We start from the raw sequence: 285,387 nt of genomic DNA, 5'->3' as shown, positions 1-285,387 counted from the left end.
ATTATTTATGGGAAAACATCGGAAGAAAATAACCTTTCTGTGTTAACAGAAGGAATTTCGAAAGATATTATTCAATTAATAGTCTCCCTGTGTCCCTGGCCAGGTCTCTCCCTCTCAGAATCCTGTAAGGGATGTGCTGCTCCTCGAGCAGGGCCCGCATTAACCCCCTAGGAGCTCCCAGCTCTAAGAGATCTGGCTCCTGTCCTTTGCTCAGCTGCTGCCCTCAGCCCTCTGTGCTTCAGTCCTGTTAACGTCTAGTTTCCCAAACAAAATCTGCCCTGTGCTCTCTCCTGGCCCTTTGCACACACTGTTCCTCCTGCTAGGCTTGCTCCCTTTCCTGCCCCCCTACTCATTTGCACAGTTTAGATGTCACTTCTTCCAGGAAGCCTTCCAGATACTCCTGAATGAGTGCTGCACGCCACTTCTCTTTGCTCTGATGGCTTCCCACCTGTTCTCTAGCATCCTGCTTACCCTGCGATATATGATCTGGGTGATTCTTCAGTTTCTTGTCTGTCTCCTTTACCAGACTATACGCTCTGTGAGGGCAGGCACCCTGTTTATTTGCTCACTGCTGGCTCCCTAGGCTCTACCATGATGTTTGACACATAATAGGGGCTCGATTAGTGCCAGGTAAACAAACGAATCCGTGGCTAGAATTTGATTAATATTCACCAAATGCTGGTGTCACATCATTTACAGTTTATCATGAATAGTTTTTATATAATTTCCTCTTAGTCATTAATTTGGTCAATCACTCCATCCATCCATCCATCCATTCATCCTACCCAGCCATCCTGCCATTTATCCATCTATCCATTCATATATTTCTGTGACTAGGCAAAAATATGAGTTTGAAGTCATAGGAAGTCTTAGGGGAAGAAGAAAATCAGGATTTTCTTATGTTAATATCAAACTCAGCAAATAGTGGGCATGCCTAGTCAGGGAGTTACATAAATATCACAGAAATGGATTATCCAGTAAAAGCTACAGCAATTCAAGCCTTACACCCCAAAATCTTAACTTTTCCCTCCTTCCCTTCCCCTCTCCCTCTTTTCTTCCTTCCTTCCTTTTTCAAGATTTCTCTTTGATCCAGGCCCTGTCTGACTATTGAATCAAACCCAGATTTCAACCTGAAGATGCTCTGAATTTGTAGGGGCCACTAGGTAAGATGCAAAGAACCATATAGGAGGTGCGAATTGGCCTATGCTGTGACAGCGGCCTAGATAATGTTTCCTGAGCACCTGGAGGGAGGAGAAGGAGGAGAAGCTGCTTGGAGGAGGGGACATTTGACCTGGATATTGATGGATGGGTAGGACTTAAATATGTGAGAATGAGGGAGAGCATTCTAGAAGGAAGCAACCAAATGAGCTAAGACACAGAGGCGAGATAAATCCAGGCAGGTCCAGAGAATGGGGCAGCCAGTAGGGGAGGCAGTGGGAAGAGGAGGAGAGGAGTGACTGGGGAGGTTCGGGAAGGGCCTTGAGCCAGGACACAGGCCCAGATTGAGTAACCATTCAGCTAACAAGTATTTTTTTTAGCACTTACATTGCCTGCTGCCTCTCCCCTGATGGTCTGTCCTAGCACCTGGCCGGCTGCCCCTGCCCCTGCCCCCAGCCTTGTCTGTCCTCCCCTTCCCTGTAGGAAGCAGAATCTCCGTACAGGAGCCGGTCATGGTGCCCCTCCCCACCTATAGCCCTCTATGACTCCCTGTTGTCCTGAGCACAAATTTTAAGCTCCCTGTCCTGGCCTACAATCACCACCCTCCTCCCACACATACAATTTTACTCCCCTACGCCTAGGCCTCATGGGTTTGCCTTCATTTCCGTGAATGTCCCTATGTTTTCCTCTGCCTAAGACAGCCCAGCCCCCACTGCCTCATTCTGCACAGGCCCCTCTGCAGGCTGTGCAGGTTGGAGCAGATATGGATTCCTGGGGGACCCTCTCAGGCTGAGTTAAGGGCCCCTCCTACATGACCACACCGGGAGTCGTTGCCTGTTCACTTATCTGGCTTCCCCACTGGACTGGGAGCTGTGAGGAAGAGAGGCTGTTTGGGGTGCTCACCATTCCATCTCCTTCCACCTCCAGCTCAGGTGTCCCCCAACAGGCCCTGGACTTCTGGGTATGGGAGGGCAGAAGAAAAAGACCTTAGACTGAGTGGAGTGGGGTGCCTCCACCTCCCTGCTTCCAGCTCCCTGCACTCCATAGGCCGGAGGGGGCCATGTCATGAGGGACAGCAGCTGCCACCACAGCCTGAAGGTGAGAGTTGGGACAGTTGCACTTGGGAAGGGGCCCTGGGAGGTCTGGCGGCTCTGAGGCCGCCTCCAGGTGAGGAGAAAGGTCCAGCAGGGGCAGAGGATGAGACAGGGCACCTGCTAAGGGACAGGTGGCGACAACCCAGCCCCCAGGTTTGGGCGGGAAGGCGCCACCCCTTCTTGGTCTGGCCAGGATGCACTGTGACCTTGGACTCTGCACTTGTTTTGCCTTTTCTCCCTTTTTCTCTCTTTATTTTTCCGGCTAACCCCACCTGGGGCTACTAGTAATTTTGCTTTCTCCTGGTTCAACTGCGGAGGGGCCTTGTAGCTTTAACTGGCCCATTCTGTGCTGGAAAGATCTTCCCTCCTGCCCTGCTGCCCATCCCCACCCCCATGGGGCCTGCGAGTAAAAGCTAGAAGTTAGGCTGATTATGGAGAGCAAGGCCGCTGAGACAGCCCGCGCAGGAGAAGGAGAAAGGGAAAAGCCGAGACAGAGAAACAGCGAGAGACAGGGCCAGCCACACAAGAAGGGTGGGAGCCTGGAGAATTCAAGACAGAAACAAATAATTGACGTTAAGATAGAGAAACACTGAAAGAGAGACGCAGAGAAGCAAGCAGATGGATTTATATGCATATTGAGCGACAGGAGAAAGAGAGACAGGCAGCCACAGAGAGGGGGAGGCAGCCAGGAGCCAGACAGCAGAGGGGAGTAGTGTTGTCTCCAGGGAGGTGTGTGTGTGTGTGGGGGGGGGGGTGGGCGGCTCGGTACATCGAGGTCTCCAGTGAGTGTCCTGCTTCTCGGGGCCTAATTGCAGCATAGGGATGATAAAGCACAGATTCCTATTATCTGCAGGAGACTGCTGGCAAGGATGTCAGAGTGCCTTGTAAATGTAAGGTCTTTACAAATGGGGGGAAGGAGGAAATCATTATTCTGAGGAGGGAGGCTGCATATGTGTCCCTCTGTCTGCCTCTCGCATTTTAAATGAGTTAGGGTGGGAGAGGACAATGCCTACCACACTCATTTGTCATCCAGTCCTGTGACATATTTCTTGACCAGCTCCTAACGGGTCAGTCTCCTTTCTGGGCTCTTAAGATAGAAGGTGACGCACGAGGCAATTGCCACCCTCCTGCTCAAGGCCTTCCCTGTGTTAGGTGATCAGTAAATGTTTAATGTTTACTGAATACATTGTGAGAGGAGCAGCTGGCCCAACCATCTCCGCTGTACCCTGGCATTTGCTGTAGCTGAGGGGTGTCCAGAGGAAGGGGTCCCTACCTCCATCTGGGGGCAGTCGGGGACAGCTCCCCGGAGGAGGCGATGTGGGAGAAGGCCTTGAAGGCTTTTCAGAGGGGAGAAGCCGGGGAGGATGTTCCAGGCAGAGGGATCAGCCTATGCAAAGTGAAGGGGTATGAGTATGGGGAGGGGGGCACTCAGGAAATGGAGAGATGGGTGGGGGAATCAGGGAATAAGGCTGGGAAAGGAGGCAGGGGCTGGACTGTGGGGGCCTTGAATGCCAGACAAGTAGTTGGGACAATTGGTGGTGATGACCAGCAAAAGAGTAGCAGGATCAAATCTCAGTTTTTTCAGAGAAATCCCACTGACAGTCCAGATAGTAGCGGTGGCTGGGATGGGGGTGGGCACAGGGGCTGGGGAACATGAGGAGAGGAGTTGGGGGGCAGGGGCTGGGGAACAGGAGGAGAGGAGTTGGGGGGCAGGGGCTGGGAGAACATGTGAGAGGAGTTGGGGGGCAGGGGCTGGGGAACAGGAGGAGAGGAGTTGGGGGGCAGGGGCTGGGGAACATGAGGAGAGGAGTTGGGGGGCAGGGGCTGGGGAATAGCAGGAGAGGAGTTGGGGGGCAGGGGCTTGGGAACATGAGGAGAGAGGAGTTGGGGGGCAGGGGCTGGGGAACATGTGAGAGGGGTTGGGGGGCAGGGGCTGGGGAACATGAGGAGCTGGGGAAAGCCCAGGTGGGAGAAGGGGGGTCTGCACTGGGGAAGGCAGGCCTGTGGGTGAGCAGTCTGCGCTTGACCCACTGGCTGAGGCATTTGGCCTCTAGTGCCAGCCCCGCTGTCTCTCCCTGGCCTGTCCCATAACCCAAGGTCCCCAAACCTAGACATGGAAACCCTGAGACCAGCTGGCCAACGGTCTCAAACTTGGTGCCTTTGGGGGCCATGGGAAGTGGCTGGGGTGAGAGAGTAGGAAGTGGTAGGGCCCAGGCCAAACTGGAATGTGCCTTCAAATCACAATTTTTTAAAACAACATGGTGGTCAAAAGACACGCAATGGAGGGGAAAACAAAAAAGGAGACATATGTACTACTCTTTGTAATACTTTAAGCAATAAAATAAAATTTTAAAAAATAAACAAATAATTAAAAAAAGAAAGAAGTGGCTGACTAAATTTGTCCCTCAGGGTCACTAGTTTTCGCCCTCTGACTTCACCCCTCCCCCACGTTTCACAAGGGGGAAACCGAGGCACAGAGTGAGCAAGAGAGGAGTCCAAGTGTGAGCCATTTGTGCTCCTAACCCAGCTGGATTTTCCCCTCCCGCGCTGTGTACCGGTGAGGAAGCTGAGGCTCAGAGAGGGGACGTGGCCTGCCTGAGACCACACTGCTGTGGGGGAGGGCGGAGGGAGGAGGGCGGAACATGGTGGAGGTCCGACCACTTTCACAGGCAACAGTCTTTTCAGGAAAATGACTCAGCCCCTGGCATCACCAGGACTGAGGGGAGGAGAACCCCGGAGGAGTAGGAACTGCTAATTGTGTGGTAAGAAGTAATTGGTGGTGGGAGGGGCAGTGGGCTTAATGAGCGGGTGGCTGGGATGGAAGATGCAGAATAAGAACCAAGGGGAGAGTGAGGCATCCGGAAGGGGAGGTGCTCGCACTCCTGGTGGCAGCTTCCCCAGGCCCATAGCTGCCAACCAGCGGCTAGGCAGGGGGCCCGACCAGGGCTGGGGGCAGCTCAGCCTCAAAAGCCCAAATCACCCAGCCTGGGGCCTGCTGAGCTGCTGGCTATCTGCTGAGCTGGACCTTGGAGAATAGCACCACCATAATGACGCCTCCCACCTGCTCGGAGCTTTTAACTTGTTCAGCCACCAGCAAGCAGCCTGGTCTCACTTGGAGAGAATGGGCAGTGGCCCGAAGAGCAGAAAAGAGCCCAAGAGAGGTTAAGGACAGAGATTACCTCCCTGAGCCCCAGTTTCCTCTATTGTAAAATGGAGGCTTTCTCTGCCTCTGATTATCTTTTCAGCCTCGTCTTCTACCTCAGACCTCCCCCCATCCGCTCTCCCCGGCCCCAGCCACACCCTCGTCGTTATAATTCTGACCCACAGGACTGTGGCTCAGCCCCTCTGAGGTCTCTGCCTTTGTTCTGCATCAAATGCCAACCTGCTCCAGGCTCCAGTCCTCACAGTGAACTCCTCTTCAACCTACAAAGCCCATTGCCACCTCCCCAATTCTCTCCCAACAGAATGAAAACACCCGCTTCTTTGGGAGGCCACTGTCCTATGTAAGTGACCGAAAGGTATTATACTTGTATCATTGCCTGTCTCTTTCCCTTGCGGTCTGGAGCTCTTTTCCTTGAGGCCTAGGCAACTGGACCTTACCTATCTCTGTATTCCCAAAGCCCAGCACGCGTCAAACACACAGTAAGTACTCAAGCAACAGTTCTCAGATCGAAGGATCGATCACATGAGCTTATGTTTGTTATTTCAGTGCCTGTTTCCTCCACTGGACAGAAACAGGGACGGAGGGAAGCCACTAGGGTGGGGGGAGAGCGAAGGGGGGGACGAGAGGGGGGCAGATCTGAACTCTATTTACCTTTCTCTGCATTTCCTGGCACAGATCTCCACAAGGTTGGCAGGTGGGGCAAACAGAGGAAAGCGCTTTGTTCATCATAAAGCAAGATTTATGGGGAAGGAAAGAAAAAGAAGGAAATCCCTGGATGGAAGAGAAGTCAGATGAGCACAGCATCAGAGTGTGTCCTTAAGGTGGTAGGTCTGTCTGTCTGCATGGCTGTGAATATGTCTGCATATGTGTATGTGGGTCTCATTTGTGGATGGGTGTATGTGCCCGTATGTAAGGATGGAGGTGTTTGCTTTGTGTGTGCAGGAGTTACTGTGTGGCGTGTGGGTGCTACTGTCTTACCCTGTGTTATTAGAGTCTGTGGTAAGTCTGCCTGTATATAACTGTGTATGTGTCTGTGGCTTGTGTGGAGGTGTGTGCCTGTGTGTGAGTGTGTGTAGGTGTAGTGTTGTGTCGGGGGATGGAAGACGAAGGAGAAGGAAGAAGAAAAGACAGAACGGGTGGTTGTCAAATGCTAAGTACAAAGAGCAAGTACAGATACTCCCGGCAGAGACCCGCATGCCCTGCCAATCCCATCCCCAGCGTCAGCTCCCACGGCTCATTCCTTCACTCACGGAGGCCCCGAAGCTGACTCTGCCGGGCTCTCCGCTGCTTGCTCCAGGAGTGTTCAGCTTCCTGAGGGGAGGCAGGCAGTAAGCAGCCATGGAAGTGTGCCACCAGCGCTATGACGGAGGGACACAGGGGATGTGGGGGTGCAAAAGAGGGGCCCCTCATCCAGGTGCGGGGGTCAGAGCCGGCGTCCCAGACGAGGGGCCATCCCGCAGAGCCCTGGGACAAGCATGTTGCCTGGGTGGCATTCCTGGCAGTGGAGGCCGCTGTGGACCTCTGCCCTGGAGGGGCTCCGTGCCTTGGAGGCCCCCCTCCCCTCCAGGTACCAGCTCTGCCTAGTTTGCTGAGGCCCCCCCCTTTGCTGTCTTCTGGCCCACGCTGTGGAGAAGATGATTAGTGTAACTAAGAAGCAGTGGAAGAAAACAGCACTGAGTGAAAACACTCCCTTTTCTGGGCTGCGGCTGTTCTACGTAAATGAACGGCAATGCAGGGGCCCTGGCCAGGTGGGCGCACAGATATGGTCTTATCTGCGTGTGCCCAGCCTGCCTGTTAGCCTGGCGGTTCCTGGAGAGCAGAGGAACGTTTTTCAGTCTCTTCCTCCCCCCCACCCCGCCCCCCCCCCCTCCCCCGCCTGCAGGACCTGTGTGGCTGGACAGGCCTGCAAATTCTGCAGCCAAGTGGGACAAAGTCACACCCAATTTGGCTGAAAAGAAAGCTGATTAGGAGACAGACTCTGGGACAGAAAAGATTGGGCTCTCGTGACTAATGTGATTTTAAATCCTTATTCATAGGCAGGTCTAGAGTTGTTTTTGTTTTTCATTTAAGAAAAACCCTTGGTAGAATAAATGAGGTGGCAAATGAGTCAGAATCCCGAAGGCTTTCATTTCACTCAGTGCCTCTGTCATTACTGAGCACCTATGACGCACCAGGATCGGTGCTGCGTGTGCTGAGCTGGAAAGTCGTGTCCTTGGTGAGGTACTGGGCGGGGATGTGGTTCAGGCCCCGGGCTGGGGCTGCAGAGAAAGGGCGGGTTCTGTTTGAAGGGAGGAGAATCCTGAAGGGCTTCATGGAGGAGGTGGTATTTGACATTCACTCTGAACAAGGAAAGATATTTTTGAGAAGAGATCAGCATGTGCAAAGGCCCGGAGGTAGGAATGAGCAAGTATTTTTTCAAAGAGTCATAAGCAGCACCCTTTGGCTTTAGACCCAAATACTGGCATGAAGTGGCACAGTGAACTCCGGTGAGGACCTCGTGCCAGCCCTGGGCTCCCGTCTTCTGTGACGTGTCGCGTGGCCTGGCTCCATTCATGTCTGCTCTCTGCGGGGGGGCTTGTGTGTGGGTGATAGCACCAGACTGGAAATAACGGCAGCAGAGATGAATGAGACGTGTGTGCTCTCACGTCTGTGCCATCCATGCCTGGGTCAGACGCGGGTCATCAGCTCAGCATGAGCGTTTGTGTTGTTTCGGGAGGTGGGGCTCCAGGCAGCCACTGTCCTTCGGGTGCTCTACCGATTGAACCCAATCTTCTCACTGTGGACGGGAAGTCCCTGCCCAGGGGCTCAGGGACACAGAGCTCACTGTTTCCTGAGTCTGAGACCAGAGATTGCTGCACGGCAGCCGTTACAGGTGCGCTCGCAGAAGGACCCAGGAACTCAGCGCTGGGAATGGGAGTGGCCAGTACCCTTCCTGACCAGCACGCTCTCCCTCTCCTGGGGGCCCGGGCCCAGATCTCCACCACGGAGCTCCTCCCATGTGCTCCTGGATCCTCTCTCTCTTCTGTCCCTTCTCAGGGGCTCCAGCCTGGGGTCTGAGGCTTCTCAGAGAAAACGCCCTTGAGGAGGGGGGGCCAGGCCCTGGTGGCCCACTCCAGCGGCCTGCTCCAGCCTCCGTGACACTGGAGCCAGGTGGCCTGGGTCTGAGGGACACGGGCGTGCGTTGGGGCCTCTGGCAGGCAGAGCCGCATCCAGGGAAGCACAGGTGCCTCCTATGGTTCCAAGTCCACCTGGGCCCGCATCCCCTGGTGGTGGGGCTGGAGGAAGCTCATTAAAAATGCAAATTTTCAGGCCTTCCCCAGACCTGCTAGATTACCTACCCTCTGGGGCTGGCGGCCCAAAGGCCTGTAGCAAGCTCCCCAGGTGACTCCTGCACACAAACTGGAGAACATCACGCTCAAGGGACAACAGAGGTAGGGAAGCCCTCGTACCAGGAACCCTCGGTACCGTCTGTGCCTGTCACCATGTGTCCCTCAGACGGGGAGTCAGCTTTTCCCGTGACAAGCCCAAGCCTGAGCCTTCGCTCCTTTCTCCCCAGCTGCCTACACTGCTCACACGTTCCCCGCAGTTTCTAAATTCAAAATGAGGCCCTTTTGGCCGTGTACCAACTCCCTTCCCGTTTTTCTGCTGCAGGCCAGGGGTGGGGGCAGGGGGCCCTGGCCCGGAGCATGCCTCTGACTTTCTGGACACAGCTGGGTCTCTCAGCCGCCTCCTTCCAGAAGTCCCAGTCCTTTCCATTCATTCCCAGTGGAAGCTCGGTGCCATCATGCTCACCTGCAGAGGGACCCCCATGCTGGGCCCTGGAGCTGGCGCTGGGTGGGGGTGGGGAAGTCTGACACCCACTCTGGCCCCTACAGATGGTCCAATGCCTCCTTCAGTCAGCAAGCTCCGTTGAGCACCTGCTGAGTGTGGTTGCTGTGCTGGGTGCTGGAGGGGGTGGGTGGGGGATGGGAGACTGTTTGGGGGCGTAGAAAGAAATAGAAGACTGGGGGAGTGGAGGAACCCACACATGGGCTTAGAACAATCACTAAGCAGCATATGCCAGGAAAAGCGAAACGCACTCATCTCAAGCCAGTCAGCACGCCACACGCCTGTTCAGCAGGCCCCAGGCTGGGTGTCTCAGAACGTGGGGTGTAGGGGGGAGGGGTCAGGCAAGAGACAGGGATAAACAAGACTGGAGTTCTAGTCCTGAGGCCACCAGGGACTTGCTGTGTGGCCTTGGGTAAGTTGCTTACCCTCTCTGAGTCTCCATTTCTCCTCCCTCTCCTGTTCTTCCCCCAGCCCCAGAAAATGGCAGACTTGAATCAAATTTGCCTGACATTAAGCGAGGGCTGTGGCTCCTTGGTCATTTGAGTAGACTTCCTGCTGGAGATCTGACATCACCCCCAACAGGCAGTAGAGGGTAATGGTTAGAAACCCTGGGATTTGGGTCACAGACCTCCATGGAAAGCCAATTCCGTCCCTTACACATCAGTGTCTCCATCTATAGAATGGGCAGATGTCTAGACCCATTGGGAGGAGGATTCCATCAGATAATCCTGACGGGGGGAGGGCTGCCTGGATGGGAGCTCAAGGACGGGGTGGGGGATGTTTAGGTCATAGACAAGGAGCTGGTTTTCCCCTTTGCTTTTACTCATTGTGACTTGTGATATTTACTTTGGGGGGTTCACCTCTATGAAAGACCGCATGAGGCATGAGGTTGGAGGAATTCCAGCATAACGGGGCCCAGCACAGTGCCCGGCAGATGCTAAGCTCTCGGGGCTGTTAGAAGACACGGCTCTTGCTTCTGATTCTTCCATTTAACATCTCCTGCCGTCTCTTTTCTCACTCTTCTCCTTCTCTGCCATGTTTACTCCCCGGAGACAAGCGGGGCCCTCCATTGTGCCCAGTGTGTAGCTGGGCCTCTCCCCCCAAAACTTGATTTCTGGGCTAAGCCTGGCCCCTTCTCTAATAGGGCAGCATAGAGTTTAGGGGTTACATGCGCGGAGCTTACAGAGACCTGTGTTTCAAGTCTGGTTTGCTATTCACAGGCTGTGTGATCTGGGCCAAGTTCCTTAGCCTCTCTGTGCTTCAGCTTCCGCTGCCATATAAAGGATTAACAAACTGACATCATAGAGCTCTTGTAGAGACGGCGTGAGCAAATGCGTATAAAACACTTCGCACATGCTAAGCACTTAATCAACATGTTGCTGTTCTCAGATGAAAGCCACGTGAGCTATGAAATGCCTTTTACTTTCTTAACTTTCACAGAGCTGTGCCCGCCATGGGCCAGTCATGTACAAATGGTGGGAGCGAATGATGAGACGATCCCTGTGCGTGCGTGTGGGGTCAAAACAGAAGTTGCTGTGGAAAGGCAAGCGATGAGGTGTCCAGGGAGGGCCTGTCTGAATGTCGTCGGGTGCGGCGGCCTCAGGTTGTCACAGAATGAGCCGCTCGCTGATGCTTGCCGAGCAGTCTTCCGGGTATAAGGTCCCAGGGCTGCAAGGGCGCATCCAACGAGCTGTCATCAGCGAGCGGCTCATTCCGTCACAACCCGCAGGCCCACCACAACTGACGGCATTCAGCTGTATGAGGGTTGAGCAAACAGATCTGAGCCCTGGAGGGTTAAAATTCTTCCTCCCTCCTCCCCTTTCTTCCTCCCTCCTTCCCTCCCCCCCCTCCCCCTGCTTCTGATGACCAAGCAGAAGAGAAAATTCAGTCTGATCCCTTTTTATGTAATTGTCTTTAAGAGTTATTACATCCTAAGAGTGCAAAAGAGGGATTCCATCCCCTTTAAAAGTCTTGACTTAACAGGGTAAATACATGTACATATGGTCAGAACTGAAACATGCAAATGTAAGCATGCAATCAATATCCTGTAGACATAGACATGAATTAAGGAGCGTGTATATTACCAGAATCCAGAGAGAGGGCTAGGGAGCTGGGGAGACAAGCCCTTGTTTGTTTCGGCCCATGACCGTGGACCTGGAAACAGGATGCAGGGAGGCCCTCAGAGGCACCAAAAAGAACCCAAGCAACATCCCAGGAGAAATTTTCCACCCTGGGCAACGTCAACTAACTGGGCTCATAACTGCCACCTGGGGTGAGGGGGGGGGGGGCAGGGAACTCCAGTTAATGGGGATAATGGTCCCCCTTAGTGTGTGCACATCCCTGAACTCCAGGACGGTTGGGTGTTACATTTAGACAGGCCTATGGGTGTTCAAAGAAAAAAGGCAAAGTGAGAGGCACTAAGTGCTTATTTGGGATTAAGAACTGCAATTTGGGAGCACAGATCCAGGAAGAAACCCCAATAGTGTCTTAATTTCAGGGTGAGGGCAAGAGGTTTTAATGAGAAAAGGCAGGGGACAATTACGTCAATAGAAGAAGGAGATTCCTATTGGTGCTGAGTTACTCCTTAGCTGTGCATCCTGGTTACCGGTTTTATCTTCAGAAAGAGAATTTATAATATCGGTCCTTGTGGTCAGGATGTCTGCTTTCCTGTTAACGTTATACACAGCTGTTTGTAAAACAAAACTGGCTTGGCCCAGTCCTCAGGTTGTGGTGTCCGGTTCAAACAGCCCACAGTTTCAAGGAGCCGAGACGGGCAAGGCAGTGCCTCTGGTATGGCGGCTCCAACTCCATTTTGAAATGGCCCCACTAACGTCAACTGTTCCATGGGAATCAGAACCACAGGGTCCTATTTCTCTGTTCTATGCTTCCTTGTCATGCTAAGAAATTTTGGCCTATTAATGTGAGAGAATAATCATTCTAATTTAAGATGTAATTGAGTAATTAACTTCGATGTGTGGGTGTAAGTTGAAATCTTACGAAGTAGACGATGTAAGGGAATTTTAGGCTCATCACATAGACACACTTAGTTTACTAGATGTAGAAGAATTAGTCAAGTACCCCGGGAGATTTTGTTAACAACAGACACATGGATTAAAAAGAAAACCTGACAGCTGATGTGAAGAACGTTTTTAGATACACCATATACTGAGAAGAGCCCCCAGATCACAGAGTAAGCCAGAACCGGATGGAGAACTCGAACATTGCTGGAACCCCAGGAGCACCCATCCCCACCCCGTGCCTCCCCCACTCACTCCCCCTTAAGGGAACCCACTCACTCAAAACATTAAATTTATACATAGAACAGGAATTGGTGAAGGCATGTTTAACTAATGACTTACATTTGTAAACAGGACCAAACATGATTTACAAACAGGACCAAATAGCACTCAGAGACTTTTTAGAAGTGATTGCTAAAATCTGCTCGATGTAAACAGAAAAAGATTTGCAAGCAGGCTTAAACGCTCAAGAGAGAACTAAGGTTAAGGATTTGGCAGTTTAATAAATTGATCTCAAGTTATTTAAACTCAAAGTAAACTTCTGCGTAGTCTTTTCTGGGCACAGAAACCCCTGGTCAAATCCCCATGAAACTTAAATGGACCTGTGTAAAGTCTGGCTCGAGTTCCTGGCTTTCATTGGTGAACGCCATGGTGTAAGTCATGTGGGGATTGGCTGGAGATACAACCCAGGCACTGTCACTCCTGCAGGAACAAGGCCTTAGGATCCAGGAGGTCCTGTTACCTGCAGACAGAGCTGTAGGTTCAGGACGCCACCTGCTCTTGTGCATGGCCCATCAGCGGAGAGTTTCATGCCCGCCTCCCTCTAAAATCTCGGTTAAATGTAGCACTGGAACACTGCTGCATCTGCCGTGGGTCAATTTTTCTTGCAAGGAACATCCAACAGGACAAAGACATGGGCCTCTATGGAGTTCTTGGGCAGGCATTGTTGGAGTCTGCTTGCTAATGCATAATGTGTGCTTGCTAATAGAAGTAAGTGTGTGTGTGTGTGTGTGTGTGTGTGTGTGTGTGTGTGTGTGTGTCCAGATTCGGTGTGAGACTTACTTTCATTGTAATTTAACATGAGGTGGCCATACTGCAGTGGGGGAAGAGAACATAAGCCCTCCCCTTCCTCTACCTATAGGAAGCCATTGATGTTTACTGAAGCCAGTCCAATGTTTGTGGATGATGTTGGTTTAGCAGAAAAGCCTGGCAGTGGTGGGGTGGCGGGGTGGCGGGGGCAGGGGGGTGGGGGGTAGGTGGGTAGCAGTGTTCCCAGCCCCCCTCCCCCACTGTCATCTGCTCCAGCTCTGGGCCGGGGTATTTGGGGCTCAGTTCCCTCAGACCCTGTAAAAACCCACCCAGGGACTCTTGGCCTCAGCCCTGGCCAATCCCAGGCCAGGACCTGGAAGTTTGGGCTCAGTGGGCCTGGGGCTCCTGCGAGATCTCTGTCCTCTCCTCTACTTGGTGTCAGAGTGGAAGTTCCATGAGCACCCTATAGCCGGTCTACCTACAGGTGCTCATCTCCATGACAGCGTCTGGGTTGGCTTGGAAGCCAGTGACTTCTCTTCCAAGTGCTCCTTGGAGGTCTGTTTGACACAGCTCTCTCAAAATATAATTTACAGAGGGGACTGAGCACAGTGCCTCCCCACCCCACCCCACTTCCTTCCTTCCCTCCTTCCTCTCTTCCTTTCTTTCATGCTGGGTGTGGCGCTCTCCAGGCCCAAATGGAGTACAAGCCAAGCATATATACATTTGGTAACTTAATTCTGAGAGACCCACGCTCAGCCTTAATGGACACTGACTCTTTCTTTCATTTCCTGCCTCTTCCCTGGCCTCTCCCGTAGCAGAACAGCTCCAACTGAGGCTCTTTTGGTCTAACCCAGTGGTTCTCAACCTTCCTAATGCCGTGACCCTTGAATACAGTTCCTCATGTTGTGGTGACCCCCAACCATAAAATTATTTTCGTTGCTACTTCATAACTGTAATTTTGCTACTGTTATGAATCGTAATGTAAATATCTGATATGCTATATGTGTTTTCTGATGGTTGCGACCCACAGGTTGAGAACCGCTGGTCTAAAGCCTCCAGGTCACTCCAGGAAGCCCCCTGGCCGTGCCATCAGCAATGCCCCCCTCCCTATACCAAAATTTTGGCTCACACGCCACCCCCTGGAGCTTCCAGAACATTCTAGACTTGCAGCAAGGGCAGCTTTCCTTGAGCAGCCCTCCCCACCTGACCTCAAAGGACTCCTCCTACTTTGACACGAACAGATGTTCTGATGGCTTCCTTCCCCCAGCTGAGCGCTGGTCCCCTGCTGGCAGGGAGCCCCGTATTGTCTTCACATCCATCTGCTGGTCTCCTTGACCGGCCAGACAATCAGCCATGACGCCAGCATTTGGTTACTTGGGAGGAAAACAGCTTATACAATATGGGGAAGGCAGCTGGATGGGGAGGGAGAAAAGTAGCCCAAAGTGGGTGGTATTTTGGGAACAGTTTTTTAAGGTAATATGTAAGTGTGCAGCTCATTAGATCCTGGTGAGAAGACATTGAAGGAAGTGCTGTCACATGGCCTTGGCTTTGTCAGCTGAACTATCTGTGAGCTGCAGGGGAGAGAGTTAAAGGCCTTTTAGTGCTCAGTGCCCCTCCAGCAGAAGGAGCAGGTTCCTACTCACCCCATCTTTGCCTCTACCCCTCACTTTTGCCCCACCCGTGCTCTCTCCTTCATCTCAGAACCTGCCTCTGCCTCTGGGAGGTGACCGTGGACAGCCCCCCTATCCCACCTCTCTCACACACAGTTTGCCTAGTGACCGTCCATCCTGGCAGCTACCTCCTAACAGCAGGGCTCATTTGCCCACAGCCCCTCCCCTATGCCATGCCTGAGTAGGACTGGGCCATGGGAACCTGTCCAGACGGGTCTCAGACTCTGCACTTTGACATCTTTTCTCCCTCCAGCTACTCTGAGTATCCCTTAATCCTCAAGGATGTTACAGGATCCAGGATCCTGAAAAGGGTTTTGAGTCAGAAAGACCGGGGTTTGAATCTGACCCCCTGAACTCACTATCTGTGTGACTTTGGGTAAGTCACTAACCTCTCTGAGCCTCCAATTTCTCATCTGAAACGTGGACACTTGCAGAGCTTCCTGGGGGTCAGCATGCTCAGGGATCTAATCAATTTCCTGGCCCATCCTGAGTGCTCAAGAAGGGGCCGTCCTGCCTCCCCATCCTCTGCCTGCATGTGGAGGAGAGAGGACCCAGGGCCGCATGGTGACGCTGAGCCTGGCCGGCCGGCTCTGGTGCACAGGCTGGGGCTGCCTGGCGAGCACGGCTCAGCGTGGTCTCTGCCAGCCATGCCGCGGCCTGTGTTTCTACCGCTGGAGAAGCCTCAGCCCCAGAGAACAGGGAGGTCTCTGAGTCTCCAGCCCTCGGTGGGGAGCAGCCCAACCCAGGGGGCCCCAGGGTGGAGGTGGGGGTAGGAGTGAGAATTGCAATCAGAGCTGTCACCCTTCTGAGGCAAGAACTGTCATTAGTTGTTCTGGCCCGTAATTGGGGTCCAACCACCCTCTGGCTCCAGATGAATTTTGGGACCGTGATTATCTGTGATTAGCCTCTTCGTGCTTCGGAATGCTGATTTCACAGTCCCCTCCGCTCCCGCCCAGCCCTTCCTGAGGGCGCTGCCAGAAACACTCAGACAAGAGCTTCTTGCTCAGTGAGACACGCACAGCAAACTCTTGCCTCCACTTTGCTATGTTCGTGCAAGTCAAAGCCAGACAACAGGAAGCGAATGCTACTGAACTGCTCTGGCTCTGAGGGCCAGGTGCCTGCCAGCCCCTTCCTCTCCGGCTAGGAAGGACATGGGCTTATGAAAACCCAGCGCAGGTCGGGTGGCCTGGTGGTGCAGGTGCAGACGGGAGTCAGGCCCGACTGGGCCCCCACACCTGCTCTGCCACTTACTGGCTGTTGGGCCTTGGGCAAGTTCAGAAGCCCTTTTGGGCTTTTCTCGCCTGCACAGTAGGGCTACCTGCCTTAGGAGGTGCAGGGGGGATTGTAGAGGTCAAGTCATTCAGCTGGTCAGGGAGTCACTGCCTCTTCACTGAACCCCTCCTATGAGCCCAGTACACACCTGCAGATGCAGGTGAACAGGACAGAGACCTCGGGCTCAAAACACTTCCATTCTGGGGAGACAGGATAGACCGGGACGTTCACAAAGCACGTTCAGGGGCTGGTCACTGCGATGTGGTGAGTGTCACTCGGGGCGGCGGCCCTCGCGGGGGTGGCAGGGCGAGCTCTTGGGAGGCAGCATCTGATGGGACCTAAAGGCCGGGCAGGGTCCAGCCGGGTGATGGGGGGACAGCGAGGACAGAGCCCTAAGAGGTGGGTAAGCGTAGCTTGTTTGGGGTCAGAAGGACCCCTGGGATGGCAGCATCCTCACCGAGGGGCAGGGGGACATCATGCAGGGCCTTGTTGGCCACGGTGAGGCAAGTGGATGTCACTCCAATCACAACTCAGGGAGGCCTGGGAGGGCTTTCAGCAGGAGTGACCAGATCCGTTTTCGGCTTTAGAAATAGCTCCTAGGACCTCTGTGCTTCCCACCGGCAGCTTCAGAAAACCAGTCATTCGCCTTTGATCTAGGCTGTCCAGGCATTGCTCAGAGTACCAGCTGATTTGCTGACTTGTTAGGTTGGAGGTTGGAGGGTTCAGATGATACTCGGCCAACTAGGCCAACTGCTCACCTGGTGCTCCAATCCCCCCTTTAGTATCTGTTCATGTACCCACAAGGATGAGGAGCTCACCACCTTTAATGCTGGTGTGTTACCTGGAAAACACCATCTCTCAGGAAATATTTCTTTTTTTTTAATATATTTTATTGATTTTTCACAGAGAGGAAGGGAGAGAGATAGAGAGTTAGAAACATCGATGAGAGAGAAACATCGATCAGCTGCCTCCTGCACATCTCCTACTGGGGATATGCCCGCAACCCAGGTACATGCCCTTGACCGGGATCGAACCTGGGACCTTTCCGTCCGCAGGCCGACGCTCTATCCACTGAGCCAAACCGGTTTCGGCAGGAAATATTTCTTACAGTGAGTTGAACTTAACCTCCTTTCACTCACACTGAGCAACATCTATGCCTCCCGCCCCCCCCCCGGCCCCCCCCTCCCCAACTGCTGAGGCTCACCTCCTGCCCTGCCTCCTCCCGGGGGCCTGCGAGCAGGGGAGCAAGTTCTTCACCTCTGCTTCTGGCAGCCCCTGACTCCGGAGGAAACATCTGGCTGATGCTCTCCCTTCTGAGGTCTCAGGGTGTCCATGGGCCCCTCCACTTTGGGCCTCTCTCCCCAGCTCTTCTGAGAGGACGGAGGCCACAGGACAGCCCTGGACACATTTGAACCCACTGCCTCTGCAGCCCATCAGGGCAATGCATGCCCACCCTCAGCATCGTCCACTGCCGGCTCCCTCCTCTCTGCACCCGAGACTCCAGGGCAGTGCTATCTCAGGACGCTGCAGGAGTGGGCGCTACAGGAAGTCAGCCTCTGGGCCGCCTGGGGGAACAGAAGAGACAGAGGGGACTGTCTACTGCCCTCTCATCTGCCTGCAGTGAGTGCTTTCCAGGAACTGAGAGCTCCCTCCCTCTTGTTGAGCAGGGACTCTTTGCCAGGCACTGTGCTCCACAGGGCTGTCAGCAAAGCTGCCGATGACCGTGCATTGCCCAGTGTCCCGGAGGGCTGTGGTGCCGGCCCCTGGAGCGGTGCTCAGCTCGAGCACCCGATGTGCTGGTCCTGGGAGCGCTTCGCCTGCTTTGCCGCACTTGTTCCCCACACTAGAGGGCAATGCTAGGGGGATGTCTGTTTTATAAATGAGCGCATGGAAGCAGCTCAGAGAGGCTGTGTAACAAGTCCAATGTCAAAAGAATTGAGGTTTGGCCAAGTTGGAAATCAAACTGTCAACTCCAGAGCCAAGGTCTTTGCCGCTGAGCTCTAATTGCCAGGAGTTGCATAGTGGAGTGTTCAGCGACACAGATTTTGAAATTGGCCTTGCTCAGACTCCGCCTTCATCATTACTACCCACTCTACCTGACTAGGGGCAAGTTACTCTGAACTGCTGTCTTCTTTTCTGTAGAAGGGAGATGTGAGTCCTACCTCACAGAGCTGTCAGCAAGACTCAGAGAGACGTACATGCCAGAGTAGCTGGTACAACCCGGCACTCGTCAGGGAGAATTGAATGGTGGCTTAAAAGACCCTACTGTCCAGAGGCCCATGGCAGGGCTGGGGGCCACCCAGGGGCAGCACTGACCCCTAACACCCAGCAGGTGGCAAGACCAAAGCCGCCAGCCCCAGTCCACTTGGCTCCCCAGCTCTGCCCTCACCTGGCCACCGGGGGACTTATTTAGGAAATGGCGGGTTTCAGGCCCGCAGTGGGGTGCTGCAATCTGGCCTGCAGCAAATTGCCTCCTGCACAGCGAGATCAAGCCTCTTCCGAGGAAGGGTGTAATCATCACTGCGTTTTAGTGTTTTAGCGCCTGCATTGTGAGAAGGGCTGAGCTGGAGCCACTCCTAGGGGGCCGAGAGCTGAGTAAAGCGAGGATACAGTGATGGGTAGCAGCTTATTGATTGGGGCTTTTCTGTTGCCTTGGGATTGCCGCTCAAAGGACAAAGCTGAAAGCACCGTGTGCTGAGTGGTCCCACATTCAGAACAACGAGCCAAACAGACTTACTCAGAGGAGTCGAAGCAGCCCCCCAGCCCCCCACAACCCCACAACCTTATACGGACTCTGAGCCTATAGAAACCAAGGCCTTGGGAGCCAGGAGAAATTCTGAGAACTAGGTCACCATCCAGGGCAGGGTGATGTGGCTGTTCCCGCCCCCTTCCCTGGGCATCTCTTCCACCAAGTCTAGTGAGACAGGTCCAAGAGGACATGGTAGAGGACAGGGGTGCCCAGAAGAGGCCCTTAGCGTCTGGGCCCTCCTGGGCATCTGCGGTGCCACCTCAGCTCCAGGCAGAGGCTACAAACAGAGAGCTGGAGAGATGGCAGAGTGAGAGGTGAGTCTATAGGGAGGGGGTGTTGCAGGCGTGCCCACCACTGGTGTGACGAGGATTAGGGGTTTGGGGTGGGCACTTGGCCTGAGCCATCCTGCTGAACGGTGGGTAGATGAAAGGGCTGGTCCCCAATGAGGGGGTCCCTGAACAAGAGGTGAGGGAGCACTCCCAGGGAAGAGGTGAGTGAGGTTCCCTGCTTCTCCCCTAGGAAAGAGGGGACGGGAAGAAGTATCTTTTCCATTGGCAGGTCCTAGACCAAGTCGAGGCTGGGCTGTACTTAAAGTAGATACTGAAATTGAAACCTGCATCACTCTGGACTGGCCTTATGTCTTTTTAAAATATTTTTATTGATTTCAGAGAGGAAGGGAGAGAGAGAGAGAGAGAGATAGGAACATCAATGATGAGAGAGAACATCATTGATCGGCTGCCTCCTGCATGCCCCACACTGGGGATCGAGCCCACAACCTGGGCATGTGCCCTGACCTGGAATTGAAACGTGACTTCTTGGTTCATAGGTCAGTGCTCAACCACTGAGCAATGCAGGTCAGGCTGTCCTTATTCCTTCGCAGAGTGCCTACAGGCCTGCTTGGGTGTCATCCAGGCATTGGATGGAGAGTAGACAGAGCAGGGCTGGGGCAGTGATGGGAGGAAAATGAAGGTTCCTGATGGTGTCTACTTAGTTCAGACTATTCAATAGGAAAACAATGTTTGACTGTTATTTTGGTCTGTCTTTTTAAAAGGAGGGTGTATTATGAGTATATAAATGTGTGTGTGAGAGAGAAACAGAGACAGAAAGAAAGCTTGACTCCTAAAACTCTTCCAGGGAAAGTATGGTTTTAGGTCATGAAAAAGGCCTTGGAAGAAGTTGGTGGACCAAACATAGGATCCACTGTTGGGCTAGAAGCAGAATCTGAGAAACTGCGAGTGAAGAGAGAAAGAGGCAGGCTGGCTGAGTGTTTCCAGGCATGGATTTGGGGGTCACGCTCAGCCATTTGCAAGCTGTGTGGCCTTGGCAAGTCACATAACCTCCTGGGTTACCTGAAGGCCTTCTGTACAAAATGTGGAAAATAAAACTTACTTTCTAGAAAAGCCACTGTGAGGGTTAAATAATTGATGAAAGTATTTTAGTTCAGTTCTCTGACAAGAAAATGCAAAAGAAACAAAAATAAGGAAGTGATGCTTTCCCTATACAAATATTTATATTTAAGAAAAGTCACTGTCCAGTTCACAGTCCTTTAGTACATATGCTGCGTGTACATTTGAAGTCAGGTCGGTCTCACTTTGACTTACAAGATCCTTCTCAGACACAATGAGCATGCATTAAGCTCTCGCAGAGGGACACATTCTGTTTGTGTTCAACTTGTATTAACTCAACAGCCATTGCTTAGCATGAAGTCTACCCGGGTGACCTGGGTGGGTAGGTTTTCTCTTCAATCTGGACCTCCACCACAGCCTCACCTGGATGGAAGACCATGAGTGTGCCATGTCCCAAGCTACTGGGAGCATGAGTGGAGATGAGTGTGTACATGTACATGGGCACCAACACCAAGGTCACCATGAGAGATGGGCACAGTTATCTGAGGTTCTGGGCACTCTTGTCAGAGCACTGAACTACCAACTGTTGAGTGAAACTGGGTCTTCTGCTTATTGTGATGGACAGACCCAACAGTGACCCTCAATAATATCCTGTTTCCTGGTGCCCATGCCTCTGTGTAATCCCCTCCCCTTGAGTGTGTGCAGGAACTATTACTTGCTTCTAATCAATAGAATATAGCAAAGGTGATGGGATGCCATCTGTGATTATATTTCATTATATAAAACTGTCTCTGTAGACTAGAGAGATAAAAAGAGACTCTCTTGCTGGCTTTGAGGAAGTAAGCTACCACTTGTGCAAGCTTATAGAAAGGGCTATATGGCAAACTACCGTGGGTCACATGTAGGAGCCAAAAGTGGCCCCTGGATGACAGCCGGCAAGGGAGTAGTGATCTCAGTCCTTGAGCTACAAAGAGATGAACTCTGCCAACAACCCAAATGAGCTTGAAGCAGATCTTTCCCCAGTCAAGCCTCTGATGAGACTGCAGCCCTGGCCAACACTTGATTGCAACCGGGTGAGACCCTGAAGCAGAGGACACAGACTTCTGACCTACAGAAACTGTGAGCTAATAAATGTGTGAACGGTGTTAAACTTTGTATTTGTGGTATTTGTTAGGCAGCAATAGAAAATGTGAGTTCTGCTTTTGGTAAGGCAGGGAGAATAAATAACTTGGATTCTTTCTTTCCCCATCACTCCTGCCCACCAGTCTCACAGGGATGCAGATAAATAGCTATAAATTGTTCTAATCTCCTGGAGAAGAGCACTAATACATCGTGTGGTGATTATATCATCAAAGAGGCTTTTAAATTCATCCAAAAAGCAAATCTAGTGAATTGGATGAATAGAGGATTTTGAGAAGTTTGCAAATACACTGTGCTTGGTAAATGCTGGGAATTGAGAAGACTTGCATTACGGATGCTCAGTTCCCGTGACGGGTAATTATCGAGGCAGAACAGGATCTGCAAAGCAGCCCCTTCCTGGGGCCTAACAACAGATATAAAAGGATAGGTTCATAATCACTAATGAGGAAGAAAACTGAAGGTGGTGTCTCAAAGAGTAATTGTCATCCTCAAGAACAGCAGAGCCTCCTCATTAATGTTTTATCCTGGGACCCAAAGTTCAGATATGGTATGCCTTTTGAAGGTGGCATAGCATGGGGCAGCCATTCTTATAGCTTGTGGAGAATTAATAAATCCCACATCATTGGGCTGAAATTTTTCCACCTTACCTCAAAGCTTTGGATGTCAGCAGGTTTTAATGTAATTGGTAGACTGTGATGATTAAAGACATTGACTTTGGAGTCAGATCAGACAGACCTGAGTTCAAATCTTATCTGTATCATTGTATCAGTTAGTTCTTGCTGCATTAACAAGCACCCCCAAATTTGATAAAGTAAGAAGCATTTGTTTAGCTCACAAGTATGCAGATTGGCTGGGAAGTTCTGCTTCTCTGGACTTAATTTGGCTGATTCTTTGCTGGGCTTGCTCATGAATCTGCCATCAGAGGCTTGGCTGGGGTACAGCTGTTCTTGGATGGCTTCAGGGGGGATAACTGAGCTGTCTTGGTTCTACCTCTCATCCTCTGGCAAGCCAGTTTGAACTTATTCATGTGGCATCTGGCAGAACTCAAGAGAAAGATCAGAAGCTTGCAAAGCCTCATGAGGACTAGGCTTAGAACAGGCACAGCCTCACTTCTACTGCATTTCCTTGATCAAAGTCTTAAAGGCAGCTCAGATTCAAGGGCTGGGGAAACTACCTCACCTCCTGATGGGAGAGGCTTCATCCAGAGGCAAAGGGAGTGCTTACAGGGAGACTATTCATTAGGGTCATCAATACTTTTTCCCAGGCAATGCTATTCCAAACGCAGCAAGAATGGGCACACTTCAATGTGCAAGCACTTTTCAAGAGGATAGCAGTCAATAGGTTGATGACCACAGGGTCTAGCATTGCCACAGAAATCTCTGTACCCCATGTCTTTCCCCGCACCATTCAAATCTTCTCCAGCTCCTGCACAGCCAAGGCCCCTGCCCCGAGCCACGCCTTTGAGCAGCACCGTGCAATAGAAATCAAGTGTGAGCCACCCATACACTTTCTAATTTTCAAGTAGCCATGTTTTAAAGAAAGCAAAAAAGAGACAGGTGAAATTAATTTTAATAATATATTTTATTTAACTTAATGTATCTAAAAGATTGTCATTTCAACAAGTAAACAGTAGAAAACGTGATGTGAGGTGTATTTTTTACATCTGTCTTCAAAAGCCAATGCATTTAATATCTGACACAGCCTATCTCAGTTCGGACCAGCCATGTCTGCAGTGCTCAGTGACAACGTGGTGAGGGGCCACCCCCCTGTGGTAAGGACCTCACCCCTCAATTGTTTCTCCAGCATGACCACCCCGTGAATTTCCTTCCTAGTTCTCATGCTTAGTGATGCAACGGTTATTTTGTATGTTACTTGCCAGGCGTTGCCATTGGACTGTGGCCCCTTCGAAGGCAAGTTGGTGTCAGCTTTATTCACTCTGGGTCTGAAGGTCTGGAACAGTGGCGCACAGTACAAGCTTGCTGAATAGATGTGTGAGCGGCCCATGGCTGAGTGGCCCATGGATGTAACTCCTCCAGCCCCTTGGAGAGAGGAGTCTGTGCAAATAGCTCAGGTCAAGGGCCAGAGATCAACCTCGCGGCTAGCTGTGCATCCTGCCGACCCTGCTCCCACTGAGTCTGCTCAGAGCAGGCTTTCCCATCCCTCGTGTGGCAGATACCTCGGGCCTCCTCTAGACCCTCGGGAGCCATGTTTCTGATCAGAAATACTTGACAGCCGAGTGTTGATATCCAAGGCCTTGGTAGCTATGGGGCCTCATGGCCTTGCCCAGGAAGCTGAGCTCTCCCCGCGGGAAAGCCCACATTCTTATATTTAGAAACCAGGGCTTTGTGATCTCAAATAGCACATCCTTGTCTGCAATTTTGAAATCGGAGCATCTCAAGGGCTCCACCCAAGGAACTGATCTCCCTCTTGTCTTCCAAAACCCTTTGAGGCAAGCTCCACATGTGTATCATTAGGAAGCTGCAGGATTGCATGGTCCACCCACAGAGTTGGCTGCCCTTCGGAGACCCATTTTTGAGTAAATCCCACATCCTCGTGTTTATGAGGCCACGGACCCTCAAGGGCCTCACCCGTGAGGATGGGCCCCTGGTGTCCTTGAGCCGCGCTTTGGATAAACACCACAGTGCTGGGAAGATGGAGCTCATGGGCCAACATGAAAAGAGAGGCTTTGGGTTTTATATGTTGTACCTATAGTCATAGGAAGACTTGGCCGGCACCCGGCCAGATCCGCAGAAATAAAAACAGTCCCAGTGGCAGGATGGGTGATATTTCACTCTCTACTTCCCATACTTTCTGGAATATCTGCCTTTATAAGAAAAACTGTGACCAAAAAAAAAAAAAATAAACCCCACACAAAACGCTTTGTTCCTCCCGCAGGGTGATGAGGATGATTTATCAGAGTTTAACAGCTGAGTTTCCTCTCTGCCCAAGGCCTGCTGACCTTCTGGAAAATCACTGAAATTTATCATTAGTATCAAAATTGATGCCTCCAGTGCCTCTGTGGTTCATGTTTGCTCTGCACGGTGATGGAAGAGGGTGAGAGCAGTGCCCGAGTGAGGGCAGTGCATCCATCTTCTCAGGGCAGGCGACAACCAGGCAATTATGGTCCATTTCCTAGCGGGGGCCTGGTGATGATGCGAGCCCAGGGTGAGAGCCCTGTCTGCTCTCAGGGGAGAGCCCATCGCCCCAGCAGTGACGGGGAGCGGGGAGGAGGGCTGCCCCCGGGAGGATGTGAGGATGCTGATCTGGGGGAGAGGATCCAGAAGGTCTGTGCCTGGGCCCAGGGAGGGAAGCCCTAAAGCAGGGGTGTGTCAATTGGGGGTGTTTTTCCCCTGCCAGGGGGCACTGGCAATGCCTGGAGATATTTTTTATTGTCACTACTGGGATAGGGATGCTACTGGCATCTGGTGGGCTGAGGTCAGGATCCAGGACAGCCCATCACAACAAAGCATTATCCAGCCCACAATGTCCTAGTGCTGAGGGTGAGAAACCCTGCCCTAGGGCAGGAGATGGGGTTCTTCTCAGGGGCCTGGGGCAGCAGTCAAGGCCCTGACAAGCAAGTGGACTCAGTACTAACAGCGGTGCTGGTAGTGACAGCTGACACTGGACTGGAAGGGAGCTGCTATAGGGGTCTCTGCCAAAGCTTATCAGGGCCTCCTAATGTTGAATGAGTCCCGCCCCACGCTGCCACACTAAGGGGACCTCATAGTATCCTCCAAGCATGCCCTACACCAAGCATGTCAAACTCAAAGGCTAACACGGGCCAAATAAACAAGGTATGCAGCCCGCGGGCCGAGATTTTGACATGCTTGCCTGCGCTCTGCCCTCTGTACCTTTTCCATGCTGTTCCTCTGCTTTTCCCTTCCCCCAATTCTACCTGGCTTAATCAGACCCATCCTTCAAGGCTTAAATGCCACAAAGCCTGCCCTGACTTTCTCTCCCTTCCTTCACTGAGTTGAGGTTGGACATTACCTTCAGAACAGAGGAGGGATACAGAAAGTTTCCATGGTTAAATGCACGAATTCTGGTTTCCCATGCATTTGGGCTGACATCCTGTTTTTGCTGTTTGTTACTTAGTTGGTGTTAGACAAATAAGTTTAAACTTGCTGAACTCAGTTCCCACATATCTGGAATGGGGCTCAATTAAGGGTGGTTGGGAAGATTTGATGGAGTAAAATGCATTTGCAAAAGCTTGGCTCACAGTAGGATGGATAAACAACAGAACTGACCTTTACTGGGCCTTGCTCTCAGAGCTTTGTCTTGTCTATGGATGCCATCATCGCCCCGACTTTCCAGATGAAGAACGGAGGCCCCTCAGAGAGTGAGCAGCTCATCAAAGTCGCCCAACTGGGCAGCAGGCACTGCAGCCCGCAGTGGAGGCAGTGCAGGTGCTGCCCACCTCTGCAGGATTCAGGTGCGCATACTTCCTTTCCGGGGCTGCCCCTAGTGACGGCAGGTACAGGCTCTCGGCTGATCCAACCTGTGACTCTGTAGCCCAGCACATACCTGGCTGTCTCTTACGCAGAGTGCCAGGTCTACATTCCATTCAAAGGTCAGCAGGCCTTAGAGATCAGTACAACTGTTGTAGCTGTTTTACAGATGAGGAATGAGGCTCCCAGAGGCTATATGACATGCTCAAGGTCACACAGCATACAAAAGGCAGGGCCAGGTTCAACCTAGATCTCCTGACTCCAAAACTAACAATAGTATGTGTTTGAGTGATAATAACCTAATAACCATCACAGATGGGTAATAGCTAACATTAGCATGTTCCGCGTTCCAGGTACCGCGCTAGGCCCTCTGCAGGTATAACTTACAGGGTCCACTTTTGTCACCAATGTACGGGTCAGGACATGGAGACTTCCAGGGAGAACGACTTTCCTAAGGCTCCCAGCCACTCCGACGCTTACACCCTGTGGCCTGCTAACTTCCCAGAACCTCTCTCTCCCATGTCAAGAACTCTGCGCCCCAGCCAGGCGCCTGCCCCAGAAGTCGTTAGCAAATTGCTCTGGCCACAGCAGCATGTCCCTGGCAGGCCTGGCCTGGCCTTTGGAGGTTGAACTCAGCTGGTGTCTAATGAGCCTCTCTGGGGACAAAGACAGCTGGACTCCTTGTTTAGGGCCTGTTGTCAGGACAAAGCATGAACTGGTGCGTGCTGGTCTTTGGTACTAAATAATTGGCTTCAATTAAGTGGGCTGGATGGCGTGGGGCATGTGGAGGAGCAAGAACATGGAACTTAGGAAAATGCAGGTCGGAGGGTGGAGAGTCAGGCCCACCAGGGATCCATGCTGCCCTCTGCCTCCTCTGGAAAGGGTCGTAACTTTCCTTGACTCAGTTTCCTCCTCTGTAGAATGGAAAGAGGAAAAAGGAACCTCTGGCAGGAGTTTTCAAATTGTACTTGGCAAAGCCAGGGTGGTCCCTGGGGTTGCCGGATCTCTAGGTGTCCAGCGTGACACCTGGTCAGCCAAGTGCCGCCAGTAGGCGATTTGTAGCGTACCTCCCACCCCTACTTACCCTCCTCTCCATGGGGCCCAGCCCCAGGCCTGGCTCAGCCCGTGCAACTGCCCAGGAGGGTCTGCAATCCAGAGAGGCAGCACCATCCCCAAGGAGCCCTGTGAAGCCAGGCTTTGGACCCAAAGCATCGGTTGACGGTGTTCCTTCCTCCCCATTTTCGCAGGCAGCTCCCCTGAACTGGCACGAAGCGTTTAGTTTCCGTTCTCCCGCGGTGTTGATGCCTTGCAGCTCCTTGGGAGAGGTGGCCGCATCGCCTTTTCACTGGGGGCTCAGCCAAGAGTTTCTGGATTGGCACTTTTCTCGCCCACCGTCTTCTCTGCTGTCCCACTGATGGGCCCGTCCTTGGCAGCTGGGGTGCGAGCTGGCGAGTGGGAGTGAGGGCTCCGGCACAGCTCCTGGCTCAGAGCAGATGTTCCCCCAGACGGGAGGAATCCGAGTCGAGAAGGCTCCCTTACTGCGGCAGGGACACCCCATCTCCCACGGCGGGCTCGAGAGGCGGGGAGACGCTGCCGGTCCCTCTCTTTTTCTCCCCAGTGCACAATGGCTTGAGAGGGGGATGGTGCAGATGGCGGCCCCGCGCAGATCTGTCCTCGGCAGCAGGGGCGTGTCCTGCCCACCTGAGATGCCGCCTCACTCCCCGGCCACGATGCCTGTACTAATGCCTGATATTTACTGTGCAGGTAGGTTCTACCCTCGGTTTAGAATGAAGGTATAATACACGCGATGGCTATGACTCAGCCTTAGAAAAGAAGGAAATTCTACACGTGCTGCAACATGGGTCAACTCTGAGGATGTTATGTTGAGCGAAGTAAGCCAATCACAAAAGGACGAACACTGTATGACTCCCCTTATATGAAGTACCTAGAGGAGTCACGTTCACAGAGATGGAAAGTAGAATGGTGGCTGCCAGGGGCTGGGGGAAGGAGGGAACAGGGAGTTTGTGTTTAAAGGCCACTGAGTTCACATTTTACAAGATGAAAAGGCTGCTGGAGGTGGATGGTGGCCATGGTTGCACAACAATGTGAATGTGCTTAATGCCACCGAACGCTGTACTTTACGATAGGTGTTTTTTTTTACCAAAATAAATAAAACCCAGAGGAGTTGTTGCCCAAGGTTTCATAGCTACTAGGAAGTGGAGCCTGAATTGGAACCCACGCAGGGTGACTCTAGAATTCATACTCATTACCCTGAAACCTTTCCCACGGACCACTGTGGTGAACAGTGGGAGAAAGACCCTGCTCGAACAAGCCAGGGCCCGCACAGCACAGGCCAGGGATGGAGGTCGATGGGGGTGTCTCCCAGCCTCTCTGAACCAGTGCCTCCCTATGGAAGGGAGAGTGTAAGGATACCACCTCAAGGGCTGACTGTGAGGATAAAATGCGATCAGGCTCGCAACGTGGTGCTGAGCTCAGTGCCGAGGGTTAAATACGTATGAAAAGAGGGTAGCCCGTGCCACAGCGTGGGCCCCGTCACTGAAGTTTGTGCCGTCTGCTGTGGGAGTGATGCAGGAAGGAATGTGGCTGTTAACATCAAGGATGCTCCTTGAAGGAGGTATTATTTGAATGAAGGGTGGAGTAGGGTTTCAACAGGAGGCTGTGAGGTGGGATGGCATTCTTGGTAGAGGTTACAGCTTGAGTAAAAATCAGGAGGTAGGTGTGTGTGTGTGGGGGGGGGGGGTGTCTGATCTGTTCTGAGAACTTGCAACTAGGCTCTTGTGGCTGGAGTGTAGGATTGAAAATAATTAATCAGTTCTTTGGGATGCAAGTTACAGAAACTCAGCTCACAGGGAATTTTTCGCTCATGTTATCAAGAAGACTGTGGGCCATTAGCTTCAGGTGCAACTGGATCAAGGTGCTCCAGTCTTTCTTCCATCTCCTGGTTCTGCCTTCCTTGCACTGGTTTCACTCGGAGGTAAATGAATGTCTCCGGGCTTTTCTCCCACCTGCTTCAACCCCAGGTGGGAAAGAACAGGTCTTTCCCAGTCATTTCAAAGTCCCAGGCTGACACCGATGGACCCAGTTTCCATGTCAAGCCATCCCTGAAGCATGCCATGCTCAGAACTATTACTCGGACTGGGGCTTGGGCCCACTCCTGGATCTGGGATTGGCAGGGGAGTGTCATTCTGCCTGGATGCCATGGGCTGGGAGTGGAGGCTGAGCAGTTCCTCAAAGGAAAACCAGAATGATGTTTCCAGAAGGAGGGAAATGAATGGTAAGCAGACAAAAACACCGAATGTCCTCTAAAGGTAGCAAGAATTAAGACTGCAAAGAGAAGCCCTCCTAATTCACACTGCCTCCCTCCCCCAATTCTCTACCTCCCAGCGCCCCGCCCCCCCCCCTCGCCTCCAAGATGTACTCATTTGCACCTCCTTGGTTCCTCTCTGCACGTGTTCCCAACCTCCCTGGATGCTGGGTGTCATCTGGTCCCATCAGAGGTGCCAGCAATACCTTCTGGCAACACAGCACCTGCCAGCTGCCACCCCCAACCCATGTAAATTTCTGGGAATTGATGGTGGAATGTGTGTGTCTCTGGCTGACCTGTTCCTGCGACCCCCACCCCCTGTCTGTGAGATCCCTGACTGTCTGGGAGAGCATGAGACATTTTGGCCCAAACGAACCTTAATCAGGTTTTTTAGTACAATCCCAGAAGGCCTCCCAGGCTCTGCTGACATGCCAGCGCCAGATATAGAACAGGCCCAGCCACCCACCCCGTAATTCTGTAATTTGTTCAAAATCAGATGATAACACTAGCCTGGGGAGACATTATTTGTGATAACCCAGCCAGTCCCCCTGGGTTTGGTCCAAGACAACATCACTGTGGAGAAGCATGCCTGTGGCTTCAGCCCTCCTCTTTGCATCGTCTTCCCTTTTTAGCTCCTATTCCTGGTCCCAGTGGCCATCTGCTGCTGCCGTCTCTCTCCCCTCCTCCCCAAGTCCCTGAAAATCTCACGCGGTGTGAAGGAAAGGGGCCATGTACTCATTCATTCACCCTACACTTAATTGTTGTGCTTATTCTACGTGTGCAGACACTGAGAGGTGCTGGGGACAGGGGCAGGACTGTCACCGACTGGCCCTGGCCCTCAGAAGACGGCCTAGTGGGGGAGGGGAAGCCGAGTCCCCCTCGGGAGGATTTGGGGGTCTTTGGTGACAAGCCTCCCAGTGAAGCAGAGCCAGGAGGGTGTCAATCACTATCTAGGGTAACCGGGCCTGGAAGTGTTGCCCAAAGTGAGTAACTGGGCATGCCCAGCAGATTCCCACTCTCAGCTCCCTCGAGAGCTGACCCCTTGACCATGGCCATGGGCTACTGTCCTGCCCAGGTTTGGAGATGGTCTTTTCTCGAAAGAGATGAGAGCACCTCAGGCTTCAGCCCTTCCTTTTCTGTGTCCTCTCCACTTCAGGGGACAATTCCCATTCATTTCACAACAGAAAAGGGTAGGAGCACCTGCTAAGGCTGGGGGGCCAGCTGCTGGGGTCAATGGTGAGCCAAATCCATGGCAGAAACAAAAGGGATTCACAAGTGAATGTTGAAGGATATCTGTCTGTAGTGAAAGAAAGGTTCGGGGCTGTGAAAAGCAGTAACAGGGCAAATTAACTGGGGGGGAGGGGGGGGGCGGGTGTCAGGGGAGTGAGCATTGAAGGGAGTCCTGGCAGACAGCTGGAACTAAGTCAAGGAGATGTGGGAGGGGCCGGGGGAGAGACAAAGGTCTGGAGGCTGGAGTGTGGGGGTTGGAGGAACAAGGGGCTGGGTGAAGCTGGAAGGTGGGTGGTCTGGCCCTTGGCCCTTAAACTTCATTTGGTTGCGAAGATGGCCACTTTGGGGGACTCTGGTTGGTCTCCTGTCCGGCCTGTGGGTGCCCCTCCTGGGCAGCTCTGCCACCCTGCTCAAGGCCTGCACTCATGACAGCCAGTTGCATTTGACTCTCAGATAAGCAAGGAATATTTTTTTGCATAAGTATGACCTGGCTTCTCCATATTTAGACTAAAATATTATCTTCTGTTTAATGGAATTTAAATTGCACTGTATCCTGTTTTATTTTGGTTTTGGTTTTGGTTTGTTTCTGTGCTGAATCTAGCAGCCCTGGGTGGGGGGATGGAGACACTCCTGCCCACTGTCACCGCAGGCGGATTGACTAGACCACGGCCGCTCCCCGCCCTTGTCCTCTGCCCCACCCCTCCGTTCCCTGCCCCCTTCATCCTGCATCCAGCTCTGGGATTCCCACTGAGGGAGCCACGGGAGGAGGCAGCCGGCCAGAATGCCTCTCCTGGTCACAGTCAGGAGCAGGGAGAGAACGAGGACTTGTCAGTTGTAGGGCCCAAATAGGGCCCCACAGTTCCACTCCGAGCCATCTCTCAGGCTGTTCCCTCTGCCTGGCACTCCTTCCTCGCCTCACCTGCTTGTCAGAAGCCCAGTTTGTCACCAGCTCAGAAGAGTTTTTTCTGACCTTTCCATCTTTCCCAGTTCCGGGAGACTTTGGTGACAATAATAGCATCTGCCACCATTTGCTGTGCCAGACGCTTCCCATGTGATTCTCACGTCACCTGTGGGCTCCTATCTCGTTGCACAGATGAGAAAACAGGCTCACAGAGGCTAGACAGCAAGGATGCAAACTCAGGCCTCACTTGGGACTACACGCTCTCTCACTCCCAGGCAACCAGGGCACAGCTAGGCTCAGACCATTCTTGCCAACAGCATTTTCAGGCCACAGAAACCCCCTCCTTCACTCCCCCTTCACACCTTTCTCTTTCCAATTATAAACCCATTTCCTGTTCAAACCGGCAGGAAGCAAGGTTTCCTGTTTCCTTTTAAAATTCCCAACTAGATTTTTCTTTGACCTCTGAACCCTGAGGCTGGTCTAGCAGAAATCCATAAAGAGTTCTTGATTAAAAAAATAATAAGTCGGCCGTCTCCTGGGCCTTGGTCCTCCTCTCGTCTGTTGTCATCTTGAGCCCGGAGCAGCAGCACGGGGCCTCTGCCGTGCTGGCTGGCAGTCTCCACCTGTGCCAACCTCAGCCCAGAGCTCTGCATCCCAGACTCTCGGGCTGATCAGGGCGATTGGTCTTAATCAGTTCCCTGCTGCCAACAAGCCACCGAGCAGCAGATTGGGGATGGGCAGGGGAGGGAGCCTGAGCCAGTGGGCAGGGGCTTGCTGTGTGTGACTTGCTGAACGATGACCTGCTCTGAGCTTCAGTTCCCTCTTTCATATAAACCGGAGCGAGCAAATCTAATTCTATAATAATGAAGGCATTTGTTCGTGAGGTGTTTTTGAGCGCCTGCTACCCGTGCTAGAAAATGTTTGGGCCCTGGGATATATTTTTGAACAAAAGGGACAAGCCTCCTCCCTCTTAGCAATTATGTTGTCTTGGGAGAGATTGAGGCTGTAGACATGCCCCGCCCACTATGGAAATCCCTGGCCCACGTGGAGGTGTTGCATGTACTGTCGTCTATTGGAGTCTTGACACCAGGGCTGGAGAAGTAAATGTGGGTGTTATCAGTTGATGGATGGTATTTAATGACCAGGACGGTGCCACATAGCACTTTAGGCTTAGTGACAATTGCTGTCCTTGAGTCCTACTTCACATCAGGCATACTATTATCTACTTTATTTTATTCAATCCCTAAAACAACTCTGAGATTACCTCCAATTTACAGCTGAGGAAACACAGGCCCTTGTCCAAGGTCACACAGGATGTGATCCAAGCCCATCTGGTTCCAAAGCCCTCACTCCCTCAGTGGCCCTAGCAGAGCTGTGGGTGTGCTCTGACTGGAACAGGCTGGCCGGTTAGTTTTGACCTGGCTGGGGAGGGCCTCGGGTGCCAGCCACGGAGCACAACTCCATGCAGAGGCAATAAAGTCTAAGTCTCAGCAAGGGGCTGAGGCCACCTCGCTCACTTCCCTGGGCTCAGCTTCCTCTTGAGACCTTATCCTCACGAACTTGCAGCCCTGTTGACATCCCATCACCTGGGGGTCTGCCAGACAGAGCTGTGGCCTGATAAGGAGCAGGGAGGAGAGGCCTGGGAGCTGCTGTCAGCTCCTCTGAAATAAGCCCGGGCGCACAGAATGCCCAGGTCTCCCCTCCTGCCCAGAGACACGCCTTCCCAGGGAAGGGCAGACTTCTCTCTTCCCCTCAGTGTCAGGGCTGCTGACAGCTGTCCACACTCACCCCTCCTCACGGGACCTCCGAGCAGAAAAGGCTCTGAGATCATGTGAGCAATGCTCTCACCCACTCACAGATAGAAGCCTGAGGACAGAGGTGAGTCTGGACTGGAATATGGGTCATGAGATCACATGGTCTAGAAGCCTTTCTCTTCTTCCCCCTGTCTCAGAACGGACAGTGATGGTTCCGAGTGTGCTCCCCCTGGCCAGCAGCATTGGGGCAGAAAAGCAGTCCCTAGGCCTGAGGCCCAGCGACCTGTGCATCCCCAAGCTCTCCACATGATTCCGGGGCCTCCAAAGTTTGAGAACCACGGACTCAGGGCTGGCCTCCTTAATTCAGTTCCTTCAGGTCATGCAGTCCTCAATCTTTATTGCATTTAACTGAGTCATTCTAAATACAGACACGATCACGACACTTGGCTGCCCAAAACCCTCAGTAGCTCCCGGAATCAGACAGCTTTGGGCACCATTCCAATTTCTGTGGCCGTGCCTCTCATTTCAGCCGCAGCTGTGACGCGCAGCTCCATGCAAGTTTGCTTGTTGGCTTTCCATGCAGATTTTGGCCAGCTTCCCCCAGGCCTGTGCTGTCTCCAGCACGAACACGTGCATAGCCCAGAAGTGCAGAAGCTGCGGCCCCACGAGGCCACCTTGGCCAGTGGGAGATGGAGCCTGTGCACGAATGCTCCCCCCTCTTCTGGCGCTGTCCTCCTGGCAGGCCCAGGGGAGCAGCAACTTGGGTCCCACCCCAACAGACGCTTCCAGTCCTGGATCACACTCTCCAACTCAGTGCTCACACTCAAGTCTCTGCTGTAGGCTCTGCTTTCTGCAGGCCCCTGGACTCAGGCATGCCCATGACCTATTCCCGTCCAGCTGAAGAATGTTTGATTCATGCACGGCTAGAATCTAGAACAGAAGTTATACACTGAGCAAGACACACTGCCCTCCTCCAGGCCCCAATAACCAGTGCGTCATCGCAGTGGGGAAGGTGAGGCCCCTCCAGGAGGCCTCCCTCCTTCCTTAGAGGTGTCACTGTGATGTGACATCCGACTCCAGAGGGAAGGAGCGCCATGCTTCCTGGCAGTGGAGACATCCCCTGCATGTCCTTCTTTTCTTAGACTCGATCTCTCTTCCTGCATTAGATGGGCTCCTCTCTAACCCCCTGCAATCTCTGAGTCCCTAGAACTTCTGCAGAATGACACAGATTGCTGTGACCATGAGCTGAGTGTTTACTGTGGCCGGGCTCTGTGTGTAATGGGTGACGGTGTGGATTTGGGAACCAGACTCCCTGGGTTGGAGTCCTGGCTTTGCCACCTGTCACCCGCACAAATTTGGGCAAGTCACAGCCAGTCTGTGCCCCTGTGTCCGTGTTTGTAAAATGAGGACAGCGATACTTGTCTCGTGGGATTGTGATGTTAATATACATACAGTGTGTAGAGACATGAGTGTTCACAGTTAGTGCGGTTTAGGTGCAGCTGTTCTAATTGAGTTGTTACTCTCACCATAACCCTGTGATCTAAGCGCTACCATCCGGGTGTTCAGTTGGAAACTGAGGTTCGGGGAGGTTCAGTGGCTTGCCCAAGGTCACGGAGCTGGGCAGAGGTGGAGCTGGTACGTAAACCAGTCCAGTCCAGAGCCCTGAGCACTGAAGGTCGGTTTCCTGGTCTAGGGCACTGCATGGCATTGCTAAACCTTTCTTCCACCTCGAAGGGAGGCCTGGGTGCTGCTTGAGCCCCCACCTGTGGGTGGGCTTTGTTTCTGTGATGGACGGAGACCATCCAGGGACTTTTATGGGCCCTTGGGGTCCAGACCAGCCTCCATCCCCCCAAAACTTGCTCCCCTTTCTCCTGAATCCAGTCACCATTTCCCCCCAGCATTAGCCGTGGCCAAGTGGTGACATCCAGGCTGCTGAAATCAGGGAAGGAGTTTTTCTATGACCGTGTTTTCAAAGCTGCATCTCAAGGAAAATTTGTGCCCTTGGAGTCCTAGTGGGGTTAAACAAAGAACAGCTCTGTGATTACACGTGCCTGGAAAATGTCGGGTTAAACGGAGTGAAAAGGTTGTGTTTTTTTTTGTCCTGGGACTCCTGAGAAACTTTAACATGTCGTTATGATTGGGACTCTTCAAGGGGGAGCGAAGCATGCATGTTTCCCAAACAGATTTCCCCAGGGAACCCTTCCTGAGGACAGTCTGTTGGGTGTGCAGACCTCACTTTGAGTAGCTGCTGTAGTGTTTGGAACACTCGCACCCGCTTCCAGACGGACAGATTGCCTCAGACAGATGGGGGCTTCCCTCCTGCCTGGGAAGTCTGTTTCCTGCTCTTGGAAGAAGCCATGAGTCACCCATCTTGGGCTCTGGGTGCCAGCTCTGGGGTGCGGGGAAGGAGAGGCTCAGTGGGAAGGCACAAGCAGCCTCCTTGGCCATGGTCCTGGGCCTAGAAAGTGAACGCCACCTCCCAGAGCAGACCCGATAGTGGCTCAGGTTCTGCTAAGACGCATTGTCTATTACAGCCGTCTCGGTAATTAAAACTGAAAGCCTTCCACACCAGTTGGTTAATTAAAAGTTGCTTCTCTGAGCACCCGAGTTCCCTCACCCCTATGCTGACCCAGCCACCCTAGCCCCTCGCCTGGGATCCTCCTGGCCCTTCCCAGCAGCCAAGGGGTTATGCCTGGCACAGCCTCCAGCAGGCCTGGGCCTATTCCAACTGGTCATAGCCCTGCCACACCGGATGACAAACAATTTCACTATCATCCTTGGTATCAACTAGGAGCACCCATCAGATGCTCTAGCATCCGCATATGGGCAGACAAAGAGTGCTGGGCCCATGGGGAGAAAGAGACCTGGGACTCGGCCACTTTCTCTGCCATTTCCCAGCTGGGTGCCCTTCAGAGGTGACCCTCTCCGCCTGCTTCTCAGCATCTCACCTGCAGGCTGGGTGTTATGAGGGTGAAGGAGCCCGAGGTCAGCCGAGGGCCTGGGCCACAAAGGATGTTAATTGTTTCTTCCTTCATCGTGGCACCCAGGACATGATGCTGGGAGGGGAAGGCACCTGCAGTGATGTTCCTCTTAAGTGTCCCTTGCCCAGAACGGCCTCCTTATTAAGGGAGCTTTTCCACATCCACAGCTAATTACCCTCTAACTGCTGCTCCCCGCTGGGCCCCGCCAGCTTTCTGCCACCTGCCTTCTGCCTCCTGCCCGAGCAGGAGATGGCGTCTAATTGGAAGTCACTGCGCCAACCTGGCAGGACTCCACTCCTGCTGGGGGAAGCAGTCTGGATGGGAGGCTGGCCCGCCTGGCTCTTGCAGGCCACTTTAGCCGAGAGAGAGGGACAGCGAAGGCGATTGTGGCTTGGGCTGAGTTACTAACCCAGGGAGAGCAGGATGGGAAGGGTGTCGGCTGAGCTCGTGGTGTGGGAGGCTCTGCATTGGCTTGGTCGTCTGTGAAAGCAATCTGGAGTAGTGGTTAGGGGTACACAGCTGGAGCCCAACAGACCTGGTTTGAATCTTTACTCTCTGATGACCAGCCTGTGACTTTAAAAGCCTCATCCGATCCTCACTTTTTCCATCTGAAGAAAGGGCATGCTATGGTGGGGAGGAAATGGGAAAAAGGCATAAAGGGTTTAGCACAGAGCCCAGCCCACCGCCAGCCCTCAGTCACTGGGGCTATTGTAACAGTTGCACACTCCTGATTCCATCCCACCTTTAAGGGTCAAAGGCCCCACTCGGACCCTTTCACATCTGCTATCTCATTTAATGCTCACAACAACTGAATGAGGTTGATTTGATTTTTATCCACAGAAAAAGAAACAGATTCGAGAGGTAAAGTGACTTGTTCAAGATCCAACCAGTGAACAGAAGAGGTCTAGTCCCATTGCTCTTTCTGCATCTACTCCTGACGTTCATTCATCAACGTACATTTATTGGGTGCCTATCATGTCCACCACTAGGTTCTAGCAAGGACTGGCCTCCAGACTTTTAGTCACCTTCACGTCTGGGGTAAACACTAGCTTTATCTCCTACTCACTTTTCCCAGCGTGCCTCTGGGGTGGAGGTGAGAGATTCTACTCTAGACACCTTGGAGCTGCAGCAGCCATCCTGTGACCATGAGACCTCAAACAGAAAGAACTCCAAGACCAGTTGGAATTCTGGGTTCCTGATGGCATTGTTGAGGCCTGAACTACCACTCTAGTCATCCCCTCCCCATTGGTTTAAGGGCTAAATTCAGGCCAGTGGTTCTCAAAGCGTGGTACCTGCGTGAATAGCAGCATCGGGATCATATAGGAACCTGTTAGAAAAGCAAATTCTTACCCTTCCCCCACCAGCCAGACCGGCAAAACCAAAAACTCTGAGTGATTCTGATGTGCTTTGATGTTTAGGAACCACTGGTTTAAGTGCCTGGGCAATTTGGTGCTTGTTTAGTTGCATCTGAATGCAAGTCTCATTGAAACCACCCCTCTGAGCTTTTACTCAAAACATTTTCTCTGCCCAGAAGGCCCAATTTCCCCCTTCCCTGCCAGTCTTCCTTGTTAAATGATTCATTTTCATCCTAGAAACCCAGAATGGCAGAAAATTCAGCGGCTGCGATTTGGCAAGGTGGGTGATTATATTTTAGACTTGGTCTCAGCCGTCTTGGTGGGCTAGATATAGACGGGCACAAAGCTGCACGATTGTCCCATTTTTAAATATTTCTGGTTCCAGTGGGGAAACTCAGAATCAGTGTTTGTCTCTCTCCCTTTTACCTGAGACTAGAAGGAGGGTCTGCACGCTCCAGTATCCTTACTGTCGGCAGCCACAATTCCCAGAGCTTCTCTTCTCAGTAGGGCCACAGTCTTGTCCTTGGTGGGCTGCTAGTATGTCGAGACAGCCATTTTAGTTAGACTTTGCTGCGTAACAAACCACGCCAAACTTGGTAGCTTAGAATCACAATTTCTTCTTTCCCTGACTCTGCCGTTGACTGGGCAGTTGTTCTGCCTGTCTTGTCTGTATTCAGTTGGGAGGTCAGCTGGACCCAGAATGGATGGCTGTGATGCCAGGTCCTTCTCTCTCCACGTGGTCCTTCCCCCCAGACAGAAGGTGGTCTCAACACAGAGTTTCTAGGGGGCAAAGGCAGACGCTGAAAAGCCTCTAGAGACCGAGGCTCCAAAACTCACACAACCTCACTTCCGCCAGATTCTACCGGTGGAGGGAGTCACAGGCAGCTCAGATTCAAGGTGTCGCTGTAAGAACATCCAAACCTGTAGAGAATTTTTGATTTATTTGGGTCAAACTGACAATTGCTGGGAAGCAATATCTCAATGGATTGAGAAAATGCTCCAGAGAATGGGCAGTTTTGCAGCTTATTTATGCACTAGAATCAAAGGAAGAGGCATAAGGAGGGTTACATGAAATTCATTGGTGGTTGATGAAGCGGGTGGGATACTGGTTCTCAACCTTCCTAATGCCGTGACCCTTTAATACAGTTCCTCATGTTGTGGTGACCCCCAATTTCATTGTTACAAATTGAACATAATTAAAGCAAAATGATTAATCACAAAAACAATATGTAATTATATATGTGTTTTCTGATGGTCTTGGGCGACCCCTGTGAAAGGGTCGTTCGACACCCAAAGGGGTCGCGACCCACAGGTTGAGAACCGCTGGGGAGGGAGCAAACAATGCCGGGTAATCTCAGGAATTGGATAAAAAGTCAATGGAGAGACACATCTTTTACATGGGTGGACGGGATAGTTAATAATTAACATTTACGCCACACAGAGGTGGTCGTTGGGGATCCAAGGTAACAATGTCCCATGATCTGTGAGGGGGGTGTGCACTGAGGGGTCTGGAAAAGAAGATTGCGCTGACATTCCAAAGGTATGTTAATTTAGATGCAAAAAGACAACAGACAGGCTCACTTCAGGTAAAGACTGACCTTTGTCAAGGAAGCTACACGCTTGGGATGTGACTACCCCCCATCACCTGCTTCTAGTTAGGAATTTTATGTCCAGCCCATCCTATGTGGTTGCTTTCTGTCTCTGAGTTTGTAGGGCCTGCTATGCTGGCCTCCCCTGGGCTGCTCAGGTTTAGTATGTGGCCCCATTTACGTCCACAGTAGGGATGGAGCAACAGGCTCCGCCTCCACCTTCAGCAGAGACCCAACGTCCTAGGATGGGAGGAATGGATGGCCATTAAACAGCTCATCACAGCATCTTCCTGGCCTACATTTGCTTTGATCCACAAATGGCTTCATGTTTCCTCTAATAACTTACTATTCCAAGTCCATTCTTGGCTCCTGTTTTTCTGTTAGTCAGGGATTGCTGAGCTGCAAGGAACAGAAAGGACTCAGACCAGCTCAAATAAGGCCAGGGAGGGTACAGGCATCATGCACATGGAATGGTGTCAGGCCTCATGGAATCTAGAGCTTTGAGGGACCAAGACAGCAACTTACTCCCATTTATGACATCTCTCTCTTTCTATGTGGTCTGTCTTCTGTGCCTCTCTCTCTCTCCATTTTTTTTTTCCTACTTACTCGGCATCCTTGTGGCTTCTCTCCTCCCCTGTAATTTTGGCCCAAGATACTCAAGTGAGAGTCTGTTGGTCTAGGGGCAGAGAGGGCACAAAAGAGAACCTTGCCAATTTGACTTGCTGTGGTGTCCAAACTGGCCCCCGTTCCTCAGTCCCTACAGACCCAGAGGCCACCAGTCATTACCCAGAGACATCATGTCTCTTAGTTCATGTTTTTATTAAAGAAAAATGGTTCCTGACCTCACAGTGGGCTGGCTCCCTAGATTAGCTGTTCATCCCTCAGCTCCCCATGTCCAGGAAGACGTGACATAGCAATGGCTTCCCAGCTGCACTCCCGCAGCTGGGCAATGGGCCTGGATTCTCGGGGCAGCAGGCTCCCGAATTCAGTCAGGACTTACCCTGGGATGTCGGGATCCAGAGAGACCACTCCAGTGTGTCTCCTGGAGACCAAGGTAAGGGGACACCAGGAGATGGTCTTGCTGGTCAACCCACCAACCCTCCCCACCCAGGCCTTCCCTTCCAGGTCTCCTCAGGAATTGCTGTTTTTCTCCTAGAGGGTGAGCCGTTCCCCATTCCCAGTGGCGAGGTGCTCTGGGTCTGGCACGGAAAAGGGGCTCTAGAGTGGTCCTGACTTTTATGAAGGCGGGACCATCACTCTATCTGGTTCTCCCCTGGCAGGAGGGGGAGGGGGAGGGGCAAAGGTAGGGAATGTCAATGCCTAATATAGCTTATGGTACTGGAAATCCTAAAAAAATGATGGCTGACTAACAATAATGATAACAATTGGTAGCATAGATCGTTAATAACTAAGCTCCCTTGGCCTGTGTGTTTTGAGGGACTGAATCCCCTCATGCTTGCAGATGACTAGGACCCCTCAGCCTTGGGGTACAAAAGTGGTATCAGGGTGTGGTGTGACTCAGTCAAGTGACACCTTGGATCTCCTTGATGACTGGTGGTGGTGGTGGTGGGGCGGGGGGGGGGGGGGGGGCGTGTGCAGCAGGCCTCTGAGGACCTGCTCCCAACAGTCCAGCTCTAAATCAGCCACGGCCTGAGGTGGGGTTCCTGCGGCAGGTTAGAGCCATGTCTCTGGGGCAGGGATCCCCACAGCCTTTCCAACTATTTCTGTGGTCGGCTAGGTCCCTGTGAGGCCCCAGGCCCAGCACCCAGGTAGATCCTAGGAGGCCCTGGGTGAACTCTGGGGACAGATACCCATCCATGGATTCTGCAAATACTTCTTTTTTCTTGGCTTTCTGCTTGGTGACCTCCACCTGCTTGGGGCACTCCTATTAGAACATGGGTCAGGAAAAAATGCAAATTTGTGACTCAGTTCCCAGACAGCAGCCAAGACTGAAGATCCAGGCATCTGTGTGCACATGGGGGTGGAGGCTGGCCCTTGCTGGCTGGCTTTGGAAATCGGGTGACTCAGATGACAGCTGTCGGCCATCCTGCCTCTGAGATCTAAAGGAGATGGTCTTTAAGGCCTTTGTTCCAACACCCAGTGAAGTTCAAAGCCTTCTCCTGTACCGTTGCTAATTCCCAGCAGGAGCTGGGGGCGGCGGAAGCGTTGGTGCTCACCTCTGCTGGAGGTCCTGCCTCTGAGCTGCACCTCAATGACCCTGACATGGAATCTGCCTGGTTTCCAGAACAGCAACAACAAACATTTACATCAAGTACCTTCGAGTCAGTATCTTCTACTAGAAATTGGTTCGGAAAACCTGGGGATGGGCCTCCTCTCAGGATTTTCAGCCTCATACCCTTCCCTGCTGCTCCTTCGCCTTTGCCCCGCAGCAGAGCTAAGCAGCACAGATCTGGAGCCAGACCCCCTGGGTTCATACACCAGCTCTGCTGATACTTACTAGCTCTGCAGCTTGGGCCCCTTCCCCTACCTCTGGTTGCCTCTATCACATGGGGATACCAAAGTTACCTGTCCTGATGGCTGTTCTGAGGCGAGGACAAATTAAAAGAGTTAATGGTTGTAAAGTACAGCCAGTCCTCTCTTAACATCCTTTCATTATAAGGTTGATGAGGTGCCATAGGAACTTGGTTCTGTTTATATCAATTGGCCTGCGGTAAATTGGTTTCATTATGTGTTGTTTCGAGAATGTTAAGTGAGGACTGATTGTACTCACGGGGATGCCTGGTTCGGACAAAGTGCTGTAGCAGCGACTGGTAAATTTCACCCCTTTCACTTGAAAACGGGGACGGATGACAGAACTTACCTCAATGGGTGGTTGTGAGCATGGCATGACATCACCTGTGTGGTGGACATTTGTTTTCTGGCTTTTGGTTGTGCCTGCTGCCATTAGCGTGACCATAGCTATGGGTCCTGCCCCATGGCCACCAGGGTTCCTGACCAGTTTCTGAGCCTGACACCCCAGCTTCCCAGCAATGCTGTGAGCTCCCCAGTTTCCAACTGTGGCAGAGACCTCTGCTCCCCCGGGAGCATCTCTCCTCATGCAGTAATAGAATATTTTGCTGGCCCAGGGGCTGCTCAGAATACAACTACATTGTCCAGCCTCCCTCCACCAGGAGTGGTCGTTGAGCAGGCTCTGTACTAGGCGTGTGAGCAGACAGATGTGTGCACCTTCCGGGGGGGCCCCATGAAGGGCAGGGGCAGCCTCTCCCCTGCCTCATTCTCCTTCCTGCCGGCTGAAATGTACAGAGGCCATTGAGCCTTCCTGGACCACATGCTGAGGGCCTGAAAAATTCATAGAGCAGAACCACCGTAACATTTCAGCTACTTACTAAGAAAGAAAGTCATTGCCACCTTATTTAAGCATTGCTATTTCTGGTCTTCCTTTTCTAGTAGCCGCAGGCCTTATATATACCTCATACATCTCATGATTCTCTCAGCTGCTACAGCTGGCCAGCGGGGGTTCCTTTGTCTTGTCCTTTTCTGTTCTGTTCTTTTTCTTTCCTTTCCTTTTCTTTCTTCCTTTCTCTCTTTCTCTTTCTTTCTTCCTTTCTTTCTTTCTTTCTTTCTTTCTTTCTTTCTTTCTTTCTTTCTTTCTTTCTTTCTTTCTTTCTTTCTTCTTCCTTCTTTTCTTTCTTTCTTTCTTTCTTTCTTTCTTTCTTCCTTTCTTTCTTTCTTTCTTTCTTTCTTCCTTCCTTCCTTCCTTCCTTCCTTCCTTCCTTCCTTCCTTTCTTCTTTCTTTCTTTCTTTCTTTCTTTCTTTCTTTCTTTCTTTCTTCCTTTCTTTCTTTCGTAATCAGGCAGCTGACTGCTGCAATATGCTAAGCATACAGTGTGCACATTCCTGAGTGGGGACTGAGATATTGGTAAACATTGTTCTGTTATTCTGCATCATTCTGCACTCCCACTGTTGTGGATGCCCTGGGAGCTGCACCCTCCCTCACAGGGCAGCGCCTCCCTCCCTCTGAGGCTTTGGCACGTGGCCCACAGTTCTTACCTTCCTCCCAGCACTTGTCAAAATATTTTTCCCCAAACAATGTTATATGTCCTCCTGTAACGAGCTCTGGTGCGAGCTGTTAATAAAAGTTCTTCCACTCTCACAGGTTTGTTTTGTTTTGTTTTGCCTGTAAGTGTGGTGTCCAGCATTTCTGTGCCTTTGATCTCTAACTGGAAAATAGAACCCAAGGGGCCTGGGCTATGGCCTGTGGAGAGAGGCCTACTGGGCCAAGTTCAGCAGCCCCTGGGCTGAGCCAGGTTTTGGGTGGCAACTGGAGAATGTCAGATCCAGACATCCCCGAGATGCCAGGTGGAAAAAAGGGAGGCCATGGCTGGATGTTGCAGAGTGAGCCAGGGGCCACACCAGGACTTCTGCTTCCTGGCCAGTGATTCTGCTGCTGGACCAGAGGATCACCTAGGACAGTGATGGCGAACCTATGACACGTGTGTCAGAGGTGACACGCGAACTCATTTTTTTGGTTGATTTTTCTTTGTTGAATGGCATTTAAATATATGAAATAAATATCAAAAATATAAATCTTTGTTTTACTATGGTTGCAAATATCAAAAAATTTCTATATGTGACACGGCACCAGAGTTAAGTTAGGGTTTTTCAAAATGCTGGCACGCCGAGCTCAAAAGGTTCGCCATCACTGACCTAGGTTGTTCCTATGCATGTGTGTGTAAGGGACACAGAAGCACCAGATATGGGTCCTGTCCTCCTGGGACTCACAGGCTCACAGAGGAGCTGAGACATGGTCCTCAAAGGCAATGCCATGGGGTAGAGAGCGATCATGACTAAGAGGGCTGTGGGCACCAAGGAGGGAGGGCTACGTGTCTCAGAGCGGGAGCACAGGGAGACTTCCTGGAGGAGGGGGCATGTTAGGTGGTTCTGGAAGGATAGGGAAGTTAGGCAGGGAAGGCTTTCAGAAATAGGTACCTTTTATTCCACAAATGTTTATTGTGCTGGGTTGATGAGCATGACAGAGATAGCCCTGCCTCCAGAAGCTTACAGTCTAGAAGAGAGACAATGCGTGAGCATAATAACACAGGCCAATATCTAATTGCAATTGCAAAGGATGCTGTGAGGAAGACCGGGAGACATCCAGCAGGCCCTGATCCCGATGGGATCAGGGAGGGGTCTTCGAGGAGCTGTCATTTCATCTGAGAGCTGGAGGATCAGTAGGTGCTATCATATCAGAGATGTGGTGAGTTCTCAGCAAAAGACACCTGCCAGCAAAGGCACCGTGTGTGGGACGGCCCAGGGCAAGGAAGAGTGCAGGGTGCCCAGAGCACAAGAGGGGAGAGAAGGTGCTGGCGATGCAGGAAGAGGCAGCCATGCGTTCCTAACAAGGATACGAGGACTGGCATGCCAGCTCCAAGGAATTTAAGTGAAGTGAGTGTGGCCAAGACTGCTAGTTGCCCCTAATCTCGGTTCTTCCTTTCTTACCTGATCTCTGAACTCCAGTTTTTCTGCTGAGTATGTAGCCAGTCAGATTCAAGATTACATTTCCCAACCTCCCTCCCAGCTCTGTGGAGCCGTGTGACTAAGCTGTAAACACGAGTATAAACAAAACTAGAGCGTGCAATTTTCAGGAAGTGTCTTTATATGGAATGGAAGAACCTTTCTTTCTGAGAGCTGGAATGCATGCATGATGGTGGGAGCTCAAGCAGCCATCTTGATCCATGAGTTAGGACCTTTTTAAGTGTAATGAAGCGACAAGCTAGAAAGAGCTAGGACTTGGACGGTCCTGGATCTTCTATGCCTGCCCTGAATTTGCCTCTAGGTTTTTTCACTTGTGAAAAACCAAAAGTTCTTATCCAGCATAATCCAAGGGCTTGGATGATGAATCAAGAGATAATGCAAGGTGCAAGTATTTTAAAGTATGGAATTAAATACCCCCAAAATGCAACCCCAAAAGCTGAAAGTGCAGTAGTTGCTTCTGAAAACTGATGTAAGAGCTAGATAGAAGGAAGCAAGTATTGCTTTAAAAAAAAAAAGTACTATTTAATCTGTGAAGGTATACTTTGAAAATATAAAATTTAGAAAAACTGTGACGTGGACGTGGACTCTCCCTCTTTTAAACCCCTAAATCATTGGACAGTATTCTCTGAGGGTAACACGTAGGCTTTGTAGTCAAAGTGGCTGTGGTTGGTTTGCAATTGTATCCACTACTTAGTAGCTGTTGCCCAGGGAAGGGAGTGACTCTCTGAGCCTCAGTTTCCTCATCCATGTAATGGGTACATGAGTCTTCCGTACATGTTGCTGTGGAGAATTGATGCGGGTCAAGTGCTTGGCACACATCTGGCTCACAGTCCTCTAGGTAGTGTTTACTGTGGTTATGTGTATTGTTTGTTCTGGGTTAAGCATTTGTAAACTCATCTCACCTCCCAGTGGTTCTCAAACTTGAGCGTGCGCCCATCACCTAGAGGGCTTGCTGAGAGATGGCTGAGTTTCTGGTTTGGTGGGGCTGGGCTGGGGCTGGGTCCCAGGGGCGGCCAGAGCTGTGCTGCTGCTTCAGGAACCACACTGCTCTGCTGCAGGGCTGCTTCGTGATGGAGCCAAAGTTGATCTTGGGAAATAGACTTACAAGAGGAGCTTCTTGGGGAGATAGCTCTGAGCGGGGCAGCAGCGCCTTTGTGGAAGGTTTCACAAAGGAAGTAACACTTGAGCTGAGTATTGACAGCCCGGGAGCAATTTGCAAGGCTAGCTAGACCAAAAGCACCCCCAGCGAAGGGAACAGCTAGTGCAGAGGCAAGAACTCGGGAGATAATATGGCATGTCGAGACACAGCGCCCATTTTTCCTAACTCCGCTGATATTTGTAGAGGGCACCGTGGAACGAACGGGGCACTCGGCAGCCTGTTGTTTGTGCATTTGAAGATCGCTTTGAAGGGCTGGGTGATGAGTAACTCACCCAGGAAGGTGTGAGAGGGTCCGAGCTGGAGAGACAGCGAGAGCCTTGAAACTAAAAGGCTGCCATAACACCCTCCAGACAGGACGGCTTTGATGGTTCTCATGCATCAGTGATATCACGCGCGCAGAAGAGTACAGAGCCTCATTATAAACGCCTTTAATCCCTAACTGCCCCTTCCGTGGGCGTCTTTTCACATCCTCGGAGCAGATGGGGCTAAGAGGTGAGCATTCCCAGGGCGTGCTTGCAGGGAGCAGCAGGGCAGACTCTAAAGTGATGTCCGGACCCGAAAACCCAGGTGGCAAGTTCACTCAAGGGCACAGCTTTCCTCCGAGGAGGCCTCCTCTGGCCCTGGTTCCTCAGCCCCTTCTCCTTTCCCGCCTCCATCTCGCCTGTTGCCTGGCTGTTTTCTGCTCTGCTTTAAATCTCACCCCAGAGAACACAGTTAGTCACTGGCCTGCAATTCCAATTACGCATTAATGGAGGGTCAACAGTGACTCACCCAGCAGGTCTCCAGCATTTGAAGGTGCCCATGCTGAGCTTGGGTCCCAGTTGGCTGCGAGGGGCGGGGGGCCATCCCTCTCTGGGGAAACTGCAGGCTGGACGCCTCCAATTGCCACCACCTGCATCCATGTCCCATGTTGATTCAGTCCCTACTGTGTTTAAGGCTAGTTGCTGCAGGGCGAGGTTGTGGCTCTGTCTCCTCTGGCCAATGATCTCTCCTATCAAATGCCTACTAATGCCCGCCCAGCATGGCTCCATGGTTGAGCATCGACCTATGAACCAGGAGGCCACGGTTCGATTCCCGGTCAGGGCATATGCCCGGGTTTCGGGCTCCATCATCAGTAGGGGGCATACAGGAGGCAGCCAATCAATGATTCTCTCTCATCATTGAGATTTCTATCTCTCCCTCCCTCTCCGTTCCTCTCTAAAATCAATAAAAACATATTTTTAAAATGCCTACCGTACGAGGTCCCTGTGCTAGAGCCTTTCCGCACATTGTCCTGAAACGAGGTAGGCACTAATGGGCCTATGGTATAGAGGGAAAAAGTGAGTTTCAAGCAGCTTAGGTAAGCAAGGCCGCTGAGGGGACTATGGTGTATGGGTTGAGCGTGCAGACTCTGGCATCAGCCTGTCTGAGCTCAGGTCTCAGATCTGTTCGAACCGGCTGTGTGAGCCAGGGCAAGTTACTTCACTCTCTGTGCACCTGTCCCCTCCTCTGTAAAATGAGGGTTTCTTTGAGGATCATGTGAGCTGATGTCAAGCATGTAGAACACCGGCTGCCATGTTTGTGGCAGTTCTATTGCTATTACTAAATTAATTCATGGGCTGCAAGTGGCTGACCCTTGCTGGCTCCAGGCTCCTAGAACATTCAATCGATAGCCCGCACTCCAGAAGAGGGCTCTCATGGTCACCCAACCACGCTGGCACCCTGATTTGGACGGCCGGCCTCCAGACTCTGAGATATGAATTTATGTTGCCCCAAAGGCTGGTTTCTGGGTGGTGGGGGAGTAAGGACACGAGGGATCACAAAGGTACCTGTACTCTGTACTTCAGAGTCAGACTGTCGTGGGTCTGCATCCTGGCGGTGTGACCTTGGTCAAGTCTCCTGACTCTCTGAGCCATAGTTTCATCTTTAAAATGTGTCACGAGTGCTTTGAGGACTAGGAACATGATGACAGCTTAGTTCACCCAGGCTCCGGGACCACACTGCTTGGGTGAAATTCACAGTTATGCCATTTTCCAGCTGCATGCTTTGGATAAGTCACTTTCTCTGTGCCTCAGTTTCCTCATGTGTAAAACGGGAGTGGTGATGGCTCCCACGTCATGAGGGGGATGAAATGAACTGTCCCACTCAGAGCCCTTTGAATAGTACTTGGTGCAGAGTAGAAGCTACACAAGTGTGTGCTGAGGTTGTCATGCCCACAACCACCAGAGGCCTGGCACGAAGTAGGTGCTCAATAAACATCAGCGACGAGGAGGCTATACAATTCAGCCTCTCCTGTTACTAACTTAAAGCCTCCGGGCCAAGAATTCTCAGGCCAGACTGCTCATGAGAACAAGGTGGGGGATCTCCGGGGGGCCCACACCCAGAGAGTCTTACTTAATTGGTCTACACAGCGCCTGGCACTGAATGATTTATTTGAAAGCTCCCCAGACAGTTCTAACAAGCATCTAGGACTGAGAACCGCTGAGTTAGAAAGTAACTGGGGGGGGGGCTACTTGGAGGGGACATTCTAAGTAGAGGAGGGCAGGCCTCTCTGAGGAGGTGACATGTGGGCTGAGATCTGAATGGTGACAAGGAGGGAGCCAGACAAAGACCTGGGTGGGGGATGTTTCAGAGAACAGAGCAGGTGCAAAGGTCCTGAGCAGGCAGGCATGCGCTGGGTGTGTTGGAAGGAGAGCAGGAAGGCCAGCGTGGCAGAGAGGTCCGTGTGAGTTGAGGACCCACGCCCAGATGTCAAGTAGCAGAAACTGAGTCCCCTCCAGATGGAGGGGTAAGTTTAGCCCTTGGACTAGGCAGAGAGCAGCAGGAGGCATCGTCGCTCATGTCCACAGCTGGGAATCTCTGTTGATTCAGGCCTCAGACTCCCAGGACAGTTTCATCCCCTCCATCGGCCCAAGAAGGAGCCCCTTTGACAGCAAGGTGGGGAGTCATTCCAGGGTCCAGAGAGGGAGGAGGGGGAAGAGGCTGGCTGAGTGTGCCCCTGGGGCCCATCACAAAGGCCACTTGGGCTGGTGGCCCTCTGGCAGCGAGGGGCAGCAGGACTGCCAGGAACATGCCAGTCTCCTGTGAAGGCTTCATTAATCTGCTCCTGCCGCTCGCTGCCGGGTAATGGCTTGGTGGGGAGCAGGTGTGTCTATTTTCTGGTACGATTATGTGGACAGTGAGTCAGGGGCCACAGCGGATGTGTCTGCTGCTGTGTGTGCGCTAGTGTAAGGAGTATCTGTGTGGGTGTGCATGGGTGTCTGTCTTGTGCAGAATGGCATGTTTGTGTGTCCTCCTCGTAGGAGAGTATCCTGCTGGGTGGTATGTCTGTGTGTCCTTCTCAAGTCTGTCTGTGAGTCCATGTGTTGCAGTGTCTTTGTGTTTCTGTCTCACTCATATCAGAGCACCTTGTGTCTGAATCTAATATCACATGTGGGTCTGTGTGTGTGCACATGTGTATACACATATCTGCCTAAATGAAGGTGCGGCCTGGCTCTCAAACCTGCAGCTTTCAGAGCAGGCCGGTCCCACCTCTGTGCCCCTGCCCTCAGCTGCTGAGTCGGGCCACCGGTCTTGGCCCTGGGGCCACACAAGCACACATGGCTGTGTTGAGTCTCCTGAGAATACGTCTCAGTCCAGCTGCTTTGTCCAGGGCCGTGGCCTGGCCACTCCCCATGCCACATCCACATGCGTGCCTTTTACCGTAGGGCCAGACGGGGCCCAGCTGCATCCTGGCTTGGGCTCTACGTGTGCTGGGCCATGAGGCCTGGCCTGGGGCTGCCTGAGCCCCTGTGTATTGTCTGTGCGTATGCATGTGCGTGTGGGCCCCACAGGAAGAGCCTGGCGGCTTCCCTAACAGCTGGGGTGCAGGGAGAGGAGCAGAGGAAGAGGAAGTGACTCCCCTTCACAGGGCTCAGGAAACGTCAGCCCAGGGCCAGCCAGGACCCAAGGATATGAGCCCTTGGGGAGCCTCTCTAGTCATCAACAGGGAGGTGATGGGTTTCCATGGAAACATTTCACAGCTTATGCCTGAACCCTCACTCATTAGCTACTTGTCCAGCATGAGCTGAGCCTTTTCTCTGGGTCAGGCTTTGAACCTTGGCTGATATCAATTATGGAGACTAATAATGAAGCAGCCCCATCTGTTCACACCACCAGCACAGACTTCTTCACAGGCTCCTCCCACCACCTTGCAGACCCCTAGGCCTCCTTGCAGAGCCCCTGGGTTCCTGAGCCTCACCCCTCCACCCCGGTCCCTCCTCAGGGCCTTTGTATGTGCTGTTTCCTGTGGCTAGAGCCTCCTTTCTCCTGATCTCCCAGCGCCTGGCTCCTTCTCGTCATCTCGGTCTCAACTTAGAGGTCACCTCCCCAGAGAGGCCTTCCCTGGAGCCCTGTGAATGGGATTAGTGCTCTTGTAAAAGAGACCCCCCCCCCCACACACACACACACACACACCCCAGAGCTGCCTGGCCCGTTCACCATATGAGGATGCAGCGAGGAGTCGGCAGCCCGCACTCCAGAAGAGGGCTCGCGTGGTCACCCAACCACGCTGGCACCCTGATTTGGACGGCCGGCCTCCAGACACTGAGACAGGAATTTCTGTTGTTTGTAAGCTGTCCAGTCTGTGGTATTTTGTTACAGTTGCCCGAACTGACTAAGAGAGCTATAGAGTGCGAGAAGCTAACTCCTTTCTAAACCCACAAGGGGATTGCAGGGCCTTGGAGACAGTTTCTGGGGTGCCCATGGATACCTGCCCCACGAGGTCCCTCCTTCCACTCACTGATTTCTGGCCCAGGGAGGGGCACTGGGCTAGGAGTGGAGCCCCCCATTCTCTCTTGCTGTGTGACATAGGGTGGGTGTCTGTCCCTCTCTGAGCCTCGATTTTCTCACCTGAATAATTTGGGAATTTGCACTTAACGAAGATCGCCTCTTAAGAGGACGTGCAGCTTCTACTCTTGCAGTCTGGGAACCTACAACTACATGAAGCAGCCCGAGCGAACCCACTGGAGAGGCCAGGTAGAGGCAAACGGAGGCTGCCAGCCCTGCGGGGAGGCCCTCTGGGGCCAGCCAGCCCTCAGCCAACCTGCCACCTGACCTTCCCTTTTGCCTAAATCTAATCCAGCCAACACCACCTGGAGCAGAGAAGGGCCATCCCAGCCGAACCTTCCCCATTACTGAAGCCTAAATCGTGAATAATCAGTGTTAGTTGTTTGAAGCTACTGCGTATAGGGGTGGTTTGTTTCACAGCAGTAGATAACTGATACACCTGTCTGTCTGTCTGTCTGTCTGAATCCTTGGCCAGACTTGTCTTACTCTTCCTGTTTCCTGATCACAACAGAGCAGAGCGTTATGAGCATAAAGCAGTTATGGGCCCTCAGGACTTAGGCACCTCACATGCACCCCGCCTTCCAATACCCTCCCCTTAGGTTTTCAACATCACAAATTTTAGGGGGGTAGGAACACTCAATCTATAGCACCAGCCTCAAGCTTACTCAGCCAAAGACCCACTTTGAGCTAATCCCAAGGCTGACCTAGTCCCCTCAGTCATTCCAGGAGTCAGGATATTGGAATCCAAGCCCCACTGTGGCCCCGCTCCCATCCTCCCTACCTCACCACCTGGCGATCTCTTTCGTCAGCCCGTCTTGCATCCCTCCCCATAGAAAAACTTGCTAAATGGTCCCTTCATGTGGAAGCACATGCTCAATGTGCCTTGTCAGCTGACCTTCCTCACATCTGACATCTCTCGTGGTTATGTTTATTGTCACCTTCCCCACCAGAATGCCAGCCTCTTGCGGGCACAGGCTGATTTCATTCACAGCTATAGCTTCAGTTTCTAGAACTCTGCCTGGCGTGTAGTAGGTGCTCAGCAAAGGTCTGTGAACAACCCATGGAACCATGGTGTAGTGTCAAAGACTAGGAAGGATTTGGGTTTTGGTGGAGCCACACTTTAAACTCACATCAGCAGGGTTCCCATTCTGGCTTGGCCCTTACCTGCTGTGTGATCTTGGGCAAGCTGCTTGCCATCTCTGAGCTACAGTTTTTCATATGTAAAACAACAGCGTACTGGAGCACTGTGCCCAGGGCCTGTCAGACACTGCTTCCCAAGCCTCACACTGAGCATTCATATTCAGGTGACGAAAATGAGGACCAGGAAGTGCCAGACTCTTGCCCAAGGCCGCCCACAGATCTGGGGTCGGGCTACTCTCATATTTAAATTCAGATTCGTCTGCTTCCAAACCCACCAATTCTTTCTGCCTCCTGACCCCTAGTTCCGCATCTGTCTCATGAGGGTTGGACGAGAGGGTTCAGCAGGCCTGAGTGCCCCCCACTCGCCCACTGCCCGCAGCTGCAGAACCACAGCCTTTGGGGAGAATGCCAACTGAACGGGGTGGCGCTCTTTCCAGACGTGGTCTGGCTGCCTGATTAAGGCTCATTTCCAGGCTGCGACTGGCAGGCATTTATTTCCTTTTAAAAGGACAATGTCAGCGGCATATTTATGATTTAATTTGTGTTTTCTCCTCCACAACTCCCCACAAAACTCCTGGAGGAGACACTGCAGTCTGCAGGCCGCCTCCTCTCCAAGGGGCAACGCTGGCCTCTCACGGGGCTCAGGACAGCTGCCCCTTCCCTCAGCCCGTCTTGCACCCCCCACACCCACCGCTTTTCCTCTCAGAGTTGGGCTGCCAGCGTGTGCATGGATGTACCTGGGAAGCCTCAGCCCCTGGTCCTACCTCCCAGACCTGGGGGGAGGTGACCGGGAGGGTCCTCCCCCTAGAAGGGGTGGCTTTGGGGACAGCATATTCTCCTGTTGTTCATTGCTTTCGTTTACATAACTTTTTGACTTGGAATCATTTTTTTAGACTCACAAAAAGTTGCAAAACTAGTTAGGAGTTCTCACCCTGCACCCAGGTCCCCCTAGTGATGATGTGTAAAGTGACCGAAGGACATTGTCCAAGTCAGGAAACCGGTGCAGGCACGCATTACTAGCTCAGATGCAGACTCGACCAGTTTTTGCATGCGCTCCAATTGTATGATTTCTGATCTCCAAATCCCAGCTGTTGCCCAAGCTCCTGTTTAGAGTCAGCGGGTTAGGAGGTTCGTTAAGACAAGCTGCAGCTTCCAGCTCTGCTCCCCTCTCCCTCCACGCCCTCCCCACTTCCAGTTCCTTCGGAGGAACATCTGTACTCAGCCCTATGGCTACAGAACATGCTTGTGTTCTTCTGTATGTTGTTCGGTGGTAGGCCTCGTCGCTGCTTCCCTGCTACAGTCCCTGTCCTTCCCTGCCCTGACCCACACTTCCTTCCCTCGCAATCTCCTCAAATAGCCGTGCCATCATTTGGGGAGATTGGTTACTCAGTGTTACAACTGAGCTTTTCATTTGCTTAATTTTCTGTACGTTGATCCCTAATTTTTTTTTTTTTAACTCAAACTCTTTGCCAGCGGTTCAAAACTTTCTCGGGGCTTTCTTTCACATCCAATGTTCTATCAATTTCATTGTTTGAAAGAGGTCTCTTCTGGAACCTTCTGGCCACTGAAGCTGGCACTCTGGGATTTCCCTCCCCCATCAGCCGAAGGATCCCTTCACCTCTCTTCTGAGTTGGAGTTCGTTCTTCCTGGATCCCAGGCTTCCTGTTTCTTGGTTCACGCCTTCATTTTGTTGGAGCACATCCTTCAGTAGTTTCCTGAGAAGGAGTAGGTGAGAGGTGAATTTCTCAAGACCTCGCATGTGTTTGGGTGTCTTCACATTTTCGGCTTGACGTAGAATAAAATTGGCACAAAATTCTTTCAGACTTGTAAAGGCGTTGCTCCTTTATCTTCTCACTTCCAGAGTTTCTGTAGAGAAGTTGAAAGCCCTTCGGATTCCGTATTTACTCCTCTGGAAGTTTGTCGACTCTCCTCTGCGCTGCCAATGTCCTGAGATTTCCCACTGACCTTCCCAGATGGAAATCTGGCTTCATGTGCTGTGCTAATCACTTTGGACCTTGAGATGCATGTCCTTCACTTTGGGGTAGTTTTCTTCAACTATTTTATTGGTATTTCCTCCCCACTGTTTTCTTCCTCTTTCTAGAACGCCTGTGATCTGAGTATTGGAGCTCCTGTACCCGTCCTCTAATTTTCTTATGATGTATCTCCTCTTTCCAGTGGTTTCGTTTGCTGTATATTCTTGAGAAATGTCCTTAACTTCATCGCCCAAATCTCTGGCTGAGTTTTATATTTTTGCTCTCAAATTTTTTCCAAGAGCCCTTCTTGTTCTCTGTGTTCCTTTTTTATGGCATCATGTGCTTTTTCGTGGATGCATTATCTTCTGTTCTCTCTCTCTCTGGATTTAGAGGGTTTTGTCTTTATTATGATTATATATTTTTATGACTTTTCTCTGTGCATACTGTCTTTTTCCATTCCAGCTCCCTTGGTCTGCAAAAGCTAACCACATGAGCTGTCACTATCCCGCCCCACTGTGCCAGACTGCTAATCAATCATGACACTCCTTCCCACTGAACTAGAGGAGGATTTCTCCCCTTGACACTATTGCCATTTGGACAGAATCATTCTTGATTGAAGATGGGGGTGGAGGTGGGGTAGGACTGTCCAATGTACTTAAGGACTTTGGCAGCCTCTACCCACTAGATGCCATTATTTCACCCCTCCCCACTCATGACAACCAAAAATGTCTCTGGACATTTCTGTCACATGTCTCCTGGGGGACAAAATTGCCCTTGCTTGAGAACTATTGGCCCAAACTCAACCTAAACATCTTTGTCAACATAATGCTCTCATAGCTAGTCAACCTGAGTTGTCCCATGGAATAAAACCTGTTTTGCCAACAGAGCTTAACACTTCATATAGTTTCAGAGCCTGGTAGGTCAACAACGTAGTTTGGCAATTCTATGACCCAACTTCAGAGCCTTCTCTATGAGGGTGACAGCAAACCCAACCTGCCATTTCCTGGCATAGAGATCACAGCTGGACCTGAGGGCTTCAGACCTGCTGTGTTAAGTGTCACCCTGGCAGCTGTGGACTTGGTCCCATGGGCCTCCCAGAACCACCCAAATGTGTCGGGAATTGGGGCAGAGTTGTTGTTCCTTGTCTGCAGAATATGGAGAGAAGATGTGACCAGATGTTATCAGGGTTTTGACCACTCTTGACCTCAAGCTTGAACAGTGTCTGGCTGCAAGCAGGAAGTCAGAATAGCCTCAGAGTGATCTTCAAAGTGTCAACATGCAGTGCCCCAAGCTCCAACCGAGATCTTCTGAGTCAGCATTTTGAGGATGGGGTCTGGAACCTGCCTTGTTAACCAGCTTTCTGGGTGAAAACTAGTACCATGGGTATCACATGCACACACTGACTCTGATTCAAATCCTGGTTGTGCTTCTTGGTAATATATAGCCCAAATAGCTAATATTACTAAGAATGGCTAATATTTATTATTTATTATGTGCCAAGCACTGTGCTAAACTTGACCGTGCATTAGCTTAATCACTCACTCGATGGCCAGTTTCATTTTTGACATGTTTTAGATGGGAAGCCAAGGCTTGGGGAGGTTGTGTTACTCAAGATCGCACAAGTGGGAGGCAGGGAGAGCTGGGACGTGTACCTGGGGGTCTGAGACAACATTCTTTCAATTACATTAGAGCCTTAAAAGCTGAGCGCAGGCTCTAACAGCAGCGGGAGACCCATCCATACATGGTCATGTTCTATATCATTAAAGGGTCACTTTTGTTATTAACAATCCTGTGAGACAAGGATCCTTAGTCCCACTGCATGAAAGGAAATGAGGCTCAGGGATCCTTGACGACTGCTGCTAGAAAGTGGTAAAGTCAGGATTTGAACCCAAATCTGTGTGACTGCCAAGCCTAACTTCTCAAGTTTCCTGTGTTCAGTCACTCCACTGCCCTCTCTTGGGTCAGGTTTGACCCATACCCAGCATCTCACAAATAGCCAGGTGAGTTTGACCATTCATCCTGCCCCTTTGGGGATGTTCTAATGCTCTGCCCAGGACTTGATCCCATCCCATCTCCACCTTGACCCAGATAGCCATAGATACTCCATGGCATGGGAGTGGGTGATGTCAACCAATAGGGTGAATTTAGGGTACAAAGGTTTAGGATTTCTCAGTTTCTCACTAATTCACTCATTCAACAAATCTTTGCAGGTGCCAGTCATGTGACAGGACTGAGGTTGCAACAATGAACTAAATAACAAAGCTTATGTCCTATTGGGATGAGACAAACTATGAAGGAAATTATAAATATGTAATTTAAAATAAGTTAGGCTAAGGGGAGAACAAGCAGCAGAAAGGGGCCAGGGATGGCCTCTCTTGGGAGGTGACAATTGATGGGATGACCCATAGGAAGCCAGGCAGTGAGCTGCAGGGACAAGTGGTTGGGGGGACTTCAGAAGCTGCAGGTGAGAAAGTGTGTGAGAGTAGGTGGGGGTGTCCACACAATGCGCCTGGTTGAGGGATTATGTGTCATTCCTGCGGAAATAGTCCTAGCCACGGGGACTCAAGGTCTCCAAGACAATGAGGGGAAAAGGAAGACACCAGTTCTGGCCAGACCAACATTATGTCACAACCGAGCTTTCTGCAAGGAGAGCAAAGAGACTTCCTTCCCTGGTAGCCCTGAGCACTTCTGGATGGGAGTAGACCCAGGGCTGCCCTGCTCACCCCAAGGACAGAGTACTGGGAGAACTTTCAGACATCACATAGGAATTGAGGCCGTACTCTGCTCTAGGCATTCTATTGGGGACTGTACACACTGCCTTGTAATCTGGGGGTAGGAATTACTGATTGCATTTTACAGTTGAGGTAACTAAAATTAATCTTATCACTGGAAAGTGACAGAAAAGTAGCTTGAGCCTAAATCTATGCAGAATCCACATTCTTACTATTACAAGGTACTAAGAAGACCAAGAGCCTTAGAAGTGATTACCCAAACTGCAAGGTGAGAAGACCAGAACACCCTGAGCCTTCCCTACTTATTGACTACATGGATGATGGACGGATGGAGAGATGGATGGATGGATGGATGGGATGGATGGATGGGAGGGAGGGATGGATGGATGGAGGGAGGGAGGGAGGGATGGAGGGAGGGATAGATGGAGGGAGGGATGGAGGGAGGGAGGGATGATGGATGGATGGAGGGATGGATGGATGGGGTGGATGGATGGAGGGATAGATGGATGGATAGAGGGATGGGATGGATGGATGGGATGGATGGATGGGTGGGTGGAGGGAGAGATGGATGGACAATGACAGACAGACACAAAAAGGCAAACAGACCCTTTTCTATAACTTTTATGCAAATGTTTTTAAATGGATTTCCATTTTGTTTTAACATTGAAACTCTGTCTTCAAATGCTACCTATGGTGAAAATTGGGCATAATAAAAGAATTGCTCTGGATGGGGTTGGGGAAAGAGGTAGGCAAGTTACAAGAAGCTCTGCTCCTGTACCTCACCCTCACTTTCTGTAGGAGCACTAGAGACACCTTAACAAAACCAAAGAAGGCCTTGGACAAAGGTGATCCAGAACATTCTGGTTTCAGAAACAAGAACAGATATATTGGGGAGGAATAGCAGAGTAATGGGACATCCTAGCCAAATCCCTAGCCTTCCTGTCCACATCAAATATTACTACCAAGTGGGTTAGCAAGGACCTGCCTAGTGAAGAGTAGCCCAAGGGAGCCCAGTGATGTCTGCTTCTAGCTCTCCTGAGGATGCACGAATGGGAGAGTTGGGTGTTACTTGCAACGCTGCCATGTCGCTCACTCAGCCCAGGGGCCCCGAAAGGAACAAATAACTCTGAGCAACCTCTGCCACCTACTGTGTCCCATTTGTGAATCAGACCACAGAGTGGGAGCTGGTCCACGTGACCAACCTCACTCACTGGATGCTCCTATGAGCTCCCCCAGAAGGTGGGACTAGCCAGACCAGGTAGGACATTAATTTGATTTGTCTGGGGATGCAGAGCCCAGACAGGTTGAGAAATGCTTGGAGCCACTGTAGCTGGGTGGGGGCAGGTGTTCTGTGTGCTGACAGCGGGAGACAGCACTCTCAGATGGAGTCCAGTCCCAGAAAATTGAAGGAGTCCACATAGACAGGACTCCCATAGAGTTCTTGGCAGATGACTATCCTAGTTTCTCTGTTGTACAACATTCTACTGAAAGAATGAGCTGAATGTTTAGGTACATGGAGTCAGCAAGACCTGGGCTGGAGTCCAACTCTGCCCTTGACTGATCAGATGACCTTCAGCAAGTTACCCATCTTTTCTGAGCCTGAGGTCAGAGAGGAGAATGCTTGGAGCTGTCCGGCCCGGTTATAGCCTATTTACTTAGGATAGGGTCCCAACTGCTTCGCATGACAGGCCTGGCCTCAGTCTATCTCCCGGTCTCACCGGGCATCACTGTCCTCTCTCTCCCTAGGAGTTTTAAACTCAAGGTTTCCTTGGGAGCACTCTTCTTCCTTCCCTCCTTTTCTCTCCACAGGGTGCTTTCTCTTATTTCCTTTTAAAGAACACTAGGTGCTGTACCAAATGAACTCCAAACATCCATGGCTTAAGGTAGAAGTTTATTTATTGTCCTCATGGCAGTACAAAGTGGGTGTTCCCGCCCTGCGGGTGGCTCTCCACCACATGGACTTGGGGATCCAGCCCCTTTCTCTCTGTGACTCTTCCCCCAGCATCCACGTCCAGATGGGTGAAGGAGATACCGGAGAAGACACACCTGCTTCTTAAAAGCCTTAGCCAGAGAATGGCACATACAACGTCCATTCATGTTCTACTGGTGAGATCTCATCACAAGGCCACACCAGCAAGAAGAGGGCAGGCTGGAAGATGTAGCCCCTTCAATAACAAGTCTACACTATGCAGGGACAGCCAGCCATCTCGACCACATCTGGCGAGTTTCAGCTCCTCCTTCAGGTGTCCAGTTAAATGTTGCTCCTCTAGGAAGCCTGCCTTGAGTCTCCAGGTATGGGGATTAGGTGTTCCTCCCGTGTTCATCCAGCATCCCCAGCCTCCCCTGTGTCACATTGCACTGTGTTCTTGTTTGTGTCTAGACACAGAACATAAGCACCTTGAGGTCAAATTCTGTTTTTACCTCTGTTTACCTCTGAGGGGCCAGCCTATGTTATGCCTGGGACATAGTGGGCACAATATATTATTGGATGGATGGATGGAGGACAGACAAATCTTCCTCACGCAAGCCTTCAAGCTTTCTCATGCCTCAGTGGTTCTTGGTTCTCTGGAAGCTGGCAGTGGACTGGAGAATTCCTGGGTATACATTCTCATGGCAGCACTATGAAAACTACTGCTGAAGAGCCACCTGCCCAGGTAGAAGGCTGCTCTTGCTTCTGCTCCATTTCCTTCTGCTTCTGACAGTCCCAGGTGGGGCAACTGCCCCTGGGTTTCAGCCTGGAACTTGCTGCAGCCACAGGCAGCCTCCATTCCACGCCAGCCCCAGGTCACCTGCTCCCTTCGCTCTTTCTGTGCGGAGGGTCCCTTGAACCCCACCAAACACCTTTCTTCCTTTATCTTTGGATTCACAAGGACTTACTAGTACAAAATTGGTATACTAACTATATCGGAGCTACATAGTAAAAGAACTGCATTTGAATGAGAATTCAAAGCTTAAGCCAAAAGCTCTGATAATGAAAGTTTGCAAAACCTGGATTCTAGGCTTCTCTGTATGACCTTGGGCAAGTCAATTTATGATTTAAAAAAAATTTTTTATTGATTTTGGAGAGGAAGGGGGGGGGGGGAGAGAGAGAGAGAGAAATATCAGTGATGAGAGAGAATCATTGCGCGGCTGCCTCCTGCACACCCCCAACTGGGGATCTAGCCCAAAACCCTGGCATGTGCCCTGACTGGGAATCAAACCATGACCTCCTTGTTCATAGGTCGATGCTCAATCACTGAGCCATGTGGGTCAGGTGGTCCCTTTACACTTTTGAGTCTTATTTTTTTAATTTGTAAAGTAGGAACAATAAGAATAATCTCTATGTTGTATAGAAATGAGGGGTCCAGGAAGTTATATATAGGAATATCCTTTGACCTAGAAAGTGCCCCTGAGGTGTTCATGTTGATATTTTTGAGGGGGATTGATAAATATTTCCCTTCTTCCCACTCTGAGTTCTGAAACAATGGAGAAATAAGATAAAACAAATATCATTATTACCGATAAAGCAGTTGATGGAAAATGTAGCTTATCTCCCTGGGCAAACGAGTGTCATGGAATTAGGCAGGAGTTCTGTGCCCCTCCCGCCCCAGGGCGGCTTGGGCTCCTGTCTCAGAGCTGAGATGGAGAGAGAGTGTGACTCAGAGCCTAACTGGTGATGGAGCTGACAAGGTTTGCTCATGGATTGATGTGGGTGGTGAGGGAAAGGAGAGAAACCAGGATGGCTTCTACGTTTGTAGTCTGGGGAACGGGGGATGTGGTGCATTTACAGAGATGGGAAAAATGGGGGTTGGAGCAGGTTACCTGGAAGGGAGCAAACCAATTCAAGCAGTGAAAGCCCACAAACTGCCTCGCTAGATCACAGAGGGCACTGACCCCAGTTGGAATGACCCTAACCCTGGCCACTCTCTAAATCCTGTCTCTGCCGATGTCCGTGATTGTGCCTTTAGTGCCCAAGGTCCCACAGATGAGAGTCAGCTAGAGGGGGTGGGAGCTGGAAGGCCCATTCAGTGGCCCTCTGTCCCTCTGGAAGGTCAGCTGTCACATGGGCTTGACTCTTCTTAGGCCCATGTGGATCCCTGCATTCCCAATGCAAGGGGCTCCTCTAAGACTTCTGGGGAACCACGCCCTCTGCAGGCCCTGGGACCACAGACAAATAGGACCCTGGTCTTACCTTTCAGGAGGGACAGCTGGGAAAGGCCCACCCATGCAGTAACCTCCCCTTAGAAGAGGCTGAATGGCTCAAACACGGGCCTGTGACTCCCTATCCAGTGCTCTTCCTACTCCTTCCATATCCCCTTCAGGACAGTCCTCTTGCCGCCCAGGACAGCCCATTCCCCAGGTGCCCCCTCTCCCCACCAGAGGAGACAGCTGTGATGACAGCCCCCAGGGTCCTGTGTGATACTGACAGTGCACATAGGATCCCGAGGGTTTCACCACGCTCTCGCTCTCTCGGCTTCATTCCTTGCAAATGGTCACAAGGTCACCCCCTGTAGCTTCAACCCAGATCACATACAGATTATATTTGGGAAAATATTGTTCTCTCCCAGCTGGGAGCCAGCAGGTGCTGAAGGCTGGGTGGATGGGGAGGGGTGAGGAAGGGGTTTCCACTCTGTACTGAACTCAGCCCTACCATGTGGGGTGTAGCAGGGATAGGGGGCGGGGGGAGGGTACATCCTGAAAACAGAAAGGCCAAGGGCAGGGGCCCTGCCCCCACAGGATGAAGTTTGGGCAGTTCCTGGCTGCCTGAGCCCATCTGACCTGAGAAGGTGGTGGGGGTTGGCCTTGTGAGCCACCCTCAGGAAAAACAAGCACAGCAACACCAGAGAACACTGGGAAGGTGAGCCGAGGGCAGATGGTTCCACCTCCCATCTGCTCGGAGCTTGCCCAGCACGGGCGCAAACTGGGAAAGTGCACCAAGATCCCAGCAACCACTAATGCAAAACCGCACCTGGCTTTTTTTCCCCTTGGCTCGTAAGCCAATTAACAATATACTTACTCAATATTGTTTTTAGTGACTAAAATAATATCATCCATTGAGAGTTTACTCCAGGCACCGTGCTAAGTACCACTTATGCCTCAGCTCATTTAATCCCCTCATGAACCCTGGGAGCATGATTATCCCCATCTTACTGAAATGAACTTAGAGGAGATAAGCAGGTGAGCCGAGGTCCTCCAGCTAGGAGAGGGGAGAGGGAAGAATGGAACAGGGGTTGCCCCTGCAAAACCCACACTGTTGCAATTTTTGTCACTTTATAGTTCTTAAGTAAAGTAACATCTCCTCATCATTATTTTATTACTATTCCTGTCCAAAATTTTCTTGGCTAATCTCAAGCTATTACTGTTCCAAATGAACTTCACATTCCCACTGCTCTTTTCCCTGGAATTTCATTATGTTTATTAATTATATAAAAGGCAATTGATGTCGTTGCATTTGGGATTTCCTCCCTAAAAATCCGATGTGTCTCCATTTAGTCAGATATTCTTTTGTCCCCATGCAGTAAAGTGTTAATAGATTTCCTCCTAGAGCCCTTGCAGTGCTTCTTGAGCAAATTGCTAAGAGGGTTTTCAGCTTTTTGTTGCCATGATGAGCAAGATCCTTTCTCGAATAACACTCCGGAATTCAGTATAGTGACTAGATGGGGAAACAAGTAATTTTTACCTAATTCTTCTATCTAGTTCTTTTACCGAACTTTCGTCCCCAAGCACATTTGTTGGGATTTTTCAAGGTAGAAAATCAAATCATCAGCAAATTATTATCACGTTTGCCTTCATTTTCAGTGTGATGGTTCCTATTGTGTTTCCTTGTCCATTCGGCCACCTGGCGCAATTCTGTCACGTGCCGAGACTAGGGCCGTGGCAGGCGAGGTCAAAGCCAATACTGCTGTACGTGGTGCTTGCATTTTGTATTTTGCAAGCACTTTACATGCGCTGTCTCATCTGATTTCCCAATGGCAGTCAGTCAGCAACCATGCGCCGAACACCTCCCATGTGCCAGGTGGCAGGAGACATATTTCTTGTCTTCACACAGCGCAGCCCAGTGTGAACCCAGGAAGTAAACAATGCACAAATTAATTAAACATTTACAAGTAAATAAAAGATCAGAAAATGCGTGAAGGACCATCACCTCCAGTGTACAGAGGAGAAATTAAGACCCAGGATGGGGAAGTGACTTGCACAAGGTCAAGGTAGCCTTTTTTTTTGCACCTGGAGCCTGGGGGCAACCTCCTGACTTTCTCTCGCCTGTACACGTGGTTCTTCTGGGCCCAGAGGGCCAGCTGTCCTCCAGGCCGGGCGGCTTCCTTGGCAGGGCCCGTTCCAGCTGGCGGGGGGCAGAGGAGAGCGCTCTCTGGCTTTCCTCGATGGCCAGCCAGGGAGCAAAACGCTGCCCTTGGCAGGGCTTCTGCGGAGCCCGAGGCAGCCAGGCTGAGGACCTTGAGCCCCACAGCTGTTGCCACCCAGCGGGCACTGCCAGGCCCCCGGTTTGCCCTGAGGCTGAGCCCTGCTTCCCTTCCTGAAGGCTCTGCCCTGAAAAGTGAGGTCTGGCTACCGGATGTAACCCGGCTCCAGGGCATGTGGCTTCAGGCCCGGCTGGTACCGAGGCCAGAGCCAGGCCTTCTAAAGTGGGAATGAGTGCGGCTGTTGACAAGAGGTCACATTTGTTTACAGACGCCCAGAATATGCTCAGAATATGGTGGTTGGGGTGGAACCTTCTATGGCTCAACGTATAAAACCAATCCTGAAGCTCCCAGCCTCTGCCCTCCCCCATCCAGTCCAGCCACATTTTGCCCTGAGCAGTCTTCATGGTCAAGGCCAAATGGTGTTATTCCCTGTTTTGCATTTGCATCCAAAACTCACTCCCTCTGTGCCTTTGCTCACTCCATTCCTCCCACCACGAACTCTATCTCCCTCCCACTCGGACCCCCATCCTTTCCTACATGACCACATTCTCCCCACCCCACCTACCCCAGTTCAGATGTCTTCTCCATCAAGCCTATCCGCCCACCCCGCTAGGAGTGACCGTGCTTCCCCGGAACTCCATGTCAGACAGAGGGATTCTGATTGGCTGTGTTGGTGGGCCTCTCTGAGCCTCAGTGTTGCCTTCTGAAAAGTGGGATGCCAGCCCCACTACCTCAGAGAATCATAGGCTCAGAGGATAAAATCATGACAGCCTCTGCCACCCGTTTGACGTGCTTTACAGACGTGCCCTATTGTTCCCAGTCCATGAAGACAGAACCAAGGCACAGGGAAGCGAAGGAGCAGCTCCCTGCTCTCGGCCACCGCATGGTAGCGTGTGTATGTGTGTGTGCCTGTGAGTGCCTGTGTGTGTACGACAAAGCCCACAGCATAGGACCAGGCACCGAGTTCAGGGAGCACTTCCTTTCCACAGCCCTTTATCTCGGCCACTGTTTGACTTGGCCTTTTCTACTTCATTGCACCATTCTGCTGCTCATGGCCATCTCCTGCCTGTCTTTGAGCTCCTGGAGGCCAGGCCTAGCTCTCCCCGTGTCTGAGCTCCACTGACCCAGGACCCCCACACCCTCCCACCCTCAGTGAGCCTTTGTGCCTTCCTTAAGCATGCACATCTTGCCAGCTTGCCAGGGAGGACCTTGCTGGGGTGCACGAGCCGGGCCTGCAAACCAGAGGCCCCTGCTGCAGGTGCCCCTCCCCTGATTGGGAAAGGGCTGGCCCCTGCTCCTCCTTCAGGTCTCAACTCCAATGCCACCTGCTCAGAGAGGTCCTCCCTGGCCACCCTTCCCAAAATGGCTCACTTCTCGTTCCCCTGTTTTATTTCCTTCAGGGAACACGTTGCTGTCTGAGATGGTCTCATTGTATTTATTTTTATTTGATTGTTTGTTTCTGTCTCCCTCCCACTGGTGTCTAAGCTCCGGAGTGAAGTCCTTGTGCCCGGGTGGCTCAGAGCAGAGCTCTGTACACTGCCGTGTGCTCATGAGTCACCAGGAAACCTTGCTGAGAGTCTGCACTTCTAACCAGTGGGGGCCATGCTGACGTGGCTGATCCCCATGCATTGAGCAGCTGGGTCCCACCCAGTGCTGTGTTTCTCAGCCCCGTGGACCCGAAAGCTCTGGGTGGGGGTCCAGCAGCAGGTGTTTAAACAGGTGATTCTGATGCACACTCAGGTGTGCAGTCCCCTGGCTTAGAGCAGCGTCAGGGGGACCAGCCCCGAGCCAGGGCTGCTCGGCTCAGATCCTGAATGACTTCCCTTTCCTGCGCCTGTTTTGCCAGCCGTGTAATGGGTGTGATGAGTGTCCCTTCCTTATAGACTGTCTGTCTGCCACCATCCGGTGATTTGTACAATGAGTGGTTAGGCGTCAACCAGAAGCTGTCCCCAGCAGATGAGGGAGTCAGAATGGAAGGTTGTGCCGGGTCAGGTATGACCTTCTGGGCCCGCTGTCTCCTGGCTGATGAGGGTCCATGTTTGCAATGACTCCCAAGCTCCAGCGAGATGACAGGGTTGACCTAAGCGCCCAGCAGCACCTGCTTTAAACAGCAGCTGGCTTCTCAGTGTTTGCTGAGGTGTTGGCAGCACAGGAATCGAGGGGCCCTGGTGGCCAGCATAACAGCAAAGCACCTAGTCTTGCTGCTTCACAGATGCTGGCTCGTGGGTGGCCAGAGTACCAGGGAGGATGTGAGGTGGCTCTGTCACCAGCCCAGATGGATGGCAGTTCACTGTTCATCACACACTCTTTCCAAGCAGCCTCATTGGAGCGAGTGTCAGCCTGCAAGCTGGACCTTATTATCCATGTTTAACAGCCAAGGAAACCAGAGCTCAGGAAAGCTGCTGAGAGGACCCACAATAAAGCTACTTGCCCCTGGATGATGGCGAGGCAGGAGGGATGATACTGACTCAGAGGAAGGTCCAGGACCCCTGCGTGGGGTTACCATCCTTCACCCATTTATCGCTATAGGCTGAGGTGGATCCCCCAAAACAAATTCAGGGTTCCAAAGCTGCCTTTTAACTTAGCACAGGGACACTGCCTGGTCCCTGTGACCAGCTGAGGGCCAGTCAGAGTAAGTGACATGTCCACTGGGAAGAGAAGCAGGTTCCAACAGGAGGTCATAACCCTGTCTATGCCATGGACCCCGCTGGCTGCTTGGTGAAGCCTACAGACCCTTTCTCACAGAATTGTTTAATCATAAAATAAAATGCATGGAAGCCAATTATGTTAAAACATGATTATCAAAGTAAAACAAACATTCAATATAGTAACATATGGGCTTGTTACTGATTCACTGAAGAGAAAGATCCAGAGGTAGGCTTAATAACGAACGTGATTTCAAAGTCCCCAAGAGCACAAATGGCATTTCAAGATGCCGCAACTAGAATGTGATGTGAAAATAGCTGGGAGAGCAGTTGGTGACAAAGTCACAGGTGTGCTAATCACTGTAGTTTGTTGCCTACACACACTTGAAGGAAATGCTATCTTTCAAGGAATAAAGATGCATTTCCCCCCCATTCAAATCCATGGACATCAGCGGAGCGCTCTTTACAGGAGTCTGAGACTCGGGAGCAGGGCTTGGTGGCTGACGGCTGGGTGACACTGCGGCTTTGGATGGAGACAAAACTTTCCCGAGGCCCTTTGCCTTTGACCGTCCCCTCTCAGCATGGTGCCTGGCCCCTGGTAAAGGCTCTGACTTAGCCTTTCAGCTCCTGGTAAGTGTGGACACCAAATAAACTGGTGCTCACACCCATGTGCCATGCTGCTTCCTCTACTGTCTTCTCATCATAGTCTCAGCAGCCTTTCAGCACGTTTCAGGAGAATGGACTCCAGGGGCAAGTCCACTCCTGAGCCCACTCCCAGAGTTCATCTCCCTGGGTTTGCAGAGATGCCTTGCCCCCACTACCAACACCAATGTCACCCAGCGGGAGGGGTGGGCAGGGCAGGGAGAGCTGGCCACTGCTGACTGAGTCCATCCTTGTTAACCAGTTCTTTGCTGTTTACAGGACTTGCCTGCTAATTGTCTCATTTAATCTTCATTACCATCTTGTGAATTAGTATTGGCACCTCCATTGTATAGATGGGGCCCAGAGAGGTGGAGCATTTGCCCGAGGTCACACAGCCAGGAAGTAGAAGTTGCCACTGTGGCTGGCCACTGTCCCTCGGATAAGTAGAAAGCAGGTCTCTTGTCTCTACAGATGTGGCTGCCTAACTGGGAATTCATTTGCATTTTGAATCTGGCTTCTTCCATCCATCCGTCCATCCATCCATCCATCTGATAAATATGTGCTGGACACTGTGCTAAGTAAGCCCAAGAAATGCAGTAAAAGCAGACACATCCCCCCCCTCCCCCCATGGAGCTTATGGCTGGGGGTGAGGGGCTGCATAAACAGACAGGAACTCACTGAATAATGACACAAACATGACACAAATGAATGGAAATGGCAGCGGTGGCAGGTGCTCTGAGGCAGAGCTGTGATATCCATGGGGCTTCAGCAGAGCAGAGGAGGGGAGAGAAGGTGGAAAGCAGGCTCCGGGGGCAGGCTGGGATTCCCATCCCGAGGGTATCGCTGACCAGCTGTGCAAACATGATAAGCCCTTCGCACTTTGAGCCGTGATTCCCTGGAAATCAGGATTATAAAGCGAGTACCTGCTTCTCGGGAGTGCCATGAAGATTTAATGAGACGAAGTGAGTAGCGCTCTCAGCATGGTGCCTGGCCCCTGGTAAAGGCTCTGACTTAGCCTTTCAGCTCCTGGTAAGTGTGGACACCAGATAAACAACTCCATCCGTGCACTTTGCGGGAGGGTCGGCCTCGGCATTAACGGAAGGGGTGTGTGGAAAGCTCACCCAGCGGCAGCTCAACCTCAGCTGCACCTGAGACTCATCCAGGGGCCCGGTGTGTCCCCCAAACCGATGGAATAACCAGGGTATCTGAGGGTGCACCCCGGCGCCAGCAGCTTTTGAAGTGCCCGCGTGATCCCAATGTCCATCCAGGGCTGAGAGGAGGGTTTCCTCAGTGTCAGGAGCAGCCGGGGAAGGGTTGCTGGGGAAGGGTTCCTGGGGCAGGTGGCGATTGAGAGGCCCTCTGAGAATTGAGAAGATTTGGAGCCACAGACAAGGCCAGGGAGGGCATTCCAGGCTTTGGGGAAAGGCTGAACATAATCTTGGAGATTGGAGGGCAGCACGGCATTTGGGAAAGGGGTGCAATGGCTGGGTAGGGGCTCCCACAGGGGGGTGGTTGGACACAGAACAGGGCTCAATTGCTGAGTTGGCTTGAGGGTTAAGAGGGGCCTTTAATTTGGTTGGAATGGAAACGTTGCATGTGGGTAGATGGGCTTAGAACAACTCTCATCTGCAGGGCTGCCTCATTGGAAGCAACAGGGATGACAAAGGGTACCATCTTACATGCCAGTTCCCATGGGCTGGCGTAGCGGCTCAGAGAGCTGCACTGAGAAGGATTCTGAGTCTGTATCTGAGTGTGGCTTTTGAGTAACAATGGTGGCCGAGGGCTTGGGGACCAGATGGCCACACATGTGCCCGACACTTCCCATCCTGGCTAGGGCTGCAGGGGGCAGCTAGGGTCGAGAGTAGGAAGTGGTCTTTACTTCCCTTCTGTGGCGCTTTCCCTGAAGTTGCTTCAAGGAAGAGGCCTGTCCTCGCATCTTGGCGATAAGAAGCCAGCCAGGAGCAGAGAGTTGGGTCTATATGCCTTTGACGACTCTGAGCTACTGGGATGACAGTGGGACTAGCAGAACCATTCCACCCGGAGGGTTCCGATGAGGAAACTGAGCCTCAGAGAGGTTAAGTGAGTGGGCGAGGCCACCCTGTCAGGAGCCTATTCTGGATATGAGGACAGATGAGACACCAGCCCTTCCTGTATTGGAGGAGGGGGTGGGGACACAGACATGAAACAGTGGCCCCCCAGCCCAGTAATTAATTCTTCCCAGGGAAGAGGAGGGCACCGGGGGGAGGGGAGAGAGGGACTACTGTGGACTTGATGGAGGCATGTGAGGTGGAAGGCACAGCGCCAACAGGCAAAGGCTCAGACTCACTAAATGGGCAGTGGGTAAAGCAAAGGCAAGACGTTGAGGGTGGAAGGAAGTGGCAGAAAAGGCAGCGAAGTGGGGAGGCGAGGAGTTAGCATAAAGAGATGGGACTGGAGGAAGCAAACAGGAAGGGCAGGCCTGCAGGAAGTCCACCCTAGACAAGGCTGAGCCAGGACGAAACACGAGTGAAAATTTTCTCACCTCCTACTGTCCGCCGTCTCCATCTTCCATCCAGCTGATGGGTGAGTAGGCATTTCCCATTGCACGTGCACACCCACCCACATGTGCGCAGATGCACACTCAGCCATCACACTTACCTGGCCTGGGGTTCAAGAGGCAGTCACAGTTTGGCACCAGTTGTATTGAAGTAAATTCGATAAATAAGCAGCACAGGACTCCAGTATGCCCGGCTCAGCTGTCACTGAGTTTGAGGCCTGGTCTTCTGAAGAGAGCCCAGGGGCTGATGCTGCCTGCCTCTGTCGGGCCTCCCTGCCCAGGGTCCAGGAAAAGCAGAGCCCCCCCCCCCCCCCCACACACACACACCGTCCCTGCAAACTCCTCAAGCCACGCTATCAGGAATTGGGGCAAAAGAGCTGCTGGGGAAGTTCAAAGCGAAACAGCCAGCAGGCTCTTCAAAGCCCTTCTCTAACAAAGAACTGAGAGGACGTAGGACAAATAGGCGCTGGCCAGCAGGGGGCGGCTCCTTGGCTGATATGACAGACCCCAGAGAAAGGTGAGCCATATGAAAAGGCAATTAGAGCCCCTGGGCTCTCTGATCTTCCACAGAACCCCCTCAAAGGCCCTTAAGTCCCCCCAGCAGTGAGGGTGGTGGCCCAGAACTGGGAATTGAGAGGCCGGGGTGCAGTCCAGCTCTCCCGTTGGCTCACTATGTGACCGTGAGCACATTACAGTCATCCTCTCTGTGCCCCAGTTTCCTCATCTGTAAAATGGGCGTAATGGGGACCATTGACTTGGGTCAGATTTTCTGGAAGCAGAGTCTGAGACAAGGATTCTCGTGCAGGTGACTCATTGGGAGGAACCTGCAAGTGGGGGGGAGGAAACAGGCGAGGCTCTGGGGGAACCAGGCAAAGCACTGGGTTCCGCTGAGGTCTGGTCTGGCAGGGAGCTTTGGAGTGTGGACCGCACCATGGAGTTGTTACCCTGAGACAAAGGCACGACGTTTGTATCTGTCCTGGGGGAGGTACCTGTCCCCATCCTTCCCCTGCTGTGGGCATGTGAATACTGGTCCCCAAAGATGCCCACATCCTCATCCCCTGAACCTGCTGGATGTTACCTTCCGGGTAAAAAGGACTTTGTGTTAAGGGTTTTGAGACAGAGAGGTTGGTCTGGGTTGGCTGAGAAGGCCGGTGGGGTCACAGGGTCCTTGTAAGGTCGCAGGAGGGTGGGAGTCAGTAGCAGGAGAGGTGGCGATGGGGCAAGAGGCTGGAGTGATGCAAGGAAGGGTCCATGAGCCAAGGCTCTCTGATGCTGCCAAGGCCAGGAAAGTGATCTTTCCCAAAGCCTCCAGAAGGAGCTCAGCACTGCTGACACCTTGGTTTTTGACGCCTAGCCTCTAGAACTGAACGAGAATACATTTGTGGGTTTCAAGCCGCTAGGTGAGGGGTTATTTGTTAGAGCAGCAGTAAGAAACTCATACAGCTGCTAAGGCTCAGTGGCCACATGACGTGCCCAGGCTCAAGGGCCCAGGTCCCAATCTGTGGTGTGAGCAATCGCTGCTCCTGCTTACTGAGCACCTTCCCTGTGTCACACAGGTCCCCCTGGGACCCCGGACGCCTCTTACCAATCCTGAGTGTCCCACCTCACCCTCAGCTTCTGTGCTTCTAATAGCTGTCAGGCCCGGAGCCTCTTTGGCCTCAGCGGGAGGGAGTTAGAAGCCAGGGTGACCCTCTGCCAGTGACTGGGAGCCTCACCTCAAGTCTGACCAACTCCTGGGTGAAACCTACCAGGAGAGCAGCTGGGTGTGACACCCTGGCTCGATCCTCCCCTCCCCTGCCCTGCCCTGCCCTCCCAGGCCCCCCAGTTCCCTTGGGAACATGTCCTTAATGACCCAGGGCATGCACAGGAGTCCTTGTCTCAGGCTCTGCTTCCGGAGCCGACCCGAGGAGCACTGTGCTAGGAGCAGCTCTATCCTGTCCTCACAATCACGCCCCGGGGCAGGAAGGAAGGCTGGTTCTCATTTCACAGACTCGGCCCAGGGCAGGGCCACCAGGGGTTAAACCGATGTCTACATCCAGACACCGGAGGACCGTGCTTTTATTATTTATTTATTTCTTACATATATTTTTATTGATTTCAGAGAGGAAGGGGGAGGGTGATAGAAATATCAGTGATGAGAATCATTGGTTGGTTGCCTCCTGCACACCCTCTACCAGGGATCAAGCTCATAACCCCTGACTGGGAATCAAACCATGACCCCCTGGTTCATAGGTCGACGCTCAACCACTGAGCCATGCTGGCCGGGCAGGAGATGGTGCTTTTAATCCGTGGGCTCCACCACCTCTCAAAGTCCTCTTCCTGGGGCTCCCCTTCCTGCGGGCAGGGAGTGCTTACGTGCAATGAGCTGGTGCAGGATAGCGGCTGCCCATCTCCCCTTCTGGCCCCGCCTGGGTCCCCAGAATGGACTGGGGTGGAGGGTGGCCCTGAATGTGGTTGCTGAAGTCGTGGCTCCCTGGGGCCAGGAAAACTATTGAAAACTGCACAGGCTTTGTATTGACTCAGGTCCAATCCTGGCTAATGATTTACCTCTCTCCCACCTCGCCCTCTCCTCTGTGAGGGGAGGATAACATCATCCAGCTCACCTGGCCGGGGTGGCGGGGGGGGGAGGGGGGGCGGGCGGGGGGCTGGGGGGGAGGACAGAGGAGTTACAGGTGGGAACGTGGCCAGGATGGAGCCTGGCCTGATGGAGTCTTGTTCTGTGCTCAATCTCTGAGCCCCAGTTTCCTCTGTAAAAGGGAGGAAATCAAACAATAGTCCCCACTTACCCGTGGTTTTGCTTTCTGTGGTATCAGTTACCTGCAGTCAATCACCGTCTGAAATTATTAAATGGAAAATTCCAGAAATAATTCCTAAGTTTTCAATTGCGTGCCCCGTCCTGAGAGCGTGATTAAATCTCTCACCATCCCACGCGGTCCTGCCGGGTGTGAATCATCCCTTTGTCCAGTGTCTCCACGCTGCTTTCGCTCCCTGCTCATTAGTCACTGAATGGCCATCTCGTTCCTCAGAGCGACCGTCCAGATGTAGCCGTGCTTGGGGTCAGGTAACTGTTATTTTACTTAATTATAGCCCAAAAGTGCAAGAGTACCGATGCTGACAAAACGCCAAAGAGAAGCTGTAAAGTGCTTCCTTAAAGTGAAAAGGTAAACATTCTCAACTTAATAAGGAAAGGGGGAAAAATTGTGCTGAGGCTGCTAAGATCTGCAGCAAGAACAAATCTACCTGTGAAATTGCCCCATTTATAATTTAAACTTTATCATAGGTGTGTGTGCATAGGAAAAAACAGTACAGTAGGGCCTTGACTTATGATCCGAGATCAGGCTCATTAAGGAGCTTGTTAACTCAAATTACTCTGTCAACTCAATGCAAAAAAATCGGCCACGAGACAGCTGGTATCTCAAAAAACTCGTCAGTCGGGACACTCGTAAGTCAAGGCCGCACTGTATATATAGGGTTCCATACTACCCTTGTTTCAGGCAGCCAAGGGGCCTAGGAAGAATGTATTCCCCCAGGTAAGGGGGCTGCTGTGTCTGCCACACAGGGATCATGAAGAATGACTCAGCATCCCGAGGGGCTGCACTGGGGGGCAGGGGTATAGCTTCTGGAGTCCCAATCCTGGGTGACTTTGCAGTAGTCACTTAACCTCTCTGTGCCTCCCCTGGTTGTGAGGACTGCATGAGTGCACGTGAGTGAGTTGCTCAGAAGAGTGCCCAGCACATAGTCAGTGCTGTTGTTATCACGTATGCTAAGGGCTTGGCCAGCAGCTGGTACATTGTTAGTGCTCAGCAAACAACAGCTGCTTTATTATTGGAGTTTCCTGGCCCTTACAGTGAGGAAGGTCACCTCCACACATCTCCACAGCCCTATGGCTTCCACCCCAACCTCCCAGAGCCCCACTGGGTTGGTTACCGGACTCAGGCCAGTTGGATAGAAAGTTGAATTTATGAGGAGCAGGGACCCTGCATACCCTCTCCACCTTCTAGGGCAGCGGTCGCCAACCGTTAGTCCTCAGACCACTGGTGGTCCATGAGGTCGGCAAGGTTGGCGACTGCCATTCTAGGGGACTTTTCATGCCTCCAGCTCTCACCCCAAACAAGCCTTTCCATTTATTTCTCTCCCTGCCCAAGGGCCCAGCCTTCCCGCCACCCCCCTCCTATTCCCTGCCGTTAGCTAATCCGGTGACTCACCATAGAGCTGGGCCAATGCTGCCGTGGGTTCTGCCATACTCCCCGGAGGCATTTACCTTCCCACAGCTCCTGAGGGCACATTGTCTGCTATTTCTGAAAGTTCGCCAACCTCTGGGACCCTCGGGGTTGCTACTTGCCTCTTCTCTCCGAAGAACAGTGTAATGTGGTAGCCCGTTCAGATGGGAGGAGGCTCCCCGTGTTGTCCTGCAAACACCTCTCCTGCGGCCATGACTCTGCGTGTTTGCTTTGGTGCATCCCTGCCCCAGTGGGAAAAAGCAGCTTCCAGAAGCTCAGTCTGGGGCCTCCGGTACCGGAAATGCTGTAGGCGGCAGGAGAGGCTCCAGGTAGACCCATGTGGTCAGACCGTACCTGGGCTCAGCAACCTCAGTGCGTGAGTTCTGGCTAGGAAAGAATTCAGAGCCAAGACTCAAACTGTCAGAGAACACTTATTTATAAAATCACGGAGGTAGCAGAAGTAATCTGTGGGAGAAATGGGCTGTGGAACCAAGTTATAGTGGTAAAGGAAGAGTGAGGGAGCGAATGTAATGAGCCTGGGGGAGTGAGGGGAGGTGTGCTCCCAGGAGGGAGAGCGCGTTGGGTCCTCTGTCCTAAGGGTTTTAAGGGTGGAGATTTTAGGGGAGGTCCCGGGGAAGACCTTAATAGAATATTCAGCAGGTTTTCAGGTGTGTCCTTTCAGGGTCTAGGTCTCCACTGATTGATTGATGGGTGCCAGAGCAGCTGATCCTGAGGGCAGCCTGGATGTCGCTTGTCTGGTTTTGCTGCTTTTCTGGGTCTGAAGCTGAAAAACAACTGAGGCCTGGATGTTCCCTCTAGAGATGTTACCTCCATTTCCCTCCCTTTCTGAGCCCAAATGCCTGGGACACACAGGGCATCAGAGTTGGTCAGACTGCCAAGAGAAGGGGGCCCCCCCATGGCCCTCGGCCTGCTCAACAGTAAGCCTGGCCTCCATCCTGGCAGGCAATTCAGCAGCCAGGCCAGAAGCCCCCATCACCTCCGGTGCTCCCAGGACCTCAGCTGGCACCAGCCAACCCAAGTTGGAAATGGCTGGGTCATTTTCACCCAAGAGGTGAGGCTTGGTTTTGAACCTGAACCACCTCCTTTGTTAAATAAAACCAACCTAGAAAACAAAGAGTAACAACCTCCAAATCCACCCACACAGAGCTCAGCCAAGCACAGGTTGTTGTTGGAGTGCCAGCCATGTTGACGATGCTGACGGGTTCTGGCTCTGGGCTGTGGCTGGGCTCAGGGATGAAGGCCCACATTCCCTCCCATCACAGCCCATGGAGGCTCCAGGCGCTGTGCCCAGGGGACCCAATGCCCAGATGCGCAGAGACAGTGAAGTTCTCTGTAGATTTCCAAAGCTCCTGCAGGGAGGAGCACATCACAGTGTACATGTCTCTTTTCCCTCCACCAACCCCTCTGACCTGCGGCTTTTGCCGGCTCCTTCTCTCACGTGCAGGCCCTTCTCTCTCCCCCTCCCCTCCTCCTCCTGGAAGCCGGCCCCAGCCTCACTTGCTTCAATCTGCTCTCTCCTAGACCTCCCTGGTTCCCCACTCCTCACACACACCATATGCCTCCTGGATCACCTCCTGTTGCCTGAATGTCCCCTCTGTCACCACCACCACCATCCCCCTCCTCCCCCCAACCAAGAGACCCCTCTAAGCGCGGTCCCTGAAGGGAACTCCAATGACTGAAAATATCTCAGTCTTGTTTCAAATTAAAAGAAGCTCAGCTTTATCAAGGGCTAAAATGTTGGTGAATGTTGAAGTTCAAACTCAAGGCTGCAAAGGCATTTCCTGCCCATGAGATTAAATGAGACCAAGTGGGTGAAGCCTGGCCCATGTTTCGCACTCGGGCAAACTGTGCTGATGGAGGCTGCTTTAGACCACCCTGGGGAGATCTTTGCTCTCCTTGGTTGTCAAGCACCTTGGAGAGGAAGGCCAAGAAGCCTTGCAGTGTGTGTGAGGGGGCCCCGGGAACAGTCACGCGACAATCTTCAGGCATGCGTGTGAAGGGGTATGTGTGCACGTGCATGCCTATGACTGACGGGTGAGCATAGGGAAGTGTGTTATAGGAATGCTCCCACAACCTCCTGCTGAGTCTCTTCTCTCCCTTGGAGTCACACTTAGCTGCTCTGTCTTGCCGCCACCACCATGCTGGCCTCAGGAGGTCACAGTCCCTTCTGGCTTGGCCTGAGCCCCTTTCCTTTAGTTCTCCCCAACTGTGTGGAGACTGGCTGTCATTTTCCAGGATGATTTGGCAGGAAGAACAAGGTGAAAACCTGATCATATTTGTGCTGGCTGTATGCCCCATAATTATCGCTGAAGGCCTGGTTTCTGGTTTCAAGAAACTCTGAGGAAGCAGCAAAGACATTTCAGCCTCTGATTCTCCATCCTGAGATAATCAATCACAAAGATACCTGCCGATCCTGGGCACACGGGCGCTCTTCTGCACACTCTCTACTGACTAAGGGTCAACTGTGGTCCTGGCCATTGAGCAGGGAGAAGCGGGTCTTCCATCTACTAACAATGCCCTCCCTGGCACCCCCTCCCCCCTGTGGCACAGGCCCTCATCTACGTCAAGTTCCTCATCTAAGGTCACAGAGTTGGAAATAATAGCTCCATTGATGGGACGTTCTCTGTGAGGTGGAAGTTACTCCACATTATATATGTGACAGCACTAGAGCCTCCTGAAACAGCAGTAAAGCGTTAGGTGCTACTGTTGCCCCATTTCACAGATGAGGAAACTGAAGCTCAGAGAGAGGACGTGATTTGTCCAAGGTCAGCAGCTGATTGGAGGCAGCTCGGGGCCTGTGGTCAGGGTGTGCTGAGAGCAGCTGCATCCCTCACTTCTCCCAGGCTGTCCTGAGGAGGAAATGAGCAGCTCTTAACTTTCTCAGAGCTTTGTCCCGATAACGACAGTTAATGCAGGATTTGCAAGGGCTCAAGTTTAATCTGGGCAGGAAGTGCTGGCTTTGGTAGGTGGCCCAGGGCCCAGCTCTGCTGGCAGCCATCGACTCGTAATAGTTCTTTCTCTTGGACTCAGTGGGAGCAGGCATTTGGGGTGCTGGGGTCCTGGTAAGCCTCTGCCGGGCTCTCTTACTCTCCATCAACCCCTGAGTCCTCCCGCCCCAGCCAGATTCTGGGTCACTTCTGAGTCCCCATGGACCTTACTTTTTCGAGCCTCCAGTTCATGCTTTAACTTTCTACTCTATCCTGAGATAATGTGTGGAAGGCATTTTGGTCTAAAAGTTGGTAGGACCTCTGCTGTCCTCTCCAGCAGCGGGACTGGCAGGGTTGAACCAGGGTGCTCCCCCTGCCTTGGGTGCCAGGAACCTGGGTTTAAATCCCAGCCCTGCCATGCACAACCCCTGCCATGCACAACCCCGGCCACACACAACCCCTGCCATGCACAACCCCGGCCACACACAACCCCTGCCATGCACAACCCCTGCCATGCACAACCCCGGCCACACACAACCCCTGCCATGCACAACCCCTGCTGTGCACAAGCTCAGGTGCATTCACTCACCTCTCTGAGCTTGTTTGCCTCCTAAGGTGCAACCAACAGTAGTACTCGACCCAAAAATGATGTGAGGCTTTCTTCACCCCCAATCCCAGCCCACCCCCCTTTTAAAATTTTCAGTGAACATTATTTACGTAATACTTGCTGTTCCCAGCACTGTTTTAAACTCTTTTATTCCTAATTTAAGCCTCATAACAACCCAATGAGGGAGGCACTACAACTATTTTATTTCCCAGATGCGGACTCTGAGGCACAGAGAGGTTAAGTAACTTGCCCAAAGTCAGACAGCATTTTGAAAATTGAAATAAAATTAACATAGAACATTGTATTACACACAGCTTTTAAGAGGCAGAGGCAGGAAGCAAACCTCGGAAGGCTGGCCCCAGCTTTCATGCTTTAACATCTACTCTATCCTGAGATAATGTGTGGAAAGCATTTTGGTATAAAATTCAAAAAAGGGAAAGGCTTAATAAATGGTAGTTGTGGTTATTGTGTGACATTGGCTACATCATTTTACTTCTGTAAGTCTCCCCCCCTCCCACCCCCCCTAAATGGGACTAGTGATGCTTCTCTGATAGGAGTGAGGTACAAATTCCATAAATAATGGGTGTGAAGTGGCCACCACAGATCCTAACGCAGAGTAAGCCACAGGCTTTTGGTGGGTTTCCTCGCAGGAAGGGACGGGTGGAAGGGGTCGGAACTGACAGACACATTCACTGAGCCAGCAAGAGTAAGGTGTAGAGAATCTGCCAGCATTGGGAGACCAGGTGAAGCAACAGGTGACACAACAGGTGTGCCAAGCATAGGTACAGGGCCTCTGAGGCAGGAGGTGGCATCTGGGGGTCCAGGCAGGGGGAAGAAAGATGTGAACAGTTATGGGGCCATTTAATCCACCCCGAGAAAACAAGAGTCTCAGAGAGGGGATGTGACAAGATCACGCTTCTAGAAAGCGGGGTGATGGGCTTTGCATCCATGACAACTTGTGATTTCTCTACCCCCTTCCCAGATGGCCCATCAGCCCAAGGAAGGGCCCCAGCTATGGAGTCAAGGTCAAGAGTATTTCCTGAGAGGGTCTAGCAGAGAAAGGTCAGAGTCCCTCCAGAAGAGTCATCCCAATAGGCAGGTTTCCAGCCAGCCCCTGAGCTGTGGGAAGAGGGGCCTGGCCTAGCACGGGCCAGGCAGGCAGATGGGTGAACCAGCAGCTGGGGCAGCCAGATGCAGCCTTGAGTCGGGCTCTGTCCTGGGAGGGGGCTGGGCCCAGCCAGGACTCAAGGGAGGATCCCTTCGGGGCTCCAAGAAGGACAGGGGTGCTCCCCCTGCCTCTGCCCATCTCTCCAGAAGACATGCCCCAGTCCCAGGGTCAGAGCAACCTGCCCAGGACTTACGCCCAGCGGGTGACAGAGCCCTTTCCAGACAGGCCGCCTGCTGTCTTCAGAGGCCAGAAAGCCACTTCCTGTGGCTCCAACTGTGAAAAACCAAGTGAAAAACCAAGCCCCGGACCGCAGCCTTCTCCTTCCTTTAAGCCAGAGGAAGCCTGGGCTGGATGCCCCCAGAGCCCTTGCCCTAAGAGGGCAGATCTGTTTTCTCTGGAGAGATTCCTCACAGCTTTTCCATCCCTTTTGAGGGCGATGACAGCCCAGTCTGAGTCCAGTGGCTCCAGAGTGAGGTCACCTGGGTGAGGCCTGACCTCAGTGTTGCCATGGAGACGCTCAGCCTGCCACCGCCACCTGTCAGCAGCACCTTTGCCCCAGAGGGAGTGGAAGGGGAGCGTGGCTGATGTTGACTACGGTCACCCTGCTCCTGGCTGGCCGGGTTGTTTGCCCCCAACGTATGTTGTCAGATCTCAGCCCAGCAGGGTGGGTCAGGGGATGGGTGTGGGGTGTGTGTGTGTGTGTGTGTGTGTGTGTGTGTGTGTGTTTGGGGCCTGGGGAGAGGTGTTTATGAGACCTCCCGGGGTGCCTCATTTCCCCCCTCCCTGAGCCCAGCTGCGATGCTAATCACTGTGCTCCTCATGGGCCCAGACTGACATTCACAGCAACTTGGTCTCCATAGCAACCAGCTGTGACATCATGAGGAAGCTCCAGACCCTTCAGCAGGAGCAAGAAAGCACTTTCAGGGGAAGAAAGGCATCTGCTTCCCCTCTGGAGGCCCCGTGTGGTGGGGAAAGTGGGCGTAGAAACTTGGAGGGGGCGAGGGACTCTGCTTGGAAATGCCAGGTCTTCATGTGAGTTGCAAACCGACGCTTCTCTGGAGGTTTGAGCTGATTCTAAATGAAGTCTCTCCCTGTGTCTTCCTCCCCTCGCCCTCCATCCCTTAGAAACTACATCTCGATGTCCTCAACTGTAACATGGGGGTAATAGAAGTCTCTCTTATGAAAGGCTGCATGAGCCAGGCATGTGGATTGCTCATTTACCTCGTAGCAACCCAACCAAGTATTTCCTCGTACTACTCTCCCTTTTATTAGCGGAGGAAAATGAGGCATCACAAAGGATCTGAACCCACACTGCCTGGCTCGAGAGGAGAGTCTGTGTTCACAGCCTCGCAGGCGCTAAGCGGCACCTCTATTTCCAGCCACGCTGTGACAAGCCGTTCCCCACCGGCTTCCTCTCATGATGCACTGACAGCATCTCGCCTCATGTGAGCACGGAACGTTTTCCCTCCCTGCCTCGGGCTTATGTGGTGCCCAGCACGGGCTGCTGGCAGGAGTATGCTCTGTGTGAGGACATGTGGAAGGAAGTTGGGCCAATCTCAGCCAGTGGGACATGGGAACCAATTGGGGAATGTTCCTGCCAGTCTGCCATCTGGCTGCCAAGTCCAAGGGTCTTTCTTTTTTAAAAAATATATTTTATTGAATTTTTTACAGAGAGGAAGAGAGAGGGATAGAGAGTTAGAAACATCAATGAAAGAGAAACATCGATCAGCTGCCTCCTGCAGGCCCCTGACTGGGGATATGCCCACAATCAAGGTACATGCCCTTGACCGGAATCGACCCCAGGACCCTTCAGTCTGCAGGCTGATGCTCTATCCACTGAGCCAAACCGGCCAGGGCCCGAGGGTCCTTCTATACACAGCTCAGGAGTGACCCGACACACACAGCAGTGACCTGACGATGCACTGTTGGCTTTTTTGCTCTCCCCCCCACAACCCACCACGCTGGTATTAGTCCCTAATTTTTGCTCCCTAGGATCACCCCAGAAATAATCTCCCTGCACACATGTTCTTGCAACGGTTCTGCTTTGAGGGGACCCTGGCTAAGATGGTTGGCACTAGACCAGCCCTGAGAGCAACATTACAGGGTGGCAGACGGAGCTGGGCCACTTGGCGAGATGCAGCAAGGACCTCCTCTGGCCGCCTCTGGCCGCCTCTGGCCTGCTGAGCCTCCCAGTTATTGCCTGTCACCTGTGGTGTGCTGGGAGGACACGTGGGTCGAAGGGGAAGCTTGGGGTTACGTGGAACCTCTAGCATCTGAAGGATTTGGGGCCATGATCATTGTAAGGATCATGGGGTTGCCTGGCTTCCATTTGCTGATTCAGAAGCTTTACACAAAGAAAGAACTCTCTCCTCCCGCAGCCAAACAGTACCGCGTGCTGGGATCCAGGTGCAGGATGGAACTGGAGGGAGGCAGGGCTGCGGAGGAGCCTGATTGCACAGCTCTCCTGGGCAAAGTCAGATCCCTGCTGGGGACAGAATGGGTCCCTGAGATGGCGACACTTTGATAGATGATTCTGAGAATCTGGGAGACCCAGACTCCACTGAAACTTTGAGCATTGAGCTCCTATAACTCAGCAAAGCACTCACTGGCCAGGTCAGGCAGGGGCTAAGGCTGGGCTGCCTCCAGGAAAGGCCACCACGTCATTGCTCACCACTCCACCTGTCCCCTGCTCAGGCTCAGGGGGCCTGGCTGAGAAACCGCAGCCACTGAGGGGTTCGTGTGTGTCCTCGAGCAGAACCCCAGGCCCTACAGCTCGTCTCGTGTCAAATGAGCATGGGATAAATCAAGTCCCGAGCGGAAACACAACTTGGTGAAGTGGGGACTCAGCTCAGGCTTAGGCTCAGCTAGACCTGGTTCTAATCCAGGGGTGGGCAAACTTTTTGACTCGAGGGCCACAATGGGTTCTTAAACTGGACCAGAGGGCCAGAACAAAAGCATATAAATATAAATATAAATTCAAAGTAAACATCATTACATAAAAGGGTACGGTCTTTTTTTTTTAGTTTTATTCATTTCAAACGGGCCAGATCCGGCCCGCGGGCCGTAGTTTGCCCACGGCTGTATCTAATCCAAACGACCAGTGATAAAGCCACCCTTTGATGTCTCGCTAAGTGCCAGGCTTGTTCTGAGCTCTGCAGACCCGCAGGATCACAAGATCACAAGTGGAAACAGGTGGTAGGGCTGGGACGGCACCCGCATCCCCGCCCCCTGCGCCTGGTTGTTTTGAGACTGTGACAGGCTCAGCAGAAGGATGTCCAAGGTTCAGAGGACACCAGTTTGGCCTGGTGGGAAGACCCAGGTAAGCTCCCCGGGGTGCTGACCAGGCAACCCAAAGAGCAGAACCAACGTGGATGGTGGTGAGGTCATCAGAGCAGCTGTAATGAGGGCTCGTCCTTGGAAGCAGGTTTTCAGAAATGGCACAAGACAGCACAGCTCAGAGCAAGCATGCGCTCTGGCCTCCGCCCCACACTCAGAGCGGTCCTCACATCTGCAGCCCCTGGGTTACAGAGCATGGGGACCAACCACTCCGGTCTCAGCCCCTCCTCTTTAAAAAAAAAAAATTTATTGATATTTTACCGAGAGGAAGGGAGAGGAATAGAGAGTCAGAAACATCAATGAGAGAAACATTGATCAGCTGCCTCCTGCACACCCCCTACTGGGCATGTGCCCGAAACCAAGGTACATGCCCTTGACCAGAATCAAACCTGGGACCCTTCAGTCTGCAGGCCAATGCTCTATCCACTGAGCCAAACCGGTTAGGGCTCAGCCCCTCCTCTTTGATGTATGAGCCCTGTAGGGTAGGGGTCCCCCATATGGGGGCGGGGAGGGGGTGCTGGGAGGGTCTGGCCTGGATGGAAGTAAGGCTGTAGTGCTTGGGCCCCGGGTTTTGAGTCCTAGACACCCACTCCAGCCGGGTTCAGCAGAGAGGGAGGACTTCTTCATGAGGCCGATGTTGTCTTCCAGATGTTCACCCTGAACGGGCAGGAAGGGCCAGGCCTGGAGAGACTGGGCTGAGCTGGGAGCTGTCAGGGCCGTCTCTCGCTCCTCATCTAGGCTCCCCTCGGCCAGCTGGCTTCCTTCCTCTCTCTCCTTGCCAAGCAGAGCCTTCCATTCCTCGGAGGCCATGGCTACCCTGAGTAACTGTGGCCACTCTTCTGGCTTCAGCCCAGCCACGCGGACAGTCCAACTGGGCTGTCCTTTCCTCTCCTTTCCTTCCCAAATCCAGCTGTTTGGGAGAGAGAACTGATTGGCCCAGATTGGGTCACGTGTCCAGCCTGAGTCTAATCACCCACAGCTAGGGTGCAGTATGTGGTACAATCCCGCGGGGGGAGGTTGCTGCAGATAGAAGTGTCTTTGACACACAGGCTGTGCAGACCTCCCTGAAAGTGGCTGTAGGCAGGGACCTACCTCTGCATCCACCTCCTACCTTCTCCTCTCCTCACCCCACTCTGGCCAATTGCCCACAGAGAACATTTTTAAAATGTGCAACTGGTTCTAGGCTTCAAGCAATCTGTAAGTCACCAGCTAAAGCTTTGTCTCGTCAATGGAGTTAATGATATTTGCATCCTTATCGTTATCATTATCGAGCCCTTACTGAGGGCTTCCTATATTCTACGCACTGGGATAGCTCTTTACACATTTTTTTTTTTTTCATTTAATGTTCACAACACTATGAAGCAGATGCCATTATCATCCTTCCTTTACAGCAGTGGTTCTCAACCTTCCTAATGCCGCGACCCTTTAATACAGTTCCTCATGTTGTGGTGACCCCCAACCATAAAATTATTTTCGTTGCTACTTCATAACTGTAATTTTGCTACTGTTATGAATCATCATGTAAATATCTGATATGCAGGATGTATTTAGGCGACCCCTGTGAAAGGGTCGTTCCACCCCCAAAGGGGTCGCGACCCACAGGTTGAGAACCGCTGCCTTTCAGAATGAGACACGGAGGCACTGAAAGGGGAAGCTGCCTGCAGATGTCACCCTGGAGTGGCAGAGCTGGTATTATTACATTCGTGTGTGTGTGTGTGTGTGTGTGTGTGTGTGTGTGTGTGTGTGTGTGACTCTGGGCTGGAGGCTGCGGGACATGGAGCTCTGGGGCTTCCGGTTGAGAGCAAAGCCTCCCCACAAACAAGAAACTCAGGGCCAGGACTCGGGCATGGCTGGAAGGGGTCACAGGAGAAGGAGGAATCCTGAACAGGCCGTTTGGAAAGACTAAACAAGACAGCACGCCCAAGTCCCATCCTAGTGCCTGGTTAAGACACACATTCCTCCCCCCATCCCACCCCTTTGCAATTCTCCCTCGTGTCAAATTTGCGCTTCTGACACAAATGACGCACTGGTCTAAGAAAAGCACCACTTGTGAACTTGAATGCACAGGCGTGAGCTGAGAAAGCATAACGCGTTTTCCCACTCCCGCCAGAGCGAGCACCAAGGCTTCAGAGTAAACCGGTCCAGGGCTGGGTGGGGGTCCTTGCAGGCGATCAGGCTGGATTCAGCTTCTGAGTTCTCCTCCCTGGGGTGCAGGGCACGGGGCAGAGGCAGGCGGCTCTGGCTGTAGAGCTGGGCCGTGGAGCACTTTGTCAAGGAGACCCTTTGGTCTGGTTGACCAAGAATAGGCCAGAATGTTCTGGGTGGCAGGGCAGGGACAGCATTCCTCTTCCAAAGACTGAGCAACAGACCTGAGCCCCACACACACTTTTTTTTTTTTTCTTTTTAAACAAACCACCAAGGAATGAGTAGTTCTGTTCCAGGCATTGTGCCAAGCAGGTTACACGGATCCCAGCCACAACCACTTGCACAGCCTTGGGAAAATTAGTTAACCCTCCGAGCTTGTCTCCTCATCTGTGAAATGGGTTTAATCATGTGCCTGGCTCATAGGGTTAAATGAGGATTAAATGAGTTAACACAGTAGCAATCTTAGTGAATGCTGGCCAGATTTCAGCATTATTTATATGTATTCATCAATTTGACCTTCACAATGACCCTGAAAGGTAGGAACAATTGTCCTCTTCTAGGATGGGCCCGCTGATGCGTTTGTAGAGGGTGCAACAGCCTGGGCGAAGTGGGGAGCTGATGCAGGTGATTTGCAAAAGCCTCTCAGCCAGTAAGGGGAAGGGGCAGAGGCAGGGTCTGAATGTTGAGATAGGAACCTAAACCAGCATTAATAACACAAAGAGCACTTCCCCGGGGGGTGGTCACTGACCCTCTCTATTATTCTCTCGGCCTAGGGGGTTCAGGCCTGGCCCTCTGTCCATGCAGAGTGCTGGGGGCCCTGCTGGCTTCCTTTCCTCAAAGCCACCCTGAGCCAAGACAGCCAGGGGCATGGGACCCATCAGCCCTTGTGGATTCTGGGTGGTCTCACCAATGTCAGGGACACATTCCCCATTGGCTCCCACAGACTTCCTCTCCAGGGCCCTCTGGTGCCACTGGGCACACAGAGAGCCTCTGGCAAAAGTCAGGAGCTGCCGAAGCATTTGGTTACTTTGCTCATTTTATTAATAAATGCGCAGTGGTGCCAACTCATGGAAACTGCTGCCTGGGAACAGGAGCGCGAACATGCTCTGGGGAGTTCTCTGGCTGGATCGTAGCAACGGGCTCTATGGCGGGAGGGAGGCAGACAGCCGGATGGTCCAATTTAGGGCATCCTGGGGCATCCAAGGACCTCTGGGTCTGTGGAGACCTTTTTGGGAAGAGGGGAGTTGGGAGGAACCGGATGGGAAAAGCCTGGTGCCCTGGCCCTTCAGCCAGAGGACTTTGAGCTGCTTGGGCTGGAGGCCTCGCTCGGCCCAGCAGCAGGCGGTCCCATGGACACATCTTCCCCCAGGGGCGGCTGGACCCTGCGTGCACGCATGGAGCAGGCGAGGCCGCTGGCAGCGGTACAGCACCTGCTGAGGATCTTAACCCCAAAGCAAGGAGGAAGGCAGGGCGGCATCTGGGCCAGGTGCTGGGCTGTGCGGGAGGGAAGTGCAGGGCCCGAGCCTGCACACAGCGGACCTCCACGGGCACAGCTAGCATTGCAGCCCCTGTCCAGGATGCTGTAGAGAGAAATGCCCAGGAACGATGTGCCCAATAAGGACAGGCCAGAAAAGCGGGCCTCCGTGGAAGTGGCTGGCAGGAAACCTGGCGGGGGCAGGCTCAGGCCGCCAGGCCTCCCAGGCTCCGTGCGCAGGCACAGAAATGCGCCTCTCCAGTGAGGATGTGTGTTCTCTTCTATTACTGGCCGGTGAATAAATAATCAGAAAGGCTTGCCAGGATCTGCCGTTTACCCTTTAAGGGCATGAACTTGGGGAGTTAAAAAAAAAAATAAGCCTCCCAGACAAGAGCCTGGGCTGGGAGAAGTGTTTCTCCTAGTCGTCGTCATGGAATGAGCTGGACGGATGGCTGGCGTGGTGCTGGCAGGAACCTGAGGATTCCCAGGAGAGGGGCCCCTCCTCCCCCGTAGGCGGGCACCGGGGCCTTGGCACCACCTGGACAGCCACCTCCGGCAGGAAGCCAGCACAGCCCAGGCGGCACAATCCTGGGCTCCTCACAGCACAGCCTGGGGTGCTCCACCAAGTGTGCTCATGCCCTTACCCCAGCAGAAAGGTGGATCGCACATATTCAGCACTTGCATTCCTTTATAAACAGAAATGGTGTGCCGCTGCACTCACACATTATGAACGTTATGGAACATGCACAGAAATTAATGGAAAATTAAATTAGATTACAATAAAACCGCCTTTTCAAAGGTTTTAATAATGGTGAATGGCTTTTTGGCATCGTTAGCTAACATCTCGAAGCAAAAATCTATACTGACTTTTGGGCTCATTAGTATTAATAGTGGATATAAACTCATTGCAAATTGTCTTCTCACGTAGGTTTGAAATTTGGGGACCACTTTCTTGTTACAGCCAATTATGTTGTTATTACCTTTTCCTCCCGGGGGCTGAGCAGGAGGCAAGGCCCACACAGTGCCCAGCTCTGGATTCGAGGCTTGTGTTACGTTCGTTGTCTTTTCCTTGTTTTCCTCCTGTCTTTTTATGTCCTTTGTCCATCGGGTGAAAAATCAGTTGAAGGGTGTTCTTATCTATAAATCTGCTGGACCAATCTCACACGCAAAGAAAAATTCTTCAAAATGCCAACAGCAAGGAAGAGAGCCTGCTGCCAGCTTCTCTGTGTGGCCACATCCACCCTTCCCCGAGTGACGACCCACGTAAAGACCAAATGGGGACCTCGGTGTCCATCTGTAGATACTAGTATCATTTACTTCTTCTTCTTTTTAGAGGGGACACAGGGGCAGAGAAATATCCCCACTGAGGAGACCCGTATCAAGCACGTCACCTTCCCCATCGCCTCCTGACCTATCTCTACTGCAAACAGTAGCAGCAGGAGCTTGTGGGAAAAAAAATGTAGATTTGATCAAGTCACTGCCCCTCCCTTGCATCCATGGATCTTGGGAAAAAGTAAAACTTCTTCTCAGGTCTTGCTGCTTCTCAAACTTCCTCTGCGCCCGAACCCTCCCTCCTCCTGCCCCACAGTGTACCCGCCACGAGGGCCTCTTGGAGATCCTTGGCCCAGTCTCATACCTTCACCCAGTAGGACCTGTGGCCGGCTCCCTCTCATCCTTCAGGTTCCAGTTCTAATGTCACACCTTAGAGAGGCCAGGGTCAGCCTCTTATCTATAGAATATTACTACCCCCCCCCCCCCTTCTCTTTCTCTCAGGGCTCCTTTATGCCCTTTAAGGCAAGAATCACATGTGGCCTCTGTATAAATCTATGGACTCTGCTGGCTCCTCCATCAGGTGATAAGCTTGGGGACCACCGGGGAGCAGGCACGCCTCTTCTTTCACTGCGGTATGCCAGAATCCAGATGTTTTTGGGATATACAGGTTCCCAATAAATAAATGAATAATGAAATGAATGAGTCAGGTTTTAGAGCATCTACAAATGTTTTCCTGGATTGGGCTTGTCTCTTGGCCACAGCTGGAAGCTACTGGATATGGGAAACTGCTCCCCCCCACCCCCTTTCCGGTCAGGCCCAGCAACAGTTGTGAGGCAATTTGCAGACCTTGATCACCCGTGATAAGCTGATGCCCAGAGGAGGGACAGCCACCAGCCTCACGCTGGTGTCAACAGGTGTGGCTGCTCCCCGGCACCAACCACTAACGAGGCTTTTGCTCACTGCCTGCCTCTGGAAGGAAATGCAAGCTGATCCTCTGGGAAACCCCGGAGAGAAAGCAGGAGAAAACATCTCCTTTCAAGAGAGGGACCCAAAGGGACCCTTGTTCTACCAGATTCCTTGACAGTCTCAGTGAAATGAACCTTTTTATTTCTTTTTCTTTGAAACGAAGCTCTTTTAATAGCTTTTTAGAAGAAAACAGAAGCACGGGGGAATGACTGGGGTAGGAAGTGCTGGGGACCATTTCTAAACGTCCTTCCCTCTTTGGGTCTCGGCTATAATGAAAGGATTGGCCTTGACAACCCAAAGGGAACGAACGGTGGACGAGGGGATGGATGGTAGGCTCCCAGGATGGGCTGGAAGGTTCCCAGAAGGTGGGGGCAGCCCGGGGCCTGACTGCAGGGGAGGGAGGCGCGAGGAGGAAGGAGGCTGTTGGAGGGAAGCGGGTGTGGTAGACAGAGCCTCAAACCATGCAGCAGGACACCTGGGTTCCAGTCCCAGCTGTGCCGCTGACTTGTTGCGGGATGTGGCCCCTTCCCAGGCCACCGTTTCCCCATCAGTGAAACTGGTAGGAGTGGGTTAGACCAATAACCTCTGAGCTCCCCGGGGCCTGATGTGTGGGAGAGCCCCCGCTCTGCACCACTGGGCCACCTCCTTGCTCTCGCGGAGGACAGAGGTGCCACTCGGATTCTCAGGCCGCTGGCAGCTTGCTGCTGGGCCTGCTAATCCCCCTTCACCCCGCTGCTGCCTGACTACTGTTGCCATGAGTGGCTCGTGGGGCCTCCTCTCCCAGGAAGAGAGGACTTTGTAACTTGGCAGGGGAAGGAGGCAGGCCTGGCCTCTGCCTGCCCCCGTCACCCGCCAGCGGCCCCCAGGCCATCTGTTCTTCAAGCTGGATCCCAACAGAGAGGCCATTCAGCACTGTGCCTGTGTGTGCCCCCCTTCCAGGCCCAGGCCTGAGCAGATGGCCCACCCGCCACCTCCCGCCCCCTCTCCAGATCTCAGGAGCCCTGAGACCCAGCTGCACTTGGGGGCGGTGGGGTCTGCCCTTCTCTGGCAGAAGTGCTCAGCCCCCGATTCCAGGCCCTGGGCCCCTGCCTCACTGGGCCTCTGTTGCCAGGCCTGGGGCCCTCCCTACCTCCCTGAAGCCCAGCCAGCCCCACCCCTGCTGGTCTCAACCTCAGATACCACCAGGCCTGCCCCCTGGGTCCACACAGGAGGCACCAGCCGTCTGCCTAAGGCCACACAGCTCCTCAGGATCAGCCAGCCTGGGACATAGTCTCTGAGAGTTCACTGCCTCTCAGACCGTGGGAGCATCAGGGTCGCTGGGGGTGGGAGGGTAGGAATACCACTCCCTGGGCCCCGGCCCCGCAGTGTCTGACCCAGGAGGCCTGAGGTCTGCAAGGGGCCCTATTAATCTGCGTTCTTGCTAAACTCGCAGGTGATTTCCATAAGGTCTCATAGGCACTGCCACCCTGCCTGTGGTCTGTTTCTTTCCAGCCCGAATGGCAGTGGAACACCTGTGACAGGGGCAGGACCGGAGCCATCATCCCCATTTCAAGAGTGAAGATACTGAAGTCCCAAAAGGCACAGTTTCACAACGCAGATTTCACACAGCCAAGTCCTGCCCAAGCCGGGCCTGGGTGCTTCTGGCTTCCTAGTTAATGGCTTTGGGGCAACAGTCCTCTGCCAGGTCCTGGGGGAGATCAGGGGTGGCCCATACACACTCCCACCGCCCTTCCCCTTCCCCCCTCCCTCTTCCCCCTTCCCCCTCCTGGTTAAAACACTCCGAGGCCCCAAGGCCTGCAAAGAAGATGGGGTCTCCACTCACCCCAGCGCACTCCTAAACAAACAGCACTAAACTCTAAAATAAGTGTAAGGAAACCCCAGGATGGCAATAGCACTTTGATGAGGTTTTTTACATTAAATTCCTTATGACCACCTTTTTTTTTGGGGGGGGGGGGTGGCCTGCTATGTGGTGCCTGAGCAATACCCCCACTTCCCCAAGCTCACTGTCTCAGGTGCCCCAGCCAGTGTGGGGTGGGGGGAGGGACTGGCTGCCCAAGGAGAGCTACCCTCTCATCCCTGACCTGGTCCCTCCCCAACTCCCTCATTTCCACCCAGTTTTCTTCCCTAGCAGCTGGGATGCCCCCGCCAGGGGTGCCTGGCGTCTCAGAGGGCCCTGGCAGGCAGACTCTGGTTGATGGGCACTTGAAACGCATGCCTCTGTCTGCCTGACCATCTGCTCCCCTTCCTGCGGGGGCCGTGGGCAAGGCCAGGCTCCCTCCTCCTCCCCCCCCCCTACATGCCTTGGAGGAAGTGCCCCCCCACTAACCTTTTTAGAGAGGAAAGAGACCCCAGAGAAGGGCAGCCCACCCAGGACGCAGCCCAGAGCTGCTCTCTCCACGTGGCCCACTGGTCCGAGATGGTGCTGGAAAATGGAGAAGCTGGGAGGGACTTCAGGGCTAAGAAAGCTGTGCTGTGTGCCCTTGAGTAGGTCATTTAACCTCTCTGAACCTCACCGAGGTAAAACAGGGCCAATATTCTAATCTGACCTAACAGCATCATCCACAGTTGAAAGGAAACAGCACGCGAGCGCGCGCGCGCGCACACACACACACACACACACACACACACACAGAGCGCGTTTAGCATAGAGACACTGTCCTTACTGTCACTATGAACTAGTCTGACATCAGAAGAAAGAGCCCGGGAACGGAAGTCAGGGCACCTGCGTTCTCACTGGGCTCTGCCACTGATGGGTGGGTGGTTTTGAGCAATTCCCCCGACCCTCTTTGGCCTCGGTTTCCCCATCTGTAAAACAGGAGTGTGGGACCAGGTGACTTCTCTAGCTCCTTCCAAGGCTGCCTTTCCCTCCCTCCCTCCCTCCCTCGCTTTCCATAGCTCCCATTCACCCTCCCCCTGCGCAGTTAAATGTCACCATTTCTAGGAAGCCTTTCCCAAGATCCCTAAGCTGCGAGACGCTCTGGGCAACCCCCACTCCATTCCCCCCACGGGCCCCCGCAGGAAAAACATGTCCCAGGCTGTGTGCTGTGCGTGCTTCCTTAGCCTCTGATGGCAGCCCTGGGGAGAGCCAGGGGGTTAAGGTGACACTTTGTCAGCTCCCTTGGGCTGGTATTATTCCCTCCATTTTATAGACAAAGACACTGAGGGCCTGGGCATGAAACACCCCCTGCGACACAACTCGGGGAGCCTGGGAGTGCCAGGGCCCAGCCTGATTTCTGCAGTGACTCAGCGCGTCGACAATCAGGACGGCCGTGATTACTCCTTAAATTGGTTATTTTTCACTGTTGACTCTGCTGTGTGGGCCTCTTTTTTCTCCCTTCGCTTTTCAGTTTGCATTCACCGGGCTGGGGGAAGGGACTGAGTGTAAAACAAAGCCGAAGGAGAAGGAAGGAGAGGAGAAGGGTGGGAGGGCTGGGCAAAGGAGAGGGGCCAGGATGGCTGGGGTTTCTCACCGTCTCTGGGGCTGCTCTGGACCTTAGTGGGGGCTGGAGGCTGGGGGAGGGGGAGTAGGAGTGGGGCAGAGGTGACAGAAGGTGAGTGGGGGTAATCCCGAGGGTAGATGCACCCGTGGGAGGCTCTGAGTAGGCTTCGTATGCTTGGGCCGGGAGCTGTGTGTGTAGGAGGGGGCAGCTCTCATAGTCTCCCCGCATCCCCACACTTTCCAGACACCTACCAGGTGCCCGCACTGTGCTAGGCACAAGGTACAGCAGGGAGCAGACTCAGAATCGAGCTGTCAAATCCACGACTGAGCTGCTGGGGTCGCTTGGGGGTCTGTGGCACCCACTCTTGGGCTAGAGCAGTGGTCGGTAAACTCATTAGTCAACGGAGCCAAATATCAACAGCACAACGATTGAAATTTCTTTTGAGAGCCACATTTTTTAAACTTAAACTATATCGGTAGCTACATTGTTATTAACTTAATTAGGGTCCTCCTAAGGCTTAGGAAGAGCCACACTCAAGGGGCCAAAGAGCCGCATGTGGCTCGCGAGCCGCAGTTTGCTGACCACGGGGCTAGGGTATGAGGGGTGCAGGTGGGGGTCGGGAAAGGCGTCCAGCGCGAGTGAGCTGAGATCAGGGGCGCATGAGCCCGTGCTGGCAGCTGAAGGCCGTGGCAGGGCCCCAGCGGAGGGGACAGCATCCAGGATGGCCCAGGCGCAGGGCGGAGGGGTGCTCCGGAGGGCACCTGGGAGTAGCACCTGCTAGATGTGTGTCTCCCTCAGCTCCTCTGATGCAACAGTGGGCTCCAGCCGTCGCTCGTTTCCTATGCGTACATACACGTGCGCAGGCAGGCTTTCATTCCTTCATTCGTCTGAGCTGGAACGACATAACAATCTTGACGAATGAAGTGCAAGAGCTGTGACGGCCTTTACCCTGGGGCTGTGGCTGCTGCCGCACAGCCACATCCTGTGCCCATCCTCCCCCAGTAAGTCCGGGGCGCTGCTCTACCCTGGCATCCACTAGTAGTAGTTACCGCCCTCTCCCCCTGTGATACGTGTAGAGTAAGTTGCTGGGGATACGACGGTGAGTGAGATAAATGAGGTTTGTACCTTCAAGAAGGGTATATTCCAGAAGAGGCAGATACAATAAACAGGAACATTTACACAAGTCCTAGCAAAGGAAATCTTAGATGGTGACACAAGCTATGTAAGGGCAGTGAGGCAGGGTGAGGCAGAGGAGTGACAGGGGTCTCCTGTGACGTGTGGTCTGGGAAGGCGCTCCGGGGTGACCTTTCAGTTGACATCAGCAGCTGGAGAGAGGCAGGGAAGGCCTGAGGGAGAGCATTCCAGGCAGAGGAAACAGCATGTGCCAAGGGCCCAAGGTGAAAACAAGTTCGGTGGCTGGAACTAGGAAGGCGGACGTGGTGTGGCTGGAAAGAAGGACTAAGAGGCAGGGGCCAGAGAATGCGGGGCTATGCTGGCTACAGTAACGCTAAAATACACATGTTTATATCGATTTCAGAAGGGAAGGGAGAGGGAGAGAGAAACATCGATGATGAGAGAGAATCATCGACTGGCTGCCTCCTGCACGCACCTCCCCTCCCCCACTGGGTATCAAGCTCACCACTCTGGCGTGTGCCCTGACTGGGAATCAAACCGTGACCTCCTGCTTCATAGGTTGAGGCTCAACCACTGAACCACGCCGGCCGGGCAAGGGTGACTTTTTATTCTAGATTTTATTCTAAGTCGCAGGGAAAGGCATATTTCATAATCTCTGATCAGCCTTTTCAAAGCTCTCTTGGACTCCAGGAGAGAAGCAAAGTTATGAGCGAGGGGACCATTTAGGAGGGAAGACAGCAGGTCCACGAGAGAGGACAGTGGCTTGGCTGAGCATCAGGGAGCGTGTGAGGGGAGACAGTGGCAGCTGAGGTGAAGAGGCACAGAAGGGCAAGATGGAACTGGGTCCTCTTCCTGCTCCAGATTAATAACAGTAATAATGTTCATGAGGACAAAGCGCCTTTCCAGCCACTTTCCTCCCTTTGTGAAATGGACAGGACACTGGTTATGGGCCCATTTTCAGCTGTGTACACTGAGGCTGAGAGAGGTGAGGAGTCCTCTGAGGTCCACAGAGCCCGGAGGAGACTCACAGGAGCTCTCTCCCTGTCGCAGCATCCCCGCCGACACCTGCTCTTTCTGTAGTTCTGGCTCCAGGACCCCGTGGGAGCAGCCAGGCAGAGTGCACTTCGTTTATTGGCAATTTTCGCAATCAGAAAAATGCAGGGGAGCTGCAGCTCCATGTGCTTGGATTGGCAAGTGCACGCTGTGCCTTCCTTCAATATAAGGATATGAAATAATAATTAATGTACACTCAGCAACCAGAACACTTCCTGCAACCCCTTCCTTCAGCCCCACCTCCACAGAAGGGCTCCCAGAATGCCCCGGGGTCTGTGGGGTCTGGGGAGGCTTGAAGGCAAAAGGAGAGCTGTCCTGGGAGCCTTCCACGTATCCTTAACTGCTTCTCACCTGATTGTCAAAATAATCGTGGCCCAGCCGGCGTGGCTCAGTGGTTGAGTGTTGACCTATGAACCAGGAGATCACGGTTTGATTCCTGGTCAGGGCACGTGCCCGGGTTGCAGGCTCGATCCCCAGTGTGGGGCCTGTAGGAGGCAGCCAATCAATGAGTCACTCTCATCATTGATGCTTCTATCTCTTCCTTTCCCTTCCTCTCTGAAATAAAAAAATATATATACATATATATTTTTAAAAAATTAACAAGGCCACAGAGCTAGGAGTTGGCAGAGCCATTGGCAGCTCTGTGGAGTTCAGAAGCCAGGGTCTGAAGCTTGTCACCAAGCATTAAATCTATCTGAGGGTTCCACCCAGTGCTAGAAGAGGCCTACTGTGTGCCAGGCCCTGTGCTAAGTGGTGGGGCAGCTCCGTGAAGATGAGTCAGACCCAGAGCCACCAAATGGAGGCAGACATAACACTAGCTCCCCTAATGCAATGTGTCAGGTGCTGTCACCAGGCCTCCCAGGGCTGGAGGAAACAGATTTGAAGGCTTTCTGGTGTGTGTGGGGGGCGGGGGTGGGTGGCGGTGATGCTGGAAAGACATCCCAGAGATGAGACAGCCTGTGGATGGGAGAAGGGCATTCCCGACACAGGGCATTCCTGGGCCAAGGCCCAGAGGGCTGGTGTACTGGAGTGTTTGGGGTACGCAGGGGCTGGTTCTCAGAGCCTGGGCATAGTGGGGAGTGTGGGGCAGGGCCTGGTGTGCTGAACCCCCCACACTCCCCACCCCCAACACAAACAGCCATGGCTGTTCTTTGACACCATCTGCTCAGTGGACACCAGTGTCCCAGCTGCAGAGCCCCCTGTGCCAGACCCTCCCCCAGGCCCCTAGATGCGCACAGTACTTCCATCCTGTCCCTCTGAGCCCCAATGGGGAAACAGGCAGCAACTGATCCATGGTGGCTATGAAACCCTCTGGGGGGCACGAGGTAAAAAAGCATGGGCTTTGAACCCAACAATTTCAGGGACTGGAATGCTTAGCGTGTGGACCCAGACCCTGCTGGGCCTCACGTCCCTGCCTGTAAAGCGGGCCACCTCACTGAGGCTGCCAGGAGTTGGATGCACAAGCCGCCTGTCCTGCAGCCAGAAGTTGCCCAACGTGTTGGTCTTTTTCTTTCACTCTCCCCCAAATCAGAGTGAGGGTCCGGCAAGGAGGGGAGGTGGTGAGTGGAGTGGGGGGGAGCTCTGGCTCTGCCTTGAGCCCCCAAGGCCAGCTGAGGGCCTCTGTGCTTCTGGGCGTGGGAAGAGCGCCGGGTGAAGGGAATGAGGAGTCTTGGGCAGGTGCAGCCCCATGCCCGGAGCCTCAGGCCCAGGAAGAGTTCCCAGCCCGCCCTCAGCTCCAGGCCAAGTGCCCTCAGGGCCTCTGGCGCTCGCCAGGGCCCTCCGCTGCTCCTCTGAGCAATTACATAATGAAGCCTGGGTGCGTGGCTGTGGAGCTGCCTTTGTTATTGCAATCTGCCTCGGCAGCGGCAGCCCTCGAGTATTAATAAACCGATCACTCACGGTGCCAGGCTAGGCTTTATTTATGTAGATTTGGATTGGGGTACCTCTGAGGGAATCATAAACAGACACACGGGCCTCCTCTCCCGGGAGGGAGGAATGGAGCCGGCCCCTCAGCACGGAGCCCCCCTCATCCCGACCCAGTCCACAGTCTGATCTTGAGATCCCAAACAAAAATACTCCTGCCCTGGCAGCTCAGTTGGTCGGAGCGTCATCCCTACACCAGCCAGGGCACATTCCCCAGGGACACTCACTACCCTCCCCGGGCGAATGGGCAAAACAAAGTGTCCAGGGTCCTTTCACAACCAGGAATCTGCTTCACGAACTCCACATGGTTCTCAAACCTCAGCTCCTTTGGGAATCTCCGGGGGCTGGGGAAACGCAGGCTGCTGCCCAGCCCCTCCCTGTCCCTGCGGGTTCCCATTCCGTGGTGTGAAGCGGGACTGAGACGTTGCCTTTCTAACACACGCCCTGTGAGCACACGGTGAGAACCGCTGCTCCAAGGCGATTTTATGAATTAGAATCTGTTGGCACAGGGGACGCCCAGCACTTTGAATCTGGACCCAGCCCGAGGCTCCTGTTGGTTTGGCAGAAGTGTCAACGTGCCCACAAGGAATAATCCATACTCCATCCTGCCTGAGTCCTGGAAGCTTCCCCCTTCATAGCACAGAGCCACAGGTGTCCTGGGCCTAGGGTTCAAGGTCCTCAGACATGTCCCCCACCCGCAGCTGGTGGAGGATGGTGTTCCTGCAGGAAGCCACAGGCACTCCCCTCCACTTCCACTCCACGTTCATCCACTGAGTCAATGAACAATTACTGAGCCTTTCTGGTGAGCCAGGCCCTAAGCTCAGGACTTAATGTAGAGTCTCACTTAATCCTCCAAGTACCCTGTGAGTCATCACAGTTTCCCTCTTTCCATTTGACCGATGAAGAAAAAGAGGCTCAGAGAGGCTGAGAAACTTTCCCGAGGCCAGAGAGGAAGTTAGGGAGGACTAGGCCCTTGGCCCTAAACCCCAGAAGGTCTGACTCCCAAGTCCTGCTCTCACCTGTCCCCTTAAGTGTCACTCTGCTGGATGCAGAGAAGGGCTCACGGTGGCCCTCTGGCTCCAGAGCTGTCACATCCTTCCTTTGGGAAAGGCTGGTCTCCATCCTGCTGTCTGTCCCCGCAGGTGAGGAGCTGCTTGGCATTCCACAGCAGCGGCAGCAGGAGAAGGATTCCCAGGAGGGGGAGTGGCCTGGCGGAAGAGGGTGGAGGGGAGGCCTGTCTCAGAGTTCCTGAGCTCCCAGCTGCTTCTCCCAGGCGCCAAGGCTTTGCTCAGCCTGGGACCACCGGGGTGGAGAGGAAAGCCCCAGAGGTCTTACCAGGGAAGGAAGCTCTAGAGGAAGTGAGGGGAGCCAGGGAGAGAAACCGGTGGGAAGGATGAGTGCCCAGCCCCTCTGCCTCATTCCTTGGGACAGTGGCCTTTTCATCCTGGGCCAAAATGGTGCTCCTTGTGGCAGCTTCACCCACCCTGGCCTGACAACCCCAGAGCCACCTTTCACAGTTTACAAAGCACCAGCACCCCTGCGGCCCTCTCCCTCCCTCCTCCTCTGGCTGCCCGTTAATAAGACCAGCAACAATAATTTACTACGTGCCCGCTCCTTGCTTTACGGGCATCCATGCTGTTAAACTCGCAATAAGCCCAGGAGGTAGGCACTGATAGCTCCATTTCAAAGAGCAGGAAACTGAGGCTCAGAGAAATGAAAGCACTGGCCCATGGTCCCATAACTAGGATTTGAACCCAGGTCCATCAGCTCCAAAACCTCTGGACTCAATCACAAGGACCTCTGCCAACATCCTCTTCCAGTATGTGCTCCTCCTCCCCCACCTCCCACCCCCACATCCCCATGGAGGGGATCGCTGCTGAGACCTCTCTCCAGGCTCTATCCCTATGACCAGGCTCAACCCCTCCCCCTCGCCTCTCTCCTCCACCGCCCAGGTTCTGAAACCAGGCCCAAAGCCTGCATCTTTTTATTTTTTAAATGTATTTTTATTGATTTCAGAGAGGAAGGGAGAGGGAGAGAAATAGAAACGTCAATGATGAGAGAGAATCAGTGTTTGGCTACCTCCTGCATGCCCCACACTGGGGATCGAGCCCACAACCTGGGCATGTGCTCTGACAAGAATCCAACCATGACCTCCTGGTCGATGCCTAACCACTGAGCCACACCAGCTGGGCAAACCAGCATCTTTAAAATCCAATTGCATTTGTATTCTTCCTAGGGCAATTCACAATCCACAAGTGATTTCTGGTGCAGACAGTGACATTCCTTGTGCCCATGCCATCGCCAGCACCCACTTGCACAGGCCCACACAGACACACAGACTCACTCACTCACACCCAGGCACCAAGGTGCGGCCGCTCCTGCCCCTGCAGGGCAGAGGGAAGCCCAGCTGCTCCCCAGTGGAGGAAAGTGACCCTCCCCCAGCTGGCCTTCCTGGCTCCATCCCCCTTTTATCTCTCTTTTGAGGGAAAGATTTCATAATAATGAGAATCACAATAATAATGATAATCACAGGAATCAGCCTTCCCAGCTTACAAACCTTTTTCATCTAATTGCCTCACTTGACTCTCCCAGGCTCTGAGAGGCAGGTGCTTTTATATTTCCATGTTGCAAGGGCAGCAGAGAGCCCCATCGCCAGTTAGGAGCAGAGCCAGGGCCCTATCTCCCTTCTCACACCCTCAGTTCCTTCTCGTGCATCATAATGACAGCTTATTGTTACCAGGCACTGAGAACCTATTCTTGCTTAGATTTGGCTGCGCGTTATGAATGCCAGTTTTAATCCACACAATAGCCCAGCGAGGTGAACTTTTTAATGCTCAAGGTAAAGATGAGGTAACTCGGGAAAGTTAAGGGCAGAATGGCAGTCTAAGGAATGTTCCCGAACTAGATGCACATCACTTTAGACAAGTGTGGGAAGGAAGAGAACAAGAGCTTCTATGGGAGCTTTAGGGAAAGTGGTGGATGCTGGGGGGCGGGGGGGCGGGAGGGGGGCAGCGGGGGTGGTGGTGGTGGTAATGAATAGTCTCTTCCTTCTACTCCGGCCCTCCAATTACACTTTGCCTGTGTAATTGTGGGCTGTGTCATTTACTGCTGTCTCTGTGTGCCTCAGGCCAGTCACCAAGAGGCTGGGCCTGGATTTGAACCTGGCAGTCTGGTTCCAGAGCGCACGTGATTAACCTTTAAGGAACTAGTGCAGAAAGATCTCAGACCTGCAGTCAAAATGCCCAGCTAGCTAGACGCCTGGGGCACCACCACTCACCTCTCTCTGCCCCATTGACTTGTCTTGGGAAATGGAGCATGTCATCAACCTTGCCTTCCTCCGCCCTCCCCCCTGATCCCCTCTCCCTCCCTCCCACACATTCGTGACCATCAGACAAGATGAAGAGAGGCAGGCTGTTTTCTAAGGAGGAGGGTGCAGGCAGGGTCTTGGGAGTTGGGGTGAGCACACGACTGGTCACCGAGGGTTGAAATGAGTCCAGAATCTGGGGGGAAGGGTGTTGCTTCTTGGAGCCTGGTTCTTTAGGCTGGAGGGCTCCCAAAGAGCCTCCAGAGCCCCCAAGCCCCATTTCACCCCTCTTTAGTCTGACAACTGAGCATCCCTACCCGCGCCACATGTCTGGGAACCCCAAGATAAGATCTTAGTCATGACAGTGTGTGTGTGTGTGATCATGTTATTTGATAAAGTCACACCAAGGGGAGGGGTGGGGGTGGCGGGAGAGAAGACGGCCTAGGCAGGAAGCCAGAAGGCTAAATGAAATCAAACATTAATGACAGCCATCTGTAAAATGGGACTGAACGCCCGGACCTCACAGGTGGCTGTGAGAATCAAATGAGTTGATGCCCATAACACCTTGGGCTCAGTGCGTGGCCCTGATGGGCTGGCAGACAGTGACCATTATAACTGCGCTACTTACTGCACACTCGGTATCTACCAGCCAAGCAGTCCTTCCCACTGTAGACACCGGCCTAGGCTCCCGGGAGCACCCCAAGGATATCTAAGACAGTGTGGTTCGCCCCCTGTGGGGTGGTTGATGGTCTCCCAAAAAGGGCGCAGTCTTCATAACTTGCCAAGAAAGTCATCCCGGCCAGGCGGCGCGGGGCCTGGATTTTGATTCCCAAGCGTCTTCTCCTCGGGCGTGAGCGCGCCCCCGGGCGGCGTTTTCCAGGAAAGCCTCCGCTGGGGAGCCCGGAACCCAGTCCCCCCAACCTCGTCCTCCCGCCCGCCCCGGCGGCCACCCTGGGGGCGCGGCAGCCCGGTGCGTGGGAGGGGACGGCGCGCCATTGGCTTCAGCGCGGCACTGGAGGAGGGACCAGCGCGGGCCTCCAGACTCGGGCAAACCCCAGCCGCGCGGGTGCCGCTCGCAGTCCAGCCCGGCCCGGCCCTGCCCTGCCCGGCGCGGCGGCGTGATGTGAGCGCCCGAGGGCCCCCTGCACGCCCGTTTCGCGAAGCCGGCCCCGGCACGCGCTGGGAACGTAAGTTCTGCTCCCCACCGCCGCTCCGGAGCCTCGCACTTTGCCCCTCTCGCCGCCCGCCGGCCGGTGCCTGCGCAGCTCCGCGGTGCTCCTGCGGCCGCGGGGACCGCTGGGGCCAGTGAGCGGGGCGCCCCGGGACCTCTAGGCACCGGCGGATTCGGCCGGGACCCGGGGATCCTCTCCCTGGCTCTCCCAGGCGCCACCCCGCAGCCCTTCTGCTCCTTTCCCCTGCGCTCTCGGCTCGCTGCCCTTGCCTCTGATCGGCTTCCCTCTCCTCAGCGTGGTCCCTCCGCTCTTTTCTCTCCTGGACTGTTTATTTCGCCCTCAGCCCTCCGTCCCGGGCTCTCGCTCTTGCTTCGGAGCCAGAGAGGAACGGAGCGAAGAGCAGCTTTCCTCTCGCAGGAGTCAGACTCTGCCCTCGCGCGCAGGTCTCTGTCCCCTCCCCCTCCCCCTCTGCCCCCCTCCCCAACCTGCCATTGTTCCCGGGTCGGGGGAGCGCGCGGCAAAAACTTGCGAATCCCCCTCCTCCCCTCTTCGCCTGGGCAGGGCCCCGGAAGGAGATGGCAGAGTTCCCGCAGCCCACAGGTCTGGCTCTACCTTCTGGTTCAGGGGGCCGTGGGAGCGGGGATCCTGGGCCAGGGGACCCGGAGGCGCCCATAGCCCGGAGCTCCCCGCCTGGAGTCTTAGAAAGTGGGTGACTGGCTGGAGCTGGGAGATAAAGGACACCTTGGAGGGGGCGAGGAGCAAGGCGTTAAAGGATCTCGGTGTCCAGACTGGGGTTGGGGGGCGGGGGGGGGGGGAGCTGGCAGAAACGGAACCCCTGCCTCAGCCCCAGTTATTGGGGGCGGGGTGGGGCAGGCACAGGTGGAGACCAGCGCGCCTCCCCCACCCGCCTCCGAGTGGCGCGCTGAGCTGGAAGGGGGCAGTGTGGGGCCTTGGGCTTGGCGCTGGGTGGATGGGTCCCCGGCTGTCGGCAAAAAGCTCGCACCTATGCTGCGCGTCCGTAGAGGAACCGCCTGGGACGCCGCGCCCATCCCCAGCGCGCCTAGCGGAGCCTGGCTTTCGTTTTGGGTCCCCTCGCTCCACTCTCCACGCCCCCAGCGAGTGCCGACTCCACGCCTGCCTCCTTGCCTCCCTAGGGGAGCGTATTTCTCGGTTGGATCGGAGCGCTGGGGACGGGGGCAGGAGCGTGGCGGAGGTCGTCAAGTCTGAGGTTCCTCCGGAGCCAAGGCTGCCTCCCGGCTCCACCGCCCCAGCCCCACCGCTGGGCACTTCCTGGTTGATTTCCTTCAGACAAACTTTTCCTGATGGGGCTGTCTAGCGGGATGAAGGCCCCGGGGCTGCAGGAATGCTCACCCCAACTCTGTGGCCTCTTGGACCTTTGCCCCTGGAGGCCTGTGGAAGAGGGGGGTCCACAACCCTCTCATCCAGCAGCCTTCAAATCCCAGGGACACTGCGGGTGGGGTGGGCGGTTGTTGGAGAGACATACCTTAGCCAAAGCTCCGCACTCAGACCAGGAGGAGGAAAGGTTTTTCTTGTGGGGTTGTTAGGAGATAAGGTACTGGGTCTTCTCCAGGCCTCCGTGATCCCGTCTGAGAAATGGGTCCCTGAGGAACCCTCTGCTCCCAATATCCTGGAAGCCAGCTGCCCTGGCTTCTCCTTTTCAGACCACATGCTGTCCGCTTAATCAGTCCTCCCAAATTCAGGTGAAGGGCTGAGGCCCAAAGCCCTTCACTCGGATCTGGATGTCAACACCAGCTGGGGCCCACTGTTCAAGTCTGTTCTCTGCAGGAGGCCCCTCTCCCCCCTGCTCTCAGGCCCCCTGCAGCTTCTCCCAGCCCACACTCAGCTGCTTCCTCTCCCCCAAGATCTCACGATAGCAATCCCCACATCCTCCCAGTGCAATTATATCCCACACGTCCCTGGACCGATCTGTGCTTTCACTCATTGAAGAAAACGTGAGCTGTACACCAACAATGGTTTAATGAACAAAGCGCCCCGCTGGGAGACAGCTGGGAACAAAATAAAGATTCTTGCCTTCTGGGAACTGACACTTACGGGGCAAATAACTAACAAAATCAATGGTGTATTGGGAGGTGAAGGGGAAAAGTTGAGTGTTGGGCCAGGGAAGGGATTGTTCATTTAAATAGGGTGGTCAGGGAGGCCCTCCCTGAGGAGGTGACTTTTGAGGTCAGGCTTTGAGGGAGTGAGCTGTGGGGATATCTTTGGGAAGGAAAGATCCTGCAGAGAGCAGCCTGTGCCGAGATTCTGAGGCTGGAATGTGCCTGCTGTATTTGAGGAGCCAGTGGGGACGAGACAGGAGGCAAGGCTGGCTGAGAAGGGATGGAGCTTACCCATTTCACAGAGGAGGGAAGTGATACCCCGAAACAGCATGGAGCGGCAGCTGTGGGGGGGGGGTGCCTGATATTCTGACTCTGGGCCACAATACTTTCCCTTCACTCTGCACCTCAACCATTCATCCGCAGCCCTGGTTGTGCCCCTCCCAGGGCCAGAGCTGGCCAAGTGCCAGGGACCTGGAGGGGAACCACCCAGGCTTATACCCAAGGGGCTCCATATCTCTGCAACCTGTTGTCAGTTCCCTGTCCACCTGTTGTCAGTCACTCAGGGCAGCATCTTCCTGCTGACCCAGGGTTCTCTCTTCCCATTTCCTTCCCATGGCCACCCCCTTGTAAGTGCCCCACTCCGTGGTTAGTGATGATGGAGTCCCTGGAGGGTGCCTGTCCTGAAGCTTATGGTAAGGTCAAGGGGAAATCTGAAGCAAGGGACTGAGTCTCCTAGTCTGAGAATAACAACAGCAACATTACTATTGAGCGTTCACTACGAAACAGGTCCTGTGCTTTTCTAGGTGTTTCGTGTGTGTTTTTTCACAGGTGTCATTATTACACCTGCTTAACAGATGAGAAACTGAGGCTCAGAGAGGTGGTGTCCCTGGCCCAAGGCCATGCAGCTAATCTATATATATAAAAGCCAAGCGACCTGAACAACTGGAATGACGGGAACAACAGTCGCTATGACGCACACTGCGGCTGGCCAACCGGCCTGATCAGGGGCAGGGGTGACCGGCCAACCTCCTGCAGCCCCTCCCCCCGAAGGCCTCAATTGGGGTGGGCTGGCCGGACCCCACCCATGCACGAATTCGTACACCGGGCCTCTAGTAAGTGATAAGCACAGGCCTTTTTAGTTGTGACCTCCTCTTTTAATTACTAAGCCAGGGCCCCAAACCCCAGGGGAGATGTCAGTCCTGGACCGTGGTTCTGGCCCATCAGCATCCTGGGAAAAGTATAGGGACCCTTCTGCCTGCCTCCTCCAACTCCCCAGAAGGCATTTGCTTCTGAAAAAGTTCACTCAAATGGTGCAGCCTCCCTTCAAGGAAACTTCCCTCCTCCCCTCCTCCCTCTCTGAGTTCCTGAGTAGCTAGGGGGGCGGGGGGTGGGGGGGGTGGGAGGCGAGAAGGATGTGTCCACTGCCTTCTCAGAGGAGCTCTGGCTGCAGGGAATCCGGGAACCAGGCTCTCCCAATGACCTCAGCCCTGTGGGATCCTGAAGCACCAGCTGCCTCTGAGGGTCCTGACATGGTCCCTGGAAAGGACAGGAATTCTCCATGTGCCCTGTCTGCCCTTTGTGAGTGACAGCAGGGCCAGGGAAAAACCCTCTTAGTGACTTCTGAGTGGTGACAGACAGCGAGACCCCGCCCCCCTGCACACAGCAGCAGCTTCAGACCCCAGGTCAAGGCCCCCAGGGATGTGCCCTCTGGGCCCTCTGCCCTGCCCGCCCTCTCCCCTCTGCAGCTCAGCAGGCGATGTTTACTTTCTGTTCTGAAGCTTTGCAGATACTTGTTTGTGATGGGAGCTCGGGCTTTCCTCTGCCTTTCTGGAGATGAGGCACCTTCAAAACAAGAGAACTAGTGGCGGGACCTGGAGGCCGGCAGCTGGAGTGTGGCTAGTGGATGGCAGGGTTTGGAAGCCAGATCCTGAATGTCACAGCCGGGGGGGCCCTGGGGACCACACTCCCATAGTTTCAGATGAGGAAACTGAGTCCCAGAGTCTGGCCCTGTGGCAGAATCGGCCGGTGGCCTCAGCTGACTTGTCTCAGCCCAGTGGCTCGGGCTCCCCCACCAGCCTTCCAGCTTCAGTGGGAGCCCTCTGCTGCCAGCTCGCGCTCCTGGAGGCTCGTGGAAATGGAGCGTGGGATCCCTCTCTTGACTACGAGCTTTGTCGTGGGAACCGGGCTTGTTGCCACAGCAGGATTCGCATCATGCTCCCTCCTCCCCCTGCCAGTTCTACTCTGTCATCCTCGTCCTTTGCAGCAGCGTGGACCCTGAGCTGAGCCCTTGGTGACGGTGACGGTGACAGAGATGGATGATGCAGCCTGGCTCACCGGCTCCTTGAGAGACCAGGCTGACTAAGGCTGGCCCAGCCTTTCGATTCTAAAGTTTAGAATGATTACGCTTTCCGGGGGACATGCAGCAAGGGAGCCCTGCCTCATGCCAGCCTGGCCTCGGCTTCCTCCCTTAGCCAGTGGGCCCTGAGACCTGGCCCCCCCCCCCCGGCAACAACCTGCACCCAGAGACCACTGTGATGATGTCGGTTATGCAGCTGTGTCCATCCGGCCTCCCTTGTGTCCGGCAACTTCCTAGTTTAGCGCTAACCCACCTACGGTCTAGTAAGTCGGTCATTGTCACCCCCATTTAGAATTAAGGAATGGAGAGGTTCAAATGCCCAGCCAGGATGTGAACACAGATCCCTTTGCCCCCCCCCCCCCCCCCGCAAGATTCACTGCCTGAGGGCCCAGGTCGTGGGTTCTGGGCTGGGGGTCTTTAAACCCCATCTTGCCCAAAGGAGTGACGGGCTGCCCCAGACAGGGACCACAGGGTGGATGGTGTGGCTCTGCCCCCTGGCTTGGGCTCTGTGCCTCCCTTTCTCTCTGGCCAGGGCCTGCATCTCTCACCGCCTCCCACTGCCTGATGCTGCCAGTCCCAGACCCCATTTCCAGCTATTTTGCACGATGTGATAACAGAACAATGGGCCTCCCAGAAGCCCTTCCCAGGTCCTGCTGGAGTCCCAGGGCTTCACGAACGCAGGGAGGCTGGACCCCAGGGAGGCGGGCAGATGCTGGCGACGGGCCAGGGACTTTCAGGGGGAGATGGGATGATAGCTTAGAGCTTAGTGCTTTTTGGAGGTCAGGCTCCCACTCCCACAGACGTGCTCCCCAGCTCCTCTCAGGATGGCCAGTTAATTTGGTTTGAATTTCAACTCTGCCACTTACCCCAGGAGACACTTTGGCCTTCATTCCTGTGAAATGGGGGTGATAGTACCCCAGTCTCAGAGGGCGTGGTGGGGGTTACAGGGAGTTCCTGGTCTGGAAGCACTTTCGCCCCCTCCGGCCCCAGGGTGGATGCCCAGGGGGCCGTTCTCCTTACCAGATGGGAGGACAGGTGCGTCCCGCCGCCAGCAGGGGCTCTTGTTTGCAAGGAAGTGGTTCTTGGCAGACAAGGCAACATCGACTCCCCTTTGCATCACAGGTGGTGGGTGTTCTGAGGCCCAGGCCCCTTCCTCTCCTCCCCTCCCCCTGCCAGTCAGGTTCCACGATGGGGATGGGGACAGCTCCGTAGTCCAGCCGTTTCTATGGAAACCCAGCTTCCGGGGACGGGGGTTGGGGGAGGTCCTCTAGGACTGGCAGAACGATGCCCCAGCCCATCTGCTCTGCGGCAGGAGCAGGGCCTGGGCAGCCGCCCGGTAGCCTTACTAATTGCTGTCCTTCACTTGGCACATAGCCCGTGCCAGGCCCTCCACTGCCTGCTCCGTGTGCCTCGTCACAGCCCTGCGAGCTGAGAAGGAGCAGTGTGGTTTCTCGAGGAGGAAATAGAGGCTCAGAGAGGTTAAGAAACTTTCCTGAGGTTACTGCCTAATTGAGATAAAGCACTGAGGTTTGAACCCAAGTTTACCAGTCGTGAAGTAGATGCCCCTCCCCACCCCACTCTGTCATCCGCCTCTGACACCTTTACCACCGCTGCGCCCTCCCTTCCTGCTGGTTCCGCCTCTAGGGGCTTTGCTTGGCCTCTGCCCAGTCCTGGCCCCTCTGTCTTGCTGCCACGGGGAGCTCTTTGGGGATGTTCTCCCCTGGCCTCAGATGTCAAGCACAGGAGGCAGGGGGGTGGGGATGGGCTGCTACCAGTCAGACCTTGGCCAGCAGGGGCCTCTCAACCCCGCTCCCATCTCACTAACTTACCAGAAATAGATGCTGAGCCCATGTGCCCGGAACTGTCCCAGGCCCTGTTGACACCCCGCCCCTTGGCAGTCCCCTCCAGTGCTGGCTGCAGCTTTCTGAGGCAGTGGGGCAAAGTTTCACCCGAATTCTCACCCAGTCCTCTGACCCCAACACGTCCTGGCACCCAGCTGCCAGGCCCTCTGGTGTTTGCACCCTCTCCTGGGGTCCTCAGCACCCTAGGGAGCCCTTGCCCAAGGCCACCTGCCCAGTAGCAAATTGAAGCCCAGCCCTGCCTGACTGCAAAGCCCCCTTCCTGCCCTCCTCTGCCACCGGCTCATGCGTGGCCTGGGGCAGGTCCCGTCCCTTCCGCCTCAGCTTTCTGCCCTGTGTGTTTGGAGCTGAGGCCCCCTTGGGCCCTGTGTGATCCTGAGTGTCCTGGGTGGGCAGTGAGACCCGCTTCTCTTAGCCTGTCTCGTTTCTCTGTGCTGACAAAGTGCCTACTGCGTGCCAAGGTGCAGCAGGGACACTCTCAGATGGGCACAATACCAGCCCTGCCTCAGCTCACTAAATCTCAGGAGGCCAACTGCCCGTGACATGACTGGGAGTATGGACCCATGAGCCCAGAGGAGGAAGGGCAGGGCCCTGGGAGGAGGAACAAGGAAGATGGGGTGGGAGGGGGGTTGGAGGGCAGGAAGGGGCCTCCTGGCTGAGCAGTGGTTCAGAAGTGGAAACAGCTATTAAAAGGAGCGACTTCCCAGCTTTATTGGGAATCGAGGTCAAAGCAGCTGGCCAAGAGCAGAATGCAGAGGGTCATGAACTCAGGGCTGGGGCCTGCAAGCCACAGTCTCCCTTCTTGCTTAGCAGGTCCCCCCAAGTGAGCGTGTAGATGGAGGGGCAGCCCTCCCCCCCACCTTCCTCTGGTGCTGGGGAAGCCTGGCATCCGGGGAAGCCCTGGGGCCCTTCAGACTGGATCTGGGAAAGGAAGCGTGGCAGCCCTGCCAGGCAGGCTTTTTCCATCGTGCGCGGCCGAGTGAAGGGAGAGGGAAGGCAGGAGCGTGGGCCTGTCTGTCGCGGGCAGGGTGCCTTGCTGCAGGCACTGCCCGCATTGGCATGCCCTGTGTCCACCAGCACTTCTGCAGGGTGGGCCTTCCCATTACCCCCATTGCTCAGGGTCGACACTGAGGCTGCACGACTTGCCCAAAGCCCTGCGCCTGTAGGAGAGCAGACCCGGGATTCAAACCCAGGTCTGGCTGCCCCAAGCCAGTGTCCAGCCCGAGTGGAGGAAGAGGATCGGAAGGAGGTGCCCTCTGTCCTCTCTTAGGTTAAAGTGGGGCCAGGCCTAAAATGAATACACAGAATGGCCTCTAATAGGGAGGGAAGTTCAAGGGTTGCCTTGGGAGTGGGCATGCCTAAGGCTGATGGGTATACAGGAGTGGTGCAGCTGCTCACCTACCTCCCCAGGCAGCGCCCGGTCCTGCAGGTGAAGATGGGACAGAACTCAGTGCTCGAGAAGTTAACTAGAGGCAGGTGCAGGGGCCACTCCCTCGAGATCAAGTTCAAGCTCTCACTCTCCCTGGGAGATGCCAGGGCCCTTTCTTTGTTGGTGGTGAGCTCCGTGCTGGGGCTGGGCTCTGGGGCGGGTGGCTGCAGTGGGTCCCACCCGCCCAGGTCCCCGCTGGCAGTGCCTGTGGATAAAGCTGGTCCCACCTATGAGTGATGCCAGTGTCAGACGGAGCCCCTTCACACCCAGCCCCAGCAGGCGGGCGCTGCCACGCCTCACCGTCTTTGATTTATGGCTCCGGCCTGTGTGGCAGACGGGAGCTTTGTGTGTTGCTGGGGGAGGACATTGGGCAGAGGAGCTGAAGTCACTGACACAGCCCAGGCCTGGGGGTTGGGGCTCGAGAGTCACCCTCACGTCATGGGACTGAGGTCTGGGGGCTTTGCCCAACGGAGGGAGATGTTAGCAAATGTAGTGAGGCCCTTCTCCTGATTTTCCCTGGCCTCCGTCCCAGAGCCACTGCTGCATGGGGAGCCAGGGCGGGGCCGGAGTGTCCAAGTGCCCAGCCCCATCGAGCACTTTCCAGGGGCCAGACACACTGCCCTACGTACTTCACAACGATAGCCTGTGTTCTCACAACATCCCTTGAAGGTAGGACCCTTTATTTCCCCAAGTACAGGTGGGGGGCGGGGGCGCGCTGAGGCACAGAGAGATTAAGTGACTTGCCCACAGGCACACGGCTAAGAAGTGCTGGACAGGATTTGAACTCAGGTATGACTTCAGCAGTTAAGCTCTTAACCGTTAGGCCTTCTGCAGCAAGCTGGCCCTTCCTGAAGCGCTTCCTGTCCATCATGCTGTTTCTCCTTAGCCCAGCCCTAGGGGAAAGGTAAGGGTTTCCATTTCACAGATGAGAACTTCGGGGCTCAGAGAAGTAACTTGCTCTGACTGATGGCTGACAGATCAGCCCCCCCCCCCCCCCCCCCCGCCCCCACTCAGGCAGGGGTCCTGGGCCACCATCCTATACCTGCCTCACAGCACAGCCTCACTGACTGCAGTTTCTTCATTTAAATGTGCAGGGGCTGCACTGTGTGCTCTGACCAAGCTTCTCTTTTTGCTGTTAAATCTTTAGGAGGTGGGAAGTAGTGTAGCTCCATTTCACAGATGGGGAAACTGAGGCTCAGAGAAGTGAGGAGACTTGCCCAAGTCACACAGCCAGTAAAGACTGAGTCAGGCCGCATGGCCAGCCTGGGAGAGAGGGTTAAAAGACGGGGGGACCGGTTGGAAGACTGGCCATGCCTGGTGCTGGCAGGATGGGGAGAGAAACCGGAATGCTCATGCATTGTGGGGGATGCACATGGGCTGCCGCTGTGGACGCAGTTTGGCGCGTTCTCCTAGAGCAAAATGGAGAGGTACCGTGTAACTCAGTATTTACCTTAGAGAAATGAAAACTTATGGTTGCACTAAGCCTGTCTGTGGATGTTTATAGCAGCTTTGTTCACAGTCATCAAACTCTGGAATCAACCCAGTTGTTCCTTGGTGAGTGACGATAATGACACTGGTACATCCGTCCCATGGAATAAATACTACTGTGCAGTGGCTCTCAGGCCCGCCTGGCAGTGGGAGGGATGCCAAGCTGATTACAGCTTCTATCTGGATTCACGGGGAGGTGGTGGCAAGTGGCTGAGGTGTTGTGACAGCTCCTGGGTCCCCGAGGAGCAGTGTGATTAAGCCCTGGCTCCCCCAGTGGGACTGGCCGCCTCCCGTCTACAGGCATGGGGCACTGCACTGCCTTCTGGTGCCCCCAGGTGTGTGTGGGGGAGGGGAAGGCATACCTGCCCCCAGTTGACAGATGAGGGTGGGGCTGGGGAGCTTAGGCGGGCCATCGCCACGGACATCGCACTCACTGGAGACCTCCCAGCTGGATTTTGCCCTCCTTTCCAAACTCTAGCTGGTGCATCCTGCCCAGTGTATCTAAGCCTACAGCCTCATTATCCGGACGTCCCACAGTCTGATTCTCCGATCTGATGTTTATTTGCTGGGTGCGTCATTTTGCTTTAAGACACAGGGGGATGGGGAGGGGGGGCTGGGAAACTGGAAGGGACCTAGGGACATCTCTGCCCTCTGCCTTTGGTGGCCCTGGTCAGCGAGGCTCGCCTGGGGCCACCCAGCACTGAGACCTGGGTCGGAGGCCCGGTTGGGGAGGCCGGCCAGTCCAGCCCAGGTTCCCGGCTGAGCCTTGTCTGTGAACGGGGTGATGGCCCTGCCTTCCCAGAGGGTGGCCGTGGGTGGCAATGAGATGTTGGAATACGGGCGGCACCCACTGCTGGTCTCTGTTGAACCTCATTGAATTGGGTTGAGCTTCATTGAACTTGGGTTTTCTCATCTGAGAAAGGGGTGTAAACAGCACCCATCTTGCAGGGCGGAGTGGCTGCGTTTAGAGGAGCCTCGTGCCACCCCAGAGCCAGCTTCTGGAAGCCTTTGCTTCACTGTGGTTCTCACTCCTGTCTCTTCTGCGTAGGTGTTGTGCTGACAGAAGGCGAGAACGGGCACTCAACTCATCTCTGCGTCTCCCTTGCCCTGCACGGTGCCTGGCACACAGTAGGTGTTTAAGACCTGGCCCAAGGCGGAGCTGGGAGCTGGCCGGGGCCTGGGGCCTGGGGGAAGTCATGGCAGACACGCGGGGCGGGGGGCGGGGCGAGGGGAGCAGGGGGGAGGCTGGTGGTGGGTGCTGATGGCAGGGAGGGGAGAGGCCTGGATTGTCTGAAGCCCTGCCCATTCCGTGGCCATCCTTCCTCTGGCTCAGCCGGGTCCTGTGCCAGCTCCTTCCCCTGCCTTGAGCCCAGGGGGTATGCAGCGGGGAGGGCTTGCTGGGCAGCAGGAATTGTCTGGGCAGGAGTTCACTGGGCTGGGTCAGGCTGCCCCCTGCGGTCTGGCAGCTGGGACCCAGAGCCTGAGGCCCGTGTCCCCCTGCAGCCCTTCCGCAGAGGCCGGGCTCCAGGACAAGATGGCGGCCAAGCAGCCCCCGCCTCTCATGAAGAAGCACAGCCAGACGGACCTCGTGAGCCGCCTGAAGACCCGCAAGATCCTCGGAGTGGGCGGCGAGGATGACGACGGGGAGGTGCACCGCTCCAAGGTGGGGTCTGCGTCTGAGGACCTGGTGGGGGCGGGTCTGGCCACCACTTTCCAAGAAGACTATCCGAGACCCACAGAGCTGCAGGAGCCCTGAGACTTAGCTCGTTTTTCTAGAGACTTAATGGAGATGTCAGGGGAATAATAACAAAACTGATAATTAGGCTTGAGTGCTTATTATATGCCTGTTAGTATACCGCTGTTTTAGAAGCATTATTTCATCTTGCTAGTCCTGGAAGATGCAGATACAGGCATCAGCCCATTGTATAGATGAGGAAACCGAGGCTCAGAGAGGTTAGTGATTTGTCCAAGGCCGCACCAGGAAGTGGCAGAGGAGCCGGGCTTCAAGCCCACGTCTGGCAGACCCCCGAGCGTTCCTTCTCCGCCACTGTCTTTTCAGCTTCCCTTAATCCTTGGTGTCAGGGAGGCAGTGAGGGGGTGGCCTCAGTGGGACCTTCCAGCCTGGGTGGCCATTTGGCTAAGCATAGGTACCAGGTGGGCTCCTGAGCAGGCCGGGAGAGGGGCCTGGGGGGTTGAGTGGCCTGGGCATGCCTTCCCCCTGGTTGCCTCTGACCCCCCCCCCCCCCCCCCCGTGTTCACAGATCAGCCAGGTCTTGGGCAATGAAATCAAGTTTGCTGTTCGGGAGCCTTTGGGACTGAGGTGAGCATTCGTGTGTGTTATAGGGAGGAGCTGTGTAAGACCCCGTCTCATCAGCCTTGCCCCACTGGTCTTGCCCTGGATTTCATCCCAGGTCATTCCCTCCCCCAAAACCAGCCATCCCTGGGCACCTTGGCTGGAGAGGGGCATCCCCTGGGGCCTGGGGTGGGGGCCAGGGGTTGGCTGTGACCTTCCTATTGGTGCCTCCCCAGGGTCTGGCAGTTTGTTTCTGCTGTGCTCTTCTCTGGCATTGCCGTCATGGTGAGCCCCCCCGCCTCACCCCGGAAACCTGGGCCTCTGTGAGGGGCTCCTCCCTGCCCGGGGGCCCTGCTGCCTCTCCTCACCCCATGGCCTTCGTGAGGCCCCATCTGTCAAGGCTCGCTGGCTGCCTCCATGTCCTGGCTCCTGACACATCCCACCTGTGCCTGCCTGCCCCGCAGCATCCTGGATCCGTGGCCATGGTCCCAACACCTTGTTCCTGGCAACCCCAGGGCCTTCCGTCCTGGCATGAAGGGGTTGGGGGGCAGTTAAGGTCCTGACCCCAGACTGTCCCAGGGACCCTGGCCCACTTCCTGGGGGAATATGTCCAGGGAGTTTTCACAATGTCCCCCTCCCCCTGAGCCTCCCAACTGCTGTCCCCAGGCCCTGGCCTTCCCCGACCAGCTCTATGACGCCGTCTTTGATGGAGCTCAGGTGACCAGCAAGACCCCCATCCGCCTCTATGGGGGTGCGCTCCTCAGTGAGTATTGCTGGGGAGGACTCTAGGGGAGGTGATGGGAAGCTGGGGTCCCAACTGGGATGGAGGGAGTCGTGGGGAGTCTTCCTCTGTGCAGAGGCTTCCCTTCCCAGAGCCCCGCTTCAGCTGCTGTCTGTCTCTGCTGGGTGTATGCTGCCATCTTGTGGCCACTGATAGAAAATGCACCCCGTGGATTGGGGCTCTGCCATCTTCTGGACAAGAACTTACTGAGCGCTTGCTGGTAGTGCACCACCTGGGCACTGGGGTGCAGAGATGAATGAGGCCAGGGCCCTGCCCTCCAGGGCCTCACAGCCTAGGGGAGCAGGCAAAATAAACACTGTAAGCTTGGCCTGGTAGAGGCTGAGTAGGTGGTTCTTCCTGGGAATATGGTCTGCCTCCCCCCACCCCCACCCCCACCCCTGGGAATTCCTTAGAGAGAGACCTTCATGGACTCAGGTTTTCTGTCTCCAGCAGTCGATTTGAAAAGAAAATGTGACTGTAGGACCAGACAGCCCATCAACCCAGAATCACAACAGAACCTGATAGGGGCAGGGTACCTAGAGCTCAGGTCTCCCATTTTACAGATGAAAAGACCGAGTCCCAGCGAGGAGATGTGACTTGCCCCGTGTCCCACGGTGTGATGAGTTTTAATTTGAGGAAATGCGTGAGGGTAGGAGATGTGGATGTACAGGATCTGGGCTCCCTTGCCATGTAGGGCCAAAGGGACAAGGAACAGGCCCCTTGCCCCTGCCCCAAATGGGTAGGTGGGTCGGGCTGTCCTGCCCCCAACCCCTCTTTACCCCTGCCCAGGTATCTCTCTGATCATGTGGAACGCTCTCTACACGGCCGAGAAGGTTATCATTCGCTGGACTCTGCTCACCGAAGCCTGCTACTTCGGGGTCCAGTTCTTGGGTGAGTCCTGAGGTGGGCAGGGAGGGGAGGCTGGCTGACGGCAGGGTGGGCAGGGCAGCTTTGCCCCCACCTCCCAGCTCTTGCCACTGAGGTTTCTAGGAAGTGATGGAAACCTGGCTAAGGAGGAGGCCCCCCTGCAGCTGTGTTTACCTGTGTGCCTGCACACCTGTGCTCACGCAACGGACACCTACCTGTGTCTTCTGAATACACACTCGGGCGTCTCCACAGCCTCCCGCACCCCGCACTGGGGTGACCGCACACATGGCTTTGCCCGCATGCACACCTCAGTTCCTGCCGCTGCCGTTTGGGGGACATCAGAACAGACGTGTCTGTGGGGTCAGCCAGCTGGCAGGACCCCCAGCTCAGGGGTCAGCCTGTGGCGGGGTGAGGGCACAGCCCTCTGACCTCTGCTCCTTCCCGGCCTTTCTCCCACAGTGGTCACTGCCACGCTAGCCGAGACCGGCCTCATGTCCCTGGGGATTCTGCTGCTCCTGGCCAGCCGCCTCCTTTTTGTCGCCATCAGCGTTTACTACTATTACCAAGTCGGCCGAAAACCCAAGAAAGTCTAAATGACCACTGGGCTGGGGCCCTTCTCGGGCAAGGAGGCCCGGGGCCTCAGTCTCCCTTTGGTTCATGGAAGGCAGGAAGGACCCTGCCCTGCCCCAGGCAGACGGGAGCGGCCCCCTTCCTCCTCCCGGGCTCTCCCCGAATGCCGTGATCAGGGCGTTCAGGTTGAGGAGGGACAGGGCCTCTGCACCCTGTTCTTTGCCCCACACCATGACGCCTGTTTTCTTGGGCCTCTTGGTCTCGGATCCCCTGGACAGACACGGACTGAAGAGCCTGCATCACGGGGTATCGGGCTGAGGCGAGGTCCTGCCCCTTCTGCCGGACGCTCTTCTTTCTTTTGAGAGAGGCTGGGGGCTGCCTCCTTGTCCTCCCCCTTCACCCCCAGCCAATCGAGTGCCCAGGCAGCTGGAAAACCCAAGAACTTGACCTTGTGCCCCTACTCCTTGTGGGCCCTCCCACATGTGGGGGCCCCTCTCCACCCCTAAACACAGGCACCTAAATCTCCCCACAGCCCAGCCGCAGGCCGACAGGTGGGGGTGGCTGTCTTTGAGCTGGCATTTGCCCACCTCACAGGAAGGCCACAGCAGCAGAGCCCTGTCCCGGCCACCACAGGCTCTCCGGGGCCTCGATCCAGGCTGTTCTGCCTCCACCCCAGCTCCTGGGGCCTCCTAGGAGCCCCCCTCACCCAACCTGCCTGGGTGCAGAGGCTGCCAGAGGCCTCACCCACAGGCTGGCCTGACGTGGACACAGAGATCCACCTGTAGGTGATGGGGCTTGGAGATGAGAAGAAAAGCCTTGAACTTGGCATATTCTCCAGGGTCTGATGCTCACCCGGCTTAGCCCCTCCCCTCCCCTCCCCTCCCCTCCCCTCCCCTCCCCTCCCCTCCCCCCCTCCCCAGGGTTCTGCCCTCTGGACCTCCAGCCTGGGCTGCCCCCAGGGTCTAGCAGGATAGGACTGGTTGCCCTTCGAGCTCAGCTGGGGAAAAATATAGAAATATTTCAGCGGGACACCTCCTCTCATGTCCCCCCACGCCCCCACCCCCCACCCCCCACCCCACAAATGAAGAAGGCGGACACCTGGCTCCCTCAGAATGAACAGCCCTGCAGACCCCCCCGTCCCCCGGCCTGTGTGTCCCCCAGTACTCCCTCCTCCCTCCCAGCACTGTCCTCTCCAGCCCTGTGTCCTGGGGACGGGTGTGGAGAGCAGTAGCCAGGCCCAGTCTCGCTTTCTGTCTTGGAACGGAGAGTGTTTGGGGGCGAGATGGGTGGTCTTTAGTGCAGCCCAGCTCTGTCTACTGCCGGGTGGACCTGTGCCTGGGAACCTGCCCACACTGGGCCCCAGGCTGCTGTCCCTGCAGCCACATACCTAGTGTCCAGCACAGCTGAGGAGCGAGGCCTGGCGGGTCAGGGGCCTAAGGCTACGCTGCTGGTGACCACGGCCGAGCCGAAGGGACAGCAGACCTAAGGAAGGGCCAGCTCTTTCCTGGCGTCCATCTCCTGCCACTGACGTGCGTGCCTGTCCCCAGGGAGAGCCCTAGGCAGGCTGCCCACTGCCCACTTTGGGAGGTGCTGTTGGTGACTGGTGGGTGTGCCCCAGACCAAGGCCAGGCCCTCCATCTGGCCCACGCCTTTGAAGGCCTGGCTGGTTCTCTGGCAGGTGGTGGTTTGTCCGAATAACCGCTGGGCCCGGCAGGTAGACCCCCCCCGGAGGCAGGCAGGGAAGTGGAGGTATGGGCTCTGGAATCGGACTCCGTGTTCGGCATCTGCTGGGGCTGAGCTCGCCAACCTACTTCACTCTCAGCTGGAGTGCGGGGTGCAGGGCACGGGGCGTGGTGAGGGCCCACCGGAGGGCAGTGTCCATGCACTTCCTGCTGCTTGAACATTCCAGTGAGGCCTGGAGGGAGGGGCTCTGGCAGGCAGACATGGCCTTGGGGGGCGGGGGCGCACAGGGCGAGAGTGAGGGGGAGTCCTTGGGGAGGAGACGGTGACAAATTGGGGAGGGACAAGGGGACCCACAAGTCTAGTGAGGAAGGCCCAGCTCCCATCCTGAAGATTTGGGGAAACCCAGAATGCCCTGCCCAGTCTCCCCAGGTCCCCCCACCCCCAAATCAAGACCACCTTTCTTCACGGTCACTATTTATTCTTCGTTCCTTTTTCTTTTTGTAAGAAACTGTCACAAAAACCAGTGCAAAACCATCAGTGTGGGTGTTGTTTTATATTACAAAACTCTTGATATATAATATAAAAGGGGTCCCGGGAATAAACATGATAAATTAGCTCTGCTATCTACTGCGAGGAACATTTTCCATTTTCAAAATAGACTTTCAACGGGGCCCACGAGGGAGGGGAGGGGGCTTCTGCAGACGTGGGTGCTGGGGCCTCAGCTCGCTTGGGGGTGTCCAGGTGGGCCCCTTAGGCATGGACAGGAGAGGGGGGGGCAAGGGAGGCTGAGGTTGGGCCCCAGCCCCCAAGCTGTGTCCCTTCTCCCCGAAGTAGTTTGGGAGCAGGGAGGGTGCTGGGCTCCTGTGTAAGGTCTTCCCTGACCTGCAGAGGTACCCCTACCTGCTGCACCCTCGTGCCCCCCTCACCCCCCCAGGCCCCCTCAGCCGGCAGCTGCCACCAGCACCTGTTATGTACGGGCTGTACTGTAACTGTATGGGCTATACTGTAACCGCCACAGCCAAGCCCAGAAGGCTCCTCATATTGGGGCAGAGCTTGCTTTCTTCCAAGCCCCAAGCCCCCTGCCCTCTGACAGCCACAGGCAGCCTTGCAAACAGCTGCCAGCCCGAGCAGATCCCGGGTTCCCTTCCAGCCTGGGTGGCCGGTGCCTGGGAGGTCAGCAGGGTCAGATTTGGGTTCCTTGGCACCGTTCTGGAAAGTCCTTGGCGGGAGTCTCACCCCCCTGCCTCAGCCAATGGTCCTCCGTGACCTGCCTCTCACACGCGTATGGGCACTTCTTACCTTCGAGGCCCCAGATTCCCCTGGGCCGCCCTGCACTGGAGCCACAGCTGCCCGATTTGACCTCCAGTCCTGCCTACCCAGCCTGGAGTTTCTCTTTTTTTTTTTTTTTGTCAACCTCAGACCGGACACCTGCCTTTTCCAGGAGGCTGTGTATGAGTGGTAGGTGGATCTGGAGGGGCAGGCTCCAGGCCCTTGTCAGGCTGGGCTGGGGTACCAGCTGTGGGGCCCCTGGATCCTGGGATGCCCAGTTGCTAGGGAGCTCATGGCATCATGGGATTGCCAGGGCAGGCTGGTACAGGGAAAGACCCAGGCGGAGAGGACAGGTGGGAGGGGGAAGGGAGAGTTGGGAGGAAGGTCTAACCAAATCGCTACAGCAGGCACAGAGCTCTGGTGTAGCTCAGAAGGGGGCAGGGGGCAGGGCAGGGGAGCACTGGGCGCCTGGCCGCAGCTCTCTCCCCCAGTCGTTGGAAAGCAGGGGAGGCTGGAAGCTGGCACAGGGCCTGGGAGACAGACAGGGCTTGTCCCAGACCCCGAAGGGACAGTGGAGAGGAGGGGAAGGCAGGCATCATACCACCCTTCCCATTCCCGCGCCTGGGACCGACATCACCCATCGGGATTATATAATCGGGATTATACTGCCCTCTCCCAACCAAGCCCAGGCCAAACCTCAGATCCTCTGCACAGCCTCCACCAGCCACTCCTGACTCATCAGGGCTGAGGCATCTTGTAATCCAGTTGCCAGCACTGGTCTAGAACCTGAGGTCTGTGTTCTGAGGGGCTGATCTGTGGGAGCTGTGTGTCAGTGAGTCTGTGGGAAGACCTCTCCCTGCCTGAGCCTGGAGGGAGCACTCAGAAATGTGCTGTGGATGGTGAGGGGGCAGGAAACGATGTCACAGCAGAAATGATGAGATGCCTTGGAATTCTTTAGCCTGGTGATAACGGGGCGCAAGGGGAGACAGTGTGCGGCCTTAACACTCCGGAAAGGAGAGAGAGCCTTGGGCAGAACCACAGAAAAAGGGAAGTCTGAAGTCAGCCATCGAAAGGCAGAATGCTGTTCTGGGAGGTAGTGAGGTCCCCGTCCCTGGAGGTGTGCAAGAAGAGGGTGGAGATGTCTTGGCAGGGATCTTGCAGAAGATATCCAAGCTACAGTTCTGGGTGGGGAGAGAAGAACCGGGTGATCTTGGGGGCTCCTTCCAGCGCTGGGAGCCAGGGAGTTGGTGGAGAACAGGAAAGTGATGGGCTTGTGGGCAGAGACAGGCAGCGTGGAAAAGGGACTCTGGTGTGTGTATGTGTGTGTGTGTGTGTGTGTGTGTGTGTGTGTGTGTGTGTGCGAGTGTTCCTGGGGGCTTAGAAGGTGGGGAGTTGGGAAGGCAAACAGCAGGGATGGGGAGGCGGGAGGCGGGCAGGGAGAGTCTAGAATCATCTTAGCAGTGGAACTGGGAAGAGGCAGTTCCTGGCCAGCTGCCCTGTCTCTTCTGGGGAAACCATGATGCCAGGGCCCGGGAGGGAGATAAGCAGCTCTGCTGGACCGACAGCCCCGGAGACCACCCAGTTCTTGTTCAGAATGTCACGCCTGTACGGTGTGACTGTGGGTGATACTCTGGGCCTCCCAGATACTCGGTCCAACAGCTGGGGAGAGCAAGGACCCCGCCAGCTGGGCCATTCTCGGGTCCAGTGTCCGCAGCCCACTGTTGGCCGGAGCAGGAGCAGGGACAACTCCATCGACCGGACGAGGGGCCGCGAGGAGGTGCCAGGTTCTCAAGGACGTGGTGACCCAGTGTCTGTGGGCCCCTGGGCTCTGCCCACCTCTCCCCCAGATTTGCTTCTGCCTCCTTGTTGCCTAAATCCTCACTTTCTTGGCACCAGATCCCGAGGCTGAGGAGAGGGCCCAGGCCCAGGGCTGCGGGAGTCCGCTGGGGCCGAGGAGGGAGCCGGGCACGGGTGTTCCTTTGGTCTCTAGTGCAGACGGCAGCCTGGGTGCAGAGCCCACGGCCCCACCCCCGAATCCAGGCGGGGCACAGCAGTCCATATTTTCATCATTTTGTTTTGTTAAAAAAATAGCTATTTTCCCCTGGCCCTTCTCCTGGCCACTCATGATGGCCTCACCTCCTACCCCTGGGCCCAGGAGCAGAGGTGCCGGGGGGGAGGAGGGCCTGGGTACTGGGCAGTGGTGGGCAGGGCGACTCCTCAGGCTCCAGGCCACGCCCTCTACTGGATGCCCCGGAAGAGGCACATGGCGAAGATCATGGCGAAAAGCTGCACAGAAAGTAGGAGTTGGCTAGTTAGGTCGGGCCCCCAGCCTCCCACGGGGCCACCCAGCCTGAGGGGAAGGGGCTAACCCAGGGGTGGGCAAACTTTTTGATTCGAGGGCCACAATGGGTTCTTAAACTGGACCGGAGGGCCGGAACAAAAGCATGGATGGAGTGTTTGTGTGAATATAAATTCAAAGTAAACATCATTACATAAAAGGGTACGGTCTTTTTTTTTTTTTTTAGTTTTATTCATTTCAAATGGGCCGGATCCGGCCCGCGGGCCGTAGTTTGCCCACGGCTGGGCTAACCCATGGGGGGTCTGCCCCAAACCCCCAGTGTGCCTTGCTTCTGGGGAGGAGCCACAGAAGTGGGCCTTCACTTACCTCGATGGCCAGCACCCCTATGGCGAGGGCTCCGGCCAGGTAGACGTAGGTTTCGAAGGCGTTGAGGATCACTGTGTAACAGCCCTGGGGGAAAGGACCAGAGGTGAATCCACAGCCCGAGGGATAGTCAGGGGTCGGGGGTCAGGGGTCAGGGACCAGGGCTGTGAAGCCAGGAAACTGGCATGTGGCCCCAAAGCTCAGGCAGTGCTGTTGGCATGGAGCAAGGCTTCCATCCCTGAAGGCTGCCCTCCCTCCCTCTGCACATCCCAGCTGGTGGAAAGGGTCTGAGCGCAGAGTTGGGGTGGGGGGGAAGGCGGGGGGGTTATCCCCTGCGTCTCTGGGTGTCATTGCAAGAAAATCCTTCCCCCCGTCCCCCCCGCCCCGCCCCCCCCCCCCTCCCGCAAGGGGACAGAAGCAGTAAGTCCTTCCTGTGCATGAAGCTGACTTCGACAGGCTCACCCAGGGGACCTTGTCCAGCAGAGAGAAGACATCCTGCCCCCCTCTGCTGTGGGCAGTGCACCTGGGGCCTTCACTGCTCATCTCCTCTCCATCTGGCTCGGCACCAAGGCCCTTTGGGTCCCTGGACTGAACCAACTGGGCCGGCCAATAGAGGCCCCCGATACTGAGCAGCCGGAATGCCCTCATAGCCCCCATTCCCCAGGGAGAACTGGGTGTGGGTTTCCATTGCTCTTCCAGCATCCTCAGCATGAACCTGCTGGCCCTGCATTGTATGGCCCTCCTGAGCCCTCACCTTGAGCTAGTCTTGCCTTATTCACTGTGCTCCAGCCCTATAGGCCTTCTCTTGGGTCCGGGAACACACCATGCTCCCTCCCACCCCAGGGCCTTTGCACGTGCTGCTGCTCTTGCTCTCTGGCTGCATTGCTTTTCCCTTTCCAGAAGGATAAGGGGTAGCACTTTGTTTCAAGGTCACAGAGCACCCACACTCACAACCCACCACAAAGCAGATGGGGACAGTGGGGATAAGGCAGGGAAACAGCGGTGCTGAGGGGAGAGAAGACCGACGGTCACCGGGACAAATGGGGACTATGGACGGTTTCCTTTCGGTGGTCACCACACTGGCCCAGAACAAAGGTCTAGCAAGGTCACCATCTGTTGGGAGACCCTCTGAGTTGTTTCCAGCAGAACTCACTCCTGACTCTTGGGTGACTGTCCTGACCCAGGGGCGGCTGAGGAATGAGCTGGAGAAGCTGCCACAGGGGTTCGAATCATATCCATGGGGGGTCCAAGTATTCAACCTGGGTTACCTTTTTTGAGATTTTCTGATTTCTCTTCATTGGAATTCAACGGTGAACAGGGCTGGCGGACTAACTCAACACCCATAGGCGCGTGCCCTCTGCCCTGGCTCCGGGTGGCCATGTGACCAAGTCCTAAGCAGAAGTCGCCTGGAGGTTTCTGGGAAGGAAGCTGGCGCCACCCTTTCCCCTTCTCCCGCCTTGAACATGGGTGGATGTCTGGAGCCACGGCAGCCACTTCGCCATCATGAAGTGGTGAACACAAGAAAAGGCCACAGAAATCAGAGACAAGCCTTGGCTGACATGGCAGAGCCACTGGTACAACGTGAGAAGCCACCGTCTCCTAGAATCGTTTCCACGTGTGAAACGCAAAGGGATTTGCTTAGCCCCTTCAGTTGGGATTTCATTACTTGCAATAGAACATGCTGCTGCTGCCTACCATGGGACATCAGGCCGTCAGAAATGCACCCTGGGCCTTAGGGGAGCGGGTTCTGGAGGAAAAACGAACAGACGGTCCCACGGCAGAGGCTTTTCAAAGGGGAGGAGGCTCGGGAGGGACGTGAGTGTCCCGGGGAAGGAGTCCCAGGAGTCAATCCCAGTCACTCAGACCAGAGGAAGACGTCCTGAAGAACTAAGATAGCCGCCCGGGGCCCTCTGTTGAGCCTCTGACAGCAAAGCCATGCCCAGGAGAGGGACGGAGGCATCATCAGAGTGTGAATCAGAAATGGGAAGCATGTCAGGATGAAGCCCTCAAGGACCAGGGCCCATGAAAGGCCTCCCAGAACAACTCACAAGTGGCCTCAGATTAGAGGTTTGGCCACGTGCACCAGACATTCCTGACTTAGACGTTTGTTTGTCTTTCTTATTAAATTCTGAGTGGTGGCGGCTTTCTATGGAGTTGTCAGCAGCCCAGGCTCCTTCTCCCTTGATACTCTGACATCCAGACATCAAGTCAGAGATGTCTGTCACCACAGCTGCATTCCAGCCAGGGGGCATGGGGGGGGGGGGGTGCGCGGGGGGAGGCAGGCACAGTGCTTTCCGTTAAGGATGTTACCCAGTTGCACAAATCGCATCTGCTTACCTCCCTTTGGCTAGAAGTTGGTCACATGGCCTAGCTGCAAGGGAGGCTGGGAAGGGCAGCCTTTACCTGGTGGTCATGGGGTCTTATAAAGCCCCTCTTTCCAAAGAGGAAGGGGTGAATGGAATGTGGGGGCAGTTAGCTGTCTCTGCCACTGTATAGGGGACCTGAGGTCCAGAGAGTGTGTCCTGGCCAAGGTGACATAGGGGTCAACAGCCCGGGCCAGCTGACAGCACAGCCTGAAACTGTCCCCATGTCCTGCAGTCTATCCTCACGGCAGAGACCCAACCCCTGGGTGGCCCACCCTCCCCAGTTCAGCAGCGACCTGATCCCAGGGCCCTCGTCTCTTTCTTGCTGTCTCCCTCTGCCGGGAGCCGGTTCATGCTTGCTGTTTCAAGGGACCTGGCATATATGGCATACTGTTCTTAATATGTTTGCCCACCTTCTTGGCACTATGTGTTTTAACCAAGGTCTCTGAGAAAGGTTGTTTCCCCAGGTAGGGATTTTCCCCTGAAGTTAGGGAGGGAATAAAACCTCTTAACTAAGTGCCAGGTGGGTAATTAATCACTTTAACTACGAACAATCATGCTTAAGCTACATAATCTTTACTCCCTGGAATGGAGATAAGAAACGCCCTAACCTTTGAAATAGAGATTGATAGGATTGGAATCAACTGGTATAAATACAGATGTAAGGAGACACAGAGAGAGACAGAAATTGGCACAGAACCTACACAGAACGTTCTCTAGAGACAGAAGAACTTCGCTGGAGAGAACATGGCAAAAGATCCTGGACAGAAACTGGCCTCAGAATCTAGAGACAGAACCTAGCGAGAGAACATGGCAAAAGATCCTGGACTGAACCTGACTACAGAAATTGGCAAGAGAACCTGACTAGAACCTGGTGACTGAACCTGGCTGGAGAACCTGGACAGAACCTGGCTGGAGAACCTAGCGAGGGAACATGGCTACAGAACCTGGCTGGAGAACCTAGCAAGAGACCATGGACACAGAACCTGGCTGGAGATCCTAAACAGAACTTCGCTGGAGATCCAGACCAGAACTTTGCTGGAGATCCTGGCTAGGCTGCTGATCAACTGAACGCTGTCTCCGTGTCATTCCTTCTTCGCCGACTCTGTCCACGCCTTTGGGGACCCCTGGACCCACTGGGGTTGGACACCGGCATCTGGCGCCTGAACAGGGACCCCTAGGTAAGCGCCCCGCACTCGGGACGGATAGGACTCCACCATAGGAAGAGGGTGGATAGTCTTCGCCAACTCCGTCCACACCTTTGGGGACCCCTGGACCCACTGGGGTTGGACCCCGGCATCCCTCCCTCAGTGCAGGAGGACAGGACTGTGGGGGGAGGAGCAGAGGAACTTGCTTTTGGGGCCTTGTGTACCCTTTGACATGACATGGGCAGGTGCAGGGGATGATAGTGCTGAGCTGGTGAGAGGAGGCTGAGGCTGGAAAGAGACTCACCAGATGGTCAGAGTCAGGCCTCAGCTCAACTGTCCCCTCCCCTGGGACTCTAAGAGGCCTGCCTTGAGCCCTCTCTCTGGTCCCTTCTAGCCCATCATCTGGTTTTACTTCCTTTTTAGTCATTGTTGCCTCGTGAAATAATCACTTTTGGTTTATTTGCTTCTTGTTTATCATCTACATCCTCTAACTAAGCCATGAGCCCCACAGGAGCAGGGAGGGGCCTGTCTCCCGTCCCCTGGGGGTCCTGTGCATCTGGAACTCTCCCATGAAATTTGCATTAAAGAGCTAATCCAATAAGAGGCATGAGTCCACCCTCATTCTGTCCTGTCTCTCTGGTCTCACATACACACTGAGGGGTCAGGGGCTGGTCATTGGGGAACCTTGTGTCACAGGAAGGGCAAGAGATTCTTCTGAAACTGAGATGAAGTTCTAGGGTTGCAAGAAGTCTAGGAGCTTTCCTGATCTTGCTCCCTTGGAGCCAGGAGGTACCCCCACGTAGTCAATGTGAGCTTCCCCCAAACAGAGTACATGACCAAGGAGGGGCCCCCACTGTTGATTCTAGTTCTGGCTCCCAACCTACATTATAAGAAGCTCAAGGAGTGTTCTGCCTGGAACCCTGGAACACTCCTACTCACCCTTCAACCCCAGCCAAAATGCCCACTCCTCAGGCCTGTGCCATCACTGAGCCATCGGCCGCCTTCATCCTTTACCCCTTTGGTTGGATGCCAGGAGCCTGGATGGAGCTTCCTTAGCCTCCATTCGGTCCCATATCTCGTCAACAGTCCATGGGATCCTGGAGTGCCTTCAGAGCCTCTGGGACGACCGCCACCCGCCAGCTCTGGCCACCCACGCCCCCTGCCTGGGGGGCAGGGCCTGTACCTGCTTGTTCAGGAACAAGTCCCTTCCCAGGAGGCAGTCCTCCCTGCTCAGCAGGACCCCGTCCCGGGTCTGCGGTTCTCTCCGGCAGCAGGCCTCGGGCACCTCGTCGCTGTCCAAAGTCAGGAGTCGGAAAATGGATGCCAACTTGAAGTCTTCAGGCCCGTTGACCCCGCAGCAACCAAACTAGGAGGAGAGCACAGGAAGGGTCTGTGGGCGGCAGCGGGCCTGCGGGGCCGAGGGGGACAGACAGCCTCTCCAAAGACCAGTGAGGAAGCGGCTGGCTCCACCTGCTCCGCCTGGGGGACCTGGGAACGTCCCTCAACCTCTCTGAGCCTCCAGTGTCCCCATCTGTAAAGGGGGGGGGGGTAACAACCCCCACCTCACCAGGCGCCTAGTCAGCGCTCAATCAACAGTCGCTGTGATTACTATCGTTGATGACAAGGACAGCTGCTTGGGGATTCCAGTCAGATGGCAAACAGGTCTCACTCAGAGTGTGGACTGTGACCGAGGGAGTGGTTGCTGGGAATGCCGTGTGGACCAACTCCGAGGTGGGTCTTGGCGGGATTGGCGAGGCAGTGCCCTGGTTGCTCATTGGCACGAGCAATGGGATCTCTGGTGGCCAGACATTTGCAACACTGGGCACTGCGGCTCTGAAAGCGCATAGCGCCCCTGGGTGTGTGTGTGTGGGGGGGGGGGGGCGGTCACTCACTGTGATCATGACCGAGTTCCAGGTGGCAGAGAAGACGTCCGTGTCGTTGTTGCCCTGATAATGCTTGGTGAGCTCCTTGGTGAAGAATTCCCGGGTGAGCTGGAGGCAGAGGGAGGGGGTGGGCTGAGACCCCACCTGGCAGCTTGGTGCTGCCCCACCCCTCCCGGCCTCTCCATCTGTCAGCTTTGGGGGAAGGGAGGGAAGCCAGGGCCTGGTGCTGGGCTCCTGGCATTCTCCTAAGCTTGGGACCAGTCCTTTAACCCCCACTTCAAGGCCCGTGGCCTCCAGCCATCATGGGATCACTCACATGAAAAGTCTACACACATCCCTCAGCGACCCCGAGGCCAGGGCACCCGGGGACCTCACTCTGCCCTGCAGCTCTTCTCAGAGGGGGCTTGCCTCACCCACCCTCCACCCTGAGCTGTTCCTCAGACAGAGCTAAGCGGATGCCCTGGGCCCAGGCCCTGAAAAAACCACAGTGTGGATCAGGGAGCCTTTGCACATCTAGTTTCCAGAGATGGCCTTGGAAGTCGCTCCTTCCCTCAGAAGACTCTCCAGAGATCTAACCGAGAGGGAGGCCCGCTGGACACTGTTCTGGGGACAGGCTGCTGCCTCCTCCCCTCTGGGGACAGCTCACCTGCTCACCACCCAGGGCCAGCTCGGGTCTCCGGCCCCCTCCCCTCCCCCTCCTCTCTTCCCCTCTTCTCTTTGCTTCCAGGCCACCTGTGGTTGGGGCCTGGCTCTTGTAGACTCAGGAGGGAGCTGGTGTCTGGGTGCTGGAGACCCTGCAATAAGATGGCCTGTGGGGCAGGTGGCCCAAACTGGGGACCGGCCAGGGCCTCAACTGATGGTGCTCGGCCCCTTCTGTGCATCACACATTCCCGGGCTCAGGGGACAGCCTCCCTCACTGTCACATGACTACTGCTGTGCCATCACCTGGCAAGGTGTGGATGGACGATTCCAGAATCAGGTGTGTGATTGCACTAGATGTTTTCGGAAGAGTGAGACCCTTAAGGGCCCCTGACGCTAACCTTCTGGAAAAGCCCTCGTAAGGAAGAGGCTGGCGGGGTCACCATTTGGGCTGAAAGTGCTGGGTGAGAGGCTGATGTCTCTGTGTGTCCCTAAGGACGGGACAGGCTGGCCGTGATGGCCTCCGACCCCTGGCTGGTGGCAGGGAGCCAGGGCGTGGGGCCCGGTACGTACATTTTCCCTGAAGATAAAGGCCAGGATGGCTGCCGAGAGCTCCGCCAGGAAGATGATCAGGATGAACAAGAAGAACTGCAACGAGAAGGGGAGGCTCGTGAACCCCAAGACCTACTCCCGTGGGTCAGGGTCCCCGAGCCGCCAGGCCACACTAGATGTGCCCAGGCTGGAAGGACGCAAAGGGTCCTGGGCTTAGTGTCCGGATACCTCTGCCTGCCCTGCGTGCTTTGTGTGACTTGGGACAATCACTCAAACCATCTTCCAGCCTCAGCTTCCTTGTCAGTGAAATGAGGGTGTGACACCCACTTTGGGGCTCACCTGGGAACAATGAAGTGATGGACATGAAGTGTTGTTATGAGAGGCAGAGCCAAGCTTGTCGCCCAGGCTCTCACAGGAGCGGAGGGAAGCTGCCCCACAAGCCCCAGTGCCCAGCTCCAGGGGGCACCCGGCTCCGGGGGCACCCAGCTCCAGGGGCACCCAGCTCTGGGGGCATCCAGCTCCAGGGGCACCCAGCTCCGGGGGCACCCAGCTCTGGGGACGCTCAGCACTTCTTTCCTCCGACACTTGCATGGGCCACTGGGACGCCCTCAGTGTCTCTCTCCTGGATCGTGTTCCTTTGGACAGAAGCAGCTTCCTGCCACCGTATCCTCATCCCGGGAAGACCCGTCACATCCCCTTCCTGGCTTTTCAGCTTGGACAGGCTGCCCCATGAAGGTCCTGAGGCTCCTCCAAATTGCTTCACACCACCTTTGGGGAGCCACTGGGATGGATTTCAAAATGACTTACTGAGGACGTGGCCGTGAACACATCCCCTCGACCCATCAGACGGTTTGGTTTGGTCTCTTTTAAATGTCCACACTCCAGAAGCAGCCCTGGCTCAAATGGACCAGCAGCACAAAGCTCCTCCCACACTGCTGTCTTTGGCAGCAGGAGTCTCGCCAGGTTTAAGCTGCCTCCAGCCCCGGCTCTATCCCTTCTCTTTCCTGGTTAGCCCCCAGCTTCTCCAGTGGAGAAAACAAGCCAGGGAAGGGAATGACTGCTTCCGAGGTGAGCAGCTCAAACATTTCAGAGCAAATCCCTTGTCTTAGCCCAGCTCGTTTCCAGTGCCACGCTACCTCGCCTCGCTGCTGAGCCCTTTGGGTCTGCTTCCCACGGGTCAGCCTTGCTGGGGTCAGCTCTGCAGGTGACCCTGGGCTGAGCTGGGGGTCGGGCAGAGTTCCCCCACCACAGGGGCCTGCGACAGAGGGCCTCCTGTGCCCCTGGCCATAGCACCTGCAGTCCATTCCAGCACCCTGGCCCCGCCCCCACGCACTGGCTGGCCTTCGGGCTGAGCGAAGTGATGTGTTCTCCGCTTCTGTGGCCTCTCCTCCCCCGACAGTGACGGAGGCCGCTGGCAGGGCTCCTGGCACTTCCATTTCGCTGGTGATGGATGGTCATCCGGTGGTTTCCCGCGGCCTCCAGGGGAGCCCCTCCCTGCCCATGCCCTCTCGGTGGAGTTGCTGGCAGTCCGCAGGCTGGCAAAGTGTGGCCTCAGCGTGGCCTCCATCCTCGGTGACTCAGCTGGCTCTCGCTATCGATCGATCGTCGCGGCTTAGACGGCTATAAACTATGAATGAGGCCGAGCTCCAGCCTCGCACTCCATGAGCGCACCGCTCTGGAGCGTGTGCTGACCAGGATGACTTTGCACAGCTGCAGCGACGAGGCAGGCGAAGCCCGTGCACAAGGCGGGTGCGATGGGAGAGGGCTCTGCACCGAGAGGAAGTGTGGCCTGCTTGAAGGCGGGTGCCAGCACGGTGATCTCCAGAAAGGCAACACCAGGTACCGTCTGCCGAGCGCTTACTCCCTAGGCCCTGGGGATCGCACGTGGTCACGTCACTGAACCCTCTGGGCAGCCAGGAGAGGCCGCTGCTATTATCATCAACAGCCCATTGTACTGACGGGGAAACTGGGACCCCGGGAGGGCAGCGGGCCCAGCAGGTGGGCCACACACCTGGGGTACACGTGGGTTTCTGATTCCTGAACACAGCCCTTTAACACCAAGTCATCTAGGAACCTACGAGAACCTCCAGGCTTAAGACTTTCCCACGGCCTGCAGGGTCCCTCGTGGATCAACACCAGTCCCTTAGCTTCCCATTTATCACGTGTTTACATGTGCCAGGAACAGAGCAAAGCAAGGGATGGGGAGGAGGTGTTCCTTTCTTCATTTTATGTAGAAGAAATCCGAGGTTCAGAGAGGTTCGGTAACCAGCTCAGGTCCCCCAAACAGGAAGTGGCAGAGCAGGGATCAGAGCCAGGCTGTTAGCACATCCCTGGCCCAGCCTTCTCTCTGCTCCTTCACTCCAGGGCTGTTTATGCTGGGCCAGGCGCTGTGCTAGGTGCTGGCAAATGAACACATCCAAGGCAGATACAGTCCTCCTCCTGATGGAGTTTACATTGAGCCAAGTTTCCTCATTCAAGAAATGGAAGTTCATGAGACGAAATGAAAGAATGAACCTGGTTAAGTCACTGACAGGGAAAGTGGGCCTCCCCAGGGAAGGGGGTCTGCAGGCCTGCCTGCCATTCTCCCGCCTGGAGCAGGGTTCCCCAAGCATGGGGACCGCGGGGTGCCTTGAGTGTGTGGGAGTGCAGGTCACCTGAAGGAAAGTGCCCGGCTGTGCCAACATCGTAACAAGGCCGCTCTGCCGCTCGCCTCCTCCAGCCTGAGGCCCTTTCCTCCTGCGTGACAGGGTCACCACTGGTCGCTTGGCGGGGATCCCCCTTGGCCCAGCCACAGGGCTTATCCCGATGCTTCCTGGGGCTTCCCCTAATCGGGGCCTTTCCAGAGTTTGTTCACCGTGGGTTCACCTAACCTCAATCCACCTGCCCAAGGACACATTTACCAGTGATTCCCAGCATCAGATTCACAACACTTTGCCCAGGATGGGAAAACTAACAAAGGGGTGGGAGCTGCTATTTTGCCTCCTGGGGAGCATTTCCAGACTCTTCTAGCCCATCTGCCTACAGGCTCATCTGCTTTCCGTTCCCACTTCTAATAAATATTTACCAAATTTATGCACTTCATGTGCCACTCAGCTCATTTATCTCTGTCAAACACACGCATCTCTTTTTGCTGTTCTCCCTTCCCAGTTAGCATGACTTTGTTATAAAAGGTTTTTGTTTTTTTTAAAAAAAGTCTGCATCAAACAAATGGGCCAAAAAAATTCCTTGAAACTATTCAGAGGTAAGCAACCAGGGAAAAGGGGTGCCACAAGAATAGGCTGAAGCTGGCCCACTGTATGAAGATGCTCTAAGACTGATCAGCAGGAGTGTCTGCAAAATGTACCTTTAGAAAAACTGACCATTAGGGATGTGGTCACTGGGCGCCTTGGCCCTGGGCTCAGGGTCCCTAGGACCCTGTGTTCCAGCCTCAGAGCAGGGGCGGGATGCTCAGCGAAGCCGCACCCCCCAGTCCCTTTTCCTGCAGGCCTTTGAGCCTGGGTTCCGGAGGAAGGGGTCTCAGGCTTCCCTAAGGGGGGGACCCCCACATGGACAGGTCCAGGTTAAAAGAGGAAGTGGTCCTTCTTGGTTTTTAGATCATGAGTCTTTTTGAAAACCTTCTCGAAGCTGTGGTGTTTCTCCCCAGAACATGCATGTGCACACCACACACACACACACACACACACACACACACACACACAGAGCACACATGCGCAGGTACACGCACGCAGGCCCTGACATAATATTTTACACATAATTGCAGGTGAGTTTTTAACCACTTGAGTCCATGCCAAGGTAGGAGCCCCTTAGCCCTGGTCTGAGGGGAGGAGACCTGGGCCCAAGGGCCCCCCCCTTTGACCTGCACTGTGACCTCCAGCTTGTGTGCGCTGGGCATCAGAAGGGGGCAAGGGGAAGAGGGGGTGGGAGGGGGAGAGAGGAGGGAAGTAAAGAGGAAGGGGGAGGGAGACAGGATGGAGGCGAGGAGCGCTCAGGAGAGGGATAGGAAAGGCAGCAGGAATAGAAACCAAGAGATGAAGAGAAAGGCAGAGAGAGAGAGAGAGAGAGAGAGAGAGAGAGAGAGAGAGAGAGAGAGGTGGAGAAAGAGCGAGCAAAGAAAGGAGCAGCAGAGACGAGACTGAAGAGAGACAAAAGGGAGGAATGAAGGCAGTAAAGAAAGGCGTGGGAAGGGGCTACTGTGAGGGTGGGTGGGCTGGACCCAGACACGCCAGGACTTCATTCTCTCTCGGAGCAAACCTCCTCCTGGGCCCCGGTCTCCTAAGCACTGAGGAGCGGGCTGGTCCAGACGGCAGGCTCAGAGGGAGCCACTTAGCTCGCTGCCTCCCCAGCCCGGAGCCCCAGCCCCTTCCTGGCTTGGCTTCAGAGATGAGCCCTGGGGGCCTGAGGTGTAGGGCGACTGGAGGGGCGGTTCACTGTGTCCCGGGACCCATACCCAGCTCCCTTTAAAGTCCTGAGGGCTCCCCAAGCCCAGATTTCCCCTGCACCATCTGACACTGCCGAGAGTTTCCCACCAGGGGGCGCCCACGGGTTTCTTTGTTTCTCTCCCAGTGAAAAGTTTGCAGTGTATGTGACTGAAGGCCAAAGGGACCAAGGCTTCAGTGTCACGCATTTCACAGCGATTTCACTTGGTCTCCGAGATGTAGGGCATCTCACTGGGACAGTGGGGGCCGTAGAGTGTGTCCTAATCTGGGGAGGAGGCACTGGGCCAGGTCTCTGCCTCTCAGGGAGCCGGCAGGAGCAGCCAGAGCCTTGCAAGGACGTCCTCCTGATGACCAGCCCAGACCTTCCTATGGCTTCACTCCCACCACCCACTCGCCATACACACACACACACACACACACACACACACACACTTCTCAACGCAGGGCTGCTTTTAACGGAACCCATAGCAGGGCTGGGATCCACCCACAAGTTCTCCTCGCCCTGGGGGCTCACAGGTCCCCGCAGGGGGAGAGGACCCACCTGCCAAGGCCAGGAAGGTGAGCAGAAGCCCGAAGAACCACAGCTCACGGGACTCCCACAGACAGAGAAACAACACCTACCCCTTCTCTCGTTTGGCTCCCACTGACAGCTAGCTGGTCGGCTCCTTGCTTACTTAACAAGCAAAGTCACTGAGACTCAGAGAGGTTAAGAAACTAGACGAGAGTCACATCATTAGTTAGGGGACAGAGCAGGGCGCACGCTCCAGCAAAGTCTGCCTGCTGCCCAGCCCGTCCTTATGAGATCCACGCCGCCCCCCGTCCATGAGGGAGGGACAGACACTCTGGGCCCCGATGCATCGTCAGCACCTAGTGAACTACATGGCCCATAGGAGCTGTCCAAGGACTATTTATTTAATAAGAAAAGTACCTTCAGCGGTCCTACCATTTCTATTTTGGAACTGGAAATGCAAACGGCGACTTATCCAATGGCTGTCTTAGCCCTTGTACCAAGAAAGGAATTATCTATGGAAGTTCTTAAAAGCAAGCCAGTACATAAGCATCGTGGCCAACGTTCTCCATTGACAATGCCATGGAGAGCCTGGCTGTTTGGACCTGGAGGCTGAGGCCACTCTCCACCTGGGGGCAGCTTGCCCACACGGCCCACCTGGCCCAGCACAGAGCAGGCTCTGGAAGCTGGGGCTGCAAGTCCCCATGGGAAAGGCTGGCGGCCCCCCCACTCCAGGAGGACGGCCTGCTTGGCCCAGACCTCAGTGCGAGTCCCTGCAGGGTCGGCACCCGGCCCGTGGTGGGGCGGGGATGGCAGTACTCACAAACAGCAGCAGACACTTGTTCTCCCGGATGGCCCCACAGCAGCCCAGGAAGCCCAGCAGGAAAAGCAGGCCCCCCATGGCCAGGAGGATGTAGACGCCCGTGATGAGCAAGGGGTTGGCAGCCACGATCTCTCGGAAGCCAGTGGGGTCCACCATGACCCAGATGCCGATGCCCAGCAGACAGGCCCCGCCCAGCTGCTCGCGGGTCAGTCAGGAGGGAGGGGAAGAAACAGAAGAACGGAGTTAGGTATTAGATACCCCACATACCTTTCCGAGCGAGGCCAGGCAGGGGCGGTGGGCCCTGGTGAGCCGGGCGGGAACTCCATTTGCTGCAGAAGCCGGAGTCCCAGCACCGCTGGTCACTGCTCCGAGTCTTCCTACTTACTCTGACCTGGTCTCAACCCAACCTCTGCCCCAGCCCCCCCTCGGCCTGCTGAGAACCATGTATGTGGAGTTTATTTGCTACTTTTAAATTCCCCTTAAATGTCAGAGCTGCCGGGTGAGGAGGTCACCTAGTCCAACCCTCAGATTCCGCACTGAGCCCCAGAGGGGGCCAATGACTTCTGAAGGTCACACACAATTTCGAGGCAGGACCCTGGCCTCCCTGACTCCAGCCCCAAGGACACTCACCAAACTCCTGGAACATGCACTGACACCTACACTGTGCCTACACCCTGCCAGGGACAGGAAAACACAGACAGAAGCCATCCCTTCTGTCCCCCACTCTCAGTTCAGGCTCCCCACTCTCAAATCTGCACCTGGAAAGCCTTCGTGTCTATGGCTTCATCTGCATGATCCATCTCTCCATGCCTTACTCATCTTTGGAGAGAGGCAGCATAGATCAGAGAAAGGGCTGTGGTACTTCTTAGCTGTGTGACCTTGGGTAAGTGGCTTAACCTCTCTGAACTTCAGCTTCCTCATGGTTAAAAAAAAAAAAAAAGATAGTAATTCCCATCTCCCAAGGAAGAAAGGACAGAATGGATGCGAATGTACTTAGCAGGTTTCAATAAATATCCATTCCATTTGTCCTGGGCACAGAGTATTGGAAACAGATCAGTGGCAGGAGAGCCAGTTTGGCATTGTTGGATTTTAAAGGCTGTAAAGTGTCTGAAATCCCTGTGTGGTGCGGGGGCCTGAAGAATGAATGACAGATGGTGGGAGGAGCAAACTGCCGAGCTCTGGCTTGGCTGAGCGGGGTCTGCAAGCTGCGGGGAAGCGCTGCACAGTTTGGGGCCAGAGATGATATTTTAGGCACAGTTAGGGCAGGAGTGGGGTGGAGGGGCTGGAGGCACCCGGCAGCAGGAAGAGAGAGGAAGGGAAAAGCGACAATTTTGCCTCTGTCATTGGTGCTGACCAGCCTCCAGTATGACCTGCGTCCCTCCTCATGGCTGGTGGAGGGTTGGGGTCTGCCACCTGTGTGCTGAGGTCCCCTGCAAGGAGGGCTTACGCAGACTGAGCTGCCCAGGCGACTCCGCCTACTTCAGCTGGAGACACTGGGGCTGGCCGGGGTCACCCAGCTTAGAAACTGGGTCTAGAATTCAAGTCTGTCGGGCTTCCTGTTCTTCAGAATTATGGGGCAGGGGCGGGAGTCTAGGACAGTTGCTGAGATGAGTAAAAAATGGATGGAGAGACAGACACAGTCAGCCTTACCAGAAAGGGGCCTCTTTTTCATAGTGGCCCTCCCCTGGAGGACACTGGTGGGCGTTTAATCATCCAGGTCTTGGCTGCACTAAGATCAAAGGTTCAGGTGGGTCAGGAAAGCCTGCAGGGGCTCAGGACGCCAGGAGCGTGGCTCTCTCCTGGGCAAGGCCACGGACCTGAGCACAGCCTTGGTGGCTGCCAGCAGGTGGGCAGTGCTGCCGGCCACCTGAGCACTCTGGGCTCTGTCCACCATAGGTGGGAGGGGATGGGGCTCAGCTACTGAGTGCTGACGCAAGGCAGGCACTTCCTCATCTTGCTTAATTTTTTTAAAAGATCTGTTGAGGTAGGTAATGAAGGGATGAAGATACTGAGGTTCAGAGAGGTGAAGTGTGTTTCAAATTGCATAGCTGATAAGATGCTAGGCTTGGCTTTGAATCTAGGTCTCCCAGTTCTAGAGAGGTTTCTAATGCCATCAGGTTCCCCTCCAGCTGGCATCTGTAAGGCTTTGGGGGTCGGGGCTAGGTGGGGCTCCCTTTGATCACCCCATCTCCTCCTTTCCCCAAACCCACCCGAGGTCAGATCCCAAGACAGTGGCCAGGACTGAGGCCCTCACTCTTTGTCGGAGGAGCTGGACCATCCCGGGCCCAGGAAAAATGTCCCTCCTAGAACAGCGGGGGAGGAAATCCTGGCCCCTGTGCCCGCCCTGGGACTCAGCTCTTTGTGACTATTTCCAGCAGCAGTCGGTTCTGCCCACTCAGCTGAGGCCTAGGGCGACCGCAGGCACGCTCCAGGAATACTTACAAATATGAAGAAATTGAAAACAAACATCAGGTACTTCATGCAGCTCAGACAGTCACCTTCCATGGCTCCACCTGCAAAACAGCAAGGCTCCTCAGGCCTCCCCCTGGTGGCCCTGTCCCTTCCTTCCTCCCGCTGCCCAGCCACCAGGAGGCTCCTCTGCCTGCCCTTCTAGACTCCAACTGGCTGCATTAGCGGTTGTTCCCTGTCAGGAGAGGTAAGGACTCTGACGTGGAGAATTTCTGAGCAGGGAGATGAGTGTGTGCAGTGGTTCTCAAACTGGGTTCCCTGCCACTAACCATATCTTAAAGCTATTTTCAGGACATCCAATAACATCTCAGAAATCAACCCCTCACCACTAGCCAGGCACGTGTCTTGGGTTTTAGAGCAAGTAAACCATGCCAGGGTGGGGGACCCTGTTTCTTGGGTTATTCAGAAGCTCTGGCCACTAGGTATGTAGGACTTTGCAGTCCAAACACGAAGGTGGAACTTTAGCATGTACTTAACCAATGACCTAGTGACGGCAACCCTGTTTGGTAGATAAAATCCTTGAAGTCTTGGGGCTCAGACGGATGAAATGTGGGAGTCAGCATCACAGGCGAACTTGACTTCGTGTGAATTCAATGTCCCACGTGCACTGGGAAAGCGAGCAGGAGAGCAGCTTAGGTGCTGAGTTCTGGGGCATCGGCCGCACGGGGAGCACTGGGGAGAGCCCTGGGCCTGCTGCCTTGGGTCTCATGGTCTCAAGGCACCTGTGCCTGCCACCGTGTCCCCGCACCTGGCCGAGTGAGGGTTCCGGGCTTACAGATGTGTGTTCTTTCCCCCAGATGCAGCCGATTGTTTCTTGTATAACAAAACCAGGTGTTTAAGAGCTTTGAGGGGATTTAAGGGAAGCTTTCCTTTGACACCGCTGTTTGTGTAAGCGCTGGCTCGAGCTTAGCCCTCATATAACTTGTGTCACCAGCATTTCGGTGAAAGAAGTTCTTGGTCATAAAAAGCCAGGGCAGCGCTGATCTGTTCCAACACCCTCATGTTGGAAATGAGAAAACAGGCTGAGAAAGGGAAAGGGGGTTTGGCCAAGTTCCAGAACCAACTAGTGGAGGATCTGAAACGCCCATGGATACACTTATCGAAGTTTTACTCATTGATCCTGGTAGCACACATCTCCCGCTGTTAGAATGTACACTTCCTAAAGGCACGGACCTGTTTACCGCCACCTTCCTAGTGCCTCGAGCAGCGCCTGGCACATGGCAGGTCCCCAATTAATATGTCTGAATGAATGAATGGTGGGAAGAGAAAGCAGATAGAGGACAACGGTCAGAAAATCAGAGAAATAGATAAAGACGAGTCAGAAAGAAAGATGGAGAGAGTCAGAGAAAGAGCAAGAGAGTAAGAAGTGATATAGGAAGAGACAGACGGACAGAAAGAATTGAGGGGGGGGGCGCGGGTAGAGAGGCACAGAGTGAAGAGGAGGCAGCTGCTGACTTGTCACCTGGGCAGTGCTTTCGGCGTCAGCAGGACAGAGTCTCCTGGTCAGAGGGGCTGCTGTATAATTCTGTTATTGGCCCGGCTTGTCCTATAAGAGAAAATATTCCATTACTATAGGAAGTCATTAAGGCACAGCCATGTTCAAGAAGCCGTTTATGAAAACCCGCCCTCCGGACACACACTCAGGCAAGTGCCTCGCTCATCTAGGCCCATTAGGGCTAATGAAAAGCCCTCAGCACCTGGGCCCCTTCAGCTGCAGAGGCCAGCAGGGATGCCCGCCTTCTGCCCAGATGGCAGCTCTAGGTGCCCCTGCCGGGGCTGCGTGGGGAACAACTTCAAAAGACTTGCAATTTCTGGCACGGCTTCATCTACGCTGCCACCCTGCATGTGGCTGATGAGCTGGGAGGAGACAATGGGCATGGGTGGCCCATGCACCTGGCTGCCACCAGGCTGCTACCTGGGCATCTGCAATGATAGAGCGTGCCAGCGGGGCCCTGTTCATCAAAGCCCCTCCCCAGGTACCCCATCTCCCCTGAGAGAGAAATCTGGTGTTGGAAAGGGTTTTGTGGCTTTGCATAAGGACATGCCGGAAGGGTCCTTCAGAGAGCAGCTCCCGGCAGTGGAAATGAAGGTCTGGTTTCAGCAGTCAAACGTGCCCTGGTGGAAAGTCTAGTTCTACCAGACTCGTGGGGAATTCCACAGCCGGGTCCTGCTCAGACACTGGGCTAGAGGACAAGTTTCAGGGGAGATCTGAGGCCCAGGAGCTTGGGCTGCCGTGCATCCCCACGGGGAGGACGGGGGAGACGGGGAGGATTTCTGGGTCTCAGGTGCCCGTTCAGATTCCTTCTTCCCATTCAGGCCGGTCCATGCTCACTCCACCACCTTCTGCACAGCCTGGCACACCTCGCTGGGCACACCTGCCTGGGCAGCACCTGCCTGGGCCAGCTCCCCGAGGCCTTTACAAAGTCACTTCCCTCCTGGAGTTGTTAAATTCTCCTCTAAACACGGATATTCTCCATTTTGAAGCCAAAGGTGGTTGTAGGAATTCATGGTATGAGGCATAAAATGAACCGATGTAATATGAAAACACTTGGAAACCAGTAAAGAACAGTTGCCGGAGGCAGCATCGTCACAGATGGGAAATAAGTAGATGCTCGAACCACATCCACCAGTTACCCATGGAGGTGAGCGTGGGAGAGGACCGTGGACATATGGCTGACTCAGGATGGGTAAAACACCTTTCCCCTAAAGGCCCCAAATTCAAATTAATGTTTACAGTGTTGTGATAACTGAACCTAGTAAGAACTAATAGTATTGAGCAGTTACCGTGTACCAGACTATGCTAAGCATTTCTCCTTCTTCTCTTGTTTCATCCTCACCGGGGACGAGGGTGCATTATGTCATTTACAGATGCGGAAACTGAGGCTCAGAGAATGTAATTAACTGGCCTGACTTTATTCACGTGGTTAGCAAGACATGGCCATGATTCAGGCCCAAGTGTGCTGGACTCCAAACCAGAGCTCCTGACAAAACACCAGTCCATGGACCTGGTACCAGGGAGAGGACACCAGGAAGAGCAAGAGCTAAGCCTCGGTCCCCAAGTCTCCAACCCAGTGCTGCTCTGCCCCGAATCAGGCAACAAGGCAGAATCCAGGGACCAGCTAGCATCCCTCCTGTGCCAGCTAGAGGCCTCTGGGGGTGGGGGGGGGAGGTAACCCGAAACTGCCATCCCTTGACAGATGGGGGCCCTGAGGCCCAGAGAGGGGCAGAGACGGGGCGAGGTCACGCAGTGCCTCAGGGGTCTCCTCTGTAGGCCCCTGCCAAGGCCAGACAGCTTTATTAATGTTGCCCCTCCCACTGCCCCAGATGGCGCCTCAGTCCCATCTGCACAGAGCGGGGTTCTCTGATTGAGAAGGACAGCTCAGTTCATAAATCACTCCTTTTACTTTCACTGCCCCCAGCCCCCAGGCATGCTCTCTGGAGAGAGAGAAAAGAAGACAAGTGGACATCGGCGATGGAGAAGCCCCCACCAGAGGAAGCAAATGTAAGTCTGGGCTGCTGGGGCGTGAGAAACGACCTGTACGCGCCCTGCCAGGTGAGGGCGCTGTGGTGCAGGAGCAGCCTCACCCCCAAACCCTGGGTTCCAACCAGCAGGGTCTCTGCCCTGACAAGCTGAGACCTGGGCCACCCTCCTCAACACCTTGAGCCTGTTTCCTCATCTGTGCCATGGGGTTTCTCAGCCTAACTCCCAGGGTCCTTGAGAGAAGTGAAGGAGATGATGTCGGTGAAAGCACTTTAGCGGCTGCACATCCAGTTCCTTCCTTCCTGTGTGTGCCAGACACCTACTAATGCCAGCCATGGGCTGGATCCAAGGCACAGAGACCAAGGACTTGCTCAAGTCTAGTGAGAAGCAATAAACCGGGTACTTGGGGAGGAGTGTTTACAGCCACCAGCCTAGTGCTCTGGGCATGCCCAGCAGGAGAGAGAAAGGGCTGGAGGGGATCCTAGAAGCTGGGGAGGCCCGTGTGTGGGGAGGACAGGGAGGACCAACATTCATTGGGCTCATTGAGAGTATACTGTGCCAGGGGCCATTACCAACAACTATCTTACTTGAAAAAAACTGCAAAATAGATATCATCATCATTCCCTTTTACAGAGAAGGGAAGAAACTCTCCAACAGGCCAGAAAAGTCTCAGAGCCAGAACTGACACCAGGTTTTAAGAGCCACGCTTTCCTTCATCCGGATGGAGGAGGCTGGTCAGAATAACAATGATGCTAGCCGTCAGGTTCAAAGCTGAGTGGGGAGGACTTATTTGCGCTCTGGCTGCGCCTGCTGGGCCTCATCCCGGAGACAGACGGTCTGATAAACAAGCAATTGGCCCTAAATCCTGGAGTGCCTGGCAATGGCACGGACATGGGGACATGGACACAGCTGAGTGGGGGATAAAATCTAATTAGGCTCCTGGGAGTGGTGCCTTGAGGGTTAACGGTACCAGGCAATCTGCCTTGGATGCAATGGGATCCTAAATGACAGCTCCCCCAGACCCACTGAATCGTGAATGTCCAGGGGGCAAAGCATAGAGCGTCCGGGCATCTGGGAAGGACATGTCTCTGGTCTAGGAGCTGAGGCAGTACTTGGGCCCTCAGTCCTGGCCACAAGCCCTTTCCTCTGTCCCACCCAGAGCTCGCACAAGCTGTTTCCATCAGAGAATCTCCAAAGAAGGAAGCGCCTTAGTGAGGGGTAACTCGAAAGCCGGCTTTTCACACGGGATGCCGAGGCCCAGAGAGTGGCAGGGTCTTGCCTGAAGTCACACAGCAGGGCTGGAACCGGGAGCTGCTGACTCTAAGCCTGCTGCTTTCCCCCCACGCAGCCAGCCACCTAAGGCTGACATCTTACTTTATCGTGACTTCCAGAGCGCTTTTCCTATATTACCTCACTGAATTGCCCCAACTACCCCAGGAGATGGGCAGGCCTGCTTTACAAGTGAGGAAACTGAGGCTCAGAGATGCGAAATCACTGGCCCAGAGTATCACAGGAAGCTGGAGAAATTGCTGGGACAAAGCAGGATTCCTCATCCTTCCCTGGCTGTCCTCCAAAGGTGTGGCCTCCGGGACTTGGGCCTGCTGATCCCCAGAGCGACCACGGTCCAGGGCTCCCACCCACCCACATGGACTGGGCTGTACTCAAGCCACAGGGAGTGCTCATCCCAGACCCAGGCAGTGAGTCTGTGTTCCTGCCTTTGAACGGAGACGGCCCTATTGCAAAGGCCTCTGGGAACGAAGGCTCTGCTTCCTCTTGCAGAGACTTTTACTTGCCACGGTCCAGGCGCTGAAGGCAAGGCAACCTGGCCAATCTGAACAAGGTCATGAGCAAGAGCGGTGGAGGGCACTCTGTGTGTCGGGAGCAGGATTTGGCCTCAGAACATGAGTCCACGTTCAGGGTGGTGCCCACCAGCGAAATGTAGCTGAGGCAGCATGAGGGACTGAGTTGCAGGGCTGGGAGGGACAAAGGAGGGTGGAGGGAGGAGGGAGGACACCCGCCTCCTGAGGCAGATCCTGCCTGTCCTTCGCCCCTGCTGAGCCCTCCAGGGAAGTTTCCCTGACTGCCAACCTGGTGATCTGGGGAAAGGCAGGTGTCAGAAGACACAAGCAGACATTCCCAGGGCCCAGGGAGGACAGGTGCAGTCGGGCACACCTGGGAAGTCCCGCTGGGCTGTGCGGGCACACTTGGGTTCTGGGTGATGGCATGGGCATCGAGGAAACGGGAAGGGAGGCCAGCTCAGACTCCCAGGACGGAAAGGGCAGGAGTGTGCCCTCTGAGTGTGTCATTGCTGTCAGACCTTCCCCACCAGACAGAAGCCTTCCATGGCCGGCACAGTGCTCCCACTTCCTCTGAGTCCCCTCAGGACACAAGGGGGTACTGGACGGAACATTAGCAATATAATAGCTGCTCCTGCTTCACGTGTGGCAGGAACCACGCTGAGCAGGGTTCCAGAATCATCTACATAGGGTGAGTTATCCTCGAGTTACTGAGGCTCAGAGGACGTGAGTGAGCCCCCATGCTGGCCCAGCTGGGAAGGGGCAGGACTGGGAGTCAGACCCCAGAGGGCACACTGCTGCTAAGTGCTAGGAACCCTGCTGGTGGATGGGCTAACAGACAACATGCTCACAGCAAAAACAAGTGGCAAAGAGAGGGGACTGGCTGACACAAGTTCTGGGTTCGAGTCCAGATTCTGAAAACTGGACGAAGCCTGCCCTCTCTCTGACCTTCGAGTCCTGTGGTTGTGTCCCATGGACAACCGCATCTCTATGCCTCGAATGAGGAGCATGGACCTCAGCCTCCCCTCCCAGCAAGCAAGCATGGTCTCCCAGCCCACACTGCATCCCCCCTCAGGGCCCGGAGCGGCAAGAGACCCTTTGAAAAACTTGGTAATCCAGCCCAAAATATACAGGGCTGTTGCTAAAGCAACCTGGCTGCTACACAGCCTGGATTTAAACATTTAATGGCTTCACGGGCATGAAGGGGGCCTGGGAACTAGGTGGGAAAGGGCTCAGGTCTGAGCAGGGATGAGGGGGCCAGGGCAGCCCCCTTCCCCCATGCCCATCCTGCAGAGAAGGGTGCCAAGGCTCCTGGCCTGTTGCTGTACTTACCCTGTCAGATCAGATCACACAAGGGGAAAACAGATCCTGACTGGAGCCCAGGGAGTGGGTGAGATACAGAATTCCACTGTTGGGGGTAATGGGAGGTGTGTCCCAGGGGACTTTCTCTTTTGCAGGTAGACAAAGAAAACCTACTCTCTTCTTCAGTGCCTGCTGTGTGCAGTTCTCATATGAATTCCTTAGAACCTCTATAATCCTGAGGCAGGCCTATTACTATTTCCAATTTACAGCTGAGATAACTAGGATCAGAGACATGAAATGACTTGCCCAAGGTCACACAGCCACTGACTGGCAAACTTACACCTGAGGGGTTGTGGCTCCAAAGTCAGTGCTCTTTCTGTTCCATCTCTCAGGGGTCAGGGCCAGAAACACTGCTGGTAGCTGATAACAGTAACGGCTAGCATGCATGAATTCCTTTCTACAGGCCGGACACGGTGCTGAGGGCTAACCCACTGAACCCTCACAATCACCTGTGAGGCAGGCTCTGTTACCCCCATGTTACAGATGTGAAACGGAGGCCCAGAGAGAGGAAGCAACAGACCGAGATCACAGGGAAGCAGGGGCGCTGGGATTCAGGCCTCAGCAGTCCCCACTTCATCTAACTCTTCTTTTAGAAAGGTGTTAACAACAATGACAAACCAATCAATCAATCTATCAATCTACTTTAAAATCCCCCTTCACCCTGCTGCTATGTCCACGTCCTCCCAAGATGGATAGGACAGCAAGAGGAAATTCGCCCAGCACTTAGCAATAAAGATGAGTCAGCTCAAGGTTTGGCTTCAGTGACTTGCTCTACGCACAAGACACATTCCCACAAACTCAAGCAATACAGACAGAGCCACACAGACACACAGACACAGACACAGACACAGACACAGACACAGACACAGACACAGACACAGACAAACACACAGACACACAGACAAAGAGATGCATGCACATAGACAAAGGACAGATATATACATAGACACACAGACAGAGCCACGCACACAGGTACAACCTCATTCTGATGTGTACTCCTTAAGTAGGGAAGTTCCTCCTGGCATCTAACCAAATTCCCTCCTATGTTACATTCCTCACAACGCAACTCTTTCCATCAATACCCTGTTACAGCTCCCAAAGCCCTTCTGTGTTTATGCTCTTGCTCGATCCGCAAAGCCATCCACGGAGGCGAGCAGGGCAGGGATGACTGTAGTTGTGGGAGCGGGGCCCGGGGAAGTGAGGCGCTTGCCCGAGTTGAAGCAGCCTCTGTCTGAGGCGGGCTCTCACCAGCTGTTGTGCCTGATTTTTGAGCAGATTTCAAGGCTTCCTCAGCGACACCAGGTTGCTGTCAATTTCACTTTGCTCCTCTGCAAGGAACTTCCTTGGACCTCAGCCTGTCAGTGTTTAGTGAGGGGACTTCCCTGGTCCTGGCTCACCTCCCTCCTGCCTGTGTGCGGCATGGAGGGCGGGCTCTCAGGGCTGGGGGATCCCGGGCTGTCCTGAAGCTTCCCCACCTGAGTAGGTTTCCTCTCTGAGGGCATACTGGCAAGGCTTCCCCCCGAATCCCAGGGCCCAGCAACTCTCACGGAGCAGGTACCCCCACCCCCACAGCCTGAGTCCACGGTTACATTTGCTGGGCAATAAATATTAGAGACGCGGGGTCTTCCCAGGGCAACTGCAATGGATTCTAGTCACCTGGTCTGAATTAGGGAGGAATGACTACAGGTATTTAACGCTCACGTTCTGAAGAGCAAACCACCGAAAACAGACAGACCGTGACCGACTGCTCCACGTGGCTTGAGAAAAGCCTGGAGAAGATGCATCACAGGGAAAAGCTGGGGCCGGGGCTTGAGACCACAGGCAGGCAGGAGCCGGAGAGCCATTTTCCTTCCTCCCCATGAAACATCATCCCAGGGGTGGGGGGAGAGCGGGGTCCTAATATAAGGTGACAGGAGAAGATCTGACTTTGGGTGGTGGGCAATATACAGATCTTGTAACATACAAACCCACACCTGAAACCTGTATGTTCATGTTGACCAATGTCACCCCAATCAATTTAATAAATTAAAAAAAAGCATCATCCCAGCTGCTCTTGGGAGCCCTGAAGAAGCAGGCCAGGGCTGGGGGCAGGGAAGAGGCTGGGCTGGGATGGAGACAGGTCTGGGTCTCAGACAATGGGGAACAAGGAGCTGCTGCACCTCTCCAAGGAGCCGGTGCACCAATTCCACCAGACAGCATTTTTCAGCCAGGAAGGATGCTGGCAATCCCGCCAGGAGCCTCGGCGATGAGCAAGTGTCGGTCTCACTAAGCTCCAGACGATTTCTACTTCCTTTGGACAAAATAATAGTATATAATAATAAATAATAATAAATAATAATATGAAGAAATAAAACTTCTCCAGGTCTTGGTTTCTCCATCTGTAGAATGGGACAGAAATCCCCACCCCCACACGTGTTCCATTGGGTGGTGGGTCGGTGGGGAGGAGCCAAGGGAAAGACATGAACTTGCAGGGGACACGAGAGGATGTGCCAGCACCCATCTACACCAGGGTTGGGAATTTTTTCTTTTGCCATAAAGGGCTAGACAGTAAATAATTCAGGCTTTGCAGCTATATTATTTCTGTCACAATGACTCAACCCTGCTTTGTTCGAGAAAGCAGCCACAGACTGCATATAAATGAATGGACAGGGCTGTGAGCCAATACAACTTTATTTACAAAAAAATATGGGAAAGGCTTAGCCCACAGATAGTAGTTTGTGGATCGCTGACCCTAAGGCATATTTAGGGACTTGCCTTGGACTAAAGTAGAGGATTAGAAGTGGATGTGTTTCCCCTAGTAATGTGTGGGGTGAGTAATGAGAGAGGCTACGGAACTGGGTAGATGGATGGCTGGTTCCATCCCTATGTTCAGGCTGTGCAGCTTAGCCAAGTTCCAGCACCTCTCTGAGCCTCACCAGCTTCACTGTGGACACAGGGATAAAGACGGAAGAGGGATGTCATGAGGGTCAAAGGAGGCCCTCGTGGATGATGGGCAGCACCCTCAGCAATCAGAAAATACTGGGCGAAAGACTAACTCAGACCGTAGGAAGCAGGAGAGCTGGGGAGGCCTAAGACCTCCAAGTGGGGCACGCACCGGTCTGAACAGCAAGGGGCTGGGAGCTGTCCATCAGAAGGGGCTGAATGAACCAGAGGAACTGGAGCTGTCACCCGCTGGGGCCAGGGCCTGACCCCGCTGCCCTGTAGGAACCCAGGGAGAACCCTCCTGGATTGTATCCTTTGCCGAGAACTCTTGGGAGGAGGGCTGTACTGCACAAGGGTTGCTGGGGGGCCAGAGAAGCCTGACCCTTCGGCCATGGCCACTGCCGGTCTGGCACACAGCAACATGTCTGGGCAGCACTTCTTGGCCTGCCTGCTGCAGGCTTGGTCCCCTCTGAGGCCCTCACAGATGACTGATGCAGAGCAAATTACAAGCCAAAGATGTGCCCTTTGATTAGCCCGTGGTGCATGGAAAGGCATCTTCTCTGTTCTGCTGAGGTGCAGTAGCAATTACAAGGGGGCAGGGAGGCTGTGACCACGTGGCAGGTTCTGGGAGGGGAGGAGAATGGTGACAGTGGCAATGATGAGAGTTAACAGGATGCTTACTACGTGCCATGCACAGTTCTAAACCCTGTGCGACTATTCATTCACTTAATTTCCACAAGAGTCTATGAAGTGGGGACAATCATAGTGCCCATTTTACAGACAAGGAAAACCAGGCACAGAGAAGTGCGGTAACGTGCCCAGTCACACAGCCATGAGGCTGCATTTGAACCTAGTAAGTTAGTCCCAGCATCTGGACTCAGAGAGCTTTGAGGATGTCCCAGAGCTGGTAGGTCAAACCACCGATCTCTCCAGAATTGGGGAAACCACTAGGAAAGTGTTGCAGTGGGAATCAGGGGCTCAGGGTCTAGTCCAGTGATGGCGAACCTATGACACGTGTGTCAGAGGTGACACGCGAACTCATTTTTTGGGTTGATTTTTCTTTGTTAAATGGCATTTAAATATATAAAATAAATATCAAAAATATAAGTCTTTCTTTTACTATGGTTGCAAATATCAAAAAATTTCTATATATGACACAGCACCAGAGTAAAGTTAGGGTTTTTCAAAACGCTGACACGCCGAGCTCAAAAGGTTCGCCATCACTAGAGTCCTTGCTCTGCCACTAGCCAGCCAGGTAGTGCCAGGCAAGTTCCTCACCCTTCCCGGGCTTCTCTGGTGAGGCAGCAAGCAGAGCGACCAGAGGTGCCAGCATATTCAGGCAGGACCCCTTCCCCACTGGCTACCTGTGCGGCCTTGGCCTTCTGATCTCATAGTCGTGTGAACATGCCATGAGCCCACAGCGCCTGAGATGAGGGAAAGCGCTCTAGAAGTGGGAGCTGTTATCCTCCTTCATTTAGAAGCCACACCTCTGGTCCACCCTAGGCCCTGAGCCATGGTCCACAGCTCCGTGGCTCCCCAGGCCAGTGCTGAGCAAGCACCGGGTGTCACCGGCTCCATTCGTGGGTGGAAAGAATTCTGCTATTGTCCTTTCAGAAATGGACATGGTGGTCTGAATATTTGATGAGCAGACCTCACCATTTAAAAATGTAAATGCAGCCCAGTCTGTAGCATCCAGAGCTAAGAAATGTCAGTGAAATAAAGGGGTGAGGGTAAGGAGGCCCTGCTGACACTCTGGGAACTCTGGGAGTGGAGGAAGGTGGCCCCTATGCACACTGATCGCAGGGTGTGTGGGCTGTGTCTGAGCTCAGTAGTGGAGGCCTCGCGCCCGCTCCCAAACACTCAAGCTGCCCCGCAGAGCACAGTCACTTGTGTGTCCCTTTGGCCAGTTGGGGGTGTTACGAAGAGGGCTGTGGAGGGGGGTTTCAGGCCAGGCTCTAATCAGGAAAACTGGTACCTTTCCTCATTTCCAGGGGAAGTAAAGATAGAAGGTACTGCCCTTGGGTCTGGGGATCTGGGTTCAAGTTTAGGTTACACAGTCAGCCAGCTAGCTCTGGGGGTAGAGCCAGGTTCCCATCTCTCAGTGGGAATTGGGGGGCTCGAGGTCTAGTCCTTGCTCTGCAACTAACCAATTGTGTGTGCCAGACGGTCCCTCTGCCTCTCCATTTCAAAGTCTCATCTCTCTGCCTCTGTCTGCTCTCTTCCCCCTCTCTGAATGCCCACATGTGCATGTGTACACACACACACACACACACACACACACACACACACACACACACACACACGCTCTTCCTGGAGAGGTGGAAGGCTACCTGCTTACGTCAGCTGGAACACTTCCTTAAAGCACACCTCATTCAGAGGCCGGGACATAAATCCCGGCCCTGGACTGTGACCCCCAGCAGGCGGTGGCCACATTTAATTTAGAGGCTCTGCATGTCTGAGCCATTGCACAGAGCTGGCTGGCCCAGACAACGTCAGGACGGCCGGGGCCTGCTGAGAACAGGGGTCCTGGGGCGCCTCCTTGCTGGGAAAAGGAAGAGCCTGGCAGGTGTTTCATTTCCCTCTGGCTGCCCCGTCATTAATTAAGCAAGAGAAAGACTCAGCAAGTTCATGGGGCAAGGCTGGGATTTCCAGGAACATGGGGTGGGGAGGGGGTGTATGAAGCAGTGAAGCAGGCTTTAGACCATGGCGGTCCTGGCTCCCATCAGACCCCATCCCTAGGTGCTGTGTGACCTTGAGCATGCACCGCTGAGCCCCTGTAAGATGACTTCAGAGCCACCAGGGCCCTGAGCACTTGGGCGGATCTGTGTCACGTCCAGGCACACCTGAACCGCAGGGCTAAGTGAATGCTGGGAAGATGATTCTGGGTTTTGCCTGAGACCATTTTCTCATGGACTGCCTCTTCCAGGGTGTGATTCTGAATAGCAAATACTGTTGGAGAAGAGATTCTATGGGAAACGAGTCAGCTAGAGTGGCATCAAATTGGACTTTCCAGTAGAGATGAACCTGAAAGAGAACCTGGATCCACTACCTAACTGACGGGAGGTATCAGGGGCGGGGCCAGCCCCTCCTGGCTGTGTGCTCTGGGGCAGGCAATGCCCCCTGCTCAGTAGGGCTGAGTGGGAAACAGTGGCTTAGAATAGCGCAGGCTCAGTGAACACCTGCGTGCATTGCCGGGCTCTGGCGGTGGGACACACATTTTCACACATATCTCACTGAAGCTTTCCTGCAGCCTCGAGAGGTACTAACATCCTTGGTTCGCAGACGAGGAGACGAGGAGTGAGGCCGGGAAGGACCTGGGAGCGGTGGAGCCAGGAGTGAGCTGACCTGTGGGAATTCTGAAGCCCCAGCTTTCCCCTGGCTCTCGGCCGCTTCCAGTTGCCTCCCCCCAGTTGAAGGTCATGCTTCCCTCTGAAATATGGATGTAAGGACCCTTTGCTCAGCTTCATCAGTGATGCTCAAAGAAATCCTTTCTTCCCAGAATGCCTTGTTCTTATCACCAGGTTACAGCTGCCCAGCTGCCCCCAGAGAGCACTGGGCAGACTGGCCTTCGGGGCAGAGGTTCAGAGGGTGGCAGGGGTTTGGGGGGAGCCAGGGCCTGGGAGGGAGCTGGGGGGGGCAGCTCACCAGGAGAGACTCAACAACAAGGATGTGGTGCACGTCTACAGAGCTGCGTGTGCCAGGCTCAGCCCTCACTGGCGCCTGCAACTCTGTGTGCTGGATGCTGTAATGACCTCGTTTTTAATTGTGAAAGCTGAGGCTCAGAGAAGTTAAGTCACTTGCCCAAGGTCACTCAGCGAGGCAGTGGCAGGGCTGGGATTTGAACCCAGGCAGTCTGGGCTCCTCACAATTGCCCAGCACTGCCCCTCACCCATCTGTGACAGCAGGAGTCCCAGGCCTGCAAGCTAGTCCGTCCCTTTTCTGGGCAGCCCTCTAGAGTCCCAAGGTGAAGATGAGGCCCGCAGTGTGCTGCCCCCACCCAGAGTGGAAGGTGCTGTCCTGCTGGGTGGGCTCTCATGGAGGAATCCATCGCTTTTCCATCTTGGAGGATGTCAAGGCTTGAGGTCCTTGAGCCCGTCCCCTTCATTACATAGATGATGGGTCCCAGGACCCGCCCCCAGTCACCCCGCATGTGCTGAGGCCGTCAGCACCATGGGCTGGGGCAATCCTAAGATTCTGTTTCCCTCTCTCGGCAGCTCCCTTCTCAGGTGCTCTGTGGCCAGTCCTGTGGCTCAGGGACGCCCAGGCTGGGCCCCTGCACCCAAGAGGCCTCAGGAAGTGAATCTTTGGGAGATGTTCTAGGTGCTTCTGTGCCCTCATTTAATCCTCACGGCATCACTAATAATATCCCCATTTACAGATGAGGAGATGGGGGTCTCAGGGCTGAGTATCTGAGTGGGCCTCTTTCATGCATATTTGATTTAAAACTTGCTAAAACTTCACTGGGAGATACAGGACCATCTCCTGAATTTGTAGGGCCCAGTAAAAATGAGGGAAGCTCTTACTCAAAAGTTATTAAGAATTTCAAGCCAGCAACAGCCGAGAATTAAACCAAGTGTGTGTGTGTGTGTGGGGGGGGGGCGGCTTCTAAGTGCAGGGCCCTGTGTGACAGCCCAGTTGCATAGCTGTGAAGCTGGCTCTAGAGAGGTGTTATCACCATTACCATTGTGCCATTCAGGGATCCGAGAATCAGAGAGGTATAGTGGCTTGTCCAACATCACACAGCATTATGCTATGGCTTAGAACCTCACAAACTCTCCCTCCTCAGTTCCTGCATGACTATGGGAGGAATCCTATTACCCCCTGCACATCTGGGGACCCAGCCCAGAGAAGACAGTGGGAGAGCAAACCTGCCTGTGAATCTCCTGCATCTATATATTTTTTCCTTGTATTTTACTTCAAAATAGTCTACAGTTGTTTTAATATAAAAACAGGGTAATGCCTTCCAAATCCTTAAGAACTGATGATCTATTGGAACACATCCTGAGACTCTGTGTACCCCATGGTTCAGGCAGGAGCCCCCGGGCCCTATGGGTACCCAGGATTCAGTTGAAAAAGCACCATCCTAGGCAAAAGATCAGAGCACAGGCCCAAGAACCAATACTGCACAATACATGTGCGTCTCCCTCCTGCTGGCTTCGAAGGAAACCTCCTCCAGGATGGCCCCAGACCCAGATGGCGGGAGCCTCCACAGGGTGGTGGAGACACCAGATCTCATTATTCCACCAGAGAGAGAGGGGGGAACGGGCTTGGCTCCCTCCCTCCTGGGGGGATGCCCCAGCCAGTTCGCAGGAAGAGGAGGGCGGTAGTGCCCTGCTCACCCAGCCAGGTTCACTCACCACGCTAACTGGAACACGTAATGGTTGTTAATACGATCTCATTTGGGAAGGCGGGTGCACGGGGTCTCTGGGGTGGGGTGTGGTATGGGGGGGGAGGAGGGCTGCTAATAATATGGCCAAAGGGAACTGGGACTGTGGCTGAAAAGCCGTTTGGTTTTGGTGCTTGCTTTGCAAAGACTTGAAATCTGTTGTGCTGCTGCTGTGTGTGTGTGTGTGTGTGTGTGTGTGTGTTCGAGTGTGGGACCAGCAGGGCCAGTGGGCATGTGCACAGTGCAGGGCTATAGGCCCACGGGGGGCGGGCGAGATGAGAACACTGCTTTATCACATCTAAAGGCAGCACACAGTGGTCTAATTTGGAGGAAGCAAACAAAGGCATCTATTTTCCCCCTGACTAACTCACCCAGCCCCTATTAACACTAATTAGGAAGACTGGGAATTCCCCATAACTTCGTAATTACGGCTAACAGACTTCGCAGGGGCCAGGAAGGAAATGGAACACCCCATCCTGTTTTCATGGCCAAGGTGATGATGGCTCAGGTGGTCACTGTGACCTTCCCACTCCTCCAACCCTCCAAGCACTGGCATTCCCCCCCCCCCCCCCCCCCGCAGGGATCCCAGGTGACTAGGATGGCAGTCTAATAAGGTGGGCAGAGGGGGGTACTGAGGCTCCCTCATGGGCTGCTTTCACTGCCTCTTTAAGGTGAGGAGGCTGGTGCGCGGCCTGTGGGAAAAACCTGCTGGTGTTAGGGGCTGGGAGAAGGGAGGCAGGAGCCAAAGGAAGATGCGAACTGACCTCAGAAAAAGACCCCCACGTGGGCCTTGGAGGAGTGGACAGTCCCCTGTACTGACGTTGACCCACTGTAGCCAGCTCAAGCCACGTGACCTGGGCTGCCCACCCTGCCCCTGCCCGCCCTCCCTCTTAGGCCCTGTCCATTAAGATAAACCATATTTTAAAGGCGGCGCCAAAGAGCTGCCAAGATCACAGCAGTGACTTCACAGCCATTAGGCCCCTTCCCCAGCCTGCTGTACCCTGCAGCCAGACGTCTTAGGAAACCACAGTGAAGCCATTACAGGGACCCCTCAGCTGCGTGGCGGCAGGACGGCCACTTCTGCCAGATGACAGGCGCGCGGCTTCCCAGAAGCTCATTCAAGCACACAGACCCTCCCTTCAGCCTTCCCTCCCCAGCCCTGCAGCCCCAACATGCCAATGAGTCCCCTTCCCCCAGTGTCTGCTGTGCATCTGCCCCCACCCCCAGGAAATGCTGTCCGTCTGTCTAGGGCGTGGGACCTGGCTCCGCTGCCAGAAGACAGTTCTTTGTTCCTCCCTGTCTGCCCAGAAGCTGAGATCCTCCGTATATTAGGCAGCTTAAAGGCCACTTCCTTAACCAGATTAAAAAGGGCTAATATGGTACCAAATACTAACTATCTGACTGTGGGTGACTTTCTTTTATTCTTTACACTTTCTCTTTTTCTTTATGATTTCTTTTGTTCTTACAAAGAACATGTATCGTTAATTTAATTAAAGCAAACTGTGAAAGGTCCAGTAAGCCCCACACTCTGAAGCTGCCAGTTCTTCTCAGATGCTACAACCTGGGCCTGCAATCCCTTGTCTCCCTCTGTCTGCCCGGAGAGCTTCTTTTCACCCTTCACAGCCCAGCCTGGCGTCTCCTCCGCCATGAAGCCTTCCCCGATTTCTCCACCCTAGGCAGTGGTCCCTTCTCATTAGTTCCAATGCACTTATTTTGGAGATGAGAAGACAAGGCCCGGGGAGGGGCAGGGCCTCCCCAGGCCTCACAGCACGGTCACGGGTGATGAAGTCTGCACTAGAACCCAGAAGGCTTCCTTTACAGCATGGAGGGGCCTGGGGTGGCGATGTGGTACATACTCTACTTGACTCTCAACTCCCCCTTCCTTCCCCATAGCCAGAGCCTGGCCTGACCTCCGTCTGTTTTCCCCAGGGCACTCTTCTCCCAGCCTCCAGGGGCACACATCACTGTGGTATGAGTTAAGCAGCAGAGAATGGCCTTGTTGTTTTTCCACAAAGGGGAGTGGGGACAGAGGCACAGGGGCCTTCCCTCCCTCCCTGGAGCTCAAGGCTGTGTCTGAATGGCCATCCCATGAGGGCCAGGCAGGCCTCCCTGCCCACCCAGCTCACGCCCTGGGCCCCTCCCTGGCTGGTAAGTTGGAGGCCTGGCTCACGCAGGGCCACACTGCTCTGGGACTGAATCCCAACTTTGCCACTGAGCAGCTGTTGTTTCGTAGATCTGAGCCTTATCTTTCCTAAAAGAAGCTACCATTACGAGGCACTGCTAGCAGCCCGGGCGCTGGTTGGGTGTTATATGTGCGCATGGTTCATCTTTTTTCTTTTTTTCTTTTTCTTTTTTCTTATGGCTCATCTTCATGACACACCTGAGGCAGCTATTCTCACTCACATTTCACAGGTGAAAAAACTGAGGCTCACAGGACATGAAACCACTTCCCCAAGGTCCAGAGCCAGAAGCGACTGAGCTGGAACTTGAGTCTGAACCCATTTGGGGTCATCGGCCCGTCTCCCAAGACAGCTATACAGACTGGATGAGCTCATCGCCCAGGCCAAGTGCTCCACGGACAATAACACACTGAGCCTTGTGCTTCTCATTCTCATTTCATGAGAATAAGCGCTGCGGCGAACTGAACTGTGGAGTCAGCCTGGCTGAGGGTCAGTGGGGAGGCGAGGCTTCCTGGGTGAGGACCAGGCAGGAGTTGGCAGACCCCTGGCAGCTCCTAGCCCGGAAGCCCCAGGGCCCAGACTTGCTCCTAGCCAGGGAGTATTGTTTGAAACAATAAAATAAAATCTTATTCTACCCTCCAGCTTAATCCAGACCAAGATCATCTTTCCCGCCAAAAAGCCCACATCCAGAGAGAGGTCAGTCAGCCCTTTGCCACTTGCCGAATTGCAGGCCAGGAGCTGTGTGGGACATCAGCTCTGGAAAAGCCTGAGAAGTGGTCTGGTATTTGGCAGCAGCATCGAGAGACTGGATCTGGGCTGGGCTGGCAGCCCCATGAGGGTGAAGGAGGGCTGGGCCTGGGGCTGGTTCCAGGGGTCCCAGTTCTGCCCAGGTCCTGCTCTCCCTGCCCCAGGGCAAATCTAGCTACGGGAGGGGGCAATGCATGCCGCCCCCCTGCTGCACGCTGAGCCCCGCGTGGCAGGGAAAGCAGAATGGGTCAGTGGCTGCTGTATCCTCTTCCTTTCCAGTTACCAGGCTGTCTCCCTCCTGCCTCTTCCTTTCAAGTGTGAGCAGAATGGTTCTTGTTCCAACCAGTGGCCCCAACACTCCCTACCTCCCACCCTCATTTCTCTAAAAAAAAAGGGCCACCATTGAGGAGGGGTCCAGTCCTAGCAGGTTCCATGCTGTTGAGGATTGAGGATCCTCAAATGGCCCAAGGGGCCAGCCTGGGCTGAACCCAGCCCCTGCCTACCCTCTCCTTCTCATATCCTCCCCACCCAGCTGCCCACTGGGGAGTGCCAGTCAGGCCAGACATAGACCCGAAGGACAACCGATGTACCCTCACCCAGGTGCCAAGTGTCCAACTGGTTCTCCCACTAGTTCCCATCTCACCATTTTCCTTTTTCGCCTCTGGAAACTTCCAGGAGGATACTTGTGAAGAGAGGTGATCAGTGTCCAGTCTTTGGAATCAGGACAGATGTGGGTATGAATCCTTGCTCTGTTCTAGGCCTGTGACCTGGGTCGCCTTAGTTGCCTTCTCTGTGCCTCAGTATGCTTACCTGTAAAATGGGACCGCCACTGTACTCTCTCAGTGTGTAGGGACGACGGACTGAGATCATAAATGTAAAACTCTTAGCACGGTGCCTGACCAAGATGGCTATCATGCTGGTTCTTCCCAGGGTTGAAAGGGAGGTTTCATTCAGAGCTAAAGGCACAAAGATCACTGATCTTTAGGGGGCTAGATGGGCCCCTTCTCTTAAGGACCATGCCCACGGTACCAGGCTGCTATCTTTGGTTAAGGATGTGGGAGTTGGGGGTGGAACGCCACTGTATGTCCTCCACTGTGCTAGGCCCATCCCCTTTTCACAGGTGAGGAGAAGAGGTACAGAGTTTGCCCAGGAACGCACAGCTCCTATGCAGAGTGAGAACGTGTTCTCATGCTTCTGTACAGGGCTCGCCCCCACCCCACTGAGCCCCTCAACCCCCTGTGAAGCATCCCATTGGATGTGGGAGTGCCATCCCATTCTGCAGGTGTAGGATCCCAGGTCCAGCCAAGTCGCCTGCTGGCCTGGAGCAGTGGGGCTGGCATGGACCAGCTCTGCCCCGGGGAAGGCCCAGCTCCTGCGAGCCCCTGGAGGGGCTGGTGCTGAGGCCTGTGAGTGAGGCCTATCAGCCCCCTCCTGGACAACAGCAACCCCCAGCCCTGCGGGAGGCACCTGCTCAGAGGGCTCAGGAATGGTGCTTCGTATCCAGGCAACAGGCACAGCTCAGTCCTCTTCAAGTCACAGGCCTGCAAGTCAGGACAGCGCTCCCGCAGACCTCCCTCAAGTGGCTAATTTTCTGCCTTCCAGAAGGAAATAAATCTTAAGGAGTCCAGACTCCTTGGCTCCCCAGACCCTGGAGGGAGGGGCTTCCAGCCACATTTCCCTGAACTGTCCTGCCACGTAAGCCTTGCACATGCCCCTCCGGGTCCAGTTCTCTTCCACGCTGATTCCTTTTCTCCCATCTCTCCCCTCCTCCCTTGTCCAGGTTGGATGTCAATGTGGGTCTTGTCAACCAAACTAGACACAATGGGTGGGAATTACAGGAAGGCAGAGTTCACCTCCATACAAAGATGAGTGCCCCCGCCCGGGGGAGGACTGGAAATGTGGTTCAGGTGTTAAAAGATGCATGGGAATCAGAGAGACCCCCGGGAGAAATCCTGGCTTTCCCCACACCCTGCCTGTGTGATTCAGGCTGAGTGCCTCAACCTCTCGGAGCTGCAGTTCCTCAGCTGTCAAAGGATGCCATCCCGGAGGATGGGCCCAGAGGTCAAATGACCTCAGCAATCCTGGCACTTAGCTGAGATCAGGACATGCGCATTTCCTTCCGTCTCTGGGGGCAGTGAGCTGCCTGACCCTGGATGTATTAAACAGATGTCAGCGGGTCCTAGTGTGCGATGGGGTACACTCTCGCACTTTACTTCTTGCACTGAAGTAAAGATTGCACTCAGTGTCTCTGAGTTTTTCCAACTCTAAAAAAACACACGACTTGGCCTAGGCTGGCCGTGGGAAGATAGGTATATCACTGAGTACACACAGTTACCCCCCCCCCCGCCCCCCCCACATACACACACAGTATGTGATCCATCCATATGAAATGTCCAGAAAAGGCAAAATCTATACAGAGAGTAGATTGGCGGTTGCCTGGGGCTGGGGGTGGGACGGGAACCGATGACCAATGCATAGCAGATTTCTTTTGGGGGTGATGGAAATATTCTAAAATTAGATCGTAGGGATGGTTGCACAACTATAAATTTACTATGAGTCCCTGACTCATATCCTGCAAATGAGCACATTTTATGGTGTGTAAATTCTACCCCCATAAAGCTGTTAAAAACAACAACAGCAAAACAGCACAATCACCAGCAAAGCAGAGGCCGGAGGGGCCAAGGCCATGGTTGAGGGCGATGGCCGCACCCTGTGGTGGCAGCGGCAAGCTGACCTGAGGTCTCCGCCAGTCTCCACTTCTTCTCTGGGGTTTCACGTGGGCACTTTCTTGTCATTTAAAACGCGAGGAAAGGGAACAGGCCACCAGCAGACCTCTTTAAACATCGGAAGCAAAGTCCAGGTGCTGTGAGGAGGTGGGGTTCAGCAGAAGGGTTAGAGGCCAGGGATGGTGTAGCAGGAGGGAGGAGCCTGCAGGAACCTGGTCTCCCAGAAGCCCTTGGAGAGCAGGGCTGGGTGGCGGCTCAGGCCACCTGTGGTCTGGGGTCCCTGAGCGAGGGTAAAAGCCATGGGCCTGGTCTAGCCTTATCGCGAAGGCATTGGTGGGTCTGTTTGAGAGGTAAAGCAATGAAATCAACCTAGAACTGAGCAGCTACTCTGTGCCAGGGAGGGACTGACATTTATCTTGGTGATGTGACTGGCTGTGAGACCTAGAGGTCAGCAGAGAAGACCTGGGGAGAGATTTAAACTGCTCATGGTGGTAAAGATGCCTGGTTTAAATCTCTCCACAAGTGAAAGGCGGGCATCTATCAAACCCACTGTAGACTAAAGGAAACCAGAACTCTGGAAGGTCAGTCACTTGCCTGAGGCCACATAACAGGTGGCAGGGGTAGGATTTGAACCCAGGACCTGTGCAAAGCAGAAGAATAACTTTCAAAGCAATCTGGACATTGCTCTTAGTTGGTAGTGAGAGCCCCATCACTAGAGGTATGCAAGCAGAAGCTCAATGATGACCTCTCAAGGTGTGAAAACGGATGACTTTGAAACCCCTCCCAGTCCAGTTAGTGTGTGAGGCTACAAGTCCTTGCTGACTATTTCCCATGAGAGTTAAGTCTATACTCTGAGTGAAGCAGGAAGGCCTGAGCCCTCCTGAGGGAGGGGACTCGTGGGGAGGGCCCAGCTGGCACCTCCTCAGTGGCAACCACAGCTGCTCTGAATGCTCACCACAAATCAGCACTGATTGCTGCTTGGGGCTAAAGTGATACCTGAATACACACAGGCCCAAGCAACTCCAATTTAGCCTAAACCCAGCCCCAGGAGTGGGTGCCCAAGAAGCAGGAGCTGCCAGTCCAATGGGGCCCAGCCTGGCCCTGCAGCAGCGCCTGTTTCATCCCTGCCCCCCGTCCCTCTCCTCGGTGCCGGGCTTCCCGAGGTCCCAGCATCCTGGCTGCGGTTTGCAAGCTCCCTCCTCTCAGCCCTGGACTCACCACAGGATGAGCTCATAGGAGGCCCCTTCCCAAGTGAGAGCCCCAGGCCTGGGAGAGGCCCCACTGTCTTTCATGTGCCTGCTTGGCCCTGAGAAGGCAGTGAGGAGGCGGGGCCTCTGAGGAGGGGGGTGGCCTGGTCTGGGCTAGGGGCTCCCCAGTCACCTCCTCTCATGGGGCTCCTAAGCCAGCTTTGAGGAGGGACCCAGGTGAATGACAGGGTCTCCCTGATCCACACCTCCCGTCGTCCACCTGGGTCCCCGGCTCTCTCTCACCTAGCTCCATCCTCAGAGGGGTCCAGATTTGCTCTTGCAGTTCTTGTGCGTCGGCTCCAGGTCAAGAACCCAGACCTGCAGATGGTACCTAGGTCTCCTCCCCCACAAGAGAGAGAACTTGGAAACTTGGGGTGGAAGGAGTTTGCAGACACTAATTACAGGGCAGGACAGTTCCAGATGCTCCTAAGGTACTGAGACAGAGGGACAGAAGTGGCTCTCTGGGCTCCAGCACTCAATTGGCTCAGCTTCCCTGAGGGAATGTTCTAGCAACAGGGCAGGGCTTCTCTAGGACCCAGGGTATCCAGCCCCACTGTGTCTCCTCCCCATCCATTGCAGGCTCAGCTCTGCCCTCCAGAGGCAGCCTCAGCCTCCACTCTCCCCACCATCTTCCCAGGGCTCAGATCTTCCCACCTCCTCTGCATAAACCCTTTCAAGGCCCCCCAGCACTTCTGGGGACCCACCAAACTCAGAGCACAAGAGGCCTATTGACCACCCCCGCCTTCCCCCTGCCCTCTTGTCACTCCACCCCAGCAGCACCTGTGTAGCTCCTGAAATGCTGCTGCTCTGTCATGCCCCAGGAACTTTGCATGTGCTGATCCCACCGCTAGGAATCCCCTCCCCTCTCCTAAGTCACACACAGTTTTATTTGTCACCTCAGTCATTCATAATCCAAGCACCTTCCCCAGCACGGGCCCCAACACCCCTTCTTTGTGCCACCGCCTCGCAGTATATTAACCTCCTGCCTGTTGCTCTCAGTGATTCCAACTTGAGCTTTCATCTGAGTCCCCTGGACGGCTTAGCAAAGCCCAGATTGCTGGACCTCAACCCCAGCCTCCTATTCATTAGGTGTGGGGAAGGGGGAGTCCGAAAATCTACATTTCCATTTCCAACAAGTTCCCAGGCAGTGCTGAGGCTGCTGGTGTGGGGACCACCTCTGAGAACCGCTAGTTAAACCCTAAACTCTTAGAGGTCCACCTTGGGTGACATTTCACCTTCAGTCTCTGAAAGAGTCTGGTATAGTTGCTGCTCAATAAACAAATGAGTTGGAAGGTGCTGTTTCACCTGTTGTAGCCAATGTGGTGGCAGGAGAACGTGCGGAGACCATCTTTCTGATTTGTTCTCTCTGCTGTGGGCAGTGTCCCTCCCTTTCCAAGATGGTGGTTAATTCCTAGGTCCAACGCCTGGGGACGGCTGTCTCCAAGGCCAGCACAGAGATCGCTGGGCCTAGGAAGACAGGCTGGAGCCCAAGGAGGTAGAACACAGGGTGGAGCCTCTGAGGGAGGGGCAGAGGCAGAGGCTGGGGAAAGGGCTGGGGGACATTGCTGGAGTCAACAAGGAGAAGTGGATTTTGTGGGATCTAAGAGCTACAGGCTCAAGCGCCCTGATCCCGGAACAGCCTTCCCAAGAGTGACAGGACCCTGAGGTGCCTGAGAGAGGCTGGGATTCTAAACACCCAAACTCCTGGCCTGCAGGTGCAACCAGAGACCACACGCGTAGATTGGCATGGAAATGGCTGCCACCCACTTGCCCTCACTGGGCCCTGAGGCTTGGCAAATGAGCTTCTCTGTGGGGTCCTGAGTGCACTGAAGCCAGGCAGCCTCCCCCCAATATTCCGGGTCACGCAAAGGCCCCCAAGTTTCCTACACAATCCTAGGGGGCCAGTGTCCTCCCTCCCCAATGTGACTGGGATCGAATGTCCTTCAAATGGGCAAGGGGGGCTCAGCAACAGTCAGATCTAGAGAAATAAAGGCAGGAGGCAGTTTGCACCCTCGTGTTGGTAAAACTCAAACCTGCCCCAGTCCATGAGCACCGGTGATGCTCTGGGCCGTGTACTGGGTAGGCCCTGGCCCCTTCCTGATGTGGGAAGGAGAGTGGCAGCCGAGGGCACAGGTGTGGAAGTGAGTGATCACCCTGCCAGGAACAAGGCATCTGAAACTGGACTGGGCCCTGGGGCTCTGACAGAAGAGGGGGCCCGGGCATGTGGCCAGACACAGTGTCAGTGCACCTGTCCCTCCAGGCCTGGCCCCATGTGGCACACCTCACACCACTCCCCTGGCCTCAGGACACTGGGGATCCTCCAGGTCAGAGCAAACAGGAGTCAGAGATGCCAGGCTGCCCAGAGGACAGGCTGTGCCTGGGTCCAACAGGACCACCAAGGCACCAGCCTTGGGACTTCTGGTCTGGACTGGCCACTGTCCCCTCCTAACTGCGTACCTGTCCACTGTCCTTTGGAAGAAAAAAAAAGGAGAAAAGCTCCGATTTTGGAACATTGCTGGGAAAGGGAATGAGAGAGCTGGCCATGAGGGCAGGGGGTGGGTGTGGGGGGCTGCATTTGCTTTTTAATTTAAGTCTCTCTGGATCGTTTGAATTTTTAAGGAGCATGTTTTACTTCTGAAATAACAACTTTTAAAAAAATAGTTTGTGTCTTAAAAGTGCAAAGCATTCTGCAAAAATATGTCTGGAAGAAAGAAGTATATGCAACAACTAGCTTAAGGGGGTCATTAAATAGGCCATCAGCATCCTCTCTTGAGCATTCCCCACGTGCTCAGAGCTCTGCGCCTCGTCTTAACACCCATTATTTAATCTAATGCTCATCAGAGCCCTGGGAGCTGGCTGCTATTAGTGCCATCATTTTCAGGATGAGAAAATAGAATTTAAGAGAGACAAAATAACATGCCCGAGGCCACCCCGCCTCGGAGCTGGGGTCTGAGCAAGCTCTTATCCTTACATCAGGGCACACGACACACCGCCTCCCACGACTGAAATGAGAAACTGACAAGCCCAAAAGCCATTTGTTTTGCGTCCCCTCCATGACTTGGAAACTACTAATGTTGCACAGGAGCCAAAATCAAACTGTTACCGGTGCCTCCAACCACCTTGGACACTTGGACTGAGGCTAGGAGAGCAAGTATTACAGTGAGTCCACTGTAATCCGGCCATCTGTCCACCCTTCACCAACCACTGATGGAAGCCCCTGGCATGCCCGGCTCTGCGCTGGATGCTGGAGACTACGGAGGGTGAGAGGCTCACAGCCACCAGCAAAGGACCAGGTGAGCACAAGGCGGATTGGACCCCGTGCACCTTCCAATCTGTAGGCTTTGCTTCCTTCAGAAATATCCAAACTCCTTGCAATTTGGATCCAGAGGCATTAAAGGAGGGGAGAATGAAGCATAGCCCTATAATCCATGCCCAGTGGCGAGCCAATCTTCTCCAAAATACTTTAGTTTGTGTAATGCTGAGCCAGGAAATTCAATCCATCCCTTCAAACCACCTAGGTACAGGGCCAGGCCAGTTCACTGGGTGGGCTCTCCAGCATTTCCCTGTAACCTCAGCCCCAGCACGGAAAGGGAGGGCTTATGCAAAGCTCCAGGAGCCCATGTACTAAAGGGTCATGAGTTCGATTCCTGGTCCAGGACATGTACCTGGGTTGCAGATTCGATACCTGGCCCTGGTTGCGTGCATGCAGAAGGCAATCGATTGATGTGTCTCTCTCACATAGATCTCTCTCTCTCTCTCTCTCTCTCTCTCCCTCCCTCCCTCCCTCCCTCTCTCCTCCTTCCTCCCCTCCCTTTCACTCTCTCTAAAAAATTCAATGGAAAAAATATATCCTTGGGTGAGGATTATAATAGTGTGAAAAGTAACTGACACATCCACCAAGTCCGACTGTAATTCAGTGTTGACTGAGACACTGGACAAGGGACTGGGGGCAAGACATGCAGAGGAGGGGTCCTGCCCTCAGCAGACTCCCTGAGAGTGGGGCCTTTCAGCTTTGCTCCCCCTCAACCCCCAGCAAATGAAACAGTGCCTGGCACATAATAAGAACTCAACAGTCACTGGCTGAAGAAAGGAATGAATGAATACTCATTGCCCCGGGAGCACTGAGCACACCATATAAGGCAGGGTGATGCTGAACACTGAGCTGTCTGCCTGATGAGTCAGAGCTGCAGAATCCATAGGGGGTGGGGTGGGGGGGAGAGAACGAGAGCGAGAGAGAGAGAGAGAGAGAGAGAGAGAGAGAGGTGAAGGCCAAGAAGGTTTGTGGTTGACCCAAATCAAGCAAAGGACAGATCTTAAAAAGCACTCGGCCAGTTGCCTGGGAGGCAGAAGCATATGCTGTGGTTTGCCATCTATTTTTTTCTGCAGAGCAATCTTTTTTTCAAATGAAATCATACACCGCACCCGAAATGCATCACAGAGGCTGCCACGGTGGACGTCAGCTGGGGCTGCGAAGCTGGCCCGCTTGCCTGTGCCCTGGAACCCCACACAGGCCCCTGGGGCTCTGGAAGATGGGCTCCCACTTAGTCAGTGACTTCCCTCTTCCCCTCCCTCTCAGAGGCCCCAGGAAGTGGTGGCTGAGGGCGGGGGGTGGGGAGGGGGCTATAGCTGATCTTCTGGGGGCCACTGAGAGCAAATAAATGCTAAAATAGCTCAAGAAACTTCACCCAGCCAGGGGGTGGGGGTGGAGTGGGAATGGGGCAAAGGGAAGAAGGAAAAGGTCCCTTGAGCAAGTGGAGGGGAACCCAAGGCAACCTGATACAGGGTGGCTGAGATGGTGGGGTGTATGTGTGTTTGTGTATATATGTGGGCATGTGTTTTTGTGTAGGTGTGTGTATATAAATGTGTGTGTTTGTGTGTATTTAAATGTGTGTGATTCTGCCTATGTGTATGTGTGTGATTCTGTGCATGTGAGTGTGTGTGTGTGTGTGTGTGTGTGTGTGTGTGTGTGTAAATCAGGCTTCCAGATACCAGATCCACGAAACCGAGGTCTATCTGTCAGAGGTCACAGGCAGGACCTGCTTGGGACAAATCAGCCCTCCTGCCCGCTCCCTATCCCCGCCCCCCGCCCACTAGGGAGCATCCGCTGTTTGGTCTGCCCACATTCCTTCCTCCTTTTTCTGAAGATTGTACTTGGGCAGATGACCACCCAGAGTCAAGACTCTAACTTCCCATCTCCCCTGTGGCCAGGTGTGTCATATATCTACATTCCGGCCAGTGGGACATGAATGCAAGTGACATGTGCACCCCCTTAAAGGATGGGCCGCCCTCTCCTTTTCTGATTGCCCCTCTTGCTGAGCAGAATGGAGACAGACACCACCGTGGGCCATCGCAGATCACGTAGACAGTGATGGAGGAGTCACAGGACAGAAGGAAACTCGGCCTCTCATGCTTTTGTGTAGAAGAAACCCCTTAGCTCAGTGGTACTTAGGAAAAAGCATCCTCTCTTTTGTTTAAGGAGCCGTGACTTTGGGGTTTTGTCACACACAACCAAACCCATATCCCAACTAATGCAAGGACCTTCGCGGATTGTGCACAATCTAGATAAAGCATCTTCACGAATCCCTGCAGTCAACAAATAACAGCCAAATTGCTCTGCTGGGATCTGGGGATTCACCTACGACAGACAAGCCCCTGCCCTCACCGAGTCTACATTCCAGTGCGAATGTGGACTCCACTCCATCCATGTGAGAATCAACTAGTGACAAGCTGACAGGGCAGGCACACGACTAGTACAGTAACAGCTAACACTTACTGGGTCCTGAGCTTACTGGGTGCCCATCCTGTTCTCAGTCTTTTTCACGTGTTACCTTATTTTATCGTCACCACAAACCCAGAAAGTGGGTGCTATTGCTTCCTTGGTTGACTGAGGAGGGGGTTGAGACACAGAAAGGTCTCAAGGCCATACAGCTAAACACTGGTGATTCCAGAATTTGAACCCTGGTCTGCTGGACTTTAGAGCCTTAGCCACTCCTGCTAAAGAAGGGACTAAATCAGGGCCCCATGACAAAGAATGACAGGGTGCCCTGCTGACGGTTACCACTAGCAACAACGACAACGAAAGCAGCATAACGCCCCGTGCGGAACAAGCCTGAACTCCCTTACCTCAGTGGCTGGCGTCTGGAAAAGGCTTGTGTCCACGTTTCTAGAAGCCAAATTCAAAGGGTTCACGTCGCTTTGACGACAGTGCCAGAAGCTCTTGCCACTGCAAGCTCCGTGCTGTCCAGGAGATGCCCACCTGTCAGAGACAAACAGAGCCGGCTGTGACTGCCTCGTTGGGGGAGAGCTTACTGGCTCACGCTGCCTGAGGTCTCTTGTTTTTGTTTGAAATGCTCTCTGGGCCCCGAGGAGGCCGTGTGATGAGGCAAAGACTGCAGGAGTCTGAGGTTACTCATCAGGACTGGGAAGCCAGACAATTCTAAGACGCAAAGATATGCATATGCCTGTGTGTACGCCCGAAAAAAAATACGTAAGCATCTCGCTGCGTCTAGCACAGTGCACTTTGCAGAGTGGGGATGCTCGACAAATGTTCATGGCTTGCTTGAATGTAAAACATAATTTTATACGTCCAAGCGAGGGGGTGGGAACCGCGGGAGAGTTCAAGTGCACTGGAGGAAAGATCCTTGCTCATGTGCAAATGCATTCCTGGAATGCTCCATTGAGCCAGCCCAACGGCATCGTTTTACCAACAAGGAGAATGACACCCAGAGAGGGGCAGTGACTTGTCCAAAGTCACACAGCAAGTTGGTGGCAGAGTGAGGCCTAAACTTGGGGTCTCTCTGGTTTCATGGCTGGGTGCTCTCTCCAGGGATGCTCCCTTCTTTGCAGTTGTCAGCCTTGCAGCCCCTGGAGCAGCCCAGGGCGCACAGCCAGGGTCTGCTGCCTGCCTGTCAGGTGCATGCTGGGAAAGGCCAGGGCCGAGGAGGGTTTCCTGGCTGTGCTTAAGCCGGGACAAGGTGTGGGAGGCAATGCCCACAGTAGCATAAGCTTCAGAGGCAGGTGGATCTCGCCCCATGCTGGGGCAACCTCTCTCCAGAAGTGGGGCCCCAGGCAGCTCAGGGCGTGAGTCTCCAGGTCTGTAAAACAGGGAGAATGGCAGCACTATCTTCAAGAAGTGCAGGGAGTAAAAATGGCTTCCATGAGTCTGTAAAGCCTTCGGTAGAGCATTTGGCATACAGCAAGCGCTCAATAAATGTTAGGGAGGCAACACAGGAGAGCATGCAGTGAGTGCCTGCGGGGGAGGTGGGGCACTGGACTGGGAGTTGCTTTTTGTCCTTGGCACATCTTTAGACAAAACCCTGTCCATTCCACCAGTTATTTGTTCTCTCTGATCCACCTGACCCCTCTTCCCTGCCTCCCAGGGACCAGTGCGGGCCCGCACCCAGCCTATCTGCTTCTCCCTCTGGGCTGCAAACTCCCCACCTGCCCACGGGACCCCAAGCCCCGGCCCACATTTCACCAGCCAGCAAAATGCAAATGTCATTAGCGCTCTGCAAGCTGGTGAACGCTAATGTCACACCAGACGGCAGCCAGTGCGTGAGAACTGGAGAGGGGCGGAGCGGGTGGGGTGGGACAAATCCCAGGAGAGGTGGCATTCTCCGCTTTTTCCAAGAGGGTCTGAGAGAGGAAGAAAGGAATGGCTGCAGGAAGAGGGGACGGCGGAGACTGTCTTAGTAGCGTGCTATGCCGCTGCGCCGTTCTCACGGGCTCACTGCGGCCGCCCGTGGCCCCGGCTCCAGCCCCATCCGATGGCGTGTGTGTGTCAGCCTCTCTGGGCCTCCTCCCGATACCCTTGATGAAGTGGCTCTTCTGGGGTGACCTCCAGCCTCCATCTTTCGTTTACACCCCAGTCCATGCTCCCTCACACCTATTAGGAGAAGCAGACCACTCACCCCATTAACAGACCCATGGCCGGGGGGGTGGGGGGCTTCATTCCCAGGAGGCCCCATGGACCTGCAGGCAGCAGTCCTGGGGTCCCGTCCCAGATGTGAGCACTCAGGCACACCTTCTCCTCCGTGGGGCCCTGGCTTCTCCCTGTGAGAGGGGGTGTGGGACCTGCCACCGGTCCCTGCAGGGCCAGGTCTAAAGCCAGAGCTCGAATAACTCACAGGCAGAGATACCAAAGTAAGGCCTCTCCTCCCCCAATGTCCTGATAGCCCCAGCAGGCACATTAGGGCTTCCTGGAGTAGAGGGCAGACGTGTGTATCTGGAGAGGAGAGAGGGTGCTGTGGGCAGGGGGGCCAGGGTGAGCAAAGGCACAGAGATACCCAGATTGGGGCCTCGGGCAGAGCAGGAAATGAGATGGAAAAGTCCTGTGATCAGCGCTTTACACAGAACGTTGGTAAAATGTGGAGAGTGCTCCCTTGCACTGGGCTGGCCCTGAATGCCACAGAGAAGACACAGGCATTTTCCTGAAGATCACAAGCAACATGAGCATTCACTCATGTTGGTGAGCGTTAATTAAACACTTGCTGTATATCCAGTACTCAGAAGGTGCCAGGGATGAGTGAGGCACAAATTCCACCTCCAAAGGAGCTCACTGTTATGGAGAAGAGAAGGTTAAGTGCCCTGGTTTTCATAGTTCAAGGAGGCTGAGGAGGGCTCTTCACTTGGTTCTGAGTTCAGAGACGGGAGGGGCCCCTTCTTTTTTGAGCCCCGGGAAGGCTTTCTGAAAGAGGGGGCAGATTTGAATGTATGGAGAGGAGAGGAAGGCACCACGGGCAAAGGGACCAGGGTGAGCAAAAGCATGGAGGTACCCACGTGTGGGGTGGGTATCCAGGACCATGAGCCAAGACTGCCTAGGAAATGAGACAGGGAGGGAAGGCAGGGGCTGGAGGGGTAAGGTCCTTGAATGATGCTAGGCTAAGGATGAGAAACTTCATCCATAGGCAGTGGGGAGCCACTGAAGGTCATAGAGCAGAGGTATTCTCCAGGTAGATAAAAAGTAGGAGGGAGCCCAAGCAAGTGGAAACAGAGAGAGAATGAAAGGAGGATGGGAAGGGCCTGGTGGTAGAGGTGGAGAGTAAAGAGATGATGAAAGGGTGGGTGGGAGAGGGAGACAGATATCGGGGGAAAGATGGTGACTGGACTTAGACATGTTGGGTTTGCATCCCAGCTCTACCACTGTCATCAACTGTGTGGCTTCAGGCAGGTCACTTAACCTCTCTGGGCCTCAGTTTCCTTCTCTATAAAGTGAAAAAATAATAATAAAGCCTCTTCAGAGGGAGGTAGGATTCAACCAGACAATCTATACTAATAAAAGGGTAATATGCTAATTAGACAAGTAGACCAAATGTCTTCTGGATGTCATTCTGGATGTCCTTCCTAACAAAGCTGGGGCCCAGGCGAAGCCACCCAGGGTCCCGGGTGCCTGCGGCCAGAGAGAGGAAAGCTCTGGTCCTGGTTGCCTGTGTCCGGCTGGAGGACGAAAGCCTGGGTCCAAGGTGTGGGGGCCGAGGCAGAGGCAGTTAGGGGCGATCAGGCAGGCAGGCAGGCAGGCAAGCGGTTAGGAGCCAGACATCCTGGATTGTGAGAGGGTGCAGGCTGGGCTGAGGGGACCCCCCTCCCATGCACGAATTTTGTGCACTGGGCCTCTAGTATGATATATGAGAAGCACTTGAAACACAGTGAGTGATTGTTGGATGCTTACTTTCTAACATGTAAGCATTTATTGCTTTTATTAATCAGCGGTGCCCTTCCCTATTGCAGATGAGGTGCTGCAGCTCAAGGCAAATGACTGGCTGGGATTGGCACCGCTGGGCCTCAAATCACAGGAGAAACAAGTTATGAGCAAATAAAACTGGGATGACTCAGAGAAGAGACTCGATTTTAAAATATTGCCTTTAAAAAGGGCTGTTTTACGACTTTTGCACTATGCGCTTATTAAACCCAAGCTATAAATGTGAACTAATAAGTAAAATGAGTTAAGTTAATGAAAAAAGTCAACCTTCGGGATAGATCGGTATTACCTAATGGCAGTCCATAAACATAAACATAAAAATTTAAAATACAAGAATGAATTGCAATGCCCAGCAGCTCAGGGATTCTGCCGTTTCTCTGTCTGAGAAATAAAAGCTATTGATTTTAGCTTGGGTTCTCATTGCTCATGAGTGAGTCTTTGAGAAGTCATAAAGGAAGGAATTATTTCTGATTGTTTACTCACTAAGGACCGGATGTATTGAATTTAAACCGTCTCCGATTCCTAATTAGTACAAACCAAAGTAGGATCTGCATATCGCAGGTCTGGAAAGGCCCTTGGAGGCTGCTAAGCTCCGTTTCCTTTGTTGGATGGACCTGGAACCTGAGGGGAAGAGGAGAGCAACTTGACCAACGTGAGCCAGTGGTTGGGATTGAGGCCAGAACAGGGCTCCTGCTCCCTCCCCGAGTCCTGCTCTGGTCCCTGCAGCCTCTGGGATCAGATCCTTCAATCCAGGCCTAAAGGGTATGCAGGGGGGTGGGGGGGGGGGTGGGGGGGAAGTAACCTGCCCAGGAAAGGAGCCTAGAAGCAGACAGTCTAACACGGATTATTACACAGTGAGTTCTAAGACACTCCAGCACGCGGTCCTGTATGGCACCCTTGAACCCTATGCCAACCACTGGGCCAGGCAGCTCAGCTGGGAAAGAGATACACGGGAGGAAGGGAAGGTTCTGTTCTGAGAGGGGCTTCAGGGTGGCACAGCCCAGGGGCTAGCTCAGTTCCTCCCTGTGTCCCAGGGGAGGATGGGGACAGAAAGACCTCAAGGTCTGACAGGGAAGGGAGGGGTCTTAACTCACCCAGGTGCGCTCTCTCTCCTCTCTCTCTCTCTCTCTCTCTCTCTCTCTCTCTCTCTCTCTCTCTCTCTCACCATGGTGACCAAGGAGCTTTGCACGCGTGCATGAGTGCATGTATGTTGAGCTTCAGCCTCCACACGATTATGAAGCAGATGTTTAATTACTACCTGAGTGTTATTAATCAACACGATTGATACACAACCCATACCACATAATTACTTTGCAATTACACCAAAACGAAATATTTTACTGCTGAGGGTTTGCTAATTACCCGGCCTTGCCAAAGGACAGGTATAATGGGCAGCAATTTTTCTTCCTTCCTTTTCTCGCTCCCCTGCCCTCTCATTAATCTTCTGGGCTGGTATGCCCACCACCCAGAACGGGGAGCCCAGGCAGGCTGCCGCCTCCTCCGCAAGGTGCTGCTTCTGTACTCAGGTCGGTTTTAATGTGAACCCTAACTCGTCCTGCCCTCTCCTCTCAGCTCTCCAGCATGGAAAAGCATGTCCTTCCCAGAAATAAAGCCCACCTCCTGCAGGCCTGTCACGGAGAGGCATCATGGGGCAAGGGTCACCAAATGGAGAGCCTGGGAGGCCCATGGTTCCAGTAAGTGGCACAAAGGGGCTTCACACACCTCGGCTGTAAGGCGCCGCAGTGGTGTTTTCTTCCTGATTCTAAAGTAAGGGATTAGGGGGTCCGCTGGAGCTGCATCCTGACCCCTTTTCTGGGCCCTGCACCCCCTCCTCCCTCAACCTCAGCAGTGCTGGCTGCTAAAGGCTCCACCTGCACCTAACCCTGACCCCTCACACATATGTACACACTCCCTCCCCCCTTAACACACAGGCACGTGTGCATGCACATAGGGCAAAGCCTGGTGCTGGATTAAAACAATAAGGCCAATCGGTTGGGAATGCTGACCAAGAGGCAGGACACCTTTGTTCACAGCTCCGCTGTGTGCCCTGGGCAGGCCATGTGCTCTCTGGGGGCTTCTACCTTCTTTCTCCTCTTGAAAATGAGACAGGTATTCAATAATCTTCAACCATCGAGTGAAAGGAGGGGCTCAGTCCCCACAGATGGGTACAGGCGAGGCGAGGAGTTCCAGGGATGAAATGACCGGTGCCTGGAGAAAACCAGCTGGAGGCGACTGGGCGAGAGTCAGGGTCTGCTGCACCTGGCTCATCGGTGGGTGAGGCTGAACTTAAGTGCCCACCATTATGTGACTTTGGGCACCTCTGCGAACCTCTCTGGGCCTCAGTTTCCTCACCTGCAAAATGAGGACAATGCCACTTCTCATTGGAGTTAAATGAGAAGCCGGGAGCTGCCCAGCATGGTCTGCCCCTAGTAACCTCAGTAAATGGAAGCTATTATTAGCGTTATTAGCATTACAATGATAGCTCCGTTTACAGCCTGGGGAAACCCCAGCCAGGCAGCTCACTCACCCCTCAGTGCTAACCTCAGGTGGGCAGGGACCCTGGGAAGTGGTTTACCTTCATCCTGGTCCTCACCCGACCCTGGGCAGCCCCAGCCCTGAAGGGGGACTTTCCTGACCATACCCAGCCACACTCAGACACGGCTCTGAAGTGTTGACATTGTTAAAAAAGAGACGACGGGCCCCAAATGGAGTCACTGGTGCTAAGCCACATCAGCAAACCAGACTTAATACCTAACCTAATTACAGTTTCAGCCTCCCCCAGGAATGTAATCTTAACTGGTCAGTCCGGAATTTCCTGGTCAGCTCTAATGAGATAATCCCCGAAGACCCCCTTCCATCCCACAGAGGAGGGTGACCTAAGCCTAGAGCTACCCACTCTTTGCTAGAAATTTCCTCTTCTGCCTATAAAAGCCTTCCATGTTGTATAACTCCCGGGCGTTCCTTTCTAACTGCTAGATGGATGCCGCCCAAACTCATGAAGAAGATCTTTAAATTTACTCCGTTGATTTTTGTTTTTGGTTGTTGTTAATCACCTGAGGATATTTTTTCCATTGCTTTCCAGAGATAGTGGAAAAGGAAAGAGGGAGGGGGAGAACGATGGGAGAGGGAAGGGAGGAGGGAGAGAGAGAGAAAGAGAGAGAGAGAGAGAGGAAGAGAGAAACATGGATGTGAGAGAGACACATGGATTGGTTGCTTTCAGGGCCAGGGATCAAACCTGTAACCCAGGTACGTGCCCTGACCGGGGATTGGACCAAAGACCCTTGGGTGTGCTGGGCCCACACTCTAACCATTGAGCACACCAGCCAGGGCAATTTTTTTTTTTTTTAAACAACATCAGTCCTCTGGACAAACAGTAGGGAAAGGAGCCTGACATCAGGGGTTATAATCTCACCCAAAATGTGTCATTTTTTGCAAGCAGCGTGTATCCATGTATCCTTACTAAATAACAACAGAGTAAGTCAATCTCTTGGGGACAGGCACTGTGGGGAAATCCGGGGCCTTGGCCGGCCCCAATGCTAAAGGCTCCGGCTGTGCTTCTCATTCCTCTCTCCCGGCCCTGGGACAGGGACTATTAGGGATCACGCGGCCCATCTCCCGCCTGTGGGAGGGAAGGAGCTCACCCGGGCCAGGCCAGGCCAGAGACCTCATCCTGGGATGTCTCCATGCAGATGCGGACGGTGAGAGCAGGAAGCCTGACTCCACCCACCCAACAGGTGCTGAGGGCCTACTGTGTGCCAGGTCCCACGGAGCTGCTGTCCACGTGGCATCTGATGCATCTTCGCATGGACCCTACTCGGGAGGGACTGCTAAACAGGGACCCTGGGAGGGCAATGGTTCCAGGAAGTGGCACAGAGGTACCACAGCCCGTGTTTTCTTCCTGATTCTAAAGTAAGGGGTTGGGGCACTCTGGGGCTGCACCCTGACCCCTTTCCTGGACGCTGCACCCCCTCCCTCATCCTCAGCAGTGCTGGCTGCTAAAGGCTCCACTTGCACATTCTCCCCTGGTGCCATCTGGCCTCTCCCCACATCAAAAGCCCGAGACTCTCTCCCTCTCAAATGATGCTCCTTGAGGCTGGCTCCTCTCTCCCCGCCCCCCCCACTCCCGATTCCTGTTATGTCACAGACTTCGCAGCTCAGCCAGGTGAGTAACAGGCAGAGAATGGGAATTTTTATCTATTAATTTGATTTCTGAATCCCTGCTGCTTGCCAAGCCTGAACAGCTCTCCGCCGGCAGGCTCCGAAAGGAGGGGAGAGAGGGGGGCAAGCAGCAAATGGGGGACAACTACATCAGCAGCCGCTTCCCTGAGGGTGAGGGCTGCCCAGTGGGGCCGGGGAGTCAGTCTCCCTGGAGCCAAAAAGCAGGAAGGGGGCCTGGTTCTCAGGGCACCAGCCACCGGCTCACACTGCCCCACCTCTCACAGAAAGAGCCCACTGCTCAGGTGCAGAGCCCAGCCAGCCAGTACAGGGGACCCTTGCCCCCTCAGCCTTCCTTCCCACAACCATCAGCCTCTTTAACCTGGCCTCTCCCTGAAGTACCGTGAGCCCTGGCTACACGGGGAACTGCACTTCACTTAATCTTCAAATCTTTTCCCATCCAACCCGCACAAGGTAGCTATTGCTGTCCCCACCTCAGCTCCCCCTCCTACCTCCCCCTCCTCCGTTCTACAGATGTAGAAACTGAGGTTCAAAGAAGTGATGTGTCCTCAGCAAGTTCTACATAGCATCGCCCCATGAGCCTGCAATTCCACTCCTAGGCATAGACCCCAAAGAAGCGGAGACAGGGACTAATAGCGGCTGCACAGGCCCTGCGCCCAGCAGAGCGCCTCCTGCTATGGCACGGAAGGGAGATCACCTCCTCCGACGAAGGGCACTTTCCTACCTGTTTTCCTGCGGGGCAGGAAGCCTGTCTTGGTTCACAGTTTATAATAAATGCAACTCCATTTCCTCCCGGTACACCCCCCCCCAAAGCCGGCCGTGTCTGTGAAGTGTCTGGGGCTCCGTGGACCAGCCAAGCCCCAACTGAGTCTGGTGTTTTACTGTCTGAGGCACCTCCACTGCCAGGTTCCCCAGGTCAGGAAGAATCAGGAGTTCTGGCCTCTTCGGAGATGGGCCCCTGCCAAGTGTTTTCCCCCATCAAACCACAGACCTACCCCAAATCCCAGCTGCCATTCAGGAAACATACCCTGAAACACCTGAGCTGTATGTTGGGGGTGGGGGCAGAGGTGTGAGGCAAAGGGCCTATTCGCTTTGAGCTGGAGTCACTCGGAGTGATTTGGATTCTGCCACTTTCTGTGCAATGCTGGACACGTCATGTAACTCTTCTGAGCCTCAGTTTCTTCATCTGGAAAATGGGAGAACAAGAGCACCCATACACCACAGGGCCATTGTGGAGACTAAAGGAGAGAGTGTGTGTAAAGCGCTCAGCACGGTGCCTGGCCTAAAGTAAAGGTTCCAGCCATGCAGCTATGATAGTTGTTGTTAATGTTCTTATTTTACAGACGCAATAACTGAGGCCCAGGAAGGCCACTAGGAGAGAGCCAGGATCCCTAAGCTGATAATGTACTCCTCTCAGCAAGTCCAGGTTTTAGACAAGGCACAGCCAGTGCTGCCTGGCAAACTACCCCTGGGTCTGGCATCTTAGCCACTGGGCTTGGAAATGCCACAGGCTGCACGTCCTCACTTCTGTGTGGACTGAGTGCCCTGGGGAGCGTCAAGGAGACAGCATGGAGGGTGGGAGGCCAGAGGGCTGAGAAGCAGAAGACTCCCCCGCTTCCTGGCCAGGTGGCCTTGGGTGAGTCACAGATGGTTCTCTTGGTTTGGAACGCCATACCTTTCTCTCCCCATCGAATGAACTCCTACTCACCCTTCAAGACCCAGTTCACATGTTGCCTCCTTTGTGAAGCTTCCCCTCTGCCAGGGAAAGGCGGCCACTATTCTGCTATGCTCCCATCACAATTTCTTCATCTCTGCAAGTTCCATGAGGACTGTGTCTGGTTTTCTGGTTTGTTCTTTGCAATGTCCACCGAGCATCATGCCTGCCATGTAGTAAAAACTCCCTGAATGATGAATGTCTCTGTTACTGCACTCTGGCTTTGGACACTGACCAGAGGCAAACATCTTACTCACTGGACTTGGAATGCCCAAGCACAGGACTCATTCAACAGCAGCCCCCTCCCAGGACTGGGTCCATCCTTGGTAAAAATCGACAGGACATGATCTCTCTAATAACTGTTGCCCTGCTTACTTCACTGCCTTAAGCTAATGAATATGCAATAAGATAACCATCAGGGAAGCACTTTATAAATCAAAGGAATTATATACATGTAAGGTATTGGCCTTAAGAAGAATCCCAAACACCAGATACTGCCAACGTTTTCAATAGACTTTTGGAAGAGCTTTTGCATCTGTAGTGGAATGTAGCTGACGATGCCAAGAAATCCACTTCAAACAAAACAAGGCGGGTAATTAGGGAGCCCTCCCTCCAGGGAAGGCAGAGAGACAGGGACTTCCCTGATCGGCCTCTCTGTTTGGCTATTGATGATGAGACATGCTAAGGGGCAGGAGGTAGGGCCTGGGAACCTCCTCTCCCACTGATACCCAAAGCAGAAAGAGAGAGCTTTGGGACCAGAGAAATCCAGTCCAGCCACTTGCCAACTTTGAGATTTTGGGTGAGTCTACTGTCAGGTGGTGAGGGGGTGTGGAGAGGTGGAGGGGATGGTGCGCCCCTCACTGGGTGGTGGTGAGCATTAGGCAATGAGGTAGTCAGATGTGAGAAGCACCAGGCCTGGCACGAGGAAGCTCTCAATAAACATTTATTCTCTTTTCCTCACAAACTATCCTTGGACACAATTAAGACTGAAAAAGTAAACTACAGACTGGGAGCAACTAGGACTTTCATACAGGCTGTCAGGACGGCCCAATGGCACACCGTTCTATTGGGCAGCGTGTGTTAAAGCTAACCCTTTGCCTCCCCTGTGACAATTCGGCATTTCCACTCACAGTAACAGTCCCAAGAGAAATGCCTGCACATGCCCCCAGAAAGACGTGGCCCAGAATGTGTGCTGCAGCCTTATGCATAAGCACCCAAAGTGGAAACAACTCAATGCCCAGCCAGGGAAGAGTGGATAAACTCTATATAGTTTGTGGAATATTACACAGCAATAAAAAAGAACAAACTACTTCTATATGCAACAATATGCATGGCTCATAAAATCATGTTGAGCTAAAGAAGCCAGACCTAGAGGAATTCATGCTGCACGATTCCATTTACACAGAGCTCAAGCTACAAGAAAAATGGCTTGATGCTGACGGAAGCCAGAACAGCAGCTGGCTGGAGGGGGTGGGGAAAGGAGAGTATTGACTGGGCTGATGGACGGGAATGGTCTAGATTTTGATCTGGATGGTGGCTACTCAGTATCTAAAAAAAAAATCACTGAGCTATACACTGGAGATGGAGCCCTGTATATGTTATTCCTAAATAGGATTTGTAAAAACTTACTAGAGTAGAGCATGGATTCGATCAGACCATCTCCAAGGTCTCCCAGCCCTACCATCTTATGATTCTCAGAGCCTGGAGAGTGATTCTCAGGCTCTAGCCCTGGAGTTCGGGTACTCCGCTCAGTTTAGCCGTGTTCTTTGCTTTCATGTCATCTGGCTTGTCTAGAGAGGTCCCTGCTCCCGCTCATCTCCCTCTCCGGTTTGGTGTTGATCTATCCGCCACTACTGGTCTCATCGCCCAACCTGTGAAAAGAGGCTCAGGCAGCCTGACTCCCTCTCTGGCTCTGCGGCTCTCCTGTGTGAAGTGGGGCTGAGGTCCCTGCCCGAACTGCAAGCTGTGTCGTGATCCAGCGGGTAATTAACGCGGTGCCTCTGCACACCACCGAGAGGCAAGATGTTGAAACAGAAACAGAGCCTGAGGTCGCTCTGCCCAGCAGAGACTGCCTGCCCCCTGGGAAGCGGCCAAGGAGTGAAGAGCTCTCTGGAGCCAGCCTGCCCTGGACGGAATCCTGCTCCCTCCCAGCTCAGAGCTGGCTGCCCTCGGGTGCGTGAGTTATTTCACTCCTTTGAACTTCAGTTTTCTTCTCTGCAAAATGAGAAGAACAATTCCCTCACCCCCGGGGCTGATAGGAGCACTGAGCCAGATCACCTACAAAAAGGGATTAATTCCCTCCAAGCACTGTGCAAATGTTGTTTCATCTTTTGATGTCTTATGACATCCAGCTATTACAATACCAACTTTCCCCAAAGCGGGAGACACCTCCCCGATGAACCCGGCAAGGACACTCAAGCCTGCCTCCCACCCTCACTTCCAGGTGACAACACTGGAGCCTTTACGGAGCCCTCGCGTGTGCCGGGCACTGCGGGAATGCCTCTCCACGCAGTCTCCTCAAGCTCTCAGCAGTGACTTCTGCATCGTTATCGGCCCCATTTTATAGATGGGCAAACTGAGCCTCGAGTAACCTTGCTCCCTGGCTATGGGGGTGAAGCTTTCTCCCTGTGGAGGACTTGGACCAGGTAGCACCTCTGTTTCCTGTAGCACAAAGCCCAGTGGACCTGAGGCAGCTGTGCTCTCCGGAGAAGTCCTGGCCGTGGGCTCCGGTCACTGCTCTGCAGGCACTGAGGATGGCCGCCCACTCGAGTTGGCCCCTGGGAGTGTGCACACAGAACAGGGAGTGTTCTAGGAAGTATAGGCCGCAGCTCCAGGCCCCAGGGGAACCATGCTGCCTAGAGAGCCCCCCAAATCAACAAAGCGGCTCATCTAGGCTAGATAGACAGCCACTGGCTCACTCTGCCCTCCGGCTGCTCCCCGCTGGCCAAAGTGCTCCCGAGCCCTAAATGGCCCTGAGCATCTGCCCCCTCCCATCACTCTGTCACCCCCCACGCCTCATGCTTAGTTCTGGTGGTGCCAGTCTTGCTCCAGGAAGCAATTAGACAAGATGAAGGGAGGCAGAGAGAAGGTGGGTGGTGGCAGTGATGAAGATTTGACACCTGAAAAACAGAGATCCTTGGGACTGAGGGGGCGGTGGAGAGAGGGAAGCAGGCTAGATGACAGGGGAAGAGCAGAGGGGTTTGGAGTAGGGAGCAGATGTGCAGGGGGACAGAGAGAGAGGCAAGGCCACACAGGAGAGGGAAAGAGATGGAGGTGAGTGCTGTGGCCATTCCCATTTCTCAGATGCGAAAACAGGCCAGACGTTTAGCAGTATGCCCGAGTTATAGGATGAGTAAGCACCTGAGTGGGATTTGAGCCCTCGTCAGCCTGACACCAAGCCTGCAAGCCTGACCCCTCTCTGTGTGACTCCCCAACCCCTTGGACACATAAGAACATGGAGGGAGGTATGCTGGGGAGATGCATTTAGTCAAGGACGTGGGTGAAAACTCCTTGTGGGGCCTTGGGTTTCATCAAAGCAAAACAAAACACAAAACACAGACTCATCATTTGCCAATTCAGACACACACAGTGTGATCTGAAACCCAACGGTGGGGCGTCTCCCTGGGGCTGCTGCTTCCCTTCCCGGAGAAGAAACCCAAGGAGCGGAGCCCGAGGCCCGAGCTGGAGAAGAACTAATGATGGTATCCCAATTACCCTGTCTCCCCGTGTGTCCTTGGGAAAGACAGAAAAAGAATGGTGAAAAGTCCCCTCTTTGCTCCTGGCAATCTCAGAGTGTAAGCCTTGGGAACAGAGCTGATCCCCGGGCCACGCGTGGCTGGGCAGAGGTGGGCAGCAGTGATTAATGATCTGGCTGCCATCATAAATCCCTGTGCAAAGGGAAGCCACGCCCACCGGCCTGTTATTTACCTGCCCAGGAGGCTCTCTCTGGGTGGGTTAGGGGCAAAGCGCCTCCTCTGCTACATGGGAGTGAGCACTTAATTGAGGATGATCAGGAATGGCGGGGGGGGGGGGGGGGGGGGGGGGGGCGGGCTGTATACAACTATTCCCCTGCAAGTCCCCAGGTCCCTGAGACCAGACAGTAATTTCAAAAGGAAAAAGTCAAGGCCCAGGTGAGGTGTGTATTTAACTCAGTGTCTGCACTTAGGCCGGAAGTGCCAGCACCTTCCCTGCCCCACAGGTTGGCCTATCTGCCCCCGATTATGCTTCCCGGCTGGCCACCCTTCTGGGTTTACAATAATCTGCAGTGAATTTAGCCACTGCAGGTGAGCTCAGCCTAGTCCAGCATAGAAGAAAAAAATCATTCAAAAAACTGTTGGAAGGCATGAAAAGTGATCACGAATGAGGTGCTGTGGGTGATAACAGGAAGGAAGGACTAAAGCTGAAGGTCAGGGAGGGCTTCCTGGAGGAGGTGGAAGGTAACACCCGTGGCATTGAGACATCTACTGTCAAATGAGAGTAGTTATCTAACAGTCACCATTTGCCTTGGGCCAGCATGGAGCTGGAGGTTGTATTTAGTCTCTAAACATCAAACAAATCGAGCAAGGTCTTCTTGTTATTCTGCATTATAGATGAAAGACAGAGGCTCAGAGAGCTTAAGCTACTTTCCCAAGTTCACTGAGCCAATAGGAAAGAAAGCTTTGAACCCAGGTCCACATGTCCAGCCAGGACCCTGCCCTGACCCTGAGTCATGGACAGTCAGGCACAAGTGAATAGTAAGGAGCTCGAAGTTGGGAGAGGGTATTTCTGTTGGAGCAGGGAAGGCAGGCCTCCGGGAGGAGGTGGAGGTGACTGTGTGGGTGAAGGCACAGAGTCGGGGTGCAGAGTGGTGTTGGTGAGCAGCCTCATTTGGAAGATATCCAAGAGGCACTGTCAGGAAATGAAGTCCCAAGAATGTTTAGGATGTTCACGCCCCTCTCGGTAGAAGGCACAGAAATGGCAGTGAAGACTAACAGGGAAGCCATGGAGGTTTTCTGTACTAAGTGTGTCTCCGCAGCCGGTGGGAGCTGTCAGCTGAACAAGGAGACAGGCTGCAGACACTGCAGGGCCAGGGATCTCTGGCCTAAGCCCCCCTGCCTTGGTTTTCTCACCTGCACAGATGATCTTCCCTCCTAACATTGAAGGAGATAATGAACATGAATGTGGCCAGACTATGGCTGGTACCCAATTGATGGTCAGTAAATATTTCCCCTTCCCTTTCCTGTCCGGCTAAACTAACACAACCATTCATTCTCCAGTTGGCAAATAAATATTGAGTAACACCTCAATGCCAAGGGCAGTGCAATACACTGGGATGCAATGGTGAGCAAACCAACATGGTCCCTGCCCTGTTATTAAATAAATAATCCAGCAAATAAATCTATAAATCCAGTTTGAAATATGTGCCATGAAGGCAATAGAGTACAATGAGAGCGTAGAGCAAGGGCTCCCCAAGGAGATGTATCTGAGCTGAACATTGAAGAATGAGAGGGACCTGCCAGGTGCAGAGAGGGCTGGAAAAGCACTCTAACCAGAGGGAACAGCCTATGCGTGGCTCCAAGGCAAGAAAGGGCTCACACTGTTCTAGGAACTGAATGGTGTGGGTGGGCAAGGGGAAGGGGGGGATGTGACCAGGTGAGGGGAGCAGAGACAGACCATCAGAGGAGGGGGCACTTTTTTCTAAGAGCAGTGGGAGCACAGAACGCTGGGAGAGCTATGGTTGATCCAAACTGCCTTTTCCAAAATGTCTGTGCTATAAAACAACAAGATACCGCTGCAAACCTATTAAAATCCAAACATCTCAAAACCCCCCAAACTGGGAACACCCAATGCTGGCAAGAACGTGGAGCAAAGGGGGCTCTCATTCATTGCTGGCAGAAGTGCAAACTGGTACAATCTTTGGGAAATAGTTGGTCAGTTCTCACAAAACTAAACACACTCTGACTGCAGGATCCAGCAGTCATGCTCCTTGGTGTTAATCTGAATGAGTCAGAAACTTGTGTCTTCACCAAAACCTGCACATGAATGTTTACAGCGGTTTATTCATGGTCATAATTACCCCAAACTGGAATCAACCAAGATGCCCTTCAACAGGACAAACAGAATAAACAAATGAATATTCCATTCATATAAGGGAATATTAGTCAGCAAAAAAATAAATAAAAGTGAATTCTCAAGCTAATTGCATATTGCTTAGTTAAAGAAGCCAGTCAGATAAGGCTACATACTGTGTGACTCCAACTATACAACATTGTGGAAAAGACAAAATGATGGAGATGTAAAAAGAGCAATGGTTACCAGGGGCCCAAGGGTAAGGGAAACACGAATAAGCAGAGCACAGGGGATTTTGGGCCAGTGGAACAATTCTGTATTAAATAGCATTAATGGACATAGTATACATTTGTCAAAACTCACAGAATGTATGACACAAAGAGTGAACCCTAATGTAAACTATGGCTTTAATTAGCAATAATGTATCAATATTGGCTCATCAATTATAACAAATATCCAAATAATACAAGATGTAAGTAATAGGGGATACTGTGTGAATTGGGGGGGGGGGGTTGGAGTAATTGGGAACTCTGTGCTTTCTGATCAAATTTATCGTAAACATAAAACTGCTCCCAAAAAAGTAAAGTTTATAAATTAAAACATAAACATACCTTTAAAAAATGACAGGGCTGTCAGAGAGAGACTGGATTAGTGGGAGAGGCCTGAGAGATGGGGAGACCAGTTGTCCAGGTGGGAGATCTGGGTGGCTTCTATGGAGGCAGTGATGGAGAGAAGGAGGTGGATGCAAGAGTTATTTAGGAGGTAGGATGAACAGGACCTGGTGATGGGCTGGCTCTTGGGGGAAGAAGGAGAGAGTCCAGGAGGACTCCCTGGTAATGGCTTTGAATAGTGAGAGAACTGAGGCTCCATTCACTAGTCAGACTGCAGAAGGGGAAACTGGGTGGATGGGGGAGGGAAGCTGTGAAGTCAGTAAGGAGCCTGTGGGAAATCCAGACACTGGGGATGTGGGCCTGGAGTTTTCTAGAAATTCAGGAATCTCCCCCCGTGGGCTCCCTCCCAGCTGCCCACTTCCTAGTGATGTGACCTGGACCAGTTACTTCACTGGGATGGGCCTCACCCCCCTCATCTGTAAAATGGGGACGAAAGTCAGCCCTACCTCACAGGGTATCCTGAGGATTAAAGGATCACCGGGGTCATTTCTAAAAGCTCCCACAACAGCTTCTAGCACATGAAGGTGCTGGATAAATGTCAGCCCCCCTACCTGATAGCATCTAAGAGTCCTTTGCTTTAGATTCAGTAGAGATTTAAAAAAACACACACAAAAACACAGGGAACTCTTTGCCCACCTTAGATAATCAGGGGCATCTAGAACACGCCTGGTCTCCCAGCCCTGGGCCCTGACTGATGCCCATCCGCCAAAAGGTAGTCAATGTCTCCACCCTCATCTCCACTCCTGAACCTTGGGAACACTCCTGCTCCTGTGTTTCTGGCCGCACTGAATTGTGAGAATCTGTTTGGTGTCTGCATCCAGGCCCAGAGAAGAGCTGAGTGAGAAGAGGGCTGGGCAGATGTTTTTTTACATTCCCAGCACCAAGCAAAGCAAAGCCAATAAATGTCTGTGGCGTGAATGAATGAGTGATAGCAGTGTCCCTGTGGAGGCATCAGGCATGCCTGTCCTTGCTCAGGCTTCTCCTGAAATGGAATAATTATCTCAACAATAACAGCACAATAAAGCCCCCGGCACGGGCCCTGTGCGCGCAGGAAACCCAGCCCATGTTTACATGGAGCCTCCTCTCACTCGCTGGGGTTTGAGGAGCCGGCCTCAGGAATCCTGGGCCCAGACGCCTGGGCCCTGGGTTTTATCTCCATGCTTTCTCCTTCCTCCCATTGTCCTGCCTGGCTTCCCACAGCCACAGGCCAAGGGTCCAGCTTTGTTTGCAGGTCACAGGGTAGCCTGACTGCCCCCGCGATGTGAAGTAGGGCAGAATGGCCATGCCCCTCCTGGGGAAACCTTCCTTTCAGATCTTTCCCAGGTACCCTCCCCTTCACAGCTTGGTTTCCTTAGAGACTCGAGGCCACCACATCCTCTGTCCCTGCCCCCAACCCAGCTGACTGGTGATCGGAGGCCCCCCAAAAGGCCAACAGATTAGCTAAGGTGGGGGAAGGCAACAATCACCACACTGAATAAGTAACCAGGACCAGTAACTTAGAAGCTAAATAATGACAGTTCGGAGGAGCCTGGATTGAGAGGTGCTGATCCACCCCGCCCTGGCGGAGAGGAAATACCAAGGAGAGACTGCAAAAGCGATTTCTTAGAACTCAGCTGAACTCATACTCAAAGGCCTTAACTCCAGACCCCCAACTGTGATGTGAGGCAGGTCTTGACAATGAGGGACGACCCTAGAAAGAAAGCAGGAGGTCGGGATGGGTGACCAATACCAAGCCACGCGTTTAAGTGATTTACGGCCACAGAGAAACCCAACTCCACGTGGCCTTCTCTCTCCCTCTCTTCTTCCTCTCCCTCCTCCAGCGACATGACTCAAATGAGCTTGTCTAATTGTCACAGAGAGTGATGTAAAATGCTGAAGACAAAAATATCTCCCAGCAATATCAATTCTATTCATCTTGGTCTGAAACCTAAGTCAAGACCTTTCATTTCTGATGATGTAATGAAGGGAGAGGCGTCCTGGATGCTACTAGCAACAGCTTGCGTTTACTCAGCGTCGACTGTATGCCCAGTGTCCTGCTAATCCTCATAGCAACTCAGGGAGGGTTTCACAAAGACTCACAAAGATCACAACGCTGCCGATGCCATACAGCTAGTGGGTGACAGAGCAGGTCCTCAGACTCAGCTCCACCTCCTTGTACCAACCCTGTTCTTTTAATCTCCCAAACTCGTCCGGCAATACCGAATATTATACAATAGGGGAAACTGAGGCCAAGGTGAGTGACTTCTCTCTCCTTTGTCCCCAGGGGCAGGGTCTTCATCTTCAGTTGGGGCCGGATGTGTTTTCAGAGTTAGACTGTGTCTCCTCAGGCTGCTGGGAAGTGCTCCTCAGATAACTGAAAGGGGCTGTCATTCCAGGGCAGAGAATGCTGGCTGCCCCCAGGCACTCATGCTTCCTCCCCTTTCAGAATGAAGAGTTGTGGATGGGAAGGGGCTGTCCAGATAGAAACTACATTTCCCAGCCTCCTTTGCACATTTGTGGCCATGTGATATGTTTTCACCAATGGGAATGGGAGTGATGTGAGTTTTTCCAGGACAATATGAGGAGGAAGAAGATGAGCCCTCTCTACCATTTCTTTCTCCTTCCATGGTAACCTTAGAAGCCACATATCGAAGAGGGAAGGAACTAGGGTATGGAAAGCTGCTCCTCACTTTCATTGAACTGCTGCTAAGAAATAAATGTTTAGTCACTGAGCTCCAGAATTTACCTCTTATGGCACCAGGTACTGCCTTAACCAATATACTAGTTTTGGGCTCTCAATGATTCCCAACTACCTCATCCACAACTATTCCTGAGAATGAGAGGAAAGAACCTGGCAACCCTGAGAACTCAGAGAGAAGTTCGTTTAATTCAGAAAACATTTACTGCGTACCTCCTCTCCCTGGCCCATCTCAACAACATGGAAAAGTTCTCTGCTGTCTTCAGCCCTTCACTGCCACCCGCAAGCACAGCGGTGACCCTCTCACTTTCCTGCCTTCCTCATCCAGACTTCTCAAAGGAGCTGTCTACACCTCTGGTTGTCATTTCTACAGCTTCCATTCACTTCTCAACCCCTCCACAGCCTGGCCTCCATCCCCAGCATCCTAAGAAACAGACCCAGCAAAGGTTATCCTTTCTCCATTCCAGTCACAGTTTGGAGTATCTTAAATTCTTGGAACCTCAGTTCCTGTATCTAATGGCCTCACTTTTCAGAAGCAAAGCCAACCACAGACTATCTACACAACTGACTCCTTCTGACCCTCACTTTTACCTCAAGGGACTCATTCAGCTCATTTCTAGAAATTTCTGTGGACATCTACAGTGTGCTAGACAACGTTCTAGAAGAGGAAGAGGAGGCAAACAATCCCTGCCCTTGAGAAGGAAACAGCTGATTGGTGACATCTTGTCTACTGACCCAACACACAGGAGTCATCTGAAAAAGATAACCAATGTACTTTAAAAGTAAAAGAAAGAAAGAAAGAAAGAAAGAAAGAAAGAAAGAAAGAAAGAAAGAAAGAAGAGAAGAGAAGAGAAGAGAAGAGAAGAGAAGAGAAGAGAAGAGAAGAACCCTGTGTTCATCTTCTCTTCTACCTTGTTTTACTATCTGTGATGCTCTAATTCAAAGCCAATAGCTCTGAATAATCCCCAATGAGACCTAAGGAAAGCCTTTGTCTTAACTTTAGCTGCATGCCCAGTGGTCCAATATCATTTTAATCAAAACAGTTTGAGCTTAAAAAAGGTTGCATCCCCTCTCTGTGCTTCACTTTCCCCTGTGTACAATGAGAGGGTTAAGCTAGATGCCTACTCGGGCTCCTTGCAGTTCTCAACATTTGTAACTCTAGGATATTCTCACTTGCTAATCAGACATCAGAGATGGCCTCGCATGTTCACCTAACCCTACTAATAAGTTAACATTTTATTGAGTGCTTATCTGGTATGTCACAAGATAGAAGTCATTTATCTTTCATAACAGCCCTATGAAGTAGGTGCTATCATTATATAGATAAGAATACCAAGAGGCAGAAGTTTCAGTCATTTGCCCAAGGATGCACACCAAGTAGGTAGAACCAGGATTTGAACCCAAGTAGTGCTATGTTGGTACCTCCCACAGTCTCATCTATTTTGCAAAAGGCTTTGCCCATAGCTCCTGGGGAGTGGGCAGTGGACCATATGACCCCACCTACTTGCAACAACTGACTGGTCCAGGGAGGACATCTATGTCCAGGGTAGCCAACCCCTTGACCTTTAGAGTGTAAAAGGCATTCAGGCTTGCACAGGGAGGCTCAGAGGGCATGGCCAGTTGGCTGTGGGGAACTGAACTGAAACCTATGAGGGCTCAGTGTCCACTCACCAGATGGTCAAGGTCAAGATAAATGAGCACACCATGCTAGTCAACAGAGAGAGAGCAATAAGCCATCCTGAGAGAGCCTGACCAGAGAGAGAGATTTCTTCTGATGGCTTTCTGGCTCCAGGGGCTCAGAGATTGCCCCCATTTTTGTTCCTTGGATTTCCTGGAGCCCCGAGTATATCTTGACAGCATCAGCCCTTCGGTGGCACTAGGGAAAGTGGCCCTCTGTCCCCTGTACCCCCAAGGAGCTTGCTGAAACCAGAACCTCTAAGCAAATCGATTCCCTGCCTCCTTGCCAGACACTTTACTGGGTCTGACTGCACCTTTACAAACCAATATGCTCCCAATAAGTAAGCCATTGGCTCAGGCTCTGGATGTTTCTGTAATATAGAGCTCTGTGTTGTCACAATATTTACCGTAATAGGATTTGATAAGTAGAGCACTGGTGTGAGAGGCAGTTTGTATAAACAGGAAAAAACGAGAGAAAAGAGGTCAATAATAAAATAAAATAAAATAAAAAACCACTTCCCAGATCAAGAAAATGGAAAAAGCGGAGTGCATAACAGAGGGGAGAAAAGTCAATTAAATCATGATAATTACTTCCGCTGTTGTGCCCAAGAGCAGCATGAACGTCTATTAATTAGGATTTCCATGTTGACTGTGGCCGGTTGACTTCAAGGAGGCTGCCAGTGGGCTCAGTAATAACGTTCTCCTGGAGAGCAAGTGTGTGAAAATATTTTCACCCTGACAATTAGCAATTTTAAAGACACATCCACACACACAAGGTCAGGTTCCCTGGGGTCCCTGTGATCGGCATGAAATGCAAGTTTCTGCAGTCCCCACCACCACCAACCCCCAGAAGTCAAGATACCCCAACGCCATCCTTATAATTACCTGCTCCTCTCAGGTCTCTAATTAGCACTGAGAAGCTTGCCGGGTGCAAATTCCTGCACAAAAGCACCAAACAGGAGCCTGAAGGAAGCAGAGGGTTATCTTGTCCAGACCCTGCCACTGGCAAGACCAGCCCAAACCACTCAAGAGCCTGTCTTTAGGGGATGTGGGAGGAAGGAGGTTCAGAACAAGTTGACTCGTCCCCAGAACCAGATCCATATCTAGAAACCAGAAACATCTATGGCTTAGATACCAGTGAATATTCTAAACAATCCATAAAACCTCTACGATGATTTTCCCTGTTCAGACAGGCAAAGGCCCGCAGTGTTTGCTCAAGAGGGGTCTCTGAGGCCAGACTCTGGAATATCGGGCTTGGGAGTGGTGTAAGAGATCAGTTAGCAAAAGGGGAAACTGAGGCTCAGGGAAGCCAGGACATGTGCTTTTAGTAACAGGGCCAAGACTCAGGCTGAGGCCTCTGAGCCCCAGCCAGGGAACTAGAAATTGATATTATAGGCCATTCTTGGACATATTATAAAATACATATGATATTATATATATATATGATTTTACTTATATATTTGATTTTGCATACATATAATGTCAATATATTAATTATTGCCAAATAGTGTCTGACACATGAAAGAAGGTCAATAAATACCAATTCACTTCCTTCTCCCCTCCCCTGCAAGGATAAAAGGCAGGCATTGGCTGCTATGTTTGGAGCCCTAGGGGACTGGTGGGAAGCAGGGATGAGGCAGTGGGGAGGGCAAAAGGGATGAGGGTGCTTCAGCTGGGCCAGGAGTGAAGCGGGCCCTGGCCTCTACTCTTGTTTTTGGGGAGAGAGCAGGGAGACAAACACAGGACATTGGGCCAGCCACTCTTCAACAAAGCCTGTGCCACCCTCCCTGCCCGCCTTGATCCGCTGGAAACAGAGAACCCAGGCGAGGAGTGGAGGGTGGGCCCTGCTGCATCCTCTCTGGCCAGCGTGTGTTGGCTGAGCTAGGAAATCCTCTGGCCTCAGAGCCCCAGGCTCTCCCTAGCCTCAGAACTGGGGGCAGAGGAAGGTCAGGGTCAGGGCCCAGGAGGGAGGATGTATAGAAATAGCGTCCCCTGCAAGGGCAGGGCCGCACTGGCAGGGCTCGCGGAGGAAATGGGCCTTCCTGTCATTCACCGTCAGTTCTGCAGGGGCCAAGTTAAACAACGAAGTTTTGCCCACATCACACACCTAACAGAGCCAAAATGTGGACATCCTGACTTCCAGGCTGATGCCCCCTGCCCTACTAGCCTAATAAATGTTTAAGGCCAAAGGAACAGATCTTAGTACTCAGCATGGAAGGGATCAGAGGTCTGTGGACAGACCTGCCAGCTTCCTGAATGGTGAGCTCAGCTACAGTACTCTCCACTCTGGCCTCAAACATCCCATCTACAAAGTAGGAATAAGTGCAGGTACCTCTGGGGAACACGCAGACTGTATGTAAGCTAAACACTAGGGGAAGTGCCTGGACCACAGTGGCTAAGGGTTCAGACCCAGGCTGGCCTGGTAACACGTCAGCTTCCAGGACCTCACTTCCCCATTGGAGAAGTAGATGAGGTGGGGAATGGCCACCTCACAGGTGTTATACCTGAGGCACTTTGCATAGCAGCTGGCACATGGCAATTGCTCTGTGAGTATGAGCAGTGGTTGGTATATGAGTCCTTCTGCATCTCAGTGGTAACTTGAGTTAGATCCCAAGTCTTCCCTCCCCGTAATAGAACTGCTCATCCATACCCTTGCCTTAACCTCATGTGGGCAGTGACTGCCCACCCCTTGACCTTGGGCCTGACCATGAGGCTGGCTTTAACCAATGTGACATCAGAGCAGAGGCATGGATGTCTCTACATGTCCTTATGAGGGCCCCCTCATGCTCTGGTCAACTGCTGAGAGAAAATCAGAATAGCCACTGTCCCAGAATAAATGCAGAGAGCTGACCACAGGCCCCAGCAGCTGCTGGTTCAAGAAGGAAGAGAGACCCAGGGAGCAGACTCAACCCCGACCTGCAGCTGGAGCCTGGAGCCCACAGCCTGGAGTCCAGGGCAGACCAGCCAAGTTGCAGTCCACCCCACACCCTTGAACATGAAGATAAATGTTGCTTTAAGCCACAGAGGTTTGGGGTCTTTTGTTACGTGGCATTATTTTGGTGACAATACCATTTTACTATGAGAAAGAGAGGCTAAGTGACCTGCTCAAGCTCATGATGCTGGCAGGCAGCAAAGTCAGGGCTGGAACCCAAGACAGCCCCCTTGAGCATGCCCTTAGCCCCCTTGAACATGCCCTCAGCCCCCTCTCCAGCACGCTGATGTGGGCGATGCTCGCCAGGAGCTAAACAGGCCAACACCTGCCTCAGGTCCACACTTGCCCGAGATGGGGCCTTCACTAGGGTAGCCCCATCAGACTGCCCAGGCCACTAACCACAGCGCTGGCAGTAGGGCCCAGCTGGCCACAGGATCCCCTGCCCTGAAGGTCTCCCTCACCTGGGCCTGGGCACCCCGCTTCATCGCTTCACGCTTCCTTGTAGGAACAGACGGAGGTGAAACGCGGGAAGAGGATAAGCTAAAAGCAATCGGAAGGGAGGGCTGCTAGGCTCCTGCTGGGCCAGCCGGCCTCCTGCACCAGACAGTGGGCGGCTTGGGATCCAGATGATTCCAGTAAACCTACATGCACTCGGATTCGCAGGCGGCATTCACTGGAGACAGCAGGCTCCCGGGAGCAGGGAGGGACAGGCGAAGCAGGCAGTCAGCATCGATTCTCACTGACTCATTCCCCAAGTGATTCTCTGTCAGGGACAGTGTCCTCGCCTCCTCTGAGAAGGCAGCTGTTAGAGCAGAGAATGTGGTGTTCACAGAGATGGGTTCCAATTCTGGCTCTGCCTCTCGCTGGCTGCATGGCCAGAAAGAAGATCTTTGGGCCTCAGTACCTGGTGTACGGAGAAAAGACTTAAACACCCACTCCCATGGTGGCCATGAGGACTTCATGGGTTATGAGCACCAAGGCCTGGTATAAACTCTAAGGCAGTGTAACATGGTAACTACTGTTATGTTAGTCAGTGCCAGAGGCACACACCGCACTCATTTCTGAGGAAAATACACAGATGCTGAAGTTAGGTAAAGCACACGCATATCCAATGTGGTCTCCTACCGATTTTAGTTGTAAGTGATCCAAGACTGGCAAATGGGTGGCATCCGTGCAACTGTGGCAGACATCACTAATCGGTCTCAGCACTCTTTGCTGATCAACCCAGAAGGGACCTTGGCATCCTGCCAGCCCAGGGCACTGGCAGCCACTCTCCCAGGTCTGAAGCGGCACTAACGGGAAAGCCTCTTTATCTCCCTGTCTAGACGAACAGTCTTGTTTTACAGAGAGGCCCGGAGCGGGCAGTAGACTCGCACACAGGAAGGCCTGGCGGTCACTCAGGTCCCTAGATTCTGGTGCTTTCTTTGCCTCATCAGCTTTTCTCACACTGATGTGGATTTTTGTTTTCTGGATACACTTGGGGAAAGGAAGAGACTGCTGGTCTTCCCTCTCGCCTTGGTCTCTGACTCACGCAGTTCAGTAAGACCCTCCATCTTCTGCTGCACTTGCCGCTCCCCAGCCTTCTCTGCTCCAGCCACCCAGCCTTCTTTATGTCCCTGGAACATGCAGTCTTGTCCCCACCTTGGTGCCTTTGCTAGCCCCTTTGCCTCCTAATGTCCCAGGGCTGGTGGGCTCTCAAGCCCGACTCTTAACTGCCCCTCTTCGAAGGAAGTCTTCCCTGATCACTCCATCTGAAGTGGCTCACCCCTCGGCCCCATCACTCCGGAATCTTCCTGGTGCAGCTCCCCCACTACACCCATTTCCACCTCAAGACCTTGGCTCTGGCCATTTGCTCTGGCTGGAATGTTTTGCTGCCGGTTCTTTGCATGGCCAGATTCTTCCGAGGGTTCAGGTCTTCACACAAACATCACTTCTTCAGAGAGACATCATCTCTCATGTTATCCTCCTGGTTCATACCTTTGTATCGCTTCCACTCCCTAAATTATTTTACCTACAGTGGGGCCTTGACTTCCGAGTTTAATTCTTTCCGAGACCGAGCTCGTTAAGGAGCTCATTAACTCAAATGCAAAATATCTATCAACTCAATGCAAAATATCAGTGGAGAGACAGCTGGTATCTCAAAAAACTCGTTAGTCGGGGCACTCGTAAGTTAAGGTCCCACTGTACTTGCTTTCTTCAGTTTTCCTTTTATCTGTCTGCCCCACCAGAATTTGAACCCCATTAGGCTATATCTTGTAGGCCCTATTCATAGTTTGTGTTTCTATCCAGCTGGTCTACTAGAGTGGCCCAGTAAGCTATTGATGAATGAATGAATGAATGAATGAATGAATGATTCTACTGCTGACTCCCTGTGGGATACAGTCCTCCCGAATGGCATTTCTCTCTGAAGCCCCAGTACTAACATGGGCATGGTGCATGGCCCTGGAAGAGACACTTTTGAAGTGTCTGTTCAATGAATGGGCTTCTGCTTTTCAGGCTCTCAGTTTACACATCTGTAAAATGAGGCACTGGAGTAAGTCAACACTCTTTAAACTGTGCCCGGAAAACCCCTGGCGGGGGTTCCCACCACTGCTTTGTTGCTGCAGGTTTCAAATAAGCAAATGAGCAAACACAAGTTTTCATGAAGCCGAGCATCCTCCTGGTAAAGGTCTGTCCTTTCTATTCGGGTGAGGTGGGGACAAATCTTTCCTCATTGCGATAATGGTGCTGGGAGATGGGAGCTGTCTTTTTTTTTTTTTTTTTTTTTAACATCCTTATTCTGCAACAGGAAGAGGTTGACAACCAGAAGCAGATGTCAGTCCTAACTTTTTTTTTTTTTAATTTTATTGGAAAAGGAAATGAAGTCTGGGACCCTCCACCCTGGAGCGCTGCTGACATGCCACAAACAATGAGGCATTTTCCACCACACAATGAAGAATTAAAATGCCCTGAGGACTCCTTCTTTGCTTTTGTCTGTTTCCTATTTGGGGCTTCCTTTGAGAATGTGGTTTTGTAGCTTTATAAAGTTTGAGATCTCTGAAGACTCCATCTCCAAGGGCCCGTTCCCAGGGTCTCTTTTCCCATCTCCAGCAAGTCGCTCAGACTTTTCTCCAGGTCCAGGTATGCTTTCCCCCCAGGTGTTCAGAGCTGGGCTGATGGATCTGGAGGACCCAGGAGGGCTCTGCCCAGCCCAGTCCAACCCTGCATGATGGTCTGCCAGTAACCACGGTCCTCTGACCAGACACACGCCTTCCCAGGCCTCTCAGAGACAGGTTTTGTGCACACACACATAAATAGCAAAATAGCCGTTGGCGTGTATTTGCCATGCACGCATCTGAGACCCTGCCGGTGGGAGTGGTTGTAGCACCTCCATTTCAGCGTCGTTCCGAGAGACCCAGTGTCTTATTCGGTGTCTTTTCTTTGCGAAAAGAAAGGTGTAAAGCCAGTTCTTAGAGGCCTTTCTCCCAGCAGCTAAGTGGACATTTCAAGAGCCTTTTGGCAACCTGTCCCGAACCTGAGAAACTCAGCCTGTCTCCAACTTACTCACACTGTGCCCACTAACGCCGGGTGTTGAGCACTGGGGCTGTGCCAGGCACTTTAGTCCATTATCTCAACCCACAAAAGCAAGCTTGTGCTATGATCCCCACTTCCCCCTGTGGAAACTGAGGCTCAGAGACGTTCTGTGAGTTGCCCACGATCCCACAGGAGTCGTAAGTGGCCAAACAGGGATCAGGGCTGTATCTGCTCTAAGTGCACCTTCTTCCTTTGTGTCAGTCCCCAAGTCATGGCCCCAAGTCCCGGCCCACAGCCGTTCAGCTGGCCTTTCTCTGCGTGGGGTCATCTCTCTAAAATCAGCTTGGCTGAGCTCCTGTCTTGCAGAAGAAGGACGCACCAGGCACAAGGAAGCACTGCCAGGTTCTGGCATTCCCAGGAACCCCAGGGGCCCTCTGGTGCCAACAGCAGCAGCAGCCCTGGCCTGGGGGCTGCCCTTGGCATCCCCTCTCCCTCCCTCAGATACCCCTCTGGCTGAGAATCCACCAGCCCCTCCTCTAGCCAATGAAGCTATTGCATGAACCCAGCATGTGCCTTGGTAACGATGCCCAACCTCCTTTGGGTGTGGGGTTGATGGCTAGGCAGCTAGAGAAGCCATCCTATCATCCACTGAGCTGCCCATTTCTTGCGGACTCCCTTCTTTGAGTTCCCTCTTTGAGCTAAAATTGGCTGGTTCTACAGGGTACAAGAATCAAAGTAACCGCTACTCCCTTAACCCATAACTCACCTTAGGCTTTCTATATATATAAAAGCCTAGGGGACCAGATGACCAGACAGTAGCTATGATGCATATTGACCACCAGGGGGCAGACACTTAATGCAGGAGCTGGCCCCTTGGTGGTCAGTGTGCTCCTGACAATTGGCTAGCACAGCTGGGAGGGCATGAGTCTCTCCCGAGTCTCTCCACGGGCAGGAGCAGTGGGGCCAGGATGAGCTGGAGCTGTGCGGTGCCCTGCCACTTTGTGCCCTAGCCTGCGGGGATGGGGCCGAAACCGGCAGTCTGACATCCCCCAAGGGGTCCCGGATTGCAAGAGGGTGCATGCCAGGCTGAGGGACTCCAGAACCTCTAGTATGTAATAAGGCATTTTCAGATTTCACCTTAACTGGGCACACACACACACACACACACATACCCCTGGAGACCTCGAGCGGCCTAACCTCAGGCTACACTGCTCACTTTGTCCGAAACGCCTCCCTGCCTTTGCCCACGTTGGACCCTCCCTGGGAATGCCAGCTCCACCTTCTCCGCCAGGCAAATGACTCGTCCTCCTTTAGGAAGCAGCTTAGGAAGTCACTCTGTGCAGACGGGCCCACACCCCCAGCGGACTGTGCTCCCAGTCTGTGTCTGCACGCCCTCTGGGATTCTGATTATTTTCATGTTTATCATCTCCCCCTTGGACTGCCCTCCATGAAAGCCCTTTAGTTTAGACACCACTCTATCCTACATCAGAAACAGAAAGTATCTGTCTTCTGGAGGATGGATGGATGGAAGGAAGAAAGACAGGAAGGACACAGTAACAACAATCACAGAACTGAGCCCCTAATGCATGCCAGGCACCGCGCTAAACTCTTTACAAGCTCCAGCTCATTTCATGATTACTGAAACCTCATGAAGGAACCGAAGCCCAGAGAGGTTACATCATTTGTCCGAGGTCACACAGCCAGGAAGTGGCCAGGTTGGAACTTGAACCGAGGCCTGTGGATCTGCACAGTATATGCTCTTTGCCCTGGGTAGGCCTGCCTGCCCCGCCGTGGGATGACAGAAGATGACACAGCTCAAAGGCCCAATTGGCAAAGATCGGGAAGCTTGTTTTGCTTAATCACTGAGAGTGGATTTCTACCAGATGCAGCACGAAGAAACAGGCCAATGGCAAGACATGGTGTTGCCAGCCCTTCTCATTCATGGGGTTCACGGTGACAGTTGTGATCCTGGGAAGTGAGTTAACCCTTCTATTCTTCTTCTGGGGGTTCCTTATTTCACCCACGGCAGCCGTTTTCAGTAAGGGGCTGTCAGCACATCAAAAAAGGGCTATGATGAACTCAGTGGACAGATATTTGCAGAGTCCCACATTTTACACTTGGAGCTAAAGAAAATGTTTAATAAAAGGCATAAAACAAGGCACATGTCATCTAGGAGTTTATCACTGGAAGACTAATAGTGCTTGTATTTCTGATTCTATTTCCAAGGCTAATTGTAGAGTGAGCCTTTCTCTCTCTCTCTCTCTTTTCTCACATCCCTCGAATGGCGCTGAATGCCTAATGGAGGCAGTTATAAAGCAGGAACATCAGATTATGTCAATAAACATAAACAGAGACACAATCTCCTACTTGGACAGCAACCAGTGGGAAAGCGGTGGCTACAGTGTGAGAAGGCACAGACGTGTGTGCAAGCCAGAGTGAGTGTGAGTGAGTGTGTGTGCACTTAAATCTCCAATTATTGATCAGGGAAATGGAGATATTTAAACTACATTTGTAGAACCAGAAGTCTATCATTTGGGGGGATGAGACAGATAGTAACCAAATTCTTTAACTATAAATACCTGCTGGTTTAGTAATATTAAGAAATGACGCATCTGCCTATTCCTTTAAATTTTAAGAAAAGTGCCTGGCTGGTGTGGCTCAGGGGTTGAGCACCTACCCAGGAACCAAGAGATCGAAGGCAGGAGGGGGCGTGCAGGAGGCAGCCATTGTTCCTCTCATGTCTCTATCTCTCCTATCCCTTTCCCTTCCTCTCTCTCAATAAAAACATTAAAAAAAAAAAAAAGAAAAACGGTGCATATCCCCAAAATTGGAAAATAGGTCCTCCAACAAGTAAGTGTGCACCCACGCTCATAATGGCACTGTTCACAAGAGCCAAAGGGTGGAAAGCCCCAGCTTTTCCAATGGCACACAGGCAGTGGGGTGATGCGGGTAAAGCACTAATGTCCAGGTCACCCTGGCTCTACTCTTGCTCTCTCTTTTTCTCACTCCGGGACCTGCACAATCACTCTTGTGCTCTCCCTGCTTCGGGTTCCTCCTCTATGGAATGGGGCCTCGCCAAGCTGTGTGGGGGCCCAGCAGCTGCTATTTTGGAAAGTGATTCTGAAAATGTGAGCTGAATTAAGCTAACATTTATGGAGGGCTTACGAGTCGAGTTTCTGCACTGAGCACTTTTCACTGTCTATCGCATTTAATCCTCATAACGAACCCACTTTACAGGAGAGGAAGCTGTGGTTTAAAGAAAATCAGAGGCAGAGCCCGGTTTCAAGCACAGCCTGCTTTGACCGGAAGGCCACACTGCCACACTGGTTACCATGGTCCGGGAGAGCTGGCTCAGCTGTGCTCAGCACATCTCTAGATCAACACCAAGCACCAACCCCATCCGGGTTCACGAACCCGCCTCTGCATTAGTTCAGCATCGAGCAAGGAGCTGGTCATTCTGCCCCACATCTCACCGACCAGCTCCTCTTTGCTTCTCAAATGGCTTCTTTTTGATATCTTGGCACCCACTGATGTAAATTTCCCCGAAAGTGAACTTCAAATCATTTTGTTACAAAAACAACATTATCAAACACTCTCCATGTGCCAAGTGCCATGCTGGGTCCTGGGGAAACAGAACAAAATAAGCCCACACCCCAGCTTCAAAGAACTCACAGTGGAGATAAATAGGAAAATAAGTGAGTGCTCTCAACTATTATAAACTCAGCGATAGATGTCTGTTCAGGGTATGCTGGGTTGTGTGTCACAGGAACTCCCAGGCAACTCAGTGTGGCACAGTGCTTGTTAGGAAGGCATACTCTGGTTCTAGTCCTGTTCTGTCCTAGCTGAGCTGTGTGACCTTGTGCAAGTCACCTAACCTCTCTGTTCCTCATTTATAAAACGAGGGCTGTGCTGAGGATTAAATACTTGAGGACATGCCAAGGGCTGAGAACACGGCCTGACACATGGTCATCACTATATGACTACCACTAGCTCTTATAAGGAGCATGGTCTCTGTGTAGTGTGCAGGCATGGGAACAAGTTAAGGCACAAAGTTCAAGAAAGACACACAGTGAACCACAATAGATTCAAATGCTAAACAAACTCAGGCCTGTTGTCAAGTGAAAGTCCAGGTGGAAATGGAAATGCCAGCCCTGTATGAATAAGGGCAGTCAGCAGTCAGCACTACCATGGCGAGGAAAACACAACCAGAAGACTGTCCACAACCCAGGTCCACCGGGAAATGCGAATACCAATTTCCAAGAAATGTCAAATTACATCCCTCTCCCTGTGTAGCTGCCAGGCCCCAGGGAGTCATTTCATGTTCAAATTGCTTTTTAATCCCATGAGATTGCATCTCCCACCCCCCACCCCTGTGGTCTCTGGACGATGCCTTTGGACAATATTATTGGCTCCTATGCTGCAGAGAAACATAAAAGTCAGAGATCAGGAGGTAAGCCCTGGTGACTCCTTTCTAGGAAGTCCGGTGAAATGAAAAGCAAAAGCCTGTGGGATGCCTTTACCTAGGGGATCCTTCCTTGTGTATAAAGAGATGCAGGATTTTCTGGTCAATTTCCTGTCTCCTCTCCTGCACTGGGTCTGTCTATCATTACAGCTGTTCTCTGGATCCAGGTTCAGAGACACCAGTCCCTAGGGCGGTAGCAGCAAGGTGCTGGATGCAGCAAGACAGTGGAGGCTTCCAGTCCTCCATCCACTTCTTCTAGCTATAAGACCTTGGTCAAGTTACTTTACTTCTCTGAGCCTTAGTGCACTCATCTGTAAAATGGGAATAATATCACTTTTCTCATGGGGTTGCTGCAAGAGCAAGAAAAACTCAAGTGAAGCACCTGGAACATAGTAAGAGCTAAAAACAAACAAACAAACAAACAAAAACACCAAAGCCTCCTCAATGATTAAAATCGTATCTCCTCCTTAGACCCGTTCCAGCCTCAAATTTGCAGAAGGCTGCTTCCCAGGACACTCCCCAAGTTGAAATGTTCTAGGAGACTCCCCAGTTCAGAGCCCTGAAACCCAGCCAGCCCCCGTGGCCCCCTCTCTGGGGCAACAGGAGTCTGGGTCTGTCTTCCAGACCCCATGGGAGGCGCCTCTAATCTGACAGTCACATTCAGCCTATATGACTCTCCCCCCCGTGCCCAGTGCTCCACACCCCACAGGAATGGTCCGCTCAGTGCCACAGGGGCTCCCCCACCCAGTTCCCGGATGGGGAAGCTGATGCTCCAAGGCTCTGACCGACTTGGCTGTGGTTCCCAGGCCAGTAGGCAATGCAGCTGAGGTTCAAACCCAGATATAAAAGCCAAAGTCTCTCATCCACTCCACCATGTCCCCAAACCATAATCCCTCACCCTGTTTGCAATATCCACAGCCACTCATTCCCTGACCCCTCTCCCCCTGTACTGGTCTTCACTGAATCTTGTTCTCTCAAACGGCTTCCAACCTACTCAATTTTAAAACTTAACCTTGAATTAGGTTATACTATCTAGGAAGCCATGTGTTTGATTGTTAAATACCTTTTATCAAATATTCACTCAGATAACTATATAACCATTAAAACGAGAAGTGTTCTGGTTCCCGTGAGTTCCACCAAAAGTCATCTGACAGCCGCATGCCGCTGACCGCTGACCGCTGACCTCGGGTGCGCTCCCTCCCGGCTCGGGAAGTGTCAAAGGAACCGGCCTCCCGAAGTCACGTTTGATTTAGATCTGCCAAAGACTCCTGTGATTATTCAGCCAGTGTTCCAAACACTGTTGGATGGAGCATTTGTGGAATCAGAGTGGTCTCCCAGCCCTGATGAGTCAGACTTTTATAGTGGAGCAAGTGACATAAAAGGGCTGCCTCTGACAATGGCCTTTAGATGTCCATGCAGTCAGTGCAGACACTGCAGGAGTCGTGGTCAGGCAGCTCCATTTCTTGGGGAAAACCCTGGCTTCTGGGACCCCTACCCGGAACAGGCCTAGCACCCGTGCAGCTGACGGGGGCTTGTGATGACTGAGGCCGGAAAATCCAAACCTGTGTCTTCCTGACCTTTGGGGCCCCCTTCCCCAACATGCTGCACTCAACAGGCACTTAATCGTTGTCTAGGAACTACAGATGGTGAACTTCATAAAGTACAACCTCACTCGGAAGGAGAAAGGTGTAATGGATTGCATAGCGCCCCTCCGCCCCCCAGTTCATGCTCATCAGAACTTCAGAATGTGGCCTTATTTGGAAAAAGGGTATTTGCAGATATAGTTAGGATGAGGCCATACTGGTTTAGAGAAGACACTAAATGCAATGATTGTTTCTTTACAAGAGGAGAGGACACACAGAAAGCTAGACACACAGGCCCTAGCTGGCTTTGCTCAGTGGTTAGAGCATCAGCCCGTTGACCGAAGGGTCAAGGGTTCGATTCCCAGTCCAGGGCATGTACCTGGGTTGCAGGTTCGCTCCCCACCCCAACTGGAGTGCATACAGGAGCAGCCAGTCGATGTGTCTCTCTCGCATTGATGTGTCTCGCTCTTTCCCCCTCCCCGCTCCCTTCCACTCTCCCAGAAAAGCAATGGAAACAATATCCTCAGGTGAGGATTAACAAAATAAAACAAAATAAGAAATACACACAGAAGGAAGGAACACATGAAAAGACAGACACGGGGAAGGAAGCCAGCTGTGTGAGGACGGAGGCGGAGATGGCGGTAACACCGCTGTGAAGCAGGGGGCGCCAGTCCTGCCAGCACCCCGAGAAGCTGGAGGAGGCAGGTAGGGTGCTCGCCTGGAAACCTAGAGTAAGCCCGGCCCTGGCTGCACCTTGATTTCATACTTTCAGCTTCCAGAAATGTGAGTGATTACATTGCTTGTGTTTTGAGGACCTCGGTGTATGGTCATTTGTCACAGCAGCTCTCGGACTCTAATACAGAAGACAAGTACCGGAGGCTCGGAGAGGCCAGGCAACGAAGGTGAGGTCCCGCCACCAGTGACTCTCAGAACCGGGACTAGAACTCGGGCCTCCCAGCCTGGGTCTTGATCTCACCCCGAGAAACAGTCATTTTCTAGAAACCAGCAGCCAGAACACCAGGTGGGCAGCCAGACCCTAGCCCCCATCCCTCTCTAATTTCACCTGGACACTGAGGAACAGCCCGCGGTGATGTTTGCCTCCGTGGAAGCAGCTTTTCCCCCACGTTTGCTCACAGAGAGCTGTGAAAGTGGCCAGAAATGCCACCTGTCACTGGCGAGGTCTCTGTGTTCTTGCTGGCTTTCTGGGCAGAGGCACCCGTCCATGGCCCCCAGCTGGGCGTCGGTAAGACCAACCTTTATGAAAAGTGGCAACCAGCATGGTTTCTTCCGGGTGGGCATCTCCGGGCTGCTTCAGCCTGCCATCAGCAGGACCTGCTCCCACTTCTAAGACATCAGACGAGTATTCCCCACAACCCCCAGGATGGCCGCGGTTTCACTGCTACTAGTAAACGCAGCCGACCAGGAGAAGGTCTATTCTTTCTCCACAAGCTGATTTCTCCCCCTGAGTCTTCCCCAGGCGCCCCTGGAGCTGGGCTCGTGGCTCACCCCACTTACACACCCCACGCTGTTTTAGTAGCTCTCACCTCCATCATGGGGGCCGGGGCAGGGGGGGGCGGGGGGCGAGAGTGGAGAGGTTCGCTTGCCTCCTCCTCTATCTTCTCCCTGGCCCGCCAGTCCCCCTTAGAAATGCAATCTACTTGTTATTTTAGGCTGGGGTTAGTACATGCCTTTGGACTTGAAAGAAACATTCGGATCCAACCCTTAAAGATAAACATACCACTGCAAGCATGACAGTTACCAGAGGGAGCTTTGAAACCTCAGCCTGCAAAGAATCACTCATCCACCGCACACTGGCCCACAAATATTAGTCAAGAGACTTCCGAGGGCTAGGCTCAGCGCTGAGCTGAGACGAATAAGGCCTCCGCTCCCTCCCTCGCTCCCTCCCTCCTTCACTCCCTTGCTTCCTCCCTTCTGTACACAAAACGTATTGAACTCTTCTATTGCCAGGCACTGCAATGTACTTGGGGTCCACAGAAGCAAAAAAAAAACAACGAACTGATATGGCCCCTGCCTGTGGCCCTAAGTGAATTCAACTAAAAGCAGGAAGGGTCAAGGAAGCAGAGTAAAGATGAGTAACCATGTAATCTGATAGAGAGCAGGCGGACAGGCTCTGGGCTGGCAACATTCTATTCTTATTTTCAAGATTTAATAAACGCGAGTCAGACCTCCCTCAGTGCTGAGGCAACGCCGCTGGAATGGGACTCTGATGAACAAAAGGGCGAGGGAGAAAGAATCATAACCTCTTCGCCCAACGCTGGGTTCATCACCCTGGCCCCTCCTCGGGCTCTTTCCAAATCCTCTGAATTCCCATCCTTCTTCTTAGCAGCCCCAATAATCTCTGAGGCATCTCAGCTCAAAAACTCAGACATCATCATTTCTGCTCTTGCCTCATCCATTCGTCCCAAAGTCCTAGAGAGTCTCCCCATTGCCTCTTGCCTCTGGCCCCCATCTCCACCCATGTCCCTGCTCACATCAGGCCTGCATCTTCTATGGCTCGGACCTCTGCAGTAGACAAACTGCTCCAGTCTCTCACTGCTTCAGCCCATCCTCTACGCAGGTGTCAGAGCAAGACCCCAGTGGTCTGGCCTGACCCAAAACCTTAAAAGCCTCTCCAAGGCTGAATAATTAAGCTCAAAGTCCGCATTCAAGGACTTCTAGAATCTGGCTCCAACCTACCTTCAAGTTTAATATTTCACTACTCCTCCACATGTTCCCAGAATTACCACCAAAGGCTGTTATTCTTTCTTTGAGGAAAATGTATACCCCATGCGTTCCCACGTCAAGCATTGGCAGAGGCTGCCCCGCCACGTGGAATGCCTTCCTCCTAACCCCAGTCCTTTAAGGCTCCCTCGGTGAAGGCTTTCTCCTCCTCGTTTGTCCTCTAAGAAGCCCTCACTATCCTTGTGGATTTTGCTTCTGGCACCATTTGTGCCCTACTGCGCGTTACAGCCTGTGTTTACGCCCTTTATTTTCTTAGACCTGGTGGGGCCTGGAAAACATCAAGTATCCCATTGACGGGCAGTCAGTAGAATTAGCTCCACACCCCGTCTCCACCACTGTCCCCTCCCATCAAGGGGCAGGTGTACCGTTTACCATGGCAGCTCAATGTTAAAGTAATAACATTTAAACTAATGTTCACTTATTCTTGATTAATGTTTAAATAATAACATTAAAAATAATATGAACAATAATACAATCACTGAGTTTGAGCAGACTCAGAGGGCTTCTCTAGCAAAGCCCTCGGTATCATTTTCTTTCACCATTTCCTCTTCTCTCCCACTATTTTGGGGACAGTCTGGATGAACTGAAGTTCCCTACCACTCAGCTACATGCTGGATCCCCATCATCTGTAGCCCCCACCTGCAGACACCAGCTACCTCTCTCCCCTGGGTTCTTGAGCTCTGACAGGTGTGTGTGTGTGTGTGTGTGTGTGTGTGTGTGTGTGTGTGTGTGATGTGTGATGCCCGAACCCCACAGATCCTTCTGAGGGGCAGTCCTAACCCCCACAGGCCCTCCCTGGGGGGCAGTCCTAACTTCCATTTCTACCCTCTGGTCTCTCTGGGCTCCTATTTTGGCTCCTGTAATCCATTCTCCATGCAGCAGCTGGGGGTTTGCTTAAAATGTAAATTAGAACCCGGAGCTCCTCTGCTTAAAACCCTTGGAAGGCTTCTCATTGCTCTCAGAACAAAATCCAACCTCTTCAAAGGCCTGCAGGCCCCCTCTACCCCCTTACTGCCCCCCGGGGCTCTCCCTACCCACCAGCCACAGCCAACTTTGCTTCTCTGGGTCCCTGAACACACCTGAAACTTTGTGTTTGCTGTTCCCTCTCCCGGAAAGACCCCGGGGATCTCCCCAACACCAGTGCTCCCAAACACCCCTCCACTGCCTCTGGCACCCGCTGAGGGAGTTGAAGTAGAAAAGGGAGGGGGGGATCTGCCTTCGTCCACTTGACTGGGCGCTAAGAATGAATCATCATTAAGCTTTTCAAGTCTAGAGCCGGCCACCTGGCCTGAGTCCGAATGCGTTTCCCTGCTTCATAGCTGTGTAACCTGGGCAGTCACTCCATCTTCCTATGCCTCACTTTCCTCATGTATGAAATAGGAATGAAGATGGAAGCTCAACTCTGATGAGCATTAGGATGACCTCATAAAGGAGATGCTGCCCATGAAGGGCCTGCGCACACTCAGCAAGTCCTGCTGCCACTGGAGAAGGTCCCCAGACCAGGCATGCAGCAGCCATGCCATCTAGCTTAGAAAGAGCGCGGGTCCAAAGGCACCCCTAGACCCCTTCCCCCAGCACAGAGCTGACCCTCTCACCCATGAAACATCGCATCAGGTCTGCAGAGGGACAAGCAGCTCCCAGGGTGTACAGGGGTGGCCCCAAGTCACGTGGCAGTAGGACACCTCGCCAGCCCCCAGTCTGGACTCCAGAGCCTGGGGTGGTGGACAAGCAGATGTCCCCAGCACTGATGGCCCTAGGAGTGCATCTTCAAGAGGCATTCCCTGCTCAGAACCCAGGCTCACGCAGCATCCTGCAGACCTCTTTCCTGCCCTGGCCAGGGACTACTTCAGCTGAGCATCTCCTTTATTCATGCAGACGGGGATGGAGGGGGGTGGGGGTAGGAACCCAGGGCTTTGGGAAACAGAGTGGAGCCCTTTGCAGCCAGATCCAAGCCAGAGATAAAAACCTTCTGTGTGGCTCTGGCCGGTGTGGCTCAGCTTCTTGAGTTTTGTTCCATTGCACCAGAAGGTCGCCAGTTCAATTCCCAGTCAGGGCACATGCCTGGGTTGCAGGCTCAATCCCCAGTATGGGGTGTGCAGGAGGCAGCCAGTGGATATTTCTCTTTCACATCAATGTTTCTCTCTCCCTCTCCCTTCCTCTCTCTAAAATCAATAAATACATTTTTTAAAAAATAAAAAAAATACCTTCTGTGCAGAAGTAAGCAGCGCTTTTCCAAAGCCCAGGACCCAAGGAGGTAGCCAGTGCCTTCCTTCAGATAAATACGTCACCAACAGCCCTGCTTCATGGAGGCAGCCGAGAAGGTCCAGGGAGGTTAACTGATGCCACCATGCTGCTGGGTGGGTAGCTGGGGGACCTGGATGAAGCAACGAGACCGCCCACCTGCGTGGAAACAGCAGTCGGCATGTGCCAGGCGCGCCTGCGTGGGTGACGTGGGCTCTGACACCAGAACCATCGTGGTCACCATTCTACAGGTGAAGTGATGGGGGGAAAGCAGGGAGGTGGGCTTCCGACTGTCTCCCACTCTTAACCACGCCCTGAGGTGCCCTGACTCCTGTAGATATTTTTCATTTTCTCCCATTATGCCCCGCAACTCCCCAAAGCTGATGAGGTTTCTCCAGAAGCCACATGCGCACTATGTTATTCTTTCCTCAGGTACTTATGTATGTGTGGCTCTGTGCTGGCAGACACAGATACACCAGGCAACAAAGCTAAGCCAACAGCACCAGTGCAAGAGCTCACTCCACTGAGACAGACAGAAACAGAAGATTCATAAAACAATTGCGTGTTTGCCCTAACTGGTTTGGCTCAGTGGATAGAGCATCGGCCTGCAGACTGAAGGGCCCCAGGTTCGATTCCGGTTAAGGGCATGTACCTTGGTTGGGGGCATATCCCCAGTAGGAGGTGTCCAGGAGGCAGCTGATCGATGTTTCTAACTCTCTATCCCTCTCTCTTCCTCTCTGTAAAAAAACAATAAAATATATTTTAAAAAATTTGCATATTAGCCTCCGTCCTGTGGAGGAAGCAAAAGGGGCTGTAGGGAAGAATGAACGCAATCTTTTCGTTCAGGGAGAGTTGCATTTCATGTATGGCTTTCACTGTTGATTTCAGAAATTTTCAAACATGCGCACAAACAGCAAGGGTTCCACAGTGAAGCCTCGGGTACCCATCCCCAAGCCTCAGCAATCCTGCCATTCTTACTCTGATGCTGCTTAAAAATACATACCAGTAGATAAGCACATGGAGTTTAAAAAGCGGCAGACTGGGGGTCAGGACATCTGAGGTTTGGTCCTGGCGCCGCCCTAGACTGGCTGTGTGGCCTGGGCCTGGAGGTCAGGCCTGCAGCCCGCAGCCAGGGAGGGGTCCCCGCATGGCAGACGGCCACGGTGGCCTTCCCGAAGTCTCCTTCCCAGGAGACAGCCTTCCGGGCAGACACCGCGCATCCGTGGGGGGAAGCTCTGCAATTAGCCCTGATTTATGATCTGACAAACTGCCCGAGAAGTCCCTGCCCACCTCCACCCAACCCTGGGCAGCACGCCTCTCAGAGAGAGGGTCACAAGGGGCCTGGATATGTCTGGCCCAGGTGGGGAGACCAGAAACTTCTGCCGACAGGTGTCATGCAGCGTCCCGCGGGACAGCCCAGGAAGAGGCATCCCGAGCAGCTCAGTCCCAAATGCACTCCCAGCAAAGCTTCCCAACGCTGCACAAACACAAAGCCATCGGTCCGTCAGGAAAATCCCTGGACCACGTGGCCAGCTCTCAGAGACAGCGGCTTGTCTGGCCCCGGATGCTGGTCTCCTGCAGTAACTGGCCTTCATTCACAGCATCATTTTGTTGATGCTGAGCGGTGGGCTTACGTGAAATTCAACTGAGCCAGAAGAGGGTCCAATCTCAGCTCTGCAGGACCCAGGAGCTCTGGGCCTCCTGCAATTCCTTTCCGTTTTTCCAGTACCTGCGTGGTCATCCTGAACCATGATCGAAACATGCATCACGCATCTTAAGGCATGTGTCCTGGGGAAAGGCTGTTGTGGTGGTGGTGACAGGGCCTGGCTCACGGACACTTGGTAATGAAGCATTCTGATCGATGCAGTGGATGGCAAAGAGCAGACCTGAAAGCAGCCTACCTGGGTTTGAATCCCAACTCTGCCACTTGCAGGCTCTAACCATCAACAAGGAGCATCACTTCTCCTGCCTCAGTTTCCTCTCCTGCAAGAATAGCAGCAGCTACCACATGGGGTTGTTGTGACCACATAGATCGTAGCCAGCACATAGTCAACGCTCAATAAATGCTACTCCTGATGGTGTGCCCGGCAATGTGGCCACTCTCTGCTTCCCTGACCACAGTGCCCCTCCCGACCAGAAGCCACTGCTTATTCATCCCCTCAGCCTTGAAGGCTAATAGATGTTTGTGGAATTAAAATGCAACTGAATACGGGTTGGGGGAACCTGAGGGAAGAATGAACTGGTATCTAATAAAACCGCTAAATCATCCGGGGCTGGCACAGTGTGGCTTGGATGGACCATGGGTGTTGGGGTGCAGGAGCAGTAGGGTGGGGGTGGGGACAGGCTCCCAGGATCCAGAAAATTCCTCTCCCTATCAGACCGGTTTAGTCTGGTTTTCCAGGGGACAAGGTTCAGGGAGGTCTTGGGCAAGGATGAGGAATGTTCCACGGGGCCCCTGGGGAGGGGGCAGGGGGGGCTACAGCCTCACAAGAGTTCCATTGTGTCTTCTCTGCACCGGCTGCCCCGACAGTGGCCCAATCTCTGGGGAGCTCCCAACGAGAACAAAAAACGAGGGAGGGGAAGGGTGAGAAGGGGGACACACTGGCTGGGACAGAGCCTGGGAGAGGGGGTGGAGGGGGCTCGTACGCCAAGGCATAAAGGCGAGGGTGGGGGGTGGGGCTGCCCTGTGCTGGGCTCCCCTACTCAACCCCAGTTCCATTCAATTCAATAAGGGGGGGTGGTCATGGTAGACTAGAAAAGCAGGACCTGGCTGGGCCTGGACAGGGCCGAATAAAAGTCCTTTATTTGCCTTAATACCCCTTAAATGCACAAACTTGAAACCCTAAACCCTCCCTCTCTGTTTCTTTTGGATGTGGCTGTGCCTGGCAGAACTTCCCCCTCTTGCCTGAGCTTCTGACCAAAATTATACCAGTTTCCTGTTTAAAACTCTCCAACTCCAGTCGCTTCTGAGATGCTCAGCACTGGCTCCAGGATGGCTGGGGGCAGGGGGCGGGAGTGCCGGGGAGGCCACACTCAAGCTAGCAATGCAGACACCAAATTGGGGGCCCCAGTGGGGCTGGACCAGGGTCCCGGATAGATGGGGGAGGGTCCCCAGCCCCTAGCAGGATAGGGTAGTGGTTAGGCTGGTGGGGAGAGGGGGTTCTCTGTAACCTTCATGTGACTACATCCTGGTTCTGCTACTTCCCAGCTGGCAAGCCACCTAATCCTTCCAAGGCTTGCTTCCCTTATCTGTAAAATGAGGATGGCGATGACAGTGCCCATGTCACAGGGCAGCGATGAGCTTTCAATGAACGCTGCGTGGAAACTGCTCACAACTGCGCCTGGCCCAGGGTGAGGCCTGAGTAAGGGATAGCCATTATTATGATGCTAATTATGGCACTGTCTTCAGCATAATCCTCAACCACAGAAGGAGAGTTCCCAGGAGCTAGGGTGGGAGGGCACTCTGGCCCTCTGACCCTCTGCAGAGGCAGCCAGCAACTGAGCAGATATGAGCAGGGCCGGCCTGAAGAGCCTTTCTTGAAGTGTGTTCAGATGTTAATAAGAACACCAGAAAAAAAAAGGCTCTGTGACCAGTGAAGTCTGAGAAATACTGGCTTAACGCAAGTTAAATAGAATCTTACAAAAAAAACAAAAACCCTCACCCAAGGATATGTTTTTACTTATGAGAGACAGAGAGAGACAGAGAGAGACAGAGAGAGAGACAGAGAGATCGGTTGCCTCAGTATATAAACCAACCAGGAATCAAAACTTCAACCTATGTGTGTGCCCTGACTGGGAACTGAACCCACAACCTTTTGGTGCATGGGCCAACGCTCCAACCAACTGAGCAACACCGGCCAGGGCTACATAGGATCTTTTGTGAGAGCCTTTTTGGGACCCAATGTGCATCTTGAGTCTCCAGAAAGGGAGGCAAGAATACACCTTGGTTCCCAAACTCTCTGCTGTACAGTCATTTAGAGCCAAGGGTTGGTGTTGTGCATCACCCACTTAGGGAAAGGCTGGATGCTATTCCACCTTAAGCATGGGAGTGCTATTAATTCCTCCTTTCATTTGTTCACACTTTTCATCTCTTCCTGAGCCCTTTCCCTTAATGAGCTTAACCACACCACAAACCATTCCTGAGAACCTCATCCTCTCAGGCCCTGCACGAAGCACAGGGTGATAAAATGATGAATCTGGCACAGAAACAGTCCTCACCAATCTCTAGTCTCATCATGGAAACATTGCAGGTGTGTCTACCCCTCACCCATTTCTGTTAATGGGAGGACTTTTCTCCCAGATATTCAGGCCCAAAATCTTTTAGTCACTCTTTATCCCTAAAATATGTCCCAAATCCAATTACTGCTCATCGTTTCTAACTACTACTGCACTGGTCCAGTCTCCATCATCTCTGGCCTCGATGCTGCGGTTCCTTCCTCACTGATCTCCTGCTTCCACTCTTGCCCCACCAGTTTTCTCTACAGAGTTAAATACAATTAGATCATTCCCATCCCTTGCTTAAAACTAACTGCTTCTTCTCACACCAAACAAAAAACAAACCCTTTGCTCTTTCTTGTAAAGCCTCCTCCCGCTCAATCCTACCTCACCCAGCACTGGCACCACAGTTCACCACGCGCTATCCTCCAGCCACACTGGATTCCTTGCAGATCTCACCCCTGGGCCTTTGCACTTGCTGGTCCCTCTGCCTCCAACGCTCTTCCCCGGGAGCTTCACACAGATAATCAGGAACTGCCTGATCTTCCACCTCTTCAGCGAGGCCTTCCCTGACCCCCCATTCAAAGTCGCTCCTCCCATCCCAACCAGCTCCTACCACATTTCCCTGCCTGCCTCCTTCACAGCACTACATCCATTTGAAAGTTTTATGCTTCGTTTGTTTCCTCATTTCTTTTCTCTGCCCTTGCCAGTAGGTAAGAAGCTCCATGAGGGGAGGGGGTTTCTTATGCATCGTTCTCGTCTCAGTACCTAGGATGATGTCTATCCATACTAGGTATTCCAGGAGTATCTGCTGGGCAGATGAGTGAAGGAGGATGCTCAGTAGAGAGTGGTGGGGACAGTTACTGGGTTGTAACACCACCGAGGATGGCCCCTGGTGCTGGTCCAACTGGGAAAATATTCCTGTCCATCACCACGCCTGGGCCCAATGACAAGGACCCAGGCTCCAGGGGCTGAGCAAACAGCCAGGAGTCTGCCCCACTCGGAAAGTTGTAGCTGAGACCATGTGTTGTGCCGAGTGCTGTGCTCGGCACTTTTCCACACAGGAGGCAACTTGAAAACCCTCATGTCAACCCCGAGAGGTTGGTTTCATCCCCCTAACTTTAGCTCAGGTCACACAGTCCATAACACAGCAGATCACCAAGTCTTTTCCTCCAAAACCAGTCCACCAGTGTAGGCTGTGAGGAATGAATCAATGAATGAATGGATGGATCTTCTAAGCTGCCAAAATGGGGAGGGAAACAATGGTGACCATTGGGGCCCCCCAGAGCCTTTCCTCTCTCACCCCTCACCTGGCCCCTCATGCCCTCCCTCTCCTATTCCTCACCCTCTACCCTCCTCAGGGTATAGTGCAGGCTCAAATTCCAGAGTCTGATTTATGAACTTACTGGCCATGTGCCTTCACAAGAGTCAACTTCTTGGAGCCTCTAGCTCTTATCTGTGAAATGGGCCGAGTGAGCCTTGCTCTGTCTGCTTTCCTGGGTGGTTGTGAGAAATCAGATGAGTGGACAGCACAGCGTGCCCAACAGACATGAGGAGTCATTATCAGGCACTTCCTCGTGGCCTGAATGAGCAACTCCTCCCAGGAACACCTGCTTGCAAAGATGGCTGAGGGCAATGTTCATGCCTAAAGAAAGACCCTGCAGCCGTAGAATGTCAGGTCCAGTGACACCTGCAATGAGATGAGGACGCTAAGCCAATAACGTAAGAAGCCCACCAGCCATAGCCCTGCCCAGTCCTGACCACACCCTCCAAGCCAGTGTCTCAAGAGTGTCTGTTGGCTTGAGAAAGCCCTTACAGACCCAGAAATAGGCATGTTAACAAATGCCCGGCTGTTGCTTTGCTCTGCCAGCCGGGGCAAGAGCTCAGGGGGCAGACAGAGGAGTGTGGGTGGGCACACAGGGGCCTGGGTCAGCAGGCCTGGGGTTTGCTTGTTGCTGTGTGACAGGCTATCCCTGTCCTTCTCTGGTCATGATTTCGCTTGTGCTCACAGGCAGGGAGGGGGCGAGTGATCGCCAGCATTCTGCCTTCCCTGGCATTCCGGATTCCTCTGTGGGCACTGTAAGCAGAACACACACCAGAGGGGCTGGCCGTAAAATTCAGAGAGGAGAGGCCCAGCCTGAGACAGGGACAGTGGCTGGGCCCGCCCACATGACCCTGAGTTGGGTCTTTGCTTTCTGTCGCAGTGGTGTGTGAAAATAGGACACTTCTGCGGTGATGGTGGAGGAACCCATGGGGTGGGGGTCGGAGCAGAGGACCCTGACATTCATTTCCCACAAATCAGCCAAACAACCGTAAAAACTGAAAACAAGTCTCTTACTCCATGCCTCCTCCACGGCACGAAAATCACAACTCGGGTCATTTGCCAGTGACCTCTGAATTATGAGCATAAATAATTAAAATGATATTACAGTTGTCAAAATAAATTAGCAAAGAACCAGGAGCCTCCATTTTCTGCTCCTCCTCGACATCCTGGGAGCTCTCAGTCGCTGTTCTGTAAAAGCTGATGATCGTGGGCAAAGGGGCTCCTGGATGCTGAGACAAAGGGATGAGTGAGATGCAGATGTGATGCGGAAAGGGCAAAAGGGGTGCCTGAGGGGGTGAGGGGGCACACAAAGGACATCTGGTGCATGTGCAGCTGTGGCAGAGCCTGCGGTCTGCGGACGACGACTCTACACTCAGCAGGCCTGAGAGCAGCGCCTCTGGCAGGTGCCATGTCCCTCCAGAGTCACAGAAGGCCGGCCCTGGAGCCAGTCTGCAGTGGGCTCAGGGCATGGAGTTGCCCCCATGGGTCTCCACTAAAAACACAGGTGCATCCCACAGCGATTCACCCTAAGGCCCCACACCACCTGGGAACTAATCAGATCCCAAAAGGTAAAGCCTGATTCCTCCAGGGGGTCTGGTGAGAGAAATTCTCCCCTCTCCCTGCTCCTATAGCAGAAAATGGGGTCTCGGGCTGCAGGAACCCAGGCAACCAAAACTGGCAGAGTGAGGGGTGGCCATTACTCAGTGTAGACCTACTGGAAGTTCAGTACATGTCTGACCTTCACACCTGTGTGCCACAGGAGCCCACCACCATTGCCCACCGGTATTACTGCAGTGACCTCTACCCAGTCCCGTGCTGTGCCACTACCCTCCTTCTTGGCATTTTGGATGAATGAGTAGAGGCAGAACTACAATTATGCCCATTTCACAGATGAAGAAACTGGGGCTCCAACAGGTTAACAGCTTGTCCGATATCCCCGCCATTTGAAGAGCCAGATTGGAACCCGTGTCTGACTGTAAAGCCTGAGTCCAAAATGCAAGTCCTGAGCTCTACACGCTACACATACACCCCCCCACACACACACATACACACACACATATACACGCACACACGCATGTGTCCCTGGCTGCTTGGGCTTTAACTCCCCAGGCACTAGGAAACACTCAATGCAGGTGGAACTGGTAGAGTCCAGAGGGCTGTAATTTCTCACACAAAACTTGACCATGGCTCTTTCTCTTTCTTCCTCTTGCCATGAGCCCAGAAGATGGGGTGCAGGGGGAAGAGGCCCTCCTTCTTCCTCCCCTCATGGGGCACGTTCATTCCCGGGTAACACAATCAGAGCCCCAGGATTAATGGACGTGGCTCTTGCTTTCAAGTCCCACCCGCTGACAGGTCGCCTAATTCCCGCCCCTCTTCCTGAACCTTTCAGAAAAAAATACAGGCGGCTTGCTTATCTGAGTGTGGGGTTGCCGTGGAAACTGCATCCCTTGTGAGATGCACTGTCATAACATTTCAGCGCCGTTCGGAACACTTAAAGACACAGCTTCCTCCTCTTCGGGGCCTCAGTCCACGGGCCGTTGTCAAATGGCTGGGGAGGGGGTGGAAGGGAAGTGTGGTGGGAGAGGAAGAGCTGGGAAAACCTCTGGTTTTAGAAATGTCAGCTCTCATCTTTTGTGCCCAGCAAGTGATGGGGAAGCTTAGAGAACAAACATTCTTCACGTGGCTTCAAGGCCAGGCAAGGACTCTGCTTGCGTTATTTGTGATGAACCCACCTATGTCCCCACATAGTCAAGCACTATTTCTACCCCCATTTTACAGAAGAGGGAACGAAGGCCCAGGGAGGTAGGGTCCTTGTGGTGCTCCAGGCGACCTGTCACCCTGGGTTTAGTCCTCAAAGTCCCACACCCCAGGAAACCCTTGGTCCCTGAGTGTAAGGTCCACAGGGAAAATCCTTTGTCCACTACCATGACCCCAGTACCCAGAACAGTGTCTGCAGCACACTGTAGGTGCTCAATAAATATGTTTGAATGAGTGACTAAAATGCCTGCCCCTCATTGACAGCTGGGAATCAGTCCATTGATCTAGATCAGTGATGGTGAACCTATAACACGCGTGTCAGAGGTGACATGCGAACTCATTTTTTTGGTTGATTTTTCTTTGCTAAATGGCATTTAAATATATAAAATAAATATCAAAAATATAAATCTTTGTTTTACTATGGTTGCAAATATCAAAAAATTTCTATATGTGACACGGCACCAGAGTTAAGTTAGGGTTTTTCAAAATGCTGACATGCCGAGCTCAAAAGGTTCGCCACCACTGATCTAGGTGCTGTTACAGACGGAATGAAGCTCCCTGGGTTAAATGGCTTGCCTAGGGCTGCATAGCTGAGAACCAGGGGTGCCCTGTGCCACGGGGACTGAGAGATGGCCATGACAATGAGCCCATCCAGCAGCACCACGCCCTGCACTTTGCTCCCAGAGCCTGTCCCCTCTTTCCAGAGCCGACGCCTGGACCTTGGGACTGGCTCTCCTGTGCCCGGGGATGCAGTAGGGACCAGGAGGGGGGATGTTCCACAGAAGAGGGGACAGGGCTGCCTCTGAGCACCTCTCAGTGCCCATGAGGAGGAGGGGCTGGTGGCAGCACGGGCAGTAACTTTTCAGACCAGAAAGATGCCCCCACCAGCTCCTTAATTACTGCCAAGGCTTCTAGCCTCCCCACACTGGGGGTTCAGATGGCAGCACTCCAACCTCTTCAGGGGACCCAACGTGTCCACTATTAATTAAACATAGAAGCCAATTAGCTCAGAGGTTGGAATAGAAATTATTACAGATGGATTTCAGGCAGACTTCCTTTATCCCCACAAAGCTGGGAGGAGCAGGGGCCAAATGCGATGGGTCCCACTGCTCACACCCCAGACCCATGGGCAGAGTGCCAGACCCTGACTGCCATCCTTTCTGAACGGTTCAGCGGTGAGTGGGGACCCAGGGAAGGGAGAAAGCTCCCTCACACCAGGCGTGGGACTACAGAGGGCGGGAGGACTCTTGATGGAGACCGGGGTAGCCTTATTTTCTGAGGGCCTGGAGCAGGGCCTCAGGAGAGACAGACTTTGCCTAGAGGCCCACCCCCCCAACAATGTGGGGACCCAGACAGAATGAAAACTCCTGCCTCAGACACAAAACGCCATTTCCTAAAGGAGCCATGATCAGAAGCTGACTTCAGGACCATCCTGGGGTCATCCTGTCCTGACTGCCGTTTCTTTGGCATCCACTGTGCACCTGGGTCTTCACTAGCCTGGTCTCTCCCCTGTGAGTCAGCGATTAGCAGTCCCATTGTACAGATGAGGAAGTAGAGGCTCAGAGCGAGATACAGGATTCTAAACCTCGTGATGTCCCCTTCTCGGGTACTGAGCTCCGCTTGACCAGGTTCTAGGTTTCCTCAGACATCTGCCATCCCATCACCCTTTTGTTCTACAGCTCAGAGCAAACGTGCACATGAACATATGCACACGCAGCAGCCAGACTCCTTCCTGGCCCCGGAGAGCCCAGGAGTAAAGATGCTGCCTGCATCACAAACCAAGGGATACGAACGAGTCCATGATGTTTTAAGTCTTGGATTTAGCGACAGAATGAGGACACCCACATGATGGTGTCCTTCTGACAGCCCAGGAAACACCGAGAGATGCTGCTCTTCAGTGTACTAGGCTACTAGCAGCACCCCTTTCTGCCCCCCGCCCCCACCAAGTCTCCAAAGCACTCATCAAGAGGCAGGGGTGGGCCAAGGTTCTGGAAGGGTCTTTCAGCTCCATGCACCCTGCTCAGTCCCATACAGACAAGGGCTGGGAGAAGGAAGGCGGGACTACAGTTTTGAACGTGAACTATTATTATTTTTCCTTTTCCAATGCTTGCAGTGTCTTGCTGACAGACTATGAAAATAAAGACTCATTTCCTACTGGTCTGGGGTATTCTTTCCTTTCCGTCCCACAAATACCGTAATTCTGGGTTTTGAGCACTCAGTCCACCCCTGGCTTGCTCCTGGATCAGCATCATGAACTTGCAGCCTCCTGGGGAGACGCCTCCCTCAGCCATATCACAGCCACTCTCAAGGGCAGGGGAGCTTCGCTGTTTGCCAAGGCCAGTCCCACATTTTGTCTCACCAAATTCCTACAAGCCCCCCGCAAGGCATCACTGCCCACCCCCACCGTTGTCAGATGAGGAGCTGAGGCTCAGAGAGGTTAAGTAACTTGTCTTGGGCCACATAACAATTCACAAAGGAACTGACAAATCATGGAAAGCTCTTCTTTTGGCAGCAATAAAAGCCACCAGAGCAACTTTCCTCCCAAAGGCTCCAAATTGGGCAATTTACCAGTAATCCTGCTCTTGGCTAAAGGTGGGAAGAGCCCTCCAGGGCTTGGCATTGGTTGGTTGGTTGGTTGGTTAAGTCCCTGCCCGTGACTCATTTCTGCGGAGAAGTGAGAACCTCAGCTTCTCTGTGATCCCAGCTCTGGCTTGTGTAAACATTCATAAACTGTGAAAAGACTTCACTAATGAAGTCATGCAACGCTCTCCTCCCCCGGTGAATGAAATCCAGCGACTGGCATGAGGGTGGTTTGCAAGGTTGTCGCACCGGGAAAATCGGCACGTCTCTCTCCCTTTGCTTTCTTCCCTCTCTGGAGGCCATGCGTGGCTTTAACAGGAAAACCCTCCACCAGGCGTGACTGCGGAGCTCCTCGTTGTGTGCCCCCCACGCGTGCCCAGGCGCCCGCACAGCCTTGTTTGGGGGAGGCAATGGTAGCCAGATGTGTGGATTTCTCCTTTCCCTTGCTCTCTCCTCTCCAAGAAGCGATGGGCGGGGAATCAGTGTCAAGTCAACTCCGACACGTGGCCTCCTGAGTCCTGGCCAGCTTCTCTGGATACAAGAGAAACAAACCCACCAGCGAGGTGCCACCAGCTCTTGTAAAACACATCCTCCAACCTACACTTTCTAATAGGGCAGCCACTGGTCACATGTGGCTACTGAAATCAATAAAGAGTAAATAAAACTACATGGTAGTCCCTCGGTCGCACTAGTCATGCTTCAGGTGTTCAGTATGGCAAGTAGTTCTCATCCTGGACAGCGCATGCATCCGGGTCCTCACAGAAAGTTCCCCGGGTCGGCACGGGTACAGGAGCTGCTGAGCTTGCTCAGACATGCTGACAACCACAGCTGTTTGGGGAGCAGGGGTCCTGGGGTGCGGCTGCTCCCCGGCTCCCAGCTCTCTGAGAGTGTCTACCTGCCGGCTGTGTAAAGAAAAGAAGAGGTGTGAAAAGGTATACCCAGCCAGCTCCTGTTTACACACTGGCTTCTCACCCTTTTCTTCATCTGCAAAATGAGGATAATTAAAGAGAACTTCTCAGCCAGAGAGAGTAGGTGAAACGGACGCTGGCCTTGGCCAGGCTCCTAGTGGGCCCACACTCTCAGTGCGACTGCCTGCCTTGTGCTACAATTAGGGGCTTTAAGGCAGACACACAGTGGTAACCGTGAGTGAGGTGAATCTGGGAGACTTCGGAGAGCTCCAGAGAGTAGCCTCAAGCAAAGAATAGGCAATGAGTGATCAGCTCAAAAGCACCCCAAACCAGCTGGAGGGTGGGTCAGCCTGAGCTCTGGGCTTGGTCTGTACAGAGTCATATGCACACCTGCCAATATCTAGTCAGTGCTTGCTTAGGACCTGGCCAGGTGCTGAATGTTTTACATCCTCTAACTCTCATAAGAAGTCAGCTTATTACTTCCATTTTACAGATGAGGAAACTGAGGCACAGGGAAGCTAAGAAAGCCAGACAGTCTGGCTTCTACCCTCTAAGACACTGCCTCCCTCGTGCTGCCTTCCCGTGCTAAGAAGATGAGAATCAACCTCCAGCGGCCAGCAAACGACACATAGAATTATCACAGGGGTCCCACTGGGTACATTTTTTTCAGCTCTGCACCAACCATGGCTGTGGAAAGATCCAAACTGCAGGTAGGAAAGGAAATATCATTCCAGGTTCTAGAATCCAACAGGGCTGGCTTTGAATCCCAACTGTGTTCCTCGCTAACTGCCTGAGAGCTAATTCCACTTTCTGAGCCTCAGTTTCCTTATCTGTAAAATGGGAGTCCTAAAAGTACATACATCATAAGGTTGATGTGAGAATTAAGTGAGTCAGTGCAGATAATATTAGCTTAACACACAGAAAGCACTAAAAAAATGGTTGCTTATGTCATTACTTTTCAAGAGTTGAAAATTTTGCCCCAATTTGTTTAGCTTTAGAATCCATTCTATCTTTGTTGTACTCCCCATCTTAACCCACCCTCATAAGCAGCAGATACTCCTTCCTAAATAGGTCCAACTCTGGCTAATAGCAAAACTGGTTTGCATTCCTAAGACTGCCCTGAACAGTGATGGAGGGAAACAGGGCAAGAGTTAAAAATATAAGTGGACAAACCATGTGTAGGTAATGGGGAAGTGACCACAGCCCTGACACCATCCCAGATCCCTATACATCTTCCACCTCCAGGGGACCTGGGGGAGGAGGCCCCTAACCATTGTCCCCAGGAGTAACAGATGGCACAAAACTGGCAGGAAGAGACTAGAGGATGTCATTGAAATTCACCCTGAACCCACCCAATGCCAGGTCTCAAGGCACAAAACCAAGAACCTCTTTCGCTGCCAGTGTATCCCACCGCCCCAGCCCCCGGAGCTCACCGAGCCCCACCCCGTGAAGAGGGCTGGGGTGAGCATCCCGTGGAGCAGAAAGGAGGCTCCAATCCACTCTGCCATTCACCAGTGGGGGACCACAAACAAATCCCATCCTCCCTGAGCCTCAGTCTGCTCATGCGTCATCTGGGGACATAACACATAAGGATGGTGGGTATGCAAAGCTCTGCAGACCCCAAACTGGCACACACTGTGAAGGCCTGCGGGTGGCATCCCTGAGTGCTCTGGTCTCACCTGATCAAAGCAGCTAACGAGACAGGGCCTCCCACCGTGCTGAGGACCTCACGGGCTTCCCCTCCTAACCCTCCAGGCAGCCAGTGGTGGGCACTGTTGTTGAACCCGCCTTGCAGACAGGGAATGTGAGGAGTTCACAGTGACTTGCCCAAGTCATGCAGATATTAAAGAGCCAGTGTTCACCCTGGCTGGTTTGGCCCAATGGATAAAAGCATTGGCCTAAGGACTGAAAGGTTCCAGGTTTGATTCCAGTCAAGGGCACATGCCTGGGTTGCAGGCTCGATCCCCAGTGGCGGGCGTGCTGAGGCAGCCGATCGATGATTCTCTCTCATCATTGATGTTTCTATCTCTCGCTCTCTCCCTCTCCCTTCCTCTCTGAAATCAATAAAAATATCTTAATAAATAAATAAATAAATAAATAAATAGTCAGTGTTCATCACCCTCCGCCACATGTCCTCGACTGCCATCCCTGCCCTGTGACCACAGCCATCCAAGGGCCGCAGCTGCCCGGGCACCCCTGCTCAGCAGGCGGCAAGAGGAAGAGGCCCCTGGAGCAAAGTTCCGCTTGGCCAGGTCTCAACGCCACGATGCACACGGAGCAAAACACAGAGGGGAGGAAACCTCCAGACAAAGGGAACTCTATTAATGGCATCGGCCACGCTGCCAAAGCCACAAATATTCTGTGGAGAAAACTCACAGTGGGCTGCAGCGGGGAGCCAAAACGCCAACGAGGAATATGAGGAGGGAAATTGGCTTCGGGGGCCGGCAGGGGGCGGGGCGCACGTACCACCAGGAGAACATTTTTGGCGGAGGAAAGCAAACTCACCGGTCTTCCTTCCCTTGGAACGAGGGAAGGGCACAGGGCTGGCTGGGCTGGGAGCTCTGAAACTCTACCCGTGGCAGTAAAGCTCTATAAGCATTTGCTGAATGAATCTGTGTGAGGAGGAAATATTAAAGTAACGGATGTGGAAAAACCATAAAAAAAGAAGCAGGAGGAGGATACACGGTGAACCTAGGATGGGAAGAGACAGGCTAAGGCAGGGCACACGGGACGTTAGGTATTTCTGGGTTTAGGTGGTGGGCACGCAGGTGCTCAATGTATTGTTATCATTCACTCCCTACGTTTATTTTATAAAGATATTTTGCATCTCATCCATGTATAACAGAAGCATTCGCACGTGAAATTCATCAAGCCCTTAGGAAACATCTGGATTTGAGCACTAGCCTTGCCCGTATTAAGAATAAAGCTTTGTCTTATTACCGTGGCTAGGGATGATTAAAATCCCCATAGATATTTTTAATGGTACCGTTTATTTATATAGCACTCCGCATTTTTATAGCGTTCACCACTCACATTACTGGGTTTAAACTTAGGAGTAAGGAGGGCAGCCATCCCAGAGCAGAACATGCTAGAAACCAGAAGATCTGCTGCTCATTCCCGACTCTGCCCCTTTTCAGCCGTGAGACCCTAAACAAAGCCATTGATGTTCAGGAGGCCTCGGTCTCCCAATTGGGAAAATGGGAGCGTGTGCTTGGGCTGTCTGTCTTGCCGGGTGGCTGTTTGTTAACCTTCACTAATTGGTCAAGTCTTCATTGAGCAAGTCCTGGGGGTCAGGCACAGCCCTGGTGTCAGGGACACGACAGTAGACATGGCAGGAGTGGTAGCGGCCTTCACAGCATCTGCTGGCCAGGGACGGAGACAGATCGTGGACAGAGAATAGAAGAGTACCTCATTACATGGAGATACATATGAGAAGTGATGGCACAGGGTCCCCAGAGAGCTAATGGCAAGGGTTCAACAGGTCTGAGGGCAGAGCTGGGCCATTAATGCCTGGATTCATTCTCATCCTCTGTGGTCTTGTTGGAAAGGTAATGGGCTGACATGACTGACGTAAAGACGAGAATAAAGAGGCTTTAGAGAAAATGGGGGAAAAGCAGGACCGTGAGCCAGGAGCAGAAGGCTGACATCGGGCCAAGAGCCCACCACATGCACCAGAACAGATCCTGCCCGATGCTGGTTGGCACTGGTTGGTAATTAGCTGTTGTTCTGGGCTCCAGAGTCTTCCCAACACCTCCCAGCCCATACCCCCTCACACCCAGGAGCTAAAGGGGGGACATCCAGCCCAGGAGGGGCCTCTGGGATCCAGCACTCTGACCACTGTCCACTCCGGCTGGTCAGCACCAGCACTGACGTGTCCCTCAATAGTTTGCACTTCGCCCTTGAGCAAAGTGGGGTTCTAAATGGCACTTCAATCTCTCCCCCTAAGCCAGCGGTTCTCAACCTGTGGGTCATGACCCCTTTGGCGGTCGAATGACCCTTTCACAGGGGTCGCCTAAGACCATCCTGCATATCAGATATTTACATTACGATTCATAACAGTAGCAACATTACAGTTATGAAGTAGCAACGAAAATAATTTTATGGTTGGGTCACAACATGAGGAACTGTATTGAAAGGGCTAGAAGGTTGAGAACCACTGCCGTAAGCCAACACTGCAGGCTGCGCCCTGGCCTCTTCCTGCCACCACAGAGCCTCTGGGATCCGAGGAAGCTTCTGGAATGCAAGGAAGTTTCCCTCGTGCCTGGGCCTCATGCGGCACACTGAAAGGCCAGGAGAGATCGTGGATGACAGCCAAGAAGAAAGTTCTAGAGGCACAGCCTGTGTGAAGGAAGCTCCAGGGGAAAGAGTTCAGAGCCTTGAGGGATGGTGAAGGCAGCTCCACACGCTGGCAGACAGCAAGGGTTCGGGGCCAAGCCACGTGGAAGAGGGTTTACCCTGGAGCTGAAGCTGAACGGGGCCAGCCTGTCAGATGGTGTTGCGTAAAGAGCCTGCTGGCTGTAGGGCCTCATAGGGTCGGGCGAGTGCCTGGAGTGGGCAAGTCTTCAGAAATAGCTGTGGAATCGTCTGGATACATGTGTTGTGATCATCTTATTCCAGTCCATGGCTTCCTACTCATTTTCGTCTTTGATGAGCAGAAGTTTTACATTTTGATGAAGTCCAATACTCCACATTTTCCTTTTATGGTTATTATTTTTAATGCCCCATCTAAGAACATTTGCCTACCACACGGTTGTGACGATATGCTCCTAGGTTTTCTTCCAGAAATTAAAAAATCCTTTAACGCGATACTTAAAAGGACAATCAATCTAATTAAAGAAAAGGGGGGGGGGGCAAAAGACTTGAGTGGATATTTCACAAGTGACGATATTCAAAATGACAATAAGCCCAAGAAAACATGCTCTGCTTCACTAGCCAAGTGCAAATTAAAACCACAATGAGTTAACATTACACAACGATCGAATGTGTGCAATTAAAAAGCTGACCACACCAAGTGTTAACCAGGCTGTGGAAGAACTGGAACCCTCATGCACAGCAGGTGGAGGTGTGAAGTGGTACAACCACCTTAGAAAACAGTTTGGCGGTTTCTTATAAAGTCAACATACACCGAATCTCTGAGGCATCCATTCTACCACTAGGTATTTTCCCGAGAGAAGAGATAGTGTGCGTCCACCCAAACACCTGTACTCAAATGTTCACAGTCGCTTGATTACACAGTAGCCCCAAATTAGAAACAACCAAATGTCCATCAAAGGGTGAATGGATGGTCAAATTATTTTCTATAAACATGACGGAATGCTATGCAGCAAAGAAAAATGATGAGCTACCCATACAGGCAACAACATGGTTGAATCTCAGAAACATGAAACTGAGTAAAGGACATCAGATACATGAGTGCAACTGTAGGGTTCCATCTCCAGGCAGGTCTAGAAGAGGCAGAGCTAACCCACAGTGACAGAAAGCAGATGAGGGGGTGGCCCTGGGGAGTGAGGAAGGACTGACTGGGAGGGGCCCAGGGGAACTTTCTGGGCTGGTGGAAAGTTCTCTGTCTTGCTGGGAGTGTGGATTACATGGGTGTATACAAGTGAAAATGTGCTTGAGCTCTGTATGTATTTTGTACCTCAATATTTTTAAAGGTGCTACAGTCCTATGTACCAAACATGACCAGAGTCGTGGCAGGACAGAGGCACGAACACACTGTTGGAAGGTTCCATTCATTCATCATCCAGCAAATATCTGTTGACCCTACTGTGTGCTATTACAGCCTAGTGGTTCCCAACCTTCCTAACGTCGTGACCCTTTAATACAGTCCCTCGTGTTGTGGTGACCCCCAACCATAAAATTATTTTCGTTGCTACTTCATAACTGTAATTTTGCTACTGTTATGAATCATAATGTAAATATCTGATATGCAGGATGTATTTTCATTGTTCGTGACCCACAGGTTGAGAACCGCTGCTAGAGCAATAAGATAGTGTCCCATCCATCAAGGAGCTTAACAGTCATCTCGTCGTGCATGTGTGTATGTGTGTGTGCGTTCATGTGTGTGTGTGGGGGGGGAGGGGTGTATGTGTGTGTGTGTTTGTGTGTCACATCTCTAGAAGTTAGCCATCACATTTTCCAATGACCAATTAAAGTTGTTATAATATTTTAAAAAAAACCAACAACCACTCAGCCACCTCTTGGTCCCCAGGCCCTTGGCAGCCCCAACAACTGGATCTGCCCCAAGCAGCACCCCCCACCCCGGGGGTTGGGGACCAGGTGAGAAGCAGAGGGGCCTCTCAGTGGAATCTGGAGACTGCGGGACGCCCTCCAGTAGAGCCCAGCGTGCAGACGCCAGGGAGGTTTTCCAAGCCTTCAACAGGCTTCACTATCTCTACTCTGCAGACGACAGGACTGGCTGGGTGCCCTCCAGTGCAGCCACTTGATGACTAAGCCACCGTCTCTGGCTACTCCTCTTGCCCTTTGCAGAAACCTCTAGAGCATCATATTTCCTTAATGTGTGTGATAAGCTAGTCCTTTCTCAATTGCTTTCTCTTAAAGGGACAGAAAAAAGAAACCACTGCTGAAAAGTAGGTATTCCACAGACAGGCTCAAAGACACAGCAGTACTCAGAAACACATCATTCGCCAACGTCCCCAACTCTCACTCCAGCCCCAGAAAGCTGGCAGCTGCAGGCAGTTTATTGCACCCCATCCCCCTTTAAGAAGGGTTTGGTTGATAGGCGGAAGTCCCCAAACTGGTGCTCATGGCTGCTGTCCCCAGGGCCCAGAGCTCTTCCTGGAGGAGACGCACCCCGATCCCCATTTTACAGATGAGGAAACTGAGGCTCGTAGAATGATATGGCATGTGCAAGGTCACATAGCTAGCAAGTGGCAGAAACTGGATTCCAGAGCTTCTGATTCCAAAAACAAGGATAAGGTCCGATGCCATTTTCTGCTTAACAAACCACAAACCATGAAGATTGTAGCAAGAAGGTAAGCCCCATAAAGGTACAGGCCATGCTTTTGCTGGGTCATTGCTACCGCTATGAGCTGGAACGAATGAGCGAATGGATGAATAGATGTGTGAAACAAAAGGGGTTAGGAAATGCACCCAGCCTCAGACAGTATTGCAGTGGGTCCAGGATTACTCCCTGACTCAATCTCCCCATTCTCCCCAGAGCCCCTGATGGGCTCAGCATTTGGGTACAGGGTCCTAAGTAATCCAGAGTTCTGTAGACCATGAGCTTCAGAACAATCAAGATCATCCAAAAGTTGGGTTGCAGCACGAGAGAGAGGAGAGAGAGAGAGAGAGAGAGAGAGAGAGAGAGAGAGAGAGAGAGAGAGAGAAAGAGAGAAAGAGAGAGAGGGAGAGGGCACATGAAGGGTGGAGAGGAGTAGTCAGGACGTGTGTTTGGAGAAAGGAAATCTGCAAAGGGAATGATGTGTGGGTGGTAAGTGGGTGCAGGTTGAGTGTGAAGGAGTGTGAGTAGGTATGTGCAGGCATGTGCACAGGTATGCTTAAGCTTATGGGTAGGCATGTGCAGGGAGGATGTGAAGGCTTGGTGTGCAACAAGTGTGTGTGTGCCCATTAGGAGCAATGGAAGGCAGGCTCTAGCTAAAAAAGGCCACGGTGACATGCTCCATTTGCTCCCAGGGGGACAAATGTCCATCATAGCCCTGACCCCGAAGGTTCCCAGCCTAGGAAGGTTCCCCCTCCCCCATTAAACCTCCCCAGGATCTGCCCAGCTGGCCTGCCTCACTCCTTCCTTCCTGTAGCAAGTCAGAGGGGCCCTCACTGAATACAGAAAGGGCCCGGTGCTTTGTATTAGCATCTGAGGGCAGCCAGGCCCGGGGAGGCTCTAGACAGTTGGAAATGTCTACTCTCTCCCTGGCCCCGTTTCAGAATCCCGAGGGCAGAGGGCTGGTCTCCCTTCACATGACCTGGGTTTAAACTGAGGACACAGCCCACAGGGACCCTGGGGGCAGGGAGAGAACAGAGGAGGAACACACAAAGCTAGAAGGAAGGAGAGCACCATGGAAGCTTCTCCCACTGAGCAGGGCTCAGGGTCAATGCTGGGGCAGGTTCCCAGGACAGACCCCCCTGCCCGCGGCCCTCACAAGGCCCACGGCAGCCGGGCCAGTTCCTCCCTCGGCTCGGCAGGACCTGGGGCCTCAGACAGAGCAACTGGTTCCTCCCATAGAGCGATGCTCTTCTGCGTGCACACACCCCTCAGCGGGAGACCCGCGAGAGCAGACGCGGTGTTCCCCTCAGTATCCCCGGCACCCGAGCCAGGCCGCGGATACCGCAGGTGCCCAATAAATGCACAGAGCCCTACACCGACACACCCACCCAGCCGCTCCTTCTGGAGCAGGCGTAGACTTGAAGGAGTTGCAAGAAATAAAAGCGGGATGTGGGAGGCAGGCGGCAGGAACCACAGTGTGATCTGTTAACAGTGGGAGAGGAGAGAGAATGAATTCATTTCCTCCCTGAAGTAATTTGCCTGTAAATATTCACAAAGCACGTAATTTCTCTCAGCCTTCCCATTAAAAAGAAACGCATAAATAAACCAGTCTACCCAGGGGCTTTGCACACAGACCGCTGTTTCTGTGCTAAAATACCAGGGTGACTGCATTTATTTAGCTGTAACCGCCCCTCTACCCCCAAAGAGCCCCAGAGGGTGTCCGGAAGTGGCTCACCTACAGAGCTAGGGGGTGGCTTGGCAGAAGCCAGCGCCGGTCACCCAGGAGCTGAAGTAGCTTTGCCTGCAAGGCCCCAGGAGTAGCTGACCCAGCATCCCAGAGGCCAGAACAGGTGGCCTCGCTGGCCAGGGTTTGGCTTGGCAAACTGTCCCCTCCCCTCCCCCCCACCCCCCCGCCCCCAGCACGACTTCCCGTTGGAGGGTCAGAGGTCACACACAGACAGGCCTCTGTGCTGCAAGTGGAGCCCTTGATAAGGAGAAAAGCAAATGCCTTCTTAGATGCTAGAAACGCATGACGTACAGCGGGGCTATTGGAAGCCAGCATCCCCTGGGCAGGGTCTCTGTCAGGGCAGGAGTCTTCCACTCAGTGACCAGGGCCCCTCAGAAGTTACCCAGGGTCTTCTTGGTGTCCTTCCCTGAGCACCCCAGGAAGGGCAAACATCAGCCAGACAGGGGCAGGAAGCAGACTCAAGGGAGGGGGGTCTCTATCTCCCTCTCCAGACTGACCGCGCAAACTCTGGGGGCACCAGCAGGGAGCTCGGGCCCTGAGCCCGATCCCGCTAACATGCTGGGGATATGAACACATCCAGGAAAGCTTGTTAACCTGGACTCAACCAAGTCCTAGGCCAGTGATGGCGAAGCTTTTGAGCTCGGCGTGTCAGCATTTTGAAAAACCCTAACTGAACTCTGGTGCCGTGTCACATATAGAAATTTTTTGATATTTGCAACCATCGTAAAACAAAGATTTATATTTTTGATATTTGTTTTATATACTTAAATGCCATTTAACAAAGAAAAACCAACCAAAAAAATGAGTTCGCCTAAGCCCCTGTGTGTCATAGGTTCGCCATCACTGTCCTAGGATGACAACGGCAAATAAAAGTGTAAAAGTGTAAAACACTTGCCCCAAGACAAGCTCTCTTGCTCTGAATCATCATGGCATTCCTAGGAGGCATGTTACTATTATTATCCCCATCATATAGAGGGGAAAGCCGAGATCCAGGAATGTAGTTGCACAGGGAGTACGGAACAGAGTCAGGATTAAACCCAGACATTCTGGCTCTGGGTCTGTATGCAAAACCACTAGGGTATGGAGGAGGGGAGGCAGGAATGTGGAAAGAAGATGGATGCAGGGACCCAGACCACGGCACATTTGATTTTGTCAGGGGAGAGAGTATGTGTGTGCCATTTTTCTTTTCAATATACGAAGACCCTGATGTGCAGCCCACTCACATCATTACCTCACTTATTAATCTCAGAAAAGCATGTCAGGGAAAGGTTATTATGCCCAATTCATGGGTGAAGAAGCTGAGGCTCACATAGCTTCATGGTCTTCTTCCAGCTCGCAAGTGAGAGCCAGGATCGGAGTCTGGGCCAACTCACCACCATGGGCCACCTCTGCTGGCTTCAGGTCAAGCTCCTCCACCAGTCAGAGAGTGACTTGGGGCAGGTCCTTCACTAGTTGGACCTCAGTTTCCACATCTGTAACGTGGTCCCTTCTTGAGCCCCACCCCAGGGTAACTGGGAAGACAGGAGGTGGCAGTGAACAAGGACCATTGTCAAGCACACAGCCTACGCCACAGGCTCTAAAGCGTGAGAACCGGCTGTACCCAGAGGACTGACATTTCCAACCGTGCGCCCGACGCCCCACAGGATGCCTCGCCAGCAAAGAGATTCAATTATGGTCATTATGGTGCACTCAGGAAAACCAGGGAGCAGGCTAATACATTTTAGAAAGATTTGCAGCAACAGAGGTTGGATCAAAACGAGTCTGCTACTTAACCCTCAGTTAAGCAGAAAATCCATTTAACCACAAGGCAACACTGTCTTCCTCGTCTCCAATCACTTTTTTTTTTTTTACTGTCTTCCAGTTAGAGTCATGTTTTTATCACCCTGAAGCTGCCTCAGAATGAAAAATAAGTTCATTGATGGAGATAAAGATGTGGGGGGGGGGAGTCTCTGTGGGTTTGCAGCCCCTGGACCAACACCCTTGAACCTTTGCTCCCTCTACTCCAAGGACAACCTGCTTAGATCCATCACTGCCAAAGTTGCTTTGGAGAAAGCAGCCTGAGGGGCCCAAGAGGGAGTGCTAATTCACCTCCCACAGGGAGTAAGCCCAACATCTGTCGTCATTGGAAGCTCGCAGGAAGAGGCTGGGGAAGGGATGTGCTTAGGGGGACCATCGGGGCTAGACCCCGAGACCTGCCACAGAGCAGGGGAAATCGGAGTGGTCAGAGAGGCACGATCAAGAGAAGGGAGAGATTCAAGTTAGGGAGGGTGTTCCCCACAAAATGAGAAAGAAGACACATCAACCAGATAGCGTTCTCTGTCCTTAAACAAAGCAGCATTGAGACACACCTGCAAAGAGACACTCTCCGGACATGGAATTGTTGGATGAAATGCCGTACAGGATGCTCAGTTAAGTTTAAAGTTCAGATAAACAACAAATAATTTTTGATTTGTATTGGCGTGCCGAGGGTGGGACTCACATGGCATGGGACTTCCACTAAAAAATTACTCAGTCTACACGAAGTTCAAGTTGCACCGGGGTGTCTGTGGTTTAATTGACTAGACCTGGCTCCTCCTCCCAGAGGCACGCATCTAGCAGAGGAGACAAGCTGCACGTCCCCTGGCCTGCGCTGCCCAGGAAGGTCCCGCACAGCTGCGATGCAGGACGGTGAGCAGAGAAAAGCAGGAAGCCAAACTGCACGGACCTTCTGGAGGCAGCCCTGCTGAACGTGCGCCTGAGCGGGAACAAAAGCAGGAAACGAGTGGGCCTCCTGTCCGGAGAGGGGGACTGAAAGACTTCTTCTTCCTCTAGTTCCAAGCTCTCTGTCTGTGTAACGTTGTTCTATTGTCTTCATAGGCGCAGCGTACACACGCACACAAAACCGTCAACTTTTCTTATCTTTGAGCGAATCAGGTTTCCTATCAGATCTTGAGCTCGCTGAAGCCGGGGACTGGGAATGTTTAATCTTGGTATCCCAAAGGATGCTCAGGGAATGAGGGAGGGAGGAAGAAAGAAGAGGGAGGGAAAGAAGGGGTGGGAAAAGAGAGTAAAGAAGGACCAGTCGGTACAAATGCCAAGAGTTGGGAAATCCCAGCTGGAAAGTGACTTCTCAGGGTCACGGGCCCTCCCGGCTGGAGGAACTGCTGTCACCCTGAGTCTCCTCGCTACTCCTGGCTGGGGCGGCCCCTGCGGTCATGGGCCGGGGTGGCATGTGGACAGCAGGCAGCACAAAGCCCAGCCTCTGTCCTGAGGTCCCCTGCTCCCCAGTCCTCTGCAGAGAGCCACCACCCAGCAAGGGGACGCACTGCAGGGTGAGGGGACAGGCCTGGGAGCTCCCGGAGCCAGAGAGCAGATTCTGCACCCTCCTGCTCTGCCCGGCCCGCTCCTGTGGACATGCCTGCCTCTTGGTGCAAGTTCAGTTTAAACAGATGCGTGTTCCTAAGAAGCCTTGTCTCTGAGGTCTGGGAGCAAATCTCAGCTCCAAAGGGACATTTCCTACCGAAAAGGCTCTTCAGGGAGTCAGGGCAGAAATAAAAACCAAAAGCCCTGGATCCTTATCTCCTGGTATTTATGAGGCTTTTTATAGAATGGCTGCCTCCAAGGCCCGCATGACCGAAAGAGAAAGGGAAGGAGAAAGAAGGCGAGGCAGGCATCCCACTGAGCAAGGCTGGACGTGTCCCCAGGAGAGGTGCAGCCTCAGATCCACCAGGATATACTGTCACCCTAAGGATGAAGTTTTCAGTGCCCGGCTCTCTGTAACGCTAGGCAATGTACCCAGATGGCATTCATAACTGGAGCCATCAGGAACCGGAGTCAAATACCTACCAACTGAGGGTCCCCTGGATACCACGTTCTGTGCTGCTTCCGCCTCAGCCTAGACTAGACCCCTACAAAGCCCTTCTACACCTCTCCCACTGGAAGCTACCTGGTCACACTGCAGGACCAGCCACAGGTCTCCTTTTCAGGATCTTCTGTGTACCTTCCGCCCCTCCCCTACCCCCAGCAACAACCCACTTGTAAACACCTCCATATTGGCATGCCAAGGGTGGGGCAGTGGGAGCAATCTGTAGGCCATAGGGGGTGAACTGTCTGTAGATAATTAAAAAGCAAACAAAACAAAACATAAAAAGCTGACAATTCTAAACAATGTCAGTGGTAAAACACTCTGCCTTAAAAAAAAAATATTTTGTCGCTCTAAGTTCTTAACAATTGCTATAGTCGCTGATGAGTTTTAATATGTATGTAAGCTTCAAATGAAAGCACTGTTATACCTTAATCTTTAATAAACATGGTGCTTATATGGCAGTTAGTTCAGAGAACATCCTCTTATCCAGCCAGACACAACACAAGCTGATTCTGCTACACACGTTCATCTCCGTGTGGAGAATAAGGATACAGGATCCCTGGAGTTCTCTGTAGCCAGTTGCCATCTCCAGCCCCAATGCCACTTGATATTCCCCCACTTACACAGTAGATCTGCACTAAGCCATGATACACAGTGGTTATGAGGACAGGAAACAGAAACTGGATTACTGTCCTTGCACAATTTACCATAGCTAAGATTTGGAAACAGCCAAAGTGCCCATCAGCAGATGAGTGGATTAGAAAACTGTGGTACATCTACACAATGGAATACTACGCTGCTGTGAAAAAGAAGGAATTCGTACCATTTGCAACAGCATGGATGGAACTGGAGAGCATCATGCTAAGCGAAATAACCCAGTCAGAGAAAGATAAATATCACATGATCTCACTCATTTGTGAAATAAAATGAACAACATAAACTGATGAATAAAAGTAGAACCAGAGACATAGAAGCATCAAACAGACTGTCCAACCTATGAGGGAAGGCGGGGGAGGAGGGGGTAAGAGATTAAGCAAAGGACTTGTACACATACATATGAGCATAACCAATGGATACAGACAGTAGAGGGTGAGGGTATATGCTGAGGGGTGGGAGTGGCTGGGGAGTGGTCAATGGGGGGGGGAAAGGAGACTTATGTAATACTTTAAACAATAAAGAATTTAAATTATAAAAAAGGATAATAAAAGGATACTACGACTAATTCTATGCCCATAAATTACTAACCTTGATAAAATAGATTAATTCCTTGAAAGACACAATCTGCCAAAACTCACACAAGACGAAATAGGCAATCTGAACAGGCCTGTGTCTATTAAATAAATTGAATCAATGATTAATAACCTTTTAAAACAGAAAGCATTAGGCCCATTTAGGTTCACTGGTGAATTCTACCAAACACCTAGGTAAGAAATTATACTAACTCTCCACAATCTCTTCTAGAAGATATGAACAGAAAGAGTATTTAATAACTCATTCTAGGAGGCCAGCATTACCCTAATACCAAAACCAGACAAAGAAAACTATAGGCCAATATCTCTCATGAACATGGATACAAAAATCCTCAAGAAAGTAATAGCAAATCAAATCCAGCAATATATAAAGAGAATTATAGACCAGAGCCAGGGAATTTATCCCAGGTATCCAAGGCTGGTTTAGCATTCAAAAGTCAATTAAAGTAACCCTTCACATTAACAGGCTAAAGAAGAAAAAAATCACATGATTATTTTAGTAGATGCAGAAAAAGCATTTGACAAAATCCAACATCCATTCATGATTTTTGAAAAACTTGGCAATCTAAGAATAGAGGGGGATTTCCTCCACTTGATAAAGAACATCTGCAAAGAACATACCGATAACACCATGCTTGTGGTGAGAAACCAAGAGCACTCCCACTAACAGCAGGAACAAGGCAAGGATGTCCCCTCTCACCACTGCTTTTCAACATTGTACTGGGAGCCCTGGCTAATACAATACGACAAAGTTTTCTTTTGATTATTGAGAAGGAAGCTTTTTTTTTTTTTTTTTTTACAGGTTTGCTTTTTTTTTTACAAATTGGAAAGGAAGAAATAAAACTGTCTTTGTTCACAGATACCCTGATTGTGTAGAAAATCTTTTAAAAATGTGATAATAAACTCATGGAACTAATAAGCATTTATAGCAAAGCAAGGTTGCAGAATACAAGGTTAATATACAAAAATCAATTGCTTCCTATATACCAGCAATGAGCAAGTAGAATCTGAACTTAAAACGCAATACCATTTCTATTAGCACCAAAAGAAACAAAATATTTAGGTATAAATGTAACAAAATATTCACAAGATCTATATGAGGAAAGCTACAAAACTATGATGAAAGACATTGAAGGAGAAGTAAATAATTGCATAGACATTCCATAATCATGGATAGGAAGACTCAATATTGTCAATATGTCAGTTTCTTCCAATGTGATCTACAGATTCAATGCAAGTTCAATCAAAATCTCAGCAAGTTGTTTTGTAAATATTGACAAACTGATTCTAAAATTTATGTGGAGAGGCAGAAGATCCAGAATAGTCAACACAATATTGAAGAAGAACAAAGCTGGAGGATTGACACTACCTGACTTCAAGACTTGCTATAAAGCTATATTAATCAAGACAGTGTGGTAGTAGTGAAATAGTAAATAAATCAGTGAACCAGAACAGAGAGCCCAGAAATAGACCCACATAAATACAGTCACCTGATCTTTGACAAAGGAACAAAGGTAATGCAAAGGAGAAGAGGTAGTCTTTTCAACAAATGGTGCTGGAACAACAAGACCTCCATATACAAAAGAGTGAATTTAGACACCGATCTTATAATCCTTGCAAAAATGCACTCAAAATGGATCACAAACCTAAATGTAAAACTCAAAACTCTAATATTCCTAAAAGACAACACAGAAGAAAAATCTAGATGACTTTTTGTATGGCAATAACTTTTTTAAAATACAACACCAAAGGCATTATCTATTTAAAAAAACAATAAGCTGAACTTCATTAAAATTTTTAAAATGATGCTCTTTGAAAGACACTGTTAAGAGGAGACAAAGAGTTGGAGAAAATATTTGCAAAAGATACATAGGTAAAGGACTGTTATCCAAAATAGCAAAGAACTCTTCAAACTGAGCAATCAGTAAATGAACAACAGATTAAGAAATGACAAAAGACCTGAACGGACAAGTCACCAAGATATACAGATGGAAAACAAGCACGTAAGAAAGAAGATGCTCAACATCATATGTCATTAGGAAATTGCAAATTAAAACAACAACGCAATACCACTACAAGCGATTAGGATGGCCAAAATCCAAAACACTGACAACACTACATGCGGGGAGGATGTGGAGCAGCAGGAGTGCTCATACACTGCTGGTGGGAATGCAAATGGTACAGCCACTTGGGAAGATAGATTGGCAGTTTCCCTCAAAATTAAACATACTTTTACCATATGACCCAGCAATCGCGCTTCTTGGTATTTACCCAAATGAGTTGAAAACGTATGTCCCCAAAAAAACCTGTGCACAGATATTTATAGCAGCTTTATTCATAATTGCCAAAACTTGGAAGCAGCCCAGATGTCCTTCAGGAGATGAATTGATAAATAAACCATAGCACACCCAGACAATGGAATATTATTCAGCTTTAAAAAGAAATGAGCTTAGCGGCATGATTCACAATAGCTAAACCGTGAAGCAAAAGTGTCCACTGACGATGAATGGATAAGCAAAATGTAGTTAAGCACATACAAAAAAAGGAAGGAAATTCTGACCTATGCTACAACATGAATGAAACTTGAGGACATTATGCTAAATGAAATAAACCAGTCACACACAAAACAAATACTATATGGTTCCACCTATATAAGGTACTCAGAGTAACAAAAATCATGGGCACAGAAAATATACTGGTGGTTACAGGAGCTGGGGAAAGAGGGGGACAGGGAGTTTTTATTTAATGGGTGTAGGGTTAGTTTTGCAAGATAAAAAGAGTTCTAGAGATGAATAGTGGTGATAGTTGTACAACAATGTGAATGCACTTAATACTAATGAATTGTACTCTTAAAAGTGGCTAAGACAGTAAATTTTATGTGATTACATTTCACCACAATAAAGAAAAATGGAAAAAGAAAAGAGCTATCAAGTCATGAAAAGATGTGGAGGAAACAAATATATATTACTAAGTGAAAGAAGCCGATCGTAAAAGGCAGCATATTATATTATTCCAACTCTATGACATTCTGGAAAAGGCAAAATTATGAAGACAGTAAAAAGATCAGTGATTGCCAGGGCTTAGGGGGGAGAGAAGAAAGAATTGGCGGAGCACAGAGGGTTTTTAGGACAGTGAAACTATTCTGTATGACACTCTGTTCATGGGTACATGTCATTATACATTTGTCAAAGCCCATTGAAGGCACAACACTAACAATGAACCTGGGATGGGCTTTGGGTGATAATGATGTGCCACCGTAGGTTCACCGATTGCAATATATGTCCCACTGTGGTGCGATGTCAGGAGTGGGGAGGCCCTAGGTGTGTGTATGGGGGGAGACGATGATGACTCTGCACTTCCCCCTCAGTGTTGCTGTGAACCTAAAAATATATTTTTTTAAAATATATTTTATTGATATTTTACAGAGAGGAAGGGAGAGGGATAGAGAGTTAGAAACATCGATGAGAGAGAAACATCGATCAGCTGCCTCCTGCACACCTCCTACTGGGGATGTGCTCTCCACCAAGGTACATGCCCTTGACCGGGATCGAACCTGGGACCTTTCAGTCCGCAGGCTGACGCTCTATCCACTGAGCCAAACCGGTTAGGGCATAAGTTGATTTTTTTTAAAAAGGCCTGAGTCCAGAGCCCAGTCTCCTTCCTCGGTCCCACAGTGCCTTCCTTTTCTAACACGGCCCTACCCAGCAGCCTCCCGACTGGGCACCGTAACAGTGCCTCATCCTCCTCTGAAAACCGGTAGATGCTTATCCATTCATCATCAACGGACACTTGCTTCACGGTTTAGCTATTGTGAATGCCCCAGAAAGGGAGACACCTCAGCAAATCCCCAAGCCCAGGGAATGGCATGGGTCATTCTTCTCCCATCAGCAGCTCTGGGCAGGTAACAAACTACCACGGCTAACAACACTGCCAGCAGATCTGGACTCGCTCCTGAATTCCAGGACTATTAATCGAAGTATTATTTTACACTTTTAACTAATAAGAGAAGCAGCTGGGAGGGGCCAAGTGACCACCAGTCGGGAAGACTGGCAGACTAGGCCCTTCTCTGCCATTCACAGCTGTGTGGCCCCCTCCAATGCTGACATGGCATCTGCACCTGGGGCCTTCCTCCCTCCCTCTTTGCCCTACCTGGTGGGTGTTTGAAAATTCAGCTGTGATTCACACTGTGGATATAAGTCATTATTTTAAAACAACAAAGAAAAGCCTCTTAGGCGGGCTTTCTGCTAAGTTTTGCTGCATAAACAGAAAAGCAATCATTTGCTCATTCTTTAGATGGCGGAAAGGAAGACTTCTTCTTATCTCTCCATGATGTCAAAGAGGTCACCCCACACGGTGATGGGTCTGCCTGGCCTTGCTCTCCCAGCCACCCATGCCAGGGAGACGGGGCATCCCCGAGGAGACACTCCACCGACTTGGCCTCCTAGAAGGACCAACAGGTATGTGGCCCTGGGATGAACCTTCCTGAGTAAATGTAAAACAACTTGAAAAAGAAAAGAAGGAAAAGGTTAGGGATGGAAAAGGGCCAAGAAGGGAGAAATGGACCAGGGAGCTGCCACGCATCCCATGTGGACATGAGGCTGGCCTGAGGCCAGAAGCTCTGGCAGACGTTGGGCTGAGTGAGCAGGAAATGGGTGGTGAGAACCTGTCATCCTGTCCCCTCGCATACGTGTCCCAGACAGAGAACGAGGGGGAAGCCAGGAAGGCAGATGAGGCCTGGGGGCGGCGGCCCGTCCTGTGCTTAAACTCAGGGCTTGTACCCCACCAGTCAGAATTAGGGAAAACTGAGGGATGGTGTTCAGCCACTGCAATTATAGCCACCGTCTTCTGGAATGTGGATTCCTTCCCAGGCGGTGGACATGTCTGACATCCCTCATCTCATTTCATCTTGACCATGAGTCCGCAATTGTCATGACTCTCTTCGTCTAACAGGAGAATAAACTGAGTGCATTTGCCCAACCTAATAACTAGCTAAAAAAAATAGTCCTGAGCTTCATCTAATGCCAAAGCTATGCTCGCCCTCTGGCATCCTCAGAGGGAGGCAGAGGTGACTAGGACCTTCCAGCCAGCAGATAAGAAGGGGGAGGTAGAGATGCTAGAGAACAGCCTGGAGGAAAAGGGGTGATGCAGCCCACAAGGCAGATTTGGGGCAAGTAGACGGAGGGTATAAGGAAATAGATGTCAGCTCAGCACAAGGAGACACTCTGACCATCAGAGAAAGCCCAAGACAGCCCCAGGCAGCACAGGCCACAATGGAGGCCATGAGCCCCAAACCCTGGAGGCGGTGAGGCTGATATTGCCAACCACCTGGCAAGAACTTTGGGGTGGAGATTCTACCTCGCATTCAGTTGTCTGTAAGCCAGGGGTTCTCAACCTGTGGGTCGCGACCCTTTCACAGGGGTCGCCTAAGACCATTGGAAAACACATATATAATTACATATTGTTTTTGTGATTAATCACTATGCTTTAATTATGTTCAATTTGTAACAATGAAATTAGGGGTCACCACAACATGAGGAACTGTATTAAAGGGTCGCGGCATTAGGAAGGTTGAGAACTACTGCAAGCCCTTCAGCCTTCATAGAGTGACCCATTTGACCCTCCCCCAACCTTCTGCATGAACAACAGAGAATATTGGTCCTACAGAGACCATGAGGATGCTCAGAGAGGTGGAGCAACTAGCCCAAGGTCACACAGTGGAGCAGAGCTGTGACTGGGACCCAGGTCTTCCTCCAAACCATATTAGGTGTGGGTTGGAGTTTAATCAAGCTCACCTGAAACACTGGCCTCTGGTCTCACCTTTGTCATCCATGAGGCCGCCCCAGAGTCAGGGAGGATCAGGATGTCTCCCTCATTCCCCTCTCTCAACTCGATAGTGGCCTCTTCACTGTCATGATTGTGGCTTGGCTTCAGGGCTGCATCCTCTCCCCCTGCACTGCCCTGGGTCATCCCAGCAGCCTCCCGACTGGGCACCGTAACAGTGCCCCATCCTCCTCTGAAAACCGGTAGTGCTCCACTGTGGAATCAGCTGGGGAGCTTTAAAATATACTAACACTCCTCCAAAGTTACACATGAAGCAGTAGTACTCAGCACAGCCTGGTGCTGGCATGAGTATCTACACATTGACCAATGGAATGGAATTGCAAATCCACAAACACACCTACATCTATGGCCAACTGATTTTCAATGAGGGGGCAAAGACTATTCAATGGGGGAAAGAGTAGCACCTTCTATACGTGGTGCTGGGCCAACTGGATAACCACATGCAAAAGAATGAAGTTGGACCCCTACCTCACACCATATACCACAAAAGTTAACTCGAAATGAATCAGGGCCCTAAATATAAGATCCTGCTTTCAGATCTCAGCAGGAGGAAGGTCCCGATGCCTCCTAGAAATTGCCTTGGCTCGCCAGCTTGGCCCATTGCAGCGGTCTGGCTAGGAGATAAAGACACCAGGGACTCCCCTTTTTGCAAAGTCCATGCAAAGCCAAGTAGAGAACATGGGAAGAGTGCTACCATGGGCACCCTGGGGTGTCACTGTGGGCATGCAGGATGCTTTATGGACACAGAGGCACTACCATGAGTGCTATGGGGTGATGGCTGAGTCCTGTGGGTGCTTCCTGGCCTCTATGGGCCCTGTGGGGAGCCACAGTGCAGGTGCTGTCATTGCCACCATGGGAAGCCACTGTGGTGCTGTGGGGTACAGCTCTAGGCACACACAGGGTGCTCCGTAGGTGTGCAGGGGTGCCACATGGCCACTGTGGGTACTATGGGGTGATATAGCAAGCACGCTACCATTGGGGCAAGAGCCCTGTGTTTGGTTCCTAATAAACTTGCTGCTTTTTAGAGGTGAAACCTAGAGTGATTTACTTCTATGAACACCAGTTGTCCTCACCTATAAAAACTGTATTAATACCTGCTTCTTGGGTTGTGGGGTGGATCAGCTATTATCTACAGAAAGGGTTCAGTGAAGATCATCAGGGCCAAGTGTAAACCACGGGATAAAGGCTCAGGAAGAACAGTTCATACCCGAGGTGGCCCCCAGCTCTCAGAACGGAGAGCTGACACAACCCAGGTCCCATACTCAGGCCTTTTTTAGACCAGGCACGGAAAGAGGTATGTGTCTCCAGGGTAACCCCACTGTTTGGTCATAACACCCAGCTCTCACATCTCAAGAGCCTGAGCCTCTTCAAAGAGGTCACCTTGGGAGGCCTCATTACTCCAGGGGACTGCCATCGCTCAAAGCAAACAGGTATGTCTTGCTGGCAGTTTCCTCGCCCTCACAACCACCCAGTGGTTTGCCAAAAACTGAGGCTCTGGGAGATCAAATCACTCGCCTGAAGTCAAACAGCTACTGAGAAGGCGGAGCTGGGACTCGGCCTCCACCCGTCTCACTCCCAAACCCCAGCAAACATTTCCCACAGCAGCACATGCCTGTCTGCCTGTGGCCATATGGTCATCTTTGTATTTTTCCTGTGACTCTAACATTGATCTGTTTCCTGGCTAACAACAGGGGTAAGGCTAAATCACTCCACTCCCTGCACAGCTTCCCTGAAGATAACCCAGAAACAATAACACGCTTGCTTCTTTTTCATGTACTTAAAGAAATTCTTGGCTAGCATGGCTCAGTGGTTGAGCGTCGACCTATGAACCAGGAGGTCACGGTTCGATTTCCTGTCAGGGTACATGCCTGGGTTTCGGACTCCATACTCAGTGTGGGGCGTCATTGATGATTCTATCTCTTTCTCGCTCTCCCTTCCTTTCTGAATCAGTAAGAGTATACTTTAAAAAAGGAGATTCTTTCCCTTCGTTCACTCAGGCCCTCAGCTTCCTCTGATTAGAGAAACCCCCGTAGCAGAAAGGTCCTGGGGAAGTTAAGCCTTTTCCGACTCACTTCAGAGCCTTCTCCTGAGTAAGAAAGCCATGCAAGATCCAGGCGCTGTGATAAGGCAATAGCTTCCTGTGAGGATAGGGCATCTGCTGCAGGAGGCTTACAATTAAGATTGTGGCCTGACAGCTGGCCAGGCTGGGGCACTGCAGGGCACAGGCACTATTGAGGGGGAGAGAGAGCCCACACAGGTGCCAGGTCTCACCACTCCTCTGAGGCTGTCCACTAGGGCCTCAGCCTGGCCCCGTTTTACCTGCCTTGGGGAGCTGGCCAACCTGCCTTGGATTGCAGCTGGGAAAATCCTGGCCAGCCAGCATAGTCTGAAAGTGAGAGGATGAACTGGGAGAGCAGGGAACTCTCAGATCAGTGATGAGGACAGTAACCCAGTGCTTCCCCACCACGGGCACCAGAGGCAACCAAAACTGCAAATGCCATCAGGCGGCTGGTGCAGCCCCCCTCCAAGGGCTCCCTCCCTCCAATCCCTCGGCCCTCACTTCCTGGGTGGACTCAGGAGCAACCCTGACCTGCAGTCCCCTCAACAGGGCAACCAGCCTCATGAGACCCCACTTGAGTATCAGCCTCTCCCCTCACACATCACACTTGCTCCCCATTCCTGAACAAACATTTGGGGTGGCGACAAGAGTAAAGTGACTCTTCACCTGCCCTGCATTCCCCAGCAGAGCTCTCTCACTCAGGGAGGGCGGGCTTGGAGGGCAGTGAGAGGAGAGGAGATTACACCCTCTTATGTGACTGAGTTGAGATGCCGCTCCACCATGATGCCAAAATCATACCTCTTTCAACTGGTCTTTTCTTTCAGGGGTGGCAGGATTCTCTTGAGGTCTCTCTCTGATGGTGGCTTCAGAAGACACTCTGGAGGGAGGAGAGAGAGAAGTAAGCTTTAAGAAGGTGTAGGTTAGCAGGGCATGGGGCTTCTGGGGGCCAGCCCAGTCAAGATACACATCCACTCTCTGAGTGCATGCTCCCTCCTTGCACCTCTGCAGGTGCAGCAGCCAGACAGGTTCCCCTGGCCAGAAAGACAGAACTCAGCACCCAGCCCCACCCAGGTTCCCAGGATGGCGTCCCCAGGGCCTATGGATTGGGACATATTTTCCGTCTTCTAACATCAGCCCCAGAGCCTGTGCAATGTCCATGTGATGACTTTGAGAGATGCTAATTACAACATCGCATCATGTTTCTTTGCTTCTAGCTAGAATTTTATCAACTTGGTGTGGGAACTCCATTTTCCTTAGGCGGAAAAACGGTGCTCTGAGTAATTTTGGAAATGTGAAAGGGAATTAATCATTGCCTAATGAAAACAGGCTTTGGGGGCAGAACAAACCTTTCAAGGTCTGGAATCCATGAAGAGATAAGTCATAAGAGGAGGGGCTGTTGGTGGTGAAAAAACAGCTCAGCCCCGGAGTGCAGGGGCCAAAGTCCCACCCCTCCCACTTCCTCTGTCCATATGACTGAGTCCCAGGTCACAGGAGAAGGATCAAATTTACTGTGCCCAGGCCACACACCTGCCTGCCAGGGCTTAGGCCAGTCCCAGGGGACCAAGTTATTCATGTGCACTGCTGAGGAACAAAAGCAAAACTTATAGCAGACAGGGCAGAGCCAAGTTCCCTGACCTCCCCTCTCCCCGTCCCCGCTCCGGCTGCCCTCAATGGCCAGGCTGCACAGTGGAAGCCCTGATCGAGTTTCAGGCTACCTCAAACGATTATGACAATCAGCCCGACACCCTCTCCAATTCTATGAGAAAGTATTAGCACTTCAGGGATGAGGACCAGGGATTCCGAGGCATTAAATAACTTGCCCAGGGTCATAGCTCTGAACTGGGGCAGAACTAGGACTAGAACTTGGGTCCCTGGGAAGTCAAGCCTGGTGCAAGTGCCATCTCCACAGTGAGAGGTGCAAGCAGGAGAGCAGTGAGTGCAAGGTCTGCTCTGCAGTGCATTGTCCTCACAGAGGGCATTCTCGGGGGTTCCCTGCTAACTGATGGGGAACAGGGCTTGGCCAGAGGATATTACCTCCACCTCTACCTCTAGCTCATTCATCCAGACATTGTCAGCCTGGGGACCTCATGCATAGGGGCCAGACTAAGGCTACAATCAGAGGAATTCATGATACATATACACATGCATGGACATATATTTTCTAACTACAATTCTCTAACTACACACTGAAAGTTCTTCCTTCCCCATGCATCCTAATTAACAGATAGAATCTCTGCAAAGACTCTGTACTGTGTGCCCTTCTAAATCTCACTCTATGTGAGCCCACATGCAGACAGTGTGACTTTATACAAATGGGATCCTGCCACAGATGTTCTACATACAATGCCGCTTATCAGGGATATCATGTCTACCCATGACTGTGACACTACACAGACCTTCGGAGTCGTTTTCACAGCTGCACAGTGCCCCAGAGTGCATGTGCTCCACAATACAGTGTCCTCCTCCCCATGGATATGTGGGGTATTTCTGTTTCCGGCCATTGCAACCCTGCAGTGACCCCCACATCTCTGCGTGGAAATGTCCGTGCACTTCCAAAGCCTGGAAGCGGGTTGGCTGGGCAGAGGCTCTGACTAGAATTCAGCTGTGGGCAAACTACGGCCCGCGGGCCTCCGGCCCGTTTGAAATGAATAAAACTAAAAAAAAAAAAAAAGACCGTACCCTTTTATGTAATGATGTTTACTTTGAATTTATATTAGTTCACACAAACACTCCATCCATGCTTTTGTTCCGGCCCTCCGGTCCAGTTTAAGAACCCATTGTGGCCCTCGAGTCAAAAAGTTTGCCCACCCCTGGACTAGATGTACACAAACCGCCTTCCCAAAATGCTGGGTGGGTTCCCCTCCCATCGCAGGGCAGAGGAGCCCTTTTTCTTGGGTGCAAATTGGAAGCCAGGGTTCTGTGGGCAGAAGGGCTGTTCCTGTGACCTCCCAGTGGCCTGGGACTCAGTCCCCAGGACAAAGGGAGGAGGAGATTTCTTGGCTCAGGCAGATGGCCGCTGCTTCACTGCCCGGGGGGCATTTCTGAAGACTCGGGCCCACCTGAGCCGGGAACTACATTTACTGGCTCAGAACTGATAATGAGCTTTTATGATCTCTGGGGACCACGAGGAACACGTATTAATGTCAAGCATGCCTGTCAGCCACGCAGCCTGGGTGAATGTCACACATTAACGAAATTACAGGCCGCAGCCACACGGGGAAGGAGCTGGGGGCTGCATGTCGGCGGCGCGCGTAGGCCTGTCAATAACCACATTACTTCCCAGCTTTTGCACTCCGGAGCCTGAAGCTGTCTCCCGTCTTCACAGGAATTCTGCTTTCTTGCAGCCTGAGAGGAGATTAGTTTATTACCATTCTGCCCGGAGAGGCAAATCCCAGCACTAATCCTAATTCCCATTTAAGCAGATCTTCATTGTGTGAGGGAAACCAGCTGGGCTCGGAATTTCTTCCCCCTTTTCCCTGAGATCTCATTTCAGCCCCCTCCTCTCCGTGGAGGAGGGAGGTCACTGCAGATGTTGGACCCGGAGCCCTCCTGGGAGGGAGAAAAGAATCCCAGGGTTTAAGGCCAAGAGGGGAGACCGGTGCTGGGTGACAAGAGGCAGCATCGCATGACGGGGAGCCGGGTGACGGTGTTCGCTGTCGGCCTGGCTGTCCTGGGCTGTGGGAAGGAAGGGCCACCACCGTCCAGGTCACAGACTTGGTCTTGCTTTGTACTAAGATCCCACAGATGTGAGGTGGCACAGGCTGAAATGCCCAGTCCAGCCCTAACCAGTTCTGTGACCTCGAGCAAGGACTTTCTGGCTCCACACCTCCACTCCTTATCTGGGAAAAAGGGCTCACAACATCCGATAACTCGTAAGATGTTGTGAGGATTGCATGAGGAATGTGTACACAAGACTCAGCAGAGGGCCTGCCATACACTATCCTATTCATTGAATACAAGACTCTGGATTATATTCTATGGGTTTCTAAGAAAGAAAACACGGTCAGCTAATTAATTATGACATGTCACTTTTTATATGATGCATCCTGGCCTCAGAGACATTAAAATATTAAAAAAACAAAGCGTGCCTTAGACTCCATGAAATATTGCAAGAACCTAATCAATGGCAGTAAATGTGAGGACTATTGGCCAAGTCCCCCCATTTTGCAAAGTTCCACTCAAAGCTCAGATCTTTTTCCTCCTCCTCTTCCAAACAAAGCAAACGTGCACTGTGTGAGGAATAGCAGCTCTCGGGTTATAAGGCAAATTCTGAGAGCCACTTTGGTGTCCTGGATGACGCCCAGAGGAGAGACTTTAATGATGTTTCCTACTCTACTTTCACTCTGATGGTTCCTACTCTATTTTTTAAATTAAAATAGAAGACATACCCAGCAGTGCAAACTCTGTGAATTTTCAAAAACAGGGGCCCCTGCATAACTGACACCCACACTGAAGACTCTTCTCAATTTTCCCCAATATTTGCTCCTCTTCCATCCATGTCTCTCAGATCATCCCTGACTCTCCACCCCCACCGCCCCTGCCCCTTCTGCCTGGATCAGCCTCACCACTGCCTGTCTGCTTGCTGCAAACAGGCTCCCTTCTCTTTTGCTGTAGGACTGGGCCCATCAATGTGGAGCACCGCATCTCCCTCCTGCTCCCATGGGTCCCCTGGTCTCCCTTTGCCTGCACATGGGGACTTTTATCATCTTACCCCTGGTTTCCCATCTTTCCAGACCCACCTTCAGGGCCTCACAATACACACAGACCCCACAGTCAAACCAAACTCCTCTGCAGAATGTGGACAGTCACAGTCCCACCTGGCAGGCCTGAGCTGGGGATTGGATGAGCTAACAGATTGTAAGTGGTTCCCTAGGTACCTGGCACAAAAATAAGCAGTCCATAAACAGAGGAGGCAGGGATTGTGTAAAATAGGATCTGCTTGCTACTTACTGTAAAAATGGTAGTAGCCATGACCAGTGGTTCCAAGCTATACTTCTCAGATCCTTCCCTCCCCCGCCTCCATCCCTCAGTGGCCGACACAAAAAACAGATGGGGTCTACACCCAGACATATGCTAACACTTAATTCACAGCAACTGGACTTTCTGATATTTTATATATTAAGTTTCCAGATAACATTGAAAACCACTATTTTATAATCTTCTGATACCCTAGATTCCAAGTCAGTAGGATTTCAGAGGAGAGCTGGGAAGGCTTCCTGGAAGAGGCAGCAAGGAAAGGATGAAGGGAGGTGATGAGCCCAGTGATGAGGCTTTTCCCAGCTAGCTCCTCTACAGTCTCCCTCTCTCTCTCTCTCCTTCAGCCACTCTATATCTCTTCCTGGCTCCTAGGTGGAACTGCTATCCTTCTGAGCCCTGTGACCACAAGGACTCTTGTACCTGTGTCCCAACAAGGGGTAGTGTCCTCAGCGAGACCCTGGAGGTGGCTCAGCTCTGGGTCCTTTGTCCCCACACCAGCGCCAAGCCCCAGGATCCAGGCTGAGCCACTGCCAGGTGATGCAGGGCTTATTGACAGATAAAATCTCTATAGTTTAAGGCTCCGGAGCGAAGCCGAAGCAGGGGTTCTATATTGCTTTGTTTTAAATTAGCAACGCAGAGGGTTGGTGTGGGATGGGGGAGAGGGAGAGGAGCCAAGGCGAGTTCAGGAGGAGTTCCTGCTGGGTCCTGCATCTCAGCTATTCCCAGAGCAGCCCCTAATGAAGCCGCATCCGGCCTCTGCATCTTCTCTCCACCTGCACTTGTCTCCCTGGGAGAGTGCCTGCCCCGCCCACTCACTCAGCCCCGCTCACCCTGTTCCCATAATGAGTCCCTGAATTGGCCTGCTAATTGTGCCCCTGGGTCACCGTGGGGCTGAGGGGGAGCCATGACATTCTCAGAAAGATTGGGATTTATTTTTGCTCCATAAAGGGAGAGCCACTTCCTACACTTAATTGGGCAGCGCACAGTGGGCGTTGGCACTGCTAGCAAGGGTCCCAGTGGGCAAGGAACTCCCAACCTGAGTCCATTAGCTCTTGGCCTGGGGAGGGTGGAAGTACCAACGTAAGTTAACAAGTGAAGCTGTTTATTCTTCATGTAACTGTCATTAATAATCATCTCCCCTCTACCCCACCTCCCATCAGGTCTGGGCTTCGCTGCAGGCAGCACATGCCAATCAGGGTCTCTCCTGCTCTCCCCAGTAGTGCCCGTGTGAGCAGACACCACCAGGATGCTCAGAGGAACAGGAAGGGCAATGTGGAGCCAATGTGGAGCCTGGGACCCCCTGTCCCCTGAGGGCACTGCCCTGCACTTGCTCTTGTCCTGCCCTGTCTGGAAGTGCTTTCCTGTGAGCAGGAGGTGAGAACAATGGCTACCCATTGCATCCATCTGCTGGAGTTCATTTTACACTTGATCTTCTGCCTCCCGCACTTGTAGATAACACTCATCTGCCAGGAGGGTGTCATTGCTCTTCCCATTCTGCAAGTGAGGAAAGTGAGCAGCAGCATTTTTATGTAACTAAACATGGGTGCACTGTTGGTGGAAAAGGGGAAACAGAAAACACATATGATTCTATCCACCATGTCTGCCAAGTAAGGCTCCCTCGCTCTCGCAAAGAGGGGGTGCCCAGCAGACCGAGAAGCCTGATGTTAAGGGGCCTGTCCCTGAAGGTGGAACCTGGCCTGCCCGCCCCTACTCCACAGTGTCATCTGGATGAGAAACCACACGAAAAACACGAAGACATAACTCTTCTACCACGTGGACTGTGTCCTCCCCTCCAGCGAAGGAGGGACCTGAGGCTCAAAGAGGCCAGGCAGCGCGCCTGCCATCACAGAGCTGAATCAGGCTGAGGACCAGAACCCACAACTTTGTTTTCAGCCAAAGTCCCCAGAGCCACCTCACCTGTGTCCGCCTGCACGAGGCCAACCCATAGGTCCCTCCTCCCAAGGACGCATCTGAGAGGTTCTCAGGCCACTGGGCTGTCTGCACAAAGATACCCGGGGGTTCAAAGGCACGAGAATAACCGGTGTTTCCAGTGCTTGGTTCAGGAAAGGCAGAGGTGGTCTTAGTGCTGAACTTGGCTTTGGTCCTAATTCTGCCTCCACACGTTCCAGCTCTTGAGCTCAACGTGGATCCACTGTGCAGTCTTACATGCACAGGGATGCGTTCCCCAGGACCCTCCACCTCTGAGCGCAGCAGTATGGTTACGCGCCGCCTAACGATTATCAGTCAACAACGGGCCTTATATATACAGTATTGGTCCCATAAGATTATAATGAAGCTGAAAAACTCCCATCACCCAGTGAGGTCGTAGCAGCCATCATACCGTCCACTAGTCATGTCCCAGGTGCTGCATGTTGTCCTCAAGTCGCAGCGTAACCCATTCCTCAGGTGTTCGTGGTGCTGCTGGTGTAACTCGCCTACTGGGCTGCCAGTCGTACGCAAGTATCGCGCACACACTTATGTACAGGACGTAACACCTGATAATGGTAACCGCCGACTATGTTACTGGTTTACGTGCTTGCTATACTTTGTGTTGTCATTTCAGAGTGTCCTCTTCCTGCTTACTAAGAACAAAGCGTTTGCTGTAAAACACGATGCCTTGTCACGCTGGCAGCAGCCTCGTCCCTCCCGTGTTAATTTACCACATCTCTTGGATGCATCATTTTCTCTTGTGCTTGATTTAAAATCTCGTGTCGTTTTATAAATGTACTGCTGCCTCAGGGTACTGTGCTGGTAATGTCTACAGCCGTGTACAGGAATGCCCTGGCCTTCACATTCACTCACCACTCACTCACCCAGAGCAATTCAGTCCCGCAAGCTTCAGTCAAAGTGTCCTATACAGGTGCAGCATCTGCCTTTTAGATTGTATTCTGACTGTCCCCTGTCTATGTTTAGATACACAAATACTTACCGTGGTGTTATAAGTGGCGACAATATTCAGTGCCGGACCATGCTGAACAGGCTGGTAGCCTGGGCGCGAAGCAGGCGAGGTCACCGAGGTGTGTGTCAGTGCGCTCTATGACGTTCACACAATGACAAAATCGCCTACCACGCGTTTCTCAGAACATATCCCTGTCGTTAAGTGACACACGGCTGTATGAAAAAGCCACACGACAGTAATAGAGATGTTTCCAAACTGGCCACCCTGCAGCTCGCAGGGAAGCCGAAAGCTGAGAACTCATCACCTGAGCTGAGGGAAGCGGCCAACCCCATGGCCTGCCGCAGCCTTCCTCCTCCTCAACCTGGGGCTATTAACTCAGACTTTACAACCCACAGGAAGGTGGTGGGGTGGGGAAAACAACACCCCAATTCTTAGTAATTCCTCCTGGCTCCCTGAAATATATTCTAATGCACAAAGGGGTCTGCAGGAGGTTGGACGCAGCAGCATTAGCATTTTGATGGGTTTTCCCAACACGTGGAACAAGACAGCTTTAAAATTCATAGTGAAGAGATTAATCCTCCCAGCTACACTTCTCCCTTCCCAGCTTGAAGGCCAAAAAGTTTTTACCCCTTTAAGACCTTGATTAAGAAAGAAAGTCAGGAGCTCCGAGAGCTCAGTCTTAAGAGTCCTACAGAGAAGAGACAGATGGGTCTCCTGTGTTGAGCGTACATGTAGAGCCCTCCAAACACAATTAAAGGGCAGAACCAGAGACGGGCATGAAAAGGTTGTGACACTGTGTGGGGGTTGGGAGTGTCTTTGACTCAACAGAAGGACACAGTCTTCTGTTGGGTCCAGAGAGGAGCCTGCTGGCTCCTATCAGCAAGGTTCACCTATAGTAACTGGCAACGGCCATTCTTCCTAACACCCATGATCACTCGCTCAGCAAGCATCTCCAAAATGAATTGCTCTGGGCTGGGTGTTAGGTGCTTGGGAGAGAAGGATCTGAGGACAGTTCAGCTCAACAAATCCCTGATTTCAAGAAACTCAGTCTAGACAGAGAGATAGGGAAACTGACGGTTACAAAAATAAAACCAAACATGGTGGTGACAGAAGCAAGTGTGGCTGCCCGGGGGCCCCCAGGGAAGAGGAGGACCTCAATCAAGCTGGGTTTACACCCTTTGGGGAATTCTGGTCCTGCTTCCAAACTTGCTTTTGAAAAATGTATGTGATGCAATATTAAGTGTTGAAGGGGAGGCGCACAGTGCTTCGTAGCGCATGCTCAGCGAGAGCATATAGATGGTGCTGAGGAAAATGATCCAAGCCTGGAAACAAGGCCAGGAGAGCGCTGTCTTTGCAACATCATGTTGGAACACTGATTAGCAGGCCCCCCAGGGACTCCTGAATTATCCAGGGGATTCTGGAGGGATGCAAACTTCAGCTCTGGGGAAGTTACATGTGAATTTGTAGGTCTCGTAGAAAAGATAACCCCAAAGGTTAAGATTGCATTGCCCTGTAGGGCAGTAACCAGCTTTGTATCCCATCCAGCCACCTATTCCAGCATTCTTTCTCCAGTGCCTATATAACCAGCGCCTCTAATTCTCCGGAGAACCAGCTTTGCCATCCTGCTGGCTCCCACATTAATGAGCTCAATCAATCTCCGACCCTTGTTCATTTTACATTTATATGAGATTTTATAGAATTTACAATTTTTTGAAAATTATACTTTGGCAACATATGCCCAATCACCCCCCCCACACACACACACACACACACACACACACTGCACAGGGGGAAAGAAATACAGCAAAATGTTACCAATGGGAATCTTTAGGAAGTCGGCATATATACATATGTGACTTTTATAATCAGGGGAAAAAGTGATAAATATTATTTTTTAAATAGAGAAACACCCCCACCTAAAATTCCCCAAATTAATAGCTAATGCAAACCGCTTGCAAATCCCATCTGTGGACGGGGAGCTAAGCGCTTTGTGTGGATGATCCCACTGAAGGTCTCGCCCCCACCCCATGTGAAAGGTACTATCACTCTCCCCATTCTCCAGATGCAGAAACAGAAGCACAAGGCGTTGGCCTCAGATCATAGGTCTGAGCGGGTCAGAAGGGATCTGAATCCCAGCAGCACTGCCCAGAGGCTGCCTGCTTAACCACACGGCCAGACACGGGCCTCCCACGTGGAAAAGCAAGAAATAAACACATCTGTGGGGCTGCCAGGGTCAGGCTTGGAGAAGGCTGTGTTCCCACACGCTCCCAGAGCACACAGCGTGCTGGGAAGCCAGGCACAGGCCTCGCCGGCCTTGAATTGAACTCGCATGTGTCTCTCCCACACATGCAGGTGGGGACCAGGTCTTCTCCATTCTTAACGCTCCCATCACACTGGATGGAGGCACAGTAGGTGCTGCGCACATGTCTCAGGACACCTCTCCACCTGCTCTGGTAGCTAAACCTTCATGCACTCTAAAGCCAGCTTCGACTCCATAGTTCCCTCCAGCTCTCCCTTTGCCCGCCCAGGCACTACAGATGGAGCTGGTTCACACCTCGATCAGAAAGCGAAGGGCAGACTGGCTTCAGCAAAGATAGGTTCTGTATGTTGGAAAGGGCTGCAGCCTAGGAACCCTGGAGGCCAAGGGCTCTGCTTCTAAATCACCGTGTGACCTTGGGCAAGTCAGCAAGTCTCTCTGGGACGGGGCACCGTGCCTTTAAAGGGGGCAGGAGGACCCACGGTGCTAGGATGCCCCAGATGTTTTGCCAGCATCAGTCTCGCTTTTTACATGCAGCGAGCGTATTTTATATGCACCAGGCGTGGAGCCCTCACCAGGGACCCACGCCTATTGATTCTCACTAAAGCTCTTCATGTGGCAGGTCACTGCGGGCTAAATCTGTGCGGAAATTGGGTTTTGAGGGAGGAATACCATGTGATCTAGAAAACCAAATTGGGGGTGGGGGGTAGCTGCAAGAGGGGGAGTGTGGGGAGTGGGGAGAGAGGCTTCATTTACATCGGGCTCTTGAGAGCCCCTACAAACCACCCCATCGGTGGGTTCATCCTGGGCACAAATGTATTGATTTCTTTTGGTCAAATACATTTTCCTAGGTCTCCAAACACCTTCAGACTCAGGTAGGATTACTTGGGTAAATGTTGTGTTTCAAAAGCTTCCAAATAAAAAGCCCCATTTTCCTTGATTGAACAATAAATACTCAGTCAGCCTTTGTCTATGGCTGTGAGGAGGCAGGAGAGGAAACTCAGAAATGTCAGCCGTTGAGTGTCAATATTGAGAGCCACGTCTCCAGGTGATTAATTAAGACCAACGGCCAAAAGCAGCACAGGAGGGCCCTCTTATAAAAACGGAAAATGATCCTTCTAGTGACAATGATTCTAGCAAACGGGCCTGCTTCTGATTCCTGAGTGAGTTACTATCCTTTTAGGAATCTCAGTTTTATAACTGGCACCTCGTGGGATGCTCAGAATGGGTTCCCTGTGGGTTCCCTGGGAGATACCAAAGTGGAGGGGAGGTGGGAGGAGCAGCCCCCATCCTGCTTCAACACAGCAGCTCCATTGTGTTTCCTATTGGCTGCTGCAGGTTGAACTTTCTTTGACTTCTATGGCTGCAAGTAAGTTGAATGCCACTGAACTAAATCATCCCAGGTCCTTTTCACGTTAGTCTTTGGAATGCCCAAAGTGGTACCTTGGTTAAGAAACCCAAGGCATTCTGGCGGCCAAATGGTTTTTATCCAAAGGCCTCATGGTGACTCATGTACAAGGTCACTAACTCTGGGGCAGGGCGTTCCATGCCAGGTCATGAGCGCCCCTCCCTAGCGAAAGGGTCTTCCCAGACAGATCACAAAGCCACAGGAAGAGCTGGCAGGCCCGGGAGCACGTACATTGTCCCGGGCTTTTTACCTCTCAGTCCTCTGGGCAATAGGTGTCCATCTTCACTTCACTTTGCAGATGGAGAACCTCAGCACCACAGAGCTGGGTAACCTGCCCGAGGCCACGCGGCTCCTCAGCCAGGATTTAATCCCGCAGCCTGATTCAATCACTGCCTAAAATCCAACACCCCAGAAGACCCCAGAAGACCACGCTGGAAGGGGACTTGGGGATCTCTGGTCCCTCGCCTCCATCTTATAGTGGGTGACTGAGGCCCAGAGAGGGTAATAGACGCACCCAAGGTTCATCATGAGTTTGTCGCAGAGCAGGGTTAAAACTCAGATCCCATCTTGAAATCTGTTTCTTTCCACTCCACCTCGGCATCACTGCGCCCCTCAGGACATGCCCCTTGGGACGGGCAGCATGAGTTGGAGGTCAGAAGCTGAGCTCATGTGCAGGCCACCACCCAGCAGCGGCCCCAGCTCTGCCACTGATACGCTGTGTGACACACTCAGCCCCGTGGTGTTCCAGACCGCCGGCCCTAAAATGGGAAGGGCAGCTGCACTTACCTGTAGTGTCCCCAGGTGTGTTCTCACTAACATCTACCCTCTCTGTCCTGGGGCAGCATGAGAGGGACACAAAATGAAACGGATCCTGCTGGCGGAACCGCCCCCCTCCCCCACCTGGCCGCGGCAAATGGACCACTGTCCCTGTTTCCCTAGCCGCCTCTGCCTGGACCATGGTGGGGAGGACAGACGAATGAGACCAACTGAGACCGACGTCCTGTCTCAAGTCAAGAGCGAATCGTCCTCTTGAGCTTTCTGTTTTCTCCTGACCTCATGTTAATTTCTAGCTCAAAAGAAAATGATGTCTCTTCATACCAGGAAAAGGCTAGAAAAGTAATTTCAGGTCGGCACACCGTCTGCCTAATGAGGTTGAACCCACCCATTTGCAGAGTCAGGGAATTTAAGATGCAGGAGGGACCTGAGCTTGAGGACCTGCGATCCTGCGGAAGAAAGTCATCATCTCTCTAAATGTAAACTGATAGCTTCGCCTCTGTTGGGAGGGGGGAAACTGAGGCCCAGAGAGGTTGAGTGATTTGGCCCGTGTCACACAGCCATGGTCGGTGAAAGAGACAGAGTGAGAACCAGGTCTCCTGACCTCAGGCTCTGCTGGGGTGGGGTAGGGTGTGTGTGTGGTGGGGGGGAGACGTGGAAAGAGGGAGGAGAGTTTGAGTGTGAGTTTGCAAGCACGTCTGAGCGCGTGTACGTATGAGATCATGAACCTCTGAGGTTGAAGAGAAGCATTTGAGTCATTTGACGTTCCACCTGCACTTATCTGAGTGAGAAGACGGGTGTGAACAAGTGTGAGGGTGGACGAGTGAGCAAGAGGGATTTGAGTGGGAGCGAGTGAGAGGGAATCCAAAGGCTAAAGAGAGAGAAAACAAGAGGAGGAAACACATTTGGGCCATTTTCAAATTCCCACAGTTGAATAAATCAAAACAGCTTGTTCTAAAGACAAAGAGGCCATTTCAAACCACATCCTTTACACCAAAGTCAACCCCAAACGGCCCCCTAGATGCTTTCTCAGAACCAATGACAAGAGCAACAGGAATATTCACAGTCATATTTAGGATTCTTGAGCAGCAGTGATGGGCCAGGTGTGATTAATGCCCACTTTCCAGAGAAGCTACTGAGGCTGCACAGGGGAAGGTGTTTGGTCCCCACACCCAAGTGGTTTCTTGGATAAGGAAGCTTGGTAGGCAGCAAAGGTCCAGCCAGCAAGCTTCCGTGGAAGCACCACGTGCCTGAGAAGCAGCCTTGGGGACAGGGCTGACCTGACTGTGAGCAGAAGGGAGAAGGAAGGGGCCCGGAGTGGGGAGTGAAGACAGCATGTTCCCTGCCGGTTCCTTGTCAGCTGCCCCACAAGGCAAGGCAGATGCCCACCTGTGCGGGAGTGCCTGGTGCCGTGACCAGCAGTCACCACCCCACCTGGAGCCTGGCCTCGATTGGCCAGAGGAATGCCAGGGCCCCAGAGAACTCCCGTCTCCCACCCGACATCAGCAAAGGGAGCCACATCGCAGTAACCACCGAGTCTCCCCTCCCAATGGGCATGCGGGGACAGCACCAGGCATGCTGTGCACTTTCTAATAGTCCTGTCCTAACCCCAACACAATCCTTTGAGGTGGGTGCTACTCTTCTCATCTCACAGATGGGTAAACTGAGGCTCAGAGAGACTGAATAGCTCATCCAAAGTCACCAAGTTAGTAAGTTTAGGCAGAGTCGGGGCTGAAGCCCAGCATGACCAGGGGACCTTTGCTCCTTCTAACTCACGCATCACTCATCCGCAAAGCCCTTGCCTCCATAGAATGGGGATCAAAAATCTCACCCCAGCCCTGGCTGGGTGGCTCAGTTGGTTGGAGTATCATCCCATACGCTAGAAGGTAGTAGGCTTGATTCCCGGTCAAGGCACATACCCAGGTTCCAGGTTCAGTCCCTTGTTGGAGCACGTGTGGGAGGCAACCGATCAATGTTTCTCTCACCTCTCTCTCTCTCTCTCTCTCTCTCTCTCTCTCTCTCTTTCTCTCTCTCCTCTCCCTAAAATCAATAACAATAATAATAATATAAATTTGTTTTAAAAAATCTCACCCCAGTCGGATTGTTGGGCATCAGATGAGGTAGTGTCCATGGGTCTAGCACAACCATGAAAAAACTCTCTGTGCTTCTGGAAAGAAAGGGAAGGGAAGAGAGCCAATGAGGTAGGTCACTCCACACCCGGCACCAGGCTAAATAGCTGAGACAGCCTTTGCTGTCCCTTTTTTCCAGATGGGGAAACTGAGGCTCAGTTAGGATTTTAAAAACTGCCGAATGTCACGCAGCTAGTTTGGGACAGAATCAGACTCTGAACTCAGATCTGTGGGACTCAGAACCCAGAATTCTCACATTCAGTTCAAATGCCACTGGACTCCACAAATGCCTTGAAATGGCTTTCTTCTAGAAGAGCATTTAATTTCAATCCCAGACATTTCTCACCAGCAGACACACATGAACTTTACTCAATACACTATTATCGTTGTTTTGCCAAAAAGACTATCAGTGAGACCGTTTTTTTTCTTTACACTCTCACACAACAAACACGAACCTCTCAATAGTTAGAATGGTGCTCAAATACTGGTTGGGCTACTTAGAAACAAAGATTGCCCGTTATTTAAATTCAATTACATAGCAACCACTTTTTAAAGAGGATATTTTTATTTGAGCTCATTGTGTGGCAAATCCTCAGACACTTTCTTTCTTCAAACTACTTGCAGAAGGAAACATTATCAAATGAAAGGGAGGAAATGTTATGCATATCATCCCAGCTATTGAAAATAATGCTGATGGATTTTCCTCCTTGGCTCTTCATTTATTTAAACAACACCCCCACTTCCCTCAACGGCCCTGCCTGGGCTTCCTAAGCGTCCTAAGCACTCTTCTCCTGAGAATTCAAAGCTTTCAGGTCACAGTCCCTGGTCAGGATTCCTAGGGGCAACTCTAGAGGCGGAAGGAGACCCAGAGAGCAAGCAGCCTCCACTCCCCAGTGGGCAGACGAGGTGTCAAAAGTCCACAGCAGAAACAAGAGCTAGTTCGAACCAAAGAAGAACTAGGCTCTAAACTCTGACTTTCTGGACTCCCAGTCCAGTGCTCTCCCAATCTCACCAGTTGAGGAACAATGGGGACAGCAATTCATGGGATGATGGATCTAGGCTGTGATCCAACTGTCTTGGCACCCCCCAGCCCCAGCCTCCCAATTTCATGGTTTTACCACATTCCCAGGCCTCATGGAGTCCACCAGGCTCTGAGGTTGGCCCCCAGGGTCCCCATCGGGTCTCTGGGCTCAGAGGAGGGAAGTTCCCACCTGTGGCCCCAGCTCTAGCCCCTCCAGCACCACGGCCCCATCCTCCAGCTCTCTCAGCCTTGCACAACAAGCAGGCAGCAGCCTCAGAGGTCTCTGTTTGCCTTGGCTCCACAGCCTGCTTCCTCAGCAAGAAGCCACTGCAAAGGAAAATAAAACAACAACAGAAAGCCCTTTGATCTGCCAACAGACGGCCAGGAGGAAGGTGGGAATCACCCTCTGTTGTGACCTCTGGCCTCCTGCCCCCAAGTTCTCCGCAAAGGGTCCCAGGGTCCTTTCGCACACCCCACCTGGCCCAGGCACCTGGGTCCCACGAGGTGAAAGGGTAAAAGTGACATCTGTGAGCACCAAACAGGGATGAACAGGAACAGAAAGAGGCTAGACAGGGCCAAGCAACTGGGAGAGAGGAGATGGCCATTGACCCAGGAAGCCAGTCCACACAGGTGGTCTCCCCAGATTGTGGAGCATCAGGAAAGAGGTGTGTGCGAGAAAGGCCTTCCGGTCCATCACTAGGGAATCCGGCAAAGCATCATAGTTCTCCACGCAGGAACACCAGGCACCCCTCACAAAAGGATGTGCAGCGTTCAAGATACGTGAACTGTGGCTCTCCCACACCCCACGGTCCACCCTGGGGGCCCCCCACAGCCTCAGGAAACATGCATTCACTCTGGGAGCCGCATTCAAGCCCCCTTCCGTCTACTGGCCTGAAGTCAGGCTGGAAGTATCCGGGTGCCGATGTCCCAGGAGCAGCCCTTGGCTCATGGGAGATGGAAGCTGGTGACCACCCACTGGGACGGCTCTCAGGTGAGCGCCACACAATCCCTGGGAGGGTCCCCCGTGGGAGGGAAGGAACCCCAGTTGCCCACAGAGGTAGGCAGATCATTAGTGCACTGTTGATTGGCTTCCCTCTACTCCCTGCCCACTCAGCTCTCTGGGACCAACCTCATATTTACTATTTGCGTCCAAATCCTTGCTCAAAGTCTGCTCTTGGAGATAACCAACGAAAACAAGGCAGACGTGGATGTGCGAACGCAGAACAAGGGAAAACGTGTGGGAGGCAGAGCAGAGGGTGGAGCATCAGCAGCTGAAAGATGAAGGTGCTGCACACACAGATGTGCCCGTTGACCCAGAGGACAATTCGAGAGACAGAAAGCTGGTTGTCTCTGGGCAAGGAGACTGCGTTAAGACTGAGAGTTAGTTTCCATTGTATATGCTTCTGTTCTATGTCCATATTTTCTGATTATTTTCTCCCTAAGCCTTTTACCACTAAAGCACGATTCTTTCCCAAGAGCTCCTGAGACCTGGAAAATAAAATAAATGACCGCTGCAGAGGGAGAAAACCCTGAAGCCAGTCTTCTCCCTCACTCCCTGGGACCCTCTCACTTCCTTCCCTCCCCATTGAGGCCTCCCTCTCAGCCCCGGTGCAGGAAGCGGTCCCCATTCCCTCAAAGGCTTGGTACCTGCCGATGAACAAGGGATTCAGGGCTGGAAGGGAGAAAAGGGCGCGGCGAGAGGCCTCTGAGACCTCTGGAAGCTGACTTCCTCGCCACTTGCGCTGTTAAGACACAAACTGGCCCTAATGGGAAGATCCTGGTGTCCCACGGGCACAAGCCAAGGAACAGACTGGGCTTGACACTGGGCTCCAGGGTTCGGACCACCTGGGTTTGCGTTGCTACAACTCTGGTAACCAGCTGTGTGGCCTTAGGCAAGTGACTTAACCTCTCTGTGCCTCAGTTTCCTCAACCATAAAACGGGTATTAGAGGGCATTACAGGCTAAATTGTGTTTCCCCCAAAATTCATACATTAAAGCCCTCATCCTAATACCTCCAAAATAGAACTATTTAGAGGTAGGGTCTTTAAAGAGGTAATTCAGTTAAAATAAGGCTTTAGGAAGGGCCCTGATTGAATCTGACCAGTGTCCTTATAAGAAAAGATGACCTAGACACCCAGGAGGCAGCAGGGGTGAACATGAACAGAACAAAGACCATGTGAGGGCACCACGAGAAGGCGGCCCTCTGCAAGCCAAGGAGAGAGACCTCAGAAGAAACCACACCTGCTAGCACCTTGATCATGCACTTCCAGCCCCCAACACTGTGAGAAAATAAACTTGACATGAATTAAGTTATTTAATCCTCACAACTCAATAAATTAGATATTAGTTTTAGTCCCATTTTATGGATGAGAACATGAGGCACAGAGAGGCTGCGTGACTTGCCCGAGGCCATGGAACTGATGAGTGGTAGAGAGCTGGGGCTGTAAGCCATTCTACTGGTTAAGATCAGACTTGTAAGCGCCTGGCACACTGCAAGTGACCAGTACATGTTAGCCATGCCCATTACCCAAAACAACCTGGAAGAGACTGGGCTGCAGAGGGGGCACCTCCTGAGCACCTGCCAGGTCCCTGGGGTCCATGGACGAGCAAGGACAGACAGGGTCCCTGCCTCTGGGACTTACACTAGAGTGGGGGAGACAGACATCAAATAATCACACACATAATCAACAACCGCCCATTAAGGAGGGGATTATGGAGTCACGGAGGACTTCCCAGAGGAGGTGATACAAGGGGCTGGGATCAAAAGGATGAGGAGGAGTCAGGTAGCTTAAGAGGGAGGCAAAAGCACTGCAGGGAATGTTGGGGAGAGCATACAGAGTGGCCCTGAGCGGGTGGGGGCAAGAGAAGGAAGCAAAGTGGGCTGGAGTTGAGGGAGGCAGGCTTGGATGGGGTGGGGGCAGAGGCCTCAGGAAAGCCTTTTGAACACAAGTGAGAATCCACGTAAGGGTTTCCAGCCAGGAGGCTAACATGCTCACATTACACAACAGATGTTTTCCCTGACAGCGTGTGAGTCGGACTCCGGTAAATCGAATTTTATTTTTAAGGCGGTGGGGGTCAATGGGAATCTGAGAGTTCATCCATCTGCAAATTGAATGAGGACCCTCTGATCCAGCTGGCATTTTATAGCTCTGGCTGCCTCGGGCGAGATCCACCTGTTAGGTAGCAACCCTGCGGAAGGGCCGGCCTCCCTTCCATGTGCCAGAGTGGGGGGGCACTGTTTCTGCTGGCCGTGTCCTTCTGTCCCCCCATAAGTCGTGGGAAAGCCCCACACTGTGAATGTGGCTCTTCCCACTGGGCCTCCACATAGCCTGCTTCCTGTGGTGACAACCTTCCAGGCTCCCCTTCCCCAGCTTCTCCTCATCCTCCAAGCTTCACCTTGTACTTCACTCCATGGGGAGGCCTGCGCTGCCCCCACCCCCAGACCTAATGCTTTCCCTGAGTGTTTACGGTGCCCTGGGACTCCCCACTGGGTTGGTTCCGGGGGTATCGCCAGACAAGAGGAAGAGACGTTACACAACAGATGTTTTCCCTGACGCGGTGTGTGAGTCGAACTGCAAGGAAGGATGTTATCCCAGAGAAGCTATTACTAAGAATTCAATCATTCATTCACTCATTCATTCAGCACGCATGAACTAAGCATCTGTTCCAACCCAGCACGGAGCTACATCCTGCAGGTTCCATGGAAACAAAACAGACAGGCCTCTGCCCTCATCCCATGAAGGGAGGCAGAGAATAAATAAAACAATTAGAATAATTCTAACATACATTGACTAGTTTTGAAGTGCCACATTCAATCCTAAGAGAAACATTTATGCATTTTATGCTTATTTTACCTTCTTAAAACCCTATGAGGTCAAATGGTGGCACAGAGAAGTACCTTGTCAGAGTTCAAGATATGGGGCTGACCCGAGATTTGAACACAGGCTGTTATGTTCAGAAGCCACACTCCTCCTCCTCCTCAATGGCACGGTGTCTCCTCTACTGTCACGGCGAGGGGATGAGGCTGCATGTCTGAACCCTCAGCCTCACCTCTGAGCCCCCAGCCCTCCTGGCCCCCCTGGGGCTGGGCTCTGGAGCTGGGAGCTCTCTGTTTCCCTCCTCAGCCCCCGCCTTAGGCAGAGCTGCCCAAATGCCGCCCCTGGAGAGAGAAGCCCAACTTGCACATGTCCCGGCGATTTCAGTGCTAAAGGTGAGCCAGGACAAACGGCAAGCGAGAGCGATTCGTCTCAATCAGAAATTCTCAACTTGAGAGGAGATGGCGATGGCAGGCGACTCAGAAAGACACGTGGGAAGAATGCAAATGGTGCCTGTCATGCAGTCCTTACAAATCATTATTTCTAGAAAACATCCTGCCTGCAACTGGTTACAATTCAGATCCGTTGCTGTTTCCTGAGCCCAGACTGAACACCCAGCACCTTTCCAGGCGGGAAGTGGGGAGGGGAGCAGATAGCAGCATCGGACAAATGCTCAGCTGTGGGCAAGGCACGTGGATGCAGACACTGACCTCCTTTGATGCTGATAACTAAGCCACGAGGTGGGTATAAATCCCTACGTGATGGATAAGAAGGCGGAAATGAACAGAGATTAATATACCCATCATCAGGTTAACTTGGGCAAGTTACTTAACCTCTTTGAGTGGCTTTCGTGGTGGTAAGATGGGGCAATAATAGCACCCACCTGTAATGAGTTGGGTTGTGAACCCCAAAAAGATATGTTGACCTTCTAACCCCTGGTACCTGTGAATGTGACCTTATTTGAAGCAGGGTCTTTGCAGATGGACTCAAGTTAAGATGATGTCATTGGGCCCTAATCCAATACGACCGGTGTCCCCGTAAGAGGGAAGACAGACACGGGGAACGCCACGTGATGCCAGAGGAACAGACGGGTGTGCCCACAAGCCAAGGAACACCAAGGGCTGCCAGCAGCCACCAGAGCTGGGAAGGAGCAGGAAGGACCCTCCCTGGAGCCCTGCCAACACCTCGTTTTGGACTTCCAGCCTCCAGACTGTGAGAGAATAAATGTCTTTGGTTGATTTTTCTTTGTTAAATGGCATTGAAATACATAAAATAAATATCAAAAATATAAATCTTTGTTTTACGATGGCTGCAAATATCAAAAAATTTCTCTATGTGGCACGGCACCAGAGTTAAGTTAGGGTTTTTCAAAATGCTGACACGCCGAGCTCAAAAGCTTCGCCATCACTGTTCTAAGCTCTGCCCCAGGAGTTCCAGGTGGGAGGATTACAGACGCTGAGGTTTCAGGGACCCCGTGGTGGCCGACTCACAGGCCCGCTGGCCTGCGTGCCTGCCAGGGATCCTCAGAGCAGCCAGGGTCAGCAGCGCCTCCCCAGCGTCTTGGCAGCTGCAGTGGAAGGTCACCCTCTGCAGTGCCTCCAGGGACAAGTGTCCACCATACCCAGGGGGCAATGGGTCACCTTCGAACCATCACCTCCCAAAGACTTCTCCATGCCCCTCATGCTCGTGGGGGCTAAGACCCCGCAGCAGATGAACGCTCTGGGCCTACCCTGCTGGAGGGAGCCCTACCTGTCAGGCACCAGGTGGCAGGGGCTGCACCCCCAGGAGGCTGAGGCGCACTTGGCCAGCGAGCACACTGCAATCGGTCCCAGCCAGTGAAGCTGCAGTATGGGAGGGGGCTTCTGGGATCCCAAGCCCCCCGAGGCCCCGTGCCCACAGTGGTAATTAGACATGAAAAGATGGGCCTAAATCCAAGGGCCAGAGCTCCAAATTCTTCTCCCATTTCAAATAGGAGCCTTATTAGTTCAACACGAGAGCTCAGCCCGAGGCCATGGGGGATGGGAGGCCAGAGCCTCTTTGTCCAATATCATGGGTGGGTGTGCTGGGCCGCTTCCAGCCTCCCCTCAGCACTGGTCCCTTGCCAAAGTGTGTCTTCCTTCTTACTCAGGAGGGAGAGGAGAAATAAGCAAACATGTTGTCACCTACTAGGTGCCAGGCACTTGACTAGCTTTACAGCTTTCCCATATTCTCCCCATTTTGCAGAGGAGAACGCTGAGGCTCGGAGGGCTGAACAAGTGCTAAGTAGAAGAGTCAGGATTCAATCCTAGGTCTGGCCATCTTACTGTCCACAGAAAAACAGGCTGGAGAGCCTTAGCAGGACCCCTCTCCTCCCTGCCCAGTCCCATGGGGCGGCAAGGATAGACTGGTAACACAGGTGACCTTGTGTGTCATTTGAGGGGACCCCCAAAGCTTGAAAGTACAACAGTTCCCAAAGCAGTATATGTGAGGCCCGAATTCCTGTGGCTCTCACTATGCATATTAAACCTATGATTCTCTCACCTCATGACACACACTTCTATCCCATCTTCCAGACACAGTTCCTGCAGCCTTCCCTCCCCGGCCTTTCTCCACACCATTAGGGTAGGGGCGGTGAAGATGGGAGGGAGCAAAAGAAGGTTCTGGAGGATTCTGGAAGAAGTCCTCTAGGCAGTAAATTTCAGGAAGCCAAAGGAGGCCATGGTAACAATGGTCAAGGGCCCTTGCTGTGTATTCATTCACTTGCCATCTCTTGCTCTCTCTGAGCAGTCCCTCCCTCCAGTGTATCATAATAGTATATAATCTGCCCATTTACATAAAGATCATTTCCATGTAGCAGTCTGTAATCTATAAAGAGCAATATACATCAGAGATTATTAGGGAAAGGAAGCTTCCATATTTTCTTTTTAAAAAATATATATTTTGTTATTGATTTAAGAAAGAGGAAGAGAGAGGGAGAGAGAGATAGAAACATCAATGATGAGAATCATCAATGCTGCATCCTGCATGCCCCCCACTGGGGACTGAGCCCACACCATGACCTCCTGGTTCACAGGTTGGTGCTCAACCACTGAGCCACACTGGCCCCAGGCAAAGCTTCCATGTTTTAAGGACTGTGTATGCTAGAAGCTTTCAGTGTGTCACATCATCTCAATTAATCCTCTATTCAGGAAATGTAAATGCAGGGAGTTCGTGCTCAGCAAATAGCCACTATACTTCCATTCTCAGCCTCCCTTGCAGCTGGTTGGGGGCCAGGTGACAGTTCTAACCAATGTACTGGGGCTGAAGTGATGTGTGTCGCCTCCTGGCTAAGCAGTTGAGGGTACGTATGCCTTTTCCATGGCTCTCCTCCCCTTCTGCAGTAACTGTGGGTGCCACGGAATCTAGAAGGTGCAATTACAAAGATGGCCGTCAGCCTGGGTCCCTGAGAACCATGTGGAGCAGAGATCCCTGTTAGACAGACAATGGGAGGGAGAATCAAGCCTGCAGTGTAAGCCACTGATAGTTTTGGGTCATGTGCTGCGGCAGCTAGTGTTTCTTGGCTTAACAGCATCATTGCTGCTATTATTCTGATTTTCACAGATAAGGAAACCAAAGCCATATACCCACTAAGTGGCAGAAACCAGATTCAAATGCAGATCTGTGACTCCAACACACATCCTCTTTAAATGACAACCTTTTGTTGCTTAATAAGATCATTCCCCTCTGAAACAGACTTTCAAAAAGAAACAAACAAAAAAATAACGCCTCCAGCCCCTCATTGTCTCCAGAATGGCTGAGCAATCGATGCAGGATGAAAAGAGGGACTCTTGTAAGGCATTCTGAGCCCAGAAGATGATCAAAAGCAGGAAGAGAGAGCCTAGAGCCCTAGATGAATTTCAGGGATATCTTTCCTGGGGTTTAGGGGCTCACAGGAGGTTTTAATATAAGAGGAAAGATCACATAGTGGCTTAGAGCACAGAATGGGGGCATCAGATCAACCCAGGAGCACATCCCAGGCCCACTACTTACTCTCTTGATCTTTCTGAGCCTTACTTTCTACTCTGTAAAATGGGAACAATATCTGAACCAACATTGAGGTGAGAGAAAGCATGCTCTTGCTCCTGGCTGATGGTGAGCACTCTCCAAGTGTCGGCCACCATAAGATCGTCACTGGGAGGCTCAGAGCACCAGCCTTACTGGAAGGGACCAAGCAGAGGAATAGCCCGGGGAGACCGCCCCAGCCAGCAGGGCTGATAGAGCCCAGAATCTCAGCCTGTAAACCTGGCCCGGCCCCCATCCCTGCAACAGACCCAGGGGCAGGACACAGAGAGAAGCAGGGCCAGCCAGACATACTGCAACACCACAGAGGAGCCAGATTATTTATTTTAAAGTGGAAAGTGTCTTCCAGAGGACGTCCTTTTATTTGGGTGAATCTGGGGGCTGTGTCTCAGCTTAAACTCATTATCTGCACACATGGTCTTCGTACTCCGGTTCAGGGTGGGAAACAAAGGGTGGAAGAGAAAGGATGGGCCAATAGGAGCTGATGAAATATCATCCCTCAAGTGCCAGAGACCGGGATATTTTCAGTGACGTCACATTGGGCTTCCTGCCACGGGGATAGGGCTATCGTGAGAATACTCACAAGACTTTAACTTAGGAGTCCTCAATGAAGCAGGGAAAGAAAGAAAACAAAAAAGGCAGCTTATTTTATGTACCTTTGTCTTCTGTCCCCAAAACATGCTCTCTCTCTCTCTCTCTCTCTCTCTCTCTCTCTCTCACACACACACACACACACACACACACACACACACACACACACGCTGTGCCCCAGAAGATCAGAGTTGGAAAGGACCAAAGTTGATCTTCCTACTTCACAGTAACTGTATAATGATAACAATGACAAAATGATAATATCTACTGAGCATGTGCCACTTCCGGCCACTGTGCTAAGTGTTTTATATGTTTCATCTCATTGGCTGTTGACCATAAGCTGATAAGGTATTATTAGTCCCATTTTACACATAAAAAAGCTGAGGCATCAGAGATTGAACAGCCTAGGGTTGCAGAGCTAATAACTAGGAGAAAGCCAACATTCAAACCAACCAGGCAGCCTAACCACCACGCAATGCTACCTATAAAGAAGCAGAGAAACGAGCACAGAGAGGGGCGGTGACTCACTCCAGGTCACACAGCTCCATCTGTAACAGAATCAGGGTGAGGACACAAATCTCCTTAACTCCTGGTTCAGTGACCATTCCACTCCCTCCTGTTGCCTCTTAGTCCTTACTAGTGCACACAGGCACACAGCAGTGAACATGCTTCTGCTCATCTCCAAGTTCAGTCACTAATTACAGCAGCAGTCGGGGTGCAGACAAGGGCTAAGGGCTGCACCTTATGAGAAGTGCCCAGATGAAAGGCCTGCTGTGCCCATTGCGAACACCGGGACTCATCATCTCCCTCTCTCTATTTTAATAAGCGTTTCATTATCTGCTCCCCCTCCCTCGATCGGAGCGCTGATGCGGGTCCAAGGTGCCAGCCTGTGTGGCAGGAGGAGCCCAAGCTGGCAGGTTTGCTCAATGGCATCAGGTTGCAGAACTACCCGCTCAACCCATCATCTGCTCCCGGGGAGCAGGGGGGGGCGGGGGGTGGCAAAGTGCTGGTTTCCAAGGCCCCTCCCTTTGCAGTATCCCAGCTGAGTCTGAACAAATGTTCCTGATTTTCTTTTCAACGGCTGATGAAATAGGCCAGTGAGCAGCTCTCTGGAAAGAGGGGTCCCTACAAGGGGCGGCCCAGCCACCACCATTTGCTCCTCCCAGGGAAGGGGAGAGAGTGAACGCTGGACAGGCCTTGGGAGAGAAGCAGCCTGCATACAGATACGGGTTCCCAGCAGGCACTGACATTACCCCCTCCCGAAAACTGGTGGAGGCCAGGGGCCTGGCTCACTATACTGTGTAGCGGGGGGCACAGTGGGATAAGACAGCCGGGAGAGGTGTCCACCACTGGACCGAAGGCAGAGAGAGCGGGGCTGCCTAGCACCCTGAGAGGTTAGGCTCTTCTGATTTTACGTTGCAAAGCCACTCAGATCTCCTAGGCCAGCACCCTTGTGTCACAGGCTGAGAAAGCATGTCCAAGAGGGGAAGTGACTCACCCAAAGCCACACTGATGACCCAGAAGACTGGGCTCCATTCCCGACCCCCTCCCACAAATCCCTGCCACAAACTCTTGCTTTGATACTGCCGGGCACACCTGCCCCTGCCCAGCACCCTGTCCTCCAGCCCACCCCTCACACCATCAAAACCTTATTCGGCAACTCAAGGAGCTATTTCCAAGCTCACGTGGAATTTTTTTTATTGGGGAGGGGCTACTTTTTGGACCAATCCAAGGTGCCCTAACTCCAACTCCAGATGAACTTCTGCTTCTAGAACAGCGGTTCTCAACCTGTGGGTCGCAACCCCTTTGGCGGTCGAACGACCCTTTCACAGGGGTCACCTAAGACCATCCTGCATATCAGATATTTACATGACGATTCATAACAGTAGCAACATGACAGTTATGAAGTAGCAACGAAAATAATTTTATGGTGGGGTCACAACATGAGAAACTGTATTTAAAGGGCCAGAAGGTTGAGAACCACTGTTCTAGAAGGTGCCCTGGAACTTTCACGGGTGCACTGGCATGTCAGCCACGGGCTGCATAAAGATGCCGCCAAGGGTCAGGCATTTGAATGTATTTGGGGACGGGGTGACAAGGACACAGCCTGACCAAGACGTGAAAAGTGGCGGAATCAGAGATCTCCGAGTCAGCAGCCCGGGGTCTCAGTTCCCTCTTCTCTTCAGGGCACGTGGGGGCTGGGGGGCAGTGCGGGGAGAACGGGTGGAACAGGACAGGGCAGGCTTTCCTCCTCAGAAAAACAAGTCACTGAAAACAAAACCAAACAACCCTTTTGTTTTCTGGCCCCATGGAATGTCTTGAAGCCGCATCCAGGGACAGCGGCTCCTCCACCCTTTCCTCTGTCTCTGCTCCTCCTCTTCTGCTCACAATAAAAATCATGCTGATCTTTCCCTGTGGCAGCTCTGTCCTAGAGCAGGTTGGTAGCATCCAGCAAAAACAATGGGTGGGCTGCGAGGCAAGCAAGAGCCTCAACTCTCTTTCTGGACCCTCCCCGCTTCCATCATCTCTGCAGGAGACTCGGGGGACACACAGGAGGGGGGCCGCCCAGTGTGCACAGTTTCTAGCCAAGAGAAAGATGCAAACTTCCGCTGTGAGGCCACCGCACGGTCTTTGATGTGCTTATTTGTACTCACTTGGGGTGCAGGGAGGAGGCAGGAGAGAGGGGATCAGAGAGAGCGATGAGGAGGCAGTCCCTTCAGTGTCCCTTCAATGTCGAACAGCCCCACACATGACAGAGTAGACACTCTTCACCGATGCCAGCAGCTGCCTTACTTCCCAAGGCGTCTGCAGGGACAGAGACTCAACACACACGGTCCCTGAGGTCAGACAGGGCACACAGAGCAGGTCTCCACCAATCAGTGTGAAATGACCAGATGACTGTGGCCCGTGGACCACAGATGGGAGGGGCGGGGGCTCTTGTTGACTGCTGAGAAAATGACAAGGGTCCCCCATTGCCCCCACCCTTGCCTCCCAGCTTATTTGTGCCCAGAGAGAGTGTGGATAGGAGTGGATGTGACATGCCAGGAGGCCTCACCCAGGCACAGCAGGTAGGGACCTGGCCAGATCCAGGGAACAAAGGTACAACTTTCACAGAAAGGGGGGTGCATGCAGCGACTGGGGGGGGGGGTCAGAATCCAGAGAAACCTCAAAAAGTTAATTCTCCCAGTCATTTTCTCCACACGGATTTGCTGTTACTGTACAGTTTCTCTCCTTTTTTTGTTTTCCTGGCGGTGACTTTTTTATTCACCAATACACCCTGACAGCCCAGCTTCCCAGCACACGGTGCAGTTACAAATGAAGCACCCCAGCCTCACACTCGACCCTCTCCCCCAGTCCGGCTGTGCGGAGGGGTGCTCCTCCCGGCGGGGCCCCAGGTGTGTTGGAGGGTCTGTGGTTGTCTGTCCTGGATTTCAGTACATTTGTCTGGAAGGAACCAGCCCTACTGGCCTTCCTATGGGTGAAAGAGCCGGGGAAATGCGCCCCCTGGCGGGAGCCAACTCACCTCGATCCAGCCGGGTCCCAAAGCCGGCGTGAACCCACCAGAGCCCGCCAGCCCTCCAAGCGGACTCCCGCTACACCCCCTAAATCTGCACACACCTGGGCTTCGGACCCACCGAGAACCACACAGAATCTCTGCTTCCCCAAACCGCACACACCGTGTAGGGGATCCAGGGGCCCCCGAAGGAAAGGGTGGCGCCCCGGCCTCGCCCCGCCGCCAGGGACCCCGAAGGCGGCAGGCTCTCAGTGCCCCTGCTGGGCCCAGTGATCTGCTAGCCGGGATCTTCGCTTCTCATCCCTAGACCTAATCCTGCCCTGCTACAGAGTCGGGTGGCGCGCGCACCCTCCCTCGGGGTGCAGCCCTCGCCGAGACCCCAACCTTGTAACCACACCTGCCACCCTCCGCCATTCTCCCGGCGCCCCCACTCACCCACCCAGAGCTCCCGAAGCCGACTGGCGCTGCACCTGTCCGCGGGGAAGCCCCAGCCCTCGGCGGATTCGGAGCAGGAATTAGAGGCGAACACGTCTCCCTTTCCTCCTCCGCATGCTGGTTTAAGTAAAACTTGGTTCCAGAGCTTCCCCGGACCGTCCTGGGATACCCCTGATGGCACCCCTACCCCACCCACCATGCCCAACAGTCTCCCGCGGGGAGCGCGCGGGGAGTCTCCAAGTCCTAGGGCGCAGCGGCAGGGCGCACTGAGTAAAGGAAGGTGTGGAGCCCCCTACCTTCCAGCTGCAGCGGCCGGACCCCGCGCCAACTCCCGCCGGCGGCCGCGGGGGAAACTTTCCCGGGGCGGATAGGCGCGCTCTCAACTTGCTGGGCGCGGGCTGCCTTCCAGGCGCGGCGAGTCCCGGGACCCGCTGGCGCGAGGCGATGACCGCGGAGGCTGCGCTCGCTCACTCGGGGCTCGGGGCTCGGGGCGCGGGGCTGGAGGCCGGGCTCGGGCGGCCTCGCGCGGCTCCGCTGTGGATCGCCCCACGCTGCGTCCGCCCCGCAGCCTGGAGCCCCCGAGATGCCGGCGGCAGCTGCAGGCACTCGCGCGCCCGCCCGCCGGCCCCACCTCCCAACCACCGCTCCGTCCCTCCCTCTCTCCCGCGCTCCCTCCCCTCCCCAAACCTCCTCCCTTTCAGTCTCCAGTCGCCGCCAACACTGCTGCCTCCGCGGCCGCCAGGAGCACAGTCTCCTTCGCAGGCTGCCCCTCGCCACCTCCCTCCCTTGGTCTCCGCCGTCAGTCCAGCATCCAGGCCTTGCTCTGGGGGCCTGGGGCCAACTTCTGCCCTTCTCCTCTTCCTTCGCCCCCCGCGCGCCTCCCCTCTCTGCCGATGGACCCACTTCCGCTGTGAAAGTGGGCAGAGTGGCACGCTAGACCTGGAGTATTTATTCCAGAGAACTTGACGTTGCCCCACCGTGATCCAGTTGCGGGGTTGGGGGGAGTGACCCCTCCATCCGGGCCTGCTCCTAGGCTTCTGATGCCGGGGGAGTACCTGCTGAAAGCCAGGCTGTGGCAGATAATAGAGGCCCCTGGAGGGGTTGCAGCAGGGAGGGGCTGACCCTAGACCAGATGCAAAGACTTGATTGTAAGAGGCCAGATCTGTGTCTCCAATCTCAGGACTTGTCTTTTCATCTCTGTGCTGCTGCCACAGCCTCACGCCCCCTCCTCAGCCCCTGACACATGACTTCAGGGAGACGTGGAACCTCTGAACCTCCTCTGTAAAGCGGCTACCCACCCACTTGCCCCAGATGAAATGGGTAAGCAAGCAGATCAAAGCTGACAGCGCAAGTGAAAGTGTTTGCTAAACCCCAGAGGAGAAGGGCTCAGGTTGTCCACTCCTCTACTCCTCTTCCCTGGGCAGCTTCTTTTTTTTTTTTTTTTTTTTAATCCCCTCCCTGAAGCACCCATACCCATATTTGCTGGCCCTGAACATTCAAGCACACAAGCTCTGTAGGAGGCCCCGTGGTCAACTGATTCTCACTAAAGAGTGAGTGACTGATAGGAGTCGACTACTCCAGTCTTGGATATGAATGTTGGTGCTATCAGGCCACAGGGCAGAGTTTCAAGGGGCAGGAAGTTGCTGCCTTTGCTTGCCCACATTCCAGGAAAAGGATACATCCCTCATAAGGCAGCGGTTCTCAACCTGTGGGTCGCGACCCCTTCGGCAGTCAAACAACCCTTTCACAGGGGTCACCTAAGACCATCCTGCATATCAGATATTTACATTACGATTCATAACAGTAGCAACATTACAGTTATGAAGTAGCAACGAAAATAATTTTATGGTTGGGTCACAACTTGAGGAACTGTATTTAAAGGGCCAGAAGGTTGAAAACCACTGCTTCTAAGGACTTCAAGGATGTCTGGTCCTTTCAGCCATTTCACGGAGTTACTGGATAAACTGAGGAGGGGCTAATAGAGTAGAGATGTGGCTGGGAGAAAAAAGGCGTGGTGGGGGGGGGGGGGAACACATGGGATCCGCAATTTTTAAAGGGATCTAATGAGCTACGCTTCCCCAAGCAGGGGCGGGAATCTCTAATAGTTCAAGTTCTGTAACACAAGGACAGGGAAAACACTAAAGGGCCTGAGGCTCCACACTCATGCTTTCAGCTGCCAAAACAGAGTTGAGAGAGAGGCTGACCCTTTGAGCTGAGAAACCCCACAGGCCCTGCGTTTATGGAATGCTGTTGGAAGAGGCTATCTGTGTGGGCCTCTCTGGACTCAAGGCGCACATAAATTTAAAGAGGAAAAAAGCATGAGCCTACGGTGAGGGTGCTGGGACCTGGGTGGTGGAGCCCAGATAAAGTCAGAGGGAGGGAGGGGGGAGGGAGGGAGGGAAGGAGGGAGGGAGGGGGGGAGGAAGTGAGTGTCTGAGGGTCTGGGGGATTGGTCAAAGCAGGCAGGAGGAAGGTGGGGGGAGAGAATGCAGGAGATGAGGACCCAGCAGGCCCACTGGACCACTCGGACATCCAGCTGGGAAGATAGCTCCAGTTCCAAGTCCAAGTCCACCAGGCCCCAGCCATTCCCCTGCCACCAGGAGATTCTGGCCATATCTGCACACCAGCTAGAACTGGTTGCTTAACAGCTTTCTTTAAATCACCTCTTGCTTTGTTATTGTTTTACTTCAATGTGCTTGTTTTTACAAAGAAACGCTATATCATTACCATAAATGGAAAACCAGAATCGCATCACTATAAATAGAAGGCACCCATAAAATAAATACAATGAAAATGAAAGTGTTATTAAATTCTAACAATGTATATTTAACCACAATTTAATATATATATATATATATATATATATATATATATATATATATATATTCCCGCAAGATAATACTGCTTAAGGACGGTGCTGAGCTGGAGCCCACCCTCTATTGAAAAGGGAGATGAGCGAGGGCTAGAAGGGTGTTAGAGATATATTAGCAACAAACCAGGACTCCCACATTGTGATCAAAAGGACGGAAAGAGAGCAGGGGGCTCCCCAGCTCCGACTCCTGGGAAGGTCAGTGGGGTTCTGAAGATCTCTGGCTGCCTGGTGCTGAATCTCCTTGAAGAACTCTTCTATCCCACCATTGGGAAACATGATTCTAAGTGTATTAGGCAAATGTCCTATTTGTCAGAAGTTACCAGCCACAAGAGTTCAGTCCTGGGCGGGAGAAGTGATCCCTGCTGCCGAGAGCGGGCCTCCCTCTCACAGGTGACCTTGGGGAAGTCACTTCCTTCTCTGGCCTGTGTCTCCACCTGTACAACGAGGAGCTTGGACAAATGGCCTCTCTGATCCCTTTTGCTATTCATTGATAAAAGCAAGAAAGGAAACTGGGAGAAGAGGGGATGAGGAGGGGAGGGACTGGGAAAGGGAGAGGACGGGAAGGGGCCACAAACAGGGTCAGCAAGTCTCCGGAGGGACAGGGGTGGTGTTACAGCCACTGCTGACTGATTGGAGTCTAGGTTGTCACAGACCAGGGGTGCCATGGCCCAGAATGTTCTAGACTCCTCATTTGCCCATTCTGGACAGTTCATTGTCATCCAACCACCTCATTTTACAGATGGGGAAACTGAGGAAGGAACACAGACTAGATCCTAGTCCTGGTCAGAGAGCTGGGCATCCGACTGAGGTCTGGTGACTCCCAGGCCATGGCCCTTTCTGCTCGCACCCCTGGGGTTTGGGGGTCTAGTAGAAATGGTTCTTTGGAAAATTCTCACCTTTCCTCCGAGGGGCTCTTAGGCTCTGTTTTCTCTGGAAAGCCCCAAATTCACCAGGGTGTGGCCAATGCTGGGCAGCCCAGGAGCTAAGTCCAGTCATTGGAGTGAGCACCCACACACTGGCATCCTAGGGGCACTAATGCAGAGCAAAGAGCCCCAAACCAGGAGTCCACAGGCCAGAATTCCAGTCCTGGTGATCTTGTCAGTTCCCTTTCCTCTCTGGACCTCTGTGAACCCATCTGTAAATGAGACAGTTGGTTTCAAGTTGGGCTGGCAGTTCCTGCTCCAGGGTATCCACTGGCAGCCACAGGAGAGGAGGGAAATCCCTCTTCCAGCTTTAGCCAGAAGCAGGCTACCTTTTTATCTGTTTTGTATGATGGTGCCTCACTTGTGATTTTAAGGAGAAAGGATCCTTGGCTTAAAAAAGAATGTAAAATCACTAGAAGGGATGATCTCTTGCTCCTAATTTATAAATTCACTAGAGGCCCGATACACAAAAATTCATGCAAGAGTAGTCCTTCCTTCCCCCAGCTGCCAGCACTGGCTTCCCTCCAGCACCCAGAACCCAGGCTGCTTCCCTCCTCCAGCCACTGGCAGGCACCCGGGACCTGGGCTGGCTTCCCTCTGGCCCCGGCTTTGTTAGGAAGGACATCCGGAATGACGTCTGGTCTAATTACCATATTACCCTTTTATTATTATAGACTAGAGGCCCAGTGCACAAAATCTGTGCACAAGGGGTTGTGCGGGGGGGCGGGGGTCCTCAGCCTGGCCTACACCCTCTCTAATCCGGGACATCCCTCTCGCAATCCGGGACTGCTGGCTCCTAACCGCTCACCTGCCCGCCTGCCTGATTGCCCCTAACCACTCTGCCTGCCTGCCTGATTACCCCTAACCGCCTCTGCCTTGGCCCCCGCCACCGTGCCTTTGTCTGGAACGACGTCTGGAAGGACGTCCAGAAGACATCAGGTCTATCTGGTCTAATTAGCATATTACCCTTTTATTTGTATACATGGCTGATTAGACTGTGAGCTTCTCAAGGGTGGGGCCCTGCCTTATTCATCTCTGAGTCTCCAGAGCTTGGCACAAAATCAGGGCTTAAGGGGAAGTTGGAGGCCACTTCCTAAATGTGCTACCTCAATCCAGCCACTTAAACACTCCAGCCTTAGCTGACGCATTTCTAAAGTGGGGATCGTAACCACACCTCTGGCACTGGGTGGCTGGGAGAGTCTCACAGAGCGCTCTCAGCACAGTCCTGGCACATAACAGATGCTCAATCAAGGTGAACCGGATGCACAAATGGATGGCTGGATGATACTAAATGGGCCAACCTTTTCTCCAGCAGGCATCTTGACCTTATAACCCAGCTTTTCCAAAGCAGTCTGCATTTTCAACATTTAATCATTGCCTCCCTGATTTTTTTTTCTGAATAATCTCTTTTTATATGCAATTTGCAATCATTTCCCCAACATGACAGTTCATTAAAAGTACAACTGAGAGTGATTGAATTTATTTATCTTCGCAGTGATTTTCATAGAAATAAATTTGCAAATCCTAAGACTGTCCTTGGGGGATTGAAGCATGCGGTCTTGACCCTTCAAGGCCTGGACTAGTTTCAGGCATCCCCCTCTCCTTCTCTCTTTTTTTCCCTCCAACAAGATACCCACAGGCCATGGCCAGCCTCTCTGAGTGTTTTCAGTACAAGGCCCAAGGGCCTGCCTGCCAAGGTCCTCCTCCACCCCCAGGAATGCTGCTGGCTGGCTGCTGGAAAAAAGGATGGTGCTCGCTTCCTCCCAACCCTCTTCAGGAACAGAGATAGGTTCTGGGTGGCTGTGCTGGGAGGAGCCCAGTGTCCAGCTTCTGCTGGCACTTGTAGCCTAACTTTCCAGAAAGCAGAACCCAGGGAGAAGACGCCTAGCTTCTTTGTTCACCAGCTGTGTGGCTTTGGGCAAGTTACTTTGCCTCTCTGGGCTTTAGACTCCTAATCTTAAGGTGAGAAAGGGATATTGTATGCCAGGCACTGTCATAAGGTCTTTAGAGCAATAGCTCATTTAAACCTCCAAACAACTCTATTATTCACAGAGAGAGAAACTCAAAGAGACCTGCCTAATGTCACCCAGCAGATAAAGAGCTGAGATTCAAACATTTCTATTTTCACTTCTACCAGGACAATATGTTCATGAGAAAGGGAGAGAAGGGTGAGCAGGGAAGAGGTCAGGAGTCCTGGGGCCATCCTGGCATTGAACATTCTGGCTGTGTGGCCTTGGCAGAGTGGCCTAACTTCTCTGAGCCTCCCTCCTCTTTTGTAAAAGGAGGTGCTAACACCTACCCCACGGGCCCGTTGTAAACTTTGAGAGAGATGAAGTCTGCATAGGGGCTTTGAAAACCAGAAAGGGTGTAACAGATGTAAGTCTTTGTTTAAATAGCCTTTATCACCCATGTAGAGCTACAAGTTTGGAACCCAGGGGTTCCCCGTGCAACTCAGTCATGCCACAAATACTTATGAAGCCACCATTGTGGGCCAGGAACCGGCTTCTTACCTGGACACCCACACCAGAGTAAGGACAAAAAAAATGTGCATGGTCCTGGCCTTTATTTGAATGACTGAACCATCAACATCATCAGTTAATTTTAAATTTAAGACTCCTCTTGTACCACAGCTCTCCCATTTTACAGATGAAAACAGTGAGGTTAAGCTGGGAGTGGGCAGGGGTAACTTAATGAAGATACGCCAGCAAGTTGCCTTCAGCGTTTAGGGGAGATTGGGTCCTGCGTTCCACATAAGTGCTCTTTTGATCAATCCTTCTGCCTTATTTTCTGCTCTGTGATCCTCAGTTGCTCCCGGATAACGTCTCTCCTCTGCTAACTATTAGTCCCCACACCTCTGCTCCCCGAGCCTCTTAGGTCCTCTGTGCTCTGCTGCAAACACCTCCCAAAGAGGAAGAAATGGGAAGGCAATTACACATTATTGGTCAAGCAGGGGCCTCGGGCAACATCCAGGAATTGCTCCAGAAAGCCCCAGGGGTGGGGTCATGGCCAAGGGCTCTCCTGCCCAGGAGCAGAGGACACCTCTCATCTGAGTTGCTATGGGGGTAACGGTGATGAAGATCCATTTCCAGGCAACAGCAGGATGTTGCTTTTGTCTGGGGCAGATTAGATGTGAGCTGAAACCTCAGCCCATTGGGACCCTGAGCAAGTCACTTGATTTCCCTGGAGCCCAGTTTCCTCCTCTGCAAAATGGAGGTAGTAACTACCTCTTGGGGCTTGAGATGGTGAATTGAAACAACACATGTAAAGCGCCTAACAGAAGGCACACAGTAAGCCTTCAAGACAGTGGTATCTACTTCCCTTGCAGACCAAGTCTCATTGACAGACGAAACATTGACAGCCTACTATGTGCTTAGAGGGAGGCGAAGCTACAAAGGCCATAGCCGAGAACTTTATTGAACTCCTACTAAACTCCAGCATTTCACTAAATACTGTAGCTCTAGTTATTCCTCCCAAGAATGCTAGTAGGAAGATTCTATTATTGTGCCCATTTTACAGAAAGGAAACTGAGGGTCAGGCTGTTACCTGTCCTTGATCACTCGGCTGGTGAGTGGCAGAGCTGAAATTGAAACCCAGGCAGTGGTGTTCCAGCCCAGGTTCTCTATTTTGACTCATGCTGCTTGGTGAATTCTTCCCAATAGCCCCGTGGTTTTTACCATTGTCCTCATTTTACGGGTGAGTAAAGCGAGGTTCAGAGAGGTGGAGTGACTCAGGGTCAGAGCTAGAAAGAACTCCAGATGTTTTGACTCGAGTCCCATGACTTTTGAGACAGAGGAAAGGTGACTGGCCTTTGGGGTTCCCTCCAGCCACGAAGGGCTGCCTACTAAGTCACCCTCAAGGAGTCAAGCAGGGCTCTCAGGCCACCGGGGCGCTTGGGGCGCGGTTACAAGGAGGCTCGTCCTCCTCCTGATCATTCAATTTGATGTCTGTCTTACGGTGCCAGTCAGCTGCAGAGAGTGGGACTAAGGAACCTGGATCCACACTGGGCCATCTCCGGGCTCCAGGGCAGACCTGCACCTGCTGTGACATGACAGGGCCATGAGTCAACAGGCCCTGCTCCTGTCACAGAGGCAGCATAGGCTGGCTTCTACTCCCTGGCTCTCTTCAACCTCTTCTTCCTCCCTCCTGCCACCGCCCTTCCCTCTCCCTCTGTTATGGATTGAATTGTGTTCCCCCAAAGGCTGCTGAAGTCCTAACCCCCAGTAAATGTGAATGTGACCTTATTTGGAAATAGTGTCTCTGTAGATGATATAGTTAAGATGAGATCATTAGGGTGGGCTCTAATCCAATACGACTGGTGTCCTTACTTTAAAAAAAAAAAAAAGGAAGCCTGTACACAGACAGACCCGAGGGAAGACAGTGTGGAGACACACAAAGAGAAAGCCATGTGATGATGGAGGCAGAGGTTGGACTCGTGCGGCTGCAAGGCCAAGAATGCCGAGGGTTGCTGGCCACCATCAGAAGCTAGCAAGAGGCAAGGGGAGGTGCTATCCAGAATCCCAGAAGGAGCGTGGCCCTGCCACTGCCTTAACTTCAGACGGCCAGCATCAGAAATGTGAGACCAGCGTGTTCTGTTCTTTTAAGCCGTCTGGTCTGTGGTCCTTTATTATGGCAGCTCTAGGACCCTAGGACCCCCTCTCTCTCTTTGCTCCCCGACTTGGCCTCCACATCCAAACATGCACGTCAAGGTGACCAGGCTCAAAAGAAAGGACTTGCCTCAAGTTCTCACCAACAAGTGTGCTCTGTGCCTGCTGTCCCTGGGACAGGTGCACAAGACAGTGGACTCCAGAGGCTCTCGTGCTCCTTAGAAAAGGGGTTCCTGCTTCTTTAACATTACAGAGCATTCACTATGTCCCAGGTGCTTTGCTAAGAACTTTCTGAATGTTTACTACTATCATTATCCCCATTTCGCAGGTGGGAAAATTGAGGCACAGAATGGCTGGGTAATTTGACAAATGCACAGCTAATTGGCAGAGCTGGGATTCAAACTCAGGCAATCGACTCCTGGACCTGAGCTCTTAACCACTTTATCTTGCTGCCTCTCATAGCGCTATCCCACTGTGTCCGCTTCCCCACCTGTTAAATGGGAACAGCTAACAATCGCACACCCTGTTACGTGCACTGGGATCCTAGTTCCCATCGTGGAGCTCACAAGCCTTGGAGACGGAAGGAACTGTGATGATTGGCTAACCCTCTACTTGAGTGTGTATGTGTCTGTGCTTGTGTGTGTACACGCCCATGCTTTTGTGTGTGTGTGTGTGTGTGTGTGTGTGAGAAAGGGTACATGTCAGTGCTTGTATGTGTGTGTTTATGTGTATATATGTGTGTCTATACTTGTGTGCATACATGCCTGTGCGTGTGTGTGTGGGGGGGGGTGTATCTCTGTGTGTGTTTTTGGGGGGGCGTTACACATCCACACTGACTAATGGCGTCTTTTTATTTTTCAGAGTGAGGCTGATTCACTTAATCAAATTAATGTTCACATTTTGACTGACTCATTTAATGGGAACAGCCAGTTCGTGTGCCAATATGTGAACTGGCCCTCAAGACCCTTCCACCAAAAAACTACGGACTGTGTCTTGTTCCTGCGTTAACAAGCCTTGGGCAGCGATCAGCTTTCCCGTGACTGGTTCTTGTTTTTCACGGAGACGCCTGCTGACCTCCGTCTGGCATGCTGACAAAAGAGGATGTGCGAAGGACGGTGGGGAATAGGCCTCCCAGGAGAGAGGGAGAGGGCCGTAGTTCACTTATCAAAAGCGCTTTTCCCAGCCGACTTTCCTCGCAGGTGCGGAACCTACACATCACAGCGGGGACGCGGCGGCCAAGTTCGCCCGCTGCTCTGCAGCGGAACCCGGGCCAAGGCCCATTAGTCCAGCTGTCCGCTTCCCTCCTTCCAGCGATTCTTTTTCCCGGGCTTTTCTTCGCTACGACTGCCTGCCTGATTCCGGGCTTTGTATTCCAAATACGAAAACCTCTAATCAACCTAGAGGCAGGCTTATGCCTGATTTATTCCCCTGCTACACAGGAGCCGGAGCTGATTCTGAGGTGGGCGGAAGGCCCCATGTGCAGTTTCTAGAAATGCTTCCCCAGCATAAACAGCTTAGCTCCACAAAGCTAAGTGGCTCCATTTTTTAAGAAGCTGACCTTTGCTACGAGACCTTGGGTCCGCTCAGAGGATTGCAACATAAAAGGTCACAGTAGCCCACGGCTGAGTGCACACGAGCCAGGCACTGCGGGACGGCCTCGTCCAGTGCTGAATTCACAGAACCTAGCAACTGGTAGGGGCTCAATAAATATCTAGTGAATGAAGAAATGAATCGAATGATCAATAAAATATTACTTTTAGCAAAAACAGAATTAGGAGAGTAAATCCTCTAAAGGGAAAAATATCGAATAGCATATCTTCTCCGGCCAAAAAGATCTTATTCTGATTATCCACACCATGGAGCACCTGTTATCAGAGAAACAGTGTGCATTCTGGGACATAATCCCTCAAACCAGAGGTTCCGCTCATCTAGCCAGTGTTTTAGAGCAGCGCCTGTGTGCCAGCGGCTCTGCTAGGTGAGCGCTGGGCAAAGAATAGTGACTCCAGCAGATGCGGCCCCTGCTTTCCTGGCACTTACAGGTCACAGGGAAGGCAGCCCTGTGGATGCAAAGGTGACCCGGCCCCTCCTCATGTTCCAAAATAGGGCAAGAGTCTTGGGGCCTGTCTACAGGAATAGTGAGATCCGCCTCACCCCTCCTAAGGGGCCCAGCCAAGGAGAGCAACAACACTTTATTGGGATAAAAATCCACTGAACAATCTGTACCCCACTTTCCATAGCCTGGTCCCTGGAACCACTGCCCCCCAAAACAAACTAACAAGAATTCCTAAGAGGACTCCACGGAGCTCAGAGACACTGGACAGCAGATCAAAATGTTTGTTTCAACTTTGCTGGTGACGTGCTGATGGCCTGGCTCTGCCCTTTCTGAGTGCTCTGGGTTGGATGACATGAGCCATGCGTCCCCCACTTAGCTCAGCCCTTCTAGTACTTCTCTCTCTTCTCTGTCTTCTTTTCCCCTTGGCCTGTATTCCACCCCCACCCCCACTTAGGAACCTGCTTATGCCTGGATTATCCTGTGTAATTCTTAGTAATGTGCTCTCACTCTTAAGAGAAAGGTTCCTAGGGAGCCACTGGCTGAGTCATGTGCAGCAGATGGTGCCAACTTCAGGTCTACCCAGTGTCTTAAGGCAAGGCCTGGGATTACCAGCCCTGGGCAAACTACGGCCCGCGGGCCGGATCCGGCCTGTTTGAAATGAATAAAACTAAAAAAAAAAAAAGACTGTACCCTTTTATGTAATGATGTTTACTTTGAATTTATATTAGTTCACACAAACACTCCATCCATGCTTTTGTTCCGGCCCTCCGGTCCAGTTTAAGAACCCACTGTGGCCCTCGAGTCAAAAAGTTTGTCCACCCCTGGATTAGCCTCATACCTTGCACTCATTGCCTTTTGGTCAGCTCAGTGGCCATGTCTAGGTGCAGAGGAGGATGGAAAATACAGTCCACCTGGGCGGCCGTGTGCAAGCCCACAGCTGTGTTACTATAGAGGAAGAGGGACTACCAACGGCCTCTGCAAAAGGTGGTTACTGAATGTGGCTTGACCCAACAGACAGAATACTGTAAGCTTAATCCAGATTGCCCCCTGTTTTTTTAACCTTTCAAAGGTTAAAAAACTGCCCTAGCCAGTTTTTCTCAGTGGATAGAGCATCGGCCTGCAGACCAAAGAATCCTGGGTTCGATTCTGGTCAAGGGGTTGTGGGCTTGATCCCCAGTATGGGGTGTGCAGGAGGCAGCTGATCAATGATTCTCATCATTGATGTTTCTATCTCTCTCTCCCTCTCCCTTCCTCTCTGAAATCAATAAACATGTATTTAAAATAAATAAATAAATGTAACAAACATCGTTGAGAACCTTCAGGAAGCTGAAGACACCCCTCCCCAGAAAAATATACACGTAATTGTTGTGGATTGAATGTTTTTGTTCCCCCAAAATTCATATGTAAAGCCCTAACTTCCAGGGTGATGGGATTAGGAGATGGGGCCTTTGGGGGGTGATTAGGTTTAGATTAGGTCATGAGGGTGGAGCCCCCATGATGGGATTAGTGCCCTTATAAGAAGAGAAAGAGACGCCAGATCTTCTCTTCCTCATGTGAGGCTATAGCAAGAAAGCAGCCTTTTACAAACCAGAAAGAGGACCCTCACCAGACACTGAATCTGCTGGCACCTTGATCTGGGACTTTCCAGCCCTCGGAACTGTGAGGAATAATGCCTATGGTATCGTGTTATACCAGCCCTAGCTGACTAAGACAATAATTTGCATACAATTTCAGGGGCTTTAGAAAGCCTATGGAATCTATGGACTTCAAGTTAAGTAACCCCTTTTAGAAGCTGGTTATAAATGCATTAATCATTGAAATTCAGCTCTGAGTTTCCCAGCAGTCAAAGCAAAAAGAGATTTTGGGTTCTATGGTCCTCATTTGTCTTCAGGAGAAATAAAGTACATTATTTCTGCTTGTGAAGAATTTATCTCTGGGAGGCAAAACAGTAGCTTTTATTTTTCCACTGAGCAGGAACTGCAGGGTGCCTGGGAATTCCAACCTGCAAATATGGCCATGCCACCTTGAAATGTAAAACATTGCCAGCTTCCTTTCCCCAACAATAGATGCCATCCGCCCTGGGTGTAAACACAGAGCTGAGTTTGGAGGCAGGTTGCTAACATATGGAGGACCCTGGGGGTGCAGCCACCACCAGGAAACCTTCCAGCAGCCAACCTGCTGCTGCTACTGCAGCCTCTGCAGCTGCTGAGACAGCTGGGCCTGGGGCACCCTGCCTGGCTGCTCTCCTGGGAAGGAAAGGGACTGAGTCCTGGTGACCTTCCCTGGAGCAGACCAGGGCTGTCTCCGGGTCCATCACATGGCAGGGGTCTAAAGCCCTTCGTGAGGCAGGACTGGGGTTCGCCACTGTGTCTTGGCCTGCCTCTCCGCCAATCTGATCATTTCCTCCTTCCCGCTTTCCTGTCAATCTCTACTTCTGACATTTTCTCCTTTTTCTTTATCTTTCTTTTGGCCATTCTTGTTTCTCGCTCTCTCTCTCTCTCTCTCTCTCTCTCTCTCTCTCTCTCATTCTTGTTTCTCCCTTCCCTTCCCTTCCTGTCCCTTCCCTTCCCTTCTCTTTTCTTCTCTTCCCTTCCCTTCCCTTCCCTTCCCTTCCCTTCCCTTCCCTTCTGTGTCTCACCTATATGCTCTCTGTGTTCCCGCCCCTCTCATCGATTCTGACCTCTGCCCGTTTATCTCCGCCTCCCTGCTTCTTGTATCTATTTCTCCCTCTATCGCTTTTACTGTCTCTTTTTTCTTTCATTCTACATCTCTTATTAGCCCTTTCCCTTTGTCTCTCCACCCACCACTGCTTTTCTTTCTGTCAGTACTTTATATAGATATCTGACTCCCCCCGATCCCCATCCCTCCTCTCTTTTTTTTTTTAAAATATATATTTTATTGATTTTTTTACAGAGAGGAAGGGAGAAAGATAGAGAGTCAGAAACATCGATGAGAGAGAAACATCGACCAGCCGCCTCCTGCACATCCGCCACCGGGGATATGCCCACAACCCAGGTACATGCCCTTGACCGGAATCGAACCTGGGACCTTTCAGTCCGCAGGCCGACGCTCTATCCACTGAGCCAAACCGGTTTCGGCCCTCCTCTCTTTTATCAGTGTGTTTCTCCTTACTCTTACTCTTACTCTGTCTTTCTTTCCTGATTCTCAGAGAAGGGGCCCCGCCCAGAGAACCCTCTGCTGTATGAAGCACAAGGACAGCTCACCAGCTCGGGACCTTGAATCTATCTATGCCTTACAGATGCCGTTTCCCACAGCCAGGTCCCCTCTGGTCTCTGGGCTACCCCTCACCTCCCCCTTTCCCCTGCCCTGACACACTCAGAGTGGCCCTGGAGCCCAGCCTGGCCTGCAGGCCTCTCAGTGGGCCTGCCTCCATTCCACTCCTGGCTCTAGTGCCTGGTTGCCATGGTTTCCTCACTCTCAGAGGCCACAGGGGATGGCTGGCGCTGGTGGCTTGGACTAACTGGGACCAGAACACCTCTCTGGCTCCTGTGCTCCTCCTCAACAGTTCTCTGTGCTCCTCTCCAGGGGACTTCAGCCCTGGAGAACCCACCACAATTCTCTAAGAGGCCATATAGTTATCAAAATGGCATTGCTGGTAGTTCCTTTGAAAAGAGAAGTGGAACCATGGCCAGCTCATCTCGGCTGGGTTCGTGACGAGGACACCATTAGCCAAGTATGAGTCAGACTTAGACCGAAGCTGCTGAATCCTTATCGACATCCATCCAATCACTCAAGTACTCATTCATTCAAACATTTGGAGAAAGAGGGCTGAATAAAAGCAGATCCCTGCCTTTGAGAAGCCCCCACAGATGATGGCTCCATTTCATGCTGAGTAAAAGCCAAAGTCTATTCGTAATGGAGCTTGAAACGCCAAGCTCCCTGAGTCTGGGGCATCAGAAAGGTGCCCCAGAGGAGAGGACTGGGACTTAGAAGGTGAATAGGAGTAGGAGAAAGAGAGTGACTGTGATTTGAGGCAAATGACAGCTTGTGCAAAGGTACTGGGGTATGGGAGAATGTGAGAGTGTAGGTAATAGTGAGCTCCAGGAGAGCTGTAGCCTTGATGTCTAACTCAGTGTCTGGCAGAGTAAATGCTTAACAAATGCTGACTGATTGAATGAATGAGTGAGCAAATGAATTGCAAGGGGCTCACTGGAGCATGGAGGGGGTTGAGGGGAAAGTGTTGGGGAGATGTGTTTGGGCAGATTTTATTAAAGACGCCTCCACCCGTGCTGAAGAGTTGGGACGTCATGCCTTAGCCAACTAGGGTTTTTGTTTGTTTATTTTTTTCATTCATTTGTTTGTTTGCTTTTTAAAGAATCATCACTCTGGCAGCTGTTTTGAAGATGAACAGGAGTTGGAACTTGTAAAGTGGGGGTGGGGAACCTTTTTTCTGCCAAGGGCCATTTGGATATTTATAACATCATTCAAGGGCCATACAAAATTATCAACTTAAAAATTAGCCTGCTATATTTGGACCAACATTTAATTAAAGTACCCCTAATGCTTTGGCAGGGCCAAACCAAATGATTTTGTGGGCCACTATGGCCTCAGGGCTTATGTTCTCCACCCCTGTTGTAAAGGTCCAGAACTGAACTGTTGATCTTCCCCACCTTCCCCCAAACCAGCAAGAAGGAGGAAGAGCCGTGGCCTCCTCTCTCCGGTTGATGGCAACTCCATCCTTCCAGTTGCTCAAAAACCCTGACGTCATGCTTGACTCATCTCTTTCACCCCCTAACTCTGATCTGTCAGGAAATCCTGTTAGCTGAACTTTCAAAATGTGCCTGGAATCCAGCTGCTTCTCCCCATCACCATCACCACCACCCTCATCCAAGACATTGTCATCTTTTGCCTGGGCTGTTGTAATAGCCCCTAACTTTCTGCTTCCTCTCCCATTACCTCCTCCACCCCAAGTCTCCTGTGCAGCAACCATAAGCCAGATCATTACACTTTCTAGCTCAAAACTCTCTGATGGCTCCACCTCATGCTGAGTAAAAGCCCAAGTCTATTTGTCTTGGCTGGGTGGCTCAGTTGGTGGGAGTAGAGTCCCATGCACCAAAAGACTGTGGGTTCAATTCCTGGTTAGGGCACATACCTAGGTTTTGGGTTGGATCCCTGGTCAAGGCACATATGGGAGGCAACTGATCGATGTTTCTCTCTCACATTAATGTTTCTCTCTCTCTCTCTCTCTCTCTCTCTCTCTCTCTCTCTCTCTCTCAATGAGAATAAAAATAAATGAACATGTACAATTAAAAACAACAACACAAAGTCTATTTTCAACGGCCCGAGTCCCTACCTGACCTACCCTTCAGCCAATCACCTCTCTCATTTCCTCTCCTAGAACTCTGTGCCCTACACTTACTACACTCTGGCCTCCTGGCTCTAATTCAAACACTTCAGGCAAGGGCTTGCCTCTGCCTGGTGTGCTCTTCCCCCAGATACCCTCACTTCATGCCTTCATTCAGAGCCATCTTCTCAATAAAGCTGATCTGATTCTTGTACCAGTTTCCTAGGCTACCATAAGAAAGTGATGCAACCTGGATGGCTTACCCAACAAAACGTGATGGTCTCAGTTCTAGAGGCCGGAGGCCAGGGCTGGTTCCTTCTGAGGGCTGTGGGGAGGAGGATCTGTTCCATGCTCCCCGCTAGCTTCTGGTGCTTTGCTGGCATCTTTGATAGATTCCTGCCATCTTCTTCATATGACATTCTCCCTACACATATGTCCAAATTGTCCTTTTATTCATAATGACCCAGTGTGGGCCCACCCTACTCAGTATGACCTTATTTTAACTAAAGGAACTACAATGAGGCCACATCCTCAGGTATGGGGGTGGGCATATTGACTTCAATGAATGAAATTTTTGGGGTGACACCATTCAACCCATAACAGCCACCAAATTTAAAATCATACCATCCCTTCTGATCTCCCTGATCCTGATCTATAGTATAATCACCACCCACATCTAGAAACATCCTTATTTGTTACAGTTATTGTTTACCACTGCTCTCCTCCTGTGAGAATATAAGCTCCATGAGAGCAAGACTTGTTGTTTTGTTCATCAAATATCCCAAGTGCCTAGATCAGTGCCTGCCACAGCACAGGGATTCGGCGGATTTTGCTGGATGAAGGGGGATTGACAGGCACCTGAAAGACCATTTAGGAGGCTATTTCGTGGCTTAGTCCTGACAAAGGCCACACAAAAGGGATGACAAGCAAGGAACAACTGAAAGGATTTTATGGAATTAAAATGAACAGGACTTGGTGGCTTGTAGATGATTTAAAGGGGAGGGGGGTAAAAATAGAAGACATTCCAGAGTTTTCTAATCTCTTGTGGCAGACGCTGTTGATTGGCTCACCAAATCAAGCCCAACCCCCACCTTCCTTTCTGCTTTCAACCATGTAAGGTTGGAAGTATGACGGCTATCTTGCCACCATATGGAAAATATCCAGAGAATCAGAGAGGCTATCAGCTCCTAAAGGACTAGTTAGCAAGGAGAATTGGAAAGGAAGAGCATTGTGGAGAGAAGGAACAGCAAATGGAAAAGCTCAGAGGCAGGGGGAGGCAGGTTGGGTAGATGGATAGATGGGAGGCAGTGAACGAACGGTTGGCTGGATGACTGATTGAATAGGTGGGTAGATGGATGGCTTCAAGAATGCATGGAAGATGCAAGAATGCACAACCTGCTTGGCCAACTATAAGGCCCGAGCACCTACCTCAAGCAGGAGGCCAGGGGGAGGGTCCTGGGTCATGCCATTACCCTCTGTTGGCCCTTTGATCTGAAACCCAGGCCAACCCTAATGACAACTGCCCCCACCCCCAGCCACAGAGACCAGACCTCTGGCCTCAAGCCCTTCTGTCCCTCTCCTGGGATCCTGGGGATGGGTTATTTATAGCCGATAACCCCCTGCCCCCTCCACCACCGACACTTGCCTCTCTCTGGCCATTTCCTTCTATTCTTCTGCCTTATGTGTGGGAGGTAGTTGCCCTGGCTCCACAGAGGCCTCCCCCTCCTTTCTTTTCTCCTTATCTCTCTCCTGGCTGAGTTTCCTGCCCAAGGAGATAGGGAGAAAGAGGCAGACCCTCCTGTGAGTGCTTGTAATATGGGAGCAAGGCTCTCAGGGCCTCCAGGGTAGGGTGCACCGTTCAGGGACAAAGGGCCCCCACCGGGCCAGCTCCCTCTGGCAGAGTGATGGCGCGCCTAGGCAGGGGATGCCCAAACGTGGGGCTGGGATGGTGATGACGAGGCATGCTGCTGATGACTAAGAGCACGTGAGTTACCTCTGCCTACTCTCATCCTTGGGGGGGTCACAGCCTCCCATGCATGTCACAGTTCCCCATCTGTGGAAAAGAACTGGTGGCGGTGCCCATCAGCGTGACAATTAAGGGACACAAAGGAATGCACGGCATGACTTTTATTATCGAGGCAGACAACCCCTTCGTGAGCTCTGTGGCGAGGAAAAGGGGGGTTCGGGCTGGGCCAGCAGGACCGTGAGCAGCACAGGGCTGGACAGAAGGTGCATCTCAGACCTACTGAGCTCAGGCCTGAGGCTCACTCCCCTGGGCCTGGGAATTGCTTGGGAAACAAAGCCTGCCTCTGGCATCCTGCCTCTGGCTTCCAGGAAAGACCCGGCTCCTGACTCCAGCCTCTCCCTCTCTCACACACACACACACACACACACACAGCAGGGATGGAGGGAGCCCCTCCCACTGCCCTCTTGCAGCAAATGGGGAAAGGTCCACAGAGACCCCTACCCAGGCTTCCATAAGAGCCTGACACATCCCTTCCTAGCTGGTGGCTCAAAGCTAAGGGCCAATATCCCCCTCCCCTCTGTGACTTTAAAGAGGATCTTGAGGTGAGGAGGGGGCAGGGCTGACATCATAGTAAAGAGCCCAAATGGTGGCTTTCCAGCAGCAGCGGGGGCATGAGTGTTCCTGGGCATTTCTCCCATGATGGCCCTCTGCTCTGGTCTCTCATGTATTCATTCAACAAACATTGTCAAGGCCCTGCTATGTGCCAGGCGCATTGCTAGGCCCCGGAGACATAGAAGTGACCCCAGATAGGGAGGATCCTGGCTCTCTATGGGTAACAGAGGACAAGCAGGTCGACAGCAGTACCAATTACCAGCTGGGATGCGTGTTACAGGGGAACCAGCAGAGCGCGAGGACAGGAAAGCAGAGGGCGGCTGCTCCAGACACGGTGGCCGAGTGGCCTTTCTCGGGAGGAGACATTTAACAGCTGAGGCCACGGTGAAATCCCGGAGACCATTGCAGGTGAGGGAGCAGCAGGTGGAGAGGCGCGTGGGGAGAACGAGTTCAAAATCAAAGTGTCCCGATTCAGACCACAGTTGGGCTCGAACTTGTTTCTCCTCCAGCCATTCATCACCTGCTTCCCCAGGGCACTTGAGGCTCCTCCTCACCTGGCCCCACAGACCAACGGTCATGGAGCTGAGAATCCCGCCTCTGAAATGGTTCTGTCATCACGTTCCCACCTCCAACCCTGGTCTGGGCTGTTGAGACACCTCCTCACTGGTCCCACCCTCTAGTTCAACCTCTTCCCTGCTCCCTGGGAGTGTTCTAAAACCAACACTGTCATGTAGCTGCCCTGCTCTAAAGCCTCCCGTGGCTCCCCATTGCCTACTCAGTTACAACCACACCGTTTCCCTGGGCCTCCCGGATGCTTCCCAAAGACATCACAGGCCGCTGGCCCAGGCCTATGTCCCTGTCACCACCCTAAGCCTCTCGCAAGGAGCATTCACGCTCCCCTGTCCTCTGAGCCTTTACCTATGCTGTTCCCCACCCCACCCCCTGCCCAGAATGCTGTCCCTCATGGTTCCTCCACCTCCTTACCCGTGGAGCTCTTCGTCTGTGAGCAGTCCTCTGCTGCATGTCCACTGCACTCCACCCATTCCTCTATCCACTTCCTCACCATGCCGGGTAGGGAGGGGTCCAGGTGTTGCTGTCCCCAGGAGGAATGCCTTTTTCATATTTGGGTCCTCGGTACCAGCCCAGGACTGACGGACAGGAGGAAGGCAGTGCAGCCAACTGGATGGACTTAACCTCAGGTGAGGGTCCTGGCTCAGCCACTCCTACCTGGGCGCTTCAGTTTCCTCATCTGTAAAATGGGGATCATATGAGTACCTGTTACAACAACTTGTTGATGATTAGATGATGCATCTAATTGGGTGGCACTGCCCCCAGGGATGTCCTGGAAATGGATGGGGGCCTTTTGGATTGTCACAAAGCTGGGGGCAGGTGGGGAGTGCCACCATATGTAGGAGACAGTGGGATGGGGAAGGCAGGTGATGAGCAGAGGGTGGGACGGTCCTGACCAGTGAGAACTGTCCCATGATCCACGTGACTCTCCTGTGTCCTGCTGGACATCACATAGGGAAGAAGAGATGTTTATCAGCCCTAACCAGTTTGGCTCAGCGGATAGAGCATCGGCCTGCAGACTCAAGGGTCTCAGGTTCGATTCCGGTCAAGGGCATGTACCTTGGTTGCGGGCACATCCCCAGTGGGAGGCGTGCAAGAGGCAGCTGATCGATGTTTCTCTCTCATCAATGTTTCTAACTCTCTATCCCTCTCCCCTCCTCTCTGTAGAAAATCAATAAAATATATTTGGAAAAAAAAGAGATGTTTATCATTACAGGGGTCTACACCTTCGCTCTGCTTTGCACATAAATATAAAGCGTTTTTGCACAGTTTGAATATACACTGAATTTTCCAGGGGTGGCGCTGAAGACAAAAGCGAGAGAAGCCCATATTTAGTTTATTCAGAACAGGCCAAGAGCTGCTCACAGTTTGGGACGGTGACCCTGTTGGTCTCCGCTCAGCACCCCACGTCTCTGCACGTCTGTGGCTGCCACCTTCATGGTGGCTCTGCAGGGGCCACGGCTCCTGACGACTCCACTGTGTCTTCGGGAGCAGCTGGGCCTGAGCACTTACAGGTTCAAACAGATTTTATTTTACACGAGGTTCTTTTTATTCCTCCTTTATATTACAGTTGGGGCATTCTATATGGATATTTTTAAAAGTTATGTGTGTGGGCAAGTTACAGCATTCATGGGGTTCATTCCAGCGCATTAAAGAGGGTATCACATGTGTTTAATATAAAAGGTGTGAGAGGGCGGGGGACCGTGCTGCAGAGCACTGATGGAGTTGTAGGGATTCAGGCATTACTGTGAGGGGCGCAGTACACATTGGACGGGTGAACGAATGAATGACTGGAGACCCGTTGCGGAAGGAGGCTCTCATGTTACCCTCATACTACCACCCTCATATGCCCTTCATATTACCACACACAGAAGACCCCTTGTTTGGGCCAGCCTGGCCCTGTCTGCTTCCGGTTCCAGAACCTTCTGTGGGGCCGGCTAAGCACAAGGCTTCCTTGATCCTGGCAGCCAGCTCATTGCTGCTCCAGGAAATTGCTCAGGATAACTTTACTAGTAACCTTGCTTTTGGAGCCCCTGGGCAGAGGCCACCTGGATGTGCAGGCCCAGCTGGAGCTGGATCGGGGCCACTGTCCCACCCTCTGGGGCCTTTGCCCCAGTCCCAGGGTGAGAGAGGGAATTCCCACTCAGACCCGGGCAGAAGGGAGGGAAAAGGTGGGGACTATGGTTCTGGGTGTCACGCTCCTTCCTGCTGGGAATAAATATCCTCGCGTTGGCCTCAAATTTGTTCCTTTATTTACTTACACATTTTCTCTTTACAGGAAATACATGCTCGCTGTTAAAAGAGCTCCAACCGGTACAGGAGTGTGGATTCTCTGCTTTGTCTTTTCTTTCTCACTAACCAGAGGTGGGCTGGCACCGTCAATAACAGCATGTGCCTTCTCCACATGTGCATACCCAACACACCCTTTGTTCTTTACAAACCCAGATCACACTGGACCCATTATTCTGCAATTTGTTTTATACTAAGTCATGTGTTGAGAGCCCCTTTCCAGGGCAGTGGCTACAGAGCAACTGCTATTCATTTTGTGCCGGGAGCTGGTCCATCCTTGCTGTTTCAAAGGACCTGGCATATATGGCATACTGTTCTTAATATGTTTGCTCCCCTTAGCGCTGTGTGTTTTAACCAAGGTCACCTCTCCGAGAAAGGTTGTTTCCCCAGGTAGGAATTTTTCCCTGAAGTCAGGGAGGGGATGCCTCTCCTAGAAAGGTTGTTTCCCCAGGTAGGAATTTTTCCCTGAAGTAAGGGAGGGGATGAAACTCCTTAACTAAGTGCCAGGCGGGTAGTTAATCACTACAAACAATCATGCTTAAGCTACATAATCTTTACTCCCTGGAATGGAGATAAGAAACGCCCTAACCTTTGTAATAGAGATTGATAGGATTGAATCAACTGGTATAAATACAGATGTAATAAGACAGCAGAACACAGAACTTAGGAGACAGAAAGAAGACAGCACCTACACAGAACCTACAGACAGAAGAACTTCGCTGGAGAGAATATGGCAAAAGATCCTGGACTGAACCTGACTACAGAAATTGGCAAGAGAACCTGACTAGAACCTGGTGACTGAACCTGGCTGGAGAACCTGGACAGAACCTGGCTGGAGAACCTAGCGAGGGAACATGGCTACAGAACCTGGCTGGAGAATCTGGAGAACCTGGCTGGAGAACCTAGCAAGAGACCATGGACACAGAACCTGGCTGGAGATCCGAGCCAGAACTTCGCTGGAGATCCAGACCAGAACTTGGCAGGAGACCCTGACAAGAGAACCCGGCTATGATGATCAACTGAACGCTGCCTCCGTGTCACTCCTTCTTCGCCGACTCCGTCCACACCTTTGGGGACCCCTGGACCCGCTGGGGTTGGACCCCGGCATATGGCGCCCGAACAGGGACCCCTAGGTAAGCACCCCACACTTGGGACGGATAGGACTCCACCATAGGAAGAGGGTGGATAGTCTTCGCCGACTCCGTCCACACCTTTGGGAACCCCTGGAACAGGATTCCCCTAGGTAAGCCCCCCCCCCCCATTGAGAACACCCACATTCGGGACGGATAGGACTCCACCAGGGTGCTACAGACCCCCCTATAGAAGATAAGTAGGGTAAGAAGGTGGATAGTACAGAACTTAGATTGAGAAGATGTGCCATACTGAGTCCAAAGAAAGAAGACTCTGTATTGATCCTTAGACTGAGAAGATGTGCCATACTGAGTCCAAAGAAAGAAGACTCTGTATTGATCTTTAGATTAAGAAGAATGTGCCATACTGAGTCTAAAGAAAAAAGACTCTGTATTGATCTTTTAACATATATGCTTGCTAGCAGAGGAATTAAGGTTACTCCCAGTCAGATGGAACATTTTATACAAGAAATACGTCCATGCTTTTTTGAGGAAGGAAAGGTGCACGAAAGGTAAATGTAGAGGCATGGGAGAAGGTAGGCCCAAGGAGCCTTATCCTTAACCCCACTGCAGCCTTTCCACCCCGGGAAAGTGCAGGATTAGCAAGCTCTCCCTGGGGTGATAGATCAGGCCTCAGGTAATAGCAGAAAGCACCAATCCTACTCTTAAAATGGATACAAGAGAGCATTTCAGGTTTTTCTTTTTAATGCCTGCTTTTAAAAAATAAAAAAGGGGGAATTTGCCGGGAGCTGGTCCATCCTTGCTGTTTCAAAGGACCTGGCATATATGGCATACTGTTCTTAATATGTTTGCTCCCCTTAGCGCTGTGTGTTTTAACCAAGGTCACCTCTCCGAGAAAGGTTGTTTCCCCAGGTAGGAATTTTTCCCTGAAGTCAGGGAGGGGATGCCTCTCCTAGAAAGGTTGTTTCCCCAGGTAGGAATTTTTCCCTGAAGTAAGGGAGGGGATGAAACTCCTTAACTAAGTGCCAGGCGGGTAGTTAATCACTACAAACAATCATGCTTAAGCTACATAATCTTTACTCCCTGGAATGGAGATAAGAAACGCCCTAACCTTTGTAATAGAGATTGATAGGATTGAATCAACTGGTATAAATACAGATGTAATAAGACAGCAGAACACAGAACTTAGGAGACAGAAAGAAGACAGCACCTACACAGAACCTACAGACAGAAGAACTTCGCTGGAGAGAATATGGCAAAAGATCCTGGACTGAACCTGACTACAGAAATTGGCAAGAGAACCTGACTAGAACCTGGTGACTGAACCTGGCTGGAGAACCTGGACAGAACCTGGCTGGAGAACCTAGCGAGGGAACATGGCTACAGAACCTGGCTGGAGAATCTGGAGAACCTGGCTGGAGAACCTAGCAAGAGACCATGGACACAGAACCTGGCTGGAGATCCGAGCCAGAACTTCGCTGGAGATCCAGACCAGAACTTGGCAGGAGACCCTGACAAGAGAACCCGGCTATGATGATCAACTGAACGCTGCCTCCGTGTCACTCCTTCTTCGCCGACTCCGTCCACACCTTTGGGGACCCCTGGACCCGCTGGGGTTGGACCCCGGCAATTTTGTAGCTCTATGTTTATTTATTTGGCCTTAGATTTTGTTGTTAAACTTTTTTTTCTCTCATGAAATACATTCATATGGTTGACAACGATTTTAAAAGAAAAATAACCCTCTATTTCCCCAAAGTTTCCAAGTTTGCTTTTTGTTTTTCTGGACTAAACTTTTTTAAAAATATATATTTTATCGATTTTTTACAGAGAGGAAGGGAGAGGGACAGACAGTTAGAAACATCGATGAGAGAGAAACATCGATCAGATGCCTCCTGCACACCCCCTACTGGGGATGTACCTGAAACCAAGGTACATGCCCTTGACTGGAATCGAACCTGGGACCCCCTCAGTCCGCAGGCCGACGCTCTATCCACTGAGCCAAACCAGTCAGGGCACTGGACTAAACTTTTAAAAAACACACTGCAGCTTCTTCATGTGTCTGTTTTAGGCAACATCGGCCGGTGCCCCTCCATGGAAAGTGAGGGAATGAGGGGCCCTTCCCTAAGGTTTGCAGTCTGGGTGATTTTATTTTTATGTTGCCAAGGTCCATTGGCACTTATATTCTATTTCAGTCCCAGAAGTGTAACTAGGATTGATTGTAAAAAGCGAAAGTTACTATCCAGCAGTTTTGGTCACAGCTAACACTTATGAAACCCTTAACCATATCCTGGTATTGTTCAAAGCACTTCACAGGGAAGTTAACTTGTTTAATCCTCACAACAACCCTAGGAAGTAGCAACTGACATTACGCCCATTTTACAGGTGAGGAAACTGAGGCAGAGAAAGCTGAGGAGTTGTCCCAGGATGACTCAGCTAGTACGTGGCAGAGTGGGGACTGGAACCCCAATGGTGTCAGGTCTGTGTTCTGAACCAGTTACAGTGATCTGTGTTCTGGCTTTGGGGTGAGAATCCCCAACCTAGAGGAAAACAGAACTGAGAGACGGCCAGATCTGAGTGCAAAGAACATAATTATGACCCCTGGATCCAACCGTGCCTGGAGCCCTACCTGTTGACACTTCCTACATGCTGACGTTTTCATGAGCAAAGATTCTCTTTATTGCTTCATTCAGTTTGGTTTGCATTTTTCTGTCACTGGCCACCAACAGAATCCTGAGCATATCTCTTCTCAGTGCAGTTGAGGAAAGTTTTGCAGAAAGAGGTGATGCCTAAGCTAAGCAAGTCTGGTAGGATAAGTAGGCACTGATCAAATGCACGAAAATGGAAGGAAGTTCAAGAATGAGGAGAGGTATGGAGGCAGGAA

The 285,387-nt window shown here is 52.7% G+C and overlaps 2 protein-coding genes across 2 annotated transcripts; one reads left to right on the top strand and one right to left on the bottom strand.

The window, feature by feature from the left end:
• Positions 1 to 98,639: 98,639 nt before the first annotated feature.
• On the top strand, positions 98,640 to 114,758 carry TP53I11 (tumor protein p53 inducible protein 11). The gene is made up of 8 exons (XM_081098444.1): positions 98,640 to 98,753; positions 108,997 to 109,076; positions 109,452 to 109,611; positions 110,210 to 110,268; positions 110,478 to 110,526; positions 110,908 to 111,004; positions 111,812 to 111,913; positions 112,349 to 114,758. The coding sequence occupies exons 3-8, from the start codon at positions 109,483 to 109,485 to the stop codon at positions 112,480 to 112,482; spliced, it is 570 nt and encodes a 189-aa protein (XP_080954570.1). The 5' UTR covers positions 98,640 to 98,753; positions 108,997 to 109,076; positions 109,452 to 109,482; the 3' UTR covers positions 112,483 to 114,758.
• Positions 114,759 to 116,055: 1,297 nt separating this feature from the next.
• On the bottom strand, positions 116,056 to 260,844 carry TSPAN18 (tetraspanin 18). Its single transcript, XM_081098443.1, has 11 exons — positions 260,518 to 260,844; positions 233,162 to 233,240; positions 160,865 to 160,997; positions 134,357 to 134,440; positions 132,868 to 132,938; positions 130,426 to 130,620; positions 124,680 to 124,754; positions 123,477 to 123,575; positions 122,768 to 122,950; positions 118,077 to 118,160; positions 116,056 to 117,697 (listed from the first exon to the last, which is right to left on the bottom strand). The coding sequence occupies exons 5-11, from the start codon at positions 132,928 to 132,930 to the stop codon at positions 117,650 to 117,652; spliced, it is 747 nt and encodes a 248-aa protein (XP_080954569.1). The 5' UTR covers positions 132,931 to 132,938; positions 134,357 to 134,440; positions 160,865 to 160,997; positions 233,162 to 233,240; positions 260,518 to 260,844; the 3' UTR covers positions 116,056 to 117,649.
• Between the last annotated feature and the right edge of the window lie 24,543 nt (positions 260,845 to 285,387).

The sequence above is a fragment of the Myotis nattereri genome (assembly GCF_964212035.1).
Source record: "Myotis nattereri genome assembly, chromosome: 9".
Lineage (NCBI taxonomy): Eukaryota > Metazoa > Chordata > Mammalia > Chiroptera > Vespertilionidae > Myotis > Myotis nattereri.
Note: the sequence above shows the minus strand (reverse complement) of the source record. Positions and strands in the feature narration are given on the sequence as shown.

Excerpts from the sequence above, each read along its gene's own strand:
- TSPAN18 (XM_081098443.1), bottom strand. The coding sequence starts at position 132,930 with ATGGAAGGTGACTGTCTGAGCTGCATGAAGTACCTGATGTTTGTTTTC. Across the intron at positions 130,621-132,867 it reads TTTTCAATTTCTTCATATTT|CTGGGCGGGGCCTGTCTGCT; the intron begins GTAAGTATTCCT and ends ACCCGCGAGCAG. Across the intron at positions 118,161-122,767 it reads ACTTGTTCCTGAACAAGCAG|GGCTGTTACACAGTGATCCT; the intron begins GTACAGGCCCTG and ends CCTTTCCCCCAG.
- TP53I11 (XM_081098444.1), top strand. The coding sequence starts at position 109,483 with ATGGCGGCCAAGCAGCCCCCGCCTCTCATGAAGAAGCACAGCCAGACG. Across the intron at positions 109,612-110,209 it reads GGGAGGTGCACCGCTCCAAG|ATCAGCCAGGTCTTGGGCAA; the intron begins GTGGGGTCTGCG and ends CCGTGTTCACAG. Across the intron at positions 111,005-111,811 it reads CTATGGGGGTGCGCTCCTCA|GTATCTCTCTGATCATGTGG; the intron begins GTGAGTATTGCT and ends ACCCCTGCCCAG.